General features: G+C 44.6%; 1 protein-coding gene and 1 non-coding gene across 2 annotated transcripts; both read left to right on the top strand.

The window, feature by feature from the left end:
• Positions 1-27,701: 27,701 nt before the first annotated feature.
• On the top strand, positions 27,702-190,275 carry CLCA4 (chloride channel accessory 4). The gene is made up of 14 exons (XM_063941503.1): positions 27,702-27,866; positions 28,793-28,930; positions 45,485-45,635; positions 51,456-51,564; positions 61,827-62,004; positions 82,449-82,673; positions 92,669-92,893; positions 104,651-104,831; positions 121,455-121,561; positions 135,311-135,532; positions 144,201-144,471; positions 149,632-149,796; positions 166,696-166,926; positions 189,800-190,275. Exons 1-14 carry the CDS (start codon positions 27,702-27,704, stop codon positions 190,273-190,275), a joined length of 2,844 nt encoding a protein of 947 aa, XP_063797573.1.
• Positions 33,516-33,622, top strand: LOC134959561 (U6 spliceosomal RNA). Its single transcript, XR_010187575.1, has one exon. It is a non-coding gene; the product is annotated as a U6 spliceosomal RNA (small nuclear RNA).
• Positions 190,276-246,543: the final 56,268 nt, after the last annotated feature.

Genomic DNA, 246,543 nt, shown 5'->3' with positions numbered 1-246,543 from the left:
TATTGGCCATCTGCAGCCCGTTACTGGCAGTAACGATAAAAGTGGGACAAATGTTCTGTACTAAGCCTTGGGGAGTGATAAAGTGAAGAGAGATAAAGAACCAACCAACCAACCAACCAACCAACCAACCAACCAGCTACTAACCGTCATTTTTCAAACACAGCCTAAAACATGGCAGTTAGGAGCTGGTTGGTTGGTACTGCTTAGTTCCATTTTATCTCATCCACTACCTGTTACACTGAGAACACCTACACCACAGGTTCTTAAACTCGGTCCTCAGGACCCCACATGGTTCATGTTTTGCAGGTCACCTGTAAATTTAAAAAATGTGACAGTTGGTGATACACAGTGCAGCTGCTGGGTGTCATGGAAAATATGAACCATGTGGGGTCCTGAGGACCGAGTTTGAGAACCACTGATCTACACCAATGGTTCCCCAACTGTGGGAACCACTGGTCTACACTATCATTTTTCAAACACAGCTTGAAACATGGCAGTTAGAAGCTGGTTGGTTGGTATTTTATCTTTCCCCACTTTATCACTCTACAAGGCTTAGTTCATCTACCCAGAAATGAGAAATCCTTCATCCAAAATACCTGATGATCAGATGTTGAGGTAAAACTTCATTCAGAGTTTTACCTCCATATTATGGTAAGAATGTTGGTATTAAAAATAATTACATAAGTAAATAAATAAATAAAAATATGGATTTCTCATAGGGATGCCTATTAAGGCAAAACATTTTTACATTCCCTGGAATTGCCAGTAACAGGCAAAAATAACCTGCATGGAGCTAGCCTAGTACCGTACCATAGCTCTGGGTTGGCATCAAGTAGAGTTCTTGAAGTTTGATTAAAGGGTCCTCTCCTGGAACCTAGGTTCTCGGAAGAAATCAGCTATACCGTACCTTTACTCACTATGTTATTCACAATCTTGAGAAAGGGGTGTAGTATTGTATGCCGGCAGCCGGGCTCCCAGCGACCAGCATACCGGCGCCGGAATCCCGTCCGCCGGCATACCAACAGCGTTGCGAGCGCAAATGAGCCCCTTGCACGCTCGCTGCGCTCACCACGCTGCGGGCACGGTGGCGTGCTACGCGCGCCACGCTATTTATTCTCCCTCCATGGGGGGTCTGGACCCTCAAGAGGGAGATAAAGTGTCGGGATTCCGGCACCGGTATACTGTGCGCTGGGATACCGACAGCCGGCAAACTGAAGACCACCCTTGAGAAAGGTAATCTAAACCCACTGTACTTCCTGCTCCAGTCCTTCTTCAAGTTCAGTTAAAAAAATAAAGATCCAGCAACATAGAAAATTTACAATACCTGATATTGAGAAAGGCCATACAGCATAGATGCTGTGGCTTTGAAATGTGCTGCATAGTAAATTAACCCCAAAAGACGCACAAACCCCACTTCAATCCATCCAACAATGTCTATATTTACTCAAGGCCAAACCATCTCTCTTGTAATCCCTACCCCGTTCAGTGTCTTCAAATTGGGAGGAAGAATTTTTTGTATTTATAACAACACTGCTGACGTTAGTCTAAAGTTTATCCATCTCATGAACATGGGGGGTGATTCCGAGTTGTTCGCTCGCTAGCTGCTTTTAGCAGCATTGCACACGCTAAGCCGCCGCCCTCTGGGAGTGTATCTTAGCCTAGCAGAATAGCGAACGAAAGATTAGCAGAATTGAGAATAGAAATTTCTTAGCAGTTTCTGAGTAGCTCCAGACCTACTCACAAATAGCGATCAGTTCAGTCAGTTTCGTTCCTGGTTTGACGTCACACACATGCCCAGCGTTCGGCCAGCCACTCCCCCGTTTCTCCAGACACTCCCGCGTTTTTCCCTGACACGCCTGCGTTTTTCCGCACACTCCCAGAAAACGGCCAGTTTCCGCCCAGAAACACCCACTTCCTGTCAATCACACTCCGATCACTTCAACGATGAAAAATCTTTGTTCGGACGTGAGTAAATCTACTAAGTTTTGAGCTAAAATACTAACCGCATGCGCACTGCGAACCATGCGCATGCGCATTTTTGCCTTAATCGCTCTGTTGCGAAAATCGGCAATGAGCGAACAACTCGGAATGACCCCCATAGTTACAGCACTATTTAAGTCATATACAGTAATTATATTTTATTTGTAATATTTATTGTACTGACTGAGGCATTTACAACTTGATATCACAATACAAAGTAGGTCATCAGGTTTTATAGGAGTTTTTTTTTTTTAACTCAATAACATTTTTATTGAAAAGAAGATGCAATTTAGTGAGTACAAATGAATCAGTCGTATAACAAATTTCAAGGTACTGTATAAGTAAACAAGGACTAAAAGAAAAGACCAGAACTAGGAAGGAAATGAAGGGAAGGAAGACAACAGGGCATAATCATAGCTTATAACAGTAACATCTACAGTACACAACGGCCCTCATTCCGAGTTGATTGCTCGCTAGCTGCTTTTAGCAGCAGTGCAAACGCTAGGCCGCCGCCCTCTGGGAGTGTATCTTAGCTTAGCAGAAGTGCGATCAAAAGGATCGCAGAATGGCATCTAAGTTTTATTAAGCAGTTTCTGAGTAGCTGCATACCTACTCCTACCTTGCGATCACTTCAGACTATTTAGTTCCTATTTTGACGTCACAAACACGCCCTGCGTTTGGCCAGCCACCCCCTCGTTTCCCCAGGCACACCTGCGTTTGTATCTGACACGCCTGCGTTTTTCAGCACACTACCGGAAAATGGTCAGTTACCTCCCAGAAATGCCCCATTCCTGTCAATCACTCAGCGGCCAACAGTGCGACTGAAAAGCGTCGCTAGACCTTGTGTGAAACTGCATCGGCTTTTGTGAAAATACGTCGCACGTGCGCAGTGCGCCCCATATGCATGCGCAGAAATGTCAATTTTTAGCCTGATCGCTGCGCTGCGAACAACGGCAGCTAGCGATCAACTCGGAATGAGGGCCAATGACCAAGTAACACAATCATGATTAACTAATTATTGTGGAAAGTTAGCTAATCAGTGCAATAGAGGGGGAGGAAGAGCGAGCAGAAGCAATATAAGCAGTGACGATTCTGTTTACCTATTGGAGAGAACTTGAAGTCGAATATTTAAAGCCCAGGGTCTCCATCTCAAAGCTACGTTGGATACTAGCAATAATCTTAGCATCAAAAAAGGGTCAGGCCTCTTACAATGATTTGCCAGTACAACCCTCGTAGTGGGTGTGATACAGGAGGCCGGCAGTCGGGATGCCGGCAGTCACATGACCGACACTGGCATCCCAATAATTAGAATGCTGACAGGGTACAGGATAATGACCACTATCAGTATATTTTCCAGGCCATATTAAGCTCTAAATTATCTGTGAGGATGGAAGTGATAGATACCCAGGAAGAGACAGAGGGGCAGATGTATTAACCTGGAGAAGGCATAAGGAAGTAATAAAGCAGTGATAAGTGCAAGGTGATAAACGCAGCAGCCAATCAGCTCCAATATGTAAATTAACAGTTTGGAGCTGGTGCGTTTATCACCTTGCACTTATCACCACTTTATCACTTCCTTATGACGTCTCCAGGCTTAATACATCTGCCCCAGGGTCCGGTAAGGCACCATACAAATATATAAAGTATCATTCAGCTTTCAAAATAAGTGTATTTGGATGTCAATAAGAGTATAACCACTGCATTGCAGACAGAGCCGGATTAAGGGGGGGTTTCTGGGGGTAAGTAGTGTACCCCGGGCCCCCTGTCAGAAAAGGGCCCCCCACCACGCGCCGGAGATCAGATCTCTAATTCGATCTGCTCCACAGCACTGCACTTCCGTGCAGTTGCGCTCCCCTCCCTACTGACAGGCGACAGCAAGCCCAGCCGCCGGCGCTGCAGAGCTAGCTGAGCGACGGCTCAGTCGCCCAATAGGAGGAAGTAAAGCTGCAGCCTGGAAAGAGGAAGTTCCCACCTCGGCAGCGTGTGGGGATTTGTGCAGAGAAGGAGAGGAACATTCAAGCTTCCACTCTAATGTTTGTAAGTCAGGCTTTTTTTTCTTTTTAAGGTATGCATTTGAAGTTAGGCTCTGAGTTATGTATTATATATATATATATATATATATATATTACTGTATATGCAAATATATATGTATATATATATATATATATTACTGTATATGCAAATATATATGTATATGTATATATATATAATATATATATATAGTACAGTATATGCAAATATGTATGTACAGGGGTGGACTGGCCCACAGGGGTACAGGGGAAACCACCGGTGGGCCCTACTACCTGGGGGCCCACCCCCCCTCTAGGGATTAGGTTCCAGACTGTGCTGTTACTAATCTAGTACATTATCTTGCACAGTATTTACTGTATATATTTATCTAAGAGACCAACACTTGCAAAATGGTTAAGCAAACCAATGTGGTGGCTGGGCACACCCCCTCTAGATACTGGCCACACCCCTGAACATGGGCCCCCACCACTGCATTCCCCCGGTGGGCCCTACTTGCCCCAGTCTGACACTGTGTATGTATGTATGTATATATATATATATATATATATATATATATATATATATATACACTGTATATGTATATATATATATATATATATATGTGTCTGTGTGTATATATATATATATATATATATATATGTGTATAGTAAAATGGATTGTCGTACTCAGTAGCGGCTCTTGCTCTTTTTACCCGGGGCGCCGCTGTTCCGAGGGCTCCGCCGCCGTGGCAATAGCCGCATCCTGATCCCCGCTCCCCGGCTGCATCTCTAATGTCTGTATGGCGCTGCTATGGGAGAGACGTCATGACGTCTCTCTCATAGAGTGGAGCTGGCGGGCAGCGCAGCAGCGGACGGGAAGCAGGAGCAGGGTTGGTAAGTATTGAGTTGTTTTTTGTTGTTGTTTGTTTTGTAAGCGGCGCTACTGGGGCACAGCTACAGGGATCACCGCTACAGGGGTCACCACTACTGGAGGCACAGCTACTGGGGACAAATCTACTGTGGACAAATCTACTGGGGCAAATCTACTGGGGGCACAGCTGCTGGGGGCAAATCTACTGGGGGCACAACAACTGGGGGCACAGCTACAGGGGATACAACTACTGGGTTCACAGCTACAGGGGTCACAACTACTGGGGGCACAACTACTGGGGGTACAAGTACAGGAGGATAACTGTGGCCATGCCCCTTTCCTATGAAGAAGCCACAACCTCTATTTTGCCTGGGGGGGGGGCGCCACAGGAAACTTTCGCACCCTGGGCGCCAGAAGGTCTAGATCCATCCCTGGTCGTACTGATGAAAATGTTGATTCAAAATAAATAAATATATATATATATATATATATATATATGTGTGTATATATGTGTCTGTATGTTTATTTGTGTGCGTGTGTATGTATATATATATATATATATATATATATATGTATGGGATCAGGTCAGGATCCCGGCAGTCGGGATTCCAGCAGTCGCAATACTGACGCTGGAATCCTGACACTGCTCGGAACCCGACCGCTGGAAAACGGAACGAGTGTTTGCCGGACCACCAGAGAAGTAAGCTGTGGGGGGTTAGGCTGTGGGGAGGTAATTAGGTTTAGGTTTGCGTGAGGGGGAGGTTAGGTTTAGGCACCCCCAGGAAAGGGTTAAGGTTAGGCTGTAGAGGTGGGGGAGGGTTAGCTTTAGACGGCGGAAAGGAATGGTTACCGGGGCTTTGGGGAAAGGTAAGTATACTTACCCTGCCCGGCGGGATTTTCATCATTGGAATGGCGCCGGCATATCAGACCCAACCCATATGTATGTATATATGTGTGTATGTGTGTGTATATATATATATATGAATATGTGTGTGTATATATATATATGTATATATATATATATATATATAAAATAGATCATTTATCCAAACTACCTGATACTCCCCTACTTCAAATGATACAGCGTGTGTCATATATATATATATATATATATATATATATATTATATATATTATATATATATATAAAATTTACACCTTAGGGCCCCCCTGTCTTAAGTACCCCGGGGCCCCCGATGCCTTAATCCAGCTCTGATTGCAGAGAATGTGAATACTATTGTACCAAAAATATACTCCTATGGTTTTGCCCATTAGAGAACAAATTTGCTGCTGCAATTAGGTCTGAATTATGCCCTGTATTGGGTGGTGACTGGGAGGTAGCTATTCAGACGCATAGAGTTGCACTGTCTTATGGGTATGTTAGGTGAGTGTTAAAGATTCTGCACTTAGCATTTGGCATGTGCAAGTTTTTTATGGAGCATCAAAAGTAGCATCTAAAGATGAACCAAGTGGAATTATTGTGTTTAAATACGCCCAAAGTGGATGTCCCATTCCTTGCACATTCAGGTGCACAATTGTACATCAGGGGAAGGGATTTTTAATAGAATTCATATTAAATCCAGGTCTGCAACTAGGGTGGTGTGGCCAGTGCAGGATGCCATGGGGACGCAACCCACTACACTCACCACAGCCGCCGCAATCCCTATTGCTAGGCACCCGCTGCAATGCATGTTATGCTAGCAGTGTGCCCAACTCCATTCTGTGTGTGTAAAGTCAGAAAGCAGATGTGGGAGAGAGCCAGGAAACAGCCTTTATCCTCCCTTTGACTTCCCTGAGTGCAGTCTTCTAACGATGTTAGCCCAGACCTCAGCAGGGGAGGTGAGTGACTGTACATGCACCACATTGGCTGATGATAGCTGGCTGCTGGTGCATGTTAAAGCTGATTAACTTTCAGGAATAAAAAGCAAGACCTTTTAACTTATTTTTGTGTAAGCCGCTGCGACCGCTAAGCATGTGTGTGCGAAACCCCTAACAGATGCGTACACGTTGCGTGCGCATGCCATCACGCTGTAAGCACAGAGTAGCTACACGTGAGGCGGAATACACTCTATAACCCCTAGCAGGAAAGGGACAATGACACCAATTGTATTTAAAATATGTTGGGATCCAACCCACCAACAGTTATTTACTAACATGGGGTTACAAGAAATAATACAATCACAATAGGAGAAAAGGCTGCAATAAATGATACATACGTTTGTCTCGCCAGCGCCACCCGGTCCCGGTCCACGGTCAATCAAGATAGATGAACTTCAGAGAATGTAACTGGCCGGCCAGGCAGCTGGGCTTTTATACATTTGTCCAAAACATGATACAATAGAAACTGTAATCTGTTCACCTACAGTATGGGTCAAAGGGCTGGTCATTTACAGTACAGGAGGGGTCATAGGTCGGTTTGAATAGGTGGGCGATGCCTGGTCCAGGTGTACTTGCAATTGGACTCCACTGGGTTCCCGACGAATATCAGGAGTATAGTAAATACAGTTAATATTAATACTCTGCCCCTGCGTATATCTATGCGCAGGAGCGTGCTATCTTCTGCAAACTGCTACTGGAATATTGCTCTTAAAATACCTTACAGCTGGATACCAAACACCACCTCCTAACCTAATACTGTCCCCTCATATCCTGTAAAGGTGAATCCCTTTGTTGTTGTACCCTTTAAGCAAGTGTAACTCGCTGGTGTGGTGCATGCAGGCTATGTGTAAATTGTGCACTATGTGGATTAAGTATGAAATATGTCTTTGTGGCTTTTCCATGCGAATACAAATGCTACCATAATTACTCATACCACGCGCTAATACGCACTACCGCGTGAGCTGTTATACGCAACCTGCGAATATGCACACGCACGGCAGAACAAGTACGCGCACGGAGGCCATCTGTGTGGTGTTTGTACGTACTGTGTATGGCTGTAATATTTTCGACTTCGACATGCATATGGACTGAGGGTGGAAGGGGAGGGGGAGGGTGACAGGTGTACAGTGTTATATGGATGGAAGAAAGCTGTTTAGTGTTATATGTATGGGGCAACTATATAGAGTTATATGTACAGAGGGCTACTACTTTGTGGGCATAATGTGTAAGGGGCACTACTGTTTGGCATAATATGTAATAAGCAGTACTGTATGGCATAACATGAATAAGGGACAATACCGGATGTAGTTAGGTGACCGGCGGTCAGGAGGCCGCCAGTCACAATACTTCCTCCTGCATCCCGAACCTCTACAGTCGGCATGCCCACTAAAAAGGACTATTCCCACACTTGGGTGTCCACAACACCCATAGAGTGGGAATAGAACCTGTGATGTGTGTTTCTCCCCACCAAGCCCGCAAGGGGCTTCATTGCGCTCACCTTCCCCTCTGCCATCCAGGCATTGGGAGAATTCCTCTCCAGCTTCAGGAAGCCATACCCTGGTGTTTGGACCTTTCCGTGTAAGCGCAGTGATTTGTGCCACTACTGACAAGTAATTTCTAATATATTGTTGTCTATAGAGGTTTCAGAATCCTAGGAAGCATTGAATTGCTTTAGACCAGTCGGACGAGGCCAGTTGCCAATGGTGTAAAGATTCTCTGGATCCATCTACAGACTAGATCCAGAAATAAGGTCCCCCAGGATCTCTTCCTGCTCGAATTTGCACTTCTCCACCTTACAATATAGCTGGTTTACTCGGAGTCGGGACAAGACTTTGCATACATGCTCACTGTGACTTGCTATATCCTTAGAAAATATCAGTATATCATCCAAATATACCACAATGCATTTGTAAAGCAGATCCCAGAAGATGTTATTCATGTATATTTAATACCTTGTTATCCTTGAAGATAATTTAAGATGATTAATTATGGATCAAAGAGAATATTTGTAAGTACTTATCCTGTTCAAATCCAGGGGTTTAGGAACACAGATTTCACATGAGATGCTCCTGGTTATTGCTCTCGGGTGAGCTGTTCTGTTGAACAATGCTCCTAGAAGTTTCAACTGTCTTCGGCCAGGTTGAGCCAGACTCATCTGTCTCGGGTTACATTTAGGGTGAAGTTGCCATCTCAGACTCTGGTTCTAGACCTGAAGAGGCATGATAATACATTCCTGATATACATTGACACTTAAAAAATATTCATAATTGTTATGTACTCTTCTACAGTACATATGTGACATTGTGATTGCTTAGTGTCAGATACAATAGGGTGCAGTATATTTTAGCTGTTCCCTCTCCCTGGGTTTCCCCCCAGAAATCTTGATTTGTTGTTGAAATCACCAACAGCATTGCACTCACCTTTTCCAACCATGAATCGTGGGGCTGGTTTTCCTAACACATGGGGTTAATGTCAAGAAAATGCGGCTCTTTGTTTAGTAAAGGTGTCCCCAATGTCAAATTGTGAATCCACCTTACCAGCAATCCGGCTGTCAAAGTGCAAAATAACCCTGCCAATGGGTACAGGTGTAATGTTATATATAGTATTACCAGTGCTTAAAGTGGTCCTAGAGAGGTGGTGGAACTCACCCCCCTCCCCACGGCGTACACGCAGCAAAGGTATTGCGTGCGCCTTAGGCGTGCGCCGCAAAAAAGGGGGCATGGTCTCAAAAAGGGGCGTGTTACACAATAGTAATAATGCCCACAGTAGTAGCACCCCATAATACACATAATGCCCACAGCAGTAGCGCCTCTTACACACTGCCCACAGTGGTAGTGCCTCTTATATAGAGCCCATAGTAGTGGTGCCCCTTATGCAATGACCGCAATAGCAGTGCCCCTTATGTCCCCAGGAGTGATGCCCCTTATGAAGTGCCCCCTTTACAATGCCCTCATTAGTAGTTCCCCCAGTAGTAATGCCCTTAATGGTAATGCCCCTGTGTAATATTGCCCCCAGTAGTAATGTTGCCTGTAGTAATGCCCCCAATCATGTAGCCCCTGTAGTTATGCCCTGTGTAGTTTTACCCCCAGTAGTAATGCCTCCAAGTAGTAATGCCCCCAATAGTTTAGCCCCTGTAGTTACGCCCCCAGTAGTAATGCCCCTGTAGTTATGCCCCCAGTAGTAATGCCCTCCTGTAGTTTGCCCCCAGTAGTTAGCCCCCTTGTAGTTTGCCCCCAGCAGATGCCCCCCAGTAGTTTGCACCCAGTAGTAATGTCTCCCAGTAGTTTGCCCCCAGCAGTAATGCCCCCAGTAGTTTGCCCCCAGTAGATGCACCTCTGTAGTTTGCCCCCCAGTAGTAATGCCCTCCTGTAGTTTGCCCCCGTAGTAATGTCCCCCAGTAGTTATGCCCCCAGTAGTAATGAACTCCTGTAGTTTGCCCCCAGTAGTTAGCGCCCTTGTAGTTTGCCCCCAGCAGATGCCCCCCAGTAGTTTGCACCCAGTAGTAATGTCTCCCAGTAGTTTGCCCCCAGTAGTAATGCCCCCAGTAGTTTGCCCCAGTAGATGCCCTTCAGTAGTTTGCCCCCCAGTAGTAATGCCCTCCTGTAGTTTGCCCCGTAGTAATGTCCCCCAGTAGTTTGCCCCCAGTAAATGCCCCTCAGTAGTTTGCCCCCCAGTAGTAACACCCCCAGTAGATGCCCCTCAGTAGTTTGCCCCTCAGTAGTTTCTCCCCCCAGTAGATGCCCCCCAGTAGTAATGGCCCCAGTAGTTTGCCCCCGTAGTAATGCCCCCCAGTTGTTTGCCCCCAGTAGATGCCGCTACACAAATTAAAAAAACAAAAACAAAGCAGGTCATACTTACCAAGCCCCGCTCTGTGTCCAGCTGCAGCAGTCACCTGGGCGTCCACTCCTCTGCACTATGGGAGAGACGTCATGACGTCTCTCCCATAGCGCGCACTGACAGAGCCGGAAGCCGGAGCTCAGTATTGAGCTCCTGTCTCCAGCTGCCGCTGTGCAGGGAGACGGGCGCCCGCTGATAACACAATCTCAGCGGGCACCCGTCATCTCCCTGCAGCGGCACCAGGGACACATCAGGTGAGGTGAGCCGGAGGAGGCGGAACTGCTTTCCGTCTCCAAGTGGAACTGACGGAACGCAGTTCCGCCCCGTTCCGGCTCACTTTAACCCCTATTACCATGAAACAATTGCCTATGACCCACTTTAAGAAGATGAAACCACAGGATGCGCCATGATCTGACCTAGCCAATCACCACCTGTAGTCTCTCCCGCCAATCACAGCCTGCAGTGTCTCCCTCCTGTCCTAGTCCTCTGCACTCCTTTTGAATCTGCCAGATCTCCAGTGGTGCCTCTACATCGCTACCCAGCTGGGTCCCTGGTTATCTCCTAGCTGCAGCAGCAGAGCAAGGTGGACAGCAGTATCCCAGAGGTGTACGTTTAATTTGTCGCTGTCAGGATACCGATGGTCAGGATGCTGATACCGGAATCCCGACAACTGGCAATGCTGGCAGCCAGAATACCAGTGCTGCACAACTATTCCCACTCGTGGGTGTCCATGACACCAATAGAGTGGTAATAGAACCTGTGGTGAGCACAACAAGCCACTGAGCTCACCCTGCTGCCGGCATACTGGTGGCTGGGATGCCACTGTCTGTATATTGACGGATGGCATTCCAGCCACCGGTAAATCATACTCATCCCAGATGCCTCCTTTGTGGTGACCCGGCCGGATGCCTCCAGCAGGAAAAAGGAGGTAAATACCATGCCTAGTACTACCTTCTTTTAATCTCTTCCTTGAACCAACTGTGGGAGTGGGTAGGGGGACAAGTGATAGAGATGGGAGGTACAGGGATGAGAGAGAGCTGGGGAGGGAACAAAGATGATAGCTGGAGGTGGGTGAGAGGGGGCAAGATCAGTGCCAGATTAAGGTCCACATGAGCCTGGAGCTGAAATTTACAAAGAGCCTATTATATGGGGCCACCGAGGGTGTGACTAGTGATGTGGGGGGGGGGGGGCAAGACCAGTAGCACCCATTACTATACTCACAGCAGCACCCCTGGGATTGGCAGTATCCTGGGATTTTGGCATAAAATTGGGCGGGATTGAATCCTGGGATTGGAGCTTCCAATCCCGGTATTCGGGCCAACGCTTTTTTTTAATGCTGGGCAGCGTCTGAGCCAGTTCAGCACACGGCTCAGATGCTGCTCAGCTCCCCATGCCCCCGGTAGGGCGTCTGTGTGCACTGCGCAGCGTGACATGGTGTTAGAGGTCACACTGCGTAGCACAGCACAAATCTCGCCGCCGGCCTGGAATGCCCGAACCCGCATCCTGCCTCACATACTCACCGTCAGCTGGAGCCGCCGCCTGCATGCCCGGACCTGCCGATAGCACAGCCGCCTGCCACACAGACCTGCCAACAGCATCGCCGACATCCGGACCTGAGGAGGGTGAGTATTTTTTTATTTTTTTTTAACCTTAGTTAGTTCCGGGTATTAGGACCATCAGCATTATATAAACCATATAAACTGTAAATAATAATAAGAATTTACTTACCGATAATTCTATTTCTCATAGTCCGTAGTGGATGCTGGGGACTCCGAAAGGACCATGGGGAATAGCGGCTCCGCAGGAGACTGGGCACAAAGTAAAAGCTTTAGGACTAGCTGGTGTGCACTGGCTCCTCCCCCTATGACCCTCCTCCAAGCCTCAGTTAGGATACTGTGCCCGGACGAGCGTACACAATAAGGAAGGATTTTGAATCCCGGGTAAGACTCATTACCAGCCACACCAATCACACCGTACAACCTGTGATCTGAACCCAGTTAACAGCATGATAACAGAAGGAGCCTCTGAAAAGATGGCTCACAACAACAATAACCCGATTTTTGTAACAATAACTATGTACAAGTAATGCAGACAATCCGCACTTGGGATGGGCGCCCAGCATCCACTACGGACTATGAGAAATAGAATTATCGGTAAGTAAATTCTTATTTTCTCTAACGTCCTAGTGGATGCTGGGGACTCCGAAAGGACCATGGGGATTATACCAAAGCTCCCAAACGGGCGGGAGAGTGCGGATGACTCTGCAGCACCGAATGAGAGAACTCCAGGTCCTCCTCAGCCAGGGTATCAAATTTGTAGAATTTAGCAAACGTGTTTGCCCCTGACCAAGTAGCTGCTCGGCAAAGTTGTAAAGCCGAGACCCCTCGGGCAGCCGCCCAAGATGAGCCCACTTTCCGTGTGGAATGGGCTTTTACAGATTTTGGCTGTGGCAGGCCTGCCACAGAATGTGCAAGCTGAATTGTACTGCAAATCCAACGAGCAATCGTCTGCTTAGAAGCAGGAGCACCCAGCTTGTTGGGTGCATACAGGATAAACAGCGAGTCAGATTTTCTGACTCCAGCCGTCCTGGAAACATATATTTTCAGGGCCCTGACTACGTCCAGCAACTTGGAATCCTCCAAGTCCCTAGTAGCCGCAGGCACCACAATAGGTTGGTTTAAGTGAAATGCTGAAAACACCTTAGGGAGAAATTGAGGACGAGTCCTCAATTCCGCCCTGTCCGAATGGAAAATCAGATAAGGGCTTTTACAGGATAAAGCCGCCAATTCTGACACGCGCCTGGCCCAGGCCAGGGCCAACAGCATGACCACTTTCCATGTGAGATATTTTAACTCCACAGATTTAAGTGGTTCAAACCAATGTGACTTTTGGAATCCAAAAAAAAAAACTACATTGAGATCCCAAGTGCCACTGGAGGCACAAAAGGAGGCTGTATATGCAGTACCCCTTTTACAAACGTCTGAACTTCAGGGACTGAAGCTAGTTCTTTTTGGAAGAAAATTGACAGGGCCGAAATTTGAACCTTAATGGACCCCAATTTCAGGCCCATAGACACTCCTGTTTGCAGGAAATGTAGGAATCGACCCAGTCGAATTTCCACCGTCGGGCCTTACTGGCCTCGCACCACGCAACATATTTTCGCCAATTGCGGTGATAATGTTTTTGCGGTTACATCCTTCCTGGCTTTGATCAGGATAGGGATGACTTCATCCGGAATGCCCTTTTTCCTTTAGGATCCGGCGTTCAACCGCCATGCCGTCAAACGCAGCCGCGGTAAGTCTTGGAACAGACAGGGTCCTTGCTGGAGCAGGTCCCTTCTTAGAGGTAGAGGCCACGGATCCTCCGTGAGCATCTCTTGAAGTTCCGGTTACCAAGTCCTTCTTGGCCAATCCGGAGCCACGAATATAGTGCTTACTCCTCACCATCTTATCAATCTCAGTACCTTGGGTATGAGAGGCAGAGGAGGAAACACATACCCTGACTGGTACACCCACGGTGTTACCAGAGCGTCTACAGCTATTGCCTGAGGGTCCCTGGACCTGGCGCAATACCTGTCGAGTTTTTCCCAACGGTTTATAATCCTGTGGAAGACTTCTGGGTGAAGTCCCCACTCTCCCCGGGTGGAGGTCGTGCTGAGGAAGTCTGCTTCCCAGTTGTCCACTCCCGGAATGAATACTGCTGACAGTGCTATCCCATGATTTTACGCCCAGCGAAGAATCCTTGCAGCTTCTGTCATTGCCCTTCTGCTTCTTGTGCCACCCTGTCTGTTTACGTGGGTGACTGCCGTGATGTTGTCCGACTGGATCAACACCGGCTGTCCTTGAAGCAAAGGTCTTGCTAAGCTTAGAGCATTGTAAATGTCCCTTAGCTTCAGGATATTTATGTGAAGTGATGTCTCCAGGCTTGACCATAAGTCCTGGATATTCCTTCCCTGTGTGACTGCTCCCCAGCCTCGCAGGCTGGCATCCGTGGTTACCAGGACCCAGTCCTGAATGCCGAATCTGCGGCCCTCTAGAAGATGAGCACTCTGCAACCACCACAGGAGGGACACCCTTGTCCTTGGTGACAGGGTTATCCGCTGATGCATCTGAAGATGCGACCCGGACCATTTGTCCAGCAGGTCCCACTGGAAAGTTCTTGCGTGGAATCTGCCAAATGGGATTGCTTCGTAGGAAGCCCCCATTTTACCCAGAACCCTTGTGCATTGATGCACTGAGACTTGGCTCGGTTTGAGGAGGTTCCTGACTAGCTCGGATAACTCCCTGGCTTTCTCCTCCGGGAGAAACACCTTTTTCTGGACTGTGTCCAGGATCATCCCTAGGAACAGAAGACACGTCGACGGAACCAGCTGCGATTTTGGAATATTGAGAATCCAATCGTGCTGCCGCAACACTATCTGAGATAGTGCTACACCGACCTCCAACTGTTCCCTGGATCTTACCCTTATCAGGGAATCGTCCAAGTAAGGGATAACTAAAATTCCCTTCCTTCGAAGGAACATCATCATTTCGGCCATTACCTTGGTAAAGACCCGGGGTGCCGTGGACCATCCCTACGGCAGCGTCTGAACTGATAGTGACAGTTCTGTACCATAAACCTGAGGTACCCTTGTTGAGAAGGGTAAATTTTGACATGAAGGTAAGCATCCTTGATGTCCCGAGACATCATGTATTCCCCTTCTTCCAGGTTCGCAATCACTGCTCTGAGTGACTCAATCTTGAATTTGAACCTCTGTATGTAAGTGTTCAAAGATTTTAGATTTTAGAATCGGTCTCACCGAGCCGTCTGGCTTCGGTACCACAATAGTGTGGAATAATACCCCGTTCCCTGTTGCAGGAGGGGTACCTTGATTATCACCTGCTGGGAATACAGCTTGTGAATGGCTTCCAAAACTGCCTCCCTGTCAGAGGGAGACGTCGGTAAAGTCGACTTTTGGAAACGGCGAGGGGGAGACGTCTCGAATTCCAATATGTACCCCTGAGATATTACCTGAAGGATCCAGGGGTCTACTTGCGAGTGAGCCCACTGCGCACTGAAATTCATTGAGAACGGGCCCCCACCGTGCCTGAGCTTGTAAAGCCCTAGCGTCATACTGAGGGCTTGGCAGAGGCTGGAAAGGGTTTCTGTTCCTGGGAACTGGCTGATCTCTGCAGCCTTTTTCCTCTCCCTCTGTCACGAGCAGAAAAGAGGAACCTTTTGTCCGCTTGCCAACAAAGGACTGCGCCTGATAATACGGCGTCTTATTTTGAGAGGCGACCTGGGGTACAAACGTGGATTTCCCAGCTGTTGCCGTGGCCACCAGGTCTAAAAGACCGACCCCAAATGTCCCCTTTCAAAGGCAATACTTCCAAATGACGTTTGGAATCCGCATCACCTGACCATTTTACTGGTAGAATTGGACAACGCACTTATACTTGATGCCAGTCGGCAATTATTCCGCTGTGCATCATGCATATATAGAAATGCATCTTTTAAATGCTCTATAGGCAATAATATTAGAGATGAGCGGGTTCGGTTTCTCTGAATCCGAACCCGCCAGAACTTCATGTTTTTTTTCACGGGTCCGAGCGACTCGGATCTTCCCGCCTTGCTCGGTTAACCCGAGCGCGCCCGAACGTCATCATGACGCTGTCGGATTCTCGCGAGGCTCGGATTCTATCGCGAGACTCGGATTCTATATAAGGAGCCGCGCGTCGCCGCCATTTTCACACGTGCATTGAGATTGATAGGGAGAGGACGTGGCTGGCGTCCTCTCCGTTTAGAATTAGAATAGATTAGAGAGACACTTGATTTACTAATTTTGGGGAGCATTAGGAGTACTCAGTAGTGTACAGTGCAGAGTTTTGCTGATAGTGACCAGTGACCACCACTTTTATTTATAATCCGTTCTCTGCCTGAAAAAAGCGATACACAGCACACAGTGACTCAGTCACATACCATATCTGTGTGCACTGCTCAGGCTCAGGCCAGTGTGCTGCATCATCTATTATCTATATATAATATTATATATATCTGTCTGACTGCTCAGCTCACACAGCTTATAATTGTGGGGGAGACTGGGGAGCACTACTGCAGTGCCAGTTATAGGTTATAGCAGGAGCCAGGAGTACATAATATAATCCGTTCTCTGCCTGAAAAAAGCGATACACAGCACACAGTGACTCAGTCACATACCATATCTGTGTGCACTGCTCAGGCTCAGGCCAGTGTGCTGCATCATCTATTATCTATATATAATATTATATATATCTGTCTGACTGCTCAGCTCACACAGCTTATAATTGTGGGGGAGACTGGGGAGCACTACTGCAGTGCCAGTTATAGGTTATAGCAGGAGCCAGGAGTACATAATATATTATATAGTGAGTGACCACCAGACACACAGTGCAGTTTATTTAATATATCCGTTCTCTGCCTGAAAAAAGCGATACACACAGTGACTCAGTCAGTCACATACCATATCTGTGTGCACTGCTCAGGCTCAGGCCAGTGTGCTGCATCATCTATATATATTATATATCTGTCTGACTGCTCAGCTCACACAGCTTATAATTGTGGGGGAGACTGGGGAGCACTACTGCAGTGCCAGTTATAGGTTATAGCAGGAGCCAGGAGTACATAATATTATATTAAAATTAAACAGTGCACACTTTTGCTGCAGGAGTGCCACTGCCAGTGTGACTAGTGACCAGTGACCTGACCACCAGTATATAATATTAGTAGTATACTATCTCTTTATCAACCAGTCTATATTAGCAGCAGACACAGTACAGTGCGGTAGTTCACGGCTGTGGCTACCTCTGTGTCGGCACTCGGCAGCCCGTCCATAATTGTATATACCAGTGACCTAACCGTGTTTTTTTTTCTTTCTTTATACATACATACTAGTTACGAGTATACTATCTCTTTATCAACCAGTCTATATATTAGCAGCAGACACAGTACAGTGCGGTAGTTCACGGCTGTGGCTACCTCTGTGTCGGCACTCGGCAGCCCGTCCATAATTGTATATACCACCTAACCGTGGTTTTTTTTTCTTTCTTTATACATACATACTAGTTACGAGTATACTATCTCTTTATCAACCAGTCTATATATTAGCAGCAGACACAGTACAGTGCGGTAGTTCACGGCTGTGGCTACCTCTGTGTCGGCACTCGGCAGCCCGTCCATAATTGTATATACCACCTAACCGTGGTTTTTTTTTCTTTCTTTATACATACATACTAGTTACGAGTATACTATCTCTTTATCAACCAGTCTATATATTAGCAGCAGACACAGTACAGTGCGGTAGTTCACGGCTGTGGCTACCTCTGTGTCGGCACTCGGCAGCCCGTCCATAATTGTATATACCACCTAACCGTGGTTTTTTTTTCTTTCTTTATACATACATACTAGTTACGAGTATACTATCTCTTTATCAACCAGTCTATATATTAGCAGCAGACACAGTACAGTAGTTCACGGCTGTGGCTACCTCTGTGTCGGCACTCGGCAGCCCGTCCATAATTGTATATACCACCTAACCGTGGTTTTTTTTTCTTTCTTTATACATACATACTAGTTACGAGTATACTATCTCTTTATCAACCAGTCTATATATTAGCAGCAGACACAGTACAGTGCGGTAGTTCACGGCTGTGGCTACCTCTGTGTCGGCACTCGGCAGCCCGTCCATAATTGTATATACCACCTAACCGTGGTTTTTTTTCTTTCTTTATACATACATACTAGTTACGAGTATACTATCTCTTTATCAACCAGTCTATATATTAGCAGCAGACACAGTACAGTGCGGTAGTTCACGGCTGTGGCTACCTCTGTGTCGGCACTCGGCAGCCCGTCCATAATTGTATACTAGTATCCAATCCATCCATCTCCATTGTTTACCTGAGGTGCCTTTTAGTTGTGCCTATTAAAATATGGAGAACAAAAATGTTGAGGTTCCAAAATTAGGGAAAGATCAAGATCCACTTCCACCTCGTGCTGAAGCTGCTGCCACTAGTCATGGCCGAGACGATGAAATGCCAGCAACGTCGTCTGCCAAGGCCGATGCCCAATGGCATAGTACAGAGCATGTCAAAACCAAAACACCAAATATCAGTAAAAAAAGGACTCCAAAACCTAAAATAAAATTGTCGGAGGAGAAGCGTAAACTTGCCAATATGCCATTTACCACACGGAGTGGCAAGGAACGGCTGAGGCCCTGGCCTATGTTCATGGCTAGTGGTTCAGCTTCACATGAGGATGGAAGCACTCAGCCTCTCGCTAGAAAACTGAAAAGACTCAAGCTGGCAAAAGCACCGCAAAGAACTGTGCGTTCTTTGAAATCCCAAATCCACAAGGAGAGTCCAATTGTGTCGGTTGCGATGCCTGACCTTCCCAACACTGGACGTGAAGAGCATGCGCCTTCCACCATTTGCACGCCCCCTGCAAGTGCTGGAAGGAGCACCCGCAGTCCAGTTCCTGATAGTCAGATTGAAGATGTCAGTGTTGAAGTACACCAGGATGAGGAGGATATGGGTGTTGCTGGCGCTGGGGAGGAAATTGACCAGGAGGATTCTGATGGTGAGGTGGTTTGTTTAAGTCAGGCACCCGGGGAGACACCTGTTGTCCGTGGGAGGAATATGGCCGTTGACATGCCAGGTGAAAATACCAAAAAAATCAGCTCTTCGGTGTGGAGGTATTTCACCAGAAATGCGGACAACAGGTGTCAAGCCGTGTGTTCCCTTTGTCAAGCTGTAATAAGTAGGGGTAAGGACGTTAACCACCTCGGAACATCCTCCCTTATACGTCACCTGCAGCGCATTCATAATAAGTCAGTGACAAGTTCAAAAACTTTGGGTGACAGCGGAAGCAGTCCACTGACCAGTAAATCCCTTCCTCTTGTAACCAAGCTCACGCAAACCACCCCACCAACTCCCTCAGTGTCAATTTCCTCCTTCCCCAGGAATGCCAATAGTCCTGCAGGCCATGTCACTGGCAATTCTGACGAGTCCTCTCCTGCCTGGGATTCCTCCGATGCATCCTTGCGTGTAACGCCTACTGCTGCTGGCGCTGCTGTTGTTGCCGCTGGGAGTCGATGGTCATCCCAGAGGGGAAGTCGTAAGCCCACTTGTACTACTTCCAGTAAGCAATTGACTGTTCAACAGTCCTTTGCGAGGAAGATGAAATATCACAGCAGTCATCCTACTGCAAAGCGGATAACTGAGTCCTTGACAACTATGTTGGTGTTAGACGTGCGTCCGGTATCCGCCGTTAGTTCACAGGGAACTAGACAATTTATTGAGGCAGTGTGCCCCCGTTACCAAATACCATCTAGGTTCCACTTCTCTAGGCAGGCGATACCGAGAATGTACACGGACGTCAGAAAAAGACTCACCAGTGTCCTAAAAAATGCAGTTGTACCCAATGTCCACTTAACCACGGACATGTGGACAAGTGGAGCAGGGCAGGGTCAGGACTATATGACTGTGACAGCCCACTGGGTAGATGTATGGACTCCCGCCGCAAGAACAGCAGCGGCGGCACCAGTAGCAGCATCTCGCAAACGCCAACTCTTTCCTAGGCAGGCTACGCTTTGTATCACCGCTTTCCAGAATACGCACACAGCTGAAAACCTCTTACGGCAACTGAGGAAGATCATCGCGGAATGGCTTACCCCAATTGGACTCTCCTGTGGATTTGTGGCATCGGACAACGCCAGCAATATTGTGTGTGCATTAAATATGGGCAAATTCCAGCACGTCCCATGTTTTGCACATACCTTGAATTTGGTGGTGCAGAATTTTTAAAAAAACGACAGGGGCGTGCAAGAGATGCTGTCGGTGGCCAGAAAAATTGCGGGACACTTTCGGCGTACAGGCACCACGTACAGAAGACTGGAGCACCACCAAAAACTACTGAACCTGCCCTGCCATCATCTGAAGCAAGAAGTGGTAACGAGGTGGAATTCAACCCTCTATATGCTTCAGAGGTTGGAGGAGCAGCAAAAGGCCATTCAAGCCTATACAATTGAGCACGATATAGTAGGTGGAATGCACCTGTCTCAAGTGCAGTGGAGAATGATTTCAACGTTGTGCAAGGTTCTGATGCCCTTTGAACTTGCCACACGTGAAGTCAGTTCAGACACTGCCAGCCTGAGTCAGGTCATTCCCCTCATCAGGCTTTTGCAGAAGAAGCTGGAGGCATTGAAGAAGGAGCTAAAAGGGAGCGATTCCGCTAGGCATGTGGGACTTGTGGATGCAGCCCTTAATTCGCTTAACAAGGATTCACGGGTGGTCAATCTGTTGAAATCAGAGCACTACATTTTGGCCACCGTGCTCGATCCTAGATTTAAAGCCTACCTTGGATCTCTCTTTCCGGCAGACACAGGTCTGCTGGGGTTGAAAGACCTGCTGGTGACAAAATTGTCAAGTCAAGCGGAACGCGACCTGTCAACATCTCCTCCTTCACATTCTCCCGCAACTGGGGGTGCGAGGAAAAGGCTCAGAATTCCGAGCCCACCCGCTGGCGGTGATGCAGGGCAGTCTGGAGCGACTGCTGATGCTGACATCTGGTCCGGACTGAAGGACCTGACAACGATTACGGACATGTCGTCTACTGTCACTGCATATGATTCTCTCAACATTGATAGAATGGTGGAGGATTATATGAGTGACCGCATCCAAGTAGGCACGTCACACAGTCCGTACTTATACTGGCAGGAAAAAGAGGCAATTTGGAGGCCCTTGCACAAACTGGCTTTATTCTACCTAAGTTGCCCTCCCACAAGTGTGTACTCCGAAAGAGTGTTTAGTGCCGCCGCTCACCTTGTCAGCAATCGGCGTACGAGGTTACATCCAGAAAATGTGGAGAAGATGATGTTCATTAAAATGAATTATAATCAATTCCTCCGCGGAGACATTGACCAGCAGCAATTGCCTCCACAAAGTACACAGGGAGCTGAGATGGTGGATTCCAGTGGGGACGAATTGATAATCTGTGAGGAGGGGGATGTACACGGTGATATATCGGAGGGTGAAGATGAGGTGGACATCTTGCCTCTGTAGAGCCAGTTTGTGCAAGGAGAGATTAATTGCTTCTTTTTTGGGGGGGGTCCAAACCAACCCGTCATATCAGTCACAGTCGTGTGGCAGACCCTGTCACTGAAATGATGGGTTGGTTAAAGTGTGCATGTCCTGTTTTGTTTATACAACATAAGGGTGGGTGGGAGGGCCCAAGGACAATTCCATCTTGCACCTCTTTTTTCTTTTCTTTTTCTTTGCATCATGTGCTGATTGGGGAGGGTTTTTTGGAAGGGACATCCTGCGTGACACTGCAGTGCCACTCCTAGATGGGCCCGGTGTTTGTGTCGGCCACTAGGGTCGCTAATCTTACTCACACAGTCAGCTACCTCATTGCGCCTCTTTTTTTCTTTGCGTCATGTGCTGTTTGGGGAGGGTTTTTTGGAAGGGACATCCTGCGTGACACTGCAGTGCCACTCCTAGATGGGCCCGGTGTTTGTGTCGGCCACTAGGGTCGCTAATCTTACTCACACAGTCAGCTACCTCATTGCGCCTCTTTTTTTCTTTGCGTCATGTGCTGTTTGGGGAGGGTTTTTTGGAAGGGACATCCTGCGTGACACTGCAGTGCCACTCCTAGATGGGCCCGGTGTTTGTGTCGGCCACTAGGGTCGCTAATCTTACTCACACAGTCAGCTACCTCATTGCGCCTCTTTTTTTCTTTGCGTCATGTGCTGTTTGGGGAGGGTTTTTTGGAAGGGCCATCCTGCGTGACACTGCAGTGCCACTCCTAGATGTGCCCGGTGTTTGTCTCGGCCACTAGGGTCGCTAATCTTACTCACACAGCTACCTCATTGCGCCTCTTTTTTTCTTTGCGTCATGTGCTGTTTGGGGAGGGTTTTTTGGAAGGGCCATCCTGCGTGACACTGCAGTGCCACTCCTAGATGGGCCCGGTGTTTGTGTCGGCCACTAGGGTCGCTAATCTTACTCACACAGCTACCTCATTGCGCCTCTTTTTTTCTTTGCGTCATGTGCTGTTTGGGGAGGGTTTTTTGGAAGGGCCATCCTGCGTGACACTGCAGTGCCACTCCTAGATGGGCCCGGTGTTTGTGTCGGCCACTAGGGTCGCTAATCTTACTCACACAGCTACCTCATTGCGCCTCTTTTTTTCTTTGCGTCATGTGCTGTTTGGGGAGGGTTTTTTGGAAGGGACATCCTGCGTGACACTGCAGTGCCACTCCTAGATGGGCCCGGTGTTTGTGTCGGCCACTAGGGTCGCTTATCTTACTCACACAGCGACCTCGGTGCAAATTTTAGGACTAAAAATAATATTGTGAGGTGTGAGGTATTCAGAATAGACTGAAAATGAGTGTAAATTATGGTTTTTGAGGTTAATAATACTTTGGGATCAAAATGACCCCCAAATTCTATGATTTAAGCTGTTTTTTAGTGTTTTTGGAAAAAAACACCCGAATCCAAAACACACCCGAATCCGACAAAAAAAATTCGGTGAGGTTTTGCCAAAACGCGTTCGAACCCAAAACACGGCCGCGGAACCGAACCCAAAACCAAAACACAAAACCCGAAAAATTTCAGGCGCTCATCTCTAAATAATATACTATCCTTATCTAGGATATCAATATTTCCAGTCAGGGAATCCGACCATGCCAACCCAGCACTGCACCTCCAGGCTGAGGCGATAGCTGGTCGCAGTATAACACCAGTATGTGTGTAAATACCTTTTTTTGGATACCCTCCTGCTTTCTATCAGCAGGATCCTTAAGGGCGGCCATCTCATGAGAGGGTAGAGCCCTTGTTCTTACAAGCGTGTGAGCGCCTTATCCCCCCTAGGGGGTGTTTCCCAATGCATCCTAACCTCTGGCGGGAAAGGGTATGCAGCCAATACTTTTTAAGAAATTATTAATTGTTATCGGGGGGAAACCCACGCATCATCACACATTTTATTTCTCAGATTCAGGAAAACTACAGGTAGTTTTTCCCTCACCGAACATAATACCCCTTTTTTGGTGGTACTCGTATTATCAGAAATGTATAAAACATTTTCCATTGTCTCAATCATGTAACGTGTGGCCCTACTGGAAATCACGGTTGTCTCTTCACCGTCGACACAGGAGTCAGTATCCGTGTCGGCGTCTGTATCTGCCATCTGCCTGACGGCCTATGAGACGTCTGGACAGGCACAAGCTGAGTAGCCGGCTGTCTCATGTCAACCACTGTTTTTTTATATAGAGCTGACACTGTCACGTAATTTTCAACAGTACATCCACTCAGGTGTCGACCCCCTAGGGGGTGACATAACTGTTACAGACACTCTGCTCCGCCTCCACATCATTTTCCTCCTCATACATGTCGACACACACGTACCGACACCCAGCACACACACAGGGAATGCTCTGATAGAGGACAGTACCCACTTAGCCCTTTGGGGAGACAGAGGGAGAGTTTGCCAGCACACACCAGAGCGCTATATATGTATAGGGACAACCTTACAATAAGTGTCTATCCCTTATAGCTGCTTATATCTGTTATTTTGCCAAATAAGTGCCCCCCTCTCTTTTTTACCCTGTTTCTGTAGTTGCAGGATGCAGGGGAGATTCTGGGAGCCTTCCTACCAGCGGAGCTGTGTGGGAAAAATGGTGCTGTGTGCTGAGGAGATAGGCCCCGCCCCCTTCACGGCGGGCTCTTCTCCCGCTTTTTACTGGAAAACTGGCAGGGGTTAAATACATCCATATAGCCCAGGAGCTATATGTGATGTATTTTTCGCCAACTAAGGTAAATTCATTGCTTCCCAGGACGCCCCCCCCCAGCGTCCTGCACCCTCAGTGACCGGAGTGTGAAGTGTGCTGAGAGCAATGGCGCACAGCTGCAGTGCTGTGCGCTACCTTATGAAGACAGGAAAGTCTTCTGCCGCCAATTTATGGACCTCTTCTTGCTTCAGCATCTGTAAGGGGGCCGGCGGCGCGGCTCCGGGACCCATCCATGGCTGGGCCTGTGATCGTCCCTCTGGAGCTAATGTCCAGTAGCCTAAGAAACCCAATCCACTCTGCACGCAGGTGAGTTCGTTTCTCTCCCCTAAGTCCCTCGATGCAGTGAGCCTGTTGCCAGCAGGTCTCACTGAAAATAAAAAACCTATTTAAACTTTTACTCTAAGCAGCTCAGGAGAGCCACCTAGATTGCACCCTTCTCGTTCGGGCACAAAATCTAACTGAGGCTTGGAGGAGGGTCATAGGGGGAGGAGCCAGTGCACACCAGCTAGTCCTAAAGCTTTTACTTTGTGCCCAGTCTCCTGCGGAGCCGCTATTCCCCATGGTCCTTTCGGAGTCCCCAGCATCCACTAGGACGTTAGAGAAATCGTGTTTTAAATTTTTAAGCTTTATAACCTAATAAATTTGAGTATACTAGAATTTAAAAGTAAACTGCATATGTAATATTATTGGTTTAGGAGTGAACGCTGAAAGTTATATACGCTAAGCATCAAATTTCTATGGGCTGGTGGAACCCCTTAAGTCCTCAGCTGCTACTCATATAACAAGTATATAACGCAGCCCTCCCAAACATAGCATATACACACAGACCCCCATCATATAAAGTACCCACACCCACATATACACACATAGTACACACTACACTCACAAAGTACACCTCCCCACACACACACACACACACACACACACACACACACACACACACATACACACACACACACACCACCACCACCACCACATATACACAAACACACACAGTACACACTATATACACACACCCACCCACCACCACCACCACATATACACTCACACACAGCACACACAAAGTACACCCACACACCTACCACCACATATACACACATAGTACACACACAAAATACACCCCCGCACATATACACACATAAAGTACACACACACACACACACACACACACACACTACACAATACCCATACATAAAGTACACATACACATACACACACACCACCACATATACACACACAGTACACACTACACACACACACACACACACACACACACTACATACACACACACACACACACCTCCACCACCACATATACACACTAAACACACCCACCCACCACCTCCACATATACACACACACACACACACACACACACAGTACACACACACAGTACCCACTACAGTGACTACACGCTACACACATAAAATACACACACACCCCCATCACCACATATACACACACAGTACACACTACACACACACAAAGTACACACACACACACCACCACCACATATACACACACAATATACACTATACATACCCACCCACCACCACCACCACATATACACACACACATTCAGTACACACACACCACACAAACTGTATAAACACATTAATCAAGGAGCCATCATTACACTTGCCAGGCTTCCTGCAGCAGCAGCTCCCCGTGCAGTCTGGGGGCGGAACTTGGGCCTGTGAGTGACAGCAGAACCCCGGAGGAGAGACTGGAGGAGAGGGAGGGGCAGCCAGCACACTGTCTGCATGGCTCCGTGACAGGTGAGAGCACTGGAGCCGGAGGAGGGGGCATGGGAGAGAGGAGGCCGCTGGCAGTATGTGACAGCCTCAGGAAAGTTTTTTCCTGTCAATGCTGTCAGTGTGCTGTGGTCCTATTTTCAATGGGGGGCCTGGAGCTGCAGCTCCATCCGCCCCATTGTTAATCCGGCTCTGGGCAAGATGAAAGAAAGAAAGATGTGGAAAAAAACGATGGAGATGAAATAGAGAAAGAGAGTGAGACGATGGAGGGAGGGGGGGGGGGGGGGGGGTGGATGGTAAAACCAGTGCTTGGACATGGCAACCATGACATAAAGATCAGAGAGAGGTAGACAAAGGAGAGGGAACAGAGATGAGAGAGTTGTGGTAGTGGTGTTGGTCATAGGTGTGCGCAGGGGGGGTGCCTGGTGCGCACAGGCACCCCCTAATGTCTGGCACCCCGATCTCACATGCCTGATGCAGCGATCGCTGAGCAGGCTGATTACTGTCTCCTCTGTGCTGCACCCTGTCAGTACTGTATTACTGACCGGACCCCTGGGTTAATCAAGGGTGCCACTGACACCGGCTTTCAAACTACCGGCTCCACCTCCATGTACAAAAACAGCGTGATGTGATTACATCATGCTGCCCACACGCCCACCTGTCACATGCCCACCACTCTCCTTCTATGCTATGCCAACGCCAGCCACCGATGAGGATCAGCATGCAGCCAGTGTTCCTCTTAGGAAGACAAATTCAATACTGGCAGGCGGTTGGCAGCAGCATTGACACGTCACTCGTTTTTCCAGCAGCAGCAGTACTAGTCTGCGACTGTCAGTGTCAGTGAGTGACTGACTTGTAAGTAAGCTGCTGCAGCTTGCAGGGGAAAGAGAGGGGGAGCCAGACCAGGCTGAGGAGGAGCAGTGTAATTGCAGTGAGTGCCATCAGGGGTGTTTGTTTGGTGCACACCACAACATCTGACAATGTATCTGCTTTATTAGGATTGGTACAAGGTTGGATATTTTATATTGCGTTGACGACAATAGATGGTGCTAGACACGCCCAATGCGGTGCTAGACACACCACTCCGACCGGTGCACCCCCTAATAAAATGTGCTGCGCACGCCTATGGTGTTGGTGGGGAGTGACATGAGACAAGACTGACATAGGGGGAGACATGAGGCTGAAGAGGCACAGGCAGGGCATGAGGCTGGAGGGACTCTGGGGGACGGAACTGAAGAGACAGACAGAATATGAAACTATATGGCAGCCAGAATAACTAGTAACCCAGAAAATGATGCACCAAACAATATAATTACACTGTGAATTTATTGTATTATTGCAGAATGAAAAAAAAAACACAATGAGGAAGACGTAAAAGAAAAATAACTTAGTATTTTATCATAAGATCAATGACTCATCCCTAATTACTGTATTGTAAAGCGAAAGCTGTTTTTTGCTTAAATTATCAGAAACAAAGTCCACGTACTAATTCTGATAAGGAATGTATGCCATGATATATATATGCTTCTAATGTTACCCAGCTCTTACAATGAGTGATAACAACTGGAGAGAATAACAAATGGCAACGGTACTAAGGAACATCTTTGCATTAGCTCTAGTTTTTTATGTTCTTACAATATGTAAGAGTTCTATGGTAACGCTTAATGATGGAGGTTATGAAGATATTGTTATTGCAATTAATCCTCGTATAGGGGAAGATCTAAATATTATTGAGAAGATTAAGGTAAGACTAAACTTTTATTTTTAACTTTTAGTTTAAATGTTTGTGGATTTATAATGGAAAGATTTATCTTTGTACTCTTGCTAGAAACATAAAAGTTTAAGGTCAGAATATTAAGAAAGCGTTAAAAGCTTGTCCTATACTATCTTCCTGATTGCTTCTAGACACACAAGCTGTAGACTGCATGTCTTAATAATGTATCTATGAGCCTGTTTAATGTATTTCGCATTGATATCCTTTCATTGGAACTCAACATAAATTGCCTTGCTCGCCAATACAATTTACTATAGATATCATGTGCATTTTGTCAGTTTTACAAATTCTGAAATTTGTGTTTTTTAACATCAATCTACTGTATGTGTCATGCAAATTTCTCAAAAATCGAATCTGTCTCAGTTTATGTATACTGTATGTGTTTCTGTTCCTGGAACTTAACAAAAAGTAAATGTCAATACTAATATTAAGAGTGGAATTCAATTGTTTGAAAAGTCGGTTGGGTGTCTGTTTTTTCCTGTATATTAGATAGAAAAAAACATACTCCCAACTGACTTTTCAAACAATTGAATTCCCCCTAAGTATGCCTTTTTGATGAAACACCTCAGCATTGAACAGACTGCACAACTATTATCTACACATACAGTAAACCTAGAATATAATTATTTTAATTTCATTTAGTCATCGAAATATACATAGATACCATATTGCTGAGTGATTACTTTAGACATTAATATCATTTTAATGTTCATAAAATCAAAGCTAAACTGTAAATTTATTGAATAATCACTGTGTTCTGAGTAAAAGTTATTATGTTATCTATTCAACAATTTTCAATAGAGAAATGATAAAATGTATAATAGAAATGATATATTCTAAAGAAAACAAATGATTTAGTTTCCATCACATTTAACAATTTTTTTGTTCTTTTACAGGATATGGTAAAAGAAGCCACAGGCTATTTATTTCATGCTACAAAGAAAAGACTCTACATACGTAATGTGAAAATTTTAATTCCCTCTTCATGGACTGGAAATAACTACACAAAGCCTAAAACAGAAACATATGATAAGGTACAATAACATAATGTGGTGAATTGATCAACTAAATTAAATGGGAGAAGACTAAACATACAGTAAAAGTAGCTACTTGGAAATAGTGTGAAAGAAAATCAGAAAAGTGCCATCCATTAAGTTTAAAATAAGTTATTACACAAAAACAAATGTACAGATGGCGCTTCAGTTCAGAGGTGCTGCAATCTCCCAGCTGGGACGGTTATCAATTTCCCAAAAAGTTCAATCCTAGTTCTATGGTTTTGCTGGGGTGCGCTCCCTGGGTCACTACGGGTATTATTTCTTTATGTAGAAAGGGAAAGTTCTCCTCACTGGACAGTTTATCAGCAGTACTTCCTTGTTCCGATATAACACGATGTCCTCAAAGAAAGAATTGGTATATAGTGAAGTCCCGTAGGGATCAAATGGATTATCAGAAATTTCAATCACATATACAGTATAATGTAAAAGAAATTTTTATCCGCCTAGGTGCGGCGGACCTACGTACCGGACTTAGTGGGGTGTCAGCAATGCCCACCCAATTACGCTTGTAGTATCCCTTCCTTTAATCCTGTAGATTCCAATATTGGTTCTTCCCTAGTTCACCTTTACCTCTCCATCCAGGTGAAAGGTTTCCGTGAGTAGGAAAAAAATACCTGTCACAGTGTGTTGATGTCCCCAATTTACCCAATATTATAGGAATTGCAATCAAGCTCTGATCCCTCTCTGTTAATGGCAACTTCTACATGCGCAGTTACTCTTCTGGGTCCCAATCTGGAGAGCCAGAGTCCCGTGGTTTGGGGGTCACCAGTTGGGGATCCTGTTTCTTCACAGGGTCCACAATCACTGGGGCTGCCACACTGACCGAATGGCTCTCCAGATTGGGACCCAGAAGAGTAACTGCGCATGTAGAAGTTGCCATTAACAGAGAGGGATCAGAGCTTGATTGCAATTCCTATAATATTGGGTAAATTGGTGACATCAACACACTGTGACAGGTATTTTTTTCCTACTCACGGAAACCTTTCACCTGGATGGAGAGGTAAAGGTGAACTAGGGAAGAACCAATATTGGAATCTACAGGATTAAAGGAAGGGATACTACAAGCGTAATTGGGTGGGCATTGCTGACACCCCACTAAGTCCGGTACGTAGGTCCGCCGCACCTAGGCGGATAAAAATTTCTTTTACATTATACTGTATATGTGATTGAAATTTCTGATAATCCATTTGATCCCTACGGGACTTCACTATATACCAATTCTTTCTTTGAGGACATCGTGTTATATCGGAACAAGGAAGTACTGCTGATAAACTGTCCAGTGAGGAGAACTTTCCCTTTCTACATAAAGAAATAATACCCGTAGTGACCCAGGGAGCGCACCCCAGCAAAACCATAGAACTAAAATAAGTTATTGATGCTGCTCTGTGATAATATATACCGACTTTATAACCTTTCCTGTATTCTCATTTAGGGACATATTTATCAATCATCGGCTTCTAGATCTAATAATTGTTTGCTACAATAAACAATTTATTTTGGAGGGAATTTATTAAAATACACATTTAGGGACAGGGGATCCGAAAGGAGCCTGTCCCTGTGATGTTCTAGAAGTAAAGTGATCGAAATAGCGGTGACTTCACTTCTATATTGGGACCCTGCTGCGCTATGGTTCATTTGCGTTGTGTTGTCAATGCATGTGTGACGATCAAACTCTGAAATACTCTGCATGCAGGAGTTTGGAAATCTGACATCTTTGCAGCCCCCATAAAAATGGAGGGACATGGTAGTTATGGAGATATCTGTTACAGTCCCTCCTTCTTACATGATGAGGCTGGCAGCGGGTAGGCCCACAACATGTCAGAATACAATTTTTCACAGTACAGTACTGTGCAGTATTTATTTTATGCAGCGATTTTCTAGTTGCTGGTCCACTTTAGGACCAGGCATCTAATTCAGATCCATATGGTAAATAAGTGTCTTAGCGCACACCTCGCATGAATGTTTGAATAGAACCTTTTGTTTTTAATAATATCCACAATTCGACAGAGTCATAAAATGTCAAATTTATTTATATTGAATAAAAATAATGACCAGTGGAAATATATATAGAATGTAGGATTCTAATAAAAGGCTTCGTTGATCTTAAAATAAATGTTAGTTCATATAGTTTAAATTACTGAAAACCCCTAGTACCGGTACACATGACTGACATATAACACACAAACACACATGTATAACAATTTCCCAGTAAGTACACTGTTTCAGCGTTTTACCCCACTGGTAAAAGGACAGTCTCTATCCAGAAAGAAAGAGATTCGGATATGCTATTTCCTTATTGGATAATAGAATGACTAGTGCTGGCTGTTTGTAAAAAAGTCTCTCTGTGTCGCTGACAGTCAGGATTAGTTCAGTTAGTGCGGTCGATAGTCCCAATGTTTACAGCAGAGACTGCTGATTAGTACCTTTTGTCAGCAGTACTTATGCTTAGTGATTTCAAATGTTGGTGTGGGATAATATCTAATTCAGATCCAGCTGTGGAAATGTTATACAGGTTGAGTATCCCATATCCATATATTCCGAAATACGGAATATTCCGAAATACGGACTTTTTTGAGTGAGAGTGAAATAGTGAAACCTTTGTTTTTTGATGTCTCAATGTACACAAACTTTGTTTAATACACAAAGTTATTAAAAATATTGTATTAAATTACCTTCAGGCTGTGTGTATAAGGTGTATATGAAACATAAATGAATTGTGTGAATGTAGACACACTTTGTTTAATGCACAAAGTTATAAAAAATATTGGCTAAAATGACCTTCAGGCTGTGTGTATAAGGTGTATATGTAACATAAATGCATTCTGTGCTTAGATTTAGGTCCCATCACCATGATATCTCACTATGGTATGCAATTATTCCAAAATACGGAAAAATTCCATATCCAAAGTACCTCTGGTCCCAAGCATTTTGGATAAGGGAGACTCAACCTGTAGCAGAAAATAACTACTTTGCCCATCTAGTTTGACCATGTATATACACACCTTTACACACTAGGGTTTATTGGGAGCTAATTTCCCTACCAGTATATTGAGAAAGACTCATGTTCATAAAAATGAACTACAAATTCTATGAGGAAGCCCTTTGCACTGACCAATGCAACAAAGTACAGAGACTTCTGTAATGGTGGATTCCAGTTTTGCTAATTTTATATTTTTCAGCAGTAAACTTTCCTTTTATTAGAAGTGGTTTGTCTATGTAAAATAGACCATCCCCAAAGCTCCTCAAAGTGGTGCAATATGGAATTATCCTTGCCCCCCCCCCCCACCCACTTTTATGTTACATATTAAAAACTAGGGCACACTCAGTTTAACTAACCAAGCACTTCAGCAACAGGGACTGCCACTTCTGTGACTGAAATGCTTGGTTTGTTTGGGTTTTCACAAACCAATTGTTTGGGAAGGACTACCTCTGATCACTAATGAGGAGGTGGATGATAAGGGTGTTAATAATATGATCTTGTAAAATAAATTTCATGAACTCACCGCAAGTGATGTAACATGGAGGAGCTGCCTAGATGGCCTAGTCCCTACCTCTACTAACTTTGGCCTCACAAATGGAGCAGATGCCTTCACAAACATTGTCAGGATTTGGGTAAAAATAACCCCACATGAAAGAGGTGACTTTTTTTGGTGTTATGCCTAGGCATCACAATTACTTTATTTTTATCATGGGCAAGAACTGCAGCCGATGGTGTCTGACCAACACAAGCAACATCATCAACATCCTTATCCTCATTGGTGTTAGATAGTAGTATTACACAAATGTCCCTGTCATCCTGTTCCACTTCCACACTAGCATCCTCAATTTCTATTATGTCCTCTTCGCCATCCTTACTTGTACTGCTCCCCACATGTGCAGATGGTATAGAAATGCTGGAAGGAGGCCAAAGAATGTTCTCTATGAGGACAGTGTGAGTAATGTCAGATTCACACATCTACAGAGGACTCCCCTAGATTCTCTTCAGGTATTTGTGAACACATAGTTTGAGCCTTAGTGTTTATTTTTTTGGGCCTTGATTTGTCACTTTTTAAGGTGACACCTCTACCATTTTTTAACATTGTGAAAGATTTTGATTTCAGGTACCCTGTCCTAAACTTTCCACCCCCTGGACCACCTTTAGTAGATGTTGTACTATCATGACTGGCAACAGCTGCAGTGCTAGTATTTGGTTTCTGCTCCTACTTTTCTCTCAACTGATAGCTATCCATATCAATGAACACGCAGAAATAGTACAAACAATAGAACAAAATACATATTTTTTTCTACTATTTTAATTCACAGCTGAACTCACATTGCTGGAGTCACAGCACTTTTATATGTATGTGAACAAATGCACTGGGGTACAGCACACATACATAGTAAAACAATATAACAATACATTTCTATTTTTATATACACAGCTCAGCTTACACTGAATAGAGTCACAGCTCTTTTATATGTATGTGAATACATGCACTAGGGTACAGCACACAGACATAGTAAAACAATAGAAATATATATATATATATATATATATATATATATATATTAGTTCACAGCTTAGGTGCTCGCTTCAGCAGCACATATACTAAAATTGGAATGATAAAGAGAAGTTTGGCATGGCCCCTGCGCAAGGATGACATGCAAATTCATGAAGCGTTCCATATTTTTTTCATCCTTGACAATCCAATTTTCCACCCTGCACTTAGGGAGGGACAGCTTCGAAATGGAGGAGGGTGGGTATCACTAGAATGACTCATTTGATCGCAAACACCCTTCTAAGAGATTTGCGAGACTGCTGATATCTTAGTAAGGGATTATTGGTTTTATTATCTCCAGTTACACCATTTTATCTCTTCTCAAGAAGTGGTATCTAGATTTAATAGAGATCTCACACTTTTTGAATATACTGTATGTGTTCCCAATCCACAGATCCTACAGTATATTATAGTTTCAAATATCTATAAAATTCTGCTACATGGTAATTTTTCTGATATTTCTTCCTTTTGTGATGCCTGCGATAGCGACTTTATACATAGGGGGATTCATGTTAACTGGGAAAAGCATTGTTAAGTTACTACACAATGGGGGTAATTCCAAGTTGATCGCAGCAGGAATTTTGTTAGCAGTTCGGCAAAACCATGTGCACTGCAGGAGGGGCAGATATAACATGTGCAGAGAGAGTTAGATTTGGGTGGGGTGTGTTCAAACTGAAATCTAAATTGCAGTGTAAAAATAAAGCAGCCAGTATTTACCCTGCACAGAAACAAAATAATCAACCCAAATCTAACTTTCTCTGCAAATGTTATATCTGCCCCCCCCCCCCCCCTGCAGTGCACATGTTTTTGCCCAATTGCTAACAAACTTGCTGCTGCGATGAACTCAGAATTACCCCCAATGTTCCACGAGCCTTGAGATTATTGAAACTCAATATAAGTTACTGACACGATGGTACAGGTGCCCTCCTCTTTTACACAAATGTTTCCCTTCAGTGTCTCCCCTGTATTGGCAATGTGTTAAAGATAAAGGTACCCTATTTCACATTTGGTGGGACTGCCCCCTAATTATCCCTTTTTGGACTAAACTTATTGAGATAACTAAAATTTTTGTCTATCAGGTTCCAACTGGGCCGGATTTCTGATTATTTTCTGATTACTTTCACACTCTAGCATCCCTATAGCTAGTTAGTTACAAAAAGTGCCTTCTTAAACATTTAAACAATGCAGCAAGAGCGTGCTGTAGTAGCACCAATGATTTGGGAATGGTGCCAATGAATAGATTTTACACGACCATGGAATATATTTTATACACAGCCTTAAGGCCCATACACACTTGCCGATAAAATGAGCGACGTCGCTCATTTTCCCCCTCCATGAGCGCCGTTGCTCATTTTATCTGCAAGTGTGTATTCCGCCTGCGATGACGATACGCGGCCCCGCGGGTCGTTACCGATCGTCCCTGTCGGCAGTGCATGCACGGTTGCGGAGGAGTGATGTCACTGAGCGATATAAGCAGTCATATCGCTCAGTGTGTACAGGCGGCCGCCGGCCAGCCGGCCAGGGAGGGGAAACACTAGACGACGTTGCTCACAGAACAACATTGTCTAATGTGTATGGACCTTTAGAGAAACATTCGGACTATGTAGCCACTTGGTTTAGCTGGATGGAATTTAAGACCACTTCGATCTACGTTGTATTTGTGCCTCCAAACCAAGCACAGTAATATATGTATTCGATGCTCGTAGGAATAGACTACCAAATTACTGTACCCAAGTGTACTTTCTAACTTACCTGCTTCCCTCCCCCATATTTCCTTTAGTTCTCCCCTTATATTTCCATATGTCTCACCTTTTTATTACCCCTGATAAAAGTTGATGAAAAGCACTGTTGAATATACTACTTCCTTATGTGCATACACTGTCAATGATGAATATTTGCATTCATTTGCTGTTGCTTAATAGATAAAAAACTAAAATGCTAGCTATTTTTCCTTTATGTTATTATTATCAATCATACTGTGGAAGTATTACTGCTTCTTATTTTCTGTATGCTGTGAAAATGGTCTTCTCCAAAATAAAGAATTTCTAGAAAAAAAAATTCACAGCTCAGCTCACACTGCATGAATTCACAATGCTTTTATATGTATGTGAACAAACGCACTGGGGTACAGCACACAGAAGTAGTAAAACAATAGAACAATATATTTATTTTTTAAAATTTACAGTTCAGCTCACAATGCATGGAGTCACAGCGCTTTTATATGGACATAAACAAATGCACTGGGGTACAGCAAACAGACATACAGTAGTAAAACAATACAACAAATTATATTTCTTTTTTTTTTATTCACAGCTCAGGTTACACATGGAGTCACAGCTCTTTTATATGTACGTGAACAAACACAGCACACACAACAATTTGTAAAATCAAAGTATTTCTTTAGCTTTTTTTTTATTAACTTTTTTTGCCGCAAATAACAACTGACATTGGGGGTAATTCCAAGTTGGTTGCAGCATCAGTTTTGTTAGCAGTTGGGCAAAACCATGTGCACTGCAGGGGGGCAGATATAACATGTGCAGAGAGAGTTAGATTCGGGTGGGGTGTGTTCAAACTGAAATTTTAATTGCAGTGTAAAAATAAAGTGCCAGTATTTACCCTGCACAGAAACAAAATAACCCACCCAAATCTAACTCTCTCTGTACATGTTATATCTGCCACACCTGCAGTGCACATGGTTTTGCCCAACTGCTAACAAATTTGCTGCTGCGATCAACTCAGAATTACCCCCATTGTGGAGTAGCACTGCTAATATTTATGTGAACACACTGGGGGACAGCGCACACAGGTTGTACAAACTAAAAATAAAATAAAAAAAATATGCAAATGACAACTGACACTGCAGAGTTACACTGCTTATAATTAAGTGAATGCAGTGGGGTACAGCCTGCTGAGTCACAGTGCAGCACCACTTTGTGACAGAGTAATTAAACTAGTAATAATTCCTGCACTATAAAAAATAATAAACAAAGATTTGCCATCTGCCTGTACTGAAAATCTAGCTCGACCAATATTAACACTAAGGGTACTGGAGTGGACAGATACTGTAGATGATCTCAGTCACTGAACTGGATGGACACAGCACAGAAGCAACCACTGTAGAGGATGGACACAGCAGCCACTTGAGTGGATGAACACAACAGCAGCCACTGGATACAGGGAGTAGATGGACACAGCACAGCAGCAGCCATTGCAGCGGATGAACACGGGCCCTCATTCCGAGTTGTTCGCTCGGTAAATTTCATTGCATCGCAGCGATTTTCCGCTTAGTGCGCATGCGCAATGTCCGCACTGCGACTGCGCCAAGTAAATTTGCTATGAAGATAGTATTTTTACTCACGGCTTTTTCATCGCTCAGGCGATCGTAGTGTGATTGACAGGAAATGGGTGTTTCTGGGCGGAAACAGGCCGTTTTATGGGCGTGTGGGTGAAAACGCTACCGTTTCCGGAAAAAACGCGGGAGTGGCTGGAGAAACGGAGGAGTGTCTGGGCGAACGCTGGGTGTGTTTGTGACGTCAAACCAGGAACGACAAGCACTGAACTGATCGCAGATGCCGAGTAAGTCTGAAGCTACTCTGAAACTGCTAAGAAGTTTGTAATCGCAATATTGCGAATCTTTCGTTCGCAATTTTAAGAAGCTAAGATTCACTCCCAGTAGGCGGCGGCTTAGCGTGAGCAACTCTGCTAAAATCGCCTTGCGAGCGAACAACTCGGAATGACCTCCACAGTACAGCAGCCACTGGAATTCGAGTAAGGCAGGAAATCCTCAGAAATTCTGGTGGGCTTAGTTTTCTGAAAAGCAAACATACTCATCTCGACACAACGCAGACAATGCCTAGCAACTGGGCTTGTGGCAGCAGCTAGTGGGCAGGGGACATCCGGGTGTATCTGTGTGATTGTCTAGTGTGTTAAGCCCCCAGTGCTCCGGACTGGCAGTACTGAGGCTATTCGGGAGCAGAAGCCATCCCGTACTCTCTCCGTCTCTACCTGTTAGAGAGGGAGGCTTTGATCACCTCTTGACCGTCCTTAGCCCAGCGGGGACTGTTCCTGTTGCCCAATTCGCCCCTTGGGATGGATATGATCACTGAAATATGTGTATACAGGCTTGAGGATGTACTGTAGCAGAGTTTGTGTACACTCCAGCAGATGCATTTAAACTATGCACATCCCAGTTACTTAACCAGTGGAGTGGTTTTATTGAATATAAAGCAGGTACAGCCATACTCACTGTTATACACACTGGTAGATGGAGCACAGCTTGAGTGGACTGTGGTGTCATACAGCTTACCAGCCAGTGAGTGTATGTAGGTACTAGGTAGTGGTGCAAGATGCTGGAACAGTGGAACAGTGGTTATATCAGCAGGTACTCACAGGGCTCACTGGAGCTAAGTGGAAGACTACTGTCCACCACTGCAACACAGTCAAAAGATGGCTCCACACATGCTCGGTAGAAGCCTCATCAGCCATCGTGGTATGACACTTTCCTGGAGGAGTAGCAACATGTAGTCTCCACTTTCAACAATCACTTTAATATGTTTAATCATTGTACACAGCTCTGTTAAAGACACTTGGGTATATGAGATCATAATGCACACACTGGGTTCATTTAGGTGCTCATATGTATACAGGGCTGTCCCGAGCCAAATTTTTTTGTTAAAAGAATACATATTTTGGTGCCCCTTAGTGGATTACATAAGGGTGTGGTTTCATGGGAGGCGTGGCCGCAGAATCGCACCAGTTCATAATACACTGCACAGTAATGTCTGCTATTCACATTACACCGCACAGTAGTGTCCGTTATTCACATTACACCGCACAGTAGTACCCCTTATATATGTTACACTACACAGTGGAGCCACTTATACATGTTATGCAACAGTAGAGCCCCTTTTACACATTATACCATGGTATAACCCTTTATACATGTTACATCACAGTAAAGGCGCTTGTACAGCGGAATGCCAGTGGATGGGGGGTGAGCATAACAAAAAAAACCCTGTGGGCTCGCTGAGCTCACCACGCTGCGAGCTCAGTTATATTCCCACTCTATGGGTGTCGTGGACACTCACGAGTGGGAATAGTCCCTGCTAGTCGGCATGCTGACTGTCGGGATTCTCAGGGGGCGGGATGTAGGAGGAGGTGTTGTGATCAGCTGCCTCCTGTCCTCCGGTCACATACTGTAACTACATCCTATACATCCTCCTGTACAATAATGTTATGCACACCAGTGCCTGCAGGAATGTACTGGTGTCTGAACGGAGAGGGATGCAAAACAAATGAACTCACAGACAGACTGGGGAATATGACATTACGTACACAGAAGGTGATAGGGTAACAAAATAAACACAAAGTGAACAGAGAAGCCCAGAGGCTAAGAAACTGGGTGTCTCCCTAGTGTTAGGAGTGCTCAGATGGAAAGAAGCAAGATGTTGTGTTTTAATACGTAGAGAACCCGAAATGCTGTTGCTAAGGGCAACAGCAAAACCCTAAAGGGTTACCAACGGGTGTGGCAGTAAACTCCTTGGTCAGAGATGGAATAATAGACACAAGGAGAGTCTCCACAATCCTAGTCCTCACTTGCAGTGCACTGGTTCAGCTTACTGCCACTAAACTGACACCAGAACACCTTGCACAGTGAGAAAGGATTTTGGCAGGCAAGTCTGAGAATACAGCCGCAAACTTGCTAAGTTCACAGAGTAGCAAAAGAACCCCAGCAAGTTAAACGACTGACTCCAGTCTTACTGCTAGGTCTGGATTGGCAGAGTGTAGTACCAAATCCCAAGGCAGTAAGCAACAAACAAATACAAAGCTACACAGTACTGGCTAACTTTCAGGAACTGACTAACCAACAAAGATTCAGCAGCATCTGCTTAACCTGAGAAGAGGCCTTATATAGCAGGTGCTGTCCACGCCCCACTCAGACCTCACAGACTGTGAGCACAAAAACCAGCACCGGATCCCCTGCCGTGCACAAAGCCTGTAACCACTGCACAGCAAAAGACCCGAAACGGAGTATCAGCTGCGCTCAGGCCACTCCGCTAGCACTTGTCTCCCAGTTGCCATGACAACGTGGCAGCACAGGGCAGGAGACCCTAACAGTACCCCCCCTCTAATGAGGGGTCAAAGAACCCCTACCACCGGGTTTATCGGGGAACTGCGAGAAGAAAGAGCGTATCAGTCTGGGGGCATGAAGATCACATCTGCGCACCCACGACCGCTCCTCCGGGCCATACCCCTTCCAGTGCACCAAAAATGACAGCCGACCCCGAACCATCTTGGAGTCAAGAATCCTTTCAACAACAAACTCCCTCTGGCCACGTATCAGAAGAGAAGAAGGTCTTCCACTGGAAGAAGGATTACTAATCGCCCGTTTTAAAAGGGAACAATGAAATGTTTTATTGATACCCAAAGAACGGGGCAGATCTAACTGAAATGCCACCGGATTGATAACCCTAGTGATCTTATAAGGGCCGATGAACCGGGGGCCTAACTTATGAGATGGCTGTCTCAACTTCAAATTCTTGGTAGACAACCAGACGAAGTCTCCTAATTTGAAGCTGCAGGGTCTTTTCCGCTTATTAAAAACCCTTTTGGTCACTAATGACACAGACACAAGGGCTTTCTTCACTTTCCTCCAAATACCCCTAAGGACCGAAATCACAGAGGAACCACCAGGCGTGGAGTCCAGGGGGTCAAAAGAATTGGCCTTAGGATGATGCCCATACACACAAAGGAAGGGAGAGATCCCTGTAGCAGAGTGAGCCGCGTTGTTATAGGCAAACTCCGCCATGGACAGATGAGCAACCCAGTCAGTCTGACACTTGGAGACATAACACCTGAGGAACTGCTCCAAGGACTGGTTCACCCTTTCAGTCTGCCCATTAGACTGCGGATGGTAGCCTGACGACAAGCTGACAGAAATCTGGAGATCGGAACAAAATGCCCTCCAGAATTTGGCCACAAACTGGGATCCGTGGTCATAGACCACATCAAGTGGCAACCCGTGGAGGCGCACAACATGCAGCATAAATAATTCAGACAGGCGTCTGGCCGATGGCAGCCCCACCAGTGGAATGAAGTGCGCCATCTTCGAAAACCTGTCAACGACAACCCAGATGGCTGTCATCCCCGAGGATTTGGGCAAGTCCACCACAAAATCCATTGAAATGTGGGTCCATGGCTTAGATGGAATAGAGAGTGGATGTAATGGACCAACAGGAACCCCTCTAGGAGTCTTATTTCGGGCACAGATGTCACATGCCCGAACCCACTGATCCACATCCTTAGCCACCGAGGGCCACCACACCGCCCTAGATAGCAACTCCCGAGTTCTGGCAATACCCGGGTGACCTGCCGACTTCTTGGCATGGAATTCCAGGAACACTCGCTGTCTTAACCTAGGAGGCACAAACAAAAGACCTACCGGAAGGTCTGGAGGAGCCTGCTCCTGTGCTCTAAGGACTAATGACAAGAGGTCCTGGGTAATGCCCACTTTAATACATGATGGGGACACAATGGGCAATGGCTCCTCGGTGGTCTCCTGGATTGGAGCAAAACTCCGCTAGAGCGCATCAGCCTTGATGTTTTTTGACCCAGGGCGATATGTTATCAAAAAATTAAAGCGAGCAAAAAACAAAGCCCATCGTGCCTGCCTGGCATTGAGACGCCTCGCTGACTCTAAATATGCCAAATTCTTATGGTCGGTGAGAATTGAGACCACAAACTTAGCCCCCTCAAGCCAGTGTCTCCACTCCTCGAGTGCATCCTTAATAGCCAACAATTCCCGGTTACCCATGTCATAATTCATCTCGGCAGGCGAAAATTTACGGGAAAAGTAAGCACAAGGATGAAGGCGATTATCAGACACTCCCATCTGAGAGAGCACTGCCCCAATACCCATCTCAGAGGCATCCACCTCCACCACAAAAGGACGCTCTGGATCTGGGTGTCGCAGCACCTTGGCCGAGACAAATGCCCTTTTGAGACGGGCAAAAGCCGCTTTGGCCTCACAAGACCAGTGAGCAACATCCGCGCCTTTCTTAGTGAGTGCCACCAAGGGCGCCACTATAGACGAAAATCAAGCGATAAATTGTCTATAAAAATTCGCAAAGCCCAGGAAACGCTGAAGCGCCTTCAAACTAGTGGGCTGCACCCAATCCAGGACTGCCTGTACCTTGGAACCCTCCATTTGGAAACCTTCTGGGGAGATAATATATCCTAGAAATGCGATTTGCTGAACTTCAAATTTGCACTTCTCCAACTTCGCCCCAAGCCGGTGGTCTCTGAGTTTCTGGAGGACTAAGCGTACATGCTTCCGATGTTCCTCCAGGGAATGGGAGAAGATTAGGATGTCATCTAAGTATACATCTAAGAATCTATCCAAATATTCCCTGAGCACATCGTTCATGAAATCCTGGAAGACTGCCGGGGCATTACAGAGCCCAAAAGGCATCACCAAATATTCATAATGCCCTGAGTGGGTATTAAAGGCAGTCTTCCATTCATCCCCCTCTCTTATTCGGATTAGATTGTACGCACCGCGTAGGTCAATCTTAGAAAAAATGGTGGCAGTACGAAGCTGGTCAAACAAGACCGAAATGAGAGGCAGTGGGTATGAGTTTTTAATCGTGATACGGTTCAATTCCCTGAAGTCGATGCAGGGTCGCAACGAACCGTCCTTTTTACCCACGAAGAAGAACCCCGACCCAACTGGAGACTGTGAAGGTCTGATAAATCCCTTAGCCAAGTTCTCCTGAATGTACTCTGCCATAGCCTGAGTCTCAGGACGTGACAGGGAGTACAACCTGCTCTTGGGAAGCTTAGCATTCGGCAACAAATCAATGGCACAGTCATAGGGGCGATCGGGAGGTAGTACCTCTGCAACTTTTTTGGAGAACACGTCCGCAAAATCTGCATAACATCCTGGCAATCCTGGCAAACTTAGCTGCGAAAGCCTGACTGGAAGGCTCAAGCAACTCCTGAAACAATGAGTACCCCAACTAAGAATCTCCCCAGAGGCCCAGTCAAATTGAGGATTGTGGGCCCTTAACCAGGGTAACCCCAACACCAATGGGGCAAAAGTACAGACAGTCACATAAAAGGACAATTTTTCAGAGTGTGTGGCTCCAATAAACAAAGAAATCTGGCTAGTGCAAGAGGTAATTTTACCCTGGGATAATGGTTCCCCGTTTAACCCACAGATCTCAATTTCCAATGCCAAGAGTACTAAGGGAACAGAGTGTTTCAGGGCGAATTGGCGGTCCATAAAAACCCCGTCGGCCCCACTGTCCACAAAGGCCTCAGTCTTGACAGTTTGACCGAGGATCTTCAAGGTCACCGGAATGATAAAAGTCTTCTTGGGAAATTCTGACTTCTGGCCTGACAGGATATTTCCCATCACCCTCAGGCCCTGAAGTTTTCCGGCTTTTCTGTGCATGATACTACCACATGACCTTTATTCCCACAGTACAAACACAACCCATGCAGTCTCCTCTGCGTCTTCTCACGCGAGGAGAGGCGGGTAGCCCCAATCTGCATAGGCTCCTCGGAAAATTCCTCAAAGTCTGAGGTTCCCTTGGGAAAGAAGGAAACCTCGGTCTCCCTTTCAAGCCTACGCTCTCTCAGCCGTCTATCCACCTGGATGGATAACTGCATGAGCTGATCCAAGCTATCAGGCAAGGGATATTGTACCAGTTGGTCTTTTATCTGGTTAGAAAGACCTCTTCGGTACTGGTGTCTCAGGGCTGGGTCATTCCACTGGGTATCGTGGGCCAACCTCCGAAACTCCGTACAGTAAACCTCAACTGGCCTTCACCCTTGCTTAAGGATCGAAATCTGAGCCTCGGCTGAGGCCGTCTTGTCAGGGTCATCATACAACATGCCCAGTGCCGTAAAAAAAGCATCAACACTTTTAAGCGACGGACAGTCAGGCTGCAACCCATATGCCCAGACCTGTGGGTCTCCTTGTAGCAAGGAAATCACTATGCCCACCCGCTGAATCTCTGACCCAGAAGACTGAGGCCTAAGTTGGAAATATAGCTTGCAGCTCTCCTTGAAACAAAAGAACTGCGAGCGATCTCCAGAAAAACGATCCGGGAGATTTACTTTCGGCTCCTTAACCCCTGAAGGTGCTGCTGCTGCGGGAGCTCCGCCAGCGGCCTGGGAGGTGTGCATTTTAATGGACAAATCATTAAATTGTCGAGTAAAGACCTGCACCTGATCGACCACCTGTTGCAAACTATTTTGAGGGGTATGCTCCATATTCCCACAAAATTTCAACAGGAGTATTGGGCTGCTGAATATGTTATGCACACCAGTGCCTGCAGGAATGTACTGGTGTCTGAACGGAGAGGGATGCAAAACAAATGAACACACAGACAGACTGGGGAATATGACATTACGTACACAGAAGGTGATAGGGTAACAAAATAAACACAAAGTGAACAGAGAAGCCCAGAGGCTAAGAAACTGGGTGTCTCCCTAGTATTAGGAGTGCTCAGATGGAAAGAAGCAAGATGTTGTGTTTTAATACGTAGAGAACCCGAAATGCTGTTGCTAAGGGCAACAGCAAAACCCTAAAGGGTTACCAAGGGATGTGGCAGTAAACTCCTTGGTCAGAGATGGAATAATAGACACAAGGAGAGTCTCCACAATCCTAGTCCTCACTTGCAGTGCACTGGTTCAGCTTACTGCCACTAAACTGACACCAGAACACCTTGCACAGTGAGAAAGGATTTTGGCAGGCAAGTCTGAGAATACAGCCGCAAACTTGCTAAGTTCACAGAGTAGCAAAAGAACCCCAGCAAGTTAAACGACTGACTCCAGTCTTACTGCTAGGTCTGGATTGGCAGAGTGTAGTACCAAATCCCAAGGCCTATTTGCAGTAAGCAACAAACAAATACAAAGCTACACAGTACTGGCTAACTTTCAGGAACTGACTAACCAACAAAGATTCAGCAGCATCTGCTTAACCTGAGAAGAGGCCTTATATAGCAGGTGCTGTCCACGCCCCACTCAGACCTCACAGACTGTGAGCACAAAAACCAGCACCGGATCCCCTGCTGTGCACAAAGCCTGTAACCACTGCACAGCAAAAGACCCGAACCGGAGTATCAGCTGCGCTCAGGCCACTCCGCTAGCACTTGTCTCCCGGTTGCCATGATGACGTGGCAGCACAGGGCAGGAGACCCTAACAAATATACACCACTCCTACATATAACATACTCCCAATATACACCCTCTTGTACATGCACACCCCCTTGCACATATGTATCTTTCCTGTAGATGCACATTCACTATATACATATATACACATACTCCTGCCCAACATACATTCCTCCTATATATACACATACCCCCTATATACACTATATACACACATACTGCAGGCATATATACACCCCTCCTGTATATGCAAATACCCCCCATATGCATACTGTATATTGTATATTCACATACTTTGCTCTGCACCAGATAATAGTGGTGCTTCACCATGGGAGGTAGTTATGGTCTGGGGGGTGGGGACAGAGCTTCCATCTGGCGCTGCAGGCTTTCTACAACAGTACTACCCACCACAGCAGAACCCACTCATTAACTGAGGCTGCAGGCCCGGGGAGCCCTTCCCTGCAGTTGCCGTAAGCAGGCCCGGGGAAGCAGGTAAAAGCCAGGCGAAAGAGCCACAGCTAGGATATCTCAAGCGGTGCTGCCTGTCAGGTAAAAGCCAGGAGGGAGAGCTGCAGCTAGGCTACCTCCAGCATGGCTGCCTGTCACTCCAGCGTGGGTGGCTCACTGTCGCTGACTGTCAAATGTGTCCTCTCCAGTCTGGTGCTCTACGCAGCCAAGTTGCTGACATATGCATCAGGCCGGCCTTGTATGTATATTAAACAAAATGGAGGGTCTTTACAGTGATGACATATCTTTATGATAAAATAAATATATTTTCACTAGATTCATTTTTTTTACTGCATTTTATTATTAGGCAGATATTAAAATCGCAAATCCTTCTCTAAAATATGGAAATGACCCATATACTCAGCAATATAGAGGATGTGGAGAACAAGGCGAATTCATACATTTTACTCCTGACTTCATGACTGATGATAAACTTTTATCAGTCTATGGGCCTCGAGGTAAGGAGAACACTATCTGTTATTTTACGTATCATAATTTCACGTTATGCTTTTTAATTGTGTTTTGATGTGCAACCATGATGTTTACAAACGTAAAAATTGTTCTGAAATTTGTTTAATAGCTTTTTTAATAATAGCACTGTAGATAGGTTTAATGTGTATTCTCTCATGCCAGTTGTCCCATTATCTATTACCCTAGTAGGTCATACTGTGGAATCCATGTACAAATACAGTAGAGAAAAACCACTACCACTTCACCTGTGTAGTGGTGCTGAGAGGGGGTGGTACAAATTATCCGGGCCGGGCTGCTGGAGAGGCCCTGCGTATGATCCCACCGCTCCTAGTATACCTGTTGCCATTATCGTCAACACCATCTTACCAGTGAAGATGGCGCTGCACATAGAAAGCAAATACTCTGGCACTGTGCCAGAATCTTTGCTCTCTAGTGGCCAGCGTCATCTTCCTAAATATCACTGGGAAGATGGCGCTGGTCGAGACGGAGGGATGCACTTCCCGTTCAAGTAGGGTAGGAAGCTGGTGCCCCCCGCGCCCCCTGCATTAAAATTGCGCACAGTGTATAGTGACAAGGGGCACACTGACAGACACACACACAGTGTACAGGGACCAGGGGTGCACACACGCATACATAGTGTACATGGACAAGGGGCACGCTGGCCAACACACACATTCAGTGTACAGTGACAAGGGGCACAATGACAGACAGACACACACAGTGTACAGGGACCTGGGGTGCACACACGCATACATAGTGTACATGGACAAGGGGCACACTGACAGCAGACACACACACATAGTGTACAGGGACAAGGAGCACACTGACCCCCACACACAGGGACCAGGGGCACTGACATACACATGCACAATGTACAGGGGCGCCCCACCATCCCCACCCCCATACCTCTGGCCACCTTTAAACGGGCCAGCGAACCACATGTGAATCGGCCCCACAGGTCAGAAGTTGTTAGCCGCACCATAAGGAGACTAGAGTGAGGACTCGGATCACAGAGATCCCGACGCAGTGTCCCTCCCCAGCCTCATCTGTATATTCAGCGGCGAGGCGGAGACCAGGGCAGGGGCGCACACGTCCACCACCCCCCATCCCCAGACGAAGAGTACCTTTTGTCTGCAGGTGTCCCTGGAGCGGCACCTTCATGCAGGTCACTGGGAACCGGGAGACAGCAACACCATTTGGGATCTGGTAAGAGATGGCACCCTTGCAGGCATGGCGCCATACTCTAATGCGTACCTTGCCTAATGGTCGGGCCGGGACTGCTCATCACCCCTTAGTACAGTGATGGATAACCTTGACACTCCAGCTGTTGTTGAACTACATAGTTTTGTTATTTGGCCATGCTAAAACTGATGCAGGGCATGCTGGGATGTGTAGTTCAACAACAGCTGGACTGTCAAGGTTAGCCATCACTGCCTTAGTACATGGACCCAGTGGCTGCACCGGGAGACAGTGACACCCGGTGTGGCTAACAGCACCCCTGGGAGTGCCTCTGTCACCCCCTGATCGTGTTACTCTGGTGGCCTGGCCTCACAAGAAGGCCCCCCAGTTAATTACTTCGCTCTGGGGGTGTGCTGAGCATCCCCAGAGATGCTGGGCTGCCCCGGGAGACTGCCGGCTCCTTCTCTGTGACAGTGACTCCCTAATCCTAATGGTGTGTGATAAAAACTACCTCCTTATGTAATATATTTTTTACTTCCTCCCATGAGCTAGATAGTTACATAAGCGTGTTGTCTGGCACACTTGGAGTATAATAGGATTGGTCATTGCATTGGTGGGTTAACCATTACTTTGTAACCATCAATGATTAATGGTCATCCCTAGGGTGTGATGGTAGTGTCATAAGTTTTCCATGCTTTGGGTGCTGAGGCTATACTCTGGTGCTTGTGAAGAGACATATCAAGATGATAGATTTGTATGTGGGTGCAAATTTGATAATTTTAGGAGGGTGCTGAACATCCTAGCGCTGTCCCTGCATGCATTAAATAAACTTTCCAGGCACAGAGAGACAGACATTGTGTATGAATTGAGCGCCAAAACTTTAGCTCTTGCTGCTAACACAGTCAAGCCACATCTCATGGTGTAATCGGTGCATTTTTGCGCAAAATTAATCCAATTCCCCATAAACCCCATAGTTGTAATCAGCAAGTTTTTGATCAAATTAATAGTCTGCAGCAATATTTAAGTTCTACAAGAGCAGCCACTTTAAAATAGTATTTCATTTCTTCTCAAGTGTTTGTGCTCTTGTTGGGCCTTTGAAAATATGTATGTATGTATGTATGTATTTGTTATTATTATTATTATTATTTCCATTTTTATTTTCCAAGAGAGTGAGAATTTACCTTTACAATAACTATATGACGTTTGGTGGCAGTGATCCAACAATTGTTTATGCTACCATGAATATTTCCCACAGTTACTTTACACACCTGGGAGGGGTGTGGTATGCGTGACCGCCGGGCAGGAGACCGGTGGTCAGCATACTGATGCCGGTATCCCAGCAGTGGAATGCCAGTGTGTGTGGGGCGCGAGCGCAAGAAGCCCATTGCGGACTCGGTGGCGATGAGTTCTATTCCCACTCTATGGGTGTCGTGGACATAGTCCCTGTTGGTCGGCATGCTGACAGTCGGGATTGTGATGGGGGCGAGATGTAGGGGGACATATTGTGACTGGCAGTGTCACAAAACTGCATTCCCCTGGGAGCACTAGGGAAAAATGTAATGATAAGCCCAAGTTTATACCTGTTGTCCCTGATGCAAGTTAAAAGGGTATCAGCCCATAACATAGAGCAGGTCTCTACTGAGAAACAAGGTATCCGCAGTGGGGTTCAGCACCAGATTTGGACTTGCCATGTACCTTGCTTTGTGAAAAAATGCCTAGATTCCTGTCAAGGTCCATTGGCTTAATGACAAAGCAGTGCTGTTTGCGTAGTAGCATGTTTCCACAGGCCGATGGCAGGAGCTGACAGCAGTATGGGCATTCCTTGCACATTGTAGAGCAGGCATATACGTAGTACTGTAGTTCCATTTGACATTGTTATTAAATACATAGAGAAAGTAAGATGGGTGAAAGGGAAAGCTGTAAGCCTGATTTCTGAACCCTGTCAGGCTGTCAGTCATGTAATGTAAGAAGTCCCTATGATTCTTCAATCTTTAGTTTCAGCAAATATATTAATGATGTTTGTGTGCAGCAACAAAGGCAAATAAGGTATTAGCATGCATTAAAAGGGGAATTGAGACAAGGGATGAGAGTATAGTCCTGCCACTGTATAAATCATTGGTGCGACCGCATCTCGAGTATTGTGCACAGTTCTGGGCACCAGACTATAAAAGAGACATATTAGAACCTGAAAAGGTTCAGAGGCGAGCTACCAAATTGATTAAGGGGTTGGAGACACTGGACTATGGCCCTCATTCCGAGTTGATCGCTAGCTGCCGTTGTTCGCTGTGTAGCGATCAGTGAAAAAAACGGGTAATCTGCGCATCCATATGCACCGCAATGCGCACGCCCGTCGTACGGATACGAAGTGCTTTGTGCTTTTGCACAGGTTCCAGCGAGGAATCCAAACGCACAGCCGAAAGGAGATTGACAGGAAGTGGGAGTTTCTGGGTGGCAACTGACCATTTTCTGGGAGTGTTTGGAAAAACACAGGCATGGCCGGGCATTTGCTGGGCGGGTATCTGACATCACTACCGTGTCACTCGTCGCAGCAATCATCGCACAGATAAGTAACTACAGGGCTGGTCTTGTTCTGCACAAAATGTGTTTGTAGGTGTTCTGCTGCACAGGTGATCGCACTCCTGTAAAGCAAAATTACACTCCCCCCTGGGCAGCGACTATGCGTTTGCACGGCTGCTAAAAGTAGCTAGCGAGCGATCAACTCGGAATGAGGGCCAATGAGGAGAGGCTTTCTAGGTTAGATATGTTTAAACTAGATGGGGCTACTTCAGGTTGGATCGCAAATCGTGAGCCACCTGGAATTTTTACGATCGCTTTACGGGCGCATGCTCAGCGCCCGTCCTGCTCATGCGCCCGAACTTTCCACAGGGGGCCCGCAGAAAATACGATCACCTCTGCCTGTCAATCAGGCAGAGGCAGTCACAGGGCGGGCGGGCAACACTCCGTTTGTAGGGAGGAGACGGAGCGTTGCAGGGGTGGAGGTGGCCGAACGGGGGGGTGTTGGGGGCGTGATCAGGGCGCCTGCGTGACTTCACATGCAGCCGCCGCAATCAGGAAGATGGCGGTGGGTCTCCTGCGGTCGCAGCTAAGCTGCGCCGGCAGGAGGCTTCCTTAGTTTCTGCTAACAAGCAGAAATTTTGACGTGATCGCAATTTCTGCTTGTTCAAAGAGGGAGGCTCCGGTCAGCATTCTGGGCGGCCTTGCCCAGCGATGGGCGGCCCCCAGCATGCGATCCAAAGGATAGCAAATTCTGCTAATTAGCTGAATTAGGCCCAATATGTGGAACTATCAGGTGATTTGTTAATTAAGAGACCTCTACACAAAATGTGCGGACACCTGCTAAGGCTTAAGGAGAGGAAATTTTGCACTCAGCGCAGGAAGGGATTCTTCACTGTAAGTACGAATATGGAATACACTGCCAGAGAAGGTTGTAATGGCGGACTCAGTCAATGCATTTAAAAATGGGTTTGATACATTTCTAACAGAAAAAGATATCCGAGGATATAGCCTTTAACCAGAATAGAATAGGGAATATCATATAATGCAGGTTGAACTCGATGGACTACTGGTCTTTTTTCAACCTCACCAACTACTGTATGTTACTATTTTACTATGTTTAACCGAATAGTATTTTAGAATGAAAAAAAAAAGTATGAACACAGTGTTGGACTGGGGCATGAAGGGCCCACCAGGGGAAGGCAGTGGTAGAGGCAATGCATAGGGGTGTGGCCAGCCACCACATTGGTTTACATAACAATTAGAGACTGCATGGGCTGGGGCCATTGATATATATACTGTACAGTCAACATTGCTAATGCATGCATGATAATGCAGCAGATTAATAACAGCAATGCATGATAGAAATTACACCATAGTCCTGTGCATTATAATGGAACATATGCATAATGTATAATTCAAGTGCACAGTCTGGAACCTCTTCCCTAGAGGAGGAGGTGCCCCTCCCCACCCCACCCCCAGGCAGTAGGGCCCACCGGGGGTTTCCCCTGTACCCCTGTGGGCCAGTCCGACCTTGTACTGTATGTACAGTAGATTGGACTTTAAAGTGATATTTTCAATGTTTCTGTACTTATTCACATAGGGCCAAACTCACAATAATAGGCACATATTATTTTTCTGGGATATGCCCCTACGATTGTGTTGCACAAACATAGGTATATTTGTACAAATAGAAGTTATACACTTTCATTAATGACCTTTGATGACTATGCGATTATCCATAAACTTCCTTCAATACATGTGCTATAGTAGTTATCAAACAGAAAAAAATACAGTGAGATCTAAGGATATAACGCACAGGCGCTTTAAGACTGTGTGCAGTCTCCAATTGGGCTCCTCCTTTCTGGCGGCGCAGTAAACGCTGGCATTGTTCCAGAGTCTACTGCGCATGCGCAGGTCTTCGGGAACATGGCACGCGTGCTGCGTTACCAGGGACATCAGATGTAACACAATGTAACATGATTTTATTTAATGTAATGTAACATGATATTATTTTTAATGTTTGTATTTGCTTTTCTTTGCAGTGTTATTTTATTTTTACTTAGTGGTACTTAGGTTTTCATATTACTTGTTCAAAACATGTTTCCTTCCAGGTAGACTGTTTGTGCATGAATGGGCTCATCTCCGATGGGGCGTCTTTGATGAATACAGTTTAGACAAACCCTATTACATTGCATCAAATTTGAAGGTTGAAGCCACAAGGTAAATGGTTTAAATACTAATTTGGAAACATGTTATCATCAATACTTTTAATACACTTAATAAAATGCTACAATGGCAAGTAGAAAAATAAGCTAAATGAGTGCACCAGGTACAAAAATATTGTGCGTCATTTCTCCATGAATTATTTTATGTACAGCATGTAAGCATCCGCCATCTACAGTATGTAAGCATTAACATGAACATTATTGGTTGTTGTGTCACAATATAAATCACTCCGTGTAACATTGTTTCCTATTATAAAATATAATTTTTTTGGAAAAAAAAACAACAACCCATTGTGTTGCAAATTTAATTTTTATCACAAAATCTTTGATTCCTAAAATTGCATTTATGTTGCTATAGAATAGATTGTATTTAAAGATATGTTTTTAGAAGTGAAAAGTATTTTTTAGCATAAAAAAGTTTCTGTGCTTAAAAAAAAAGAATCTTATGAAAGATTTTTTGGTGTTACACATCCAATTAATAAATACATAGAAATAATTTGATATAAAACCAATTTGTAAGTTAAAAATAATTTTGTGCAACAGAATAATGAGTTTGCATACAGAGAAACTTTCAAAACAAAAAAACAAAAAAAACAACTTATTATATCAGAACAGTGATCCTATATTATGTTGATGAAAATCACATTACATTATGCTAGTGTTCACGCTAGGCTCTTTTAGCAGGGCGCCGTGCCCTGTTCGATTTTTAAAGCAGAAAATGTGCCCTGCCCTTTTACTGGCACCCTGCTAAAGTAGCCTGTCTATTGCTGTGCCACCGCCGCGTGAATAGATGCTGCGCGCGCATCATCTAGTCACATTTAAAAGAGAGCACTTGGGGGATCCCCAGCACCTCTGTAAGTGCTGGGCACGCACCCATTAGTGAGGCAGACAGCTGGGCACTCCCACATTGGGATGCCGGTGGGGTTGCACCAACTTTCCCGGTCAGCCGCATCCCCTTGCCCCAACTCCTCTGCATCCTGCCCTGCCTGCATCTTAGCGGGAACACTATTATGCTATCAAACAACTATATAAATTTGATTCAGAAAATACCAGTTTGAAAGACTATTAAAAGTTTGTATGTTCTATCAAAACTTGCTATTGATTCATTTTAATTGGAGAAATGAAAAAAATGTAAACTGCTTTATCTATAATAGTGCATTATGATTTACAGTATGATCGATATTATGGCCGGTATCCAATTACCCATGGTCATTTACTGCCAGTAATTTGTGTCACCAGGGGCTATCCAATTGTCCCGAAAAACCAGCGAGAGCCATGGCTTATCGGGGATTTTGTTTAACCTGCCTCAGGCAAGTGAAACAAAATTCCAAATAAATTCCAGCTTTACGGGATGCGAACGTGAAAAAATACTCAGGTTTCATTGGTTTCGGGCATCCAAAAAATATCAGCAAATCGCAAAAAACTTCAGTTTTACGCACCCGATGAATATTTGCTGGTAATTGGATACCGGCTTATATTTGTTCGCATTATAAGAAATCTAAATGTAATGAAGACATAAAGGAGTTTAGACATAGTTTCTCTTACGTCCTAGCGGATGCTGGGGTCCACATTAGTACCATGGTGTATAGATGGGTCCACTAGGAGCCAATGGCACTTTAAGAGTTTGTGAGTGTGGACTGGCTCCTACCTCTATGTCCCTCCTACCAGACTCAGTTTAGAAAATGTGCCCAGAGGAGCTGGTCACAGCTAGGGGAGCTCCATAGGAGTTTCTTTAGTTTTATTTTTTGAATAGAGTTTAGGCACAGGGAGGCTGCTGGCAACAGCCTCCCTGCTTCGTGGGACAAAGGGGGGGAGTAGTGTCCGCCCTAAGGGGTCTGAGCCACTATCTCCACTGACAGGACACTGAGCTCCTGAGGGGATAGATCGTTCCCCACCACAGGGGATCACACACCCCAGCAGCATGCCGCCAACCCCCTTACAGAGCCAGAAGACGTCGGTGGCGAGTTAGTCACCGCCCCCCCTGACAAGCGGGGAGCCGGTGTGAAGATGGCGGCAACAGGGTAGGGAGCGCAGTACTAACTGCGCTCTAAGGCTCAGCGGTACTAGGTGTGGCACTGTGAGGGGTGCCCTGAGCCAGCGCCTACACCCTACACTGGTCAGCAAGCCTGTCGGGGACTCCAGATCACCGCCAGCACAATTCCTCAGGCCAGTATAAAATTCAAACATGGCGGGAAGCAGCGCCAGAAAGGGGACGGAGCTTCTCCTCAGAGCGGTCAAAGCAGCGTTCAGCGCTATCTTTCCTGCATGCAGAGACGCTGACAGGAGAGAGCTGTCCCTCCACATCAACTCCAGCTATCTGTACGGCACCAGGGGGTTGTAGAAGGGGGGGGGGGGGGGGAGGCTGTACAATAGACTGTGTAACCTATTAAGGTACACAGCTGGCTCTGGTAAAGGGTGTCCTTTATCTCCTAAAGCACCGTGTGTGGGTTGGCTCCAAACTCTGTGTCTCTCTGGCATTCTTAGGGGGGAAACTCTGTCTGCCATTTCCCTGTGTGTGTGTGGGGTGCTTGCTGTCTCACATAAGCCATGTCTAGAGATTCTGTGTCATATGCTGCAATTTAGCACAGATTCCAATAAGAAAACCTGAATGGTTAACCTCTATTAAGAGTATGATTTCTCAGATTTCTACTAGGGTAGCACAGAATGAAACTGCAACTCAGGTTTTACAAAACTCTATGGCTGTTTGGTCCGGGTCGGCACCTTCAGGGCCCCCTGGCACTCACTCTCAAAAACGTGCTCTTGCCCAGATTATGCAAGATGACACAGATACCGACTCTGACACGGTAGACGGTGATGGGGAAGTGCTGCGGGGGGCGGCATATCTTGCAAAAGGGGTGCAGTTGATGCTTGAAGCCATTAGAGATGTGTTAAATATTGCTGACGCAATACCTGAACAGGTTGAGGAGGCTTACTTCACGGATAATAAGAAAGCCTCGCTAACTTTTCCTGCGTCTAAAGAGTTAAATGCTATATTTGAAAAATCCTGGGAAAACCCAGAGAAAAAATTCCAGATCCCAGGAATGGCTCTGTTTGCATTCCCCTTCCCTGAGGAGGATAGAAAGAAATGGGAAATCCCACCCATAGTTGATGCATCTGTGTCCAGACTGTCAAAAAAAGGTGGTTTTACTTGTCCCGGGATCTGCCGCGTTGAAAGAACTGGCTGATCGCAAAATTGACACTACGCTCAAATCCATATACACGGCTTCGGGGGCGATATTACGGCCTACTATTGCCTGTGCATGGATTTCTAAGGCTACAGTAAAGTGGTCTGGCACGTTACTTGAGGAATTGGATACAATGGATAAAAGTGAAGTTGAATTGTTCTTACGTAACATACAGGATTCTGCGGGATTTACGGTGGAATCCATGAAAGACCTGGGATCGATGGCTGCAGGGATATCTTCCATGTCTGTCTTAGCTCATAGAGGACTCTGGCTGTGCCAACGGTTTGCTGACACGGAATCCAGGAAAGGCGTGAAGAATCTACCCTACACAGGTCAGGCTCTATTTGGGGAAGCGCTAGATGCGTGGATTTCCATGGCAACTGCAGGTAAGCCACCTTTTCTTCCTTCTGCTGTGCCTGCTATGAAAAAAACCCTTTTCTTCAGCTACGTTACAGTCCTTTTGAACTCCTAAATCAAGAAAGAGCAAACCGCATAACACTTTCTTTAGAGGAGGGTGGGCAAAATTCCAAAACCCTGTTACTGCAGGCTCCCAGGACCAGAAGCCTGCTTCTGGTACATCAAATCCTCAGCATGACGGTGGACCGCATGGCCTGGAGGAAGGACCGGTGGGGGCGAGGCTCAGAATGTTAAGTCACGTTTGGGTGGCGTCGGGCCTTGACCCCTGGGTGCAAGATATTGTGTCCCAGGGGTACAGGCTGGAATTTCAAGAGCTCCCACCCTCACCGTTTCTTCAAATCAGGCTTACCAGCTTTGCTGGCAGACAGGGCTATCCTACTGGAAGCCATCCAAAAATTGGAAGGGTCACAGGTCATTGTTCCAGTTCCACCTCATTTGCACAACAAGGGTTACTATTCAAACCTTTTCATGGTACCGAAATCGGATGGTTCGGTCAGGCCAATTTTGAATTTGAAATAATTAAACCCTTATCTGAGGGAGTTCAGATTCAAAATGGAATCTCTGAAAGCAGTGATCTCAGGTCTGGAGGAGGGGGAGTTTCTGGTATCCCTGGATATCAAGGATGCGTACCTTCACATTCCGATTTGGCCGCCACATCAGGTTCATCTCCGATTTGCACTGTTAGACTGTCACTATCAGTTCCAGGCACTGTCATTCGGCCTCTCCGCGGCACCGAGGGTGTTCACCAAGGTGATGGCAGAGATGATGGTTCTCCGCAAGCAGGGAGTGAACAAAATTCCATACCTGGACGATCTGTTGATAAAGGCAGTGTCCAGGGAGAAATTGTTGCAGTCCATTGCTCTCACGACTCGACTGCTCAGGGCTCACGGTTGGATCCTGAACCTTCCAAAGTCACATTTGGAACCAACAAGGAGATTGTCCTTCCTGGGGATGATCCTAGACACAGAAGTGTAGAGGGTATTCCTCCCAGTGGAGAAAGCGTTGGTGATACAATCAATGGTCCAGGATGTCTTGAAGCCTCCCCGGGTATCGGTTCATCAGTGCATCCGCCTTCTGGGGAAGTGGGGAAGATTGTTGCCTCCTACGAGGCTCTACCATATGGAAGATTCCATGCGCGACCCTTCCAGCTGGATCTCCTAGACAAATGGTAAGGCTCTCATCTGCACATGCACCTGAGGATACGTATCTCACCAAAGGCAAGGATTTCGCTCCTCTGGTGGCTGCAAATGCCTCACCTTCTAGAGGGCCACAGGTTCAGAGTTCAGGACTGGATCCTTCTACCCACGGATGCAAGTCTCAGAGGTTGGGAAGCGGTCACCCAAGGGGAGACCTTCCAAGGAAGATGGTCAACTCTGGAAGCCGTTCTTCCAATAAACATTCTGGAGCTAAGAGCCATGTACAACGGTCTTCTCCAGGTGGCACATCTTCTACAAGATTGGGCCATTTAAGTTCAGTCGGACAATGTAACGACGGTGGCATACATAAACCGACAGGGAGGAACAAAGAGCAGAGCTGCAATGTCAGAGGTGACAAGAATCCTCCTCTGGGCAGAAAGGCACGCATTGGCGCTGTCAGCGATCTTCCTTCCAGGAGTGGACAACTGGGAAGCGGACTTCCTCAGCAGACATGATCTCCATCCAGGATAATGGGGCCTCCATCCGGAGGTGTTCACGGATGTGACCACCAGTCGTTGGGGCGTGCCTCAAATAGACATGATGGCCTCACGTCTCAACAAGAAACTTCGGAGGTACTGTTCCAGGTCGAGAGACCCACAAGCAGTGGCGATGGATGCCCTGGTAACTCCATGGGTGTTCAAGTCAGTGTATGTGTTCCCTCCACTTCCACTCATTCCAAGAATTCTAAATCTCATAAAGAGAACAAAGGTTCAGGCAATTCTCATTGCTCCAGACTGGCCAAGGCGAGCTTGGTATGCGGATCTTCTGGACTTACTGCTGGAAGATCCAAGGCCTCATCCTCTTCACGAGGACCTTCTGCAACGTTCGCTTATCAAGACTTACCGTTGCTACTTTTGACGGCATGGAGGTTGAACGCCAGATATTAGCTTGGAAGGGCATTCTGAAAAAAGTCATACAGGCTAGGAAAGGAGTAACGTCTAAACATTACCATCGCATTTGGAAAAAGTATGTATCTTGGTGTGAATCCAAGAAGTTTCCTTTGGTGGAGTTTCCACTGGAACGGTTTCTCCTCTTCCTGCAAGCAGGTGTGGATATGTGCCTGAGGTTGTGATCCGTAAAAGTCCAGATTTCGGCCTTATCCATTTTCTTCCAGAAACAATTGGCTGCCCTCCCTGAGGTTCAAACTTTTTTTTACAGATTTTTTTGCTTTATTTATTTACCTTCTGGAGGTCTGACAAACCCCTTCCAGCAGCTGTGACTTTTCAGTGGGTCTATATACATTTTATTTTTTTACAGGGGTTCTGCACATCCAGCCTCCCTCTGTACCGCCTATGGCACCCTGGTAGCTTGACTTGGTGTTACAGTTCCTCCAATCGCATTGGTTTGAGCCTCTACAGGAGGTTGAGGTCAAGTTTCTCACTTGGAAGGCTGTCACTTTGTTGGCCTTAGCTTCTGCTAGACGTGTGTCGGAGTTGGGGGCTTTGTCTTGCAAAAGTCCCTACTTGATCTTCCATGAAGATAGAGCTGAGCTCCACCACGTCAGCAGTTCCTTCCAAATGTTGTGTCGGCATTTCATATCAACCAACCTATTGTGGTGCCAGTTGCTACTGACTCCTCAATACCTTCAAAGTCCTTGGATGTTGTAAGGGCTCTGAAAATCTATGTGAAGAGGACTTCTCATCACAGAAAATTGGACTCTCTGTTTGTCCTGTATGATCCCAAGAAAATTGGGTGTTCTGCTTCTAAGCAGACGATCTCTCGCTGGATCAGGTTCACTATTCAGCATGCGTATTCTACGGCAGGTTTGCCGTATACAAAATCTGTTAAGACCCACTCTACCCGTAAGGTGGGTTCTTCCTGGACGGCTGCCCGGGGTGTCTCCGCTTTACAGCTTTGCCGAGCAGCTACTTGGTCTGGGTCGAACACGTTTGCTAAGTTCTACAAGTTCAATACTTTGGCCTCTGTGGACCTAAAGTTTGGTCAGTCAGTTCTGCAGGAGCCTCCCCACTCTCCCTCCAGTACTGGGAGCTTTGGTACATCCCCATGGTACTAATGTGGACACCAGCATCCTCTAAGACGTAAGAGAAAATTGGATTTTAATTACCTACCGGTAAATCCTTTTCTCGTAGTCCGAAGAGGATGCTGGGCGCCCGCCCAGCACTTTATTACCCTGCAGTGGTTATCTGATTCAGTAACAACTTTGTTCTTAGTTAAGTACTGCCTTGTTACTTGGTTAAGTAATGTTTTTCAGCCGTTGCTGAGTTCAAGCTAGTTAGCTTGGTTTGCCTTGTTTGTGTGAGCTGGTGTGAATCTCGTCACTATCTGTGTTGAATCCTTCTCTCGAAGTATGTCCGTCTCCTCGGGAACAGTTTCTAGACTGAGTCTGGTAGGAGGGGCATAGAGGGAGGAGCCAGCCCACACTCTCAAACTCTTAAAGTGCCAAGTGCTCGTAGTGGACCCGTTTATACCCCATGGTACTAATGTGAACCCCAGCATCCTCTACGGACTACGAGAAAAGGATTTACCAGTAGGTAATTAAATTCCTATTTTTGCAATAAACTAAATGACCTTACAAAAACATTGATCAGATGAGACAAGACAACCTAAACATCACTAGCATATAATACGCAATATACAACATGTACAAACAATATATATAATTGCATTAGCAATTTGAATAAACTAATATATAAAACAGCATTGTAGTGCAAGGCACTAAAGTTATCTAAGTGTCAGTCAATAAATGTTACATTAAGGCAAAGAAAGATAATAAATCTTATTTTGTGCAAATAAGTGATAATTAAAACAACATGCAATAGATAAAAAATGGTTAAATCAGCTTTGCCTTTTAGATCTTAAAAATGTCCTCTAAATTCTTCTCCAATTCTGGAGTGCTCCTTCATCACAACAGGGCACCCAGAAACAATAGGCAGACAGTTTGGGACTGGAGACATTTATGTTAATTTTGTTAACAGAATATTTAGATTGTAAATAAATAAACTAATAACATATTTTTCGGCAATATACCACTATATTTTCTCTCTAAAATGAATTGAATAGGAAAGATCTGGTGGAGTGTTAACCTCTTGCCTGGTGTGGTCGCATCCAGAGGCGTCACTTACTTTAGTGACACCCGGTGAGGTGACGTACAAAGGGGTTTGGCTTCGTGAGAAGGGGCAGGGTTTCACAGAGGGGGCTGAGCTTCATGCCCCATCCCCCGTTTTCATTACTCTGGGGGTTTGGGAGATGCGAGGTGCCCCCGGGGAGTGCAGTGCCGGCTCCTACACAGTGACAGGAGCCGAGTGCTGCTCATATTGTTACAGTGCAGCACCTGGTTCCTGTCACTGAACAGGAGCTGGCATTTTGGTGTCACCCCTCAGCAGGCTGCACCCCCTTGCAACCCCCTTGTGACGCCACTGGTCGCATCAGATGTAACCATGCTAGGCTGGGCTTTCCCTGACATGCTCATACTGTATTTGATTCAATTATTCAGAAACACCCACTGGGCAGCTGCTAGAATATATTTTTCCAGCAGCCGCCAATCTCAGAGGAATCTGCAGCCCAGCAACATTCCCCACGCATCAGCAGCAGAGAAGGAAATTTAATCAGGCAGGACACTATTCACCCAGTATATACCTGCCACTGGGGACATGTAAACATACTGTAGCAGAGCCCTGGCCTACAATGTTTGCTCCAATTATCCGTACTTACAGTATCAATTTATTAATATATTGAGGGAAAAATTATTTTTGGAAATATATACTGTATATATTTTTTTTACATTTTAAATATCGGTATTACTATGATAGCTAATTTCATGGATCATTTTGATTATGATGATCTGATATCATTTAAGAATATTGATACAAGGCCTCTGACTTGGGAAGGGAGGAGCCTCCGCGCATCGACCATCAATGCTTCACAAACCATTGAAGATCTGTAGCCACGAGCAGTTGTTTTTGACACCAGTGGTGGCAGCTTCTCGACATCGGCCGCACGTCTTTCTCTATATTTAGAGTTGGCGGCATCTATGCGGCCACAACATACAATCCGTGAAAGTAATCATCACTAAGCACGTTTGCCTAACCCTAACTCTCCCCTTAGTGTCTAACCCTATCTCTCCCCCTAGTGCCTAACCAAACATCCCCCTGCTGCCTAACCTTAAATCTCGCCCTAGTGATTATACCTATCTCTCCACCTAGTGCCTAACCATATCCTTCCCCTGCTACCTAACCTTAACTCTCCCCCTAGTGTCAAACCCTTACTTCCCCTTTTTGGCTAGCCCTAACCTCTCCTTAGTGCCTAACCCTAACCTCCCACTGCTGCCTAACCCTTTCTCTCCCCTTAGTGCCTAGCATTAAACTTCCCCCTAGTGCCTTACCCTATCTCTCCCCCTGCTGCCTAACTCTAAACTCCTCCTAGTGCCTAACCCTAACTCTCCCCAAAGTGCCTAATCCTATCTCTTACCTTAGTGCCTAACCATGACCTCCCCCTACTACCTAACTCTCCCATTAGTGCTTAACCCTAACCTCCCCTTTAGTGCCTACCCTTATCTCTCCCCTTAGTGCCTAACCATAACCTCCCCTTGGTGCCTAGCCCTAACCCTCCCCCTAGTGCCTAACCCTAACTCTCCCCCTAGTGCCTAGCCTTATCTCTCACTCTGGTGTCTAACCGTAACCACTCCCTGGTGCCTAACCCTAACCCTCCTCCTAGTGCCTAACCCTAACTTTCCCCCTACTGCCCAACCCTAATTCTCCTCCTAGTGCCTAACCCTATCTCTCCCCCTGTTGCCTAACCCTAACCTCCCACTAATGCCTAACCATAACTCTCCCCATAGTGCCGAATCCTATTTCTCCTCCTAGTGCCTAACCCTAACTTTCCCCCTAGTGCCCAAGCCTAACTCTCCCCCTAGTTCCCAACCCTAACCGTTCCCTTCCACAACCTAACCCCAACCCCCCTTCAAGTGCCTAACCCTATCCCCTAACCATCATGAAAATAGCATCAACTTCTTTTTATGTTGACCATTTGCATGTCGACCATGTTGACCATGTTGACCTAAGTCCATGTCAACCAATTAACTGTCAATCTTTTGACCTTGTTGACATATTACCTGTCGAACATCTGGTGTCGACCCACCTACTGTCTGTCTATATACTCTCTATCTGCCACCCGGATGCTGGCTCCCTGCATACACGCAACTCATTTCATCCTGTAATTTCACCTACACACCCATGACACATTCTCAGAACACTTAGCCTAAACTTGCCATCCGGTTGCACTAATTACCCCACAAAAGAAGATGCGCATGACTCTGCTTTTGCTCATAGTTGCGTATGCTTAGCTCAGACCATGCTTAGTGCAAACACTACAAGATTGCTTGCAACTCTCAATCAACCCCAATGTCTTTATATTTTATTTTATCAGTGAATGTCTGGCAAATGTATAACTTTTTTAAAGCCTGAAACTATAGCTGTAATTTCTATTTTTCTTGGTTCTAGGTGCTCGGTTGATATTTTTGGTAAAAACACAGTACAGATATGTAAAGGAAGCGTATGTACCATTAGAGAATGTGATTTTAATCCTGACAATGGCCTTTATGAAGACGGTTGTGTTTTTGTGCCTGACAAGTCGCAGTTTGTTACAGAATCTATAATGTACAATCAAGCACTACCTGATGTAAGTATTATAATTATGATCCTTTTCTGTTACCTGAAAAAGAGGATGAGTGTTCAAAACTGGTTGAAGTGCTGGTTTATTGAGCTGGATTTGCTGTACAAGTTGGCCACAAGGTGTCTTTAGCTGTGGTAGAGGGCAAATTTTCTCAGCAGATTTCATCATGTGATATGCTGGCTGTACAAACACTTTTGAGTACTTTTTTTTTTTTAGCGTTTTTTTTTTTTTTTTTTTTAATTAAGCTTTCCCTATTGGGGCTAATGTTTTTACATGGTTACGGGTCCTCCATGAGATCTTTCTCTCTCATTACTTAGGGGTGGGGCAAAGTGTATGGGAGTGTGGCCATTGTCCCAGTGCATAAACCATACTAGTCTGCTGTACATTTTCTATATACATCCACTGTAGGTGGAATGGGTGCACCATCATGCGTGTGCATGGTTATACTTTGCTGGCGTGGACAGGCCACCGGACAGGCGATTGTACAGGTACTTCACACTTGCTCTATCTCTGCATCCCTGCAAGGACAAAGCTGCTAAAGCTGCTAAAGCTGCTGAAAATGAATAGGCAAAAATAGAAACACTTTACTAAATGCATATCATTTTTCATAGTCTTTTCTTAAGTTTTCCATAGTCAGGGTAGGCCTGGCATGGAAGCCTTTGCTGCGGCCATTGGCAACCTATGTATAACCTGTGCAGCCGCATCATTTCATTTTTTTCACTGTCTCCAGGAAAAAACTTTTTTCTGCATCTGGTTAGGGTCGGATTGGTACAGTGGGCAGCCCCATTCACTCAGAATCCCACCTTCTAATATAGGAGGGCAGGACTCAGTATGACTGAGAATCAGTTACAATACCGCTAGTCGGGATCCCGGACGTCACAATGCCGACGCCGGAATCCCGACTAGCGGTGAAATACTGGATCCACACGCTTTTGTCCCTCTATGGGTGTCCACGACACCCATAAAGGGAGAATATAACTTGTGGTGAGCGCAGTGAGCCACTGTGCCAGCAGCGTGGCGAGCGCAGCGAGCCCACAAGGGGCTTGCAAGCGATCGCCCTGCTGCCGACACACCAGTGGCCGGGATCCCGCTGTTGGTACACTGGTGGCTGACCAGCCACCAGTTTTACAGACCGACCCTGTATGACCATAGCCAAAGTCGAATTATCCCAGCCCAGAGTCAGAGTGGTGAGCATGGAAGCCCAGACCCAAACTTCCAGTGTGCAACTTGCAGGGGCAAATAAAGACAAAACAGAAGCACACTGTCTGTGGCCATGTAGTCTAGTCCTGCATTGCATGGCACTTACCCCTAAGCTCCTCTGTTGGCTCCTCCTCCTCACACACACTGTCGGTACAGTAGCGATGGCTATCAGGGTGCCTACCATTGATGGCTGCCATTGATGCTGGTTTGGCAGGTGTCCATCGATGGTGACCATCGATGGTTTCACAAACCTTTGGTCATCCCTGTACTTTCACTAAATGGCCCATGGGCCAACCAGAACCTTGGGCAAGGCTTTCTGGGTGTCAGGGGAGGAGCTATGCTCTGTGTTCTGGCACTCTAGAAAAAAAAATAGAGCCATCGTGTGGATCTATACCATCGATGGCGAGAAACCATCTGGTTCTCTCCTACCTATGACAAAAGTATTCAGCATCAACCATAAACCATGGATGATTTGTAATTGTCGATGGCCATCCCTATGGTGCAGGCACGCAATGCATACGGTTGTTAAGAGCTGCACATTTGTGGAGATCTTCTTTACCTAGCTCAGGCAACCCATATCATAGGACTGGACTTAGCTGAATATTAAGACATACTAAACTGATGAAATGTATGTTGGACTGGGTGGTTATACAGAGCTTTTGCATTAGAGGCTTTTACCAATGGGGTGATCTATTTATTTTGTCTCCTGTGCTTTTCATGGTTTTAGATTGGCTTGGTAGATATCCATGTGAGTTTTTGTTAGTGATGTACAGTAGTTCAGAATAGGCTGTTTAATGTGAATTATTTTGATGAACAAACATGTAACTGGATAACCGTGTAAGTGAATAAAACAGATGAAATTTTCTATAAAAAAATCTGTATGTCTGTCAGGCAGTGAGGCAGCGATGTGCTGCTGTCAGTGAGGTGATGATGTGCTGCTATCAGGGAGGCAGCGATGTGCTGCTGTCAGTGAGGTGATGATGTGCTGCTATCAGTGAGGCAGTGATGTGCTGAAGTCAGTGAGGCAGTGATGTGCTGCTGTCAATAAGCCAGTGATGTGTTGCTGTCAGTGAGGCAGTGATGTGTTGCTGTCAGTGAGGCAGTGATGCGTTGCTGTCAGTGAGGCAGCGATGTGCTGCTGTCAGTGAGGCAGCGATGTGCTGCTGTCAGTGAGGTGATGATGTGCTGCTGTCAGTGAGGCAGTGATGTGCTGAATTCAGTGAGGCAGGGATGTGCTGCTGTCAGTGAGGCAGTGATGTGCTGCTATCAGTGAGGCAGCGATGTGTTACTGTCAGTGAGGCGGCGATGTCAGTGAGGCAGCACCATTACCCTAACACCTAACAGAACCCACTTTCAGGATATTGATTTGTTTTCCTAGAGGAGACATCCGAGGCATCATTACACCGCTATCCATACTCGGTGACCACTTAATGAGGCACACTCTAAACAATATCTATATTTGACAATGGGGGTCATTCCGAGTTGATTGCTCGCTAGCTGTTTTTAGCAGCCGTGCAAACGCTAAGCCGCCGCCCTCTGGGAGTGTGTCTTAGCTTAGCAGAAGTGCGACCGAAAGGATCGCAGAGCGACTAAAAAAAAAAATTGTGCCGTTTCAGAGTAGCTCCAGACCTACTCCTAGCTTGCGATAACTTCAGATTGTTCAGTTCCGGATTTGACGTCACAAACACGACCTGCATTCAGCCAGCCACGCCTGCGTTCTCCCAGACACGCCTGCATTTTTCCTGGCACGCCTGCATTTTTTCGAACACTCCCTGAAAACGGTCAGTTGACACCCAGAAATGCCCCTTTCCTGTCAATCATTCTGCAGCTGCCATTGCGACTGAAAAGCTTCGCTAGACCTTGTGTAAAATTAAGTAGCCCATTGTGAAAGTACATCGCGTGTGCGCACTGCGCTGCGTACGCATGCGCAGAAGTGCTGCTTTTTCACTTAATCGCTGCGCAGCGAACATTTTTATCTAGCGATCAACTCGGAATGACCCCCAATGTTAGAAGCTGTGTGAATAGGTACACTAGTGCACATGCACTGAAAAGAGGGGGAGATGTTGTGTGGTCAGAGGGAGAGCAGGTGCTACTTAATGAGGGGTGGGGCACCATAGTTATAGACTGCGAGAGTTTTGAGAGATCAAAGGCTATAAACATTGAAAAGGCAGAGCTGTGCAGAAATAGGCAGCTGCATACAGAGATAATCAGCTGTAAAAAGCTGAGATAAATAGCAGAAAGTTAAATAAACAGTCAAGAGAAAGATAAACAGTAAGAAAGATAAAAAAAAAAAACTGAAATAGCAGTCAAATGTGCCCGGTCTAAGAGCAAGATTTAAATATAGCTTGGCACAGAGTCAGTGAGTTGTGCCAAAATAAACACCAAAGAGAGATAAGCAGCAGAGCATAAGATACATATACAAGAGTCAGAGGTAGGATGGGTATTGTAGATTGCCAACCACTGATCTTGTGACAGAGACAAAGGAGCTGATTCTGTTGCACGCTGCTGCAATCGCTTTAGGGTTCATTGCCGTAGTTACATCTGTGACTTTATACTAATTATATGTAAATACCCTTTCCCTGATCTACTGTACTTGTCCGTCTGAATGTGCAAGAAATTAAACCCTCACTTTGTACTTCGGTAGATGCAAAAATCCCACTTTGTGCATCTTTATTTTATTTTTCAATATATATTTATTAATTTTCAAAAAAAACAATACAGGATACAAAATGGTAAAAAAATAGTGCAACACACGCAATATAAAAATATATAAATAGGGGTAAATTTACCAATCAGATTTTACTTCTCATTTATCTAGTACCTTCTAGAAGATAATGCCTGGAATCTGATTGGTTGCTATGGGCAACATCCCATCTTAAATAAAACTCCCATCTTAGTAAATGTACCCCATAAACTCTACCACAGATTAATCATAAAAACAGATACAAAATGTAGCAAGAGAGTCCAAAACAGTATCCAGTATAAATCAGGTAAACAATGTAAGACATTTAAAGAAAACAAGAAATTCGACAGGTCAACAAAGACAAAGACATCAAACAAAAATGGAAAATACAGGACAGAAGGGGAAGGAGAAAGGCGAAGAACAGGAAGCCCTAGAATACAGATAGAATGGATATTAGAGGCATTCTGTCCACCTGCAATGGCAAGTGTAAATGTTCATTAAGAGGGGATAGAAAATCCGGAAACCCAAACTCAGGTTACATTCATAAGATATGATCACAGGGATTTATTTTCCAGCCAAGTGTGCCAAGTAGCCATGAAATCCTGGATCCTCTCTGGGGTCACTCGGGTATCATCTCTGGGGTCACTTGGAGATCCTCCATTGACCATTACATGTCAATAGGCGTAAACCATTTTTTAATCGTGGGAGGCGATGTAGACTGCCAGTGATCCAGGATTACGGCTTTCACAGCACTATTGAGGAACTTCAGTAAGGACTTTATGTAGGTAGATAGAGAGCCAGAGTAAGAGTTCAACAGGCAGAAAAAGGGAGTAGAAGGGACCTCCTCACCCACTATTGCCCTAGTAGTTGATACTACTCTGGCCCAACAGCAGCGCATGATTCGACAGTCCCACTATATATGTAGCGTGGAACCGACCTCTGCATTGCAATGCCAGCATGCGTGTGGCACACTGGGAAACATCTTAGCTAGAGTAAGGGGACATCGATACCAACGTGAGAGGACGTTAAATTGAATCTCAATCACAGAGTAACTTACAGAACTAGCTAAAGTGTTCAGAAAGATCCTAGTCCACGCTTCATCTGCCAAATCCAACTGTAGGTCACGTACCTAGTCTGTGGCATATTTAGGGAGGGCAGGGTACATATGTTCAGTAGTCCATACCCCCTCGAGAAGTAAATGTACCGGACATACAGTAGAGAGGCTAGGCACATGTTCTCAAAAGTGGTCAAAGGTCTAGCAAAGCCATACATAGTTCCCTACTTTGTACAAAGTGTTCCAATTGCAAATATAGTTAAATCTCAGATGGGGGGAGGTCCCATTTAATCTGCAGGGAGGGAATAGAAGACACACTCCCCTCTTCCACCTGTTGACCAACCCTGTGCATGCCCTGCTGCATCCATATAGTTAAAACCGAACCAGCGACACCCAGAGAATAATCAGGGATGTGAAAAGGAGGGGTCAGAGGGGAAAATATGGAAGACACACAGGATAATTTCCACAGTCTGTTCCAATGGGCCAAAGTAGGGCCAATGGTAGGGTGAGAAATAACAGGGACTTTAGATCACCAGGGGTACTGTGCAATGTACTGTGTAGGCAAAGATTCCTGCTCCATGGTATCCCACTGTTTAATCATCATACGAGACCACTCCAGTACCCTTCCCAATATGAAGGCATCATAATAAACCAAAAAGTGTGGTAGTTAAAGTCCTCCCATGTGTCTGCGTCTAAAGAGGATTGCATGCTGAAACCGTGGTCTCTTATTCCCCAACACAAAGTCTCTAATAACATTATTTAAGTCCCAAAACCAGGTCTTAGGGATGTGTATTGGTAGGGTCTAAAGCAAGTACAGAACTTTGGGAAGAACATTAATGTTAACCACACTAAGCCTACCCAGCTATGGTAAACGTTTCTTACCCCAATCCTTAAGGTCACTTTGTGCGTCTTTAGATGTTACCATCAGATGCTACCTTATAATTTGCACCTTTGCACCTGTCCCACGCTAGGTGCAGAATCTAAGTCTGAGTATGTCTGAGTATAGCCTCCACTGTTATCAATAAAGCAACTGAGTTCACGGGTGGTATTCATGTGACCGCCGGTCAGCTGACCGCAGTCACATGACCTCCTCCACCAGCCCGACGGGTCAGGAGGAAATCTGTTCACCAGGCCAAATCAGTGCAACAATAGCTGCACTGTATGGCAGCCCAATCTCGCACAAAAGTGTTGCCTCATAGAGTAGCGGGCACTTTTGTGCAAATCTGGCATTTGGCAAAGTCTGTGAGATGGGGTGCCAATGCCACATTTAAATGCCATGGCAATGGCAATTCGCACCCTTCATTGGCAATTGAATTCCACTCTTATACTCACGCATAATTGAAAACATTGAGTAAGTATGTGCATTGTGTCTCATTTTAAATCAGAGAGGTGAGAATCTAGTCTACATCCAGGCGTGGATCTAGGTGCAGGCAAGCAGGGCAATCTCCTGGAGTAATGCAGCTGAGGACATGGCCACAGTCACCCCACTGGTGCCATCTATCTGACAGCACCTGCCCTCTTTCACCTGCCAACAGCACCATATTCAGGGTAGGCTTTTGACGCTGCTTTGCCAGCTAATCAGAGCAAGCTTTGATTAGCTCATGAGCCGTTGCCATAATTAAAATGGCACCAGAGACTGAGCTCAATGATGGGGCAGGAGAGGCACACCCTGTGCTCTCCTGCCCCAGACATGATGACAGCAGAGGCAGTCCAGCAGCGCAGCAGTGGTGGAGGAGGCCTGGGTCAGTGAGCACTGCTGGGGAGGGACATTATATATAACAGCTGCTGTTGGCTTTATGTGTATCTGGCACTGTACTGGCACTGTGTTATGTGTATCTGGCTTTATGTATATTCGGAACTATACAGGGGCAGTATGTGTATCTGGTATTATACTGGGGCAGTATGTGTAACGAGCACTATACAGGGGCATTATGTGTAACTGGCACTATACAGGGGTACTATGTGTAACTGGCACTATACTGGGTGCAGTATGTGTATCTGGCACTATACTGGGGCATTATGTGTATCTGGTACTATACTGGGGCATTATGTGTACAGTATGTGGCAGTATACTAAGGGGTTATGTGTATCTGGCACTATATTCAGGGCAGTATGTGTCTCTGGCACTATACTGGGGACATTATGTGTATCTGGCACTACTCGGGACATTATGTATATCTGGCAATATATTTTTTATTTATTTGTAAACACTGAAAAATACTGTGCTGATGATCATCACGTCAGCTTGTGTATTGCATTAGTATATGTTTTCTCTTACGTCCTAGAGGATGCTGGGGACTCCGTAAGGACCATGGGGTATAGACGGGCTCCGCAGGAGATAGGGCACCTAAAAAGAACTTTGACTATGGGTGTGCACTGGCTCCTCCCTCTATGCCCCTCCTCCAGACCTCAGTTAGATCTTGTGCCCAGAGGAGAATGGGTGCACTGCAGAGAGCTCTCCAGAGTTTTCTGTTGAAGAAGAATTTTGTTAGGTTTTTTATTTTCAGGGAGTCCTGTTGGCAACAGGCTCCCTGCATCGTGGGACCGAGGAGAGAGAAGCAGAGCTGGCTTGTCAAGTTGGGCACAGCTTCTAAAGCTACTGGGCACCGTTAGCTCCAGAGGGAGTCGGAGCACAGGTCTCACCTGGGGTTCGTCCCGGAGCCGCGCCGCCGTCCTCCACACAGATGCCGAAGATAGAAGCCGGATGAGAAGGCAGAAGACAACTTAGGCGGCAGAAGACATCAGATCTTCATGAGGTAAGGCACGCAGCGGTAAGCTGCGCGCCATTGCTCCCAGTCACACACAGAGCAGCACTGAAGGGTGCAGGGTGCAGGGGGGGGGGGGGGGGGGGGCACCCTGGGCAGCAATAAACCTCACATTTGGGCAAATGCAGATTGATTAGGCTGCGGAGGCAGTAAATCTATGATCCCCCGCAATTTTTTATTGAAAAATCACTGGGACCGAACCCCGCCGTCGGGTGGGCGGGGCTTGATCCTCAGCACTAACCAGCGCCATTTTCTCCACAGAAGCTGCATGAGAAAAACGCTGGCTCCCTGGTCTCTCCCCTGCTGAACTTCACAGGCTGTAAAAAAGAGGAGGGGGGCACATTAGCGACGCAGTGAGTGGGAATTGGCATATTATATATAGAAAAGCGCTATCTGGTCATATTTTTTCCAGTGTTTTTAAGCACTGGTGTGTGCTGGCATACTCTCTCTCTGTCTCTCCTTAGGGCCTGGTTGGGGTTTTGTCCCCTTATAGGTTAATCCCTGTGTGTGTGGGGTGTCGGTACGTGTGTGTCGACATGTCTGAGGCGCAAGGCTTCTCCAAGGAGGAGGTGGAGCAAATGAGTGGTGTGTCCCCGTCGGTTGTGCCGACTCCGGATTGGATGGACATGTGGCATATGTTGAATGCAAGTGTGGCATCTTTACATAAAAGGCTTGATAAGGCTGCATTAGGGGGGACATCAGGGGGTCAATCCTCGGATTGGACCGACTCACAGGGCCCGTCGGGATCTCAAAAGCGTCCCTTAACACAAGACACTACTACCGACACAGATTCTGATTCCAGTGTCGACTACGACGAAGTAAAATTGCACCCTAGAGTGACTAAAACCATTCAGTGTATGATTGTGGCAATAAGGGATGTGTTGCATATTGAGGATGAACCCTCGGTCCCCGACACAAGGGTACACATGTTTAAGGAAAAGAAACAGATTACTAACTTTCCCACATCTCATGAATTGAATGATTTCTTTGGAAAAGTTTGTGAGACTCCGGATTAGAGACCGCAGATCCCCAAAAGAATTTATATGGCATACCCCTTCCCTAAGCAGGACAGGGAGATTTGGGAATCACCCCCCACTGTGGACAAGGCCCTGACGCGCTTGTCCAAGAAAGTGGCGCTACCGTCTCCTGACACAGCGGCCCTTAAGGACCCTGCAGATCGCAGGCAAGAAACTACCTTAAAGTGTATTTATTCTCATACGGGTGCTGTGCTAAGACCGACAATTGCGTCGGCATGGGTGTGTAGCGCAATTGCAGCTTGGACAGATGAGCTGACAGATCAATTTGATAATATGGATAAGGATACTATATTCTTAACTCTAGCCCATATTAAAGACGCAGTCTTATTTATGAGGGATGCTCAAAGGGACATTGGATTGCTAGCTTCTAGGGCCAATGCCATGTCTATCTCAGCGAGAAGATCCTTATGGACTCGCCAATGGACGGGTGATGCGGATTCCAAAAAACATATGGAAGTACTACCCTATAAGGGTGATGTATTGTTTGGGGATGGGCTGACAGGCCTGGTTTCCACAGCTACAGCAGGTAAATCAAATTTTTTACCATATATTCCCCAACAGCAAAAGAAAGTAACACCCTATCAGATGCAGTCCTTTCGGTCGCACAAGTCCAAAAGAGGTCGGGGATCCTCTTTCCTCGCCAGAGGTAAGGGCAGAGGCAAGAGAGCACCTGCTTCGGCAGGTGCCCAGGAACAAAAGTCCTCCCCGGCTGCTCCAAAACCCACAGCATGACGCTGGGGCTCCCCTGAGGGAGTCCGCACCGGTGGTGGCACGTCTTCGACTTTTCAGTCAGGCCTGGGTCAGTTCGACCCTGAATCCCTGGGTGTTGGAAATAGCTTCCCAGGGTTACAAATTGGAATTCGAGGAGGTGCCCCCGCGCCGATTTTTCAAATCGGCCCTACCAGCTTCCACATCGGAAAGGGATATATTGTTAGCTGCAATTCAAACGCTGTGTATACAGCAAGTGATAATCAAGGTTCCCCTGCACCAGCAGGGAAGAGGTTACTACTCAACCCTATTTGTGGTCCCGAAACCGGATGGTTCGGTCAGACCTATTTTGAATCTGAAATCCCTAAACCTGTACATAAAAAGATTCAAATTCAAAATGGAATCTCTCAGAGCGATAATAGCCAACATGGAGGAGGGGGAGTTTATGGTGTCTCTGGACATAAAGGATGCGTACCTTCATGTCCCCATATATGCCCCCCATCAGGAATACCTGAGATTCGCTGTACAGGATTGTCATTACCAATTTCAGACGTTGCCGTTTGGACTCTCCACGGCCCCGAGGATTTTCACCAAGATAATGGCAGAAATGATGGTGATCCTGCGCAAGCATGGAGTCACAATTATCCCATACTTGGACGATCTCCTGATAAAAGCTAGATCAAGGGAGAAATTGCTGAGCAGTGTGGCGCTCTCTCTGAGAGTGCTCCAGCAACACGGTTGGATTCTAAATCTACCGAAGTCACAGTTGATTCCGACAACTCGACAACCGTTCCTAGGTATGATACTGGATACGGAACAAATGAAGGTCTTCCTCCCAATAGAGAAAGCCCAAGACATCCAGAACATGGTCAGAGACCTGCTAAAACCGAAAAGGGTGTCAGTTCACCAATGCACTAGAGATGAGCGGGTTCGGTTCCTCGGAATCCGAACCCGCCCGAACTTCAGCTTTTTTTACACGGATCCGAGCGACTCGGATCTTCCCGCCTTGCTCGGTTAACCCGAGCGCGCCCGAACGTCATCATGACGCTGTCGGATTCTCGCGAGGCTCGGATTCTATCGCGAGACTCGGATTCTATATAAGGAGCCGCGCGTCGCCGCCATTTTACACGTGCATTGAGATTCATAGGGAGAGGACGTGGCTGGCGTCCTCTCCGTTTAGAGAAGAAATAGATAGGAGAGTGAGAGTGAGACAGTGACACTTCATTTACTGGAGCTTAGGAGGAGTACTCAGACAGAGAGTGCAGAATTTTGCTGATAGTATTAGTTAGTTATACTAGTGACAGAGTGAGACAGTGACACTTCATTTACTGGAGCTTAGGAGGAGTACTCAGACAGAGAGTGCAGAATTTTGCTGATAGTATTAGTTAGTTATACTAGTGACTGACCAGTGACCACCAGTGCAGTTTTATATTATTTAATATAATCCGTTCTCTGCCTGAAAAAACGATACACAGTGACTCAGTCACATACCATATCTGTGCTCAGCCCAGTGTGCTGCTGCATCATCTATGTATAATATCTGACTGTGCTCACACAGCTTAATTGTGGGGGAGACTGGGGAGCAGTTAGGTTATAGCAGGAGCCAGGAGTACATATTAAAATTAAACAGTGCACACTTTTTTTCTGCAGGAGTGCCACTGCCAGTGTGACTGACCAGTGACCTGACCACCAGTATATAGTATACTATATTGTATTGTGAATGTCTGCCTGTAAAAGTTAAACACACGTCGTGTGACTTGTGTGGTGTTTTTTTATTCTATAAAATAAAAAACTCATTCTGCTGACAGACAGTGTCCAGCAGGTCCGTCATTATATAATATATACCTGTCCGGCTGCAGTAGTGATATATATATATTTTTTATATCATTATTTATCATCCAGTCGCAGCAGACACAGTACGGTAGTTCACGGCTGTAGCTACCTCTGTGTCGGCACTCGGCAGTCCATCCATAATTGTATACCACCTACCCGTGGTTTTTTTTTTCTTTCTTCTTTATACATACTACATCTCATTATCATCCAGTCTATATTAGCAGCAGACACAGTACAGTACGGTAGTCCACGGCTGTAGCTACCTCTGTGTCGGCACTCGGCAGTCCGTCCATAATTGTATACCACCTACCCGTGTTTTTTTTTTCTTCTTTATACATACTACATCTCATTATCAACCAGTCTATATTAGCAGCAGACACAGTACGGTAGTCCACGGCTGTAGCTACCTCTGTGTCGGCACTCGGCAGTCCATCCATAATTGTATACCACCTACCCGTGTTTTTTTTTTCTTTCTTCTTTATACATACTACATCTCATTATCATCCAGTCTATATTAGCAGCAGACACAGTACAGTACGGTAGTCCACGGCTGTAGCTACCTCTGTGTCGGCACTCGGCAGTCCATCCATAATTGTATACCACCTACCCGTGGTTTTTTTTTCTTTCTTCTTTATACATACTACATCTCATTATCATCCAGTCTATATTAGCAGCAGACACAGTACAGTACGGTAGTCCATGGCTGTAGCTACCTCTGTGTCGGCACTCGGCAGTCCGTCCATAATTGTATACCACCTACCCGTGGTTTTTTTTTTCTTTCTTCTTTATACATACTACATCTCATTATCATCCAGTCTATATTAGCAGCAGACACAGTACGGTAGTCCACGGCTGTAGCTACCTCTGTGTCGGCACTCGGCAGTCCATCCATAATTGTATACCACCTACCCGTGGTTTTTTTTCTTTCTTCTTTATACATACTACATCTCATTATCATCCAGTCTATATTAGCAGCAGACACAGTACAGTACGGTAGTCCACGGCTGTAGCTACCTCTGTGTCGGCACTCGGCAGTCCATCCATAATTGTATACCACCTACCCGTGGTTTTTTTTTCTTTCTTCTTTATACATACTACATCTCATTATCATCCAGTCTATATTAGCAGCAGACACAGTACAGTACGGTAGTCCACGGCTGTAGCTACCTCTGTGTCGGCACTCGGCAGTCCGTCCATAATTGTATACCACCTACCCGTGGTTTTTTTTTCTTTCTTCTTTATACATACTACATCTCATTATCATCCAGTCTATATTAGCAGCAGACACAGTACGGTAGTCCACGGCTGTAGCTACCTCTGTGTCGGCACTCGGCAGTCCATCCATAATTGTATACCACCTACCCGTGGTTTTTTTTTCTTTCTTCTTTATACATACTACATCTCATTATCATCCAGTCTATATTAGCAGCAGACACAGTACAGTACGGTAGTCCACGGCTGTAGCTACCTCTGTGTCGGCACTCGGCAGTCCATCCATAATTGTATACCACCTACCCGTGATTTTTTTTTTTTCTTCTTTATACATACTACATCTCATTATCATCCAGTCTATATTAGCAGCAGACACAGTACAGTACGGTAGTCCACGGCTGTAGCTACCTCTGTGTCGGCACTCGGCAGTCCGTCCATAATTGTATACCACCTACCCGTGGTTTTTTTTTTCTTTCTTCTTTATACATACTACATCTCATTATCATCCAGTCTATATTAGCAGCAGACACAGTACAGTACGGTAGTCCACGGCTGTAGCTACCTCTGTGTCGGCACTCGGCAGTCCATCCATAATTGTATACCACCTACCCGTGGTTTTTTTTTCTTTCTTCTTTATACATACATACTACATCTCATTATCATCCAGTCTATATTAGCAGCAGACACAGTACAGTACAATAGTCCACGGCTGTAGCTACCTCTGTGTCGGCACTCGGCAGTCCATCCATAATTGTATACTAGTATCCATCCATCTCCATTGTTTACCTGAGGTGCCTTTTAGTTGTGCCTATTAAAATATGGAGAACAAAAATGTTGAGGTTCCAAAATTAGAGAAAGATCAAGATCCACTTCCACCTCGTGCTGAAGCTGCTGCCACTAGTCATGGCCGAGACGATGAAATGCCAGCAACGTCGTCTGCCAAGGCCGATGCCCAATGTCATAGTACAGAGCATGTCAAATCCAAAACACCAAATATCAGTAAAAAAAGGACTCCAAAACCTAAAATAAAATTGTCGGAGGAGAAGCGTAAACTTGCCAATATGCCATTTACCACACGGAGTGGCAAGGAACGGCTGAGGCCCTGGCCTATGTTCATGGCTAGTGGTTCAGCTTCACATGAGGATGGAAGCACTCAGCCTCTCGCTAGAAAACTGAAAAGACTCAAGCTGGCAAAAGCACCGCAAAGAACTGTGCGTTCTTCGAAATCCCAAATCCACAAGGAGAGTCCAATTGTGTCGGTTGCGATGCCTGACCTTCCCAACACTGGACGTGAAGAGCATGCGCCTTCCACCATTTGCACGCCCCCTGCAAGTGCTGGAAGGAGCACCCGCAGTCCAGTTCCTGATAGTCAGATTGAAGATGTCAGTGTTGAAGTACACCAGGATGAGGAGGATATGGGTGTTGCTGGCGCTGGGGAGGAAATTGACCAGGAGGATTCTGATGGTGAGGTGGTTTGTTTAAGTCAGGCACCCGGGGAGACACCTGTTGTCCGTGGGAGGAATATGGCCGTTGACATGCCTGGTGAAAATACCAAAAAAATCAGCTCTTCGGTGTGGAAGTATTTCACCAGAAATGCGGACATTTGTCAAGTCGTGTGTTCCCTTTGTCAAGCTGTAATAAGTAGGGGTAAGGACGTTAACCACCTCGGAACATCCTCCCTTATACGTCACCTGCAGCGCATTCATAATAAGTCAGTGACAAGTTCAAAAACTTTGGGCGACAGCGGAAGCAGTCCACTGACCAGTAAATCCCTTCCTCTTGTAACCAAGCTCACGCAAACCACCCCACCAACTCCCTCAGTGTCAATTTCCTCCTTCCCCAGGAATGCCAATAGTCCTGCAGGCCATGTCACTGGCAATTCTGACGAGTCCTCTCCTGCCTGGGATTCCTCCGATGCATCCTTGCGTGTAACGCCTACTGCTGCTGGCGCTGCTGTTGTTGCTGCTGGGAGTCGATGGTCATCCCAGAGGGGAAGTCGTAAGCCCACTTGTACTACTTCCAGTAAGCAATTGACTGTCCAACAGTCCTTTGCGAGGAAGATGAAATATCACAGCAGTCATCCTGCTGCAAAGCGGATAACTGAGGCCTTGACAACTATGTTGGTGTTAGACGTGCGTCCGGTATCCGCCGTTAGTTCACAGGGAACTAGACAATTTATTGAGGCAGTGTGCCCCCGTTACCAAATACCATCTAGGTTCCACTTCTCTAGGCAGGCGATACCGAGAATGTACACGGACGTCAGAAAAAGACTCACCAGTGTCCTAAAAAATGCAGTTGTACCCAATGTCCACTTAACCACGGACATGTGGACAAGTGGAGCAGGGCAGGGTCAGGACTATATGACTGTGACAGCCCACTGGGTAGATGTATGGACTCCCGCCGCAAGAACAGCAGCGGCGGCACCAGTAGCAGCATCTCGCAAACGCCAACTCTTTCCTAGGCAGGCTACGCTTTGTATCACCGCTTTCCAGAATACGCACACAGCTGAAAACCTCTTACGGCAACTGAGGAAGATCATCGCAGAATGGCTTACCCCAATTGGACTCTCCTGTGGATTTGTGGCATCGGACAACGCCAGCAATATTGTGTGTGCATTAAATATGGGCAAATTCCAGCACGTCCCATGTTTTGCACATACCTTGAATTTGGTGGTGCAGAATTTTTAAAAAAACGACAGGGGCGTGCAAGAGATGCTGTCGGTGGCCAGAAGAATTGCGGGACACTTTCGGCGTACAGGCACCACGTACAGAAGACTGGAGCACCACCAAAAACTACTGAACCTGCCCTGCCATCATCTGAAGCAAGAAGTGGTAACGAGGTGGAATTCAACCCTCTATATGCTTCAGAGGTTGGAGGAGCAGCAAAAGGCCATTCAAGCCTATACAATTGAGCACGATATAGGAGGTGGAATGCACCTGTCTCAAGTGCAGTGGAGAATGATTTCAACGTTGTGCAAGGTTCTGATGCCCCTTGAACTTGCCACACGTGAAGTCAGTTCAGACACTGCCAGCCTGAGTCAGGTCATTCCCCTCATCAGGCTTTTGCAGAAGAAGCTGGAGGCATTGAAGAAGGAGCTAAAAGGGAACGATTCCGCTAGGCATGTGGGACTTGTGGATGCAGCCCTTAATTCGCTTAACAAGGATTCACGGGTGGTCAATCTGTTGAAATCAGAGCACTACATTTTGGCCACCGTGCTCGATCCTAGATTTAAAACCTACCTTGGATCTCTCTTTCCGGCAGACACAAGTCCGCTGGGGTGCAAAGACCTGCTGGTGACAAAATTGTCAAGTCAAGCGGAACGCGACCTGTCAACATCTCCTCCTTCACATTCTCCCGCAACTGGGGGTGCGAGGAAAAGGCTCAGAATTCCGAGCTTACCCGCTGGCGGTGATGCAGGGCAGTCTGGAGCGACTGCTGATGCTGACATCTGGTCCGGACTGAAGGACCTGACAACGATTACGGACATGTCGTCTACTGTCACTGCATATGATTCTCTCAACATTGAAAGAATGGTGGAGGATTATATGAGTGACCGCATCCAAGTAGGCACGTCACACAGTCCGTACTTATACTGGCAGGAAAAAGAGGCAATTTGGAGGCCCTTGCACAAACTGGCTTTATTCTACCTAAGTTGCCCTCCCACAAGTGTGTACTCCGAAAGAGTGTTTAGTGCCGCCGCTCACCTTGTCAGCAATCGGCGTACGAGGTTACATCCAGAAAATGTGGAGAAGATGATGTTCATTAAAATGAATTATAATCAATTCCTCCGCGGAGACATTGACCAGCAGCAATTGCCTCCACAAAGTACACAGGGAGCTGAGATGGTGGATTCCAGTGGGGACGAATTGATAATCTGTGAGGAGGGGGATGTACACGGTGATATATCGGAGGATGATGATGAGGTGGACATCTTGCCTCTGTAGAGCCAGTTTGTGCAAGGAGAGATTAATTGCTTCTTTTTTGGGGGGGGTCCAAACCAACCCGTCATATCAGTCACAGTCGTGTGGCAGACCCTGTCACTGAAATGATGGGTTGGTTAAAGTGTGCATGTCCTGTTTATACAACATAAGGGTGGGTGGGAGGGCCCAAGGACAATTCCATCTTGCACCTCTTTTTTCTTTTATTTTTCTTTGCGTCATGTGCTGTTTGGGGAGGGTTTTTTGGAAGGGCCATCCTGCGTGACACTGCAGTGCCACTCCTAGATGGGCCCGGTGTTTGTGTCGGCCACTAGGGTCGCTTATCTTACTCACACAGTCAGCTACCTCATTGCGCCTCTTTTTTTCTTTGCGTCATGTGCTGTTTGGGGAGGGTTTTTTGGAAGGGACATCCTGCGTGACACTGCAGTGCCACTCCTAGATGGGCCCGGTGTTTGTGTCGGCCACTAGGGTCGCTTATCTTACTCACACAGTCAGCTACCTCATTGCGCCTCTTTTTTTCTTTGCGTCATGTGCTGTTTGGGGAGGGTTTTTTGGAAGGGCCATCCTGCGTGACACTGCAGTGCCACTCCTAGATGGGCCCGGTGTTTGTGTCGGCCACTAGGGTCGCTTATCTTACTCACACAGTCAGCTACCTCATTGCGCCTCTTTTTTTCTTTGCGTCATGTGCTGTTTGGGGAGGGTTTTTTGGAAGGGACATCCTGCGTGACACTGCAGTGCCACTCCTAGATGGGCCCGGTGTTTGTGTCGGCCACTAGGGTCGCTTATCTTACTCACACAGCTACCTCATTGCGCCTCTTTTTTTCTTTGCGTCATGTGCTGTTTGGGGAGGGTTTTTTGGAAGGGACATCCTGCGTGACACTGCAGTGCCACTCCTAGATGGGCCCGGTGTTTGTGTCGGCCACTAGGGTCGCTTATCTTACTCACACAGCGACCTCGGTGCAAATTTTAGGACTAAAAATAAGATTGTGAGGTGTGAGGTATTCAGAATAGACTGAAAATGAGTGGAAATTATGGTTTTTGAGGTTAATAATACTTTGGGATCAAAATGACCCCCAAATTCTATGATTTAAGCTGTTTTTTAGGGTTTTTTGAAAAAAACACCCGAATCCAAAACACACCCGAATCCGACAAAAAAATTCGGTGAGGTTTTGCCAAAACGCGGTCGAACCCAAAACACGGCCGCGGAACCGAACCCAAAACCAAAACACAAAACCCGAAAAATTTCCAGCGCTCATCTCTACAATGCACTCGAGTTCTGGGGAAAATGGTGGCGGCCTACGAGGCCATTCCCTTCGGAAGGTTCCATGCAAGGACTTTTCAATGGGACCTTCTGGACAAGTGGTCCGCGTCTCATCTGCACTTACATCGGAAAATAACTCTGTCCCCAGGGACCAGAGTGTCACTCCTGTGGTGGTTGCAAAGTGCTCACCTCCTGGAGGGTCGCAGGTTCGGAATTCAGGATTGGATCCTGGTTACCACGGACGCGAGCCTCCGAGGATGGGGAGCGGTCACACAGGGAAAAAAATTTCAGGGTCTTTGGTCAGACCAGGAGTCCTGTCTACACATCAATGTGTTGGAACTCAGGGCAATTTACAACGGCCTTCGACAAGTGGAGAGTTTTCTTCGAAACCTACCGGGTCTGATTCAATCAGACAATGTCACAGCAGTGGCTCATGTGAACCGCCAAGGTGGGACAAGAAGCAGAGTCGCGATGGCGGAAGCCACAAGGATCCTTCGCTGGGCGGAAAATCATGTAAGCGCTCTGTCGGCTGTCTTCATTCCGGGAGTGGGCAACTGGGAAGCAGACTTCCTCAGCAGACACAATCTCCATCCAGGAGAGTGGGGACTTCATCAAGAAGTCTTTGCAGACGTAACACGAACTCCTCAAATAGACATGATGGCGTCACGCCTCAGCAAAAAACTTCGGAGGTATTGCGCCAGGTCTCGGGACCCTCAGGCAGTAGTAGTAGACGCTCTGGTAACACCGTGGGTGTTCAAATCGGTCTACGTGTTTCCTCCTCTTCCTCTCATCACAAAAGTGTTGAGGATCATAAGACGAAGAAGAGTACAGACGATACTCGTTGTCCCAGACTGGCCTCGAAGGGCCTGGTACTCGGATCTACAAGAGATGCTCACAAGAGATCCCTGGCCTCTTCCTCTGAGGGAAGACCTGTTGCAACAGGGGCCCTGTGTATTTCAAGACTTACCGCGGTTACGTTTGACGGCATGGCGGTTGAACGCCGAATCCTAGCGAAAAAGGGGATTCCGGAAGAGGTCATCCCTACGTTAATAAAGGCTAGGAAGGAGGTGACGATAAAACATTATCACCGTATCTAGCGAAAGTATGTGTCTTGGTGTGAGACCAAGAATGCACCTACGGAAGATTTTCATCTGGGTCGTCTTCTCCAATTCCTACAGACAGGAGTGGATATGGGCCTGAAATTAGGCTCTGTTAAGGTACAGATTTTGGCCCTCTCGATTTTCTTTCAGAAGGAATTGGCTTCTCTTCCAGAAGTCCAGACGTTTGTAAAGGGAGTGCTGCACATCCAGCCCCCTTTTGTGCCTCCAGTGGCACCATGGGACCTGAACGTGGTGTTGCAGTTCCTAAAATCACACTGGTTTGAACCGCTTAACAAGGTTGAGTGGAAATTTCTTACCTGGAAGGTGGTCATGTTGTTGGCCTTAGCATCAGCAAGGCGAGTGTCAGAATTGGTGGCTTTGTCACACAAGATCCCCTACTTGATTTTTCATGTGGATCGAGCTGAATTGAGGACACGGCCGCAATTTTTGCCTAAAGTGGTTTCTTCATTCCATATGAATCAACCTATTGTGGTGCCTGTGGCTACAAGTGACCTGGAGGATTCCAGATCCCTGGACGTAGTCAGGGCCTTAAAAATTTATGTAGCCAGGACGGCTAGAATTAGGAAAACAGAGGCTCTGTTTGTCCTGTATGCGGCCAATAAGATTGGCGCTCCTGCTTCGAAGCAGACTATTGCTCGCTGGATCTGTAATACGATTCAGCAGGCTCACTCTTCGGCTGGATTGCCGGTACCAAATTCGGTTAAGGCCCATTCCACTAGGAAGGTGGGCTCTTCTTGGGTGGCTGCCCGAGGCGTCTCGGCATTACAACTTTGCCGAGCGGCGACTTGGTCGGGGTCAAACACCTTTGCTAAATTCTACAAGTTTGATACCCTGGCTGATGAGGACCTAGCGTTTGCTCAGTCGGTGCTGCAGAGTCATACGCACTCTCCTGCCCGTTTGGATGCTTTGGTATAAACCCCATGGTCCTTACGGAGTCCCCAGCATCCTCTAGGATGTAAGAGAAAATAAGATTTTGAACGTACCGGTAAATCTATTTCTCCTAGTCCGTAGAGGATGCTGGGCGCCTGTCCCAGTGCGGAAACTCTGCAAGACTTGTATATAGTTGTTGCTTACATAAGGGTTATGTTACAGTTGACATCGGTCTTGGACCGTTACTGTCGTTTGTTCATACTGTTAACTGGTTATGTATGTTCCAGGTTACATGGTGTGATTGGTGTGGGCTGGTATGAATCTTGCCCTTGGATTGCTAAATCCTGCCTTGTATTGTCCATCTCCTCTGGACACAGTCCTCTAACTGAGGTCTGGAGGAGGGGCATAGAGGGAGGAGCCAGTGCACACTCATAGTCAAAGTTCTTTTTAGGTGCCCTATCTCCTGCGGAGCCCGTCTATACCCCACGGTCCTTACGGAGTCCCCAGCATCCTCTACGGACTAGGAGAAATAGATTTACCGGTAGGTTTAAAAGAAGACGAATTGACACAACTTATAGCAATCAAAGGGCCTAAGTAGGACTTATTAGTGAATAATATTTAATGCTTTCATAACAGTGGGGATGATTTACAGCTACAGTAGGTGCTAATTTTCCTTGTGTACAGAGTTTACAGCCAAGCAAACTATGTAGCCCTGCATATATGTTTTGCATTTATTATGTGTATTCAGTTACTATTATAATTATTTAGGTAACTGAATTCTGTGATGCAAGTAACCATAACACTGAGGCTCCAAACCTGCAAAACGAAAAATGTAGATACAGAAGCACATGGGATATCATCATGAACTCCACCGATATAATTTCCACTCCTCCAAGACCTGAATTCAGCATTCCTGATCCGACCTTCACTCTGCTGCAGCCCTCAGAAAGAATACTGACTTTAGTGCTCGATGTCTCCGGAAGTATGGGATCTGTAAGTGTTCTCTATGTATAACATGTATAAAACGCTCAATGTACACCTATATACTGTACATATGAAGCACAGTTAAAGTAGACTAATGGGGGTATCTGATCAAGCTCCTCACACACAACATTCACACCTCCAGCATCCAACCACACTTCAATGCCATAGTAACACTGTGGTGTGGGTGGGATTAGAGGGGCTTGATCTGCTTGGTCCTCTTCATATTGGAAGATACTATTAATAGTGATTATTTTGCTGGATCTCTAGCTAAATTTGTAAGCATTGCTCCATGTGGACTTCAATGTATTGAGTTCTTAAAAGGACAATGCGGAATAATTCACCAACTCAAGTGCAGTAACAATTCTAAATAAGGCATATGGATCAATATAAAATAAAAGCTGCTATCAAGAAATGTCAGCTACATGAACATTATTTTTTTAGAGGCTTGTTTTATTAATCTATTTGTCAATTATTCTCAAGTTGTATATATATATATATATATATATATATATATATATATATATATATATACACACACACACACATATATATATATATGTGTATATATATATATATATATATATACAAAAACAGATCCACGCTCATTGAGCGTGGCTGCATCGCAGGCGGGGGCGAGCAACGTGCCTAGGCGCGCCTGTGACTCGGCCCACCGCCGAGCATACACAGACGCTCCCATTCGTTCCCGGCGGTGCGCCCGGAGAGACGCGCCTAGTCGCAGACGGAGCCACGATTATTGCGGCTCCATCTATATATATATTTCTCAAGCCCTGAGTGCCGCGCCATCGCCTGCCTGCATCCTGTTACTTGCGAGGGCACCGAGTGAAGGTAACCCATGTTTATAGGAGTGCCGGACATATTGCTATTATATATATATATATATATAAGCACAATGAAGCAGCACTCCAGGACTTAATTCAAATAAACGGGTCCAGTCTCCCGATTTTGATGTGCAACGTTTCGGTTTTAATCACAAAGGTTTGGTGCTATAAATCCATTATTGATGTGTGATACACTCTGAGGGGAGGAATATCTTCCTCAGTTGTTCATAATCAATATAGTATATGACACTCTCTTATGATGTTCGGGTATGAGTGTCATATATCATATACTATATTGATTATGAACAACTGAGGAAGATATTCCTCCCCTCAGAGTGTATCACACATCAATAATGGATTTATAGCATCACCTTTATATTTCATATTATATTATATTTCTGATCTAAGTAGATATAGCGACGAATATTCTATTACACCTAATTTGAAACCAAACAGCCTATAATGAATTTATATTTAGGGTACCACCACAATTGACACCTATGCCTCCTTCATAAATTTGATAAGGACTAAACATATGAATGAATACTGATTCAATTATGAAATAATAGACTATACACACCTGGACATTAGAATAAAACACGTGGACACACATTTTAATCTTAAAATCACCTTTATTTCATTGCACTTTGTATGTTTTGTTTATGTCAACATTTTAACCTCTATGTTTCGCTTATACTCATGGTCATGTGTAAGTAATATACACCAGTTTTAAATAGATATCAATAAAAGTTAAATTTTATTAATATATAGGTAGATGTGATAACCAGATCTAGTCTTCCTTATGTGCACTGACAATATAGTTCTTTCCTTCTTTCTTTCCTGTATTTACGATAAACTGTAGTCGGTAGCACCCCCACTGTAGATGGTAATTACCACTAATTCAATAGGGGTTTGTGATGGAACAGATGTTCCAAATATAGATGAGATAAAGATAGTGTGTGTGCAGATACAATTTTTTGCTTATTATTTTAATGTGAAAGGTGTGTTTTTGTGTATGTATATATATATATATATATATATATATATATTAGTGATGTGCACCGGACATTTTTCGGGTTTTGGTTTTGGTTCCGCGTCCGTGTTTTGGATTCGGACGCGTTTTGGCAAAACCTCCCTGAAATTTTTTTGTCGGATTCGGGTGTGTTTTGGATTCGGGTGTTTTTTTACAAAAACCCTCAAAAACAGCTTAAATCATAGAATTTGGGGGTCATTTTGATCCCATTGTATTATTAACCTCAATAACCATAATTTCCACTCATTTCCAGTCTATTCTGAACACCTCACAATATTATTTTTAGTCCTAAAATTTTCACCGAGGTCGTTGGATGACTAAGCTAAGCGACCCAAGTGGCCGACACAAACACCTGGCACATCTAGGAGTGGCACTGCAGTGTCAGACAGGATGGCACTTCAAAAAATAGTCCTCAAACAGCACATGATGCAAAGAAAAAAAGAGGTGCACCAAGGTCGCTGGATGGCTAAGCTAAGCGACCGAAGTGGCCGACACAAACACCTGGCCCATCTGGGAGTGGCACTGCAGTGTCAGACAGGATGGCCGATTTTAAAAATAGTCCCCAAACAGCACATGATGCAAAGAAAAAAAGAGGTGCACCAAGGTCGCTGGATGGCTAAGCTAAGCGACCCAAGTGGCCGACACAAACACCTGGCACACCTAGGAGTGGCACTGCAGTTTTCTAGCAAGAGGATGAGTGCTTCCATCCTCATGTGAATCTGAACCACTAGCCATGAACATAGACCAGTGCCTCAGCCGTTCCTTGCCACTCCGTGTCGTAAATGGCATATTGGCAAGTTTACACTTCTCATCAGATGCTTTTAATTTTGATTTTTGGGTCATTTTACTGAACTTTTGTTTTTTTGGATTTTACATGCTCTCTACTATGACATTGGGCATCGGCCTTGGCAGACGACATTGATGGCATTTCATAGTCTCGGCCATGACTAGTGGCAGCAGCTTCAGCACGAGGTGGAAGTGGATCTTGATCTTTCCCTATTTTACCCTCCACATTTTTGTTCTCCATTTTTTAATATGTGGAATTATATGCCAGTAATATATCAATAGCAATGGCCTACTGTACCGTACTGCTATATATTATATACTGGTGGTCAGCAAAATTATGCACTGTCCTCCTACTATATATATACTGCGCAAAACTTAAATGCACCACAGGTATGGATGGATAGTATACTTGATGACACAGAGGTAGGTAGAGCAGTGGACTACTGTACCGTACTGCTATATATTATATACTGGTGGTCAGCAAAATGATGCACTGTCCTCCTACTATATATATACTGCGCAAAACTTAAATGCACCACAGGTATGGATGGATAGTATACTTGACGACACAGAGGTAGGTAGAGCAGTGGACTACTGTACCGTACTGCTATATATTATATACTGGTGGTCAGCAAAATTATGCACTGTCCTCCTACTATATATATACTGCGCAAAACTTAAATGCACCACAGGTATGGATGGATAGTATACTTGACGACACAGAGGTAGGTAGAGCAGTGGACTACTGTACCGTACTGATATAATACTGGTGGTCACTGGTCAGCAAAATTCTGCACTGTCCTCCTACTATATACTACAATGCAGCACAGATATGGAGCGTTTTTCAGGCAGAGAACATATATTCACTTCGGCACACTGAGCACAGATATTTGCAAGCACACTGAGCACAGATATTTGCAGCACACAGATATTTGCAGCACACTGAACACAATTGAGAGAACGCTGCACACGTCCTCTCCCTATCATCTCCAATGCATGAGTGAAAATGGCGGCGATGCGCAGCTCCTTATATAGAATACGAATCTCGCGAGAATCCGACAGCGGGATGATGACGTTCGGGCGCGCTCGGGTTAACCGAGCAACGCGGGAGGATCCGAGTCTGCCTCGGACCCGTGTAAAATGGGTGAAGTTCGGGGGGGGTTGGATTCCGAGGAACCGAACCCGCTCATCACTAATATATATATATATATATATACAGGAGTTGGTATGGTCGGCACTCCCTGGATAACAATGCAACTGCCCTGGTGCCTTCCTTTGTAGAAATGCAGAGAAAGAAATGTCCTTATAGAGAGGGGTATGCATCCATCCACTCCCAATAGTAAAGGAACAGGCGGCACTCCAAGGGTCTTGTAAAAACAAACTTGTATTCAAACTGCTAAATCAAATAAATGGCATATTGTGGCCAACGTTTCAGCGCCGCGCGGGGCGCTTTTTTCAAGGCAATATGCTGCAAGACACCTGCAGGTGTCTTGCAGCATATTGCCTTGAAAAAAGCGCCCTGCGCGGCGCTGAAACGTTGGCCACAATATGCCATTTATTTGATTTAGCATTTTGAATACAAGTTTGTTTTTACAAGACCCTTGGAGTGCCGCCTGTTCCTTTACTATTGGGAGTGGATGGATGCATACCCCTCTCTATAAGGACATTTCTTTCTCTCTCTCTCTCTCTCTCTCTCTATATATATATATATATATATATATATATGTGTGTTTGTGACATACATGTTTGCTACAGTGTGTGTATATATACACAGTATGTGTGTGTGGTATGTAGCTATGTGTGTGTGTTTGTGACATAGATATAGCTCTGTGTTTGTGATATACAATACATGTATATAGCTGTGTATATATATATATATACACACACACACACACACACACACACACACACACACACACACACACACACACACACACACACAGAGGAGTGCCAACATTAATGTGTGTATGCACTTGTGCATGTGTAGATGTAACCCCCCCTTCCCCCCCAGGAAAGATCCTGCGTTTTTCCCCTGTAGTGGGACCTTAAAAATAGATAGACACAACAAATACAGAGTGCGCTAAAACATTAAGGGGTACATTTACTAAGCAGTGATAAGAGCGGAGAAGTGAGCCAGTGGAGAAGTTGCCCATGGCAACCAATCAGCATTGAAGTAACATCTATAATTTCCATACTAGAAAATGATACAGAGCTGCTGATTGGTTGATGGGGAAATATCTCCACTGGCTCACTTCTCAGCTCTTATCACTACTTAGTAAATGTACCACTAAATACTGATTGAAATTTATTCAATTCCAGATCCGTAGATGAAACTTCTCTTGGATCTTTTCCGTTAGAGAATTCACAATTGTGGCCTACAGAGAAACCCTCTCACCAAAGAAATAATCACCCGGAAAAAAAATACAACAGTTTAGTAACAGATTTTAAAAATAGTTTTTTAATCCATAATCATACTTTAGCATGATATGACAGTAATAAAACAACAATACAATTCATTGGACAAACATCAAAGTGCTTGAGATGGTACAATAGAAAAATAAATTATAGGTAGGAGGATTTTCTATTGTACCATCTCAAGCACTTTGGTGTGTTTCCAATGAATTGCATTGTTAAAATCTTTTTAAAATCTGTTACTAAACTGTTGTATTTTTTGTCGGGTGATTATTTCTTTGGCGAGAGGGTTTCTCTGTAGGCCCCAATTGTGAATTCTCTAAGGGGAAAAGAATTCAAGAGAAGTTTCATCTACGAATCCGGAATGGAATAAATTTCAATCAGCATTTGATGTTTTAGCGCACTCTGTATATATATATATAATTACCCCGGTGTCCTGTGTCCAACACGGTCAGCCTGCCAATATGTACCATAGAAAGGGACGGCACTCAAAGGATTTTTCAGCAGTAATACTTATATTCCAAATCTTAAATTCAATGAGACATCATTACGTTTCGGTGCATGCAAGCACCTTCATCAGGTTGACTCTCAGCATACAAAATGTGACAAACCACATATAAAAGTAACTTACCCCATAAATACACATACAAAGTGATCATCTTCCCCACATGTGTGATACCAGGGCTTCCGGCTGGCGCTGCGGGACGCACTGCAGTGACGTCACCACGTTGCCTGGCAACTCTCCCGGCCGACGGGGCGCACCTGCATGATCTCGTCCCGTGTCCATAGCAATCCGCTCAGTGTGCAGGCTTGTTGTCAGGGACGCAGCCGCGTCTCCCTGACAACTGCTGTTATCACTGCCGGCGCTGCTCGTACAAGTCACCTGGTATCTGAAAACAAATAGAAAAACATAAACAAACATCATACATTTAAAAACAGTATCAACATCTGTAAAAAAAAACATGTATCATAATAGCATACAATAATCTTTAAATGTGTAAGCAACTTCTGCCTTCACTTATACGAACCTGCACAACCACAGATACATTGCCATAATTATTACACATGAGTGCTACTACACACACCACACACCGGTACACTAAATACACTAAATAATGCAGCCAAGAGGCACTAAAAATTCCGTTAGATTCCATTAGATTCACATTAGTCTATTCCAACAAATATTTTCATTTAGGCCATGTGGGGCAACGGTGTCTAATCTGACTATCAATTTGGCCTCAAGTATTAGCAATTGTTAATTCCTGTCCCCACCTTGCCAACTTTCGGGTAGATGGTCTATTATCATATATTTCACACTCGCCATACTGTGTCCACTGGCTGCAAAATGTTTGGCCACTGGTTGCTCACTATCTCCAGTAGTGATGGCAGCTCTAATGGCTGACCGATGTCGAGTAGCCCATTCTTTAAATGATCTTACCCACATAATACTGTCCGCATGGGCACCGTATGATATATATAACATACGCAGTGGTGCACGTGACTGCATGACGAATGGGGATGTATTTTCTACTATGCGGGTGTCTGAATGATGAGTCTGTGTCCATATGGCTGCAAGTTGCACAGTGGATACGCCTGTAGCATCCTTTCCTCCGAGTTGTCATAGTCGATATAGAAGGTTTATCATTAAAATTCGTAATATCTGTATGCATGACAAGATTCTTGATATTCTTTCCTCGTCGGAAACTGGCCATCGGTGTTTGTGTCTTGACTATGGGCCATAGTGCCTTGGTAGCTCTTTGTGTGACATTGATACTGGTTGTATAATTTGTAGCCCAAATGACACGATCGGCTTTATCACGCTTCCTGGCTCCTGATATTTTCTTTTCGACTGATATTTCCCTTTCGAAAACCTGTTGACTTTTTGACCTGTCGGCATTTTAAATGTAAGTATTTTGATTGTGTCGACGTTTTAAATGTCTTTTTTTTTACCATGTCAGTATTTTGACCTTGTCAGTATTTTGGCTGTCGAGATTTTGATTGTAGGTAAATCATATTGATCCCATGAACAGGGGTGACTAAGCAGTGTCATGCGGTCAGGGTAGGTAGGGAAAGCAGATCCTCACCTGTCACACTCCAGTATACTCCAGGGTTTTGACTACAAAAATGATTATAATAAAACAAAGATGATATTTATAACTTATTATATCACCTTTATATTATTACGTATGATACAATCATCTTTGTATTATTCTAATATTGAACACGTGTTTAACCCGGCTCACGACCAGGGTTGAAAAACCTGGTCACTCGACCCGGCATTTCAACCCTTGCACCTTTCAGACCACACATGAACACGGGTTATGCGCGTTCATGTGCCAATAACCCGTGTTCAGAGGTGGCGGACTGAAAGGGGTATAAGATCCCTGCTGATCTGAACACACAATAAAAAAGAGATCATGGGATTTATGTAATAGCTTCGGATTTCATGAATCAGCCTTAGAACTGGTTGCCGCTTTAAATTTAGTTGCAATCTTACCAAAGCCCTGCAGCTTCTGTGAAATCAGAAAGCTATTACATAAACCACCATGTCACACATTTAGAAAGTAAATTACTTTATTTACAGATTAGACTAAGAAGTCCAAATAGAAAAGAAAGTACAAAATTATTTTTCTTTCTTTATATTTAAATGGGGAAAAACCTCATTCACACAGCCACACTAATCAATGCCAAAGGTTACATGCCATTTGCTTGTTGGCTGCTTTTGGTTTTCTGCACAGTTCAGGGACTCCAGACTTTGATCGTTTACTGCATTCACTTGTAGTGTGTAATTTGTTTTTTAATGATCAATAGGCTTATGGACTCTTTTATTTAATTTACAATTTTTTCAATTGTGTATTTGTCGATAATGTCTTGCTTTTTTTTGCATAATGCTGGTTAAAGCAAAACAAAAAAGCAAGCAACTGGACAAAACCATGCTGCACTGCAGGAGGGTCAAAATGCTCTGTTCCTGGTCTTCCATCTTAATGTGTGATTGCTGTTACGTGTGTTGAATTAGTTCATTGATGAGAAAGGTATTTCAACACAGGTGACAGCATTCGTAGATTAAAAGGAAAGTCCAGGAGAAGAGCATTTTGTCCCTCCTGGAGTGGGTCATGTTGGGAGGTATGGTAACATGCAGAGAGGGTTAGATTCAGGTCCGCCATCAGGGGGGCAGTGGGGGCACAACTGTCCTGAGCCCAGCCACTCTGACAGAGAGTGGAGGGCCAGGGCCACATGCCGCCCGCCGCCGCCAACCACCACCCGCTACTGAGAGGGCCCCCACTCTAAGTATTGAAAATGTCCCTCCGAAAATTGTTGCTGCCTCAGAAGAGACAGTTATTTTAAATACTAGCGGAGGCGGCTGACATTTTGGCGAGGGACATTTTCAAAAGGTTGAAGGGGGCAGGTGCAAACAGCACCCCACGCTGCAAACGCAGACCCATGGTGGAGGCGGTGACTGGGGGTGTTCCCGTGACAATAAGCAAAACCCCTGACAATGAGCAGAACCACTAAGAGCAGGCACTGTTGCATAGGGCATTTTTGTTCCAGCTACAAACTTACATGCTGTTTCTGCCTTGCTTCCATATGCGAATCAGGCACAATGTGCAAAAGTCATGTAGATCTCTGGTAATAAAATTGTGGTGGCAATTCAAAAACCAATCCAGGCTGTCTAGTGCTGATGCGATCTAATGATTTGGAGGAAGAGATGAGGCACACTGTCCATTTTAAATTACTTTCTTCATTTTACACATGGTACTGTAGATAAACACAATGAGTCTGCAGATGCATCTCTCAGCCAAACTGGTGCCATTAACAATATAATGGGCCTATTTATTAATCTACTTCTGCTAATAGTGCTTTTATAGAGCCGTTTTCAAAGGATTCACTTCTTGATAGAATGGTCTCCTACTATAGCCAATTTCCCTGCGAAAACCTTTTAATAAATTGCAAACTATCAGAATCATACTGTTTCAAAAACAATTTCTTCGGCCAGATATAATGACCAGCTCCTTGATCAATATATATATATATATATATATATATGTGTATATATATATATATATATATATATACCTATCTCTAGCTGCATAGCAAACAAATGGAGGCTCAATGGGGTGATTCATTCATGCAGTGGTCGTAGCCCTAGTCTCAACCTTCACTGTGATTCTCTAAGGCAAAATTATTCCAAGTTGTACATATGGATTCAGTTTGTTTTACTGGTGTACGGGATTCCGGCTGTCAATATCCCGACAGCGGCATCCCGCCTGCCAGAATGCCAGCAGTGGGGCAAGCGCTAAGAGACCTCTTCTGGACACCCATGAGTGGGAAACTGGGAATAGCGCTGGTGGCATTGTCGGCTGTCGGTATCCTGACCACCAGGATCCCGACAGACGGCAAATTAAATGCATCCCGTACATATATGTTTTCATGTACTTCTAACACATAACTTAGTATAATAGACATTAAATAGAACCTGACAGCATTCTCTAACATGTACGGCAGGATGTAATGCCGCCCGAGTCCTGCTGCCGAATTCGGACGTTTTTTAAAGGGGTAATCACTTACAAGACAAAACCATGCCTTGTAACTGATTGGCCTTTTTCAAAAAATGTTTGAGCTCGTCCGCCATCCTGCATGGCCGCCAGACTCGGGCGGCATTACATCTTGCCGATATTACCTATTCTAATAAATCTCAGACACTGTATACAACTATTACATACAGTATGTAGCCACCGTATCCAATGTATGCAACCGAAACATGGAGTAAACAGGTTCACCTACTATAAAGTAACTAGCTGATGTGATAGTGATGTGTGCTAAGTACATGGCATTGGCTTGCTGTTAAATAATATATTCTGTATAATTTTCAAAATATGACAGGTACAGTATCTGTCATTCTGTTCTCAAAATAATATTTAATTCACTAATTTCAGTATGGGCGTATTCAGCGGTTGTACCAGGCGGCAGATGTTTTCCTTATTCAAATCATTGAGACAAATTCTTTTGTTGGAATGGTCAAGTTTTCAAGTACTGCTTCAGTCAGTTCACAATTAGTCCAAATAAGAAGTGATGTAGAACGCAAGCAGCTGAAAGGTCTACTTCCAACAACAGCAAGTGGAGGAACACATATATGTGCAGGGATCCTGGCTGGTATTCAGGTAATTTATATGTATTGTTATAGGTATAAAAAAAATGTATACAAACAAATACCCCTTACAGACCGCCAGCTTGTAACCCGGGTTATGGCACATGAGCGCGCATAGCCTGTGTTGCTGGAAAGGACCATGTTGTCGGAAAGGACCATGGGAAATATCCCAGGTCGAGCGAACCAATATTTCAATCCTGGTCGCTGTGCAGGTTAATGTGACAAGTTTCCCGTTCATACTATATGGACGGGCGGCGCTTGGAGATCATCTGATCTCCAAGCATCACCCCTGCATGCGTCACCACTGACGTTACCAACCCGGCAATATGCCGAGCTGCTGACAGCGGTGTGAAAGATGCTCAGGCGGGTCGCACCCGGGAAGCACCCGTGTATGTCTCCCGGGTGCTACCCACCTGTTGCAGTCTAAAAGGGGTATAAATGTTCATCATGCATATTGAATGAATGAACCATGCATATTCAATAGCGTTGTGCGGCGGACACTTTTTGGGTTTTGGGTTTTGGTTTTGGATCTGGATCTCCGCTCATGTTCTGGATCTGGATTGGTTTTTCCAAAACCACCCTCTTGGGTTTTGGATCTGGATGATTTTTGGAAAAAAAAAACAAAAAACATTAAAAAAACAGCAAAAATCTCAGAATTTGGGGGTAATTTTGATCCTATGGTATTATTAACCTCAATAACATTCATTTACACTAATTTCCAGTCTATTCTGAACACCTCACAATATTGTTTTTAGGCCAAAAGGTTGCACCGAGGTCGCTGGATGACTAAGCTAAGCAACAGTGCCGTAACTAGCCATTTTAGCGCTGTGTGCAAGAAACGACAGTGGCGCCCCCCCCCATGTAAGACAGGGGCAGTGCGCGCCGCAGGCGCGTGAAAAATTTATAGGGGCGTGGCTTCACGGGGAAGGGGCGTGGCCACAAAATAACAGCAATTCATACTACGGTGCACAGTAGTCTACATTATTCAAATTACGCTGCACAGTAGCGCCACTACACCAGGTAGAGCTTCTTTTATACATTACAGCAGACAGCGTCCCCCTTTTTACACATTGCGGCAGCCAGTCCCCCTCTTTACACATTGCGGCAGCCAGGCCCCCTCTTTACACATTGCGGCAGCCAGGCACCCTTTTTACACATTGCGGCAGCCTGACCCCTTTTTATACATTGTGGCAGCCAGTCCCCCTTTTTACACATTGCGGCAGCCAGGACCCCATTTTACACATTGCGCAAGCCAGGACCCCATTTTACACATTGCGGCAGCCAGGACCCCCCCTTTTTACACATTACGGCAGCCAGTCCCCCTCTTTACACATTGCGGCAGCCAGGCCCCCTCTTTACACATTGCGGCAGCCAGGCACCCTTTTTACACATTGCGGCAGCCAGACCCCCTTTTTATACATTGTGGCAGCCAGTCCCCCTTTTTACACATTGCGGCAGCCAGTCCCCCTTTTTACACATTGCGGCAGCCAGGCCCCCTTTTTACACATTGCGGCAGCCAGTCCCCCTTTTTACACATTGCGGCAGCCAGTCCCCCTTTTTACACATTGCGGCAGCCAGGCCCCCTTTTTACACATTGCGGCAGCCAGGACCTCATTTTACACATTGCGGCAGCCAGGCCCCCTTTTTACACATTGCGGCAGCCAGACCCCCTTTTTATACATTGCGGTAGCCAGGACCCCTTTTTACACATTGCGGCAGCCAGTCCCCCTTTTTACACATTGCGGCAGCCAGGCCCCCTTTTTACACATTGCGGCAACCAGTCCCCCTTTTTACACATTGCGGCAGCCAGTCCCCCTTTTTACACATTGCGGCAGCCAGTCCCCCTTTTTACACATTGCGGCAGCCAGGCCCCCTTTTTACACATTGCGGCAACCAGACCCCCTTTTTATACATTGCGGCAGCCAGGACCCCTTTTTACACATTGCGGCAGACGGTGTCCCCCTGAGAGAGAGAGAGAGAGAGAGAGAGAGAGAGAAAGGGAGAGAGAAAGAGAAAGAGAGAGAGAGAGAGAGAGAGAGAGAGAGAGAGAGAGACATACTTACCTTCTCCCCGCTGACAGGCTCCTCGTGCAGCTCCCTCTCGGTGCAGGCTGTGTGAGGTGAGAAGGAGGAGGAGGGAGGGGGAGCAGGGAGCCGCAGCAGCGCTATTTGATTGGTAGTAAGCGCCGCTGCAGCATCCCCCTCTCCTTCTGTATTGGTTGCCTGGCGCTGCTGTGGATGCTGGGGTGAAGGAACCGCATCCCAGCATCCATAGCAGCACCGGGCAGCCAATACAGAAGGAGAGGGGGATGCTGCAGCGGCGCTTACTACCAATCAAATAGCGCTGCTGCGGCTCACTGCTCCCCCTCCCTCCTCCTCCTTGAACCCGGCGCTGGTCTCTCTCCTCCAGCGCGGCGCACACAGAGGCGGCATGTAATGAGTCAATTTGACTCATTACATGCCGCTGGCCGTTGCGCCCCCAGGGTAACTGCGCTGTGTGCCAAGTCCCCTTGGCACACACGTAGTTACGGCCCTGCTAAGCAACACAAGTGGGCGGCACAAACACCTGGCCCATCTAGGAGTGGCACAGCAGTGGCAGATAGGATGGCAGTTTTAAAAACCTGGCCCCAAAGAGCACATAATGCAAAGAAAAAAAATAAGCGGTGCAAGATGGAATTGTCCTTGCGCTCTTCCACCCACCCTTATGTTGTATAAACAGGACATGCACCCTTTAACAAACCAATCATTTCAGAGACAGGGTCTGCCACACGACTGTGGCTGAAATGATTGGTTTGTTTGGGCCCGACAAAAAAAGAAACCAAAAAGAAGCAATGAATGTCTCCTTGCACAAACTGGCTCTACAGAGGCAAGATGTCATCTTCATCCTCATCCTCCGATTCATCACCCCTTTCAGTGTGTACATCCTCCTCCTCACAGGGTATTAATTCGCCCCCACTCAAATCCACCATCAAAGGTCCATGTGTACTTTCTGGAGGCAATTGCTGGTAAATGTCTTCCTGGAGGAATTTATAATAAGAATTTACTTACCGATAATTCTATTTCTCGGAGTCCGTAGTGGATGCTGGGGTTCCTGAAAGGACCATGGGGAATAGCGGCTCCGCAGGAGACAGGGCACAAAAAAGTAAAGCTTTAGGATCAGGTGGTGTGCACTGGCTCCTCCCCCTATGACCCTCCTCCAAGCCTCAGTTAGGATACTGTGCCCGGACGAGCGTACACAATAAGGAAGGATTTTGAATCCCGGGTAAGACTCATACCAGCCACACCAATCACACTGTACAACCTGTGATCTGAACCCAGTTAACAGTATGATAACAGCGGAGCCTCTGAAAAGATGGCTCACAACAATAATAACCCGATTTTTGTAACTATGTACAAGTAATGCAGATAATCCGCACTTGGGATGGGCGCCCAGCATCCACTACGGACTCCGAGAAATAGAATTATCGGTAAGTAAATTCTTATTTTCTCTATCGTCCTAGTGGATGCTGGGGTTCCTGAAAGGACCATGGGGATTATACCAAAGCTCCCAAACGGGCGGGAGAGTGCGGATGACTCTGCAGCACCGAATGAGAGAACTCCAGGTCCTCCTTAGCCAGGGTATCAAATTTGTAGGATTTTACAAACGTGTTTGCCCCTGACTAAATAGCCGCTCGGCAAAGTTGTAAAGCCGAGACCCCTCGGGCAGCTGCCCAAGATGAGCCCACCTTCCTTGTGGAATGGGCATTTACATATTTTGGCTGTGGCAGGCCTGCCACAGAATGTGCAAGCTGAATTGTATTACACATCCAACTAGCAATAGTCTGCTTAGAAGCAAGAGCACCCAGTTTGTTGGGTGCATACAGGATAACAGCAAGTCAGTTTTCCTGACTCCAGCCGTCCTGGAACCTATACTTTCAGGGCCCTGACAACATCCAGCAACTTGGAGTCCTCCAAGTCCCTAGTAGGCGCAAGGCACCACAATAAGCTGGTTCAGGTGAAACACTGACACCACCTTAGGGAGAGAACTGGGGACGAGTCCGCAGCTCTGCCCTGTCCGAATAGACAAATAGATATGGGCTTTTTTTGAGAAAAAACCCCCCAATTTGACACTCGCCTGGCCCAGGCCAGAGCCAAGAGCATGGTCACTTTTCATGTGAGATGCTTCAAATCCACAGATTTGACTGGTTTTAAACCAATGTGATTTGAGGAATCCCAGAACTACGTTGAGATCCCACAGTGCCACTGGAGGCACAAAAGGGGGTTGTATATGCAATACTGCCTTGACAAACTTCTGGACTTCAGGAACTGAAGCCAATTCTTTCTGGAAGAAAATCGACAGGGCCGAAATTTGAACCTTAATGGGCCCCAATTTGAGGCCCATAGACACTCCTGTTTGCAGGAAATGCAGGAATCGACCGAGTTGAAATTTCTTCGTGGGGCCTTCCTGGCCTCACACCACGCAACATATTTTCGCCACATGTGGTGATAATGTTGTGCGGTCACCTCCTTCCTGGCTTTGACCAGGGTAGGAATGACCTCTTCCGGAATGCCTTTTTCCCTTAGGATCCGGCGTTCCACCGCCATGCCGTCAAACGCAGCTGCGGTAAGTCTTGGAACAGACATGGTACTTGCTGAAGCAAGTCCCTTCTTAGCGGCAGAGGCCATAAGTCCTCTGTGAGCATCTCTTGAAGTTCCGGGTACCAAGTCCTTCTTGGCCAATCCGGAGCCATGAGTACAGTTCTTACTCCTCTACGTCTTATAATTTTCAGTACCTTAGGTATGAGAAGCAGAGGAGGGAACACATACACCGACTGGTACACCCACGGTGTTACCAGAACGTCCACAGCTATTGCCTGAGGGTCTCTTGACCTGGCGCAATACCTGTCCCGTTTTTTGTTCAGACGGAACGCCATCATGTCCACCTTTGGTATTTCCCAACGGTTCACAATCATGTGGAAAAACTTCCCGATGAAGTTTCCACTCTCCCGGGTGGAGGTCGTGCCTGCTGAGGAAGTCTGCTTCCCAGTTTCCACTCCCGGAATGAAACACTGCTGACAGTGCTATCACATGATTTTCCGCCCAGCGAAAAGTCCTTGCAGTTTTTGCCATTGCCCTCCTGCTTCTTGTGCCGCCCTGTCTGTTTACGTGGGCGACTGCCGTGATGTTTTTCCCACTGGATCAATACCGGCTGACCTTGAAGCAGAGGTCTTGCTAAGCTTAGAGCATTATAAATTTACCCTTAGCTCCAGTATATTTATGTGGAGAAAAGTCTCCAGACTTGATCACACTCCCTGGAAATTTTTTTCTTGTGTGACTGCTCCCCAGCCTCTCGGGCTGGCCTCCGTGGTCACCAGCATCCAATCCTGAATGCCGAATCTGCGGCCCTCTAGAAGATGAGCACTCTGTAACCACCACAGGAGAGACACCCTTGTCCTTGGATATAGGGTTATCCGCTGATGCATCTGAAGATGCGATCCGGACCATTTGTCCAGCAGATCCCACTGAAAAGTTCTTGCGTGAAATCTGCCGAATGGAATTGCTTCGTAGGAAGCCACCATTTTTACCAGGACCCTTGTGCAATGATGCACTGACACTTTTCCTGGTTTTAGGAGGTTCTTGACTAGCTCGGATAACTCCCTGGCTTTCTCTTCCGGGAGAAACACCTTTTTCTGGACTGTGTCCAGAATCATCCCTAGGCACAGCAGACGTGTCGTCAGGATCAGCTGCGATTTTGGAATATTTAGAATCCATCCGTGCTGTTGTAGCAGTATCCGAGATAGTGCTACTCCGACCTCCAACTGTTCCCTGGACTTTGCCCTTATCAGGAGATCGTCCAAGTAAGGGGTAATTAAGACGCCTTTTCTTCGAAGAAGAATCATCATTTCGGCCATTACCTTGGTAAAGACCCGGGGTGCCGTGGACAATCCAAACGGCAGCGTCTGAAACTGACAGTGACAGTTCTATACCACGAACCTGAGGTACCCTTAGTGAGAAAGGCAAATTTGGGACATGGAGGTAAGCATCCCTGATGTCCCGGGACACTATATAGTCCCCTTCTTCCTGGTTCGTTATCACTGCTCTGAGTGACTCCATCTTGATTTGAACCTTTGTAAGTGTTCAAATTTTTTTAGATTTAGAATAGGTCTCACCTAGCCTTCTGGCTTCAATACCACAATATAGTGTGGAATAATACCCCTTTCCTTGTTGTAGGAGGGGTAATTTGATTATCACCTGCTGGGAATACAGCTTGTGAATTTTTTCCCATACTGCCTCCTTGTCGGAGGGATACCTTGGTAAAGCAGACTTCAGGAGCCTGCGAGGGGGAAACGTTTTGGAAGGCTTCTGTTCCTGGGAATGGGCTGCCTGCTGCAGTCTTCTTCCCTTTCCTCTATCCCTGGGCAAATATGACTCTTATAGGGACGAAAGGACTGAGGCTGAAAAGACGGTGTCTTTTTCTGCAGAGATGTGACTTAGGGTAAAAACGGTGGATTTTCCAGCAGTTGCCGTGGCCACCAAGTCCGATGGACCGACCCCAAATAACTCCTCTTCCTTTATACGGCAATACACCTTTGTGCCGTTTGGAATCTGCATCACCTGACCACTGTCGTGTCCATTCTATAGTCAATAAAATACTGTCCCTGTCAAGGGTATCAATATTTTTAGTCAGGGAATCCGACCAAGCCACCCCAGCTCTGCACATCCAGGCTGAGGCGATCGCTGGTCGCAGTATAACACCAGTATGTGTTTATATACTTTTATATGATATTTTCCAGCCTCCTGTCAGCTGGCTCCTTGAGGACGGCCCTATCTATAGACGGTACCGCCACTTGTTTTGATAAGCGTGTGAGCGCCTTATCCACCCTAAGGGGTGTTTCCCAACGCGCCCTAACTTCTGGCGGGAAAGGGTATACCGCCAATAATTTTCTATCGGGGGGAACCCACGCATCATCACACACTTCATTTAATTTATCTGATTCAGGAAAAACTACAGGTAGTTTTTTCACATCCCACATAATACCCTCTTTTGTGGTACTTGTAGTATCAGAAATATGTAACACCTCCTTCATTGCCCTTAACGTGTGGCCCTAATAAGGAATACGTTTGTTTATTCACCGTCGACACTGGATTCAGTGTCCGTGTCTGTGTCTGTGTCGACCGACTAAGGTAAACGGGCGTTTTAAAACCCCTGACGGTGTTTTTGAGACGTCTGGACCGGTACTAATTGTTTGTCGGCCGTCTCATGTCGTCAACCGACCTTGCAGCGTGTTGACATTATCACGTAATTCCCTAAATAAGCCATCCATTCCGGTGTCGACTCCCTAGAGAGTGACATCACCATTACAGGCAATTGCTCCGCCTCCTCACCAACATCGTCCTCATACATGTCGACACACACGTACCGACACACAGCACACACACAGGGAATGCTCTGATAGAGGACAGGACCCACTAGCCCTTTGGAGAGACAGAGGGAGAGTTTGCCAGCACACACCAAAAAACGCTATAATTATATAGGGACAACCTTATATAAGTGTTTTCCCTTATAGCATCTTTTTATATATTTCTAACGCCAAATTAGTGCCCCCCCTCTCTGTTTTAACCCTGTTTCTGTAGTGCAGTGCAGGGGAGAGCCTGGGAGCCTTCCCTCCAGCCTTTCTGTGAGGGAAAATGGCGCTGTGTGCTGAGGAGATAGGCCCCGCCCCTTTTTCGGCGGGCTCGTCTCCCGCTCTTCAACGGATTCTGGCAGGGGTTAAATATCTCCATATAGCCCCCGGAGGCTATATGTGAGGTATTTTTTGCCAAAAAATATGTTTACATTGCCTCCCAGGGCGCCCCCCTCCCAGCGCCCTGCACCCTCAGTGACTGCCGTGTGAAGTGTGCTGAGAGCAATGGCGCACAGCTGCAGTGCTGTGCGCTACCTTAAGAAGACTGAGGAGTCTTCTGCCGCCGATTCTGGACCTTCTTCTCTTTTCAGCATCTGCAAGGGGGCCGGCGGCGAGGCTCCGGTGACCATCCAGGCTGTACCTGTGATCGTCCCTCTGGAGCTAATGTCCAGTAGCCAAAGAAGCCAATCCATCCTGCACGCAGGTGAGTTCACTTCTTCTCCCCTAAGTCCCTCGTTGCAGTGATCCTGTTGCCAGCAGGACTCACTGTAAAATAAAAAACCTAAGCTAAACTTTTCTAAGCAGCTCTTTAGGAGAGCCACCTAGATTGCACCCTTCTCGGCCGGGCACAAAAATCTAACTGAGGCTTGGAGGAGGGTCATAGGGGGAGGAGCCAGTGCACACCACCTGATCCTAAAGCTTTACTTTTTTGTGCCCTGTCTCCTGCGGAGCCGCTATTCCCCATGGTCCTTTCAGGAACCCCAGCATCCACTAGGACGATAGAGAAAATTAATTTTGATGAAGATCATCATCTTCTCCAAATTTTGTGGAAGTAACCTCCTACGCCAATCGCTGACAAGGTTACTGGCTGTACTAAACACTCTTTCAGAGTACACACTGGGGGAGGGGCAATTTAGGTAAAATAAAGCCAGTTTGTGCAAGGGCCTCCAAATTGCCTCTTTTTCCTGCCAGTATACATACGGACTGTCTGACATGCCTACTTGTATGCTGTCACCGATATAATCCTCCACCATTCTTTCAATGGTGACAGCATCATATGCAGTGACAGTAGACATGTCAGTAATCATTGGCAGGTCCTTCAGTCCGGACCAGATGTCAACACTTGCTCCTGACTGCCCTGCATCCACGCCAGTGGGTGGCCTAGGAAATTTTATCCTTGTCCTTGCAGCCCCAGTTGTGGGGGAAAATTCCACTTGAGTTGACAATTTTCTCACCAGCAGTCACTGAATGTCGAAAGTGGCCCGAAATTTTTTGGCATGCCCCTGTCATTTTGAAAAAAAAATCTGCACCACCAAATTAATTGTATGTGCAAAAACATGGGATGTGCTGGAATTTGCCCAGATGTAATGCACGCACAATATTGGTGGCATTGTCCGACATCACAAATCTCCAGGAGCGTCTAAGTGAAGTAAGCCATTGTGCAATGTTTCTCAGTTTCCGTAAGAGGTTGTTAGTGGTGTGACTCTTATGGAAACCGGTGATACACAGCATAGCCTGCCTAAGAACGAGTTGGCGTTTGTGAGATGCTGCTACTGGTGCCGCTGCTGTTGTTGCTGTGGGGGGCAGTACATTTACCCAGTGGGCTGTCACAGTCATGTAGTCCTTAGTTTGCCCTGCTTCACTTGTCCACATGTCCATGGTTAAGTGGACACTGGGTAAAACAGCATTTTTCAGGACACTGAGGACACTTTTTTAATGTCCCTGTACAGTCCAGGAATCGCTTACCTAGTAAAGTGGAATCTAGACAGAATTTGGTACCAGGGACACAGTACGTCCATCAACTGTCTAAATCCCACTGCACTAATGGCAAATACCGGACTCACGTCTAACACCAGCATAGTTGTTATGGCCTCAGTAATGCGCTTTGCAACAGGGTGACTGTTGTCATATTTCATCTTCCTTGCAAAGGACTGTTGGACAGTCAATTGCTTAGTTGAAGTAGTACAAGTGGTCTTCCGACTTCCCCTCTGGGATGATGATTGACACCCAGCAGCAACAGGAGCTGCAGCAGCAGCAGTAGGCATACCACTCAAGGATCCTCCGAAGCAATCCTGATTTAGAGAGGACTCGTCAGTCATGCCAGTGACATGGCCTGCAGGACTACTTCCGCTTCTGACTGAGGAGGAAATTGACGTTGAGGGAGTTGGTGGTGTGGCTTGCAGGAGCTTGGGTACAACAGGAAGAAGGGATTTAGGTGTCAGTGGACTGCTTACGCTCTTACCCAAAGTTTCTGAACTTGACACTGACTTCTGATGAATACGCAGCAGGTGGCGTATAAGAGAGAATGTTCCTAGGAGGTTAATGTCCTTACCTCTCCTTATTATAGATTGACAAAGGCAACACACTGCTTGACACCTGTTGTCCGGATTTGTGGAGAAATAATTCCACACCGAGGACTTGGCGTTTTTGGTATTTTGACCAGGCATGACAATGGGCTTTCTCATCCCATGGACAACAACTGTCTCCACTGGTCAAACAAACCACATCACCATCAGAATCCTCATCGTCAACGTCCTCCTCAGCGCCAGCTACACCAATATTTTCTTCATTCTGGTGTACATCTACAGTGACATCCTCAATCTCAATATCAGAAACTGGACTGGTTCTCTTCCCAGCACTTGCAGGGGGCGTGCAAATGGTGGCAGGAGCCTCCTCTTTCAATACAGTTTTGGGAAGGTCAGGCCTAGACATTGTAACTGCGGACACACATGGACTCTCCTTGGGGATTTGTGATATCTCTGAATGCACAGTTGTTTTGTTCCTGTGCTGTAACAAGCTTAATTTTTAAAATTTTTCTAGAGGTAGGAGGGCTTCCATTCTCATGAGAAGCTGAACCACCAGTCAAGAATATAGGCCAAGGCCTTAGACTTTCCCTGCCACTTCGTGTCATGAATGGTATATTGCCAATTTTACGTTTCTTATCAGATAAAAAAATTTTTCTGATTATTAATTTTTGCTTCTTGGATTTTACATGCCCACTATGACATTGGGCATTGGCCTTAGCAGACGACGTTGATGGAATCGCATTATCAATGTCATGACTGGTGGAAGTAGCAGCTTAGTACTAGTACTAGGAAATGGAAGTGGTTCCTGATCTTCCACTATGTTTTCCTCTAAATTGTTGTTCTCCATTTCACAGGACTACACCCCTTTATTATTACAGCATCAGAATAGTGCCCTTTTATTTTCACAGCACCGCTGTATATTTACAGCATACAGGACCAGTGTACTTTTATTTTAACAACTGCACCCTTGAATTTTTACAGCCTACAGGGCCAGTGTAATATTAATTTAACAGCAGCACCCCTATATTTTTACAGCATACAGGACCAGTGTGCTTTTAATTTTTAACAACTGCACCCCTGAATTTTTACAGCATACAGGGCCAGTGTAATATTATTTTAACATCAGCACCCCTATATTTTTACAGCATACAGGACCAGTGTGCTTTTAATTTTTAACAACTGCACCCCTGAATTTTTACAGCATATAGGGCCAGTTATTTTAACAGCAGTAACCCTATATTTTACAGCATACAGGAGGACAGTACCCCTGCCCCCTGTACAACACAGTGACAGCCAGGACAGCAATACCCATATACAGCTGCAGCACCCGTAACAGCACATGAAACACCAGTGAGAGCCAGGACAGCACCCCTAACACAGCACAGGTACACCACAGTGACTGCAGCAGCACCCCTACAGAACATACGCTAATCCCACCTAACTCCACCACCCACAGAGAGACAGAGGTCTGTCTCCCTCACTCTCCAAGTCCGGAGTGAAAATGGCGGCAGTGCGCGGCTGTTTATAGGGAATCCAAAACCCGCGAGAATCTAACAGCGGGATGATGACGTTTTGCCTCGTTCTGGTTTCCGAGTCTTTCGGAAAGTCCCGAGCTGGGCTCGGAACATGAATTTTGGGGGGTTTGGGTCTCAGAGAAACGAACCCGCTCATCTTTAATATTCAAATGTATCAAATCATGACTGTTGTCTTTGTGTTACTTTAAATGTTACCAGAACTGGTTTTGCTTTAACTTTTAAAAATTTATTTTCATTTTGGACATTGCCACAAAAAATTGTAAAGTAAGTAGATCATTTCCATTTATTGCTATATCTCTATTATACATGCTGTTTTTGTTGCCCAGGTAAATAAAGGAAACTCTGGTTCAGCAGCTGGCACTGAAATACTATTACTATCAGATGGAGAAGACAATTATGATACCAGACTTTGTTTCTCTGAAATAATTAACAGTGGAGCAGTTATTCATGTAATATTCCTGGGATTAGCTGAAGAACCAAACCTTAAAGAAATTGCAAAAGATACAGGTACATTTTCAAACTTTGCCAAATAATTGTATAAATCCACAGACGTTTTCAAATAATTCTTCAGTTGTTTAAATACAGGTATGTACAGTATATACCTGACTGAGGGCCTAATTGAGAGTTGATCGCAGCAGCACATTTGTTAGCAGTTAGGCAAAACCATGGGGGTCATTCCAACCTGATCGCACGCAGTCTGTTGTTAGCACTGCTACGATCAGGTAGTCGCCGCCTACAGGGTAGGGGGCATTCGATGTGCACGGCTGCAAACACTTGTGCAGAGAGCTGCACAAACAAAAGTTTGTGCTGTCTCTGCACAGCTCAGCACTTACTCACCTGCTGTGATGATCCAGGACGGAGCTGACGTCAGGATCCCTCCCTGGAAACAGCTGTGCACGCCTGCGTTCGCACAGATGCTCCCAAAATGGTCAGTTGACGCCTCCGGATGGCCTCTTCCTGTCAATCTTCTTGTGTTCATGGGTGCGAACGCTTTCTTCTTTAGTTTTGTCGCTCCCCAGCGACAGCCATCGCTAGCGGCCGACACACCTGCACATTGCGACCCATGTGCAGGCGTACTTCAGAAATTATAGCACCACTGTGAAAAACAGCAGCATGCGATCAGGTTAGAATGACCCCCCATGTGCACTGCAGGGTTGGCAGATATAACATGTGCAGAGAGAGTTAGATTTGGGTGGGGTGTGTTCAATCTGAAATCTAAATTGCAGTGTAAAAATAAAGCAGCCAGTATTTACTCTGCACAGAAACAAAATAACACACCCAAATCTAACTCTCTCTGTACATGTTATATCTGCCTCCCCTGCAGTGCACATGGTTTTGCCCAACTGCTAAAAAATTTCCTGCTGCGATCAACTTGGAATTACCCCCCCATGGGGGGGTAATTCTGAGTTGATCGCAGCAGGAGTTTTGTTAGCAGTTGGGCAAAACCATGTGCATTGCAGGGGAGGCAGATATAACGTGCAGAGAGAGATAGATTTGGGTGGGTTATTTTGTTTCTGTGCAGGGTAAATACTAGCTGCTTTATTTTTACCCTGCAATTTAGATTGCAGATTGAACACACCACACCCAAATCTAACTCTCTCTGCACATGTTATATCTGCCTCCCCTGCAGTGCACATGGTTTTGCCCAGCTGCTAACAAAGGGTGTAATTCCAAGTTGATCGCAGCAGGATTTTTGTTAGCAATTGGGCAAAACCATGTGCACTGCAGGGGAGGCAGATTTAACATGTGCAGAGAGAGTTAAATTTGGGTGGGGTGTGTTCAATCTGCAATCTAAATTGCAGTGTAAAAATAAAGCAGCCAGTATTTACCCTGCACAGAAACAAAATAACCCACCCAAATCTAACTCTCTCTACACATGTTATATCTGCCTACCCTGCAGTGCACATGGTTTTGCCCAATTGCTAACTAAATTCCTGCTGCGATCAACTTGGAATTACCCCCAAAATTCCTGCTGCGATCAACTCAGAATTACCCCCTAAGTTCATTGTGCAACACTCATTTATAGGAATGATTAGATCTTAGCTCAGAGAACAAATAATTATAGGTTTGTTTTTTTTGTTACTAATAAGGGCTGTGCATTTCAGTATTGTTATATTGTCATAGAATCTTTCTCAGCTTATAGTTGAGCTACTACCTGGTCCAAGTTATGATCAAAGAAAATTTGTTGAAGAAGATTAGTCCATGCCAGAGATGAGTGGTGTGGATTACCTAAAATCCAAACTGCTCAGTCTACTCAGGTTTTTCCGCCAGACTCAGATTCCAGATAAACGCTAAATGTTATCCTCCCAGTGTTGGATTCTCACAGGTTTTGGATTCTATAAAAGACAGTTAGTTACTAGGCACCATTTCACTTCAAGCACACTGCTGTGAGTTGTGCTGTGCTCTGCTGTGTCCAGCCCAAAGCTGTCAGTCACTATGTCCATCCACAAGCTCTCAGTCACTATATCCATCCACAAGCACTCAGTCACTGGGGGTAATTCCAAGTCGATCGCAGCAGGAAATTTTGTAGCAGTTGGGCAAAACCATGTGCACTGCAGGGGAGGCAGGTATAACATGTGCAGAGAGAGATAGATTTGGGTGTGGTGAGTTCAATCTGCAATCTAAATTGCAGTGTAAAAATAAAGCAGCCAGTATTTACCCTGCACAGAAACAAAATAACCCACCCAAATCTAACTCTCTCTGCAAATGTTATATCTGCCCCCCCCCTGCAGTGCACATGGTTTTGCCCAAATGCAAAAAAAATTCCTGCTGCGATCAACTTGGAATTACCCCCACTGTGTCCTTCCACAAGCTCTCAGTCACTGTGTCCTTCCACAAGCTCTCAGTCACTGTGTCCATCCACAAGCTCTCAGTCACTATATCCATCCACAAGCTCTCAGTCACTGTGTCCTTCCACAAGCTCTCAGTCACTGTGTCCTTCCACAAGCTCTCAGTCACTGTGTCCATCCACAAGCTCTCAGTCACTATATCCATCCACAAGCTCTCAGTCACTGTGTCCTTCCACAAGCTCTCAGTCACTGTGTCCTTCCACAAGCTCTCAGTCACTGTGTCCTTCCACAAGCTCTCAGTCACTGTGTCCATCCACAAGCTCTCAGTCACTATATCCATCAACAAGCTCTCAGTCACTGTGTCCTTCCACAAGCTCTCAGTCACTATATCCACCCACAAGCTCTCAGTCACTGTGTCCTTCCACAAGCTCTCAGTCACTGTGTCCTTCCACAAGCTCTCAGTCACTGTGTCCATCCACAAGCTCTCAGTCACTGTGTCCATCCACAAGCTCTCAGTCACTATATCCATCCACAAGCTCTCAGTCACTATGTCCTTCCACAAGCTCTCAGTCACTGTCTCCTTCCACAAGCTCTCAGTCACTATATCCATCCACAAGCTCTCAGTCACTGTGTCCTTCCACAAGCTCTCAGTCACTGTGTCCTTCCACAAGCTCTCAGTCACTCGCCAAGCAGCAGGCTCGGTTGCTCGCTGCGCTCACAACAGGTTCTATTCCCACTCTATAGGTGTCGTGGACACCCACGAGTGGGAATAGCCCCTGTTAGCTGGCATTCCAGCTGGCAGCATTGGGAGTGGTTGGGATTCCGGGGTCAGTATCTTGATAGCTAATAGCAATATTGAGAGTATTGCAGACTTTGCAGTATTGCAGTAAATGTATTGAAATATACTTGACCGTACCTAATATACAGTTATGGTGCAGTAGTCTCAGTCCATGAATATAGGGAAAGTTTCTGTTCCTTGGTGTTAGAGAAATTGGAATATTCTGTTTGGTTTGTGCAAATGCTGCAGTGTGGCGCCCCGCTTCTCCATCTATGTATCTTTGTCCACGGATACCAATGGGTTGCGTGAGCTATCCAGGTAAGAAGGGGGGTGGGTGCAGGCCTAGGTAGGGAGAGTTGTGGCTCCCGGATTTATTCCCAGCTGCATTGCTGATGGTTCTCTGTGTTTTGTCTTACAAGATGTACCCTGAAGCGTGTAACACCTGTGCAGCGGGGCTCAGCATGGGGAGGGGATGTCCTGGCTTTGGCTCTTATGAAAAATTCTACCGGGTAACCCCTTCATTCTACGAGTACTCACCTCCTCCCTCCTGCTGTGCAACTTCACTCTTCTTCTGTCCCTGGAAGCCAGAGACTACCTTCTGGTTACGGGGTTTGTGGCTGGTCACATGGTCGCGATCTCGATCCCGGCCGTGAATGGTGTGGTATCTATTTCAGCGGCGGTGCTTCCAGCATTTGCACTTGTGTAGTAGGTATTGTGGTACTTGTGGTTCTCTCCAGTGCGTTTTGGACCTACTGGTCCTTCTTATGGAAAATTTAGGTGATTGTGGCTGTTTGTTTCATGTATATAAGGGTTAATCTGTAAGAGGGTGGCTGTGCGGTGTAGTGCCTGCTGCCGTGCAGGGGTAGACTCACTACTTACCAGGCGCCACACTCTCTCACCTTCAGGAACCGGAACCTTCAGCGGACCTGGAAATCTTCAGTTGGACCCGGACACGATGACCTAGGGGGAAGGAGATTGCTAAGTGCCGTTCCTCCTAACTGTTAACCGAAGCGCCCTTCGAAACAGAAAAATAGAGCTTTCGGGCTAGGTGAAGGTCATCCTGAGCGCACGGCCTCAGAGCCCGAATTTCACCTATCGGTACTCTCGCACCAGGTGTAAATTCAACCTTGCACCTGCGTGCAAGGTTCACCGTTCGCCCTGAATGAAGAGAGACAGATAAACACACGCAAAAGGAACACTCGGACAGATGTTACTCACCTTCACAAGTCTTGCACTCCGATCTTCTCCACTTACAGGTCCTTGTAAGGAGGTAAAGAGAAAACAGCCGTGCAGGCCCAAGAACTACCCTAGTGTGCGTCCGCTACACTAGCTACATGAACAGAGCCCTCAAACTAGCTTGTGTGTGTGGTGCAACACAAACTATGCACAAACTTTAAAACAAACACTTTGCCCTGCACGGTAACAACACGCATAACGATATCAGAGTACAAGATTAAACGGTGCTGTCCCTTTAAATCCCTACCTGCTCTCTGGGGGGTAGGCGCCTTATGGGGCTCAGGCCTTTGGGCCTGCCTACATTAGTCAAGTTGGAGTGGCCTGGGCCTAGCGCCCAGTACCACCCTTATTCACCTGGAGGACCACTTATTTACTGGGCCTAACGCCCCCTGACTGTGCAAAGACCAGAGGCCTGACTTTTTCCCATGGGCCTAGCGCCCGCCTAACAGAGGCCAGTTGGGTGACTTGGGCCTAATGCCCAGGGTCACCTTATATACCTGACGGCCAAACTGAACTAGGGCCTAATGCCCTCTAATAACCCACAGGCCTAAGGCCTGATATTGCCCACGGGCCTAGTACCCGCCTACAGCGCCACAGGCCTGTGGCCTGACTGTGCCCACGGACCTAATGCCCGAACACCCGGTGGTCTAGGGAGGAGAGAGGGGAGTGACAGGCGCCCTCACCGAGGGCCTACCTGTACCGATGGGAGAGGCACCAGGGGGGAGCTTCGTTAGCTCTTTCGCTTCCTACCCCTGATGACCTCTCTGGCGCTCCTCTTCACTCTTCTGCAGCAGCGGCGCCGTCGCTTTCCACGTCCAGCCACCGCTGGACATCTTCTTCCAGGAGCCCGGCGTCTTCTGGCCTGTTCCGCAGCCTCAGGACCTCCCGCCGCGACATCCTCTTCTTCATGGTGCCGCCCGACTCTTCACCGCTCTTCGGCGCGGCTTCTTCTGACTTCGGCTCCCGCCCGGCATCTGACGTCAGATGCCGGAAGCGGGGCCTATGACGCGGCGAGTGCCAATCGGCTCACCGCGCCCTCTTCCGATTGCCCGGCACCCCGCGAGCCAATCGCGGTGCCGTATTTGAATTGACGCGGTCAGCGCTTCTCATTGGCGGCCAGATTGGCGCCAAGTTTGAAACGCTGCCCACCACCGCTTCTTGACCGGCACTGGGGACAGACACACCGCCCCAGCGCCGGCCACCGCCGCACCTTGCAGGGGACGCAGATCCCCTGCACTACGCCACTGCTCTGATGTGCCCTGTGATACAGGGCACATCTCTACAAATCCACCATCTTGGGAAGGGTGTTTCTCGTGATTGGTTCTCACATAGTTCATTCCATTGGATGATTCATCTTTTAATCATTCTTAGCTGGACTTCCAATTGGTTCTTAGACCTTTATTCAGTTGCTTGTTTCCTGTAGTTTGCTTTGTTTAAACAAATATATATATTATTGTTGTATTGTGGGTTAATGAGTTGTGCTACTGTTAACAAACCTTTAATTAAATAGTAACAGAGTTTAGATATGTACAGTACATCAGCATTAGGTCCCTAAATTCTGTGACTTGTACAATGCAACTACTAGGATTATCGGTGTCTTTTGCCCACTGTGTTAAAAGGTTAGGGCAGTGTAGTCCATGTACATGCAGTGGGTTCATCTGACAAATTTAGAGACATAAGCGAGTTGAGTGGGTGTAGAGGTCCAGTGTGTCGGCCCTTCTCTATGGGTATATGTGAGTATTTATTGGTAAATAATAGTGATGTGCACCGGAAATTTTTGGGTTTTGGTTTTGGATTTGGATCCGCAGATGTGTTTTGGATTCGGACGCGTTTTGGCAAAACCTCCCTTAAAAATTTTTGGCGGATTCGGGTGTGTTTTGGATTCGGGTGTTTTTTTATTTTTAAAAACCCTCAAAAACAGCTTAAATCATAGAATTTGGGGGTAATTTTGATCCCATAGTATTATTAACCTCAATAACCATAATTTACACTCATTTCCAGTCTATTCTGAACACCTCACACCTCACAATATTATTTTTTGTCCTAAAATTTGCACCGAGGTCGCTGGATGACTAAGCTAAGCGACCCAAGTGGCCGGCACAAACACCTGGCCCATCTAGGAGTGGCACTGCAGTGTCAGACAGGATGGCACTTCAAAAAAATAGTCCCCAAACAGCACATGATGCAAAGAAAAGAGAAAAAGAGGTGCACTGTGGTCGCTGGATGGCTAAGCTAAGCGACACAAACACCTCAATATCACTGGAATTATTCGTTCTAATCAATGGTATTATTGGTCCAAATCACTGGAAGAAAATGACAAAATCACAGGAATTATTCGTTCAAATCAATGGTATCATTGGTCCAAATCACTGGAAGAAAATGACAAAATCACTGGAATTAAATGGCAGTAATGTCGGGAATTATATCAAATGGCAGTACCACTGGACATATACGGAAGTGTCAGACAGGATGGCACTTAAAAAAATAGTCCCCAAACAGCACATGATGCAAAGAAAAGAGAAAAAGAGGTGCACTGTGGTCGCTGGATGGCTAAGCTAAGCGACCCAAACACCTCAACATCACAGGAATTATTTGTTCTAATCAATGGTATTATTGGTCCAAATCACTGGAAGAAAATGACAAAATCACAGGAATTATTCATTCTAATCAATGGTATTATTGGTCCAAATCACTGGAAGAAAATGACAAAATCACTGGAATTATTCGTTCTAATCAATGGTATTATTGGTCCAAATCACTGGAAGAAAATGACAAAATCACTGGAATTATTTGGCAAGATCACTGTAATTAATAATTATAAATCACTGATATTAATTGGTAAAATCTCGCTGTCGCCTGCCTAGTGAAGTGGAATCTAGATGGGATTTTGTACCGGGGACACAATAACTTCATAAATTGTCTAAATCCCAATGCACTAATGGCGGAAAATGGGCGCACGTCTAACAGCGCACTGATTATACTGAGAACTGATTATACTGATCACTGATGATACTACGGAGAACTGACACTGAGCAGCGAGAACAGCACTGGACTATTGTACTGTAGTATACTGGTCCCCACAATGCAGCAAAGATATTGAGCACTGATCCGGAGAATAGAATTGAGTCTGAGACGGAGCTGCAAGATAATGCTATGGCCTGCTGTACTGTACTACTATATACTGGTGGTCACAATGCAGCACTATACTACTATATACTGGTCCCCACAATGCAGCACAGATATTGAGCACTGATCCGGAGAATAGAACTGAGTCTGACACGGAGCTGCAAGATACAGCAATGGACAACTGTACTGTACTACTATATACTGGTGGTCACAATGCAGCACTGTACTACTATATACTGGTCCCCACAATGCAGCAAAGATATTGAGCACTGATCCGGAAAATAGAACTGAGTCTGAGACGGAGCTGCAAGATAATGCTATTGCCTACTGTACTGTACTACTATATACTGGTGGTCACAATGCAGCACTATACTACTATATACTGGTCCCCACAATGCAGCACAGATATTGAGCACTGATCCAGAGAATAGAACTGAGTCTGACACGGAGCTGCAAGATACAGCAATGGACAACTGTACTGTACTACTATATACTGGTGGTCACAATGCAGCACTGTACTACTATATACAGTACTGGTCCCCACAATGCAGCACAGATATTGAGCACTGATCCGGAGAATAGAACTGAGTGTGACACGGAGCTGCAAAATACAGCAATGGACAACTGTATTATGCTACTATATACTGGTGGTCACAATGCAGCACTGTACTACTATATACAGTACTGGTCCCCACAATGCCGCACAGATATTGAGCTCTGATCAGGAGAATAGAACTGAGTCTGACACGGAGCTGCAAGATAATGCTATGGCCTACTGTACTGTACTACTATATACTGGTGGTCACCACAATGCAGCACTGTACTACTATATACTGGTCCCCACAATACAGCACAGATATTGAGCACTGATCCAGAGAATAGAACTGAGTCTGACACGGAGCTGCAAGATACAGCAATGGACAACTGTACTGTACTACTATATACTGGTGGTCACAATGCAGCACTGTACTACTATATACTGGTCCCCACAATGCAGCACACTGAGCACAGATATTGAGCTTTTTAGGCAGAGAACGTAGCCATGTCCTCTCCGCTCAATCGACAATGCACAAGTGAAAATGGCGGCGACGAGCGGCTCTTTATATGGAATCCAAATCTCGCGAGAATCTGACAGCGGGATGATGACGTTTTCCCCGTTCAGGTTTTGCATGTTAGGCGGAAAGAACCGAGGCTACCTCGGACCCGTATAAACCACGTGAAGTTCGGGGGGGTTCGGATCTCGATGAACCGAACCCGCTCATCTCTAGTAAATAATGGACCTACTGTAATTTCATTGTCAATATTTAGGCCCTTTGGTTTCAGTATACAGTATCGAAGTCAATCATGAAACGTTTCATAATTCATGAATGTTATTGAGGTTAATTATACTCTAGGAAAAAAAATAAGGGGCAAATTATGTGAATTTAGCTTTTTTTGTACACTTTAAAAAAAAATCCCAAACCAGCCATAGTCGATATCCAAAACCAGATGACAAATTAGAACTCAAACCAACAAAAATGGTCCGGCACACATCTCTAGTCCATGTTATCATTTTGGACCAGTCAGGGGCTGGCTTGATGGCTACGTTGCCCAGTATTGGCGTTTATTTCTCTCTTTCACTGCCATCCACCTTGCAGCACATCTGTATCTTTCATATTTGCTCCCTCCCCTCTGTCTCTCAATCATTTTCCCCCATCTCTACCTAATTTCTGTCCCTTCTCCCCATCTTTCTCTTTATGATCTCTGTCCCCCTGTCTGTCTCTTTCGCTCACCTCTGTCACCATTTATTGAAATACCCTGAATGTCCTAACAAAATGAAAATATATCCAAACCATATCAAAACAGCACCATGTGCTCCCTAGGGATGTGCACCGGAAATTTTTCGTGTTTTGTGTTTTGGTTTTGGGTTCAGTTCCGTGGCCGTGTTTTGGGTTTGAACGCGTTTTGGCAAAACCTCACCGAATTTTTTTTGTCGGATTCGGGTGTGTTTTGGATTCGGGTGTTTTTTTCAAAAAACCCTAAAAAACAGCTTAAATCATAGAATTTGGGGGTCATTTTGATCCCAAAGTATTATTAACCTCAATAACCATAATTTCCACTCATTTTCAGTCTATTCTGAACACCTCACACCTCACAATATTATTTTTAGTCCTAAAATTTGCACCGAGGTCGCTGGATGACTAAGCTCAGCGACCCAAGTGGCCGACACAAACACCTGGCCCATCTAGGAGTGGCACTGCAGTGTCACGCAGGATGGCCCTTCCAAAAAACACTCCCCAAACAGCACATGACGCAAAGAAAAAAAGAGGCGCAATGAGGTAGCTGTGTGAGTAAGCTAAGCGACCCTAGTGGCCGACACAAACACCTGGCCCATCTAGGAGTGGCACTGCAGTGTCAGGCCGGATGGCCCTTCCAAAAAATACTCCCCAAACAGCACATGACGCAAAGAAGAAAAAAAAAGAGGCGCAATGAGGTAGCTGTGTGACTAAGATAAGTGACCCTAGTGGCCGACACAAACACCTGGCCCATCTAGGAGTGGCACTGCAGTGTCACGCAGGATGGCCCTTCCAAAAAATACTCCCCAAACAGCACATGACGCAAAGAAGAAAAAAAAGAGGCGCAATGAGGTAGCTGTGTGACTAAGATAAGCGACCCTAGTGGCCGACACAAACACCTGGCCCATCTAGGAGTGGCACTGCAGTGTCACGCAGGATGGCCCTTCCAAAAAACACTCCCCAAACAGCACATGACGCAAAGAAAAATTAAAGAAAAAAGAGGTGCAAGATGGAATTGTCCTTGGGCCCTCCCACCCACCCTTATGTTGTATAAACAGGACATGCACACTTTAACCAACCCATCATTTCAGTGACAGGGTCTGCCACATGACTGTGACTGAAATGACGGATTGGTTTGGACCCCCACCAAAAAAGAAGCAATCAATCTCTCCTTGCACAAACTGGCTCTACAGAGGCAAGATGTCCACCTCATCATCATCCTCCGATTCATCACCGTGTACATCCCCCTCCTCACAGATTATCAATTCGTCCCCACTGGAATCCACCATCACAGCTCCCTGTGTACTTTGTGGAGGCAATTGCTGCTGGTGAATGTCTCCATGGAGGAATTGATTATAATTCATTTTAATGAACATCATCTTCTCCACATTTTCTGGAAGTAACCTTGTACGCCGATTGCTGACAAGGTGAGCGGCGGCACTAAACACTCTTTCGGAGTACACACTTGTGGGAGGGCAACTTAGGTAGAATAAAGCCAGTTTGTGCAAGGGCCTCCAAATTGCCTCTTTTTCCTGCCAGTATACGTACGGACTGTCTGACGTGCCTACTTGGATGCGGTCACTCATATAATCCTCCACCATTCTTTCAATGGGGAGAGAATCATATGCAGTGACAGTAGACGACATGTCCGTAATCGTTGGCAGGTCCTTCAGTCCGGACCAGATGTCAGCATCAGCAGTCGCTCCAGACTGCCCTGCATCACCGCCAGCGGGTGGGCTCGGAATTCTGAGCCTTTTCCTCGCACCCCCAGTTGCGGGAGAATGTGAAGGAGGAGATGTTGACAGGTCACGTTCCGCTTGACTTGACAATTTTCTCACCAGCAGTTCTTTGAACCCCTGCAGACTTGTGTCTGCCGGAAAGAGAGATACAACGTAGGTTTTAAATCTAGGATCGAGCACGGTGGCCAAAATGTAGTGCTCTGATTTCAACAGATTGACCACCCGTGAATCCTTGTTAAGCGAATTAAGGGCTCCATCCACAAGTCCCACATGCCTAGCGGAATCGCTCAGTGTTAGCTCCTCCTTCAATGTCTCCAGCTTCTTCTGCAAAAGCCTGATGAGGGGAATGACCTGACTCAGGCTGGCAGTGTCTGAACTGACTTCATGTGTGGCAAGTTCAAAAGGTTGCAGAAACTTGCACAACGTTGAAATCATTCTCCACTGCGCTTGAGACAGGTGCATTCCACCTCCTATATCGTGGTCAGTTGTATAGGCTTGAATGGCCTTTTGCTGCTCCTCCAACCTCTGAAGCATATAGAGGGTTGAATTCCACCTCGTTACCACTTCTTGCTTCAGATGATGGCAGGGCAGGTTCAGGCGTTTTTGGTGTTGCTCCAGTCTTCTGTACGTGGTGCCTGTACGCCGAAAGTGTCCCGCAATTCTTCTGGCCACCGACAGCATCTCTTGCACGCCCCTGTCATTTTTTAAATAATTCTGCACCACCAAATTCAAGGTATGTGCAAAACATGGGACGTGCTGGAATTTGCCCAGATTTAATGCACACACAATATTGCTGGCGTTGTCCGATGCCACAAATCCACAGGAGAGTCCAATTGGGGTAAGCCATTCTGCGATGATCTTCCTCAGTTGCCGTAAGAGGTTTTCAGCTGTGTGCGTATTCTGGAAAGCGGTGATACAAAGCGTAGCCTGCCTAGGAAAGAGTTGGCATTTGCGAGATGCTGCTACTGGTGCCGCCGCTGCTGTTCTTGCGGCGGGAGTCAATACATCTACCCAGTGGGCTGTCACAGTCATATAGTCCTGAGTCTGCCCTGCTCCACTTGTCCACATGTCCGTGGTTAAGTGGACATTGGGTACAACTGCATTTTTTAGGACACTGGTGAGTCTTTTTCTGAGGTCTGTGTACATTTTTGGTATCGCCTGCCTAGAGAAATGGAACCTAGATGGTATTTGGTACCGGGGACACAGTACCTCAAACAAGTCTATAGTTGGCTCTGCAGTAATGATGGATACCGGAACCACGTTTCTCACCGCCCAGGATGCCAAGGCCTCAGTTATCCGCTTTGCAGCAGGATGACTGCTGTGATATTTCATCTTCCTCGCAAAGGACTGTTGGACAGTTAATTGCTTGGTGGAAGTAGTAAAAGTGGTCTTACGACTTCCCCTCTGGGATGACCATCGACTCCCAGCAGCAACAACAGCAGCGCCAGCAGCAGTAGGCGTTACACTCAAGGATGCATCGGAGGAATCCCAGGCAGGAGAGGACTCGTCAGAATTGCCAGTGACATGGCCTGCAGGACTATTGGCATTCCTGGGGAAGGAGGAAATTGACACTGAGGGAGTTGGTGGGGTGGTTTGCGTGAGCTTGGTTACAAGAGGAAGGGATTTACTGGTCAGTGGACTGCTTCCGCTGTCGCCCAAAGTTTTTGAACTTGTCACTGACTTATGATGAATGCGCTGCAGGTGACGTATAAGGGAGGATGTTCCGAGGTGGTTAACGTCCTTACCCCTACTTATTACAGCTTGACAAAGGCAACACACGGCTTGACACCTGTTGTCCGCATTTCTGTTGAAATACTTCCACACCGAAGAGCTGATTTTTTTGGTATTTTCACCAGGCATGTCAATGGCCATATTCCTCCCACGGACAACAGGTGTCTCCCCGGGTGCCTGACTTAAACAAACCACCTCACCATCAGAATCCTCCTTGTCAATTTCCTCCCCAGCGCCAGCAACACCCATATCCTCCTCATCCTGGTGTACTTCAACACTGACATCTTCAATCTGACTATCAGGAACTGGACTGCGGGTGCTCCTTCCAGCACTTGCAGGGGGCGTGCAAATGGTGGAAGGCGCATGCTCTTCACGTCCAGTGTTGGGAAGGTCAGGCATCGCAACCGACACAATTGGACTCTCCTTGTGGATTTGTGATTTCGAAGAATGCACAGTTCTTTGCTGTGCTTTTGCCAGCTTAAGTCTTTTCATTTTTCTAGCGAGAGGCTGAGTGCTTCCATCCTCATGTGAAGCTGAACCACTAGCCATGAACATAGGCCAGGGCCTCAGCCGTTCCTTGCCACTCCGTGTGGTAAATGGCATATTGGCAAGTTTACGCTTCTCCTCCGATGATTTTATTTTAGATTTTTGAGTCCTTTTTTTACTGATATTTTGTGTTTTGGATTTTACATGCTCTGTACTATGACATTGGGCATCGGCCTTGGCAGACGACGTTGATGGAATTTCATCGTCTCGGCCATGACTAGTGGCAGCAGCTTCAGCACGAGGTGGAAGTGGATCTTGATCTTTCCCTATTTTTGGAACCTCAACATTTTTGTTCTCCATATTTTAATAGGCACAACTAAAAGGCACCTCAGGTAAACAATGGAGATGGATGGATACTAGTATACTTATGGATGACGAGTGACTGACGACACAGAGGTAGCTACAGCCGTGGACTACCGTACTGCGTCTGCTAGTATAGAGATGATAATGATATAAAAAATATATATATATCACTACTGCAGGTATATATAATATAATGACGGACCTGCTGGACACTGTCAGCAGACTCCTAAACTACTAGTATGAAGAAGATAGAAAAAAAAACCCACCACAGGTAGGTATACAATTATGGACGAGCACTGACGACACAGAGGTAGCTACAGCCGTGGACTACCATACTGCGTCTGCTAGTATAGAGATGATAATGATATAAAAAAAATATATATATCACTACTGCAGGTATATATAATATAATGACGGACCTGCTGGACACTGTCAGCAGACTCCTAAACTACTAGTATGAAGAAGATAGAAAAAAAACCCCACCACAGGTAGGTATACAATTATGGACGAGCACTGACGACACAGAGGTAGCTACAGCCGTGGACTACCGTACTGCGTCTGCTAGTATAGAGATGATAATGATATAAAAAATATATATATATCACTACTGCAGGTATATATAATATAATGACGGACCTGCTGGACACTGTCAGCAGACTCCTAAACTACTAGTATGAAGAAGATAGAAAAAAAAACCCCACCACAGGTAGGTATACAATTATGGACGAGCACTGACGACACAGAAGTAGCTACAGCCGTGGACTACCATACTGCGTCTGCTAGTATAGAGATGATAATGATATAAAAAATATATATATATCACTACTGCAGGTATATATAATATAATGACGGACCTGCTGGACACTGTCAGCAGACTCCTAAACTACTAGTATGAAGAAGATAGAAAAAAAAACCCCACCACAGGTAGGTATACAATTATGGACGAGCACTGACGACACAGAGGTAGCTACAGCCGTGGACTACCGTACTGCGTCTGCTAGTATAGAGATGATAATGATATAAAAAATATATATATATCACTACTGCAGGTATATATAATATAATGACGGACCTGCTGGACACTGTCAGCAGACTCCTAAACTACTAGTATGAAGAAGATAGAAAAAAAAACCCCACCACAGGTAGGTATACAATTATGGACGAGCACTGACGACACAGAGGTAGCCACAGACGTGGACTACCGTACTGTGTCTGCTAATATAGAGATGATAAAGATGATAGAGATGAACAAAAAAAATATAACACTACTGCAGGTAAATATTTATATAATATAATGAATGACAGACCTGCTGGACACTGTCAGCAGAATGCGTTTATAGAATAAAATAAAAAAACACCACAGGAGTGTTTAACTTTTTCTGGCAGACAATATACTGGTGGTCACTGGTCAGTCACACTTGCAGCAAAAGTGTGCACTGTACTCCTGCTATAACTGCACCCCAGTCTCCCCCACAATTCAGCTGTGTGAGCAGTGAGCACTCAGCACAGTCAGATATACATAGATGATATTATATCATGCAGCACACTGAGGCTGAGCACAGATATGGTATGTGACTGTGTATCGTTTTTTTTCAGGCAGAGAACGGATTATATTAAATAATAAATAAAACTGGTGGTGGTCACTAGTAACTATCAGCAAAACTCTGCATTCTGAGTACTCCTAATGCTCCCCAAAATTACTAAGTTTGTAGTAAATCAACTCAAGTGTCTCTATCTATTCTAACGGAGAGGACGCCAGCCACGTCCTCTCCCTATCAATCTCAATGCACGTGTGAAAATGGCGGCGACGCGCGGCTCCTTATATAGAATCCGAGTCTCGCGATAGAATACGAGCCTCGCGAGAATCCGACAGCGGGATGATGACGTTCGGGCGCGCTCGGGTTAACCGAGCAAGGCGGGAAGATCCGAGTCTGCCTCGGACCCGTGTAAAAAGGCTGAAGTTCGGGGGGGGTTCGGATTCCGAGGAACCAAACCCGCTCATCTCTAGCTCCAACCACTGCTCTATTACACTAATACATTTCTTCTGGATTTCTGTACTACTGTACATGTTGTTTCTGTAGTGTATAAGTTATTGCCAGGTGATCGCATATCATATTTCCTCTCAAAGTTATCTCCCTCTTGTACTGTTAGATCTACCTGAGACCTGTGTCTTGCATCGTCACTGATAACCCCCACTCATCACAAGACTTCTTCCATGTCACTGCCCACTTATGGAATAACGTACCATGCCTGAAAAGACTATCCCATCTATTCTACTCACTCTAATGTATCCTCACAATGCCCCATTTCTACTTTGACCCTCATTTGCTCCCCTTGTCTCTTGATTGTTATGTTTTCCCATCATTCACAGTGTCAAACAATCACATTTTCAGCAGCATATTGACAAGCACTCTTGGTCTAATCTGGCTAGGATATGGAAGGTTACCCCATAAAAAAGAAGGGAACCAGAAGCCAAGAGATACATAGGCATGCCATGTGGAATTTATGCAAGAGAATGTGATCATGAATAAAATCATTCTTTCTCATAGATCAAATAATTATCGATGGAAAAAGAAATTAAAAGTTTACTTAACATAAGTAAATAGCTTGTAATTCATGTATAGCTTGCGGTAAAATATTGATTTTACATCATTCAAATACAGTATATCAATTGATATTTCTATTCCAAACACAGTATTGCTTATTTTTGTAGTGCCAATAAAATTAATCTAGAATGACGAGTGACCTGCTCTAATTATGGTAATGGTAATTACATATTTCATAAACAATGACTTAAGGCGGATATTTACCAAAGCTTTGTGAGAGATAAAATTGTGATAAAGTACCAACCAATCAGCTTCTAACTGTCATTTTTCAAACACAACCTGTAACATTTAAATTAGGAGCTGATTGGTTTGTACTTTATATCTCATAAATTTATCTCTCTCCAAGCTTTGTAAATAGCTCCTTTAAAAACAATAATTTATATATATATATATATATATATATATTTATATATATATCATAAGATTATAAAGTATCAACAAAATAGAAAACTGGAACAATAAAGTACAATATTGAATCCATGTAAGTGTTTTCTTTTCCAGGTGGAAATACATTTTTAGCCACAGATACAGTGGATACAAATGGTTTGATTGATGCATTCAGTGCAATTTCAGCTGGAAATGGAGATGTTACCCAGCAGGCCATTCAGGTACACATTAACCACATATTTTATATTTATATTTTTTTTAAATAAAAGTTACGTTTTAAATGTAAATGAGATATATAAACTGAATACCCTGAGATTGCACTGTATGGACATTATTAAAGAATACAATTGCTCATTTACAAGTGGGCAGTATGGATGGCGTAATGGTTAGCATTACTGCCTCACAGCACTGAGGTCATGGGTTCGACTTCCACCATGGCCCTAACTGTGCGGAGTTTGTATATTCTCCCTGTACTTGCATGGGTTTCCTCCGGGTACTCCGGTTTCCCCCCACAATCCAAAAATATACTAGTAGGTTAATTGTCTTCCAACAAAAATGAACCCTAGTGTGTACGTGTGGTAGGGAATATAGATTGTAAGCTCCACTGGGGCAGGGACTGATGTGAATGGGCAAATATTCTCTGTAAAGCGCTGCGGAATATGTGTGTGCTACATAAATAACTGGTAATAAATAAATAAAAAATAAATAAAGTGCATGTGCAGTATACTGTATGTGCTCATAGTGTAAGTAGGAAAATGACAACTGTGGAAATCTAATCAAGATGCAGACGGGTAGCAGTTGATTTACCGATGGACAAAATAACGACGGTCATAATCCCGACAGTCAAAATACTGACATTCATTATGCCAACATGTTTAAAATGCGGACATAGGCCCTCATTCCGAGTTGTTCGCTCGCAAGCTGCTTTTAGCAGCTTTGCACACGCTAAGCCGCGCCTACTGGGAGTGAATCTTAGCTTATCAAAATTGCGAACGAAAGATTAGCAGAATTGCGAATAGACACTTCTTAGCAGTTTCTGAGTAGCTCCAGACTTACTCGGCATCTGCGATCAGTTCAGTGCTTGTCGTTCCTGGTTTGACGTCACAAACACACCCAGCGTTCGCCCAGACACTCCTCCGTTTCTCCAGCCACTCCCGCGTTTTTCCCAGAAACAGTAGCGTTTTTTCGCATACACCCATAAAACGGCCTGTTTCCGCCCAGAAACACCCACTTCCTGTCAATCACATTACGATCACCAGAACGAAGAAAAAACCTCGTAATGCCGTGAGTAAAATACCTAACTGCATAGCAAATTTACTTGGCGCAGTCGCACTGTGGACATTGCGCATGCGCATTAGCGACTAATCGCTCCGTTGCGAAAGAAAAATAATGAGCGAACAACTCAGAATGACCACCATAGTCAGAATACCGACATTTGAAATACCAACATGTCAAAATTCCGACATACATTTATAAGGAATTTTTGACCCAAAACAGACTTGTTCATTCATTACCATCCCAGTGGATCTGGAGGAGGAATATAATAGTGTGCCCAAAGCATGGCGAGCGCAGCGAGCCATGCGAGGGGACACGGTACACTTAGACGGTGTCCATGTTGACCTATGTCGACATTGACACCCAAAAAACAGAAAAACTCATGTCAATATTTTGACATGTCGGCACTTCAAATGTCGGTGTTCTGACTATGTCGGCATTTTCATTTTGAACATGTCAGCATAATGAATGTCAGTATTTTTACTGTAGACAATGGCTGTCGGGATTATAACCGTCGGTATTGTATCCGTCGGTAAATCATACTGAACCCATGCATACAGCTCAATTGTGTCAGAGATAAGACGTGATAGCACAGGCATACAAAGAGACAACACAGAGATAACATAGGGAAGTGGCTTGACAGCAGTAGTAATACATGTTAAAGTTTGATTACCATATTTATGCACAATATAATAATGTAACAAAGTATGATATATACTAGAGATATTATTATCTTTAATGCAAACTGCATGTTCCATGTAAAAATAGGATTTTAAATACCTACTGGTAAATCCTTTTTCTCGTAGTCCATAAGGGATGTTGGGGACAGATTAGTACGATGGGGTATAGATGGGTCCAAAGGAGCCAGTGCACTTTAAATTTCTTCAACTGGGTGTGCTGGCTCTGCCCCTCTATGCCTCCTCCTACAGGTCAGTTATAGGTAATACAGTGCCCGAAGGAGAGTGATACCTGTTCAGCTGTTACTGTTAATGTTGCCAGCTGTTGCTGGCCCGGTTATGTTTTTGGTGTGCTGATGTGTAAATCTCACCACACTTATTGTTGTTATGTTCCTTCACTCAAGTATGTAATTCTCCTTTGTGCACTGTTTTACCTATAACTGACCTGTAGGAGGAGGCATAGAGGGGAGGAGCCAGCACACCCAGTTGAAGAAATTTAAAGTGCACTGGTTCCTCCCCTCTATACCTCCTCATACAGGTCAGTTATAGGTAAAACAGTGCCCAAAGGAGAATGACATACTTGAGAGAAGGAACACAACAACAATGTGTGGTCAGATTTACACACCAGCACACCAAAAACATATCCGAGCCAGCAACAGCTGGCAACATTAACAGCAACAGCTGAACAGGTATCACCTAACAGAGAACCTGCAGAAAATCACAGCCCAATATCCCTTATGGACTACGAGAAAAGGATTTACCGGTAGGTATTTAAAATCCTATTTTCTCTATCATCCATAAGGGATATTGGGGACAGATTAGTACGATGGGGATGTCCCAAAGCTTCCAGAATGGACGGGAACGTATAGAGATATCTGCAGCACCGCATGCCCAAACTGGGTATCCTCTTTGGTCAGGGTATCAAATTTGTAGAACTTCACAAAGGTGTTCTTCTCCGACCAGGTAGCAGCTCGGTACAGTTGGAGGGCCGAGACTCCACGGGCAGCTGCCCAGGAAGACTCCATCGATCTCGTAGAGTGGGCCTTCAGAGACTGTGGAACAGGTAAGGCTGCCGACACATAGGCTTGTTGGATAGTAAGCTGAATCCAATGAGCAATAGACTGCTTTGAAGCAGGGCAACCCATTTTCTGCGCATCATACAGCACAAACAAGGAATCCATCTTTCTGATCCGAGCCGTCCTCTTGACATATATATTTTTAAGGCTCGCACTGCATCCAATGCCTCCGGAGGGGCAGAAGTGCTTGAACTGAACGGAATCACAATAGGTTGAGTTAAGTGAAACGTGGAGACCACCTTCGGCAGGAACTGCTGTCTAGTCCTGAGCTCCGCTGTGTTCTCGTAAAAGACCAAGTAGGGACTTTTACACGATAAGGCCCCTAATTCTGAGACACATCTAGCAGAAGCCAGGGCCAGTAACATCACCATCTTGCACGTGAGGTACTTGTCTTCTACCGTCATCAGAGGTTCAAACCAGGAGGACTGTAGAAAGCGTAACACCACATCCAAATCCCAAGGTGCTGTAGGCGGCACAAACGGAGGTTGTATGTGAAGCACCCCTTGCAAGAAGGTCTGAACTTCTGTCAGGATAGCCAACTTCTTCTGGAAGTAGACAGAAAGAGCTGAAATCTGGACCTTAAGAGATCCAAGACGTAAGCCTTTATCCACTCCAGTCTGCAGGAAAAAAAGGAATCTCCCCAAGTGGAATTCTGCAGATGGATATGTGTGTTCCTCGCACCAAAAGACATATCTCCGCCAGATATGATGATAGTGTGACACAGGTTTTCTGGCTTGCACCATAGTGGCAATGACCTTTCTGGAAAGCCCTTTGTGAGCTAGGATGTTCCGCTCAACTTCCATGCTATCAAATGACGCCGTCGTATGTCTGGGTAGACAAACGGTCCTTTCTGAAGAAGATCTCTTCTTAGCAGCAGAGGCCAAGGGTCCTCTACGGACATGTCCAGAAGAGCCGCGTACCACGCTCTTCAGGGACAATCTGGGGCAATTAAGATCGCCTGCACTCCTTGATGCCTGATCCTCTTGAGTACTCTGGGGATCAACGGAATCGGAGGAAATAGGTAGACCAGCTGGTAAGGCCAAGGTGTTGTCAGTGCATACACTGCGCTAGCCTGAGGGTCCCTGGTTTGGGAGCAATAGCAACGAAGCTTCTTGTTGAGGTGAGAGGCCATCATGTCGATCTGTGGGCAGCCCCACCCGTCGATGATCTGTTGAAACACCTGAGGGTGTAGTCTCCACTCCCCTGGGTGGATATCGTGGCGACTGAGAAAGTCCGCTTCCCAGTAGTCCACCACTGGAATGAAGATTGCGGACAGTGCTCGTGCATTTCTTTCTGCCCAGAAGAGTATTCTTGACACTTCTCGCATGCAGGCTCTGCTTTTTGTACCTTTTTATCGATTGATGTACGCCACAGCCGTGGTGTTGTCCGACGGATCCTTGATCGCCCGATCTCGGAGTAGAGGGGAGGCCTGAATCAGAGCATTGTAGATGACCCGAAGTTGCAGGATGTTGATTGGAAAGAGGGCCTCCTGGGCAGACCACCTGCACTGGAACTGCGCCCCCTGGGTGACAGCTCCCCATCCTCTCAGACTCGCATCCGTCGTGAGGAGGATCCAATCCTGAATCCCAAAGTGTCAACCTTCCAGCAGGTTGGAAGACTATAGCCACCACAGGAGTGAAATCCTGGCCTGGGGTGACAGCCAAATCATCGGGTGCCTCTGAAGATGGGAACCGGACCACTTGTTTAGGATATCCAATTGGAACGGTCTGGCATGAAACCTTCCGAACTGTGGGGGTAATTCTGAGTTGATTGTAGCAGAACTTTGTTAGCAGTTGGGCAAAACCATGTGCACTGCAGGGGAGGCAAATATAACATATGCAGTGGAAGTTAGATTTGGGTGGGGTGTGTTCAAACTGAAATCTAAATTGCAGTGTAAAAATAAAGCAGCCAGTATTTACCCTGCACAGAAACAAAATAACCCAACCAAATCTAATTCTCTCTGCACATGTTATATCTGCTTCCCCTGCAGTGCACATGGTTTTGATCAACTGCTAACAAAGTTCCTGCTGCGATCAACTCAGAAATACCCCCTATATCGCCTCATACGAGGCCACCATCTTTCCCAGCAATTTTATGCAAAGATGAATGGATACTCGAGCAGGTCGGAGCACCAAGCGAACCATTTCTTGGAGTGTTCTCACTTTTTTCTCTGGGAGGAACACTTTCTGTGCTACAGTATCCAGGAGCATCCCCAGAAACAGTAGCCATTGAGACAGTTCCTGGTGGGACTTCTGCAGATTGAGGATCCTCCCGTGGTGAGACAGAAGTTGGATAGTGTGATATATATGGAGCAATAGAACCTCCCTGGAACTCGCTTTTATCAGGAGATCGTCCAGGTATGGAACTATGTTGACCCCCTGGACCCTGAGCTGAAACATAATTTCCTCCATCACCTTCATGAACACCCTCGGAGCTGTAGACAGACCGATGGGTAATGCCTGAAACTGGTAGTGATCGTTCAGAAGGGCGAACCGCAGATATGCCTGATGAGGAGGCCAAATTGGGATATGAAGGTAAGCGTCCCTGATATCCAAGGACACTAGAATTTCCTGGTGTTCCAGGCCAGCAATCACTGCTCTCAAAGATTCCATCTTGAATTTGAAAACCTTCAGGTAAGGGTTCAAGGACTTCAGATTCAAAATGAGTCTCACAGACCCGCCTGGTTTTGGTACTACGAACAGACTGGAGTAGTAACCCTGTCCTTGTTGTTGTAAGGGTACTGGAACAATGACCTTGGACTGGACCAACTTGTTTATGGCCAGTATTAGCGTACCATGCATATTTTCCAAAGCTAATAAGCCTGATTTGAAAAATCATTGGAGAGGAGCACCGTCGAACTCCAGCTTGTAACCCTGAGAGATAAGGTCCCTTACCCAAGCATCTTGGTAGGAACCTTTCCTAGATATGGCTGTAGTGATGTAACCGAGCTCCCACCACGAGATCCCCTCGGGGTGGGTGGGCACCGTCATGCTGAAGTCTTTGCGGAAGCAGAACTGGTGCTCTGGTCCTGAGATACGGAAATGGCTGGTTTCTTAGGTTTACCTCTGGAGCCTCTAACTGCATTGGAGGTCCCCCTGGTCTTAGATTTAAATCTGGAGGACCAAAAGGACTGAGTAGACGGTCCCAAGTAGGTACATCTAGTAGGCGGAGCCCCCGAAGGTTGAAACATGGATTTCCCAGCAGTAGCTATGGAAATCCATGAGTCCAATTCACCTCCAAAAAGCCATTCACCTAGGAAGGGAAGAGATTCCACATTAGGTTTGGGGTCAGCATCAGCAATCCACTGACGCAACCATATGGCTCTGCGTGCAGACACAGCCATAGCCGTGGTCCTAGCATTAATATTGCCAATCTCTTTAAGGGAGTCACAGAGGACTCTTGCCGTGTCCTGAATGTGTTTTAGGAAAGTTACAGTATTAACTAAGGTCATATCACCCGAGAGACCTTCCTGAATTTGAGCAGCCCAGGAATGAATTGCATGTGTCATCTAGCAACCTGCAAAGACCAGTGTTTGAGCTACACCTGCAGCAGTGTAGATAGATTTCAGAGTGGTCTCAATTTTCCTATCTGCCGGGTCCTTTACCGTAAAGAAGCCCGGAGCATGAAGTACCGCCTTTTTAGAAAGGCGAGAGACTGAGATGTCTACTGCTGGAGATTCTTCTCAGAATTTCCTGCCTTCAGGGGCAAAGGGGAAGCTATGCAAAAACCGCTTGGACACCTGATATGTTTTATCTGGATTTTTCCAGGCTATTTTAAATAAATCATCCAATTCCTTGGAGTCAGGAAATGTGACTGTCATTTTGTCTTGTGGGAGGAAAAATTATTGCTGATTATTAGTATCCTCAAGGGGGAGCTTTAACACATCCAGAATAGCCAGTTTGAGGGGTTCAATACCCTGTGTAGGGGTGGAGTCCCCACTTAAGGGATCCACATCATCCCCTTCATCCTGTACATCATCAGTATCTGACAGTAATGCAGGTAAAGCACGTTTTTGTGCACCTGTAGTAGACAGGGGGATGAGTTTTATTGGCATTTGCAGTGAGTTGAGATGACATATCAGACATCATAGTTTTGATAGCCCCCAGCCAGGAGGGCTCATGACTCTCCCCCACATTGTTATCAGCATTTTGTGATGACTGACTACACTACTCACATGATATTGAGCCAGATGAGATAGGGGAGAATCTAGCATTACATACACTGCATAACTTCTAACAAAGAAGATAGAGAACCACTGCGCCCTAAGTGACAGCTGTCGAGGTCGACTCTGGGTGTCACTCAACACCCCTCATCCAAGATACAAAGCCAAAAATGAGTGTTTTCTCAACTGCGCACTACTAAAAATGTGTAATAGAACAATACATGTGGTACTGGAAAATCAATATACATAAGAATAAAAAGATATAAAGTCAATGAACTGATATGTGGGGATTCCTTTCACAGATTTCTTCTTGTCTTTTATCCAATGGAGTTTCCTCTAAGTTAGTTCAATGGCCCTCATTCCGAGTTGTTCGCTCGTTGCCGAATTTTGCTATATTGCGATTAGTCGCTTACTGCGCATGCGCAATGTTCGCAGAGCGCATGCGCTTAGTTATTTTACTCAAAAGTTAGATATTTTACTCACGGCATTACGAGGATTTTTCTTCATTCTGGTGATCGAAGTGTGATTGACAGGAAGTGGGTGTTTCTGGGTGGAAACTGTCCGTTTTATGGGTGTGTGTGAAAAAACGCTGCCGTTTCTGGGAAAAACGCGGGAGTGGCTGGAGAAACGGGGGAGTGCCTGGGCGAACGCTGGGTGTGTTTGTGACGTCAAACCAGGAACGAAACTGACTGAACTGATCGCAGTGGCAGAGTAAGTCTGGAGCTACTCAGAAACTGCTAAGAAATTTCTATTCGCAATTTTGCGAATCTGTCGTTCGCAATTCTGCTAAGCTAAGATACACTCCCAGAGGGCGGCGGCTTAGCGTGTGCAATGCTGCTAAAAGCAGCTAGCGAGCGAACATCTCGGAATGAGGGCCAATGTCTCTCAAATGACAAAAGGTGAAAGAACAATATTTTATGATATATCTCTGGTCCACTGCTGTTCCAAAATGTCTATCTTGGATGTATGAAGATAGTTCGTACCGTACTCGCGTCTCAATGAATGGTTATCCTCATGTAAAGGTTTCTTTTCACTTTTGGACTCCTCCTATCAGGATAGATGTTCTCCAAGGTCCTTTTCGTTTCTCAAGACGTCATACCCAAAGTAGGAGGGATAAAGAAGGAAACAACCAAATTTCAGTGGGACTCCAAAGTGATATATTCCCTATAATTTCATCCAGAGATTAATGTACTGTAGCGTACCGTACTCACATCCGCAAGTACTACTGTATACACATAAAGGTATCTTTAAAAAAAATCTTCAATATATCGATATAGTAAATTGTAGGTTTATGCTGTAGGGAAATAGGCATACCCCACTCACAGTGTACTAGAAGGAGATGTTATCATGAAGGTATCTTTGGACTTTATCCCAGGTTCTAGTAATCCTGGGCCGTCGATATTAAGTTTTCCCTATAAGCTGTGGATGTCCGCTGGGCTCCTCACTCATGGCACCCAGCAACCAGACAGTGAGTGCGGTTCTTCCACATGGTAACAAGAGATCAGCCAGGCATACAAAGACAATGATCGTAGACATTTATCCTCAGAGCAGAAAATCTGTGTGAAAAGCCCTAAGATACCCCACTCACTGTCTGGCTGCTGAGTGCCATGAGTGAGGAGCCCTGCGGACATCCACAGCGGAGTGGGAGAACTTAATATCGATGGCTCAGGATCACGAGAACCTGGGAAAAAGTCCAAAGATACCTTTATGAGAACATCTCCTTCTAGAACAGTGTGAGTGGTACGCCTATTTCCCTACAGCATAAACCTACAATTTACTATATCGTTATTTTGAAGACTTATTTTAAAGATACCTTTATGTGTATACAATAGTACTTGCGGATGTGAGTATGGTACGCTACAGTACATTAATCTCTGGATGAAATTATAGGGAATATATCACTTTGGAGTCCCACTGAAATTTGGTTGTTTCCATCTTTATCCCTCCTACTTTGGGTACAACGTCCTGAGAAATGAAAAGGACCTTTGGAGAACATCTATCCTGATAAGAGGAGTCCAAAAGTGAAAAGAAACCTTTACATGAGGATAACCATTCATTGAGACGCGAGTACGGTACGAACTATCTTCATACATCCAAGATAGACACTTTGGAACAGCAGTGGACCAGAGACATACTGTATCATACGATATTGTTCTTTCGTCTTTTGTCATTTGAGGGACATTGAACTAACTTAGAGGGAACTCCGTTGGATAAAAGACAAGAAGAAATCTGTGAAAGGAATCCCCACATATCAGTACATTGACTTTATATCTTTTTATTCTTATGTACATTAATTTTCCGGTACCATGTGTATTGTTCTATTACACATTTTTAGTAGTGCGCAGTTGAGGAAACACTCACTTTTTGGCTTTGTATACTGCATAACTTCTATTTTACCATTGTGAAGGAGAAAAACAGGTACAATACACATACAACACAGCCTGAAATACAATACAAGCCTGTCCTATTGCATGTGAGAGGAGACACAGAAGAGAGGACACCAGCGCACCCAACGCTGCACAACCCCAGTGAGGCTGTCAGCATTTCACATATACATATAAACAGTGAGACAGTCTTTTAAATTCCCTCAGAGGGATGATATTTATGCACAATATAGCGGCTCTCCCCCTCTACACCCTGTATCAGTGATCTAGCGTGTGACCGTTATGGAGGAGCTGTGTGAGGCTGCTGCTGCTTACGCAGAGGAAGGCGCCAAAATGCAGCTGAGCCCGCTCTGATGTAGCTTCGCCACCCGCCATGGTGCCAGAGCTACTGTGTAATCTTTATACTGGCCATGTCTCCTAACTGTTTGTAGCCTCGCATAAATGCTTGGTACAAGGTATTGTAGCCAGTCTCATGCAGGGGCTACAGCGGGTTCCCCCACGCTTCTGGGGCACAGTGAACCGGGGCACCACCCTAGCCGGGTCCCCGGCGTGTACTCACCACCGATGATCACCTTCAGGCAGCGTTAGGGGTGTGCGGCATGCTGCAGCTGCGACAACCAAGGCACCATGCCCCGCGGAACAAACAGCCCCTCAGGACGGTGGTCCTGCAGCGGGGAAGCAGCTCTGCACCTCAAGAGGCCGGTGATCGCACCCCCCCCCCAACTCCCACGGCGCAGGTGTGCTGTCACCCAAACAGCATACCGGAGTAAATAAAAGTTTAAAAGAAATTGAAGAAAAACTCTGGAGCTTGCAGGGTGTGCTTCCTCTCCTGAGGGCACTTTTTTCTAAACTGACCTGTAGGAGGATGCATAGAAGGGAGGAGCCAGCACATCCAGTTGAGGAAATGTAAAGTGCACTGGCTCCTTTGGACCCATCTAAACCCCATCGTACTAATCTGTCCCCAATATCCCTTATGGATGCTAGAGAAATAAAATTTATAACAAACTTGAATTCAAAACACAAATGAAATTAAACTAAATGTACATATTGTAACAGGCTGAATATAGATTTTATTAACAAAAGTCAGCTGTGACTTCTTATACTAAAGCTGGCATACTAACCATCCAAGAACTAATAATACAGGTGTTGAGTATCCCATATCCAAATATTCCGAAATACGGAATATTCCGAAATACGGACTTTTTTGAGTGAGAGTGAAATAGTGAAACCTTTGTTTTTTGATGGCTCAATGTACACAAACTTTGTTTAATACACAAACTTATTAAAAATATTTTATTAAATGACCTTCAGGCTGTGTGTATAAGGTGTATATGAAACATAAATGAATTGTGTGAATGTAGACACACTTTGTTCAATGCACAAAGTTACAAAAAATATTGGCTAAAATTACCTTCAGGCTGTGTGTATAAGGTGCATATGTAACAAAAATGCATTCTGTGCTTAGACTTAGGTCCCATCACCATGATATCTCATTATGGTATGCAATTATTCCAAAATACGGAACAATCCGATATCCAAAATACCTCTGGTCCCAAGCATTTTGGATAAGGGATACTCAACCTGTATATAGGGTTCAGTATGAAATCAGCCAATCAGAAGTGGCCAGATAGCGCTGCCTATTGTCATTAGTATTGCTTGTTGTATCAACCCACAGCAGCTGCATTAGACACACCTCCTAAATAAAGTATCTGCTGTTGCATTTAAGTGTAAGGAGATTATTTACAATCCACAAATAAAATGCTGTTGTTATGTGAAAAATTTGGCTGAATTCGCAATGCAATCTTTGAATACATTGCAAGGATGTGTTAAAAACTGCATCACAAGACAGAGCTTGCAAAAAAGCTCTGTCCCTGTGAATTCCCTTACCACACTTCTTGGTTATTTTCCCCAAAATATACTCTAGAATCTATCTGCACATGCATTGGCTACCCCTCACTTTTTCCCCTCGCCTCCCCTCCCTGATGAGTCTGCCCAGTATATGCCCCTATGTACCTACTACCTATCCCTATGCGCCTCCCCGATCTGCCCCTCTCCCATCTATAGAAAATAATAAAATAAAACTTACCAGCACACTGGACCAGGGATCAGTGAATGGTAGAATCCTTCTCTGTGACCTGGTCGGCAATGGTGCAGTGAAAGTCCAGGGTTTCAGAGAAGGAGCTCAGCATGCATGGATGTTTTATTATTTTCTATTATAATTATTTATTTTTTAGGTGATCAGCCTGTGGTCTATATAGACACAAAGGGGCAGATATATTAAGGGGTCTATTTACTAAGCCTTGGACGGAGATAAAGTGGACGGAGATAAAGTACCAGCCAATCAGCTCTTAACAGGCTGTGTCTGAAAAATGGCAGTTAGAAGCTGATTGGCTGGTACTTTTTCTCTGTCCACTTTATCACCATCCAAGGCTTAGTAAATAGACCGCTAAGTCTTGTAGAGTGACAAAGTGAAGAGATCAGGGATCTAATTCAGACCTGATCGTAGATGTGCTAAATTTAGCAAATCTACGATCAGTCACACAGACATGCGGGGGGACGCCCAGCACAGGGTAAGTTCTCCCCGCATGTCAGGCCCCACCCCCCTGCACAAGTACAAAAGCATCGCACAGCAGCGATACTTTTGTACTGGAAGAGTAGCTCCCAGCCAGCGCAGATCCTGCGCGCTGGTAGGAGTTACTCATCGCAGTGAGGGTCGCAGCGGCTGCGTGTGATGTCACGCAGCTGCTGTGGCCCATCCCCTTCAATGGTCCGGGCATGCCTGCATTGCCTGGACTGTACCCCTAAACAGCGGCTAAACGCCACCGGCCCGCCCCCTCCCGCCCAGCAACTGCCTCTGCCTGTCAATCAGGCAGAGGCGTTCGCAGGGTTGAGACAGACGTTGGCTGTCTGGCATGCGCCAGCGCACTGCGGTGCTGGCACATGCACAGTTCATACCTGATTGCACAGCAACAATCAGATCTGAATTAGCCCCAAAGTACCAGTCAGTCAACTCCTAACTGCCGTGTTACAGGCTGTATTTGAAAAATGACAGTTAAGGTGGGTACACACTATTAGATATATCTGCAGATCAATTGATCTGCAGATATATCTATGTACGGATCGGGCAGTGTGCTGTGCATACACACAGCCCGATCCGTCGGGGGACTGGCGTCATGAACAGGGCAGGCGGGCGCTCGCGCCCGCCCAGTTCACCTGTCAATCACCGCCGGCCGCCGCAGCATGTGTACGGGCGGTCAGACGACCGCCCCGTACACACACAGCGACGCGCTAATATATCGTTAGATATATTGGCTGTCGGCTGCGCTGCGCGGCCGACGCGATACGTCTGTGAACGACGGAGTTCACAGACGTATCGCCCGTACACACTGGCCGACGGTCCCGCGATGTATCGGCCGTTCAAGAGAACGGCCGATACATCGACCAGTGTGTACGGGCCTTTAGGAGCAGATTGGCTGGTACTTTATATCTGTCCACCATATCACTCTCCATGGCTTAGTACATCTTCCTCACAGGCTGATAGCAGAAGCCAGTTCACAGCATGCAGGAAGAGCAGAGTGGGAGCAGGAGAAATGGAGGGAAGCCTGCATAACACCAGCTGAAGAAGCTATTATTATCGCAAGGCTCCCTCTGTTATTTTTTACAATGTAATATTAGTATATTTGAGCAGATCAAATTTCCCATTATGGGAAATGAAATCCCATTTCCCATATGGGAAATGGAATCTGCTTACTAAATAAATAAGAATTTAAGGGCCTGGAGGAGAATTTTGCTAATTTTACTCCAACGGCCCAATCATACAGTACATTACAGTAATACTAAAATAATGTGAAAATGTGTGAAAATTAATTTAGTAAAACAATAATGATAATAATGCCCCTAACTGAAGGGAATGTGGTTACACAGACTGTGGTTACACAATTCGTCAGCATGTCCAAGCAGTTAACCACTGTCAAGGCTTACTGGAACTTGTAGTTCCACAATAGTATTTAAAGGTTTTTTTTACTTTTAAAGGAAAAAATATTTTACAGTTTGTTTAAATTTGAGAATACATTTCTATGGGCTTTCTGCACCTACTGTATCTGAAGCCAATAAGATCATTTTTGAAGATCCCATGAGGTTTTTGCATATTAGAGACAGCTTTAGCTGATTACTCATGTTCAATACTTTGATGATTTTAATTAGTGTGAGATTTATTGTGTTTTTATTAAGTTTGAAAAAGTGGAGATTCCCATGGCAATTTGCCTTTAGTGGTATGGGAGATTTGCCATTGCCTTTTAAATAAAAAAAAATAAAAAAAAACATTGATTTAGTAAAAATCGACCTTAGATTTCAATTCAACAACTTGATTATTAACATTCTGCTTTTGTTTTGACAGCTGGAAAGTGCTGGCTTAAGCCTTAAATCAAAAGAGTATTTGAATGGCACAGTATACATTGATAACTCAATTGGGAATGAAACATTTTTTTTAGTCACTTGGCAAACTGCAGTAGCAAGTATTACTTTACGAGATCCAAAAGGAAAGGTGTATACTGCCGCACAATTCGTCCATGACAGCACTGCTAAATCATCAAGGCTCGCAATCCCAGGAACAGCAGAGGTACTCTTCATTTTCTCATACATAACTACAAAGTACTTCAGTGTGTTTAAAATAAGATATACAAATCCAGACATTTAAAATAATCAAGAAATCAGAAAAAATAACGAAACAGTTTTATTCTTGCCACTCTCACATAATATTCAGATTAGTGAAGTATAAGGCTATTAAAGCCAATGGACAGTTTTTAACATAACTAAATACCTAGAGCCACCCGAGTCTCCTGAATCAAAACTTAAATTCCCCGAAATAAGTGTGTAAGTAATTTGATAAGCGGTTTCTCTCTGGTTTCTGCTGTTTTAAATATCTCTCAGTATTATTCACAGCCTGACACAGAAAGGCTTAACTGGGCCCTCTGACCTGCTGGGCAGCCACATGCAGCTCTGTACTTGGGTGCATACATGCTAGCTTCTATAAAGCCCCAGAGTGAGCAAGCATGTCAGATGTGCAGTGGGGTAGAGGGGATTGGACAAGGCTGCGCTATAAAACCCCTTGGACCACCCACTTCATTCGGGAAGTGGGTGGCATGAGGGATACTGGTCCAGTCTCTCATGGGTCCAGAAGAACCTCTCATTTTCCTCTAAATGTTCTTTGATCATTTATGTTGAGTTCTTGTTTGGAAATACGCTATCAAACTGCAAGACCTATCATAGACAGCTGCATTTTAATCAACTGGGAGACTTTAATTTTCCCAGATTTTAAATTAATGGGAACACATCAGTTATATACCAGTGAACAATGAATTTTGTGACCTCTGAACAAAACTGATTGTATCACGCTTCATTAAGATCAGAGTTTCTTAACAGTCCTTACGCACCCTGAAATAGCTCATGTGTTTTGAGGTTTTCTGTCAGGTAGGATAAGTAAACTAAAGCACTGTACACATTGGGCATTACACTCCATGATATGAACGATAAAAATATTTTTTTCTACCTCGTCCTAGTGGATGCTGGGGACTCCGTAAGGACCATGGGGAATAGACGGGCTCCGCAGGAGACATGGGCACTTTAAGAAAGAATTTAGATTCTGGTGTGCTCTGGCTCCTCCCTCTATGTCCCCCCTCCAGACCTCAGTTTGAATCTGTGCCCGGACGAGCTGGGTGCTTTTCAGTGAGCTCTCCTGAGCTTGCTGTGAGAAAGTATTTTGTTAGGTTTTTTTATTTTCAGGGAGCTCTGCTGGCAACAGACTCTCTGCATCGTGGGACAGAGGGGAGAGAAGCAGCCCTACTCTCTGAAGCTAGGTCCTGCTTCTTAGGCTACTGGACACCATTAGCTCCAGAGGGATCGTACACAGGATCTCACCCTCGTCGTCCGATCCCAGAGCCGCGCCGCCGTCCCCCTCGCAGAGCCGGAAGACAGAAGCCGGGTGAGTATGAGAAGCAAGAAGACTTCGAAATCGGCGGCAGAAGACTCCGGTCTTCACTGAGGTAACGCACAGCACTGCAGCTGTGCGCCATTGCTCCCACAGACCTCACATACTCCGGTCACTGTAAAGGTGTAGGGCGCAGGGGGGGGGCGACCTGGGCAGCATTTGGACCTCTTTTTGGCAAAAGTGAACATATATACAGTTGGGCACTGTATATATGTATGAGCCCCCGCCAAGAAAATACATATTTAAGTGGGACAGAAGCCCGCCGTCGAGGGGGCGGGGCTTCTTCCTCAGCACTCACCAGCGCCATTTTTTCTCCACAGCTCCGCTGAGAGGAAGCTCCCCAGGCTCTCCCCTGCAGATAAACGGTAGAAGAGGGTAAAAAGAGAGGGGGGGGCACATAATTAGGCGCAAAAATCAATATAACAGCAGCTACTGGGTTAACATTAAGTTACTGTGTTATTCCTGGGTTTATAGCGCTGGGGTGTGTGCTGGCATACTCTCTCTCTGTCTCTCCAAAGGGCCTTGTGGGGGAACTGTCTTCAAAAAGGGCATTCCCTGTGTGTGTGGTGTGTCGGTACGCTTGTGTCGACATGTTTGACGAGGAAGGCTATGTGGAAGCAGAGCGGGAGCAAATGAATGTGGTGTCTCCACCGACGGCGCCGACACCTGATTGGATGGATATGTGGAAGGTTTTAAATGATAATGTTAATTCCTTGCATAAAAGGTTGAAAAAAGCTGAAGCCTCAGGACAGTCAGGGTCTCAGCCCGTGCCTGATCCTATGTCGCAGAGGCCGTCAGGGTCTCAGAAGCGCCCACTATCCCAAATTGTTGACACACATACCGACATGGATTCTGATTCCAGTGTCGATTACGATGATGCAAAGTTACAGCCAAAATTGGCTAAATCCATCCATTATATGATTATAGCAATTAAGGATGTGTTGCACATCACACAGGAGACCCCAGTCCCTGACAAGAGGGTTCATATGTATGGGGAAAAGAGGCAGGTGGTGACCTTTCCCCCTTCACACGAGCTAAATGAGTTATGTGAAAAGGCTTGGGAATCTCCAGATAAAAAGCTGCAGATTTCCAAACGGATTCTTATGGCGTATCCTTTCCCACCAACGGACAGGTTACGCTGGGAATCCTCCCCTAGGGTGGACAAAGCTTTAACACGCTTATCCAAGAAGGTAGCCCTGCCGTCACAGGATACGGCTACCCTCAAAGATGCTGCGGATAGAAAGCAGGAGGGTACCCTGAAGTCCATTTATACACATTCAGGTACCTTACTGAGGCCGGCAATTGATCCGGCCTGGGTGTGTAGTGCTGTAGCAGCATGGACGGACACCCTGTCTGAGGAACTTGATACCTTAGACAAGGATACTATATTATTGACCCTGGGGCATATAAAAGATGCTGTCCTATATATGAGAGATGCTCAAAGAGACATTAGTCTACTGGGTTCTAGAATAAATGCTATGTCGATTTCTGCCAGAAGGGTCCTGTGGACTCGGCAATGGACAGGTGATGCCGACTCAAAAAGGCACATGGAGGTTTTACCTTACAAGGGTGAGGAATTGTTTGGGGAGGGTCTCTCGGACCTGGTCTCCCCAGCTACTGCTGGAAAGTCAAATTTTTTGCCATATGTTTCCTCACAGCCTAAGAAAGCACCGTATTACCAAATGCAGTCCTTTCAATCACAGAAAAGCAAGAAAGTCCGAGGTGCGTCCTTTCTTGCCAGGGGCAGGGGCAGAGGAAAGAAGCTGCACAACACAGCTGGTTCCCAGGAACAGAAGTCCTCCCCGGCTTCCACAAAATCCACCGCATGACGCTGGGGCTCCACAGGCGGAGCTAGGCCCGGTGGGGGCGCATCTCCGAAACTTCAGCCACAAGTGGGTTCACTCCAAGTTTGATCCCTGGGCAATAGATATTGTGTCTCAGGGATACAAGCTAGAATTCGAAGAGGTGCCCCCTCACCGATACCTCAAATCGGCCCTGCCAGCTTCCCCCCTCGAGAGGGAAATAGTGTTAACTGCAATTCACAAATTGTATCTTCAACAGGTGGTGGTCAAGGTTCCCCTCCTTCAACAAGGAAGGGGTTATTTTTCGACCATGTTTGTAGTACCGAAACCGGACAGTTCGGTCGGACCCATATTGAATTTAAAATCCCTGAACATGTACCTGAAAAGGTTCCGGTTCAAGATGGAATCGCTGAGAGCGGTCATCGCAAGCCTGAAAGGGGGGGATTTTATGGTGTCTCTGGACATAAAGGATGCATACCTTCATGTCCCCATTTATCCACCTCATCAGGCGTACCTCAGATTTGTGGTACAGGATTGTCATTACCAATTTCAGACGTTGCCGTTTGGTCTCTCCATGGCTCCGAGAATATTTACCAAGGTAATGGCGGAAATGATGGTACTCCTGCGGAAGCAAGGGGTCACAATTATCCCATACTTGGACGATCTCCTCATAAAAGCGAGGTCAAGAGAGCAGTTGCTGATCAGCGTAGCACGTTCTCTGGAAGTGTTACGGCAACACGGCTGGATTCTAAATATTCCAAAGTCGCAGTTGATTCCTACGACTCGTCTGCCTTTCCTGGGCATGATTCTGGACACAGACCAGAAAAGGGTTTATCTCCCGATAGAGAAAGCTCAGGAACTCATGACACTGGTCAGAAACCTATTAAAACCAAAACAGGTGTCAGTGCATCACTGCACTCGAGTCCTGGGAAAGATGGTGGCATCATACGAGGCCATTCCCTTTGGCAGGTTCCATGCGAGGACCTTTCAATGGGACTTACTGGACAAATGGTCTGGATCACATCTTCAGATGCATCGGTTAATCACCCTATCCCCCAGGGCCAGGGTGTCTCTCCTGTGGTGGCTGCAGAGTGCTCACCTTCTCGAGGGCCGCAGATTCGGCATTCAGGACTGGGTCCTGGTGAACACGGATGCAAGCCTCCGAGGGTGGGGAGCAGTCACACAGGGAAGAAATTTCCAAGGTCTGTGGTCAAGTCAGGAGACTTGCCTTCACATCAACATCCTGGAACTAAGGGCCATATACAACGCCCTACGTCAAGCGGAGACCCTGCTTCGCGACCAATCGGTTCTGATTCAGTCAGACAACATCACCGCTGTGGCTCATGTAAACCGACAAGGCGGCACAAGGAGCAGGGTGGCAATGGCGGAAGCCACCAGAATTCTTCGCTGTGCGGAGAATCACGTAAGCGCACTGTCAGCAGTGTTCATCCCGGGAGTGGACAACTGGGAGGCAGACTTCCTCAGCAGGCACGACCTCCACCCGGGAGAGTGGGGACTTCATCAAGAAGTCTTCACACAGATTGCAAGTCGGTGGGAACTGCCACAGGTGGACATGATGGCATCCCGCCTCAACAAAAAGCTACAGAGGTATTGCGCCAGGTCAAGAGACCCTCAGGCGATAGCTGTGGATGCACTGGTAACACCGTGGGTGTTCCAGTCGGTCTATGTATTTCCTCCTCTTCCTCTCATACCCAAGGTGCTGAGAATCAAAAGAAAAAGGGGAGTGGGAACAATACTCATTGTTCCGGATTGGCCAAGAAGGACTTGGTATCCAGATCTGCAAGAAATGCTCACAGAGGACCCGGGGACTCTTCCTCTAAGACAGGACTTGTTGCAACAGGGGCCCTGTCTATTCCAAGACTTACCGCGGCTGCGTTTGACGGCATGGCGGTTGAACGCCGGATCCTAGCAGAGAAAGGCATTCCGGATGAGGTTATTCCTACGCTGATAATGGCTAGGAAGGACGTGACAGCTCAACATTATCACCGTATATGGCGAAAATATGTTGCTTGGTGTGAGGCCAGGAATGCCCTACGGAGGAATTCCAGCTGGGCCGTTTCCTTCACTTCCTACAGTCAGGAGTGACTTTGGGCCTAAAATTGGGTTCCATTAAGGTCCAGATTTCGGCCCTATCCATTTTCTTTCAAAAAGAGCTGGCTTCTCTACCTGAAGTTCAGACGTTTGTAAAGGGAGTGCTGCATATTCAGCCCCCTTTTGTGCCTCCAGTGGCACCTTGGGATCTTAACGTGGTGTTGAGTTTCCTGAAATCCCACTGGTTTGAACCACTCAAAACGGTGGAATTGAAATATCTCACGTGGAAGGTGGTCATGCTACTAGCCTTGGCTTCGGCTAGGCGTGTGTCAGAATTGGCGGCTTTGTCACATAAAAGCCCCTATCTGGTTTTCCATGCGGATAGAGCAGAATTGAGGACCCGTCCACAATTCCTGCCGAAAGTGGTTTCATCTTTTCATATAAACCAACCTATTGTGGTTCCTGTGGCTACTACTGACTTGGAGGATTCCGAGTTGCTTGATGTGGTCAGGGCTTTGAAGGTTTGTGTAGCCAGAACAGCTAGGGTCAGGAAAACAGAGTCTTTGTTTATCCTGTATGCTTCCAACAAGCTTGGTGCTCCTGCTTCAAAGCAAACTATTGCTCGCTGGATCTGTAACACAATTCAGCAGGCTCATTCTGCGGCTAGATTGCCGCTGCCATAATCAGTTAAGGCCCATTCCACTAGGAAGGTGGGTTCTTCTTGGGCGGCTGCCCGTGGGGGTCTCGGCATTACAGCTGTGCCGAGCGGCTACTTGGTCAAGTTCAAACACTTTTGCAAAGTTCTATAAGTTTGATACCCTGGCTGAGGAGGACCTTGTGTTTGCTCAGTCGGTGCTGCAGAGTCATCCGCACTCTCTCGCCCGTTTGGGAGCTTTGGTATAATCCCCATGGTCCTTACGGAGTCCCCAGCATCCACTAGGACGTTAGAGAAAATAAGATTTTACTTACCGGTAAATCTATTTCTCGTAGTCCGTAGTGGATGCTGGGCGCCCGTCCCAAGTGCGGACTTCTTCTGCAATACTTGTATATAGTTATTGCTGCAATAAGGGTTATGTTATAGTTGCATCAGGGTTGAACTGATGCTCTGTTGTTGTTCATACTGTTGACTGGGTAAGTTTATCACAAGTTATACGGTGTGATTGGTGTGGCTGGTATGTATCTTGCCCTGGATTACCAAAATCCTTTCCTTGTACTGTCAGCTCTTCCGGGCACAGTTTTTCTAACTGAGGTCTGGAGGAGGGACATAGAGGGAGGAGCCAGAGCACACCAGAATCTAAATTCTTTCTTAAAGTGCCCATGTCTTCTGCGGAGCCCGTCTATTCCCCATGGTCCTTACGGAGTCCCCAGCATCCACTACGGACTACGAGAAATAGATTTACCGGTAAGTAAAATCTTATTTTTAAAGATCTATTGTTCATATCATCTAGTGTGTATGCCTGAACGATGAATGAGGCACGCACCCGCGGGTCGTTCTCATCCAGGCATTATCTACAGAACATGCAGCTCAACTTTAACTATATTGTTGAGCTGCATGTTTGGTGAGTGTGGGGGATGGCGTCACTGAAAGATATATATACAGATGGGTCCACCTTTATCTTGGCCTTTAATAGGATTAACTGAGCCAGGGCAGTCGTACTTAATCCCCTGATGTATTGTTCTCTGTATTGTATTGCAGCTGAGAACAATAGATGAAGGGCTTATGTTAATAAACCATGGTGTGCCTAGGCGCAGCAGAGAAGCCAAGATGAGCGTGGACCCATCTGTAGTTCATTGATTTTGTTCAGTGTGTATGCCCTTGTGATCTCCCCTACTTAGCAATCAGCGATATAGTGCTCATTGCTAACCAGAGGAGGTCGTCCAGTGTGTACCCAGCCAGGGGTTAAAGTGAGCCGGAATGGGGCGGAACTGCGTTCCGTCAGTTCCACTTGGAGACGGAACGCAGTTCCTCCTCCTCCGGCTCACCTCACCTGATGTGTGGAGCAGGGCTTGGTAAGTATGGTGAATTTTGTTTTTTAAAAAGCATGTGTGACTATTAGCAGTGCGGCTACAGGTAGCTAACCACTGGGGGCAATCTACTGGGAGCAAGCTACTGGGGTAAATCTACTGGGGGCTATACTACAAGGGGACAAACTACAAGGGGGCATTACTACTTGAGGCAAACTACTGGGGGCAAACAACATGGGGCTAAACTACAGAGCTAACCCCTGGGGCAAACTACAGGGGCGCATTACTACTGGGGGCTAAACTACTGGGGGCTAAACTATTGGGGGCATTACTACTGGGGGCAAACTACAGGGTCGCATTACTACTGGGGGCAAACTACAGGGGAGCATTACTACTGGGGCATAACTACAGCGGCGCATTACTACTGGGGGCATTACTACTGGGGGCATAACTACAGGGGCGCATTACTACTGGGGGCATTACTACTGGGGGCATTACTACTGGGGGCATAACTACAGGGGCGCATTACTACTGGGGGCTAAACTACTGGGGGCTAAACTACAGGGGGGCTAAACTACAAAGGGGCAAACTACAGGGGGGGCATTACTACTGGGGGCATACCTACAGGGGCTAAACTACCGGGAGCATTACTACTTGGGGCAAACTACATGGGCTAAATGACTGGGGGCATTACTACAGACGACAACACTACTGGGGGCAATACTACACAGGGGCATTACTAATGGGGCACTACTAATAAGGGCATTGTAGAGGGGACACTTCATAAGGGGCATCACTCCTGGAGACATAAGGGGCACTACTACTGGGGGCATTGCATAGGAGGCACTACTACTATGGACTCTATATAAGGGGTACTACCACTGTGGGCACTACTAGTACAGTGGACATTGCATATGGAGCACTACTACTGTGGGCATTGTAAAAGGGGCGCTACTGCTGTTGGCATTATGTGTATTAGGGGTGCTACTACTGTGGGCATTATTACTATTGTGTGACCACGCCCCTTTCATTTTGAGGCCACGCCCCTTTTTGGGGTCGCGCGCAATACCTTTATTGCATGGCGGAGGGGGTCGAGTTCCACCACGTCTCTAGGACCACTTTAAGCACTGTATTCAGCTTTATGCAACTAGTCCGTAATTAAAGAAATTAACAAAACAGGAGCTGTCGGGGATTTGTGATGATCAGAGTTAAGAAGCACTGTGTATACTAGACGTGTCTACAAAAAGGGGTAAATTCTTACATAATCAATTATTGTCTAATTTTTATATGTAATTAATTAAGAAAAAGCTTTAAGCGTGTGTTGATTGACATTATTTAACATTATTAGAAATCCTTCTGGGGTATTTGGATATTAACTTTGTTTTACATCTACTGTGCCAGAAGAATTATTTCATATTTTGTTGGTATTAGTGTTTCATAGTTTGTTACATGTAATAGCAATTATGGATTTTATTTTTCAGAGAGGTCCCTGGGAATACAGTATTGGCAACACAGCTGCAACAGTTCAAGTCTTAGGTATAGTGGTGAATTCCAAAGCTGTAGATGAAAATGTTCCTCCAGTTGTTGTAGATGCTCACATGAGCCAAGACACAAACAAATACCCAAACCCAATGATTATCTATGCCTCAGTGAATCAAGGCCTGACACCTGTCATGGGAGCAAAAGTTACAGCGATAGTTGAACCAGTGAGTGGACCCTTAATCACCTTAGAGCTTCTGGATAATGGAGCAGGTAACTATTTGTGCACTTACAAATATATGTTTTAAATAGGGAAGATAAATGTTTTGTATAGCAGTATAAAATTCATATAAAAGTGTTTGACTCAATCAGGAGTAAATCTGCAGAAACAAATCCATAACTATAACTGGGAACCGGCTCGGACTGGCCCATAGGAGTACAGGGGAAACCCCTGGTGGGCCCCACTGCCTGGGGGCCCAACCCTCTCAATTATACATTATGAATATGTTACATTATACTGCACAAGACTGTGGTGTATTTTCTACAGGGCATTGCTGTTATTAATCTGGCACATTATCATGCATGCATTAACAGTATTTACTATATATATTATTTATCAAGGGGCCCAGACCATGCACTAATGGTTATCCAAGCCTCTAAGAATGGGCCCCTACCACTGCATTTCCCCGGTGGGCCCTTCCTGCCCCAGTCTGACACTGACTGGAAATACCAACATGTCTTTCAAAACACTAAGGACTTAGGGGTCTATGTACCAAGCCTTGGAAAGAGATAAAGTGGAGAGAGATAAAGTACCAGCCATGGAGCTCCTAACTGCCATGTTACTGTGTTTGAAAAATGATAGGAGCTGATTGGCTGGTACTTTATCTCCGACCAAGTACTCTCTCTCTATTCTGAATCGGATGTATCCACCTTTTGCCACAGTTGCTTCTGTGACTTTATGCTGATTCCTCTTACAAAGCCCTTCCCTGGTGTACAAGCGTGCATTCGAATGTGCAAGGACGGAGACACCCACTTACAGCATCTAAAGATGCTGCATTACCTTCTGGTGCTTCTTTACATCATCAGTGCACCAGCCCTATGGTAGATGCAGTTTCTCTGTCTTAGTATGGCCTCTTGTGGGAACAGCTGTATATCTCTGTAAGCAGTCTCTTTCAGTAACATGCCTGCGACACACCTGCGATACTACCATAAGACACAGCATTTGCATGAGTCTGATTAGCTACTCCCCGTTACTTCCCTGTCGTCACCCAGAAAAGCTTTATATAATTCAAAGACCCTGCAACCAAACCTGTACTGCGTTTCTGTATGAACATCATCAAGATAACTTAGATGCATGCGCAGACAAAAAACAGCAGTATGCATAAATATTGACATAGAATACGGGGGGGGGGGGATATAGGGGTCCCCCATGTTTTTGGAACCAGCACCGGGCTTCACTAGCCAGGGAGGTAATGCCGCAGCTGGAGGACACTTTTATACAGGTCCCTGCGGCCGCAGCAACAGCCCCCCAACTAGTCACCCCTGGCTGGGGTTCCCTGGGGTAGTGGGGACCCCTATAATAAAGGGACCCCCCTCCAGGCACCCAAGGGCCAGGGATGAAGCCCGAGTTATGGCCGCCACCCCTGGACTGTGGGTGGCAACTTCAAAGCTTTTTGGGTAAAAAAATAAAATAAAAATTGTCTTTTGCTGTGGAACTACAAGTCCCAGCAAGCCTCCCCCACATGCTGGTACTTGAAGAACCACAAGTACCAACATGTGGGGGAATAAAAGAGCCCACTGCTATCTGTAGTTTCACAACAAAATAAATATTCAAATAAAGCCATTACACAGACACCGTGACAGTATAACTTTAATAAATCACTTTTTCACACTCAAATATATACACACACTTATACATATTTACCTACATCCCACACCATGTCCACTTGTCCTTTAGAATCCATTATAGTACCTGTAAAAAAAATACGAGTACATACTCACCTATTTCCAGTGAAGTTTGGTCCTCTTTGTTCAATGTAGACATCTAGGGGTTAAAAAATAAAAAAAACTGAGAAAACCTCTTCCACACAACTTAAGGGGATCCATATGTATACATGGATCCCCTTTCCCTGAATGCCGGGACCCCTCGTCACTCTGGTGGGTGACCTCAATTAACCTTGCAGTCTACTGCAGACCGCAAGTTCCCACCATAGATGATAATGGGCATTCATTCCCCATTATTGCATATGCACTCCACTTGATTGGCAGGCTGGGAGCGCACAGCCAATCAGGAGAGTGCTATAACATGGTGCTCCCTGATTGGCTGGTGGGTATGTGGTTAACATCCCGGCTTATTATTAAAATGACAATGATCATCACAAGGTAGATGATAATTACTTGCAAGTCAAAAATATTGTGATCCACATTTAAAATACTATGCTGAGTAGCACATATGTTATACATGTATTTTAATTTTTTTAAATGTGTTTTGGGTGAAAATGCATTTCAACTCAGGGGTATATTTACTAAGCTCCCGATTTTGACCGAGATGCCGTTTTTTCTTCAAAGTGTCATCTCGGTTAATCTCGGTCATTTACTAAACACTAATCACGGCAGTGATGAGGGCATTCGTAATTTTTTGCAAGTTCAGGTAAAAAATTACGAATGAATACACCATCGGTCAAAACGCGGCTGTTTAAGTATGAATCTCGGTCATTTACTAAGAAGTGCAAAGCCAAAAAAGAACAAACACTGCCGTGAAAAATTACAACTCGTAAAAAAGTGCTAAAAAAAAACAGAACTTTTTTTTTAATTCGTGATTGGATAGGCATGCACGGATCCATGAGATCCGTGCATGTATATCAGTGGGAAGGGGTGGGAAAGTGCTTATTTTTTTAAAAAAAATTGCGTGGGGTCCCCCCTCCTAAGCATAACCAGCCTCGGGCTCTTTGAGCCGATCCTGGTTGCAGAAATATGGTGAAAAAAATGACAGGGGTTCCCCCATATTTAAGCAACCAGCATCGGGCTCTGCGCCTGGTCCTGGTCCCAAAAATACGGGGGACAAAAAGAGTAGGGGTCCCCCATATTTTTAAAACCAGCACCGGGCTCCACTAGCTGGACAGATAATGCCACAGCCGGGGGTCACTTTTATACAGCGCCCTGCGGCCGTGGCATCAAAAATCCAACTAGTCACCCCTGGCCGGGGTACCCTGGGGGAGTGGGAACCCCTTCAATCAAGGGGTCCCCCCCCCCCAGCCACCCAAGGGCCAGGGGTGAAGCCCGAGGCTGTCCCCCCCCATCCAATGGGCTGCGGATGGGAGGGCTGATAGCCTTTGTTGTAAAATAAAAGATATTGTTTTTAGTAGCAGTACTACAAGTCCCAGCAAGCCTCCCCCGCATGCTGGTACTTGGAGAACCACAAGTACCAGCATGCGGCGGAAAAACGGGCCCGCTGGTACCTGTAGTACTACCACTAAAAAAATACCCAAAAAAACACAAGACACACACACCGTGAAAGTATAATTTTATTACATACATACACACATACATACATACTTACCTTATGTTCCCACGCAGGTCGGTCCTCTTCTCCAGTAGAATCCAAGGGGTACCTGTTGAAGAAATTCTACTCACCAGATCCAGTGGTCCAGGCTCCTCGGATAATCCAGGGTTAATCCACGTACTTGAATAAAACAAAAAAACGGTTGCCCGACCACGAACTGAAAGGTGACCCATGTTTGCACATGGGTCACCTTCCCACGAATGCCAGAAACCCACTTTGCCTTCTGGCTAAGTGGGTTTCTTCAGCCAATCAGGGAGTGCCACGTTGTAGCACTCTACTGATCAGCTGTGTGCTCCTGTCCTCACTGACAGGCGGCACACGGCAGTGTTACAATGTAGCGCCTATGCGCTACATTGTAACCAATGATGGGAACTTTGTGCCCTGCGGTTGACCTAAAGTGACGTCACCGCTGAGCAGAAAGTTCCCATCATTGGTTACAATGTAGCGCATAGGCGCTACATTGTAACACTGCCGCGTGCTGCCTGTCAGTGAAGACAGGAGCACACAGCTGATCAGGAGAGTGCTACAACGTGGCACTCCCTGATTGGCTGAAGAAACCCACTTAGCCAGAAGGCAAAGTGGGTTTCTGGCATTCGTGGGAAGGTGACCCATGTGCAAACATGGGTCACCTTTCAGTTCGTGGTCGGGCAACCGTTTTTTTGTTTTATTCAAGTACGTGGATTAACCCTGGATTATCCGAGGAGCCTGGACCACTGGATCTGGTGAGTAGAATTTCTTCAACAGGTACCCCTTGGATTCTACTGGAGAAGAGGACCGACCTGCGTGGGAACATAAGGTAAGTATGTATGTATGTGTGTATGTATGTAATAAAATTATACTTTCACGGTGTGTGTGTCTTGTGTTTTTTTGGGTATTTTTTTAGTGGTAGTACTACAGGTACCAGCGGGCCCGTTTTTCCGCCGCATGCTGGTACTTGTGGTTCTCCAAGTACCAGCATGCGGGGGAGGCTTGCTGGGACTTGTAGTACTGCTACTAAAAACAATATCTTTTATTTTACAACAAAGGCTATCAGCCCTCCCATCCGCAGCCCATTGGATGGGGGGGGGACAGCCTCGGGCTTCACCCCTGGCCCTTGGGTGGCTGGGGGGGGGGGACCCCTTGATTGAAGGGGTTCCCACTCCCCCAGGGTACCCCGGCCAGGGGTGACTAGTTGGATTTTTGATGCCACGGCCGCAGGGCGCTGTATAAAAGTGACCCCCGGCTGTGGCATTATCTGTCCAGCTAGTGGAGCCCGGTGCTGGTTTTAAAAATATGGGGGACCCCTACTCTTTTTGTCCCCCGTATTTTTGGGACCAGGACCAGGCGCAGAGCCCGATGCTGGTTGCTTAAATATGGGGGAACCCCTGTCATTTTTTTCACCATATTTCTGCAACCAGGATCGGCTCAAAGAGCCCGAGGCTGGTTATGCTTAGGAGGGGGGACCCCACGCATTTTTTTTGGGGATTTTACATTGTTTAATTAAAAATAAAAAATAAAAAGAACCCCAGCACGGATCACACAGATCCGGCCGAGATTGATTGTAAAAAAAAACGGCAGTGTTTTGCTAATCACTGCCGTAAAATTAGGTAAAAAAAAACGAATGACATCGACATCGGAAGAAAAGAAAAACCCGAATACGACAGCTTAGTAAATCCATCGTAATAAATTCAAAAAGTTGCAGTTTTACACTGTCGATGTCATTCGTGATTGAACTTTGACCTATTTTCGGGAATTACGAATGTTAGTAAATGTACCCCTCAGTGTCAGCCTCTTCCTGCAATGTGTCATGTATTATAGATAGGCATGTAACCGGTATCCTGGTACACACAGTTTAATGTAAATATTTTCATAAGCTATTAACTGCTTTTCAGGTCCTGATATTGTTAAGGATGATGGTATCTATTCAAAATACTTCATAGAATTCTCGGCAAATGGAAGATATGCTTTAAAAGTACGTGTTGAAAGTAACAAGGGTAAAAGCCGTTTGGTACAGCCCAGTAATCGTGCCCTATACGTTCCAGGTTTTATAGTAAATGGTAAGAAACAGTCTTATTTCAATTGTCTCCATGTTATAGTTACAATAAATTTAAAAAAAAAAAAAAAATATATATATATACAGTTCTAGCGTGGACACTCAGGGGTAAATTTACTAAGATTCGTATTTTCCCGTTTCAGGTCAAAGTTCAATCACGAATGACATCGAAAGTGTAAAACTGCAACTTTTTGAATTGATTACGACTAATTTACTAAGCTGTCGTATTCGGGTTTTTCTTTTGTTCCGATGTCGATGTCATTCGTGGTTTTTTTTCTATTTTTACGGCAGTGATTAGCAAAACACTGCCGACTTTTTTTACAATCAATCTCGGCCGGATCTGTGTGATCCGTGCTGGGGTTTATTTTTTTTTTTTTTTTTTAATTAAACACTGTAAAATAATAAAAAAAAATGCGTGGGGTCCCCCCTCCTAAGCATAACCAGCCTCGGGCTCTTTGAGCCGATCCTGGTTGCAAAAATATGGGGGGAAAAATGACAGGGGTTCCCCCATATTTAAGCAACCAGCATCGGGCTCTGCGCCTGGTCCTGGTCCCAAAAATACGGGAGACAAAAAGAGTAGGGGTCCCCCGTATTTTTAAAACCAGCACCGGGCTCCACTAGCTGGACAGATAATGCCACAGCCGGGGGTCACTTTTATATAGTGCCCTGCGGCCGTGGCATCAAAAATCCAACTAGTCACCCCTGGCCGGGGTACCCTGGGGGAGTGGGGACCCCTTCAATCAAGGGGTCCCCCCCCCCAGCCACCCAAGGGCCAGGGGTGAAGCCCGAGGCTGTCCCCCCCCATCCAATGGGCTGCGGATGGGGGGGCTGATAGCCTTTGTTGTAAAAGAAAAGATATTGTTTTTAGTAGCAGTACTACAAGTCCCAGCAAGCCTCCCCCGCATGCTGGTACTTGGAGAACCACAAGTACCAGCATGCGGCGGAAAAACTGGCCCGCTGGTACCTGTAGTACTACTGCTAAAAAAATACCCAAAAAAAGACAAGACACACACACCGTGAAAGTATAATTTTATTACATACATACACACATACATACATACTTACCTTAAGTTCCCACGCAGGTCGGTCCTCTTCTCCAGTAGAATCCAAGGGGTACCTGTTGAAGAAATTATACTCACGAGATCCAGGGGTCCAGGCTCCTCGGGAAATCCAGGGGTAATCCACGTACTTGAAAAAAAAAAAAAACGGTGTCCCGACCACGAACTGAAAGGGGACCCATGTTTGCACATGGGTCACCTTTCCACGAATGCCAGAAACCCACTCTGACTTCTGTCTAAGTGGGTTTCTTCAGCCAATCAGGGAGCGCCACGTTGTAGCACTCTCCTGATCAGCTGTGTGGTCCTGTCCTCACTGACAGGCAGCACACGGCAGTGTTACAATGTAGCGCCTATGCGCTACATTGTAACCAATGATGGGAACTTTCTGCTCAGCGGTGACGTCACTTTAGGTCAACCGCAGGGCAGAAAGTTCCCATCATTGGTTACAATGTAGCGCATAGGCGCTACATTGTAACACTGCCGTGTGCTGCCTGTCAGTGAGGACAGGACCACACAGCTGATCAGGAGAGTGCTACAACGTGGTGCTCCCTGATTGGCTGAAGAAACCCACTTAGACAGAAGTCAGAGTGGGTTTCTGGCATTCGTGGAAAGGTGACCCATGTGCAAACATGGGTCCCCTTTCAGTTCGTGGTCGGGACACCGTTTTTTTTTTTTTTTCAAGTACGTGGATTACCCCTGGATTTTCCGAGGAGCCTGGACCCCTGGATCTCGTGAGTATAATTTCTTCAACAGGTACCCCTTGGATTCTACTGGAGAAGAGGACCGACCTGCGTGGGAACTTAAGGTAAGTATGTATGTATGTGTGTATGTATGTAATAAAATTATACTTTCACGGTGTGTGTGTCTTGTCTTTTTTTGGGTATTTTTTTAGTAGTAGTACTACAGGTACCAGCGGGCCCGTTTTTCCGTCGCATGCTGGTACTTTTGGTTCTCCAAGTACCAGCATGCGGGGGAGGCTTGCTGGGCCTTGTAGTACTGCTACTAAAAACAATATCTTTTCTTTTACAACAAAGGCTATCAGCCTCCCCTTCCGCAGCCCATTGGATGGGGGGGGACAGCCTCGGGCTTCACCCCTGGCCCTTGGGTGGCTGGGGGGGGGACCCCTTGATTGAAGGGGTCCCCACTCCCCAGGGTACCCCGGCCAGGAGTGACTAGTTGGATTTTTGATGCCACGGCCGCAGGGCACTATATCAAAGTGACCCCCGGCTCTGGCATTATCTGTCCAGCTAGTGGAGCCCGGTGCTGGTTTTAAAAATACGGGGGACCCCTACTCTTTTTGTCCCCCATATTTTTGGAACCAGGACCAGGCGCAGAGCCCGATGCTGGTTGCTTAAATATGGGGGAACCCCTGTCAATTTTTTCCCCATATTTCTGCAACCAGGATCGGCTCAAAGAGCCCGAGGCTGGTTATGCTTAGGAGGGGGGACCCCACGCATTTTTTTTAATAAAATAACAACTTTCCCACCCCTTCCCACTGATATACATGCACGGATCTCATGGATCCCTGCATGCCTATCCAATCACGGAAAAAAAAAGTAGGTCTGGTTTTTTTTAGCACTTTTTTACGAGTTTTAATTTTTCACGGCAGTGTTTGTTTGTTTTTTGCTTTGCACTTCTTAGTAAATGTCCGAGATTCATACTTAAACAGCCGCGTTTTGACCGATGGTGTATTCATTCGTAATTTTTTACTTGGACTTGCAAAAAATTACGAATGCCCTCATCTCTGCCGTGATTAGTGTTTAGTAAATTACCGAGATGACACTTTGATGAAAAAACGGCATCTCGGTCAAAATCGGGAGCTTAGTAAATTTCCCCCTCAGGGTCTTATTGTAGTAAATGAGTGTATTGAAAAATCACTGCATGAATCCCAACGTTTCGGGACAAACATGTCCCTTTGTCAAGGTGAATAGCTATTCACCTTGACAAAGGGACGTGTTTGTCCCGAAACGTTGGGATTCATGCAGTGATTTTTCAATACACTCGTTTACTACAATAAGACCCTGAGTGCCGCTGATTGCTTTATCGCCTTTCGCCTATATATATATATATATATATTAAAGATGAGCGGGTTCGGTTTCCTCGAGATCCGAACCCCCCCAAACTTCACCTATTTGACACTGTTCCGAGGCAGCCTTGGATCTTCCCACCTTGCTCGGTTAACCTGAGCGCGCCTGAACGTCATCATCCCGCTGTCGTATTCTTGCGAGATTTGTATTCTATATAAGGAGCCGCGCGTCGCCGCCATTTTCACTCGTGTTTTAGAGATGATAGCGAGAGGACGTGGCTGCGTTCTCTCAGTTTCTGTGTTCACTGTTCAGTGTGCTGCAAATATCTGTGCTCAGTGTGCTGCAAATATCTGTGCTCAGTGTGCTGCAAATATCTACGTTCTCTGCCTGAAAACACTCCATATCTGTGCTGCATTGTAGGAGGACAGTGCAGGCATTTGCTGACCACCAGTATATATATATAGCAGTACGGTACAGTAGTCCATTGCTCTACCTCTGTGTCGTCAAGTATACTATCCATATCTGTGCTGCATTGTAGTTGTGCGCAGTATATAGTAGGGGGACAGTGCAGAATTTTGCTGACCACCAGTATATATATATATATATATATATATATATATATATATATATATATATATATATATATTATAGCAGTACGGTACAGCAGGCCATTGCTATTGATATATTACTGGCATATAATTCCACACATTAAAAGATAGAGAGCAAAAATGTGGAGGGAGGCCGGCCACTTGGGTCGCTTAGCTTAGCCTTCCAGCGACCTTGGTGCACCTTTTTTTTTTTTCTTTGCATCCTGTGCTGTTTGGGAACTATTTTCTTAAGTGCCTTCCTGTCTGACACTGCAGTGTCACTCCTAGATGGGCCAGGTGTTTATGTCGGCCACTTGGGTCGCTTAGCTTAGCCATTCAGCGACCTCGGTGCAAATTTTAGGACTAAAAATAATATTGTGAGGTGTTCAGAATAGACTGGAAATGAGTGGAAATTATGGTTGAGGTTAATAATACTATGAAATCAAAATGACCCCCAAATTCTATGATTTAAGCTGTTTTTGAGTGGTTTTGGGAAAAAACACCCGAATCCAACAAAAAATTTTCAGGGAGGTTTTGCCAAAACATGGCCGCGGAACTGAATCCAAAACCAAAACACGAAACCTGAAAAATTTCCGGTGCACATCTCTTTTTATATATATATATATATATATATATATATATGCATGTGTATGGTGCGGCACTCCAGGCGACAAAGAACTCAGGGCCAATGCACACCAAGTTGAAAAACAACGTTTCAATGCCTTTATTTGGGCATTTTCATCAGGTCAACATATACAATAAACTCACTTACCTATATACCAAGTGCAATCACCCAGGTGTGGAGAAGCGTGCGGACGCCGGGACACACGCCCGCTCCGTTCGCGCACCTCACTGACGTCAGCCTATGCCGCGTCATCAGCCAGTGCCCGTCACCATAACAACCTAGGTAACAATGAACCTGTTTAACACGGCAGCAGATAATACACTCAGCACGGAGAACACAGTATAATGAGCCTAACATATAGACATGAAACATAATGCAGCCCAAATTAACATCTATAGTCGCACCCACCAAATGGTACAACATATTAGATCCTGTGGCTATAGAAAGATCCATAAAGACTCCCAAACAGAATATGGAACCAAAACATCCCACTGCCCTTGTAAAAGACCATTAGGGAAAAGGAACCGAATCATAATATTAAATGGACAGGCAGACCTATATTAAAGGGGCAAATAATTAAATAAAACAGTTAAGACCCAATTGCTCGTTCAGGCCTCTTGGAAACATAGTACCAAGTCGGTGGATCCAACGTGTTTCCAACTGCCGCAATTTCAGACCACGATCCCCGCCTCTAAGCGATACCGGGACATGGTCAATCATCCTGTATCGGACAGATACTAGTGGATGACGTGCCTGTGAAAAATGCCTAGCCACCGGTTGGTCGCTTGACCCCTTGGCGATGGCCATTTTTATGGCTGACCTGTGGGCTGCCATACGTTCCTTGAACATACGTTCAGTTTTACCCACGTATGACAGCCCACAGGGGCACATAAGTTGGTATACAACATACCTCGAGTTACATGTTAATGTATGATTTATATACATAGTACGCCCTGAAAGGGGGTGCTGAAAAGTGTTGCCACTCACAAGAAATTGACATGTGGTGCACGTACATCTAATACATCCCCTAGGGGCAATACTAGAAGGCACCGCTAAATTGGTGGTAATATCGGTTTTTACAAGAAAATCTCTAAGATTTTTACGTCGAATGTAACAAGACATAAGTTTGGTTTGTTGCAAGTTTAAATCAGGGTCACTCTGTACAATGTGCCACAGTTTCTTGGATATATGGTTAATCCCAGCACTTACAGGGCTGAATTGACCTACCCATGGGATAATATTTGATTGTGTCAATTTCTTAGATTGACTACATACCAAATGTGACCTGTCCATCGCAAGGGCTTTGTTCTTAGCCTCCAAAAGGAGGTCTATGGGGTAACCCCGTGCCTGAAATTTGGCTACCATAATGTTCATTTGTAATTCAGCCTGTACTGGATCCGACGTAATTCTACGTATTCTCAATAATTCAGAATACGGAAGTCCAGTTTTAAGAGGAGCAGGGTGAAAACCATGAAAATTAAGTATATTGTTGCGATCCGTGGGTTTACTGAATAATGATGTATGTATAGTACCATTGATAATAGATATACATACATCCAGATAGTTAATTGCTTGTTTACTCATAGTATAGGTCAATTTAATAGGGTGGTCACATTTGTTATGATTGTCAATAATCCCTGCCAATCTATCCTCTGATCCTTTCCACAATATCAAGAGATCGTCGATATAACGACAATACATAACTATGTTATCTGAGATGGCGGGGTCTTCAAAAAAATTTGTTGTTCAACCGAAAACATATATATATTGGAGTACGATGGGGCCACAGAGGACCCCATCGCACACCCGGTTCGCTGGAGATAAATACTGCCATCAAACAGAAAAAAAAATTTTTGTAAGAATTAGTTGTAACAATTCCACACACAATGATATATCTGGTCCCTTATAGTCAGGGTGTCCACAAAGGAATTGGTGCAGCGCATCCAAACCAAGATCATGAGGGATGACAGTGTACAAACTCTGTACATCTACGCTGCACAATATAACATCATAATCAAGTTTGGGCAATCTAGACAATTTAAGCAGCAAAGAGCTAGTATCTAGCAAAAATCTTGGATGCGACTGAATACAAGGCTGCAGCAAGGAATCCAGGTATATAGCTAACGGTTGAAATAATGCATTGGTAGCTGAAATTATAGGGCGACCTGGTGGGTTAACCATACTTTTATGTATCTTAGGTGTAGTATACAACACTGGGGTAACCGGAAACTTCGGGACCAATGCATTACGTAATTCACTGGAAATTAAGCCTGAGTTGACCTTTCAGGCAATTGGTTTAATAAGTTGAATGACCAATTGCAATTACATAAGCGTGAACTCATCAAATTCAAGGCGCAAAAGCGCCAAAAGGTGGACATGGACTATGAGCAGCACAATGTTTATCGATGGACAGAGCCTGCACCTAAACGTGATTTTAAAAAAACTTTTTTCCGACGGAGAGCCCACAGGACTCGTGATCTTGAATCTTCTAATGAGAACACATCCAATACCAGTGATCCAATACCAGTGATTCGGATCCTAGCACTTCCAAATCCCAGGGTCATCACCCTTTAGGGATTATCAACAGGGCGCAGACCCCCGGCGGAAGCGACACCGCAGGTATACCAGACGTAGCCGGCAGTGGAAGGGTGGGTCGTCCACCCAAGAATCCCAGAATGCAGAGACACTAATAATCAACTTATCCTGTTATGATTTAAGTCAAACTGAGATTGATGTACTTTCGCGAGGTCTGTCGTTTATACCGACCTGTCGACCGGACCCCCTACAGTGGAAAGCTGACAAATTTCGTCTTCATAGACAATTAAAGCTTAAAGAACATTTTGCTAAAAGCACGGCGCCACTTAAGGAAGACTTTGTCACCCCCTCTAAATTACAAAAAAATTTGCCTAAATCGACTTTTGAGCCACAAACGCATAATGCGTCCATACGAACATTTATGTGATTACTGGAAGATGAGACGGATGCATTTAGAGCCTCTGCGCCTGTGCACAGACATAATTTGTCAAAATTGGAGAAGCAAGCGCTGGATAATTTATCATCACAAAAGGACCTTATATTCAGACCTGCTGATAAGGGCGGTGCCCTTGTTATACAAAATCTTATTGATTACAAACGAGAAATTGAGAGGCAGCTCTCAGACTCGAATACATATTGTTGTCTTCCTGCAGATCCCACTAATAGATTTAAAGAGGAATTAGTGAGTAAGCTTGATGAGGCTGTCAACTCAGGCTTAATTTCCAGTGAATTACGTAATGCATTGGTCCCGAAGTTTCCGGTTACCCCAGTGTTGTATACTACACCTAAGATACATAAAAGTATGGTTAACCCACCAGGTCGCCCTATAATTTCGGCTACCAATGCATTATTTCAACCGTTAGCTATATACCTGGATTCCTTGCTGCAGCCTTGTATTCAGTCGCATCCAAGATTTTTGCTAGATACTAGCTCTTTGCTGCTTAAATTGTCTAGATTGCCCAAACTTGATTATGATGTTATATTGTGCAGCGTAGATGTACAGAGTTTGTACACTGTCATCCCTCATGATCTTGGTTTGGATGCGCTGCACCAATTCCTTTGTGGACACCCTGACTATAAGGGACCAGATATATCATTGTGTGTGGAATTGTTACAACTAATTCTTACAAAAAAATTTTTTTCTGTTTGATGGCAGTATTTATCTCCAGCGAACCGGGTGTGCGATGGGGTCCTCTGTGGCCCCATCGTACTCCAATATATATATGTTTTCGGTTGAACAACAAATTTTTTTTGAAGACCCCGCCATCTCAGATAACATAGTTATGTATTGTCGTTATATCGACGATCTCTTGATATTGTGGAAAGGATCAGAGGATAGATTGGCAGGGATTATTGACAATCACAACAAATGTGACCACCCTATTAAATTGACCTATACTATGAGTAAACAAGCAATAAACTATCTGGATGTATGTATATCTATTATCAATGGTACTATACATACATCATTATTCAGTAAACCCACGGATCGCAACAATATACTTCATTTTCATAGTTTTCACCCTGCTCCTCTTAAAACTGGACTTCCGTATTCTGAATTATTGAGAATACGTAGAATTACGTCGGATCCAGTACAGGCTGAATTACAAATGAACATTATGGTAGCCAAATTTCAGGCACGGGGTTACCCCATAGACCTCCTTTTGGAGGCTAAGAACAAAGCCCTTGCGATGGACAGGTCACATTTGGTATGTAGTCAATCTAAGAAATTGACACAATCAAATATTATCCCATGGGTAGGTCAATTAAGCCCTGTAAGTGCTGGGATTAACCATATATCCAAGAAACTGTGGCACAATGTACAGAGTGACCCTGATTTAAACTTGCAACAAACCAAACTTATGTCTTGTTACACTCGACGTAAAAATCTTAGAGATTTTCTTGTGAAAACCGATATTACCACCAATTTAGCGGTGCCCTCTAGTATTGCCCCTAGGGGATGTATTAGATGTACGTGCACCACATGTCAATTTCTTGTGAGTGGCAACACTTTTCAGCACCCCCTTTCAGGGCGTACTATGTATATTAATCATACATTAACATGTAACTCGAGGTATGTTGTATACCAACTTATGTGCCCCTGTGGGCTGTCATACGTGGGTAAAACTGAACGTAAGTTCAAGGAACGTATGGCAGCCCACAGGTCAGCCATAAAAATGGCCATCGCCAAGGGGTCAAGCGACCAACCGGTGGCTAGGCATTTTTCACAGGCACGTCATCCACTAGTATCTGTCCGATACAGGATGATTGACCATGTCCCGGTATCGCTTAGAGGCGGGATCGTGGTCTGAAATTGCGGCAGTTGGAAACACGTTGGATCCACCGACTTGGTACTATGTTTCCAAGAGGCCTGAACGAGTAATTGGGTCTTAACTGTTTTATTTAATTATTTGCCCCTTTAATATAGGTCTGCCTGTCCATTTAATATTATGATTCGGTTCCTTTTCCCTAATGGTCTTTTACAAGGGCAGTGGGATGTTTTGGTTCCATATTCTGTTTGGGAGTCTTTATGGATCTTTCTATAGCCACAGGATCTAATATGTTGTACCATTTGGTGGGTGCGACTATAGATGTTAATTTGGGCTGCATTATGTTTCATGTCTATATGTTAGGCTCATTATACTGTGTTCTCCGTGCTGAGTGTATTATCTGCTGCCGTGTTAAACAGGTTCATTGTTACCTAGGTTGTTATGGTGACGGGCACTGGCTGATGTCGCGGCATAGGCTGACGTCAGTGAGGTGCGCGAACGGAGCGGGCGTGTGTCCCGGCGTCCGCACGCTTCTCCACACCTGGGTGATTGCACTTGGTATATAGGTAAGTGAGTTTATTGTATATGTTGACCTGATGAAAATGCCCAAATAAAGGCATTGAAACGTTGTTTTTCAACTTGTGCATTGGCCCTGAGTTCTTTGTCGCCTGGAGTGCCGCACCATACACATGCATATTTGATCCAATGTGAGGGCACCCGGCGCAGCATTGTCATTAATGGGAGAGACGGACCCTCTGTTGGCTATATATATATATATATATATATATATATATATATATATATATATATATAGAATTGTTTTATCTCTTTATATGCATAATGTTTTGCACATAGCTTATAACACTCTGTTGTTGAAAGAAATTATAATTATATATGTATGCATATATATACAGTGGGGATTGAAAGTTTGGGCACCCCAGGCAAAAATTAATTTTAATGTGCAAAAAGAAGCCAAGGAAAGATGGAAAAATCTCCAAAAGGCATCAGATTACAGATTAGACATTCTTATAACATGTCAAAAAAAGTTTAATTTTATTTCCATCATTTACACTTTCAAAAGAACAGAAAACAAAAAATGGCATCTGCAAAAGTTTGTGCACCCTGCAGAGTTAATACCTTGTACCGCACCCTTTGGACAGCTGAGACCTGGCAGTGTCATGGATTGTTCTCAATCATCGTCTGGAAAGACCAGGTGATGTCAATCTCAAAGATTTTAAAAGCCCAGACTCATCTGACCTTGCTCCAACAATCAGCACCATGGGTTCCTCTAAGCAGTTGTGTAGAACACTGAAACTGAGAATAGTTGACGCTCACAAAGCAGGAGAAGGCTATAAGAAGATAGCAAAGCGTTATCAGATGCCCATATCCTCTGTTCGGAATGTAATTAAGAAATGGCAGTCATCAGGAACAGTGGAAGTTAAAGCAAGATCTGGAAGACCAAGAAAAATATCAGACAGAACAGCTCGCAGGATTGTGCAAAAAGCAAGTCAAAATCCACGTCTGACTGCACGATCCCTCCAGGCAGACACTGGAGTTGTGGTACACTATTCCACTATAAAGAGATACTTGTACAAATATGGTCTTCATGGAAGAGTCATCAGAAAAAAATCTCTTCTACGTCCTCACCACAAAAGTCAGCGTTTGAAGTTTGCAAATGAACATATAGACAAGCCTGATGCATTTTGGAATAAAGTTCTGTGGACCGATGAGGTTAAAATCGAACTTTTTGGCCAGAATGAGCAAAGGTACATTTGGAGAAGGAAGGGCACAGAATTTAATGAAAAGAACCTCTGTCCAACTGTTAAGCAGGGGGGTGGATCAATCATGCTTTGGGGTTGTATTGCAGCCAGTGGCACAGGGAACATTTCAAGAGTTGAAGGAAAAATGGATTCAATAAGATTCCAGCAAATTTTGGATGCTAACTTGATGCCATCTGTGAAAAAGCTTTAGTTAAAGAGAGGCTGGCTTCTACAAATTGATAATGATCCTAAACACACCTCAAAATCCACGGTGGATTACATCAAGAGGCGTAAACTGAAGGTTTTGCCATGGCCTTCACAATCTCCTGACCTCAACATAATTGAAAATCTATGGATAGACCTTAAAAAAGCAGTGTGTCACAGACAGCCCAGGAATCTCAAAGAACTGGAAGACTTTTGTAAGGAAGAATGAGCGAAGATACCTCAAACAAGAATTGAAAGACTCTTGGCTAGCTACAAAAAGCATTTACAAGCTGTGATACTTGCCAAAGGGGGCAGTATTAACTCTGCAGGGTGCCCAAACTTTTGCAGACGCCATTTTTTGTTTCTGCTCTTTTGAAAGTGTAAATGATGGAAATAAAATCAAACTTTTTTTGACATGTTATAAGAATGTCTAATCTGTAATTTGATGCCTTTCGGAGATTATTCCATCTTTCCTTGGCTTCTTTTTGCACATTAAAATGAATTTTTGCCTGGGGTGCCCAAACTTTCAAATCCCACTGTGTGTGTGTGTGTGTGTGTGTGTGTGTGTGTGTGTGTGTGTGTGTGTGTGTATATATATATATATATATAATATGTGTGTATGTATGTGTGTGTGTGTGTGTGTGTGTATATATCTATATATATATATATATATACAAAAAAACAACAGTATCTTTATCTTGCGTCCGAATGAAAGCAGCACTATAGGAGAGATTTCTGTTGAAAAATCTCGATTACATACAAATTAAAACACAATTCCCAAGTGCGCTATATTAGATGTAATTACAAAAAATCTTCCAAGTAGACCCAAGTGGATATCCACTAAATGCTGAAGAACAATAATTCCTGGGGACCTGAAAAAAAGATAACCCCTCACCAAAAAGTCACCCAAACAAGAAACCAAAGGCCAATTAGTAAAAGATATTTGTTTAATATCGTAAATTCAAACATATTATGTTAAAAATAATTTGTACACATATTGTTTGCAAAAATTTTACATACAAATGATTTATATAAAATATATGTGTCAGTAGATTCTATCCAGTACCAAATGGTAACTTCAGACTCTCCCTCACCTTTTTAAGGTGTGAGCTCAAATAAAGGGGGTGTCTTCACAAAACTGGATTAATAACTGACAGACACAACGCGTTTCATCTATATGACTTCATCAGGAGCAACAATATAGGGAAAAGTAGAACCAGATCAAAATTGGGAAATCTTTGTATCAAAAGGTCTCACAAATGCCTACTTCTAAATTAATAAATTCATCTCCTATTAAGTTATTAATAAAGGCTTAAGGTACAGCTCATCTGAAAAATGGAGACAGCCATGTACCAATATTCGCTGAACCGCCTGAATGAAATTATACCCCCACAAGGGAGAAAAAGTGTCAATATGCCGGCTGTCGGGATTCCAGCGCCGATATACTGTGTGCTGGGATCCCAACAGTCTGCATACTGAAGACCACCTCATAAACAGAAGGTCAGCAGAGTGTCAGGAAATCAACACTGCATATGGGTAGCCAAATCACAGGAAATGCAGCCATGTGACAGAATAAACTCAATAATCTGGGCTGGCCCTGATTGTGGGGAGAGACAAATTTTTAAATGCCAGGCAGGACAGCACCTTATCTGATGGGAATGCAGAAGGTCTGACTAACTGCAGCATTGCTGAAGCAGCAGAATTCCAGAATACAGTGCATCTCTGGATAGAGAGAAGTTACATCTAAAAAGTCCGTAGTCAGCTGAAACCAGATCTTCAAGCCCTAACACATGCTAAATGACTTAGAGGCCTATTCATTAACATTATTTTTACTAAAATAATGTGACAAAGGGTGTTTTCACACCCTTTTCACATCATTTTAGTATCACTTAAATGTATTGAAGGGCTTTGGAGCAACCCTTTAATTCATATTTTTTTTTGTAACCCACATGCCATTTCCCATACTTATAATGGGAAATGCAATCTGGTCCGATGGACACACAATCTGATCACTTGTAAAAAGAAAAAAACAAAGTAAAAAAAAACCCCCAAAAAATATACTGTTACCAGTCCAGGAGCCGGTGATCGGTGCTCTGCTGCAGGCTGCCGGGCGCCAGGTCCTCCATGTGCTGCGCTGTGACCCCTGGTGCAGTAAAGTGAAGCAGCAAAACGGCAGTTCACTTTACAGCACCGGGGGTCACGGCAGCGCACAGGATCAGGCAACCAGCAGCCCTGCAGGAGCAGCGATGACCAGCTCGTGGACTAGTCAGTATATTTACCGTGCAGGAGGGGGGGTGTCTGCGGCGGGTGGTTGTCGTGATGGCGGAATCGACCCAGCTGTGGTGGTAGCAGTGATATCGGCAGTGGTGGCGCATGCGCAACAGGACATCGGAGTATCTTTTCCGAAAAATACCCTGTCGATGCTGCGGACAGGCATGCGATAATTGATACATTCGTGTGATGTAATCAATTATTGCAATGCGGTTTCGGGCGATTTTATCACCTCACATCCATATCCTTGGATGCGGATGGTGATAAATAGGTCCTTAATCTCAATGGATCACCATAAGTGCTGTCAGTTTATGAACACACACAGATACAAGAATACAGGCAACTGGAATGCCACAAGCTATATATCACAAGCATATATATAAGGACCACGATAATCATAATAATAGGACAAATTTATAGTTGAATATAAATATACACCACCCTATCATCTGTATTTTGAGTTGCACATATTTTAAATTAAAGTTTAAATCTTACGTACTGTATAAATGTAGCAAAACGAAAGAGGAGAAAGACTCTATGTTGGGGCACTCTTTATTGAAAAATCGACACTAAAACTTAACTTTTAATAAACTTATTAAAATATAGTGACTCAAAATGATAGTAATCTAATATATAAGAATGCCTGGGTGAAAATTACTTATAATTTGTGCGTTACACTGGGAATCCTGTCTATAATGTAAGACAGGTTATATTTAAATCCCACAGGGATAATCTACCGGTTGGATTTCTCCGTGTTATTTATGCTCAATAAAGAAAAAGAGATGTAATATAGTCGAGAAAATGTTGCCTATAAAGGTACTTCAACACCTACAGCTCTAGATTGAGGCAGTGGTGTTCACCAAAAGGCTTTTATTGCGATGGTTGTTATGTCATTATCCTTTTTGCAACAAGCAAAAAGGACTGAGAGTACAAAATTACTGTTGAGTATAGGTGTATGCTAAAAGGAGATATAATCTAGTCAGCAATCACGTAATGTAATGTTTTGTTGAGAATTAATGAGAGAAAAGATGGAATCAAAAAGAAAGGGTGTCTTACTTCTGCTGTTCAGCTGGGTTGTTTACTGCACCTGGTATTCGCTGCAGGTCCCCCAGGCAGTTACTGACCAGGCCTGCCACAGATTAGCTTCCAAGATCAGACGAGATCAGGCGTATCCTGTGGAGTATGGCCGTAATCTGCTGAATGAGAGAGTATGACTACCAAAATGCTTCTGCTGTCCAGATTAGTGGATGAGAGAGCATTGGAAATAAGCAAAGTACAAAAGCTATACAAGGTAGTGTTTGACTGGTATTATCACTGTTTGTGATCACTGATGTTTGTCTATAGCTCTATAGTAGTATTTGACAGGTATTGTTGCTGTAAAGACTTAAATTTCTATGGTATTGCCAATGTTAGTAATCCACAATGAGTCAAGCAGTCAAAGTGGAGAGGATCTTATAAATAGGTGTTATTTCAGAATTTTAGGTAGAATCAAATTTTACCCCATATAAGATAAAGCTAATTAGAGTTCACAGCATAATTCTGAACTAATGCTTGTTGGCACCATATGGCTTATCTAACAAAATTGTTTAACTGATATAAATAGCAAATAATGAGCTGATAAAATTTGATAAATTTGTCTCTAATACAGAGGAAGGATAGTGTCAGCTAACAGAGTTAATATATTTGCAAGGCTATCATTATATCACTGTAACACAATTATAGTGCTGATATTATATATTAACACATAAGGCAAGCAGATAGGTAGATAAATAACAGAATCAAAGTGAAAGAAAGCTAAGAGCAAAAATTATGATGTATGACAAAAGATAAGGGAAAAAGCTTACGGCCCAAGTGGGCACTTGCTAAACCAATATGTCCCTTATGTGGGATTTTACAAAACTATCATTACATCTCTGTAACACAATTGTTGTGCTGATATCTTATATAGCACACAAGTCGAGCATATCAACACACAAATAATAGAATCAAAATGAGAAAAGATGAAAGCAAAAAATTATTATTGTGTAGCAAAAGATAAGGGAGAAATCTGACGGCCCAAATGGGCACTTACTGAACCGATATGTCCCCTGTGTGGGGGTGGGCTGCGCAGTCCCACCAAGCCCCACTAACCAAACGGCCCGTTTCACCGATATGTAGGCTTGTTCACTGGTGATTAATTTGTCTACAATGAGGGTATATATAGTGTTAGTATGATTACCTAAATGTCCGCCAGACTTGTGGATCGATGCGCCGTGCATTGCTAGCGTTAGACGGAAGTGACGTCTTTTGCTAATGCATCCGGTCGTCATAGGGATGCTTGCGTTCCACGTCCTCTGATGGTGCGCACTAGCGGAAGTGACGTTTTTGAACTAAAGCTTCAGGTTGTCATAGAGACGTTTGTGTTTCACGGGCTGCCCCTAGCGAAAACTTATGGGAAGGACTTGTCCCGTAGTGTGTGTAGTTATCTTGTAATATATGCATGATCTATAGAAACTTGGTACATATGTATAAGATATATGACCGATATATAGAGAAATCACATATTATAGTGGATACCCTTACCTTTCCTATTGTTAGGACACTATGTGTTAAATCGGCTAGCAGCAAATTATGGTGATCTTAGTACATGAACTGAAAAATCCTAATGTCGTATAGGAAGAAAATCTTGTATCTGGGAAGGGCTATTGATGCGAATAGGGTGATGAAATATAGATGGAAATTTGGATAAAAAATTACAAAAATGAGAAGAGGAAAATGTTATTATTAGTAAATTGATAAAATACTGATGGAATGCATTAGAAAGTAGTGATAAAGAAGATAGTAACTAAGGGTTAGATCTGGAAGTGAGGATGAATAGATACATGAATAAATAGATCAATAAGGGTCGGATCTATTACTGCTAAACATTTACTGATTAGATGTATAAATGTGTCTAGAGCAAAGAAAATCTACAGTAAAGGTGGCCCTCCACTACACAGACTTGTCTGAACTGCAGATAGCATCAGATTTCTCTTGAACTCTCCCGGGAGCGTCCCGGGAATTGGATCAGACCCTGGCTTTAATTTTCATTACATTCACTTCAGATATATCTGATGCAATATATCATGTGCCAGATCGCATCAGATATATCTGATGCACACATGCTACATGTGATTGATCTGATGCTGCTGCTGCCGCTGTTCCCCCTCTTGGTGGGTGGGAGTGGTCAGGGAGATGCCAGTCAAGTGACGCTTCAGATGAATCTGATCAGATACATCTGAAGTAAAAAAAACACTCCGATGTGCACCTGTTTTCTTCAGATTCAGATAAATAGTTGGGGCAGCCTCAGAGATCTGTAGTTCAGACATATCTGACACGGGAGTGAGCATTGGATCTGAAGAGCCATCCGATGTGACACTTTTCTTCAGATATGACGGTCAGATGCATCGAAATCTGAAGAAAACTGCCTAAATCTGACTAGTGGATGGGGGCCTTAAGTCTTATATCAGTGCCTTTAGAGCTTTGATAACTATAGATCATAGGAATAATCTAACTAAAGTCCACTATAATTATGAATCTCTTTATAGGATCTATTACCATGAACCCTCCACGTCCGGAAATTAATTATGAAGATCTTAACTTGGGAGACTTCAGTAGGACAGCTTCAGGTGGTTCTTTTGTGGTATCTAATGTCCCTGCAGGAAATCAACCAGATATCTATAAACCAGAGAAAATAACTGACTTAAAGGCAGAGATAAAAAATGAAAGCATTGTGTTATCCTGGACTGCAACCGGTGATGATCTGGACCAGGGAAGTGGTGAGCAAACTTTTGTTATCTATAATTATATTCCTTCCTGCAATCTGTACAATTAAAAAATTAATTTTTAATTGATAAATCTATTTCTCTGACGTCCTAAGTGGATGCTGGGACTCCGTAAGGACCATGGGGATTAGCGGCTCCGCAGGAGACTGGGCACAACTAAAGAAAGCTTTAGGACTACCTGGTGTGCACTGGCTCCTCCCACTAAGACCCTCCTCCAGACCTCAGTTAGATTCTTGTGCCCGGCAGAGCTGGATGCACACTAGGGGCTCTCCTGAGCTCCTAGAAAGAAAGTATATTTTAGGTTTTTTATTTTACAGTGAGATCTGCTGGCAACAGACTCACTGCAGCGAGGGACTAAGGGGAGAAGAAGCGAACCTACCTAACTGGTGGTAGCTTGGACTTCTTAGGCTACTGGACACCATTAGCTCCAGAGGGATCGACCGCATGGAACTGGCCATTGATGTTCGGTCCCGGAGCCGCGCCGCCGGCCCCCTTACAGAGCCAGAAGCAAGAAGTGTTCCGAAAAATCGGCAGGAAGAGACTTCAGTCTTCACCAAGGTAGCGCACAGCACTGCAGCTGTGCGCCATTGCTCCTCATGCACACCTCACACTCCGGTCACTGATGGGTGCAGGGCACTGGGGGGGGGGGGGGCGCCCTGAGCAGCAATATAAACACCTTGCCTGGCAAAATCATCACAATATATAGCCCCAGAGGCTATATATGTGATAAATACCCCTGCCAGAATCCATAAAAAAGCGGGAGAAAAGTCTGCGAAAAAGGGGCGGAGCTATCTCCCTCAGCACACTGGCGCCATTTTCTCTTCACAGTGCAGCTGGAAGACAGCTCCCCAGGCTCTCCCCTGTAGTTTTCAGGCTCAAAGGGTTAAAAAGAGAGAGGGGGCACTAAATTTAGGCGCAATATTGTTTATACAAGCAGCTATTGGGGGAAAAATCACTCAGTTATAGTGTTAATCCCTGCATTATATAGCGCTCTGGTGTGTGCTGGCATACTCTCTCTCTGTCTCCCCAAAGAACTTTGTGGGGTCCTGTCCTCAGTCAGAGCATTCCCTGTGTGTGTGCTGTGTGTCGGTACGGCTGTGTCGACATGTGGGATGAGGAAGGTTACGTGGAGGTGGAACAGAGGCCGATAAATGGGATGTCGCCCCCTGTGGGGCCGACACCAGAGTGGATGGATAGGTGGAAGGTATTAACCGACAATGTCAACTCCTTACATAGAAGGCTGGATGACGTAAAACAGCTGTGGGACAGCCGGCTTCTCAGCCCGCGCCTGCCCAGGCGTCTCAAAGGCCATCAGGGGCTCAAAAAAGCGCCCGTTACCTCAGATGGCAGACACAGATGTCGACACGGAGTCTGACTCCAGTGTCGACGAGGTTGAGACATATACACAATCCACTAGGAACATCCGTTACATGATCTCGGCAATGAAAAATGTGTTACGCATTTCTGACATGAACCCAAGTACCACATAAAAGGGGTTTTATTTTTGGGGAGAAAAAGCAGCCAGTGTTTTGTTCCCCCATCAGATGAATGAATGAAGTGTGTAAAGTAGCGTGGGTTCCCCCGATAAGAAACTGGTAATTTCTAAAAAGTTACTGATGGCGTACCCTTTCCCGCCAGAGGATAGGTCACGTTGGGAGATATCCCTTAGGGTGGATAAGGCGCTCACACGTTTGTCAAAAAAGGTGGCACTGCCATCTTAGGATACGGCCACCTTGAAGGAGCCTGCTGATAAAAAGCAGGAGGCTATCCTGAAGTCTGTATATACACACTCAGGTTATATACTGAGACCTGCAATTGCCTCAGCATAAATAGTGCTGCTGCAGCGTGGTCTGATACCCAGTCAGATAATATTAATACTCTAAGACAGGGATAATAGTTGCTAACATAGAGCATATTAAAGACGTCGTCTTAGATATAAAGGATGCACAGAGGGATATTTGCCGGCTGGCATCCAGAATTAATGCAATGTCCATTCTGCCAGGAGGGTATTAGAAACCCGGCAGTGGACAGGTGATGCTGCCTATAAAAGGCACATGGAGATTCTGCCTTATAAGGGTAAGGAATTGTTTGGGGATGGTCTCTGGGACCTCGTATCCACAGCAACAGCTGGGAAGAAAAATTTTTACCTCAGGTTTCCTCACAGCCTAAGAAAGCACTGCATTTTCAGGTACAGTCCTTTCGGCTTCAGAAAAGCAAGCGGGTCAAAGGCGCTTCCTTTCTGCACATAGACAAGGGAAGAAGGAAAAAGCTGCACCAGCAGCCAGTTCCCAGGATCAAAAATCTTCCCCCGCTTCCTCTGAGTCCACCGCATGACGTTGGGGCTCCACAGGTGGAGACATGTGCGGTAGGGGCGCGTCTTGGGAACTTCAGGGACCAGTGGGCTTGCCCACAGGTGGATCCCTAGGTTCTGCAAATAGTATCACAGGGATACAGGCTGGAGTTCGAGGCGACTCCCCCTCGCCGTTACCTCACATCAGCCTTGCCTGCTGCCCTCGGAGAAAGGTAGTACTGGCAGCAATTCACAAGCTGTACTTCCAGCAGGTGAAATCATGGTACCCCTCCTTCAACAAGGCCGGGATTACTATTCCAAAATGATGTGGTACCGAAACCAGACGGTTCGGTGAGACCCATTCTAAAATTGAAAGCCTTGAACACTTATATACGAAGGTTCAAGTTCAAAATGGAATCGCTCAGGGCGATTATTGCAAGCCTGGAGAATTTCATGGTATCACTGGACATCAAGGATGCTTACCTGCATGTCCCTATTTACCCTCTTCACCAGGAGTACCTCAAAATTGTGGTACAGGATTGTCATTACCAATTCCAGACGTTGCCGTTGGTCTGTCCCCGGCACCGAGGTATTTACCAAGGTAATGGCTGAAATAATTATCCCGTACTTGGACGATCTCCTTATAAAGGCGAGGTCCAGGGAGCAGTTGTTCGGCGGAGTAGCACTATCTAGGGAAGTGCTACAACAGCACGGCTGGATTCTGAATATTCCAAAGTCGCAGCTGGTTCCTACGACGCGTCTACTGTTCCTGGGTATGGTTCTGGACACAGAACAGGATAAAAAGGGTTTCTCCCGGAGGAGAAGTCCAAGGAGTTGTTGTCTCTATGCAGAGACCTCCTAATACGTATACAGGTGTCGGTGCATCAATGCACGCGAGCCCTGGGAAGGATGGTAGCTTCTTACGAAGAAATTCCATTCGCCAGGTCCCATGCAAGGATTTTCCAGTGGGATCTGTTGGACAAGTGGTCCGGGTCGCATCTTCAGATGCATCGGCGGATAACCCTGTCTCCAAGGGCCAGGGTGTCGCTGTTGTGGTGGCTGCAGAGTGCTCACCTTCTAGGGGGCCGCAGATTCGGCATACAGGACTGGGTCCTGGGGACTACGGATGCCAGCCTTCGAGGCTGGGGGGCAGTCACACAGGGAAGAAACTTCCAAGGCTATGGAAAAGTCAGGAGACTTCCCTACACATAAATATTCTGGAACTAAGGGCCATTTACAATGCCCTAAGTCAGGCTAGACCCTGCTTCAACACCGGCCGGTGCTGATCCAGTCAGACAACATCACGGCGGTCGCTCATGTAAACCGACAGGGCGGCACAAGAAGCAGGATGGCGATGGCAGAAGCGACAAGGATTCTCCGATGGGCGGAAAATCATGTGTTAGCACTGTCAGCAGTGTTCATTCCCGGAGTGGACAACTGAGAAGCAAACTTTCTCAGAAGACACGACCGCCACCCGGGAGAGTGGGGACTTCATCCAGAAGTTTTCCAAATGATTGTACACCGTTGGGAAAGGCCACAGGTGGACATGATGGCGTCCCGCCTCAACAAAAAGCTACAAAGATATTGCGCCAGGTCAAGGGACCCTCAGGCGATATCTGTGGACGCTCTGGTAACACCGTGGGTGTACCAGTCGGTGTATGTGTTCCCTTCTCTGCCTCTCTTACCCAGGGTAATGAGAATAATAAGAAGGAGAGGAATAAGAACTATACTCATTGTTCCGGGTTGGCCAAGAAGAGCTTGGTAACCAGAACTCCAAGAAATGATCTCAGAGGACCCATGGCCTCTGCCGCTCAGACAGGACCTGCTGCAGCAGGGGGCCTGTCTGTTCCAAGACGTACCGCAGCTGCGTTTGACGGCATGGCGGTTGAACGCCGGATCCTGAAGGAAAAGGGCATTCAGGAGGAAGTTATCCCTACGCTATTTAAAGCTAGGAAAGAAGTGAACGCAAACCATTATCACCGCATATGGTGGAAATATGTTGCGTGCTGTGAGGCCAGGAAGGCCCCAAAGGAGAAATTTCAGCTAGGTCGATTTCTGCACTTCCTACAGTCAGAGGTGACTATGGGCCTAAAATTGGGTTCCATGAAGGTCCAGATTTCGGCTCTATCGATTTTTCTTCCAAAATAGAACTGGCTTCACTGCCTGAAGTTCGGACTTTTGTTAAGGGAGTGCTGCATAGTCAGCCCCCGTTTGTGCCTCAAGTGGCACCGTGGGATCTCAACGTGGTGTTGGATTTCCTGAAGTCGCATTGGGTTGAGCCACTTAAATCCATGGAGCTACAATACCTCACGTGGAAAGTGGTCATGCTGTGGGCCGTGGCGTCGGCCAGGCGTGTATCAGAATTGGCGGCTTTGTCATACAAAAGCCCTTATCTGTATTTTATATGGATAAGGCGGAATTGAGGACTCGTTCCCAATTCCTTCCTAAGGTGGTATCAGTTTTTCATGTGAACCAACCTATTGTGGTGCCTGCGGCTACTTGGGACTTGGAGGATTTCAAGTTACTGGACGTAGTCAGGGCCCTGAAAAGTATATCTTCCAGTACGGCTGGACAGGAAAACTGACTCGCTATTTATCCTGTATGCACCCAACAAGCTGGGTGCTCCTGCTTCTAAGCAGACTATTGCTCGCTGGATCTGTAGCACGATTCAACTTGCACATGCTGCGGCTGGACTGCCGCACCCTAAATCTGTAAAAGCCCATTCCACGAGGAAAGTGGGCTCTTCTTGGGCGGCTGCCCGAGGGGTCTCGGCTTTACAACTTTGCCGAGCTGTTACTTGGTCGGGTTCAAACATTTTTGCAACAGTCTACAAGTTTGATACCCTGGCTGAGGAGGACCTAGAGTTTGCTCATTCAGTGCTGCAGAGTCATCCGCACTCTCCCGCCCGTTTGGGAGCTTTGGTATAATCCCCATGGTCCTTACGGAGTCCCAGCATCCACTTAGGACGTCAGAGAAAATAAGATTTTACTCACCGGTAAATCTATTTCTCGTAGTCCGTAGTGGATGCTGGGCGCCCATCCCAAGTGCGGATTGTCTGCAATACTTGTTTATAGTTATTGCCTAACTAAAGGGTTATTGTTGAGCCATCTGTTGAGAGGCTCAGTTATATTTCATACTGTTAACTGGGTATAGTATCACGAGTTATACGGTGTGATTGGTGTGGCTGGTATGAGTCTTACCCGGGATTCAAAATCCTTCCTTACTGTGTCAGCTCTTCCGGGCACAGTATCCTAACTGAGGTCTGGAGGATTGTCTTAGTGGGAGGAGCCAGTGCACACCAGGTAGTCCTAAAGCTTTTTTTAGTTGTGCCCAGTCTCCTGCGGAGCCGCTAATCCCCATGGTCCTTAGGGAGTCCCAGCATCCACTACGGACTACGAGAAATAGATTTACCGGTGAGTAAAATCTTATTTTTTTCCCCTCATGATTATTGTACTACTAAGACCTATAAATAAATACATTTCATAAGGGGTTGCAGTTAACATGCCGGGTGTCAGGATCCCGGCATTCAGGATACCAACGGCGAAATCCTGACAACCAACAATACCGACCGCTGGAATTCCGGCACCACAGGGCTATTTCCACTTGTGGGTGTCCACGACACCCATATCGTGGGAATAGATCCTGTGGCGAGTGCAGCGAGCCACTGAGCCTGCAGCGTGGCGAGTACAGGGAGCCCGCAAGGGGACTCTTACCGCTCACCCCGCTGCCGGCATTCTGAAGGATAGGATGCCGCTGTCGGGATATTGACAAACGGCATCCCGACCAGCGGTAAATAGTATGTATTCCTTCAGAAGGCACCACACACAAATGATGTTTAATATGCAAGATGAGAAGCTCAATTCGCAATAAATTCTCAAGAAGACTCCCCACATCATTGCACATAGGGGGGGGATTCAGAGGCAATTGCTGCAACATCAGCGATCGCACTCTGAAGGCTTTTGTGGAGTGCGCTTGCGCACCCAGTAAGCCCCAGTTAGATGCTAAAAGCACCTCACTGGTGCAATCACCTCTAGCTGATTGACAGGCAGAGGAAGTCGTGGGGCGGGAGGGGGCATGCCAACGGCGTTAGAACACCATTAGTGGGGCACGGTCCGAACAACGCAGGCATGTCCGGAACGTTGCGAGGGTGGGCCGCATCGGCTGCATGACGTCACACGCAGCCACTGCGGCCCAGATCGTGGCGGGTAGCTGCCTGCTAGCTTAGTTAGGCTGCGCAGGAAAGGAGCTACTTGGCGAGTGTGAAAGCATTCCCGTTGTGCGATGCTTTCACACCCATGAAGGGTGGTAGCGCCTGACATGTACCCCACATGTCAGGCGCTACCACCCTTCATGGGTGTGAAAGCATGTCAGAGAAACTGATTGTAGATGTGCTACATTTAGTATATCTACGATCAGGTCTGAATCACCCCCATTGTCTGAATCCCAGCATTGCATCTTAGTGTTTAGTTGATCATTTATTTATTTATTAAAGTTTCTTATATAGCGCAGAAAATTCCGGTGGACATATATCTTTTATTGCCACAAATAAATAAAAAAAATCACATTAAACATAAAATCATAAAGCCTTAGGGGCCCATTTATTAACATTATTTTTACTATAATAATTTTGATAAAGGGTGTTTTCACACCCTTTGCACCTTATTTTAGTATCACTGAAATTTATTAAAGGGCATTTGGGGCTGTTTTCATGAAAAAGTGCTCCAAACCCTTTAATTGTGATTTTTTTTTTTTTTTTTAGTTACTCAGATCGCATTCCCCATACTTATAATGGGAAATGCGATCTGGCCCGGATTTACTAATAAAAAAATAAAAAAAAGTAATAAAAATATAGCAGTGAGCCCTGTGATAATCTCGACAGCTCAGGCTGGCGAGATCACAATGTGCACCCTTTTGCCCAACTTTCTCTGCCCCTTGCAGAGACAGCTGTGCGGGACCCGTCTCCAGTGATCAGCTATGTGTGTCCGATGGGACGTGCAGTGAGCTAAATGGCTCAGGAGGCACTGGCTAGCACCAGAGCCAGATTTACATGCAATATATGAGCCAAAGAGTACATATGGGCATTATACACAGGTGCAGCAGTATAAATGCCTGGAATTTTGGTGAGTTTTGATCAAAGATGTACAGAAAAGATAGACAAGTGAGGCCATAGACTTTTTACTCCAGAGTTTTGGCTATAAAAATGATTAGAATAATGCCAAGAAGATATTTCAAACAAATTCTTTGTATTTTTCATATACTTTATACAGTCAAAACTCTGGCAGAAATGTTAGTATGACAGGAAAGGCTCTGCCTCACCCCACCGCACGTCACTGCGGATGGACACACAAGGTGATCACAGTGTAAAAAAAAAAGGAAAAACAAAATTCCATACTCACCTGTCCAGGGAGCCGGTGTCCGCTACTCTGGTGAGCGCTGCCTCTAGCTCTGTCCCTTCATGCGATAATTGATACATCAATGCGATGTACTCAATTATCGCAGTGCGAGTTAGGTCGAATTTATCACCTGTCATCCGTATCATCAGATGCGGATGGTGATAAATAGAACTCATAATATGCTTTGAGAACAAAAGTTCATATATATATGCATACTAGCAACTGTGCCCAGCATTGCCTACCTATTAGATAGATAGATAGATAGATAGATAGATAGATAGATAGATAGATAGATAGATAGATAGATAGATAGATCTGGCTTCAGCATGTAGCACAGCAAGACCCTCCCATGTCAAAGAACCTGTCAAATGGTGTGACGTGGTGCTCCTGGTAGCTAGCAGCACACCGTATGCATATTTGTACTGGCATGCATGCACCTAACAGAGAAGATCGGTAAGTAGTGATGGTTACTGTTTTTACATTAATGTTAATTTTGGCGGGGGCGCACAGTGTGTGCATGTGACAACAACATTTATGTTGGGGCTCACTGTGCATATTAGGTCCGATATGACCTAATTTTTTAACAGCAGATGACTTTATTATATGTACAGTATATGCACAGTTGTGTCAAAAAGTCTTTTCACTATCGCAATACTTTTTAATACAGGTTGAGTCTCCCTAATCCAAAATGCTTGGGACCAGAGGTATTTTGGATATCGGATTTTTCCGTACTTTGGAATAATTGCATACCATAATGAGATATCATGGTGATGGGACCTAAATCTAAGCACAGAATGCATTTATGTCTCATATACACCTTATACACACAGCCTGAAGGTCATTTTAGCCAATATTTTTTATAACTTTGTACATTAAACAAAGTGTGTGTACATTCACACAATTCATTTATGTTTCATATACACCTTATAAACACAGCCTGAAGGTCATTTAATACAATATTTTTAATAACTTTGTGTATTAAACTAAAGTTTGTGTACAGTGAGTCATCAAAAAACAAAGGTTTCACTATCTCACTCTCACTCAAAAAAGTCTGTATTTCAGAATATTCCGTATTTCGGAATATTTGGATATGGGATACTCAATCTGTAATACACCGTTCCTTCCAGAAAATTGTGAAAATTGTAACTATTTTAGTATTCTCAAGTCTTTGTTTTTAAGAGGTGAAAAACACAAAAGGCATAAAAATTTACTAGGACCGCTAATTCCACAAAAAATCTTTCATTGGCCTAGACAAAATTGTTAGCATCTTTTAGAAGTAGTTAGAGATTTCAAACACGTTTCTCCTTCACACTGGAACTGCGCTGGATGTTCCTGCAATATAGAAATCACACATTCAGCAAGTGTGAATATAGAAAACGACTAATGCTTCTGTTTTGTGTCCCTGTATACGGAGTAATGATACAGAGAACAGAAAGAAAGCCAGAAAATTTTCCGTCTAGGTCAGGCTTAGAAGACTGTAGCCAAGTGTGAGCAATTTCAAGGGTATGAATCAAACTCTGGAGGTCTTTATGTTTCTATTTCCAGTGGACCTAATGTTATCAGGAAGTTTATTGAATGCAGTGTTGAACCCAATGTCTAGAGAGTTTAGTAATAAAACCTATCGCCAAATGGTTCCACATTTAGGTAAGCATGAGCAGAAGATAAAATGGACCAGTAGATGCCTGATGAGGAATTTTGATTCAGGCATGATTATATTATAGGCAACAGTTCCACATCTTGATGAAGTGAGAGTCACAAATAGTTTTGTGGGATTAGTTCCAGTTCTGCAAACATCATGATCTGTAAAGTAAACCCAAAGAAGTAATTCTCCGGCAGGGTCCACAGGTTATCCTCAGGATAACATTCAGATATGATGAAGCGACAGCGGATTTGCACCAATCGGTCAAAGCTTTTCGGCCTCCCAGCATGCAACGGTCCCGTCCATGGCTCAGACAAATCAGTTTTATGTTTGGTGCGGCAGTAGCTGGCCAATGGTCAATTGGCTGCTGTTTTTTAGCAGCCATAAGCTTTTTTATCTTATTTCTCTCCACGAGTACAGTGCTGTTTCGATGGGTGTCTGTGTCAGATATACTAGCAGGTCAAGCAGACATTACCAGGCTGTGGCCGGAGCACGGGGAGAAGGTAAGGCATCGGTTCCGCTTAGAGGGGGAATAGGACACAGCCACACTGCTGTGGGAGGAGACTACCAAACAGTCGCAGAAGTGGATGCCACCTCGGGTGCAACAGCACTAGCCCTTAGGGATTATAGGCTCCAGGAGTAGTCTGAGGCCGTGATCCCTAGGTTTGATGTCAGCATTGGGGAGTCAGACGCTCTCCTGGGTTGCCCCTCCCCCCGGTTCATGACCAGTTTCCTCAGAGTCTCCTGCCATGAACTGTTTTCCCGCTTCCATCTGAGACACTGTGTACTAAGGGACCCAGTCGCAGCATAAGCGGCTGAGTGACTGGTGCGTCAGTGTTCACTTGGGCATCTGTATTCACTATAGGTTCATGGAGTGGCAGTGTATTAAGCAATGAAAGCCATTCTATCCTTAGAAGAATCAGCAGAGCCTGTGTTAAAATCCAAGGCATATGTGTTTAAACGTCCCAAAACAGTTAAGACTGAGTTTCCTGGGTCAGATCAGCTGACGGAAATCATGGAAGAGGATTGGGCTATGCCCAGTAAGAAGCTTAGAAATCCTAGGAAATTGAATTCCAATTATCCTTTTCCATCTGGGGATTATTTAAAGAGGGAGGTGGCCCTCAAAATATATACGTATGTTATTCGATGCGAAAATCTACATTACCTCTGCCTTTAACATCATTAAATGATGTCACGGATAGGAGAATGGATGGTTTTTTAAAACCATTTTTTCCCTGTCTGGGGCAGTCATAAGACCAGCCATGGCTTCAGCTTGGATGGCAAAAGCAGTGGCTGCCTGGGCTGATGCATTGGAAGGAGATCTTTCAATGGCATCTAGATAGCAAAAATCCCATATAGCACATATAAAAAAGGCTGCAATGTTCTTGGAAGAAGCAGCTTTGGATATGGGTACAATTGCCTCCACGGCATTAGTTTTAACAGTAGCCGCTCGTAGAGCAGTTTGGCTACATACATGGAAAGCTGATTCAGAATTTAAAAGGTTTTGGAGTCTTTACATTTCTCTGGAGATATTCTTTTTGGTAAAGAATTGATGGATATTTTGGAGTCAGAAGCAGACTCCAAGAAGGCAGTTTCCTTCCACATACAAATTCAAAGCTAAAGTTCCAGCTTTTCGGCCCTTTCGGTCTCAAAGACAAGCTAAAGGGAAAAGTGATGACAAACAGCCCCAATACAACAAGTCTGGTAAGACTAAAAAGCATTGGGCTACCAGAGGACCGATTGGTAAAACAGAAAATAAGCCATCAGTCTGATCCTGCGGGCCTCCACCTGGGGGATTCCAGGGTGGGGGGCCGACTTCTTCTGTTTCCTTATATCTGGCAGCAGTCTACAACAGATGCCTGGGTGCAGGAAGCGGTATCTCTCGGTTATGCATTTGCCTTCAAGAAACACCCTCCTCAAAGGTTTTTTTGTACCAGTCCATCTCAGGTAGAGACAAAGGCCAGGGCTTTGCAAGAGGCAGTTCAGAAATTTCTTCAGTCAGGAGTAATCATTCCAGTTTCTCCTGCACAACGAGGACAGGGTTTTTACTCCAACCTGTTTCTAGTTCAGAAGCCAAATGGGTCATTCCAGCCCATACTCAATCTCAAAGTGCTGAACAAGTACATTTGGGTACCTCGGTTTTATATGAAGACTTTACATCCCATCAGTTTGACCATGGAGCCAGGGGATTGTATGGTATCCCCGGATATCCAGGATGCTTACCTACATGTTCCTATAGCACTGTCCCATCAGTGCTATCTCAGGTTCGCTATCATCCAACAGCATTTTCAGTTCCAGGCCCTACCTTTTGGGTTAGCCACAGCCCCCAGAGTATTTACCAAAATTATGGTGGTAATGGCAGCTTATCTCCGCCAGCAGAGGATAATAATTTTTCCATACCTCTATGATATTTTAATCCTGGCACAGTCTCAGGAATTGCTCCTGTGTCATCTGCAACAGACAATAACGTGTCTGCAGAAGCACGGGTGGCTCATAAATTGGGCAAAATTGTCTCTGGTTACATCACAGCGGATGCCTCACTTGGGGGCTGTACTGGATTCAAGCCTTCAAAGAGTATTTTTACTTCTGAAAAAGATATACAAAGTTCAGTCAAGGATTCAGGAGCTGCTACACAGTCAAAGGGTATCCATTCACGCAGCAATGCATGTGATCGGATTGATGGTGTCAACATTTGAGTATGCTAAGTTACACCTGAGGCCTCAGCATTATCTGAACCTTGCCAAATGGAATGGGTTTCATCAGATGATAAAAACGCAGACTATGGTCCTTACGGTGGAAGTAAGGAGGTCCTTAGCCTGGTGGCTACAGACATCCCATCTGGACAAAGTGAGACCCTTTTGGATATCAGATTGGGAAATTCTGATAACAGATGCCAGTCTCCAGGGCTGGGGAGCAGTGTCAGGAAGGTTATGTTGCAGGGGCAATGAACCAAGGAAGAAGGTCCATTAATATAAATAAATATATTGGAACTTTTTCCCTAATTCAGGCAAAGTTAAAGTTCTCTTTCTACTGGCCATGTCGTCAGCTAGAAGAGTGTCAGTTTTAGGGGCATTGTTGTGTCGTCCTCCATTTCTGATCTTTTATCAGATAGAGCGGTTATCAGAACTAAATCTGGGTATGTTCCCAAGGTGATGTCTAAATTTCACCTTAAAGAAGAATTGTAGTCCTGGCTTTCCAGGAACCGGGCCTTTCTGCGGGAGATGCATCACTGGACGTGATCCGGTACCTTAAGGATGTACGTGAATCTTACCAGTGCAATCAGAAAGACAGATTCTCTCTTCATTCTCTATGGATTTCACAAGAGAGGATGGCCTACTGATAAGCAGACACTGGTGAGGTGGTTTCAGATGACTATTTCAGAAGCATATTCTCACGCTGATCTCCCTGTTCCGGCTAATGTCTCTGCTCACTCTACTCGTAAGGTAGGTCTATCATGGGCAGCACAACGTGGTGCTTCAGCAGAACAGATATGAAAGGCAGCCAAATGGTCTTTAATTAACACATTCATCAGACATTATGCAATGGATACCTTTGCCTCTCAGGATGCTGAATTTGGGCGAAGGATTTTCCTGTCCAATCAGGACCGTCCCCACCACTAAATTGCTTTGGGAAATTCCAATGTTATCCTGTGGATAACCTGTGGACCCTGCCAGAGATATATACGTTATGGTAAGAACTTACTGTTGATAACGGTATTTCTCCTAAGTCCACAGCATCTACAGGGACGCACCTGATTTGAGGATCCTTTTGTACGGAAGGGTGTGCATGTGTGTTCTTCTCACCTGATTAGGGCTATCTATGATGCTCCTGCATTAAGCTTTGGGAAAACAAGTGATTTGTCTGAGCCAGGAGATGGGATATATGGACGTTGCATGCTGGGAGGTCGAAAAGCTTTGACAGATTGGTGCAAATCCGCTGTCGCTTCATCATATCCCAATGTTATCCTGTGCATCCTGTGGACTTAGGAGAAATACCATTATCAACGGTAAGTTCTTACCATAACGTATATTTTCCTGTGAAGTTTAGGAGTAGCAATGAAACTCCCTTAAAGGAGTTTGGGATTAGGATATACTGTAGGTCAATCAACTAAAGGTATTAATTAGTCAAAGATAGTAAATGCACATCTGATGTTATCTGCGTGATGATTAGTATGGTCTTTAAAATAAAGCATGAAAATAACAATGATCACTGACATAAATTGAGACACCAGGGATCTTGAAGAGAATCTTATGATTGGTGTATACTGTGAGAGAGAATTTAACACACTCCGAAAGATATCTCCAGATCCGACCTGGGTCAGACATGGGTCCGACCCTTTCACACTACACTTTCAACCTGGGTTATTGCAGGGTTGGCTCCTTTTAACTCAACCGGGGTCAGCAATTAAAACACCATGGATGTCATTTTAAATGGACTTTTTTTGGCTCAGATAGATGAGGTAGCAGAAGGGGACAAAAGGAGAGGGTGGGGACAGCTCACAGCATTCCAGGAATCATGGCTGACAGAGCTATGTTTTTATACACAATTGCATCTTTTTCTGTACCAGTAACATACCTTCCAACTGTCCAGATTTTCGCGGGACAGTCCCATTTTTTTGGGACTGGCCCGCTGTCCCACCCGCGGGCCGCAGTGTCCCGCAGTTGGGGGGGGGGGGGCAGTTGGGAGTCACAGCATCCTGTCACAGCATCTATTCACACGTGACAGAGGGAGAGGAGGCATGCCAGCAGCTCAGTGACGGTACAAGGGGGCGTGACTCATGATTGCAGCTCTGTCGTGAGACCGCGCCCCCTTTCGTATAGATCACACCCCCTTTCATATAGGCCACACCCCCTTTTCGGGCATGCGTGCCTAGGTCCCTCTTTGTACTTTTAATAAGTTGGGAGGTATGCAGTAAGCTGCCTAGCAATCTCTGCCTCACCCCTAATTCCTAATAGTTCTAATTCTTAATGCTCTCCTGTGTAGCAGAGCTCAGGCTGCTGACATCATCAAGGCACACAAAGAACAGCCAATCAGCACTTTTACATGAATGCAGGGTTGAATAACCCGGGTTGAACACTTTAGAGTGCACATTGATTCGGATCCAACCCATGTTTAACACTGCTTTTATACCGGGTTGAAACGCAGAGTTAATCGACAATATCAGCAATATCCCGGGATATATTTGCAGTGTGAAAGGGTAATACCCCTTTCACACTGCCAATGCCGGATCCCACCCGGGAATTGGAAACGGGTCCTTCCCGGGTGGGATCCGGCATTGGCAGCTGCTGCTGCAGGCTTTCCCGACCTGGCAATATGCCGGGTGGGTTGCCATAGCAGCGGGGGGGGGGGGGGGGCGGAGCTGGTGGCAGGGGCAGAGGTGGAGGCAGCGGTAGGAGATGAGCTCATCTCCGCGCCGCCTCTCCCTATCTAGTAAATGGGTGAGCCCGTTTACGCAGCCACTGACCCGGTATTCAACCCGGGTATAACACTGCTTTATACCCGGGTTGAATTGCCGGGTCAGGCGACCCTGGATTTCGGTTATGCCCCTTTCACACTGCACGCCGACCCTGTCGATCCGGCAATATGCCGGGTCGATACCGGGTTATTTGTGCGGCGTGAAAGGGGTATAACAGAATTGTGGAATACTGCTGGAGAATGTAAAAAGACATAACAAGATATTCAAAATGTCCAAATGTCCATCCCACATGTTAAAGGTCAGAGCTACGGTGGCACAGGAAAACACGTCCTGACTGCTTAGCAACAGATGAGCCAGTGTTTCAAGGAAAGTTTAAAGAAATGATTTGTCAAACCATTCTACTGTACATCTTCATAAGAGCAGGATTATTTTTTTAATTGACAAAAAAAAGACAGCGCATTATATAATACCGCTTCATTGATTACGCCAATCCGAAAAAGGTTATGGTAAAAGAAAGTACCCACTTTCTCTTATTTCTGTCATCACGTGCTTACTGAATTTGTGGATTAATTAATTTCCTTACTTAATAAATTGTACTACGAGTTTTGAGAAAGAACTTCTGAGTAAGGCAGTGGTATTCACATAAAGATTCACTTGGCACCCTCTTTATAGGCCGCTGTACTAGCAGCTGATGAACTGATACAGTTGGGTTGATCTTGTTGCTCTTGTCTCTCCTTAGAGGAACAGAATAGAAGGTTCACAAACAAGCTGCTAATCTGTTCCTTATATCCAACGGTTGTAGTCTTATGCCATGGCATGAAACTTTAGTTTAGAAAATGCCAATAAATTTCTCTTAGGGATTTTAGCTCCAGACATCAACATTTCAATACTGAGGTTATTTATCAGTAGACTGCTTGCAAAATAAATCAGAAGAATCAGCATATTGTTCAGGCATATTCTACAAGCAAGCCTTATCAGCTGTTCCAAACATACTCAGCTAAATGTAATAGCCTCCACGTTCCGGAGGTGCTGGATTTTTGTGCGAGTCTGCCCATTTTTTTAAAGCAGCAATCATTTACAAGGCAAAACAAAGGTTGGTTCCATCCACATTCAACAACCCCACCTCTGAATGTTGCATAATAATTGTATACTGGCCTATCGCCTTGAATTAAAATATGCAGAATTTCCTCTACTGATGCTGCTCTGTCTGGTCCATAGAGCAGCCCCAGCCATTCAAAGAATAAATCCACCACAGCAAATGCAGTATTATCTGGGTCTTTCTTACTCAGGTAATAGCTGGTCAATGAATGAGCGCACATGAAGCTTCATTCAGGAAGGAGATAATTGTCACCAAAGGTTGAGAAGAGGAGTGCTTTTTTAAAATTCTTCCTAGACAAGTTTTGAAAGGCCTTTGCAGATTTATGAAGCTAATGGTACCAAATAGAGCGTTCACCAGCATTTCTTCAATTGTACATCGATCACTCCTCCCAATTATTCAATTATTCTTGCAGGTCCTTTATGAGCAGGCCTCAACGTATAGGCTCTATAAGGAGTCACATAATGTAAGTAAAAGGATTTCCACCTGTAAAGGAAGAATCACCCTCCCAAGGGTGCCTGATACTATAGTTCTTCCTGCACAGATAATAAGAGCTATAGGGGGTCATTCCGAGTTGATCGCTCGCTAGCAGTTTTTAGCAGCCATGCAAACGCATTGTCGCCGCCCACCGGGGAGTGTATTTTTGCTTTGCAGAAGTGCTAACGCCTGTGCAGCAGAGCGCCTGCAAAAACATTTTGTGCAAAACAAGACAGGCCCTGGACTTACTCTTCGTGTACGTTGATTCTAATGTTGGAGGGTTGGCTTTTGACGTCAGATACCTGCCCAGTGTTCGCCCAGCCACGCCTGCGTTTTCCATGGCATGCCTGCGTTTTTCTAAACACTCCTTGAAAATGGTCAGTTGACACCCAGAAACGCCCCTTTCCTGTCAATCTTCTTGCGGCCGCCAGTGCGAATGAAAACGTCGCTAGAACCTGTGCAAAACCACAAAGGACTTTGTACCTGTTCATCGCGCGTGCGCATTGCAGTGCATATGCATGCGCAGAAATGCCAATTTTTAGCCTGATTGCTACACTGCGGACAACGGCAGCTAGCGATCAACTCAGAATGACCCCCATAGAGCAGCAGTTGGGGACAGCAGCAGATTGACCACAAGGCAACCAAAGAGCCACTTAGTGCGCTGTAAGTCCCAGGGTGCCAGCCGTCAAGGATGTATAAAAGGCATTTCCTGTGGACCGCGAGCTCTGCCAAATTTGTGAGAGAGCCGGGCTGGCTGAATACTCCTGGCAGTCTGTTGGTGATTAGACAGCTGTTGGGTGCCGGTTCCAGGGGACGCCTGTGTCTCCAGTCCTGCAGTATCATGCATGTGATCCGTCATGACACACGTGTGTATGACATCAGATGAGCATGGATTCGCACAGAGAAAAGCATAAGGTCTTCCAGTGTACTTTAAAAAAAAATAATAATTGTATAACATCCACCTACTTCAAATTCCAATAAGGTGGGTGCAGGGGCGCCGATAACTCTGCTGGGCCCTTTGCTGAAAGGGGAGTGTGGCCAGTGGGGAAGGTGTGTACTTATTGTAGCTACGCAGGGCCGGCGCTACCACTAGGCAGCTTTAGGCAGCTGCCTATGGGCGGTGACAACTGGAGGGCGGTACCGCACAGTGAATGAAAGAGAGAACGCTTTCTTTATCACCCTGCCTCTCCTCAGCACAGCCAAGCTCCTCCTTTTCTTTTAGAGAAGAGGAACAGCCAGGGATGTCGTGGGTGCCCACCAAGTCTGTCTGTGCTCAACGTGAGTAACTGTGAGTCCTGTTTCTGCAATCTTGCTAGTATATAGCAAATTGGAAATGTAGGCACTCACCAATATATGTCAACAGGCATTTTAATGATAACTCACAAGTACATGGAACTGGTGTGTCGACGTTTCGGTTGCCTCATGAACTTTATCAAGACATCACAAAGGGAACAGCAAGGAGACAACTGTCCAATGTATCACCCTTCACCAAATGTCCGTCCCACAGGCTTCCCTTATATAGCAAGAGCTTGCTCTAACCACTACCACCAATCAATTAATACAGGAAGTGCTTTGAATAGCATCAAATCTTACTGATACACAGAAGTACACCTAAGGATATAGCACTAATAGAAGTGAATAGTGCATACAGTAAATAACACCATTGTGCACCTAAAACAAACCTGTATAAATCCAAAGATTCACAATCGCGGCCGTGACCGGAAGTGGCGTGCGTTCCACCAGCCGTGGAACGCATCACTACCGGAACCGGAAGTAATGCAGCACATCCATAGTCATAGCTCCAGCGCTCACAAGGCACCAAAAAGTGTGCTAAACAACGCCATATTGGATGTGGGAACATAGTGACCATATATTACAAACCCTATGTTACAAAAGGGCACGCAATCGTGCCCGATATATGTTTGTTACAGTGCTCAGTGCTAAGCTATTGCACATAGAAGGGAGTCACCTGGGGACAACCACCACATAAAACTAGACAACACATGACAAACACAATAAACAAATATGACAGAAATACTGAGAACAGTACACCCGGGTCACCAGAAGGGAAACCATTGGGTGACTGCCCTCAATACAACATGGCCAACAACAATAACAAAAAAGTTCTAACTAAAAATATATATAGTTAATTGGTTAAAAATGGATGCCCTATAGCCACTTAGTGCCCTTAACGCAAAAAATTATTGTAGGGATTATGCTCATTTAGGCCACGGGGGGACAAAGTATCCAGTTGATATATCCAGCGTGATTCACGTTGCCGTAACAGTTTCTCACGATCACCTCCTCGATGTAATACGGGAATACGGTCAACTATCATGCATTTCATGTTTGAAACCGAGTGGTCCAATTCTAATAAATGCTTAGCCACTGGCTTATCCGTTTCTTTAGTAGCCAAGGCAATACGTATTGAGTACCGATGGTTCGCCATTCGGTCCCTGAAGCAACGGGATGTCATACCAACATAATATAGGCTGCAAGGGCAAATGATAATATATATTACATGGTCCATTTTGCAATAAAGTCGGTAACGAATATTGATCTTCTTTCCACTATGTGGATGCATGAAGTTCGTACCAGTCTGCAAAGATCTGCATATAGGGCAGTCCGGACATCTAAACCAGCCCTTGCAGTGAGCAGGCAACCAGTTTCCAGATGCTTCACTTGGTTGCAAAGTTGATCTCATCAATAATTGATTTAGGTTGAGCCCACGTCGGTATGCATCGGTATCTGTGATTTAAACACAGGCTCCGTGGAGACAATAGGCCAATGTCTCCTAATGATTTTCTTGGACTGAGTGGATTTAACATCATAAGTAGAGGTGAAGATCATTCTTCCTGTGTTGGTAAGTGTTCTGGAGTTATCAACCTGTTGTGAATGCCTACGTCTAGCCTTGGGGAGGCATCTGTTGACCGTTTGTCGCGAATAGCCTCGATCATAGAACCTCTCTGCCATCTCGTGAATCTGAGCTTCCATATTAGTTGGTGATGTGTTGTAACATATTACCCACATAAACTGCGAAACTGGTAGGCTATCCTTTAACCTGTTGGGGTGGTGGCTATGAGCATGTAAAAGCGTATTACGATCCGTTTCTTTTCTGTAGAGAGTGGATATCAGACAATTATCCTCGAATGAAACTGTCACATCCAAAAAATTGAGTGATTGTTGATTAATCTGGTATGTAAAGCGTATCGGGCTAGTTAGTGCATTCAGAGACTCTACCATCCCCATGAACTCAACATCCATGCCACCCCAAACGAAAACAAATCGTCAATGTACCATCCAAAATAAAGTATCCTATCACCAAATTTGGGTAGTATATAAATATTTTAATATTGTTGCATATACAAGTTAGCAGCTTCGGTGCTTCCATTAGGCAGAGGGCCCTGAGGGGGAGGACCCACTCTCCCCTCCCCATCAGAGGAGGATGACAATGGCTGTGAATTTTCTAGGAAGCCAACTTTACACCTGGGAGACTGGACAGTTGGTTTTTGGTGTGTGTGTGTGTGTGTGTGTGTGTGGGGGGGGGGGGGGGGAGAAGGTGGAGGGGGCAGTAGGCAGATGGTTTGCTGAGAAACCTTGCACCAGCCCTGTAGCTATGCCATTGTATATAACACATTTAACTGTGACAGGAAAGGTGGGCCCCTCTCAGCCCTGGGCCCCATAGTGGCTGCACCCCCTACACCTATGGTAGCTACACCCTTGTATACACCACTTGTAACTGTGACAGGGAAGGTGGCCCCTCTAAGCTCTGTGCCTCCTAGCAGCTGTACTCCTTACACCTATGGTAGCTACACCCTTGTATATAACACATGTAACTGTGACAGGGAAGGTGGACCCCTCTCAGCTCTTTGCCCCATAGCAGCTGTACTCCCTGCACCTATGGTAGCTACACCCTTGTATACAAACGTGTAACTGTGACAGAGAAGGTGGACCCCTCTCAGCTCTGGGCCCCATAGCAGCTGCACTCCCTGCACCTATGGTAGCTACACCCTTGTATATAACACTTGTAACTGTGACAGGGAAGGTGGACCCCTCTCAGCTCTTTGCCCCATAGTAGCTGTACTCCCTGCACCTATGGTAGCTACACCCTTGTATATAACACATGTAACTGTGACAGGGAAGGTGGACCCCTCTCAGCTCTTTGCCCCATAGCAGCTGTACTCCCTGCACCTATGGTAGCTACACCCTTGTATACAAACTTGTAACTGTGACAGAGAAGGTGGACCCCTCTCAGCTCTGGGCCCCATAGCAGCTGCACTCCCTGCACCTATGGTAGCTACACCCTTGTATATAACACTTGTAACTGTGACAGGGAAGGTGGACCCCTCTCAGCTCTTTGCCCCATAGTAGCTGTACTCCCTGTACCTATGGTAGCTACACCCTTGTATATAACACATGTAACTTTGACAGGGAAGGTGGACCCCTCTCAGCTCTGGGCCCCATAGCAGCTGCACTGCCTGCACCTATGGTAGCTACACCCTTGTATATAACACTTGTAACTGTGACAGGGAAGGTGGACCCCTTTCAGCTCTTTGCACCCTAGCAGCTGCACTCCCTATGGTAGCTATGTCGTTGGATGTAGCAGTTCTCCTCTAGATGAGCTTGTGCACAAGGTATTGAAAAACATACAGTATTAGTGTTGCTGAAAAGACCATCTCTATATTTATGCGCTGCATGATGTAAATACCATTGTCCAATTACATAGCAGTACAGTTTATGCACCGGAACATCCTCTTTACTGGGGAAATATGAGCACTGGATGCTGCAACAGCGCTGTCTATTGCCTGTGACCAAGTGTTACAGCAAGGTGATTTAAATTCATTAGTACATGGCAGTGGCAGATTTTAATTATGGGCTGCAGGACCCCCAGGTAAAATCTGCCCCACCCGCTCAGTGTCAGTAAAGCTACAGTGTAGATGCCGTTTGTGACTGCACAGGCTCCACTGTGACACTCAATGACTTCCTAATGGGAGTCCTACCTGTCAGTCACAGACACTACAGGCAGTGCCATTGGGAGGTGTTTACTCTCCCCTCTGGGTACTGCCAGACCACGCAGCAATAAGCAGAGAGCTGGCTGGTTTCCTGTAGGAAGCCAGTTCCTGCCTGATCGTCAGGCCAATCTGGCTTCTATGGGTTGCAGCGCATGCCAATTCCAGTGCTCAGATGCTGGGACCCGAGTCTGGCTGTCTCCTCTCTTGACATGGGGGTAGCGGCAGCCCCCCTACTACAATTAGGTAGGAGCCACCGCTGGTACATGGCCCTATTGTATATTTTTTCCTCCATCAAGTACAAGTTAAAGGAGGAGGTCACTTGTTCAATGAGGAGGTCACATGATGTTATTGGAGGTCAAATATGAAGTGCAAAATGGGTAACAAATAATACCGCGGAAAATTCTCTTTTGTAAAGCAATGTGCTATAATAATCAGTGAAAGTTAAGTTACATTTCTATCAAAGTGCATAAGCTTAAGGAACAGTAGTGTTTGCTTCAGAGTAGTTTGTACCAGTAAGTAGAAATAAATTGATGGAAGGCAAGTTTTTTTATACAAATGGCTCTATATATGAAGTTTTGTGTCAGTTTCCCAAATGTTATAGTTGGAGATATCATCCCCATACCACTGTCTTCATAGACCTCTACACAGGGGCATAACTAGATCTGTGTGGGGCCAAATTTCGCTTCATTAGCACTGTACATTTCTGTTTAGAGTAAACATTACAGATAAATTGTGTTATATGTGAAATATTAGCTGCATTCCACATATATTATGTTGGACCCAGTATATGTGAACTTTTATGAGGTCTTCATAGTACAGCACAGGTAGCACCAGGGGCATTTTAAGAGAAGAAGGGGCCCATGTGCAGTCACCATCTGGGCCCCCTCCCCTCTAACCCGCAGCACTGATCAGTGACCCTAGTAAACTCTAGCTCTGTGCAAGAGTCTACTGGCCATGCGCAGGTCTCCATACTGCATATGTGCAAAGTGCTGGAAAAATGACTGCCTCCTGATTTTCCAGAACTGCCATGGCCGGTGCGGGACTCCAGTAAGGTAAGTATTGAAGAACATGGATGCATGGTGTGCAGTGTGGGCCCCCCTGTACCCAGGGGCCCATGTGCACCGCAAACCTTGCACCCATTATAGATACACCTCTGGGTAGCACAGTAGTAACAGTAGTAGCCTTACAGCTCTGGGCCGTTTGTTACATTCCAACCAGGATCCCATCTGCATCCCGTGTGTGGGCATTCTCTGTGTTTGAATCGGTCTTCTTCTGGTGCAATGGTTTCCTCCCACAGTCCAAAAACATACTGATAAATGAATTGATTGTTCACAAATATGCGTCATTATGTGGGCATGGACTTGTGTGAATAACTAAATATCCTCTATACAGAACTTCATAACATAGTGGCACTCTATAAATAAACAACAATAATAATAATAATAATAATAATGATGATGATGATAACAATAATCCAGTTCAAGTTACAGTATATAGTTTTAGTACATTACATGAATAGCTTATTACATATTTTTGATCTCCAGCTTCAAGCTATGATTTAAGAATGAGCACCAAACACATTGACCTCCAAAACAACTTTGATGGATCAACTCCAATCAATGTCTCCCACATCACTCCATTGCCTGCTGGATCCAGAGAAGCATTCACATTTGTACCGGAAAATATTGTTATTCAAAATGGCACTATCCTGTATTTTGCTATAATTGCTATTGATAAAGTGTCCCATAAATCAGATGTATCGAACATAGCCCAAGCAGCTCTCCTACTTCCTCCAACACCGGCTCCCACAACACCAGCTCCCACAACTATCTCACCTCAGCATACAACTCTCGCATCTAGAACAGATTTCCCTGCTAATAAGAGTACAGAGAATATTAACATAACAGAGGTGACACTGATTGTGTGTTCAGCTGTAATTGCTATTTGCATTATAATAAGTATTACAGTCTGTATTGTGAGCTGTCAGAAGAAGAAAAAGAACCCAGCAACAAGAGTGTGATTATATATATACATAGATATATATATATATATATATATATATCTATCATAAGAGAGAAATCAAACTGGTACTCATATATATATATATATACTTGTGGGTAGTCTGGTACTCCCAAAGTTCATTAAATGATGCCCGGATGTGTGTGTGTATATATATATATATATATATATATATATATATATACACACACACAGATGTAGCTATGTTCATCTTTGCTGCATAGCATGTCTGGCGTTCGCTCCATTAATCCCTAAAGATGGGCATGGCTACATCTGTATACTCATATATATCAATCTCACTAGAGTGGGGCCATCTTTACCTTCTGTTTCATGTTGTTGCATGTAATTTGTTTTGTGTTATGTTCTGCTTAACGTACTGTACAACTCTGTGTAATATGCACTTAGTCAATAAAAGGATCCATAAAATTAAGTGTTGCTGTATTAATGGACTTTTCAGTTATTTCATCCTCAGTGACTGTTTGCACTGTATTTCCTCTTTATTATTATTAATAAAGTCCAGTACTTGTTATCTACAGTATCTATCTATCTATCTATCTATCTATCTATCTATCTATCTATCTATCTATCTATCTATCTATCTATCTATCGTAGCATGCATCAGCTGAGACATGCTCTGCACTATCTGTACATTCTGATATTTTGTTACCTCTCACAATGGTCCTGACTCAGAGGTGGATTAAGTACAGTACCGATTTATGTGCTGTTGAGTGATTTTTGCTACTATGCCTACATGAAAAGAGTAGGAAAGTCTTGCTGCACACACACGAAGACTGTGGGGGGAATACAAATGTTTGAAAAGTCGGTTGGGTGTCTGTTTTTCCCTGTCTATTAGATAGGAAAAAACAGACACCCAACTGACTTTTCAAACAATTGAATATCCCCCAAAGTGTGCAATGTTGTAAACATTTGCTTATGACATCACTATTACTTGAGACGGTGAAGGACTAGGGCATGAAGGGCCTACCGGGGGAATGCAGTGGTAGAAGCCCATGTTCAGGGGTGTGGCAAGTTTACGTAGGGGATGTGGCCAGCCACCACATTGGTCTGCCTAACCGTGAAAGAGTGCATGGTCTGGACCCCTATATAGTAAATACTGCTAGTGCATGCATGATAATGTATCAGATTAATAACAGCAATACACCATAGAAAATACACCATAGTCCTGTGCAGTATACGGTAACATATGTACAATGTATAGTTCAGGCGCACAGTTACAAACCTGATTCCGAGAGAAGGAGTTGGGTAGCCATGCAGTGGGGCCCACCGGTGGTTTCCCCTGTACCCCTGTGGGCCAGTCCAACCCTGACTTGAGATGGCTTCTGCACTCCATGGGCCATTCAGTGTGGAGACTAGGAGGAGACCTACAGTCTTGTAAAAACGAAGAGGTGTTATGGGACTGTTATCGGCATGTCTCAGAATCCAGTCCGATCTCTTTTGCAGCACCGCAGCCTCAGTGGTCATATCTTAGTTACAAAGGAATTAAAAATATTGTAGAAAAAAGAAATGGGAGCGCTGGATGAATCTAATGTATATTTTTTTATTGATAAAATGTTGTTATATTAGACACATAAATAAAAATACGATACATAAAATAGCCTAATAAACTATTAGAACAATGATAATGAAAAAATCACATGAATGTGTATAGGACTGCAATGTCTCCTGGACCGATGTATGTAAAAAAAGTCTAGTAGACCTTGATTAAGAGCTGCACTGATGCTTCATAGAATTCAGCCGTGCGTCCACAAGCTGAAATACATGTGGGAAGGAAACTGATGAGAGGTACCTCTGTTAGAAATCACTGTTGAAATGTACGATCTCTCTTCTCCTTATGCACATATAAGCCTCATTGGCAGACAGTGTCCCAGTGTTGGAGATGCGGACACCGGCGCTGTATTAATGTGTAACGAATAGATGGTAATAATCAAATTCACTTATAGTGTATCACCTGATAAGGGAGCCTCTCCGTTGAAAGCGCTGTACTAAGCCGGGTTTGCAGCGGCTCTATGCAATGGGAGTACAGCTGGTCACGCCGCTAGTGGACTATCCATTCGGTTGCTGTTATATTTCTCCGATGTAGGTGCTGTACCAATCTGGATGTGCAACGGTACAGTAAAGTGGAAAGGCAGATTATCCAGCCGCTGGAGAAAAGTCCGTTTTATTGCGGCTATGCTCCACTCAGTGTATACAGCTCAAGAGGTATCAGGAGATTACGGCAGTCAGATGAAGTCCTTCAATGGAGTACCTTAACGCGTTTCTCGGCCTGCAGCACTGGCCGTTTCATCAGAAGGAAGGCCAGTGCTGTATACACTGAGTGGAGCATAGCCGCAATAAAACTGACTTTTCTCCAGCGGCTGGATAATCTGCCTTTCCACTTTACTGTACCGTGGCACATCCAGATTGGTACAGCACCTACAGCGGAGAAATATAACCGCAACCGAATGGATAGTCCACTAGCGGCGTGACCAGCTGTACTCCCATTGCATAGAGCCGCTGCAAACCCGGCTTAGTACAGCGTTTTCAACGGAGAGGCTCCCTTATCAGGTGATACACTATAAGTGAATTTGATTATTACCATCTATTCGTTACACATTAATACAGCGCCGGTGTCCGCATCTCCAACACTGGGACACTGTCTGCCAATGAGGCTTATATGTGCATAAGGAGAAGAGAGATCGTACATTTCAACAGTGATTTCTAACAGAGGTACCTCTCATCAGTTTCCTTCCCACATGTATTTCAGCTTGTGGACGCACGGCTGAATTCTATGAAGCATCAGTGCAGCTCTTAATCAAGGTCTACTAGACTTTTTTTACATACATCGGTCCAGGAGACATTGCAGTCCTATACACATTCATGTGATTTTTTCATTATCATTGTTCTAATAGTTTATTAGGCTATTTTATGTATCGTATTTTTATTTATGTGTCTAATATAACAACATTTTATCAATAAAAAAATATACATTAGATTCATCCAGCGCTCCCATTTCTTTTTTCTACAATATTTTTGATCCATTGTTGGGGCTGCCCGCCCACAACTGGTGAGCGGCCGTCTGAATCTAATTGGATTGTTTGTGTATTGTGGAGCGCCAATTCTTTGTATACATTTTTTAGTTACAAAGGAGACTCTGCGCCAGGCAGGAGTTGCCTCAGAAGTCAATGTTGCAACCAATGGTGCATAGATGGTGGAGAGATCGGATCCACCAGCGCACTTGAGCATTGCTCAGATAAGCAGAATGGGCGTAGCAGGGTTTGCACAAGGAGAAATGATAATCTGCAATTTGCATGTTTTCGCACTTGAAAATCCGTGAGAAGTCGCTGTCGTGCAAGAACTGCATACACCTCTGTTTAAGGCCCAATACTTTCTACAAATACTTAGCCATTCTTCTTAGGTTACAAAAAGAAACAAAGAGTAGAGAAAGTAAAGAGACAGAGGAGGCATCTTTCGAAGTATACATAAATGTAAAAGTGCCTTTGGGAACTAATTAGCACTAAGCTTTGGCTAATACGTTAAAATTTAGACTACAGATTTGTCCTCATACACATAGCTTCTATACACCATACAGCACATGGCGCCTGAGAGGAGCAGCGTACTGTAAATTTTGTATCACTGACACAACGATACACCACTCTAAGTGTACTAGATAGAGATGGTAGGCTGCATGGGTTCAGTATCAATTACCGGCGGGCGGGATGCCAGCCATCAGTATACTGACAGTGGCATCCTGGCTACTAGTATGCCAGCAGCAGGGCAAGCGATAGAAAGCCCCTTGTGGGCTCACCGCGCTTGTCATGCTGCAGGCGCGGTGTCTCGCTGCGCTCACCACAGGTTATATTGTCCCTCTATGGGTGTTGTGGATACCCACAGACAGGGCAGTCGAGAGCCGGGCTGGGCCCAGGTACTTTTCAAGGGGCGTGGCCTAATCACAGGAGGTGTGGTCATGTACCCTTAGAAAAAAATACTGGAAAAAAAATAGTATTTTAAGCACCTCCATTGCCACACTGCAGCCCAGTACACAGCAGCGTGTGCTGGGCTGAGAAGGAGAGCTGCAGATGCTGCTGCCAGGTAGGGAGAGGGGGCCTGGGCCCCTATTAGACCCTCACTGGGACACTCCATCAGACCTGGGCCCGGGTAATTTGTACACTATCCCCCCCTCTCTCGGCACCACTGCCCACAGAGGGAGAATAGCCTATGGCACCAGTATTTCGTCACCGGTATTCCGGCTTCAGCATTTCACCGATAGTCGGGATTCCGGCATCGGCATTGTGACCACCAGGATCCTGACTAGCAGCATTTTAACCACTTCCCGGCTGTGTCTATAACTTCACAGGAATTAGTATAACACATGTAAAAAGTCACAGATAATGGAACTTGGAGTGGAACATAATGGAACTTGGAGTGAGAAAAAGTGTCGGTCGTTGCATTGTAGCAGTTTTTACACAGATTCAGGCTCAGTCACACAAATATAACACATCAAACTGATCAGTGTAATCTAGCATGTCGTTTTTGCACTCAATATTTTATTTAAGTGATTAAGATGAACATTATGAGTGAGAAAGATGCTGGGTAATGGTCGTGTCGCACTAGAACTGATGCATCAAAAGGGGCTATTAGCAGTGACTTCAGCAACAGTTTATGAGAACACATCTTTATTAAAGTAAACATTTGATTTGTTGCAATGAGATATTGCACACTTGTACTTTTGTCACTAAAGCAATCCAGTGTTTGTTTTTCCCTATCACGTCAGTTAATCATTGACCAATTATCCTTTGTGTAAGTGCGGCCCTGAGCCAAATGTGTTTGTGTGAACCATGCTCTATTTGCCAAGAGAGAAGGAATGCTCTGTTTTGAAGTTTATATGCGCAGGTTAGATAAGGTAGTACAGTCCATCCGATTGTAAAGGTTGTATGTGTTTCCAACAGATGATGTGAGCTTCTGAAGAGTAATTTCATTTCAGGCAGGGGTGAATTGAGAATTTAAAGTGGCCCTGGAAAGAATCCTGGAAAGAATAAGAGTTATGGTAAAACTTACCCTCGTTAACTCTTTTTCTTAAAGGTCCATGGGATATACAGCATTATCGATGGGGTATGGATGGTTGAGACCAGGATCAGGCACCAAACAGTAAAGCTTGTGAGCCTCCCAGAATGCACAGGGATCCTCTCCTCTCATACCCCGCCCACATGCTCAGGCACTTCAGTTTTAGTTAACAAGCCCAGAGCAGGAGATGGAGAGGAAGAATGGTACACACAGAAAACACACTCTCAAATACAGTAGAGGAATAAGGAATTGGTGACCGAGAAAGTATGGGGAAGTCCCAAAGCAATTGTAATAGGGAGGGCATGCTCCTAAGCTGAAAGGAGGACACTGCGGCCAAAGGTTACATCCTGAGAGGCAAACTTATCAATGGCATAGAACCTAAGAAACGTGGAGGCAGTAGAGCCACCGGAGGGATAAATGGAGGTTGTATTCGGAGTATCCCCTGGAGGAAGGTACGAACATCTGGTGAAGGGGTGGTCTTCTGGTTGCCAGCGCCGGTATGCTGGTCACTGGGACCCTGACCGCTGGTAAACCATACCACACCCCTGGTAATGTATCTTCTGTTGGAAGAGAAATGCAGATGCATGCTCCTAGCACTAAGAACAGTGATAGAATACTTAAAATAAACCCTCCCAATTAACATGGAGTATAAGTGAAGTTCTTAGCACACATTTGCGCAAATACGTGGGTCCATGTTCCGCGACCCGGTGACTTCATCACATGGGTACCTAACATCGCTAATACTATCACACAGTGGCATAACTACGTGGGTGCTGCAGGTGCAGCTGCTATGGGGCCCTGGCAGCTTCCAAGGCCTGCTGCTCCCCCTGTGCACTGCAACTGGGTACCTCTGAGGCCCAGCTGCAGCTCCCCCTTCACGCCAGCCGCTCTGACCTGCCCCCTACCTAGCCATCAGCAGATACTGCAGTGCCACAATTTGCGGGTATTTAGGGGGTGGGGTCTAATGCTGTGAAGTGCCCACCCCATCAGTAACCAAGTAATGTCTCTCCTGCTAATTCCCACTCCCTCTCATTATCTCCCCTTCTCCCCTCTCTCTCTCCTGCTCACTCCCTCTATCCTCTCTCTCTCTCTCTCTCTCTCTCTCTCTCTCTCCTGCCTCCTGCTCCCTTCTTCTCCTGTTACTTCCACTCTTTCTCCTTCTCGCTCTCTCCCTCTGTCTCTTTCTCCTGCTCACAGCCCCCCTCTGTCTCCTGCTCGCTCCCTCTCTCCTCTCTCCCACCTCTCTCGCTCCTGCTAACTCCCACTCCCTCTCTCTACTGCTCACTCTCCCTCCCCCTCTCTCTCTCCTGCTCACTCCTCCATGCCTCTCTCTCCTGCTCACTCCCACTCCCTCTCTCTCCTGCTTACTTTTTTTAGTAGTAGTACTACAGGTACCAGCGGGCCCTGTTTTCCACCGCATGCTGGTACTTGTGGTTCTCCAAGTACCAGCTTGCGGGGGAGGCTTGCTGGGACTTGTAGTACTGCTACTAAAAACAATATTCTGATTTTTTACACTGGGCTATCAGCCCCCATCCACCGCCCTTGGATGGGGGGGACAGCCTGGAGCTTCACCCCTGGCCCTTGGGTGGCTGGAGGGGGGGACCCCTTGATTTAAGGGGTTCCCACTCCTCCAGGGTACCCCGGCCAGGGGTGACTAGTTGGGGATGTAATGCCAGGGCCACCAGGACCACAATAAAAGTGTCCCCCGGCTCTGGCATTATGTACTTGGCTAGTGGAGCCCGGTGCTGGTTCAAAAAATTCGGGGGACCCCTACACTTTTTGTCCCCCGTATTTTTTGCACCAGGACCAGGCACAGGGCCTGGTGCTGGTTAATGAAAAATGGGGGAACCCCTGTCAATTTTTTCCCCATATTTTGACAACCAGGACCGTCTCAAAGAGCCCGAGGCTGGTTTTGCTTAGGAGGAGGGACCCCACGCATTTTTTTTCTTACATTTAACACTTTCCCACCCCTTCCCACTAATAAACATGCACGGATCTCACGGATCCGTGCATGCCTATCAGAACACGGTAAAAAAAAGCAAGTCTATTTGAAAACTGCTTTTTTTTACGATATGTATTTATTTACGGCAGTGTTTGGCTATTGCCGGCAGTGTTTGTGAAATACAAATTTTAGTAAATTACCGAGTTCTACCAAATAACAGGTGTATTTGACCGATGGTGTATTCATTCGTAATTTTTTTCTTTGACTTCAACAAAAATACGAATGCCCTCATCACTGCCGTGATTTGAGTTTAGTAAATTTCCGAGATGACACTTTGAAGAAAAAACACCATCTCGGTCAAAATCGGGAGCTTAGTAAATATACCCCTCTTTCGTAGTACACACTGGAGGGGGGGCAACTTAGGTAAAATAAAGCCAGTTTGTGCAAGGGCATCCAAATTGCCTCTTTTTCCTGCCAGTATACATACAGACTGTCTGACATTCCTACTTGTATGCTGTCACTCATATAATCCTCCACCATTCTTTCAATGGTGACAGAATCATAGGCAGTGACAGTAGACGTCATGTCAGTAATCGTTGGCAGGTCCTTCAGTCCGGACCAGATGTCAGCTTTCGCTCTTGACTGCCCTTCATCACCGCCAGCGGGTGGGCTAGGAAATCTTATCCTTTTCCTTGCAGCCCCAGTGACGGGAGAAATTGAAGGAGGAGCTGTTGACGGGTCACATTCCGCTTGAGTTGACAATTTACTAACCAGCAGGTCTTTGCACCTCTGCACACTTGTGTCTGCTGGAAAGAGAGATACAATGTAGGCTTTAAACCTAGGATCGAGCACGGTGGCCAAAATGTAGTGCTCAGATTTCAACAGGTTGACCACCCTTGAATCCTGGCAAAGCGAATGAAGGGCAAAATCCACAAGTCCCACATACTTTGCGGAATTGTTACGTCTTAGCTCCTCCTTCAATTTCTCCAGCTGCTTTTGCAAAAGCCTGATGAGGGGAATGACCTGACTGAAGCTGGCAGTGTCTGAACTGACTTCACGTGTGGCAAGTTTAAATGGTTGGAGAACCTTGCACAAGACGGAAATCATTCTCCACTGCATTTGAGTCAGGTGCATTACCCCTCCTTTGCCTATATTGTAGGTGGATGTATAGGCTTGAATGGCCTTTTGCTGCTCCTCCATCCTCTGAAGCATATAGAGTGTTGAATTCCACCTCGTTACCACCTCTTGCTTCAGTTGATGGCGGGGCAGGTTCAGGAGTATTTGCTGGTGCTCCAGTATTCGGCACGCAGTGGCAGAATACCGAAAGTGGTCTTCAATTTTTCGGGCCACCGACAGCATCTCCTGCGCACCCCTGTAATTTTTAAAAAAATTCTGCACCACCAAATTAATTGTATGTGCAAAACATGGGACATGCTGGAATTTGCCCAGATGTAATGCACGCACAATATTGGTGGCGTTGCCCGATATTACAAATGCCCAGGAGAGTCCAATTGGGGTAAGCCATTCTGCGATGATGTTCCTCAGTTTCCGTAAGAGGTTGTCAGCTGTGTGCCTCTTAAGGAAAGCGGTGATACATAGCATTGCCTGCCTAGGAACGAGTTGGCGTTTGTGAGATGCTGCTACTGGAGCCGCTGCTGTTGTTGCTGCTGAAGCCCATACATCTACCCAGTGGGCTGTTACAGTCATATAGTCCTTAGTCTGCCCTGTTCCACTTGTCCACATTTCCGTGGTTAAGTGGACACTGGATACAACCGCATTTTGTAGGACACTTGTGACTCTTTTTCTGACGTCTGTGTACATTCTCGGTATCGCCTGCCTAGAGAAGTGGAACCTGGATGGGATTTGATACCGGGGACACAGTGCCTCAAACAATTCTCTAAGTCCCACTGAACTAATGGTGGATACCGGACACACCTCTAACACCAACATAGCTGTCAAGGCCTCAGTTATCCGCGTTGCAAAAGGATGACTGCTGTCATATTTCATCTTCCTCACAAAGGACTGTTGGACAGTCAATTGCTTACTGGAAGTAGTACAGGTGGTCTTCCGACTTCCCCTCTGGGATGACGATCGTCTCCCAGCAGCAACAACAGCAGCAGCAGCAGCAACAGCAAGCGTACCACTCAAGGATCCTACGGAGGAATCGCGGTTAGGAGAGGGCTCCTCATTCTTGACAGTGACATGGCCTGCAGGACTACTGATGTTCCTGACTGAGCGGGAAGTTGACGTTGAGGGAGTTGGTGGTGTGGCTTGCAGAAGCTTGGGTACAGGAGGAAAAAGGGATTTAGGTGTCAGTGGACTGCTTACGCTCTTACCCAAAGTTTCACAACTTGACACTGACTTCTGATGAACGCGCAGCAGGTGACGTATAAGGGAGGATGTTCCTAGGTGGTTAACATCCTTACCTATAATTATTACAGATTGACAGAGGCAACAGATGGCTTGACACCTGTTGTCCGGATTTGTGGAGAAATAATTCCACACCAAAGAGGTGACTTTTTTGGTAGTTTGCCCAGGCATCACAATGGGCATCTTCGTTCCAAGGACAACAGGTGTCTACCCTGGTGCCTGACTTAAACAAACCACATCATCATCAGAATCCTTATCGTCAACTTCCTCCTCAGTACCAACAACACCCATATCCTCAATCCTGGTGTACTTCAACAGTGACATCTTCAATTTCAATATCAGGAACTGGACTGTGGGTGCTCCTTCCAGCACTTGCAGGGGGCGTGCAAATGGTGGAAGGAGCCACCTCTTCCCGCCCAGTGCTGGGAAGGTCAGGCATCGCAACTGCCGACACACTTGGACTCTCCTTGGGGATTTGTGATACCATCTCAGAACGCACAGTTCTTTTCTGTGCTCTTTCCAGCTTTACTCTTTTAATTTTTCTAGCGGGAGGATGAGGGCTTCCATCATCATGTGAAGCTGAACCTCTAACCATGAACATATGCCAGGGCTTCAGCCGTTCCTTGCCACTCCGTGTCGTAAATGGCATATTGGCAAGTTTACATTTCTCCTCAGATGATTTAAATTTCTTTTTTTGGTTCTTTTTACTGAACTTTGGCATTTTGGATTTTACATGCCCTCTACTATCACATTGAGCATCGGCCTTGGCAGACAACGTTGATGGCATTTCATCGTCTATGTCATGGCTAGTGGCAGCAGCTTCAGCACTAGGAGGAAGTGGTTCTTCTTGATCTTTCCCTATTTTATCCTCAACATTTTTGTTCTCCATTATTTTTTGAGAGTTATATGAGACAATATGTGGCACAGGAATGACTAAAATGACTGATGAGACAGGACACTACCACTGGTCTGATGCAGTACAACACAGCAACACTGTAAGGGACTTGTCGCTGTTGTTATAATTATTATACTGCAGCAGTGGACATATAGCAGCAGCGTATATCGTCACTGGAATGACTGATGAGACAGGACACTAGCACTGGTCTGATGCAGCACAACAACACTGTAAGGGACTTGTGGTTGCTGTTATAATTATTATACTGCAGCAGTGGACATATAGCTGCAGCGTATATTATCACTGGAATGACTGATGAGACAGGACACTACCACTGGTCTGATGCAGCACAACACAACACCATTTTATACAGCTACACTGAATATATGGCAGCATAGAACACCAACACTGTGACTGGCTGGACTGATGCCGCACAATACACTGACTACACTGGACTGGACAGCACAACACAGCACAAGACTCGTCACCCCACTTTCCCGCCCCCACACAGACACTGAACACTGAGGACACGTCCTCTCAATATACTCTCCGAGACTGGAGTGAAAATGGCCGCGACGCGCGGCTCCTTATATAGAATCCAAATCCCGCCAGAATCCGACGGCGGGATGACGTTTTGCCTCATTCAGGTTTCCAAGTCAGGCGGGAAAACCCGAGCCTGGCTCTGATCCGGACTCGGAAGGCAAAGTCCGGTAGGGTTCGGTTCTCTGAGAAACGAACCCGCTCATCTCTACTTTAAACCAGGACACTAATGAATTACACAGGTTCTGTGGCTGGCTGACTTCAAGCTTCCATTTCATCTTGTTTTAATCAGCTAGAGAACCTGTGTAATCTATAAGCTTCCTGTTTAAATGGATAGTATGGTAAGCCTAATTATAAGGGGCACATATGTTAATACCCCCACATCCCTGGAGTATTGGCATAACTTCCAACTGTGGGCCACAGTGTCCCACATCGATGGTGGTGGTGTTGGGGCAGTTGGGAGACCCTCTTTCATTAGCTGCTCTGCTGAGCTGAGCAGCGGTGAATGTGCACACTGGGAGAGAGGGAGGGCATGCCCCCACAGTGACAAAAATGGTGTGTGGCTCATGATAATGGCACTTCCCAAGAGACCATGGGGGTCATTCTGACCCGTTCGCTCGCTGCATTTTAACGCAGCAGAGCGAACGGGTCCCTGCTGCGCATGCGCTGGTGCTGTAGTGCGCCGGCGCATGCCAGACGGCAGAAGGCCGTAGCAGGAATGCGATCGCCTCTGCCTGATTGATAGGCAGAGGCGATCGCTGGGTGAAAGGGGGCGGAACGGCAGTGTTTGGCCACCGTTTCGTGGATTTGGTCCGGCCAACGCAGGCGTGGCCGGACCGAACGGGGGGCGGGCCGCAGCAGCTGCGTGATGTCACACGTAGCCGCTGCAGGTCGGGGAGCGAACAGTAGCTCCCGGCCAGCACGCTAAAGCTGCGCTGGCCGGGAGCTACTCTTTAAGTGCAAAGGCATCGCCGCTGTGCGATGCCTTTGCACTTCTGCGAGGTGGGGCCAGACTGACATGCGGGGCGGGCTAGCCCTGTGCTGGGCGTCCCCCCCAATGTCAGGGAAGAAGATAGTGGCTGTGCTAAATTTAGCACAGCTATGATCAACTCGGAATGAACCCCCATGTCCCCTAGCCATGAGGCCAAGCATCCTAATTTTGGGCGCACGTCTTTGGTGTGCACAAATGTTCCTCCTGCAGCTACCACAAATTTGGGAGGTACTGTATGATCACCCTCATATCATCTCACATGTTAGTTCAGCAGTTCAGTCTCAGTTACATTTCACCATTGTCAGGATATGTTCAGAACCCAAACATCAACACAGACAGTGAAATGTAAAAATCCAAAAATGAATATTTAATTCCAAAATCATAAAAAACAAATTCCCTTTTTGTTGTCTGTTTTCCATGTCGGTGCAAAGCAAGCAGAAAGGTACTGTACTTATTACAAAATGAGCCTTCATATATAGGAAGAGAAAAAAGTATCTTATCAGGAAGCGCTGCTAATTGGATATATATGCTCACACAATTATATATCATTTCTCAATGCAATTAATTATTTATTTATTTATTTTTCTTATTATTAATAAATTGCATTGAGAAATGATATATAATTGTGTGAGCATATATATCCAATTAGCAGCGATCTGTGAGCTGTGATCAGGGGCGGATCCAGAAGAAAATGATAGGGGGGGGCACCATGGAAGGGGCAAGTACATTTGCGTGCGGCTTCGGTGCATGTGAGGTGGCGTTTCTTATACAATGCCCACAGTTGTAGCGCTCATTATGCAATGTCCACTGTACTGGTAGTGCCCCTTATATAGACCCCATAGTAGTGGTGCCCCTTATGCAATGCCCGTATTGCCCCCAGTAGTAATGTTGCCTGTAGTAATGCCCCCAGTCATTATGCCCCCAGTGGTAATTCCCCTGCAGTCATGACCCCAGTAGTTTACCCCCCCCCTTTAGTTTAGCCCCCAAGTAGTAATGCCCCTGTAGTTAAGCCGCCAGTAGTAATGTCCCTGTAGTTACACCGCCAGTAGTTAGCACCTTCTTTGTAGTTGGCCCCCAGTAATAGTCCCCCAGTAGTTTGCCCCCAGTAGATGCCCCCCAGTAATAATGTCCCCCAGCAGTTTGCCCCCAGTAGATGCCCCCTAGTAATAATGTCCTCCAGTAGTTTGCCCCCAGTAGTAATGCCCCTTAGGAGTTTGCCCCCAATAGATGACCTGCCAGTAGTAATGCCCCCAGTAGATGCCCCCCAGTAATAATGCCCCCAGTAGATGCCCCCCAGGAAAAATGTCCCCCAGTAGCTGCCCCCAATAGATGACCCCCCCAGTAGTAATGCCCCCAGTAGATGCCCCCCAGTAATAATGCCCCAGTAGCTGCCCCCAATAGATGACCCCCCAGTAATAATGCCCCCCTACGAGTTTGCCCCAATAGATGACCCCCCTGTAGTAATGCCCCCAGTAGATGGCCCCCAGTAAATATGGCCCCCAGTAGCTGCCCCCAATAGATGACCCCCCAGTAGTGATGCCCCCAGTAGATGCCCCAGTTATAATGCCCCCAGTAGTTTGACCCCCCAGTAGTAATGCCCCTTGTTGATGCCCCCCAGTAGTAATGTCCCCCATAGTTAGCCCCCAGTAGATGCATTAAGGAAGAAAAATACATGCTTACCGAGCCCCGTTCCCGCGCCGCTGCAGTCCTCCTCCTCCTGGCGTCCGCTCCTCAGTCACTCAGCACTATGAGAGAGACGTCATGACTGACGTCTCTCCCATAGCGCACAGTGACAGCGCCGGAAGCCGGAGCTCAGTACTGAGCTCCTGCCTCCGGCTGCCGCTGTGCAGGGAGACGGGCCCCCGCTGGTAACACAATCTCAGCGGGCGCCCGTCATCTCCCTATGCGGCGGCGGCACCGGGGGGGGGGGGAGTCACAAATGACAGGGGGGGCACGGGCCCGAGTGCCCCCCCCCCTAAATCCGCCACTGGCTGTGATCCCTTGCTAGATAGGTGCCAGGTTGTCCCTCTTTTTATATCTGGGAAAAAACTGAATAGACATTAGTCCCTGGGAACCTCGTGGAATCTAAACCAAAAATTAAATTGTCAAACGTACAGTCTTGGTCCTACAGTTGAAAAAGAGGTGGTTCTCCAGTGTTATCAGTAACCAGTGCCAAATTAAGGTTCATATGGGCCTGGAGCTGAAATTTATGAAGGGCCTATTTTGAGTGCGATCAGCATGGTCTGCACTGGGGGTGTGTGACATGTGACTAACACCATGAAGGGCATAGCTGTTGCCAACCTCATTCTTGCCCCCGGCCTACCCTACACTGGAGGGAAGCACTGCAAACTCACTCTTGAGTCTGACGAACAGTAAGTGAGGTGCAGGGTGAGAGGGTGCATGATAAGGCTACTGCTTACATCTTATAATAGGGTTCCTCATCATCATCCCCCCGCACACCCCTAGTATCAGTGCCGCTTATACACATAATAATGCCCATGGTAGTTGTGCCGCTTATACACATGCCCACAGCAACAGTGCCGCTTATACACATAGTAATGTCCGCGATATCAGTGCCGCTTATACACATGTCCACAGTAACAGTGCCGCTTATAGACATAATAATGCCCACAGTATCAGTGACGCTTATACGCAGCATAATGCCCACAGCATCAGTGCTGCTTATACACATAATAATGCCCACAGTATCAGTGCTGCTTATACACATAATGCCCACAGTAACAGTGCTGCTTATACACATAATAATGCCCACAGTATCAGTGCTGCTTATACACGTAATAATACCCACGGTATCAGTGCTGCTTATACACATAATAATGCCCACGTATCAGTGCTGCTTATACACACAATAATGCCCATGTTATCAGTGCTCCTTATACACATAATAATGTCCACGGTATCAGTGCTGCTTATACACATAATAATGCCCATGGTAGCAGTGATGCTCATACACATAATTATGCCCACGGTAACAGTGCCTCTTATACACATGTCCACAGTAACAGTGCTGCTTATATACATGTCCACAGTAACAGTGCCGCTTATAGACATAATAATGTCCACAGTATCAGTGACGCTTACACGCATAATAATGCCCACAGTATCAGTGCTGCTTATACACATAATAATGCCCACAGTATCAGTGCTGCTTATACACATAATAATGCCCATGGTATCAGTGCTGCTTATACACATACTAATGCCCACAGTATCAGTGCTGCTTATACACATAATAATGCCCGCGGTATCAGTGTCAATTATACATATGTCCACAGTAACGCTTATAGACACAATAATGCCCACAGTATCTGTGACGCTTACACGCATAATAATGCCCACAGCATCAGTGCTGCTTATACGCATAATAATGTCCACGGTATCAGTGCTGCTTATACACGTCCACAGTAACGCTTATAGACATAATAATGCCCACAGTATCAGTGACGATTATACGCATAATAATGCCCACAGCATCAGTACTGCTTATACGCCTAATAATGCCCATGGTATAAGTGCTGCTTATACACATGTCCACAGTAATGCTTATAGACATAATAATGCCCACAGTATCAGTGACGCTTACACAAATAATATTGCCCACAGCATCAGTGCTGCTTATACACATAATAATGCCCACGGCATCAGTGCTGCTTATACACATAATAATGCCCACAGTATCAGTGCTACTTATACACATATTAATGCCCACAGTATCAGTGCTGCTTATACACATAATAATGCCCACGGTATCAGTGCTGCTTATACACATAATAATGCCCACAGTATCAGTGCTACTTATACACATATTAATGCCCACAGTATCAGTGCTGCTTATACAAATAATAATGCCCATGGTAGCAGTGCCGCTTATACACATAATAATGCACACAGTAACAGTGCCGCTTATACACATAATAATACCCACGGTATCAGTGCCAATTATACATATGTCCACAGTAACGCTTATAGACATATAATGCCCATAGTATCAGTGCTGCTTATACACATAATGCCCACAGTACCAGTGCCGCTTATACACAGAATAATGCCCACAGTATCAGTGCTGCTTATACACGTAATAATACCCACGGTATCAGTGCTGCTTATACACATAATAATGCCCACGTATCAGTGCTGCTTATACACACAATAATGCCCATGTTATCAGTGCTCCTTATACACATAATAATGTCCACGGTATCAGTGCTGCTTATACACATAATAATGCCCATGGTAGCAGTGATGCTCATACACATAATTATGCCCACGGTAACAGTGCCTCTTATACACATGCCCACAGTAACAGTGCTGCTTATATACATGTCCACAGTAACAGTGTCGCTTATAGACGTAATAATGTCCACAGTATCAGTGACGCTTACACGCATAATAATGCCCACAGTATCAGTGCTGCTTATACACATAATAATGCCCACAGTATCAGTGCTGCTTATACACATAATAATGCCCATGGTATCAGTACTGCTTATACACATACTAATGCCCACAGTATCAGTGCTGCTTATACACATAATAATGCCCGCGGTATCAGTGTCAATTATACATATGTCCACAGTAACGCTTATAGACACAATAATGCCCACAGTATCAGTGACGCTTACACGCATAATAATGCCCACAGCATCAGTGCTGCTTATACGCATAATAATGTCCACGGTATCAGTGCTGCTTATACACGTCCACAGTAACGCTTATAGACATAATAATGCCCACAGTATCAGTGATGATTATACGCATAATAATGCCCACAGCATCAGTACTGCTTATACACCTAATAATGCCCATGGTATAAGTGCTGCTTATACTCATGTCCACAGTAATGCTTATAGGCATAATAATGCCCACAGTATCAGTGCTACTTATACACATATTAATGCCCACAGTATCAGTGCTGCTTATACACATAATAATGCCCACAGTATCAGTGCTACTTATACACATATTAATGCCCACAGTATCAGTGCTGCTTATACACATAATAATGCCCACGGTATCAGTGCTGCTTATACACATAATAATGCCCACAGTATCAGTGCTACTTATACACATATTAATGCCCACGGTATCAGTGTTGCTTATACACATAATAATGCCCACAGTATCAGTGCTGATTATACACATAATATTGCCCACAGTATCAGTGCTGCTTATACACATAATAAAGCCCACGGTATCAGTCTTCCTTATACACATAATAATGCCCACAGTATCAGTGCTGCTTATACAAATTTTAATGCCCATGGTAGCAGTGCCGCTTATACACATAATAATGCACACAGTAACAGTGCCGCTTATACACATAATAATGCCCACGGTATTAGTGACGATTATACATATGTCCACAGTAACGCTTATAGACATAATAATGCCCACAGTATCAGTGACGCTTACACGCATAATAATGCCCACAGCATCAGTGCTGCTTATACACATAATACTGCTCACAGTATTAGTGCTGCTTATACACATAAAAATGCCCATGGTAGCAGTGCTGCTTATACACATAATAATGCCAACGGTAGCAGTGCTGCTTATACACATAATAATGCCCATGGTAGTTGTGCCGCTTACAAACATGTTCACAGTAACAGTGCCGCTTATAAACATAATAATGCCCACAGTATCAGTGCTGCTTATACACGTAATAATACATATGTCAACAGTAACCCTTATAGACACAATAATGCCCACAGTATCTGTGACGCTTACACGCATAATAATGCCCACAGCATCAGTGCTGCTTATACGCATAATAATGTCCACGGTATCAGTTCTGCTTATACACGTCCACAGTAACGCTAATAGACATAATAATGCCCACAGTATCAGTGACGATTATACGCATAATAATGCCCACAGCATCAGTACTGCTTATACACCTAATAATGCCCATGGTATAAGTGCTGCTTATACACATGTCCACAGTAATGCTTATAGACATAATAATGCCCACAGTATCAGTGACGCTTACACGAATAATATTGCCCACAGCATCAGTGCTGCTTATACACATAATAATGCCCACGGTATAAGTGCTGCTTTTACACATAATAATGCCCACAGTATCAGTGCTACTTATACACATATTAATGCCCACAGCATCAGTGCTGCTTATACACATAATAATGCCCACGGTATCAGTGCTGCTTATACACATAATAATACCCACAGTATCAGTGCTACTTATACACATATTAATGCCCACAGTATCAGTGCTGCTTATACACATAATAATGCCCACGGTATCAGTGTTGCTTATACACATAATAATGCCCACAGTATCAGTGCTGCTTATACACATAATATTGCCCACAGTATCAGTGCTGCTTATACACATAAAAAAGCCCACGGTATCAATCTTGCTTATACACATAATAATGCCCACAGTATCAGTGCTGCTTATACAAATAATAATGCCCATGGTAGCAGTGCCGCTTATACACATAATAATGCACACAGTAACAGTGCCGCTTATACACATAATAATGCCCACGGTATCAGTGCCGATTATACATATTTCCACAGTAACGCTTATAGACATAATAATGCCCACAGTGTCAGTGACGCTTACACGCATAATAATGCCCACAGCATCAGTGCTGCTTATACACATAATACTGCTCACAGTATTAGTGCTGCTTATACACATAAAAATGCCCATGGTAGCAGTGCTGCTTATACACAATGCACACGGTAGCAGTGCTGCTTATACACATAATAATGCCAACAGTAGCAGTGCTGCTTATACACATAATAATGCCCATGGTAGTTGTGCCGCTTACAAACATGTTCACAGTAACAGTGCCGCTTATAAACATAATAATGCCCACAGTATCAGTGCTGCTTATACACATAATAATACATATGTCCACAGTAACGCTTATAGACACAATAATGCCCACAGTATCAGTGACGCTTACACGCATAATAATGCCCACAGCATCAGTGCTGCTTATACGCATAATAATGTCCACGGTATCAGTGCTGCTTATACACGTCCACAGTAAGGCTTATAGACATAATAATGCCCACAGTATCAGTGACGATTATACGCATAATAATGCCCACAGCATCAGTACTGCTTATACACCTAATAATGCCCATGGCATAAGTGCTGCTTATACACATGTCCACAGTAATGCTTATAGACATAATAATGCCCACAGTATCAGTGACGCTTACACGAATAATATTGCCCACAGCATCAGTGCTGCTTATACACATAATAATGCCCACGGTATCAGTGCTGCTTATACACATAATAATGCCCACAGTAGCAGTGCTACTTATACACATATTAATGCCCACAGTATCAGTGCTGCTTATACACATAATAATGCCCACGGTATCAGTGCTGCTTATACACATAATAATGCCCACAGTATCAGTGCTACTTATACACATATTAATGCCCACAGTATCAGTGCTGCTTATACAAATAATAATGCCCATGGTAGCAGTGCCGCTTATACACATAATAATGCACACAGTAACAGTGCCGCTTATACACATAATAATGCACACAGTAACAGTGCCGCTTATACACATAATAATACCCAAGGTATCAGTGCCAATTATACATATGTCCACAGTAACGCTTATAGACATAATAATGCCCATAGTATCAGTGCTGCTTATACACATAATGCCCACAGTACCAGTGCTGCTTATACACATAATAATGCCCACAGTATCAGTGCTGCTTATACACGTAATAATACCCACGGTATCAGTGCTGCTTATACACATAATAATGCCCACGTATCAGTGCTGCTTATACACACAATAATGCCCATGTTATCAGTGCTCCTTATACACATAATAATGTCCACGGTATCAGTGCTGCTTATACACATAATAATGCCCATGGTAGCAGTGGTGCTCATACACATAATTATGCCCACGGTAACAGTGCCTCTTATACACATGCCCACAGTAACAGTGCTGCTTATATACATGTCCACAGTAACAGTGCCGCTTATAGACGTAATAATGTCCACAGTATCAGTGACGCTTACACGCATAATAATGGCCACAGTATCAGTGCTGCTTATACACATAATAATGCCCACAGTATCAGTGCTGCTTATACACATAATAATGCCCATGGTATCAGTGCTGCTTATACACATACTAATGCCCACAGTATCAGTGCTGCTTATACACATAATAATGCCCGCGGTATCAGTGTCAATTATACATATGTCCACAGTAACGCTTATAGACACAATAATGCCCACAGTATCAGTGACGCTTACACGCATAATAATGCCCACAGCATCAGTGCTGCTTATACGCATAATAATGTCCACGGTATCAGTGCTGCTTATACACGTCCACAGTAACGCTTATAGACATAATAATGCCCACAGTATCAGTGACGATTATACGCATAATAATGCCCACAGCATCAGTACTGCTTATACACCTAATAATGCCCATGGCATAAGTGCTGCTTATACACATGTCCACAGTAATGCTTATAGACATAATAATGCCCACAGTATCAGTGACGCTTACACGAATAATATTGCCCACAGCATCAGTGCTGCTTATACACATAATAATGCCCACGGTATCAGTGCTGCTTATACACATAATAATGCCCACAGTAGCAGTGCTACTTATACACATATTAATGCCCACAGTATCAGTGCTGCTTATACACATATTAATGCCCACAGTATCAGTGCTGCTTATACACATAATAATGCCCACGGTATCAGTGCTGCTTATACACATAATAATTCCCACAGTATCAGTGCTACTTATACACATATTAATGCCCACAGTATCAGTGCTGCTTATACAAATAATAATGCCCATGGTAGCAGTGCCGCTTATACACATAATAATGCACACAGTAACAGTGCCGCTTATACACATAAAAATACCCACGGTATCAGTGCCAATTATACATATGTCCACAGTAACGCTTATAGACATAATAATGCCCATAGTATCAGTGCTGCTTATACACATAATGCCCACAGTACCAGTGCTGCTTATACACATAATAATGCCCACAGTATCAGTGCTGCTTATACACGTAATAATACCCACGGTATCAGTGCTGCTTATACACATAATAATGCCCACGTATCAGTGCTGCTTATACACACAATAATGCCCATGTTATCAGTGCTCCTTATACACATAATAATGTCCACGGTATCAGTGCTGCTTATACACATAATAATGCCCATGGTAGCAGTGATGCTCATACACATAATTATGCCCACGGTAACAGTGCCTCTTATACACATGCCCACAGTAACAGTGCTGCTTATATACATGTCCACAGTAACAGTGCCGCTTATAGACGTAATAATGTCCACAGTATCAGTGACGCTTACACGCATAATAATGCCCACAGTATCAGTGCTGCTTATACACATAATAATGCCCACAGTATCAGTGCTGCTTATACACATAATAATGCCCATGGTATCAGTGCTGCTTATACACATACTAATGCCCACAGTATCAGTGCTGCTTATACACATAATAATGCCCGCGGTATCAGTGTCAATTATACATATGTCCACAGTAACGCTTAAAGACACAATAATGCCCACAGTATCAGTGACGCTTACACGCATAATAATGCCCACAGCATCAGTGCTGCTTATACGCATAATAATGTCCACGGTATCAGTGCTGCTTATACACGTCCACAGTAACGCTTATAGACATAATAATGCCCACAGTATCAGTGACGATTATACGCATAATAATGCCCACAGCATCAGTACTGCTTATACGCCTAATAATGCCCATGGTATAAGTGCTGCTTATACACATGTCCACAGTAATGCTTATAGACATAATAATGCCCACAGTATCAGTGACGCTTACACGAATAATATTGCCCACAGCATCAGTGCTGCTTATACACATAATAATGCCCACGGCATCAGTGCTGCTTATACACATAATAATGCCCACAGTATCAGTGCTACTTATACACATATTAATGCCCACAGTATCAGTGCTGCTTATACACATAATAATGCCCACGGTATCAGTGCTGCTTATACACATAATAATGCCCACAGTATCAGTGCTACTTATACACATATTAATGCCCACAGTATCAGTGCTGCTTATACAAATAATAATGCCCATGGTAGCAGTGCCGCTTATACACATAATAATGCACACAGTAACAGTGCCGCTTATACACATAATAATACCCACGGTATCAGTGCCAATTATACATATGTCCACAGTAACGCTTATAGACATAATAATGCCCATAGTATCAGTGCTGCTTATACACATAATGCCCACAGTACCAGTGCCGCTTATACATAGAATAATGCCCACAGTATCAGTGCTGCTTATACACGTAATAATACCCACGGTATCAGTGCTGCTTATACACATAATAATGCCCACGTATCAGTGCTGCTTATACACACAATAATGCCCATGTTATCAGTGCTCCTTATACACATAATAATGTCCACGGTATCAGTGCTGCTTATACACATAATAATGCCCATGGTAGCAGTGATGCTCATACACATAATTATGCCCACGGTAACAGTGCCTCTTATACACATGCCCACAGTAACAGTGCTGCTTATATACATGTCCACAGAAACAGTGCAGCTTATAGACGTAATAATGTCCACAGTATCAGTGACGCTTACACGCATAATAATGCCCACAGTATCAGTGCTGCTTATACACATAATAATGCCCACAGTATCAGTGCTGCTTATACACATAATAATGCCCATGGTATCAGTGCTGCTTATACACATACTAATGCCCACAGTATCAGTGCTGCTTATACACATAATAATGCCCGCGGTATCAGTGTCAATTATACATATGTCCACAGTAATGCTTATAGACACAATAATGCCCACAGTATCAGTGACGCTTACACGCATAATAATGCCCACAGCATCAGTGCTGCTTATACGCATAATAATGTCCATGGTATCAGTGCTGCTTATACACGTCCACAGTAACGCTTATAGACATAATAATGCCCACAGTATCAGTGATGATTATACGCATAATAATGCCCACAGCATCAGTACTGCTTATACACCTAATAATGCCCATGGTATAAGTGCTGCTTATACACATGTCCACAGTAATGCTTATAGGCATAATAATGCCCACAGTATCAGTGACGCTTACACGAATAATATTGCCCACAGCATCAGTGCTGCTTATACACATAATAATGCCCACGGTATCAGTGCTGCTTATACACATAATAATGCCCACAGTATCAGTGCTACTTATACACATATTAATGCCCACAGTATCAGTGCTGCTTATACACATAATAATGCCCACAGTATCAGTGCTACTTATACACATATTAATGCCCACAGTATCAGTGCTGCTTATACACATAATAATGCCCACGGTATCAGTGCTGCTTATACACATAATAATGCCAACAGTATCAGTGCTACTTATACACATATTAATGCCCACGGTATCAGTGTTGCTTATACACATAATAATGCCCACAGTATCAGTGCTGATTATACACATAATATTGCCCACAGTATCAGTGCTGCTTATACACATAATAAAGCCCACGGTATCAGTCTTGCTTATACACATAATAATGCCCACAGTATCAGTGCTGCTTATACAAATTTTAATGCCCATGGTAGCAGTGCCGCTTATACACATAATAATGCACACAGTAACAGTGCCGCTTATACACATAATAATGCCCACGGTATTAGTGACGATTATACATATGTCCACAGTAACGCTTATAGACATAATAATGCCCACAGTATCAGTGACGCTTACACGCATAATAATGCCCACAGCATCAGTGCTGCTTATACACATAATACTGCTCACAGTATTAGTGCTGCTTATACACATAAAAATGCCCATGGTAGCAGTGCTGCTTATACACATAATAATGCCAACGGTAGCAGTGCTGCTTATACACATAATAATGCCCATGGTAGTTGTGCCGCTTACAAACATGTTCACAGTAACAGTGCCGCTTATAAACATAATAATGCCCACAGTATCAGTGCTGCTTATACACGTAATAATACATATGTCAACAGTAACCCTTATAGACACAATAATGCCCACAGTATCAGTGACGCTTACACGCATAATAATGCCCACAGCATCAGTGCTGCTTATACGCATAATAATGTCCACGGTATCAGTGCTGCTTATACACGTCCACAGTAACGCTTATAGACATAATAATGCCCACAGTATCAGTGACGATTATACGCATAATAATGCCCACAGCATCAGTACTGCTTATACACCTAATAATGCCCATGGTATAAGTGCTGCTTATACACATGTCCACAGTAATGCTTATAGACATAATAATGCCCACAGTATCAGTGACGCTTACACGAATAATATTGCCCACAGCATCAGTGCTGCTTTTACACATAATAATGCCCACAGTATCAGTGCTACTAATACACATATTAATGCCCACAGCATCAGTGCTGCTTATACACATAATAATGCCCACGGTATCAGTGCTGCTTATACACATAATAATGCCCACAGTATCAGTGCTACTTATACACATATTAATGCCCACAGTATCAGTGCTGCTTATACACATAATAATGCCCACGGTATCAGTGTTGCTTATACACATAATAATGCCCACAGTATCAGTGCTGCTTATACACATAATATTGCCCACAGTATCAGTGCTGCTTATACACATAAAAAAGCCCACGGTATCAATCTTGCTTATACACATAATAATGCCCACAGTATCAGTGCTGCTTATACAAATAATAATGCCCATGGTAGCAGTGCCGCTTATACACATAATAATGCACACAGTAACAGTGCCGCTTATACACATAATAATGCCCACGGTATCAGTGCCGATTATACATATGTCCACAGTAACGCTTATAGACATAATAATGCCCACAGTATCAGTGACGCTTACACGCATAATAATGCCCACAGCATCAGTGCTGCTTATACACATAATACTGCTCACAGTATTAGTGCTGCTTATACACATAAAAATGCCCATGGTAGCAGTGCTGCTTATACACAATGCACACGGTAGCAGTGCTGCTTATACACATAATAATGCCAACAGTAGCAGTGCTGCTTATACACATAATAATGCCCATGGTAGTTGTGCCGCTTACAAACATGTTCACAGTAACAGTGCCGCTTATAAACATAATAATGCCCACAGTATCAGTGCTGCTTATACACATAATAATACATATGTCCACAGTAACGCTTATAGACACAATAATGCCCACAGTATCAGTGACGCTTACACGCATAATAATGCCCACAGCATCAGTGCTGCTTATACGCATAATAATGTCCACGGTATCAGTGCTGCTTATACACGTCCACAGTAAGGCTTATAGACATAATAATGCCCACAGTATCAGTGACGATTATACGCATAATAATGCCCACAGCATCAGTACTGCTTATACACCTAATAATGCCCATGGCATAAGTGCTGCTTATACACATGTCCACAGTAATGCTTATAGACATAATAATGCCCACAGTATCAGTGACGGTTACACGAATAATATTGCCCACAGCATCAGTGCTGCTTATACACATAATAATGCCCACGGTATCAGTGCTGCTTATACACATAATAATGCCCACAGTAGCAGTGCTACTTATACACATATTAATGCCCACAGTATCAGTGCTGCTTATACACATAATAATGCCCACGGTATCAGTGCTGCTTATACACATAATAATGCCCACAGTATCAGTGCTACTTATACACATATTAATGCCCACAGTATCAGTGCTGCTTATACAAATAATAATGCCCATGGTAGCAGTGCCGCTTATATACATAATAATGCACACAGTAACAGTGCCGCTTATACACATAATAATGCACACAGTAACAGTGCCGCTTATACACATAATAATACCCAAGTTATCAGTGCCAATTATACATATGTCCACAGTAACGCTTATAGACATAATAATGCCCATAGTATCAGTGCTGCTTATACACATAATGCCCACAGTACCAGTGCTGCTTATACACATAATAATGCCCACAGTATCAGTGCTGCTTATACACGTAATAATACCCACGGTATCAGTGCTGCTTATACACATAATAATGCCCACGTATCAGTGCTGCTTATACACACAATAATGCCCATGTTATCAGTGCTCCTTATACACATAATAATGTCCACGGTATCAGTGCTGCTTATACACATAATAATGCCCATGGTAGCAGTGGTGCTCATACACATAATTATGCCGACGGTAACAGTGCCTCTTATACACATGCCCACAGTAACAGTGCTGCTTATATACATGTCCACAGTAACAGTGCCGCTTATAGACGTAATAATGTCCACAGTATCAGTGACGCTTACACGCATAATAATGCCCACAGTATCAGTGCTGCTTATACACATAATAATGCCCACAGTATCAGTGCTGCTTATACACATAATAATGCCCATGGTATCAGTGCTGCTTATACACATACTAATGCCCACAGTATCAGTGCTGCTTATACACATAATAATGCCCGCGGTATCAGTGTCAATTATACATATGTCCACAGTAACGCTTATAGACACAATAATGCCCACAGTATCAGTGACGCTTACACGCATAATAATGCCCACAGCATCAGTGCTGCTTATACGCATAATAATGTCCACGGTATCAGTGCTGCTTATACACGTCCACAGTAACGCTTATAGACATAATAATGCCCACAGTATCAGTGACGATTATACGCATAATAATGCCCACAGCATCAGTACTGCTTATACACCTAATAATGCCCATGGTATAAGTGCTGCTTATACACATGTCCACAGTAATGCTTATAGACATAATAATGCCCACAGTATCAGTGACGCTTACACGAATAATATTGCCCACAGCATCAGTGCTGCTTATACACATAATAATGCCCACGGTATCAGTGCTGCTTATACACATAATAATGCCCACGGTATCAGTGCTGCTTATACACATAATAATGCCCACAGTATCAGTGCTGCTTATACACATAATAATGCCCACAGTATCAGTGCTACTTATACACATATTAATGCCCACAGTATCAGTGCTGCTTATACAAATAATAATGCCCATGGTAGCAGTGCCGCTTATACACATAATAATGCACACAGTAACAGTGCCGCTTATACACATAATAATGCCCACGGTATCAGTGCCGATTATACATATGTCCACAGTAACGCTTATAGACATAATAATGCCCACAGTATCAGTGATGATTATACGCATAATAATGCCCACAGCATCAGTACTGCTTATACACCTAATAATGCCCATGGTATAAGTGCTGCTTATACACATGTCCACAGTAATGCTTATAGGCATAATAATGCCCACAGTATCAGTGACGCTTACACGAATAATATTGCCCACAGCATCAGTGCTGCTTATACACATAATAATGCCCACGGTATCAGTGCTGCTTATACACATAATAATGCCCACAGTATCAGTGCTACTTATACACATATTAATGCCCACAGTATCAGTGCTGCTTATACACATAATAATGCCCACAGTATCAGTGCTACTTATACACATATTAATGCCCACAGTATCAGTGCTGCTTATACACATAATAATGCCCACAGTATCAGTGCTACTTATACACATATTAATGCCCACAGTATCAGTGCTGCTTATACACATAATAATGCCCACGGTATCAGTGCTGCTTATACACATAATAATGCCAACAGTATCAGTGCTACTTATACACATATTAATGCCCACGGTATCAGTGTTGCTTATACACATAATAATGCCCACAGTATCAGTGCTGATTATACACATAATATTGCCCACAGTATCAGTGCTGCTTATACACATAATAAAGCCCACGGTATCAGTCTTGCTTATACACATAATAATGCCCACAGTATCAGTGCTGCTTATACAAATTTTAATGCCCATGGTAGCAGTGCCGCTTATACACATAATAATGCACACAGTAACAGTGCCGCTTATACACATAATAATGCCCACGGTATTAGTGACGATTATACATATGTCCACAGTAACGCTTATAGACATAATAATGCCCACAGTATCAGTGACGCTTACACGCATAATAATGCCCACAGCATCAGTGCTGCTTATACACATAATACTGCTCACAGTATTAGTGCTGCTTATACACATAAAAATGCCCATGGTAGCAGTGCTGCTTATACACATAATAATGCCAACGGTAGCAGTGCTGCTTATACACATAATAATGCCCATGGTAGTTGTGCCGCTTACAAACATGTTCACAGTAACAGTGCCGCTTATAAACATAATAATGCCCACAGTATCAGTGCTGCTTATACACGTAATAATACATATGTCAACAGTAACCCTTATAGACACAATAATGCCCACAGTATCAGTGACGCTTACACGCATAATAATGCCCACAGCATCAGTGCTGCTTATACGCATAATAATGTCCACGGTATCAGTGCTGCTTATACACGTCCACAGTAACGCTTATAGACATAATAATGCCCACAGTATCAGTGACGATTATACGCATAATAATGCCCACAGCATCAGTACTGCTTATACACCTAATAATGCCCATGGTATAAGTGCTGCTTATACACATGTCCACAGTAATGCTTATAGACATAATAATGCCCACAGTATCAGTGACGCTTACACGAATAATATTGCCCACAGCATCAGTGCTGCTTTTACACATAATAATGCCCACAGTATCAGTGCTACTAATACACATATTAATGCCCACAGCATCAGTGCTGCTTATACACATAATAATGCCCACGGTATCAGTGCTGCTTATACACATAATAATGCCCACAGTATCAGTGCTACTTATACACATATTAATGCCCACAGTATCAGTGCTGCTTATACACATAATAATGCCCACGGTATCAGTGTTGCTTATACACATAATAATGCCCACAGTATCAGTGCTGCTTATACACATAATATTGCCCACAGTATCAGTGCTGCTTATACACATAAAAAAGCCCACGGTATCAATCTTGCTTATACACATAATAATGCCCACAGTATCAGTGCTGCTTATACAAATAATAATGCCCATGGTAGCAGTGCCGCTTATACACATAATAATGCACACAGTAACAGTGCCGCTTATACACATAATAATGCCCACGGTATCAGTGCCGATTATACATATGTCCACAGTAACGCTTATAGACATAATAATGCCCACAGTATCAGTGACGCTTACACGCATAATAATGCCCACAGCATCAGTGCTGCTTATACACATAATACTGCTCACAGTATTAGTGCTGCTTATACACATAAAAATGCCCATGGTAGCAGTGCTGCTTATACACAATGCACACGGTAGCAGTGCTGCTTATACACATAATAATGCCAACAGTAGCAGTGCTGCTTATACACATAATAATGCCCATGGTAGTTGTGCCGCTTACAAACATGTTCACAGTAACAGTGCCGCTTATAAACATAATAATGCCCACAGTATCAGTGCTGCTTATACACATAATAATACATATGTCCACAGTAACGCTTATAGACACAATAATGCCCACAGTATCAGTGACGCTTACACGCATAATAATGCCCACAGCATCAGTGCTGCTTATACGCATAATAATGTCCACGGTATCAGTGCTGCTTATACACGTCCACAGTAAGGCTTATAGACATAATAATGCCCACAGTATCAGTGACGATTATACGCATAATAATGCCCACAGCATCAGTACTGCTTATACACCTAATAATGCCCATGGCATAAGTGCTGCTTATACACATGTCCACAGTAATGCTTATAGACATAATAATGCCCACAGTATCAGTGACGCTTACACGAATAATATTGCCCACAGCATCAGTGCTGCTTATACACATAATAATGCCCACGGTATCAGTGCTGCTTATACACATAATAATGCCCACAGTAGCAGTGCTACTTATACACATATTAATGCCCACAGTATCAGTGCTGCTTATACACATAATAATGCCCACGGTATCAGTGCTGCTTATACACATAATAATGCCCACAGTATCAGTGCTACTTATACACATATTAATGCCCACAGTATCAGTGCTGCTTATACAAATAATAATGCCCATGGTAGCAGTGCCGCTTATATACATAATAATGCACACAGTAACAGTGCCGCTTATACACATAATAATGCACACAGTAACAGTGCCGCTTATACACATAATAATACCCAAGTTATCAGTGCCAATTATACATATGTCCACAGTAACGCTTATAGACATAATAATGCCCATAGTATCAGTGCTGCTTATACACATAATGCCCACAGTACCAGTGCTGCTTATACACATAATAATGCCCACAGTATCAGTGCTGCTTATACACGTAATAATACCCACGGTATCAGTGCTGCTTATACACATAATAATGCCCACGTATCAGTGCTGCTTATACACACAATAATGCCCATGTTATCAGTGCTCCTTATACACATAATAATGTCCACGGTATCAGTGCTGCTTATACACATAATAATGCCCATGGTAGCAGTGGTGCTCATACACATAATTATGCCGACGGTAACAGTGCCTCTTATACACATGCCCACAGTAACAGTGCTGCTAATATACATGTCCACAGTAACAGTGCCGCTTATAGACGTAATAATGTCCACAGTATCAGTGACGCTTACACGCATAATAATGCCCACAGTATCAGTGCTGCTTATACACATAATAATGCCCACAGTATCAGTGCTGCTTATACACATAATAATGCCCATGGTATCAGTGCTGCTTATACACATACTAATGCCCACAGTATCAGTGCTGCTTATACACATAATAATGCCCGCGGTATCAGTGTCAATTATACATATGTCCACAGTAACGCTTATAGACACAATAATGCCCACAGTATCAGTGACGCTTACACGCATAATAATGCCCACAGCATCAGTGCTGCTTATACGCATAATAATGTCCACGGTATCAGTGCTGCTTATACACGTCCACAGTAACGCTTATAGACATAATAATGCCCACAGTATCAGTGACGATTATACGCATAATAATGCCCACAGCATCAGTACTGCTTATACACCTAATAATGCCCATGGTATAAGTGCTGCTTATACACATGTCCACAGTAATGCTTATAGACATAATAATGCCCACAGTATCAGTGACGCTTACACGAATAATATTGCCCACAGCATCAGTGCTGCTTATACACATAATAATGCCCACGGTATCAGTGCTGCTTATACACATAATAATGCCCACGGTATCAGTGCTGCTTATACACATAATAATGCCCACAGTATCAGTGCTGCTTATACACATAATAATGCCCACAGTATCAGTGCTACTTATACACATATTAATGCCCACAGTATCAGTGCTGCTTATACAAATAATAATGCCCATGGTAGCAGTGCCGCTTATACACATAATAATGCACACAGTAACAGTGCCGCTTATACACATAATAATGCCCACGGTATCAGTGCCGATTATACATATGTCCACAGTAACGCTTATAGACATAATAATGCCCACAGTATCAGTGATGATTATACGCATAATAATGCCCACAGCATCAGTACTGCTTATACACCTAATAATGCCCATGGTATAAGTGCTGCTTATACACATGTCCACAGTAATGCTTATAGGCATAATAATGCCCACAGTATCAGTGACGCTTACACGAATAATATTGCCCACAGCATCAGTGCTGCTTATACACATAATAATGCCCACGGTATCAGTGCTGCTTATACACATAATAATGCCCACAGTATCAGTGCTACTTATACACATATTAATGCCCACAGTATCAGTGCTGCTTATACACATAATAATGCCCACAGTATCAGTGCTACTTATACACATATTAATGCCCACAGTATCAGTGCTGCTTATACACATAATAATGCCCACGGTATCAGTGCTGCTTATACACATAATAATGCCAACAGTATCAGTGCTACTTATACACATATTAATGCCCACGGTATCAGTGTTGCTTATACACATAATAATGCCCACAGTATCAGTGCTGATTATACACATAATATTGCCCACAGTATCAGTGCTGCTTATACACATAATAAAGCCCACGGTATCAGTCTTGCTTATACACATAATAATGCCCACAGTATCAGTGCTGCTTATACAAATTTTAATGCCCATGGTAGCAGTGCCGCTTATACACATAATAATGCACACAGTAACAGTGCCGCTTATACACATAATAATGCCCACGGTATTAGTGACGATTATACATATGTCCACAGTAACGCTTATAGACATAATAATGCCCACAGTATCAGTGACGCTTACACGCATAATAATGCCCACAGCATCAGTGCTGCTTATACACATAATACTGCTCACAGTATTAGTGCTGCTTATACACATAAAAATGCCCATGGTAGCAGTGCTGCTTATACACATAATAATGCCAACGGTAGCAGTGCTGCTTATACACATAATAATGCCCATGGTAGTTGTGCCGCTTACAAACATGTTCACAGTAACAGTGCCGCTTATAAACATAATAATGCCCACAGTATCAGTGCTGCTTATACACGTAATAATACATATGTCAACAGTAACCCTTATAGACACAATAATGCCCACAGTATCAGTGACGCTTACACGCATAATAATGCCCACAGCATCAGTGCTGCTTATACGCATAATAATGTCCACGGTATCAGTGCTGCTTATACACGTCCACAGTAACGCTTATAGACATAATAATGCCCACAGTATCAGTGACGATTATACGCATAATAATGCCCACAGCATCAGTACTGCTTATACACCTAATAATGCCCATGGTATAAGTGCTGCTTATACACATGTCCACAGTAATGCTTATAGACATAATAATGCCCACAGTATCAGTGACGCTTACACGAATAATATTGCCCACAGCATCAGTGCTGCTTATACACATAATAATGCCCACGGTATAAGTGCTGCTTTTACACATAATAATGCCCACAGTATCAGTGCTACTTATACACATATTAATGCCCACAGCATCAGTGCTGCTTATACACATAATAATGCCCACGGTATCAGTGCTGCTTATACACATAATAATGCCCACAGTATCAGTGCTACTTATACACATATTAATGCCCACAGTATCAGTGCTGCTTATACACATAATAATGCCCACGGTATCAGTGTTGCTTATACACATAATAATGCCCACAGTATCAGTGCTGCTTATACACATAATATTGCCCACAGTATCAGTGCTGCTTATACACATAAAAAAGCCCACGGTATCAATCTTGCTTATACACATAATAATGCCCACAGTATCAGTGCTGCTTATACAAATAATAATGCCCATGGTAGCAGTGCCGCTTATACACATAATAATGCACACAGTAACAGTGCCGCTTATACACATAATAATGCCCACGGTATCAGTGCCGATTATACATATGTCCACAGTAACGCTTATAGACATAATAATGCCCACAGTATCAGTGACGCTTACACGCATAATAATGCCCACAGCATCAGTGCTGCTTATACACATAATACTGCTCACAGTATTAGTGCTGCTTATACACATAAAAATGCCCACAGTAACAGTGCTGCTTATACACAATGCACACGGTAGCAGTGCTGCTTATACACATAATAATGCCAACAGTAGCAGTGCTGCTTATACACATAATAATGCCCATGGTAGTTGTGCCGCTTACAAACATGTTCACAGTAACAGTGCCGCTTATAAACATAATAATGCCCACAGTATCAGTGCTGCTTATACACATAATAATACATATGTCCACAGTAACGCTTATAGACACAATAATGCCCACAGTATCAGTGACGCTTACACGCATAATAATGCCCACAGCATCAGTGCTGCTTATACGCATAATAATGTCCACGGTATCAGTGCTGCTTATACACGTCCACAGTAAGGCTTATAGACATAATAATGCCCACAGTATCAGTGACGATTATACGCATAATAATGCCCACAGCATCAGTACTGCTTATACACCTAATAATGCCCATGGCATAAGTGCTGCTTATACACATGTCCACAGTAATGCTTATAGACATAATAATGCCCACAGTATCAGTGACGCTTACACGAATAATATTGCCCACAGCATCAGTGCTGCTTATACACATAATAATGCCCACGGTATCAGTGCTGCTTATACACATAATAATGCCCACAGTAGCAGTGCTACTTATACACATATTAATGCCCACAGTATCAGTGCTGCTTATACACATAATAATGCCCACGGTATCAGTGCTGCTTATACACATAATAATGCCCACAGTATCAGTGCTACTTATACACATATTAATGCCCACAGTATCAGTGCTGCTTATACAAATAATAATGCCCATGGTAGCAGTGCCGCTTATATACATAATAATGCACACAGTAACAGTGCCGCTTATACACATAATAATGCACACAGTAACAGTGCCGCTTATACACATAATAATACCCAAGGTATCAGTGCCAATTATACATATGTCCACAGTAACGCTTATAGACATAATAATGCCCATAGTATCAGTGCTGCTTATACACATAATGCCCACAGTACCAGTGCTGCTTATACACATAATAATGCCCACAGTATCAGTGCTGCTTATACACGTAATAATACCCACGGTATCAGTGCTGCTTATACACATAATAATGCCCACGTATCAGTGCTGCTTATACACACAATAATGCCCATGTTATCAGTGCTCCTTATACACATAATAATGTCCACGGTATCAGTGCTGCTTATACACATAATAATGCCCATGGTAGCAGTGGTGCTCATACACATAATTATGCCGACGGTAACAGTGCCTCTTATACACATGCCCACAGTAACAGTGCTGCTTATATACATGTCCACAGTAACAGTGCCGCTTATAGACGTAATAATGTCCACAGTATCAGTGACGCTTACACGCATAATAATGCCCACAGTATCAGTGCTGCTTATACACATAATAATGCCCACAGTATCAGTGCTGCTTATACACATAATAATGCCCATGGTATCAGTGCTGCTTATACACATACTAATGCCCACAGTATCAGTGCTGCTTATACACATAATAATGCCCGCGGTATCAGTGTCAATTATACATATGTCCACAGTAACGCTTATAGACACAATAATGCCCACAGTATCAGTGACGCTTACACGCATAATAATGCCCACAGCATCAGTGCTGCTTATACGCATAATAATGTCCACGGTATCAGTGCTGCTTATACACGTCCACAGTAACGCTTATAGACATAATAATGCCCACAGTATCAGTGACGATTATACGCATAATAATGCCCACAGCATCAGTACTGCTTATACACCTAATAATGCCCATGGCATAAGTGCTGCTTATACACATGTCCACAGTAATGCTTATAGACATAATAATGCCCACAGTATCAGTGACGCTTACACGAATAATATTGCCCACAGCATCAGTGCTGCTTATACACATAATAATGCCCACGGTATCAGTGCTGCTTATACACATAATAATGCCCACGGTATCAGTGCTGCTTATACACATAATAATGCCCACAGTATCAGTGCTGCTTATACACATAATAATGCCCACAGTATCAGTGCTACTTATACACATATTAATGCCCACAGTATCAGTGCTGCTTATACAAATAATAATGCCCATGGTAGCAGTGCCGCTTATACACATAATAATGCACACAGTAACAGTGCCGCTTATACACATAATAATGCCCACGGTATCAGTGCCGATTATACATATGTCCACAGTAACGCTTATAGACATAATAATGCCCACAGTATCAGTGACGCTTACACGCATAATAATGCCCACAGCATCAGTGCTGCTTATACACATAATACTGCTCACAGTATTAGTGCTGCTTATACACATAAAAATGCCCATGGTAGCAGTGCTGCTTATACACAATGCACACGGTAGCAGTGCTGCTTATACACATAATAATGCCAACAGTAGCAGTGCTGCTTATACACATAATAATGCCCATGGTAGTTGTGCCGCTTACAAACATGTTCACAGTAACAGTGCCGCTTATAAACATAATAATGCCCACAGTATCAGTGCTGCTTATACACATAATAATACATATGTCCACAGTAACGCTTATAGACACAATAATGCCCACAGTATCAGTGACGCTTACACGCATAATAATGCCCACAGCATCAGTGCTGCTTATACGCATAATAATGTCCACGGTATCAGTGCTGCTTATACACGTCCACAGTAAGGCTTATAGACATAATAATGCCCACAGTATCAGTGACGATTATACGCATAATAATGCCCACAGCATCAGTACTGCTTATACACCTAATAATGCCCATGGTATAAGTGCTGCTTATACACATGTCCACAGTAATGCTTATAGACATAATAATGCCCACAGTATCAGTGACGCTTACACGAATAATATTGCCCACAGCATCAGTGCTGCTTATACACATAATAATGCCCACGGTATCAGTGCTGCTTATACACATAATAATGCCCACAGTAGCAGTGCTACTTATACACATATTAATGCCCACAGTATCAGTGCTGCTTATACACATATTAATGCCCACAGTATCAGTGCTGCTTATACACATAATAATGCCCACGGTATCAGTGCTGCTTATACACATAATAATGCCCACAGTATCAGTGCTACTTATACACATATTAATGCCCACAGTATCAGTGCTGCTTATACAAATAATAATGCCCATGGTAGCAGTGCCGCTTATACACATAATAATGCACACAGTAACAGTGCCGCTTATACACATAATAATACCCACGGTATCAGTGCCAATTATACATATGTCCACAGTAACGCTTATAGACATAATAATGCCCATAGTATCAGTGCTGCTTATACACATAATGCCCACAGTACCAGTGCTGCTTATACACATAATAATGCCCACAGTATCAGTGCTGCTTATACACGTAATAATACCCACGGTATCAGTGCTGCTTATACACATAATAATGCCCACGTATCAGTGCTGCTTATACACACAATAATGCCCATGTTATCAGTGCTCCTTATACACATAATAATGTCCACGGTATCAGTGCTGCTTATACACATAATAATGCCCATGGTAGCAGTGATGCTCATACACATAATTATGCCCACGGTAACAGTGCCTCTTATACACATGCCCACAGTAACAGTGCTGCTTATATACATGTCCACAGTAACAGTGCCGCTTATAGACGTAATAATGTCCACAGTATCAGTGACGCTTACACGCATAATAATGCCCACAGTATCAGTGCTGCTTATACACATAATAATGCCCACAGTATCAGTGCTGCTTATACACATAACAATGCCCATGGTATCAGTGCTGCTTATACACATACTAATGCCCACAGTATCAGTGCTGCTTATACACATAATAATGCCCGCGGTATCAGTGTCAATTATACATATGTCCACAGTAACGCTTATAGACACAATAATGCCCACAGTATCAGTGACGCTTACACGCATAATAATGCCCACAGCATCAGTGCTGCTTATACGCATAATAATGTCCACGGTATCAGTGCTGCTTATACACGTCCACAGTAACGCTTATACACATAATAATGCCCACAGTATCAGTGCTGCTTATACACATAATATTGCCCACAGTATCAGTGCTGCTTATACACATAATAAAGCCCACGGTATCAGTCTTGCTTATACACATATTAATGCCCACAGTATCAGTGCTGCTTATACAAATAATAATGCCCATGGTAGCAGTGCCGCTTATACACATAATAAAGCCCACGGTATCAGTCTTGCTTATACACATAATAATGCCCACAGTATCAGTGCTGCTTATACAAATTTTAATGCCCATGGTAGCAGTGCCGCTTATACACATAATAATGCACACAGTAACAGTGCTGCTTATACACATAATAATGCCCACGGTATTAGTGCCGATTATACATATGTCCACAGTAACGCTTATAGACATAATAATGCCCACAGTATCAGTGACGCTTACACGCATAATAATGCCCACAGCATCAGTGCTGCCTATACACATAATACTGCTCACAGTATTAGTGCTGCTTATACACATAAAAATGCCCATGGTAGCAGTGCTGCTTATACACAATGCACACGGTAGCAGTGCTGCTTATACACATAATAATGCCAATGGTAGCAGTGCTGCTTATACACATAATAATGCCCATGGTAGTTGTGCCGCTTACAAACATGTTCACAGTAACAGTGCCGCTTATAAACATAATAATGCACACAGTATCAGTGCTGCTTATACACGTAATAATACATATGTCAACAGTAACCCTTATAGACACAATAATGCCCACAGTATCAGTGACGCTTACACGCATAATAATGCCCACAGCATCAGTGCTGCTTATACGCATAATAATGTCCACGGTATCAGTGCTGCTTATACACGTCCACAGTAACGTTTATAGACATAATAATGCCCACAGTATCAGTGACGATTATACGCATAATAATGCCCACAGCATCAGTACTGCTTATACACCTAATAATGCCCATGGTATAAGTGCTGCTTATACACATGTCCAAAGTAATGCTTATAGACATAATAATGCCCACAGTATCAGTGACGCTTACACGAATAATATTGCCCACAGCATCAGTGCTGCTTATACACATAATAATGCCCACGGTATCAGTGCTGCTTATACACATAATAATGCCCACAGTATCAGTGCTACTTATACACATATTAATGCCCACAGTATCAGTGCTGCTTATACACATAATAATGCCCACGGTATCAGTGTTGCTTATACACATAATAATGCCCACAGTATCAGTGCTGCTTATACACATAATATTGCCCACAGTATCAGTGCTGCTTATACACATAAAAAAGCCCACGGTATCAGTCTTGCTTATACACATAATAATGCCCACAGTATCAGTGCTGCTTATACAAATAATAATGCCCATGGTAGCAGTGCCGCTTATACACATAATAATGCCCACAGTATCAGTGCTACTTATACACATATTAATGCCCACAGTATCAGTGCTGCTTATACACATAATAATGCCCACGGTATCAGTGTTGCTTATACACATAATAATGCCCACAGTATCAGTGCTGCTTATACACATAATATTGCCCACAGTATCAGTGCTGCTTATACACATAAAAAAGCCCACGGTATCAGTCTTGCTTATACACATAATAATGCCCACAGTATCAGTGCTGCTTATACACAAAATATTGCCCACAGTATCAGTGCTGCTTATACACATAAAAAAGCCCACGGTATCAGTCTTGCTTATACACATAATAATGCCCACAGTATCAGTGCTGCTTATACATATAATAATGCCCATGGTATCAGTGCTGCTTATACACATAATAATGCCCACAGTATCAGTGCTACTTATACACATATTAATGCCCACAGTATCAGTGCTGCTTATACACATAATAATGCCCACGGTATCAGTGTTGCTTATACACATAATAATGCCCACAGTATCAGTGCTGCTTATACACATAATATTGCCCACAGTATCAGTGCTGCTTATACACATAAAAAAGCCCACGGTATCAGTCTTGCTTATACACATAATAATGCCCACAGTATCAGTGCTGCTTATACAAATAATAATGCCCATGGTAGCAGTGCCGCTTATACACATAATAATGCACACAGTAACAGTGCCGCTTATACACATAATAATGCCCACGGCATCAGTGCCGATTATACATATGTCCACAGTAACGCTTATAGACATAATAATGCCCACAGTATCAGTGCTGCTTATACACATAATAATACATATGTCCACAGTAACGCTTATAGACACAATAATGCCCTCAGTATCAGTAATGCTTACACGCATAATAATGCCCACAGCATCAGTGCTGCTTATACGCATAATAATGTCCACGGTATCAGTGCTGCTTATACACGTCCACAGTAACGCTTATAGACATAATAATGCCCACAGTATCAGTGACGATTATACGCATAATAATGCCCACAGCATCAGTACTGCTTATACACCTAATAATGCCCATGGTATAAGTGCTGCTTATACACATGTCCACAGTAATGCTTATAGACATAATAATGCCCACAGTATCAGTGACGCTTACACGAATAATATTGCCCACAGCATCAGTGCTGCTTATACACATAATAATGTCCACGGTATCAGTGCTGCTTATACACATAATAATGCCCACGGTATCAGTGCTGCTTATACACATAATAATGCCCACGGTATCAGTGCTGCTTATACACATAATAATGCCCACAGTATCAGTGCTACTTATACACATATTAATGCCCACAGTATCAGTGCTGCTTATACACATAATAAAGCCCACGGTATCAGTCTTGCTTATACACATAATAATGCCCACAGTATCAGTGCTGCTTATACAAATAATAATGCCCATGGTAGCAGTGCCGCTTATACACATAATAATGCACACAGTAACAGTGCCGCTTATACACATAATAATGCCCACGGTATCAGTGCCGATTATACATATGTCCACAGTAACGCTTATAGACATAATAATGCCCACAGTATCAGTGACGCTTACACGCATAATAATGCCCACAGCATCAGTGCTGCTTATACACATAATACTGCTCACAGTATTAGTGCTGCTTATACACATAAAAATGCCCATGGTAGCAATGCTGCTTATACACAATGCACACGGTAGCAGTGCTGCTTATACACATAATAATGCCAACAGTAGCAGTGCTGCTTATACACATAATAATGCCCGTGGTAGTTGTGCCGCTTACAAACATGTTCACAGTAACAGTGCCGCTTATAAACATAATAATGCCCACAGTATCAGTGCTGCTTATACACAAAATAATACATATGTCCACAGTAACGCTTATAGACACAATAATGCCCACAGTATCAGTGACGCTTACACGCATAATAATGCCCACAGCATCAGTGCTGCTTATACGCATAATAATGTCCACGGTATCAGTGCTGCTTATACACGTCCACAGTAAGGCTTATAGACATAATAATGCCCACAGTATCAGTGACGATTATACGCATAATAATGCTCACAGCATCAGTACTGCTTATACACCTAATAATGCCCATGGCATAAGTGCTGCTTATACACATGTCCACAGTAATGCTTATAGACATAATAATGCCCACAGTATCAGTGACGCTTACACAAATAATATTGCCCACAGCATCAGTGCTGCTTATACACATAATAATGCCCACGGTATCAGTGCTGCTTATACACATAATAATGCCCACAGTAGCAGTGCTACTTATACACATATTAATGCCCACAGTATCAGTGCTGCTTATACACATAATAATGCCCACGGTATCAGTGCTGCTTATACACATAATAATGCCCACAGTATCAGTGCTACTTATACACATATTAATGCCCACAGTATCAGTGCTGCTTATACAAATAATAATGCCCATGGTAGCAGTGCCGCTTATACACATAATAATGCACACAGTAACAGTGCCGCTTATACACATAATAATACCCACGGTATCAGTGCCAATTATACATATGTCCACAGTAACGCTTATAGACATAATAATGCCCATAGTATCAGTGCTGCTTATACACATAATGCCCACAGTACCAGTGCTGCTTATACACATAATAATGCCCACAGTATCAGTGCTGCTTATACACGTAATAATACCCACGGTATCAGTGCTGCTTATACACATAATAATGCCCACGTATCAGTGCTGCTTATACACACAATAATGCCCATGTTATCAGTGCTCCTTATACACATAATAATGTCCACGGTATCAGTGCTGCTTATACACATAATAATGCCCATGGTAGCAGTGATGCTCATACACATAATTATGCCCACGGTAACAGTGCCTCTTATACACATGCCCACAGTAACAGTGCTGCTTATATACATGTCCACAGTAACAGTGCCGCTTATAGACGTAATAATGTCCACAGTATCAGTGACGCTTACACGCATAATAATGCCCACAGTATCAGTGCTGCTTATACACATAATAATGCCCACAGTATCAGTGCTGCTTATACACATAATAATGCCCATGGTATCAGTGCTGCTTATACACATACTAATGCCCACAGTATCAGTGCTGCTTATACACATAATAATGCCCGCGGTATCAGTGTCAATTATACATATGTCCACAGTAACGCTTATAGACACAATAATGCCCACAGTATCAGTGACGCTTACACGCATAATAATGCCCACAGCATCAGTGCTGCTTATACGCATAATAATGTCCACGGTATCAGTGCTGCTTATACACGTCCACAGTAACGCTTATAGACATAATAATGCCCACAGTATCAGTGACGATTATACGCATAATAATGCCCACAGCATCAGTACTGCTTATACACCTAATAATGCCCATGGTATAAGTGCTGCTTATACACATGTCCACAGTAAAGCTTACAGACATAATAATGCCCACAGTATCAGTGACGCTTACACGAATAATATTGCCCACAGCATCAGTGCTGCTTATACACATAATAATGCCCACGGTATCAGTGCTGCTTATACACATAATAATGCCCACGGTATCAGTGCTGCTTATACACATAATAATGCCCACGGTATCAGTGCTGCTTATACACATAATAATGCCCACAGTATCAGTGCTACTTATACACATATTAATGCCCACAGTATCAGTGCTGCTTATACACATAATAAAGCCCACGGTATCAGTCTTGCTTATACACATAATAATGCCCACAGTATCAGTGCTGCTTATACAAATAATAATGCCCATGGTAGCAGTGCCGCTTATACACATAATAATGCACACAGTAACAGTGCCGCTTATACACATAATAATGCCCACGGTATCAGTGCCGATTATACATATGTCCACAGTAACGCTTATAGACATAATAATGCCCACAGTATCAGTGACGCTTACACGCATAATAATGCCCACAGCATCAGTGCTGCTTATACACATAATACTGCTCACAGTATTAGTGCTGCTTATACACATAAAAATGCCCATGGTAGCAGTGCTGCTTATACACAATGCACACGGTAGCAGTGCTGCTTATACACATAATAATGCCAACAGTAGCAGTGCTGCTTATACACATAATAATGCCCATGGTAGTTGTGCCGCTTACAAACATGTTCACAGTAACAGTGCCGCTTATAAACATAATAATGCCCACAGTATCAGTGCTGCTTATACACATAATAATACATATGTCCACAGTAACGCTTATAGACACAATAATGCCCACAGTATCAGTGACGCTTACACGCATAATAATGCCCACAGCATCAGTGCTGCTTATACGCATAATAATGTCCACGGTATCAGTGCTGCTTATACACGTCCACAGTAAGGCTTATAGACATAATAATGCCCACAGTATCAGTGACGATTATACGCATAATAATGCCCACAGCATCAGTACTGCTTATACACCTAATAATGCCCATGGCATAAGTGCTGCTTATACACATGTCCACAGTAATGCTTATAGACATAATAATGCCCACAGTATCAGTGACGCTTACACGAATAATATTGCCCACAGCATCAGTGCTAATTATACACATAATAATGCCCACGGTATCAGTGCTGCTTATACACATAATAATGCCCACAGTAGCAGTGCTACTTATACACATATTAATGCCCACAGTATCAGTGCTGCTTATACACATAATAATGCCCACGGTATCAGTGCTGCTTATACACATAATAATGCCCACAGTATCAGTGCTGCTTATACAAATAATAATGCCCATGGTAGCAGTGCCGCTTATACACATAATAATACCCACGGTATCAGTGCCAATTATACATATGTCCACAGTAACGCTTATAGACATAATAATGCCCATAGTATCAGTGCTGCTTATACACATAATGCCCACAGTACCAGTGCCGCTTATACACAGAATAATGCCCACAGTATCAGTGCTGCTTATACACGTAATAATACCCACGGTATCAGTGCTGCTTATACACATAATAATGCCCACGTATCAGTGCTGCTTATACACACAATAATGCCCATGTTATCAGTGCTCCTTATACACATAATAATGTCCACGGTATCAGTGCTGCTTATACACATAATAATGCCCATGGTAGCAGTGATGCTCATACACATAATTATGCCCACGGTAACAGTGCCTCTTATACACATGCCCACAGTAACAGTGCTGCTTATATACATGTCCACAGTAACAGTGCCGCTTATAGACGTAATAATGTCCACAGTATCAGTGACGCTTACACGCATAATAATGCCCACAGTATCAGTGCTGCTTATACACATAATAATGCCCACAGTATCAGTGCTGCTTATACACATAATAATGCCCATGGTATCAGTGCTGCTTATACACATACTAATGCCCACAGTATCAGTGCTGCTTATACACATAATAATGCCCGCGGTATCAGTGTCAATTATACATATGTCCACAGTAACGCTTATAGACACAATAATGCCCACAGTATCAGTGACGCTTACACGCATAATAATGCCAACAGCATCAGTGCTGCTTATACGCATAATAATGTCCACGGTATCAGTGCTGCTTATACACGTCCACAGTAACGCTTATAGACATAATAATGCCCACAGTATCAGTGACGATTATACGCATAATAATGCCCACAGCATCAGTACTGCTTATACACCTAATAATGCCCATGGTATAAGTGCTGCTTATACACATGTCCACAGTAATGCTTATAGACATAATAATGCCCACAGTATCAGTGACGCTTACACGAATAATATTGCCCACAGCATCAGTGCTGCTTATACACATAATAATGCCCACGGTATCAGTGCTGCTTATACACATAATAATGCCCACAGTATCAGTGCTACTTATACACATATTAATGCCCACAGTATCAGTGCTGCTTATACACATAATAATGCCCACGGTATCAGTGCTGCTTATACACATAATAATGCCCACAGTATCAGTGCTACTTATACACATATTAATGCCCACAGTATCAGTGCTGCTTATACACATAATAATGCCCACGGTATCAGTGTTGCTTATACACATAATAATGCCCACAGTATCAGTGCTGCTTATACACATAATATTGCCCACAGTATCAGTGCTGCTTATACACATAATAAAGCCCACGGTATCAGTCTTGCTTATACACATAATAATGCCCACAGTATCAGTGCTGCTTATACAAATAATAATGCCCATGGTAGCAGTGCCGCTTATACACATAATAATGCACACAGAAACAGTGCCGCTTATACACATAATAATGCCCACGGTATCAGTGCCGATTATACATATGTCCACAGTAACGCTTATAGACATAATAATGCCCACAGTATCAGTGACGCTTACACGCATAATAATGCCCACAGCATCAGTGCTGCTTATACACATAATACTGCTCACAGTATTAGTGCTGCTTATACACATAAAAATGCCCATGGTAGCAGTGCTGCTTATACACAATGCACACGGTAGCAGTGCTGCTTATACACATAATAATGCCAACAGTAGCAGTGCTGCTTATACACATAATAATGCCCATGGTAGTTGTGCCGCTTACAAACATGTTCACAGTAACAGTGCCGCTTATAAACATAATAATGCCCACAGTATCAGTGCAGCTTATACACATAATAATACATATGTCCACAGTAACGCTTATAGACACAATAATGCCCACAGTATCAGTGACGCTTACACGCATAATAATGCCCACAGCATCAGTGCTGCTTATACGCATAATAATGTCCACGGTATCAGTGCTGCTTATACACGTCCACAGTAACGCTTATAGACATAATAATGCCCCCAGTATCAGTGACGATTATACGCATAATAATGCCCACAGCATCAGTACTGCTTATACACCTAATAATGCCCATGGTATAAGTGCTGCTTATACACATGTCCACAGTAATGCTTATAGACATAATAATGCCCACAGTATCAGTGACGCTTACACGAATAATATTGCCCACAGCATCAGTGCTGCTTATACACATAATAATGCCCACGATATCAGTGCTGCTTATACACATAATAATGCCCACAGTATCAGTGCTACTTATACACATATTAATGCCCACAGTATCAGTGCTGCTTATACACATAATAATGCCCACGGTATCAGTGCTGCTTATACACATAATAATGCCCACAGTATCAGTGCTACTTATACACATATTAATGCCCACAGTATCAGTGCTGCTTATACACATAATAATGCCCACGGTATCAGTGTTGCTTATACACATAATAATGCCCACAGTATCAGTGCTGCTTATACACATAATATTGCCCACAGTATCAGTGCTGCTTATACACATAATAAAGCCCACGGTATCAGTCTTGCTTATACACATAATAATGCCCACAGTATCAGTGCTGCTTATACAAATAATAATGCCCATGGTAGCAGTGCCGCTTATACACATAATAATGCACACAGAAACAGTGCCGCTTATACACATAATAATGCCCACGGTATCAGTGCCGATTATACATATGTCCACAGTAACGCTTATAGACATAATAATGCCCACAGTATCAGTGACGCTTACACGCATAATAATGCCCACAGCATCAGTGCTGCTTATACACATAATACTGCTCACAGTATTAGTGCTGCTTATACACATAAAAATGCCCATGGTAGCAGTGCTGCTTATACACAATGCACACGGTAGCAGTGCTGCTTATACACATAATAATGCCAACAGTAGCAGTGCTGCTTATACACATAATAATGCCCATGGTAGTTGTGCCGCTTACAAACATGTTCACAGTAACAGTGCCGCTTATAAACATAATAATGCCCACAGTATCAGTGCAGCTTATACACATAATAATACATATGTCCACAGTAACGCTTATAGACACAATAATGCCCACAGTATCAGTGACGCTTACACGCATAATAATGCCCACAGCATCAGTGCTGCTTATACGCATAATAATGTCCACGGTATCAGTGCTGCTTATACACGTCCACAGTAACGCTTATAGACATAATAATGCCCCCAGTATCAGTGACGATTATACGCATAATAATGCCCACAGCATCAGTACTGCTTATACACCTAATAATGCCCATGGCATAAGTGCTGCTTATACACATGTCCACAGTAATGCTTATAGACATAATAATGCCCACAGTATCAGTGACGCTTACACGAATAATATTGCCCACAGCATCAGTGCTGCTTATACACATAATAATGCCCACGGTATCAGTGCTGCTTATACACATAATAATGCCCACAGTAGCAGTGCTACTTATACACATATTAATGCCCACAGTATCAGTGCTGCTTATACACATAATAATGCCCACGGTATCAGTGCTGCTTATACACATAATAATGCTCACAGTATCAGTGCTACTTATACACATATTAATGCCCACAGTATCAGTGCTGCTTATACAAATAATAATGCCCATGGTAGCAGTGCCGCTTATACACATAATAATGCACACAGTAACAGTGCCGCTTATACACATAATAATACCCACGGTATCAGTGCCAATTATACATATGTCCACAGTAACGCTTATAGACATAATAATGCCCATAGTATCAGTGCTGCTTATACACATAATGCCCACAGTACCAGTGCTGCTTATACACATAATAATGCCCACAGTATCAGTGCTGCTTATACACATAATAATACCCACGGTATCAGTGCTGCTTATACACATAATAATGCCCACGTATCAGTGCTGCTTATACACACAATAATGCCCATGTTATCAGTGCTCCTTATACACATAATAATGTCCACAGTATCAGTGCTGCTTATACACATAATAATGCCCATGGTAGCAGTGATGCTCATACACATAATTATGCCCACGGTAACAGTGCCTCTTATACACATGCCCACAGTAACAGTGCTGCTTATATACATGTCCACAGTAACAGTGCCGCTTATAGACGTAATAATGTCCACAGTATCAGTGACGCTTACACGCATAATAATGCCCACAGTATCAGTGCTGCTTATACACATAATAATGCCCACAGTATCAGTGCTGCTTATACACATAATAATGCCCATGGTATCAGTGCTGCTTATACACATACTAATGCCCACAGTATCAGTGCTGCTTATACACATAATAATGCCCGCGGTATCAGTGTCAATTATACATATGTCCACAGTAACGCTTATAGACCCAATAATGCCCACAGTATCAGTGACGCTTACACGCATAATAATGCCCACAGCATCAGTGCTGCTTATACGCATAATAATGTCCACGGTATCAGTGCTGCTTATACACGTCCACAGTAACGCTTATAGACATAATAATGCCCACAGTATCAGTGACGATTATACGCATAATAATGCCCACAGCATCAGTACTGCTTATACACCTAATAATGCCCATGGTATAAGTGCTGCTTATACACATGTCCACAGTAATGCTTATAGACATAATAATGCCCACAGTATCAGTGACGCTTACACGAATAATATTGCCCACAGCATCAGTGCTGCTTATACGCATAATAATGCCCACGATATCAGTGCTGCTTATACACATAATAATGCCCACAGTATCAGTGCTACTTATACACATATTAATGCCCACAGTATCAGTGCTGCTTATACACGTAATAATGCCCACGGTATCAGTGCTGCTTATACACATAATAATGCCCACGGTATCAGTGTTGCTTATACACATAATAATGCCCACAGTATCAGTGCTGCTTATACACATAATATTGCCCACAGTATCAGTGCTGCTTATACACATAATAAAGCCCACGGTATCAGTCTTGCTTATACACATAATAATGCCCACAGTATCAGTGCTGCTTATACAAATAATAATGCCCATGGTAGCAGTGCCGCTTATACACATAATAATGCACACAGAAACAGTGCCGCTTATACACATAATAATGCCCACGGTATCAGTGCCGATTATACATATGTCCACAGTAACGCTTATAGACATAATAATGCCCACAGTATCAGTGACGCTTACACGCATAATAATGCCCACAGCATCAGTGCTGCTTATACACATAATACTGCTCACAGTATTAGTGCTGCTTATACACATAAAAATGCCCATGGTAGCAGTGCTGCTTATACACAATGCACACGGTAGCAGTGCTGCTTATACACATAATAATGCCAACAGTAGCAGTGCTGCTTATACACATAATAATGCCCATGGTAGTTGTGCCGCTTACAAACATGTTCACAGTAACAGTGCCGCTTATAAACATAATAATGCCCACAGTATCAGTGCAGCTTATACACATAATAATACATATGTCCACAGTAACGCTTATAGACACAATAATGCCCACAGTATCAGTGACGCTTACACGCATAATAATGCCCACAGCATCAGTGCTGCTTATACGCATAATAATGTCCACGGTATCAGTGCTGCTTATACACGTCCACAGTAACGCTTATAGACATAATAATGCCCCCAGTATCAGTGACGATTATACGCATAATAATGCCCACAGCATCAGTACTGCTTATACACCTAATAATGCCCATGGCATAAGTGCTGCTTATACACATGTCCACAGTAATGCTTATAGACATAATAATGCCCACAGTATCAGTGACGCTTACACGAATAATATTGCCCACAGCATCAGTGCTGCTTATACACATAATAATGCCCACGGTATCAGTGCTGCTTATACACATAATAATGCCCACAGTAGCAGTGCTACTTATACACATATTAATGCCCACAGTATCAGTGCTGCTTATACACATAATAATGCCCACGGTATCAGTGCTGCTTATACACATAATAATGCTCACAGTATCAGTGCTACTTATACACATATTAATGCCCACAGTATCAGTGCTGCTTATACAAATAATAATGCCCATGGTAGCAGTGCCGCTTATACACATAATAATGCACACAGTAACAGTGCCGCTTATACACATAATAATACCCACGGTATCAGTGCCAATTATACATATGTCCACAGTAACGCTTATAGACATAATAATGCCCATAGTATCAGTGCTGCTTATACACATAATGCCCACAGTACCAGTGCTGCTTATACACATAATAATGCCCACAGTATCAGTGCTGCTTATACACATAATAATACCCACGGTATCAGTGCTGCTTATACACATAATAATGCCCACGTATCAGTGCTGCTTATACACACAATAATGCCCATGTTATCAGTGCTCCTTATACACATAATAATGTCCACAGTATCAGTGCTGCTTATACACATAATAATGCCCATGGTAGCAGTGATGCTCATACACATAATTATGCCCACGGTAACAGTGCCTCTTATACACATGCCCACAGTAACAGTGCTGCTTATATACATGTCCACAGTAACAGTGCCGCTTATAGACGTAATAATGTCCACAGTATCAGTGACGCTTACACGCATAATAATGCCCACAGTATCAGTGCTGCTTATACACATAATAATGCCCACAGTATCAGTGCTGCTTATACACATAATAATGCCCATGGTATCAGTGCTGCTTATACACATACTAATGCCCACAGTATCAGTGCTGCTTATACACATAATAATGCCCGCGGTATCAGTGTCAATTATACATATGTCCACAGTAACGCTTATAGACCCAATAATGTCCACAGTATCAGTGACGCTTACACGCATAATAATGCCCACAGTATCAGTGCTGCTTATACACATAATAATGCCCACAGTATCAGTGCTGCTTATACACATAATAATGCCCATGGTATCAGTGCTGCTTATACACATACTAATGCCCACAGTATCAGTGCTGCTTATACACATAATAATGCCCGCGGTATCAGTGTCAATTATACATATGTCCACAGTAACGCTTATAGACCCAATAATGCCCACAGTATCAGTGACGCTTACACGCATAATAATGCCCACAGCATCAGTGCTGCTTATACGCATAATAATGTCCACGGTATCAGTGCTGCTTATACACGTCCACAGTAACGCTTATAGACATAATAATGCCCACAGTATCAGTGACGATTATACGCATAATAATGCCCACAGCATCAGTACTGCTTATACACCTAATAATGCCCATGGTATAAGTGCTGCTTATACACATGTCCACAGTAATGCTTATAGACATAATAATGCCCACAGTATCAGTGACGCTTACACGAATAATATTGCCCACAGCATCAGTGCTGCTTATACGCATAATAATGCCCACGATATCAGTGCTGCTTATACACATAATAATGCCCACAGTATCAGTGCTACTTATACACATATTAATGCCCACAGTATCAGTGCTGCTTATACACGTAATAATGCCCACGGTATCAGTGCTGCTTATACACATAATAATGCCCACAGTATCAGTGCTACTTATACACATATTAATGCCCACAGTATCAGTGCTGCTTATACACATAATAATGCCCACGGTATCAGTGCTGCTTATACACGTCCACAGTAATGCTTATAGACATAATAATGCCCACAGTATCAGTGACGCTTACACGAATAATATTGCCCACAGCATCAGTGCTGCTTATACATATAATAATGCCCACGGTATCAGTGCTGCTTATACACATAATAATGCCCACAGTATCAGTGCTACTTATACACATATTAATGCCCACAGTATCAGTGCTGCTTATACAAATAATAATGCCCATGGTAGCAGTGCCGCTTATACACATAATAATGCACACAGTAACAGTGCCGCTTTTGCACATAATAATGCCCACGGTATCAGTGCCGATTATACATATGTCCACAGTAACGCTTAAAGACATAATAATGCCCACAGTATCAGTGACGCTTACACGCATAATAATGCCCACAGCATCAGTGCTGCTTATACACATAATACTGCTCACAGTATTAGTGCTGCTTATACACATAAAAATGCCCATGGTAGCAGTGCTGCTTATACACAATGCACACGGTAGCAGTGCTGCTTATACACATAATAATGCCAACGGTAGCAGTGCTGCTTATACAGATAATAATGCCCATGGTAGTTGTGCCGCTTACAAACATGTTCACAGTAACAGTGCCGCTTATAAACATAATAATGCCCACAGTATCAGTGCTGCTTATACACGTAATAATACATATGTCCACAGTAACGCTTATAGACACAATAATGCCCACAGTATCAGTGACGCTTACACGCATAATAATGCCTACAGCATCAGTGCTGCTTATACGCATAATAATGTCCACGGTATCAGTGCTGCTTATACACGTCCACAGTAACGCTTATAGACATAATAATGCCCACAGTATCAGTGACGATTATACACATAATAATGCCCACAGCATCAGTACTGCTTATACACCTAATAATGCCCATGGTATAAGTGCTGCTTATACACATGTCCACAGTAATGCTTATAGACATATTAATGCCCACAGTATCAGTGACGCTTACACGAATAATATTGCCCACAGCATCAGTGCTGCTTATACACTTAATAATGCCCACGGTATCAGTGCTGCTTATACACATAATAATGCCCACAGTATCAGTGCTACTTATACACATATTAATGCCCACAGTATCAGTGCTGCTTATACACATAATAATGCCCATGGTAGCAGTGCCGCTTATACACATAATAATGCACACAGTAAAAGTGCCGCTTATACACATAATAATGCCCACGGTATCAGTGCCGATTATACATATGTCCACAGTAACGCTTATAGACATAATAATGCCCACAGTATCAGTGACGCTTACACGCATAATAATGCCCACAGCATCAGTGCTGCTTATACACATAATACTGCTCACAGTATTAGTGCTGCTTATACACATAAAAATGCCCATGGTAGCAGTGCTGCTTATACACAATGCACACGGTAGCAGTGCTGCTTATACACATAATAATGCCAACGGTAGCAGTGCTGCTTAAACACATAATAATGCCCATGGTAGTTGTGCCGCTTACAAACATGTTCACAGTAACAGTGCCGCTTATAAACATAATAATGCCCACAGTATCAGTGCTGCTTATACACGTAATAATACATATGTCCACAGTAACGCTTATAGACACAATAATGCCCACAGTATCAGTGACGCTTACACGCATAATAATGCCCACAGCATCAGTACTGCTTATACACCTAATAATACCCATGGTATAAGTGCTGCTTATACACATGTCCACAGTAATGCTTATAGACATAATAATGCCCACAGTATCAGTGACGCTTACACGAATAATATTGCCCACAGCATCAGTGCTGCTTATACACATAATAATGCCCACGGTATCAGTGCTGCTTATACACATAATAATGCCCACAGTATCAGTGCTACTTATACACATATTAATGCCCACAGTATCAGTGCTGCTTATACACATAATAATGCCCACGGTATCAGTGCTGCTTATACATATAATAATGCCCACAGTATCAGTGCTACTTAAACACATATTAATGCCCACAGTATCAGTGCTGCTTATACAAATAATAATGCCCATGGTAGCAGTGCCGCTTATACACATAATAATGCACACAGTAACAGTGCCGCTTATACACATAATAATGCCCACGGTATCAGTGCCGATTATACATATGTCCACAGTAACGCTTATAGACATAATAATGCCCACAGTATCAGTGCTGCTTATACACATAATGCCCACAGTACCAGTGCTGCTTATACACATAATAATGCCCACAGTATCAGTGCTGCTTATACACGTAATAATACCCACGGTATCAGTGCTGCTTATACACATAATAATGCCCACGTATCAGTGCTGCTTATACACACAATAATTCCCATGTTATCAGTGCTCCTTATACACATAATAATGTCCACGGTATCAGTGCTGCTTAAACACATAATAATGCCCATGGTAGCAGTGATGCTCATACACATAATTATGCCCACTGTAACAGTGCCTCTTATACACATGCCCATAGTAACAGTGCTGCTTATATACATGTCCACAGTAACAGTGCCGCTTATAGACATAATAATGTCCACAGTATCAGTGACGCTTACACGCATAATAATGCCCACAGTATCAGTGCTGCTTATACACATAATAATGCCCACAGTATCAGTGCTGCTTATACACATAATAATGCCCATGGTATCAGTGCTGCTAATACACATACTAATGCCCACAGTATCAGTGCTGCTTATACACATAATAATGCCCGCGGTATCAGTGTCAATTATACATATGTCCACAGTAACGCTTATAGACACAATAATGCCCACAGTATCAGTGACGCTTACACGCATAATAATGCCCACAGCATCAGTGCTGCTTATACGCATAATAATGTCCACGGTATCAGTGCTGCTTATACACGTCCACAGTAACGCTTATAGACATAATAATGCCCACAGTATCAGTGACGATTATACGCATAATAAGGCCCACAGCATCAGTACTGCTTATACACCTAATAATGCCCATGGTATAAGTGCTGCTTATACACATGTCCACAGTAATGCTTATAGACATAATAATGCCCACAGTATCAGTGACGCTTACACAAATAATATTGCCCACAGCATCAGTGCTGCTTATACACATAATAATGCCCACGGTATCAGTGCTGCTTATACACATAATAATGCCCACAGTATCAGTGCTACTTATACACATATTAATGCCCACAGTATCAGTGCTGCTTATACACATAATAATGCCCACGGTATCAGTGTTGCTTATACACATAATAATGCCCACAGTATCAGTGCTGCTTATACACATAATAATGCCCACAGTATCAGTGCTGCTTATACAAATAATAATGCCCATGGTAGCAGTGCCGCTTATACACATAATAATGCACACAGTAACAGTGCCGCTTATACACATAATAATGCCCACGGTATCAGTGCCGATTATATATATGTCTACAGTAACGCTTATAGACATAATAATGCCCACAGTATCAGTGACGCTTACACGCATAATAATGCCCACAGCATCAGTGCTGCTTATACACATAATACTGCTCACAGTATTAGTGCTGCTTATACACATAAAAATGCCCATGGTAGCAGTGCTGCTTATACACAATGCACACGGTAGCAGTGCTGCTTATACACATAATAATGCCAACAGTAGCAGTGCTGCTTATACACATAATAATGCCCAAGGTAGTTGTGCCGCTTACAAACATGTTCACAGTAACAGTGCTGCTTATAAACATAATAATGCCCACAGTATCAGTGCTGCTTATACACATAATAATACATATGTCCACAGTAACGCTTATAGACACAATAATGCCCACAGTATCAGTGACGCTTACACGCATAATAATGCCCACAGCATCAGTGCTGCTTATACGCATAATAATGTCCACGGTATCAGTGCTGCTTATACACGTCCACAATAAGGCTTATAGACATAATAATGCCCACAGTATCAGTGACGATTATACGCATAATAATGCCCACAGCATCAGTACTGCTTATACACCTAATAATGCCCATGGCATAAGTGCTGCTTATACACATGTCCACAGTAATGCTTATAGACATAATAATGCCCACAGTATCAGTGACGCTTACACGAATAATATTGCCCACAGCATCAGTGCTGCTTATACACATAATAATGCCCACGGTATCAGTGCTGCTTATACACATAATAATGCCCACAGTAGCAGTGCTACTTATACACATAATAATGCCCACAGTAGCAGTGCTACTTATACACATATTAATGCCCACAGTATCAGTGCTGCTTATACACATAATAATGCCCACGGTATCAGTGCTGCTTATACACATAATAATGCCCACAGTATCAGTGCTACTTATACACATATTAATGCCCACAGTATCAGTGCTGCTTATACAAATAATAATGCCCATGGTAGCAGTGCCGCTTATACACATAATAATGCACACAGTAACAGTGCCGCTTATACACATAATAATACCCACGGTATCAGTGCCAATTATACATATGTCCACAGTAACGCTTATAGACATAATAATGCCCATAGTATCAGTGCTGCTTATACACATAATGCCCACAGTGCCAGTGCTGCTTATACACATAATAATGCCCACAGTAATGCCCACAGTACCAGTGCTGCTTATACACGTAATAATACCCACGGTATCAGTGCTGCTTATACACATAATAATGCCCACGTATCAGTGCTGCTTATACACACAATAATGCCCATGTTATCAGTGCTCTTTATACACATAATAATGTCCACGGTATCAGTGCTGCTTATACACATAATAATGCCCATGGTAGCAGTGATGCTCATACACATAATTATGCCCACGGTAACAGTGCCTCTTATACACATGCCCACAGTAA

The sequence above is a fragment of the Pseudophryne corroboree genome, chromosome 9 (genome assembly GCF_028390025.1).
Source record: "Pseudophryne corroboree isolate aPseCor3 chromosome 9, aPseCor3.hap2, whole genome shotgun sequence".
Lineage (NCBI taxonomy): Eukaryota > Metazoa > Chordata > Amphibia > Anura > Myobatrachidae > Pseudophryne > Pseudophryne corroboree.
The sequence above is the reverse complement of the archived record's forward strand: the minus strand, read 5'-3'. Positions and strand labels throughout refer to the sequence as shown.

Coding starts and splice junctions, on each gene's coding strand:
- CLCA4 (XM_063941503.1), top strand. CDS start 27,702: ATGGCAACGGTACTAAGGAACATCTTTGCATTAGCTCTAGTTTTTTAT. Junction 104,832..121,454: donor AGAAATTGCAAAAGATACAG/GTACATTTTCAA, acceptor TTTCTTTTCCAG/GTGGAAATACATTTTTAGCC. Junction 166,927..189,799: donor TGATCTGGACCAGGGAAGTG/GTGAGCAAACTT, acceptor TTTGATCTCCAG/CTTCAAGCTATGATTTAAGA.